General features: G+C 38.7%; 3 protein-coding genes, 1 non-coding gene and 1 pseudogene across 8 annotated transcripts; 2 read left to right on the top strand and 3 right to left on the bottom strand.

Annotated features, from left to right (window-relative positions):
* Positions 1 to 6680: 6680 nt before the first annotated feature.
* ANKRD34B (ankyrin repeat domain 34B) lies at positions 6681 to 20289 on the bottom strand. Of its 2 annotated transcripts, XM_045796377.2 has the most exons (3): positions 20274 to 20289; positions 18334 to 18420; positions 6681 to 9953 (listed from the first exon to the last, which is right to left on the bottom strand). In XM_045796377.2, the coding sequence occupies exon 3, from the start codon at positions 9929 to 9931 to the stop codon at positions 8387 to 8389; it is 1545 nt and encodes a 514-aa protein (XP_045652333.2). In that variant the 5' UTR covers positions 9932 to 9953; positions 18334 to 18420; positions 20274 to 20289; the 3' UTR covers positions 6681 to 8386. The 2 variants fall into 2 exon arrangements, with proteins under 2 accessions (XP_045652333.2, XP_045652335.2); XM_045796379.2 differs by lacking the exons at positions 18334 to 18420; positions 20274 to 20289 and adding an exon at positions 15297 to 17541.
* A 33727-nt stretch (positions 20290 to 54016) lies between these two features.
* Positions 54017 to 71622, bottom strand: DHFR (dihydrofolate reductase). Its single transcript, XM_045796374.2, has 6 exons — positions 71412 to 71622; positions 70997 to 71046; positions 68616 to 68721; positions 63375 to 63501; positions 62021 to 62136; positions 54017 to 55350 (listed from the first exon to the last, which is right to left on the bottom strand). The coding sequence occupies exons 1-6, from the start codon at positions 71495 to 71497 to the stop codon at positions 55272 to 55274; spliced, it is 564 nt and encodes a 187-aa protein (XP_045652330.1). The 5' UTR covers positions 71498 to 71622; the 3' UTR covers positions 54017 to 55271.
* Positions 62382 to 62912, top strand: LOC148110061 (large ribosomal subunit protein eL21 pseudogene; annotated as a pseudogene).
* A 112-nt stretch (positions 71623 to 71734) lies between the features above and the next one.
* Positions 71735 to 260317, top strand: MSH3 (mutS homolog 3). 4 transcript variants are annotated; one of them, XM_087862031.1, is made up of 24 exons: positions 71735 to 71944; positions 73883 to 74003; positions 78590 to 78810; positions 82203 to 82418; positions 84271 to 84387; positions 84780 to 84899; positions 86909 to 87052; positions 90416 to 90582; positions 125019 to 125131; positions 127745 to 127859; positions 138877 to 138961; positions 140580 to 140689; positions 155400 to 155532; positions 174311 to 174498; positions 175248 to 175416; positions 181189 to 181253; positions 183654 to 183770; positions 195663 to 195770; positions 202985 to 203096; positions 220624 to 220781; positions 246155 to 246341; positions 250119 to 250248; positions 256403 to 256571; positions 259579 to 260317. In XM_087862031.1, exons 1-24 carry the CDS (start codon positions 71735 to 71737, stop codon positions 259685 to 259687), a joined length of 3384 nt encoding a protein of 1127 aa, XP_087718157.1. In that variant the 3' UTR covers positions 259688 to 260317. The 4 variants fall into 4 exon arrangements, with proteins under 4 accessions (XP_087718157.1, XP_087718156.1, XP_087718158.1 ...); XM_087862030.1 differs by having other exon boundaries at positions 71735 to 71947; XM_087862032.1 differs by lacking the exon at positions 256403 to 256571 and having other exon boundaries at positions 71735 to 71947.
* Positions 97746 to 97852, bottom strand: LOC123791603 (U6 spliceosomal RNA). Its single transcript, XR_006779464.1, has one exon. It is a non-coding gene; the product is annotated as a U6 spliceosomal RNA (small nuclear RNA).
* Positions 260318 to 260829: the final 512 nt, after the last annotated feature.

Raw genomic sequence — 260829 nt, 5'->3', positions numbered from 1 at the left:
ACGTAAGCTGTGTCTTGAATGATGAGTAAGATTCACCAGGTAGACTAAGAGGAGGAAGGGCCTTTCAGACAAAGGCACGTGAGCAAAGGAACTCTAAGGTGGAAAGAGACATGTGACCTGTTCAAAAAGTATGTGGAGGCACCATATACTATGAGGCTGGGCATTTATACAGGGACCAGATTCATTTTCTGAGCCAATGAGTTTGCTTCTTTTTTCTTAGGTCATAGGAATCATTGCACCATTTTAAGTAGGGGAGCCTTATTATCAGTTTGAGTGTTAGAAATGTGTTTACAATGGCATGAGAAGGAGATTTGGAATTCTTGAAGTGAAAGGAGATGAAGCCCTGAAGTAAGGTGATAGCAAAAGGGCATGGAAATGCCCAAGAGACAGAGGAAAGAGGTTATGAAGGAAGAAGTTGTAGGAGTTTTTAAACTAGTTGAATGGGAAGTATGGGAGAGAGGCAAGAGTCTAGCATATGTGTTTTCGCTTGAGTAACAAAGGGTCAGGTGCTGCTACTAACCCAAGCAGGATAGGACAGAGGCCAAGTGTAGCTATATTTCTCAGTGATTTGTTGGTTTTGCTCCTTTATACCAGCTTGGAAAGAAAACTGAAAACCTCATCTGCGTGCCCCTTAACTCACCTCTTACTCTAACTTCAGGAAGGATGCTCTTTTTTAATTTAATTTGACCAGTTTCTTAAAGACCCACCCCCCCAATTAATTGCTACTCTACTACATATTTTAATTATTCTGTAATTTTAAATAAAGAAAACTATTTCCATAGTCCCACCATCAATGAAAAGGGAAAACAGGTAGGGCTTGAAAGGGGCTCACTCAGCCTCCTGCCCTCTAGGAAGGTTCTTATTTCTATGTTTCTGCCCAAGAAAGGGACCAATTTGACTAAATCTAGTGGCTGAGCTCCTCTGGGTTTACTTGCTGCTACAGAATGTTCATTAAGACTTCTCGTTGCCTCTTTCTTCTTTATCCTTTCCTTGGGATGAAAGAATGTAATAAGAGTTCAAAAATTTTAACTGAAATATTGACTGTGAGAGTCTGTTGCTACTTTGTGAACTCAAGAGCTAATCAAAAACTCTGGATTAAAGTAGAAAGGCAGGACCTTTTCACAGAGCCTGTTGAGCTCAGCCCCTAAACCAAAGTTCCTTGAAGGAATCTTCTGTGACTTCCTCAGGCAGACCTGTGGGCTTTCTCTTGAGGCACCTCCTCTGCTAGAGTATAGTTATTCTAAAGGTTTGTGTTTTGTTCTCAGTGTGTCGTTTTAGCGGAAGAAACTATTCATTTTAATGTGATGTCTAGTCAGAATAGGCCCTTAACAAATGGTGGGATGGATGGATGGATGGATGGATGGATGGATGGATGAGTGGCACAAAACTTCAGTAATTTTTTAGACCAGTTGTTTTCACAGTGTGGGCTCACAAAACCCTCAGTCCCCCTGAGATGCTTTTAGGAGATTCATGAGGTAGAACCATTTGTGAAATTGTTATTATTCACAAATAACAGCATTTGCCTGCCTTGTGTTGACATTTATACTGATGTTGGAAAAACAATGGTAGGTTAAATGGTTGATGCCTTAGTATACATCAAGTTCATGGCATCAGCTAGTAATCGTATTCTTCACTGCCACCACTCACATTAAAGACTTAGAAGTATCATCACTGATTCAGCAAAAATTATTAACTTTTGACGCTGAGTCAAGATAACATCCCTGAGTTAAGATTAAGATCTTGGGGCACCTGGGGCACCTGGGTGGCTCAGTCGTTAAGCGTCTGCCTTTGGCTGCTTTTGGCTCAGGGCGTGATCCCAGAGCCCTGTATCGCGCTCCCTGCTCCACTAGGACCCTGCTTCTTCCTCTCCCACTCCCCCTGCTTACGTTCCCTCTCTCGCTGGCTGTCTCTCTCTCTCTGTCAAATAAATAAATAAAATCTTAAAAAAAAATTAATCTTGGGGCACCTGGCTGGCTCAGTTTATAAGTGTGAGCTCCACATTGGGTGTAGAGATTACTTAAAAATAAAATCTTAAAGGGGTTGCCTAGGTGGCTCAGTTGGTTAAGCAGCTGCCTTTGGCTCAGTTCATGATCCCGTGGTCCTGGGATCAAGCCCCACGTCAGGCTCCCTGTTCAGTGGAGAGTCTGCTTGTCCCTCTCCCTCTCCTCTGCCCCTTCCCCCAATTGTGCTTTCACTCACTCTCTCTCTTTCAAATAAATAAATAAAATCTTTTTAAAAGATTTTCAAAAAATCTTAAAAAAAGATTAACATCTTGACTAATAAATATTCTGTGTGATGAAATGGGAGGTAAACACAGAATAGTTCGGCTGTATAATGAAATTCAGTGGTTGTCCTAAAGAAAAACACTTGTTGGAAACAGACTCGTCATTTTTTTCATGAAAAAAATATTTACTTGAAAGAATAACTGACAGAGTAGTTATTCAGTCTTGGGTATTTGGCAAGTATTTTCTCAAAAATGAACAAAGCGAGTTTGTCACTTCAAGGAAAACAACTGAGAGTGTCTGTTGCCAATAACAGAACATGAACTTTTATAATGAAAAGTTAGAATTTGAATAAATTTGAATCAGTCATTGTTATTGATTTCCAATGCTTCAGGACTTTTTTTCTGATATCAGTGGTAATATTAATAAAATGTGCCAACATTTGGAAGATCTGTATAACTCAAAGAGTCTTTATTTTCCAAATAACTGGTGCATGATATTATAAAAAAGTGCATGAGTAAGAACTCCATTCAAATTGTAGGACAGACCAGTGAAATTTAGCGTAACAGAATATGGAAATTCATTGATATGGTTTCAGATTCCACATTACAGCTAACCTTTTAAGAAACTACCACTTACCCAAGTTTGAGTATAGTATCAAAGAAGGCTATCCACAGTTATCTGAAAAGCCTATTATTTCTTCCTTTTCCAGTTACATATCTGTGTGAAGCCATGTTTTCTTCATATGCTTCAACTAAAACAACATATTACAACAGATTGAGTGAGAAACAGAAGAATCCAGTTGTTCCGTATTAAGCCAAATATTAGATTTGCAGTACCACTTTTTCCACTAAATATATTTTGAATACTATAGTTGCTTTTCATAAAATATTTATGCTAACATGTAATGGGTTTATAAAGTTTTCCAAGTTTAATTTTCTTTAGAAGATGTATTTATTTGAGAGAGAGAGAGCATGAGTGGGGGGAGGCAGAGGGAGAGAATCCCAAGCAGACTCCACACTGAGCACAGAGCCCGGATGTGAGGTTAGATCTTAGGACACTGAGATCATGACCTGAGCTGAAACCAAGAGTTGGATGCTTAACTGACTGAGACACCCAGGTACCCCTTTCCAGATTTAATCTTTAATGTAGCAAACACTGAAATATATAGGCTGGATTTTTTTTTTTAAAGCCCTTAGTTTCCTCAGTTTTTAAGACTATAAGCGTCCTGAGACTGTAAGGTTTGTATGTCTCCAGATGTTTTAAGTGTTCATCATATATGGATAAAAAGCTAATGCCATTTCTGCTTTAATCATTCTAAAATCAAGGCATTAAAAAATAATAAAATAAAAACGTTTCTTTATAAAATGTGTTATTTATTATATATTAAATGTATTTAACATTTAAATACATTGTGTCTATATATGTTTAATTCTTGAAAAGTAGTTCTATTAGTTTTTAAATTGAACAAATTACATATGGATGGTTTTTAAAAATTCAAGCAGTACAAAGATATATTTAAATGTTTTTTGAGTTAAAAGGGATGCATAAAATAAATGACCCTTTGGAAATTTGTAGGGGAAAGAATATAATTGTAACCATTGTGTTACCAATTTATCAAATAAATTAATCTTTTCAGTTTTCCCCAAATTCCTTATCCACACATTTATTTATTTATTTATTTATTTATTTATTTATTTATTTATTTATTTATTTATTTATTTATGAGAGAGCGTGCGTGAGGGAGTGCATGAGAGGGGGGAGAATCAGAAGGAGAAGCAGACTCCCTCCTGAGCAGGGAGCCCAACATGGGATTCGATCCTGGGACTCCAAAATCATGACCTGAACCAAGGCAGTCGCCCAGCCAACTGAGCCACCCAGGTGCCCTTATCCACACATTAATGATGATGATAAGAAGCAGTAAAATTTCAGAGTATGTACTATAATGCCAGGCACCATTCTAAAATGCCTCAATGATGATGATATCACTGATGAAAAACTGTCTCCTGGGGCACCTGGGTGGCTCAGTTGATTAAGCGTCTGCCTTCCACTCAGGTCATGATCTCAGGCTCCTGGGAGCCCTGCTTCCAGCTCCCTGCTCAGCAGGGAGTCCGCTTCTCCCTCTCCCTCTGCCTTTGTCCCCGACTTGCGCTGGCTCACACATGTGCTGTCTCAAATAAATAAATAAAATCTTAAAAAAAAAAAAAAAAGAAAAGAAAAAGAAAATCTGTCTCCTGTTACTTTTTTTTTTAAAAAAAGATTTTATTTATTTGAGAGAGAGTGAGAGAACACAAGCAGCAGGGGAGCAGCACAGGGAGAGGGAGAAGCAGGCTCCTTGCTGAGCAGGGAACCAGATATGGGGCTTGATCCCAGGATCCTGAAATCATGACCTGAGCGGAAGGCAGTCGGTTAACTGACTAAGCCACCCAGGCTCTCAGTAATTGATTTTCAAAACCTAAATTTAGCCTACTCATGATCGTTACACTTCGATCCAGTGTTCCAGCTAATTGAAAGTCTTTTAAATTGTTTTTGTTGTTATTTGTGTGTTAGCTGTTCTTGCCAGATTTTCCTTTCCTGGCCTTCCCTGTAAAACTTGTAGACATTCAGGGGGGCCTGGCCGGCTTAGTCAGGGGGAGTATGTTCAATCCCCACACTGGGTGTAGAAATTACTTAAATAAATAAATAAACTTAAAAAAAAGAATTATAGGCATTTGAAGAAGGTACAAAAGGAAATAGGATGTCACTTTGGAAAGGCCAATGACCAGCTCCAGTAAATCTGGTGGATTTATCATGGTCCGTGTTCTGGCCCTCTTATCTTGGTGACTTAGAAATGACTTAAAAATGGGACTTAGAGCTAAGGAATATTGGTGTTAAACAAGGCTATGTAAACTCAAATATTACTTTATTAAGAATTATGACTTCCAAGAAGACTGTGTCTTCTTGTTTAAAAATGTAGGTTTTTTTTTATTATTCACACATGTTGAGGCCAACAGGAGACAGTCATATTGAAAATACAGTTGTTGCTCACAGTTGCCAAGAGGAGGCAGGCATACCACATCACACAGGGCCAATGTGGGGAAGCACCAGGGTCTGCCTGGAGACGGAGGGAGGGAAAAACTGGGCCAAGACCCTTTATTATGGTTTCTGTAGGAAGTAATGGGTGAGGCAGGGTAAGCAGGCTTAGGATTGGCTAGTTTGAATAATTTCAGGGGTTTCTGGGGTGTGGGAGGTGTCACTGGTTGTTTGGTACCTGACCCTGGGTGATTAGGACAGGGGGATAGTGGCCCTGTGAGAGCCTGATAAAGGAGATAGTTAGATTATGGACTCTCATTTTGTTGGTTTGCATATGAAAGATGCATTCTGGGGCAAGTTGTTTTCTATCCCTAGGAATTAGTAAACCCTGGACGGGCAGTCCCTCCAGTATCAGCAAGGTCCCAAGATATCAAAGCATCAAAAACAAAAACCAAAAAACAAAAACCATGATTAATACATTCCTGACAAGTTCATTCCTTCCTTTAAACAAGCTATATGGAGGGCGCCTGGGTGGCACAGCAGTTAAGCGTCTGCCTTCGGCTCAGGGCGTGATCCTGGCGTTCTGGGATCGAGCCCCACATCAGGCTCGTCCGCTATGAGCCTGCTTCTTCCTCTCCCACTCCCCCTGCTTGTGTTCCCTCTCTCGCTGGCTGTCTCTCTCTCTCTGTCAAATAAATAAATAAAATCTTAAAAAAATAAAATAAAATAAACAAGCTATATGGACATCAAGTTATTAGAAGGCTACGTAGTATTTAATCAGAATAAGCGTAACCATTTGAGATTTTAAAAGGTCCAGGTCTTGGATAACTGATGGGTGCATCTCTACCAAAGAATATGCCAGACAGGTGTTCATCATCTTCCCTGGGCACTTCTTGGATGGGACACTGCCAGCACTTGTCTCTCTGGAACTAGGACTGCCCTATGTCCTCCCCCAAATTATCCTTTTGTGAATCAGTATTAGCTGTACTCTGGAAATCCTAGCCACAAATAACTAAGAATGGTCCCTATAAAACTAATGAATGAAGTGTCATCATACCTTTAAAGTTAAATCATCTTTTGACGTTAAGTTAAAATATAACACACATATATATTTCTGACTCCTGTTGCAAACGTCTGACTTACCATTGGGATCCCAGTGATATATTCCACTTGATGGACTGAAAAGTCCCATAGGATGGTTTTACTACCTAACTCAAGCAATCTTAGCTCCTAAAATGTTTTCAGGATTGATAGAAGACTAAAAGCTCTTCCAAAATGGCCAACAAAATTTTAATCCTATTAAATATTTTTTGCATATTGGGATGAGAATAACAACAAAAGTTATTCTCTCTTAGTTTTCTATTTACTCAAAGTAACATGTGGCACAATTTCTCTTGAGATTATGTTGATATATTTATTAGTATTTGAAATAAATAAAAACGATAATCAAAATAACATTTAAACTTTATTGATAGCATTTTGTTTATGAACTAATCTATTTACATATTCTTCCAAACCGTATCCTTACACCTGAAAGCCAGGCACTTTTCTCAATATTAAAACTTGCGGGTTTAGCTACCTATAAACATCAGGTACAATTCTAAGTTCTGAATCAAAAAATATTTCTAATGTAATTTACATGAATGTTCTTCAAAACATTAAATGGACAACCTCCAATTATATTTTCAAATAAAAGCCACAAAAATGTTAAATAATTACCATGTACATTACAACTTGCTTATATCAAATTACTAAGAAAAGCATCATGCCAATTGTTAGGATCTCCTCTACTAATAGAAGGCAAAGAAAGGTGTATATGACAGTCATCAAATTAATACACTCAGTTCTGCATAATTGGACTTATTCTTTGTGTAAAACTGCTAGATGGAAATAAGGATTCTTTTATATAAACACCACATTTTGAAATCATATAGATAATATAGTCGTTTTGTAACATTTTTTGATAGTAGCATGGTATTCATTTATTCTGTTAGAAGTTATTCACAGGTCCTAAATACTAGATGATTGGAATGTCACACTAAGGAAATTATCCTTATTATCCTTATTATATAAATGTCTAATAATTATATGTTAGAAATTAAGAGAGGTTGTTTAATCTTGACCAAATATTTAGTGTATTTTGTAATTAAGTTTCTATTGGCTTTCTTAATTTTAGCTAATCTAAGAGAATGTAATAATCAGTTTTTCTTTTCTAAAATGAAGCAAGCATACAGTCTCCATTTGTGATAAATCCCCAGGTTTGTGTTTTTGTTTTTGTTTTTGGTTGTCTGTAATAAGACAAGAATAATTTGATATAAGTAAAGAGGAATGCTTTTAAACTTTTGCTTTATCTTCTTTTTGGGAACCTATGGATAGACTTCAAAAATAATAATAGGAATTAAAAGATATTAAGAAAGAATTCTATAAGATAACATTAAAGACAAAATAAAACCAAGCAAAAAACAGCACACCAACACTCAGCATAGATTATTACTCGCTTGTAAAACTCTGATTGGTTATTTTACGTTGATTAAGCTGACAATGTGAATATTAGCTGCCCAGTCTACTATAATGGTTGGCCTTTTAAATTTTTAATTAGATTTCACATACTTGCAATCAACATTTTAAAGAATTAGTTCATTCTTTCCTTACACCTTATGCCTTCCTTATACCTTATAGGCTTATTGATCATAGAACTGTTTTGTGTGTTTTTTTATGTTTTTGGAATCATGGAAAATTACAATCTTATTTATTGACTTGTAATGTTAAAAATGTTTATTGACTTGAATGCAGTGTTTCCAAATAAAATATCTGGAAGGCCTGAAAAAAATTTTAAAGTCATCTCCAAAATATTTGACCTTCTTTTTCTGCTGATTTTTGTTTAAATTAAAAACTTTGACCACATGAAGGTTGTTAAATATTAGAAGTTTTGAGAAATATAGCTATAATTTTGTTTGAATTTCCATAGTAGAAACTACATATTATTTGGATGTCCACAGTGCCTAGTACGATACACAGTGTATTTTGATACCCCTAACAATTATGGACTAACCAATTACAAGATTTAAAAGGATGAACATTTGAGATTTCTTCTCTGGTTCTATATTTCTCTGATGTAGACATCTGAACAAAATGTGCCTTGTAGCCGTCTCTTAAAAATTTACTAATTGCTTAATTTGTTCTGTTTGCAATGATTGTCTCCTTAACAACATTTTTTTACTTTTGAATTCTTTAGGAAACATAGGAACTGTTGGCATAAGCACTTTTTGACCACAAGAAAGGAGGCTGGAAATCTTGTTATTGACATTGATATCTGAGATGGGGGGGTGAGGATTCACATTTAAGGGTGGCAGAAATCCTGATCTGGCTGGCGTAATATTGTGATCTAAAGGGAAAGCTCCTGAACCACGCCTTTCTAAAAGTGCATGATTTCTCCTGCTCAAGGGACCTGCTGAGATATTCTCCATTGATTCTTTGGGCCCTGACAACAAGGAAGGAGATGGCGAGAAGATCTTTTTCTTTCCTATAAGTGCTTTGCCATCTTCTATAGTTGTAGGGATGAGACCAGCCGAGAGCTGGGAATCAGAGCTGTAGTGATTTGCCCCTGAGTTTCTTTTGTGAACTATACTTCTTAAGGTGGAAGCAAAGATTGTCTGGTTAGAGTCTGGATCTGGGTCAGCAGGGATTTCAATGCATTGCTGGCTTCCTTCTGAAAAAAATGACTGATGATTTATTTCATCGTATGACATCTTTCTTGAGCTGGCCTGATCAAAGGCTCTTAGCAAATGAGTAGTGTCTTTTATGTCAATACTTTGGTGCCTAGTGATGAATCGCTTGGAAAGTGCCAGCCCATTGGTTTTGTAGGATAATTCTTCCTCTGGAGTAATATCCTGGAGCTCCTCTTGCAAGGAGGCCACTCTGTTTTGATGCATTAATAAGGGAGGACTCTTGATCCAGGTTGGAGCCTGGGGTAGCTTGGGCCCATTAGAGGCCATAGCAGGCTTCCTCATAGGGGAGCCTGGGTCCTGTGTATCATCACTGCTTCCTGAGGGCTCCAGACCTTTCAAGCCAAAAAGTGTCATTTCAGTTTCAGAAGACTGTGAAAGTGGCAACGAGTCTGTTTTTATGTCAATTTCTGAAGGAGTGGCACAGGAGGCTGGGGAATGACACCCATCTATATCTACAGGAGGCATATTTAAGTACTGTTTGGTAGTGTGCCTACCAGAGGGTGATTTCGCTGTTGTTATGATAATGACCTCTTTCCCTTTTGCCTTGCAAGCGCTAAGTAGAACTTTCAGGGTTTCTCTATCCTCTGAATTTATAGCATAAACAAGGGCCGAATAACTAGAATGGTCTTGCAAGCTGAGATCAGCCCCACTGTTTAGGAGCAAGGAAACAACTTCAGGACCAGCTTTTTCTAAGCAAGCGTGCATCAAAGCAGTTTTCCCAGATTTGTCCTGTATGTTGGGGTCAGCATTGTTTTCTAACAGGTATTTAACCATTTTGGCTTTACTGACACTCTGGTGATCGACATGTTTGGTCTTACAAGCGATCATTAAAGGTGTTTCCCCACGGTCATTGCTCTCATTAATGTAGGCACCACCTTCTAGCAAGAGTCTTGTGAGGCGAAGTCGGCTCTGATGGACTGCTTTGATGAGGGAATTCCCATCACTTGAAATTTCTACACCTTCATCCATTTTCAAAAGTCAGAATCAATACCTGGTTATCAAAGAATATGAAGAACAAAAGATTAGCCAGAATCCCAATTTGTATTCATGTTACGATTCATAATTTCTGAAATATGTATGTGTAGAGTAACAGGACAAAAATGAGATTATGTTATTAATAAATACAGAACAAAATAGTGAATTGCTAAATTAAAGAAATTTTAGATTAGTTAACAGCCTTTAGGGAATTACACACTAAAATTTACTTTCAAAATCTTCATTGAATATTTATGATACAATACCAACCTAGTACTTCCCTAAATTCCACATTAATTAAACAACAATCCACTTACTTTCTACTTGTGAAAAATATTTTTAAAATAACACTAGATTTAAGCAAATCTAACTAGATTTAAGCAGTAGTTTTAAGCAAAATTTCCAGAATTCTGTGTAATTGCAACTGAATCAATTAATCTAAAAACTTCTTAGTGTCAAAATACTTATATGTGCTCTTGAGTTAAATAATGCAAGTATTATCTAGATTTTCAACTTGAGCAACATTGTTTTAAAGATTTTATTTATTCATTTGAGAGAGAGAGCATGAGTGGAGGGGAGAGGCAGAGGGAGAAGCAGATTTCCCACTGAGCAGGGAGCCTGACGTGGGGCTAGATCCCAGGATCCTGAGATCATGACCTGAGCTGAAGGCAAATGTTCAACCGACTGAGCCACCCAGGCACCCCTTGAGGAACATTTCTGTTTCTTTTAAAGGGTGAAAAATCAGTCGAAATACAGGACATTAAAATACCTGACATAATGTCTGGAACTCACACTGAGATGGGAATGGTGAACATGTGATTATGCGTTTTCCTTGATTTCATTATTTAAATCATACACTAGATTATGGATGGGGTTGGTCACATACTGTTTGGTTAAATTTTGACAGCAGTACGATATAAGCAGCTGGTTATGAGTTAAAGTCATGAGAATATACAGGCTTTGGTGGCTTGGGGACTGAAGGGCTTCAAAGAGGCCAGCCATTTGAGCTGGGTCTTACAGACTGCATAAGAGTTTGGTAGGCAGACAGAGTAGGAAGAGAAAGGAGAGAATGTTCCTTGTGCAAAAACCTAGAGGCTTAAAATAGCAGTTATATATCATAAATCAGGCTCTATTTATGCTGACATAACGAAACTTTAGAAAAATATTTTAGCAGATGGTTATAGTTAGGGTAAATATGGCAGAACACACACATTTAATTTTGCCTCTTCCTGAGCAATCAATCCCCTGAAACTAAAGCAGTTTTTATTTTTTATTTTTAAAATTTTTTAAGATTTTATTTTTTATTTTTTAAAAGATTTTATTTATTTATTTGAGAGAGAGAGAACACAAGCAGGGACAAGGGATAGAGGGAGAGGGAGAAGCAGACACCCCACTGAGCAGGGAGCCTCATGAGGGGCTCAGTCCCAGGACTCTGGGATCATGACCTGAGCCGAAGGCAGATGCTTAACCAACTGAGCCATCCAGGTGCCCCAAGATTTTATTTTATTTAATTAATTAATGACTTTTTAAAAAAGTGATATTTATTTATGCATGTATGTATGTATGTATTTGACAGAGAGAGAGAGACAACCAGCAAGAGAGGGAACACAAGCAGGGGGAGTGGGAGAGGAAGAAGCAGGCTCCCAGCAGAGTAGGGAGCCAGATGCCGGGCTCCATCCCAGGATCACGCCCTAGGCTGAAGGCAGATGCTTAACGACTGAGCCACCCAGGCACCCCCCAAGATTTTATTTTTAAGTAATCTCTACACCCAACATGGGGCTCCAACTCACAACCCTGAGATCAAGAGTCACACATTCCACTGACTGAGCTAGCCAGGCCCCCAAGAATTTTTTTAAAGACATAAATTCAGAGGCGCCTGGGGGGCTCAGTCGTTAAGCGGCTGCCTTCGGCTCGGGGTGTGATCCTGGCGTTCTGGGATCGAGCCCCGCATCAGGCTCTTCCACTGGGAGCCTGCTTCTTCCTCGCCCACTCCCCCTGCTTGTGTTCCCTCTCTCGCTGGCTGTCTCTCTCTCTGTCAAATAAATAAATAAAATCTTTAAAAAAAAAAAAGACATAAATTCACAAGGATAGCAGGAAAAGGAGACAACAGCAATGTTTTGGAAGCCAGAAAGCAGATGGGCCAGTGTTAACCAACTTAGCCAACCTGAGAAGGCTGTGTCTCAGATCATTCAGTGATAAAGCTGAGAACTCAGCCCATGTACAGTGCAGACTCCTCGCAAGAGGCAGTAACAGCAGAAGTTCTAGAACTGGGTGGGTGGTGGTGGTGGTGGTGGTGGTGGTGGTGGTGGTGGTGGTGAGTATAGCTAAAATAAGGAAGATGAGGTGAATAGCGTCAGGAGAAGCGGTTAGATCCCTAGGTCCTTGCCAGCCAAAGTGTGATCCTACCTTGGACCAGCAGCAGCACCACTATTACCTGAAGCTTAATCTCAGGCTCCATCCTGGACCAACTGAATTCAAGCACACATTTTAATTAGATCCTCAGGTGATTGATATGTGCATTAAAATTTGACTGCCTCAGGTCATTCCTCCACTCCAAGCCACTAGGAGATAGGATATTAGCCCTCCCACTTGAGATGTCCAGACCTTTATTCTTCAGAAATGGTGAAATGGAGGGTCTCTGGACTGGAAGACAACTGACGTATTTGAGGACAAGAAAACGGGGAGTAAGTGACTGAATGCTTACTGGTCACTGAATGAAGGGACTCAGAGCCTTCTCCCCAACTCAACTCCAAGAAAGCTGGCAGCTATACCCTTATGCAGCAGAATATTGCTATCTGCTTCTCTCAAGAATCTAACCTGCTGAAAAGAAAATACCTAAGAGTACTAACCACGGGGATTCCCTAACATGCCACCCAGATCATCCTACAGTGTGGTTTAAGGATTACAAGCCTCATCCATGTGCTCAAGGCTTCTCATCAGCTTTTTAATCCAAGCCCTTTAATCATGAGCAGATAATCAAAATAAAAAACAAAACAAAATAGAAAAGCCTTTTACATTAAAGATAGAGACCAGAACACATAGAAACAAAGCAACTTGGAGGAGACAGATAATAGTCAGGAAGATGAAAACTTCAAAAGCTCATTATCTTCAGATATAAGATGTTGTAACCATGAAACAAAAATAAAATTCTATGAAAAATAATATTCAGAGATCATAAAAAGTGTTCTCAAAAGGTAAAAACACCATACAAACTGCAAAACTCAATAGAAGGGTTAGATGATAATGTTGATAAAATCTCTAACAGTTAAAAAAAAGAATAGAGGAAAAAAATAGAAAATTAGCGGTCTACACTAGGAAATCCAACATTTAACCGCTAGAAGTTATGGCAAGACAAAATAGTGGGGATGGGAGAAGGGGCAAGCAGGAAAGGAACTGATGACTGAGATCAAGAAAAATTTCATGAGTGACACCTGTTTCCAAATTGAAAGTGTCAATTAGAACATAGCACAATAGACCCTGATCATGGCACATGGGTGTAATTCAAGGAACACTGAGAGTAAAGAAGATTCTATAAGCACAGGGCTGGAGGTGGGGGTGGGGTAGATTAAGTCACATGCTAAATGATCGAGAATTACAGTAGATTCAGATATATCAACAACAGTAAAAGACAATGGAGGAATGTCTTTTAAAATCTGAAGGAAAAATGACTCCCAGCTTAGAATTCTGTATCTAGCCAAACCATCAGTCAAGAATTGAGATACTCTTTTTTTTTTTAAGAGTTATTTATTTATTTTTATTGAGAGAGAGGGAAAGAGCATGAGCAAGAGGGGCAGAGGAAGAGGGAAAGAGAATCTCAAACAGACTCCATGCTGAACCCAGAGCCCAAGGCCCTGAGATCATGACCTAAGCTGAAACCAAGAGTCAGGCCCTTAACCCACTGTGCCACCCAGGCACCCCCAGAATTGAGATACTCTTAAGAATCTACTGAAGGATATAATCTACGAAGATGAAATGGTAGAAGAAGAAAGAGGAAACGAAATACCAGAGGCTGGCGATCATCTTAGACGAGTGGTACAAAATATCCCCAGGAAGTTAGTAAGGGGTCAGGATAATGGACGTGCACAGAACATCATCTCTGAGATCATACTGTCATTTTACCATCTTGTTAAGTGAGAACCAAATGCCCAGGTGAGCCTGCCCTCAGCTTTTATCTCTATGTGCTCTGTCCTGACCTCGTCTCAGCTCCCTCCTCCACGCTCTGCTTTCTGGGGCAGCCAGGGCCACTTAGTGTAGCTCTGCTCAGTAGTCCTGCTTTGACCTGCTTCCAGACCTGGGGATAAAGCATGGGGAGCTTAGGAGAAAGACTGAACACTCATTTCCCTTGGATATGCAGAACCTGGGCCACACGGCAGCGCTGCCAGAAGCTCTGTGACCCCATGTTTTCCAGGACTTCCTTGCTCAGAAGGGGCTCTCAAAAATGCTGGGCCACTTCCAGATCCAGGGACTGTTAAACTCACCTTCTCCTGACAGCTTTAGCAATATTGGCAATATAGACCTCTCTTTATTCAACTAATTTTGTGCTTGCTACCCAGTTTTCCAAAAATAAACAATTAATTTACTTAAGCATCATATACAAGTGGGAAACTTAAAAAAAGGAATGATTAACACAATAGTCAAGAGAAAGTTACTTTTTGGTGGGGGATGGTTTTTATTTTAAGGTTCAGGTAATGTTCTGTTTCTAATCTGGGTGGTGTGTATACACTTGTCCATTTTATTATTATTCTTTAAAAGAACAAATTTCACATACTCTTCTGTATGACAGTCATCTATTTTTTTGGTAAAATAGAACTGTATACAGAAAAGAACATACTGTTTATGTGAGATATATTCCATAATTTAAAAAAATTTTTAACACAGTACCTATATATATTTTTTAAGATTTTATTTATTTGAGAGAGAGAGAGTTAGAGCACAAGCAAAGGGGAGGGGCAGAGGAAGAGGGAGAAGCAGACTCCCTGCTGAACAGGAGCCCAATTCAGGGCTTGACCCCAGGCCCCTGGGATCATGACCTGAGCTGAAGGCAGACTGAGCCCCCCAGGAGCCCCGTTCCATAATTAAAATTTAAAAGAGCCATATTAGTTGTAACTTTTTACAACATCATTCAGTTTTGTGGTATTATCAATAGTATTTATACCTAGACTTTCAAGGCGTTTCAACTAGTGAGCTTCCAAAAGGCAGTATTCAAAAGAATATACTTATTCATTCTACTTGAGTATCACTCGTGATGTTAAGCAAAGAACTATTCAATATATACATACATAAATACAATGAAAGTGAATGCTGCGTTTTTGTCCCCCTGTGCAACATTCTATAAATGCTATTCCAAAGCCAGGCATACCTGTAATTTGGGACCTTAGGAATTTAGGATTGGTTGACAGCTTGGGTCCCAACAGAGGTCTATTCTGAATGCAAAGCATCTGAAAAGAGCTTGCAAAAGAAACTTTCTTTTAGCACTTTTCATATACTAATGTGTTTAATAAAGCAAGAAGATGTAGAGAAATTAGCTGGAATATAATATCAAATATAGAAACCATTTAGTAATCACATTTGGAGAAGAGATACAATATCAATCACATAAAAACACCTTTGACCAAAAGTGGCATTTGAGAAACATATTCAAATGAGAACAAGTTGCCAGATAGCAGATTTTTTTTTAAAGATTTTATTTATTTATTTGATAGGGGGAGAGAGAGATAGCACAAACAGGGGGAGCAGCAAAGGGAGAGGGAGAAGTAGGGTCCCCGCCAGACACAGGGCTCGATCCCAGAACCCTGAGCTGAAGGCAGAGACACTTAACCAACTGAGCCAACCAAGCGCCCTGTAGATTTCAATACTGTATTCTCATGTAGTTTCTAGTGTTGGGGCCAGTCTTGTTTGTTTGTTTGTTTTTAAAAAAAGTCTTCTAAGGGGCGCCTGGGTGGCACAGCGGTTAAGCGTCTGCCTTCAGCTCAGGGCGTGATCCCGGCGTTCTGGGGTCGAGCCCCACATCAGGCTCCTCCGCTATGAGCCTGCTTCTTTCTCTCCCACTGCCCCTGCTTGTGTTCCCTCTCTCGCTGGCTGTCTCTATCTCTGTTGAATAAATAAATAAATAAATCTTAAAAAAAAAAAAAAAAGTCTTCTAAGAATTTTTTGGAAAGACTTTGAAATCTTTTCACCCACCCTCATGTAAAGGCTTTCTCCACAACGCTAAACCTGACCACTTTCTGTCATAACTTTCTCTCACCAAGGTTCACGTCAGAAGGTTCTGGGGAAAGAAGGGTAACTGGCAATGTGCTGCCGGCTTGGCTGAATGAGGGGGGCAGTGGCCCCACTGTGGTCCTGTGGAAAGGGCAGGTGCTGTGGGCTCCAGGGCTCTCTGAAGAAGCTGGGCAATGGCACCACTAGCTACTGGCAATTAATGAATCTGTCTTGTGGATGTAGGCATACCCCCTCTAGAACTGTCTAGAATAAAACCAGCAACAAAAAAGCCTTACCTTTGCTCATTTTAAAGACTTCTAAAGGGGCGCCTGGGTGGCTCAGTCGTTAAGTGCCTGCCTTCGGCTCAGGGCGTGATCCCGGCGTTCTGGGATCGATCCCCACATCAGGCTCCTCCACTGGGAGCCTGCTTCTTCCTCTCCCACTCCCACTCCCCCTGCTTGTGTTCCCTCTCTCGCTGGCTGTCTCTCTCTCTCTGTCAAATAAATAAAATCTTAAAAAAAAAAAAAAGACTTCTAAAGCCCCTTGTTCACGTTTAATAGAACAATTCTAAAATTGTTTAAAATTAAAGTTCACAGAGAAAAAAAGCTGTCAGATACTTTATTGTCTACATGTTGGTTTCCTATTCAGTACCTTATTGTAATAACACCCTTGTCTTTATGCCTTTACTCTCTTTCAATTCTTTTATCATGGTCATCCATTTGCACATCAAAAATGCTGAAATTGAAGCTCAATTTATCTACTCTTCATAGAGCTAAGTCCTACCTGTGATGCAGATCACTTCTCTAGCCTACAGTTATCCTAGTTCAGGAATGTTTCTGCTTCCTTTCTCATTCTGTGAAACATCCTCACTGAGCACCCACTGCTGATACTGTATTAACATTCAGTCAGACCCTTTGTTATTCTATAGCATATAAATAATCCCCACATTCAGTTACATCTTCCAAATAGACAAGAGTTCTACTGCGAAAGTTCGGGATACAGACAGACCCACATTTCCATCCTGATTTCCCTATTTACGAGCTGTTTACCATAGTCAGATCTCTCAGCCTCTCAGTCTTGGGTCCCTCCTCCGTCGCATGACAAGGATCTAACCTTCATTCAAGGTGGGAAGGGGGTGGGATGAGGTGATGAAATCAGGCGTCTAGAAAAAGACTTTCCTATTATGCCTTACTACTCAGTGTATTCTTTTTAAAAATTTTATCTCAGAATTTAGCCTTCTTTTATTTTTATCATGTCTCTAATTCACAGGCTACTTAAATAACAGATACAATATTTAAAATGTTTTTAGAGATCTACAAATAATGTTTTGTAAACATAAATGGAATCTATTAAGTGAATACAGAAAAAAACAGATAGCCTTAAATGTATTTTCCTTATAATTTCCAAATACAATAATTTCAGCATAAGATTAATTATTAAACAGCCAGACAAATTGCTTTTTATTTTAAAATTAGAATGTCTTTAGCGTCACTTATGATTCATTATGGCATATTTACTATATTCTTTTAGTGCCTCTCTCTACTCCCAAGACCTCACTGAAATTACAGTTTAGTTACTTAAAAATTTAAAAAATATATATATATATTCTAAAGCACAAAAACTTGGAGGAGAGATGTATCTCATCAGATGAGCAATTTCAGACGAGCTTTAGAAACAGAGTGGGGATGGTGGCATGGTAAACTGCCTTAGCATAGCAGAGGCTGCACCAGAAAGCTCCCAGGACAGGAGGTGGCTCCACGACAAGGGAGCCAGCTGACCCACAGGCCGCGGGCAGTCTAGTGCTGAGAGGCCCCACCTGACACAGAAAGTGGCAATGAGGTATAGGGCTGACAGGATGTTTCGAAGTCTCTGGGCAAATCAACTGGACCCCCAGGTACTTTTCCCACCCCAAGTAGACAACTACTATCCTAGGCAAGAAAACAAGATTTATTCTCTGAACAGATAGATCAGAAAGGCCGGAAAATAGGGGATAAAGTGAGAGTTTACAGGTTGAATGGTGGAATTCCCAGATCTCTGCTCTGCTAGCAGGAGACTAGAAGCCAGGAAAAAAGAAGTAAAAAAGCACTGGGTCTTAGCATTATGAGCCCTATTAAAAAATCTCTGTTGATAAATGAAGCAATTCAAATAACCACATTTGCCCCTCTAGACACCCACTCTAAATGGAAATAGAACGTTACCTGAAAATGTTATTCAAAATTTCATACTTCACTTATGTCTTTTCTCTCCCTGGATGAGTTTTTTTGTCAGCCAGCTGTCAGCTCCTACTGAAGAAAATCAAACCTATTCAGAGTTACATAAATACCAATAATTTGTTCCACACATCTCTCCCATTCGGAGTCTAGTTTTTTAATTCCTTGTTAAGACACCCCTACAGTGTTTGTTCAGTTAATTATATTTCAGTGATTATGAGTAAAAGTGTCTGGAGTGGATCCCATGCACCGCAGTCCTGTGTATACAGGCCAAGGCTTGCCCTGCGAGGATGCTGGGGTTGAAAGGGCTGCAGCACTCACCTGGTCCGGCCTCCCCCACCCCACCCCACCCGGGTGCACGGTGCACGGAGCTGAGGAGGCCCAGGAAGGAAGAGTGGGAGAACTCCCAGTCACTCCTCTTATTCACCTGCTCACCAGAACTTAATTAGATCTTCCTGTGTTCTTTCTCTTATGTTTCTCTTATGTTTCCTTGCTTCTTGGATACCAGCTTCCCACAGAGTAGGGTTCTGTTTTGAGTACCTGATTTGAGTGGTATCAACCATGGTACTGCCACATGGGCTGAGGTATTTTAAAAGCCTTCTTGAGATGGCAGGTTTGGCCTTTCCTGTGGCTCTTTTTCTCTAAGCTACCCCATTTTCCTTGCATGCAGAAAGAAATGTTATTTTCCCTTGAGATTCTTACTCCACCTCCAAATAGGATTGGTGTTCCCTCCCATAAAGAGCCATGGTGGGAGAAGGCAGCAAGGGGGGTGGAAATTAATGAATGGGTTTCAAGCTGGAAATTTAGCCCCCACTCTTGCCCCAGGTCGTCCTGTCTTTGTGCTGCCCACAAGGGGACCAGCGCATGCTCAGAAGGGGCAGCAGGCTATATGTATCAGAGACTGGGGCTCTGTCTCTTCCCATGTTACCAGCCCTTGCAAAGCTGATCCTCTGAGATTCATCCTAAAATGGGATAATACCTACAAAAGATGATTGTGAGAATTTTAGAAGATCCTAATATACTTGCCATTTAGGAATTAAGTAAATGTCAGTTTCTAAACATGCATCACTAAATATGAATCCTGGGCTGATGAGGCCTGACAAGGGGAGGCCAAAGTGCCTACACCAGTGGGTTTTCCAAATTCTGTGGGCATAATCACATGGAGAGCTTATTAAAAATAAGATTTCAGGCTCCAACTCCTACATAGTCAATAGGGGATGCTTCCTATGCAGACTTGGAGAAAATCTGTGACAAACTCTTCCTTCCTCATTCTAGTCTCACTTCCTATTTACTGTCAACCCCTGCCTCAGGCTCTTACCAGGCCGGCTGTCTGCATCATCACTTCTAGGGTGTCTGGTGCTCAACTCTCGGAGGAGCAAAGGGCAGAGATGACTACAATGGCCTAAAGAGGGATGAAGGAGCCTACAGGACTAGAGAAGAGTACAGCCTTGAGTTACAATGGGCCAGGCACCGGAAGTTTGCGGTCCCACCCTTCCCAGACAGGTCTGAAAAAAATCCGTAGGTACAGTGGGCAGCCCAAGGCCAGGATGCGGGGGCTAGTGGCACTTAGAATGAAGCAAGTCTGCCTGCCACAAGCAAAACATGTGTCTTCTTGCCATGCAAGCAAAGGGGCAAAGCCAGAACAAAAGACGCACTGGAGATTGTCCCAGGAAATGTAATGACTTGCCAGGAAAAGTGTTCTTCTCTGGCACCGGCTTGTAAGAAATATTTCGAAACTGCCCAAGGGAAGGAGTGAGTAGCTGGTAAGGTTTGCTATGTCTCCCCACACAAAGCCAAAAAGGGCGCATGTCTTTTAGTTACTTGTATGTCCTCTAGGCCTCTGGGCTGGGTCCCCCCGGGCAGCTACACCACCACCTCTCTCAGCAGACATCCCTCCCAACCACATGCACAGACACAGAAACCTGTACCTCCAAGTCTCAGGGAACCAAGGTGATAGGATTTCCAAGCTGTTGAAGATTCTGGCAGCCACGGTCCCCGCTGGCTCCGGGAACCAAGCTTGTTTCCTCAGTTTTTCCCAAGAGCGAGAGCGAGCGAGCCCGTGGTGCTGTCGGAGAAGGGCAAAGGAAGGTGACTGGGGCGACAGCGCCGGGGCACCGATGGGGGCGGGGTGTGCGTTCTGTCGCCTCGTCTCTGAGACAAGACAGGCAGCCGGCGAGCTGAGGCGATTGCCATCCACGTGAAGGGGTTCTGCCCAGAGCCGCAGCGGTCCCCGCACCGCCAGGCCGGAGAACACCGCCCTCCCTTGGGAAATGGCGCGTCGGAGGGGAGCAGCCATTGACCCCATGCCTGGGCAGGCGCACCTCTGGACCCCGGACCTCCCGTAAGAGGGGCTCGGGGTCCTGGTGCCAAGGTTGTGCGCTCCCCAGAGACGCCGGGACCGGGCTGCCCGCCCCCGTGTGGCTCCCATTTGTCGAGCCAGTGACTGCAAACAGCTCCGCAGCCCCCAGCCCGCCTCCCGCGCCCAGCCAGTACCTCCCGCCTCCCAGCGGCCGGAGGCACCTGCGGAGACGCGCGCAAGTCGGACCCCCAGCCCCGCGCGCTCCTGCGGCCTCGCGCGCGCCGTTCCCGCTGCGGCGCTAACCCGCGCCCGCAAGCCCCTGCCCGGATGCTCCCCGACATCCCGCAGCCCCGGGCTGCCCCTATCCACTCTCCCGCGCTGCAAGGCCGAGAAGGAGGCAAAACCCGTATCCCCGCGGGGTGCAAGCCCAAGCGGCCGCAAAGCCCGAGCCGGGAACAGGCAGGAATTGCGGGAGACGCGAGAGTAGGCTCGGGTGGAGTCTGGACAGGCCCCTGACCCCCGGCAGCCCTCGGTGGACGCCGGGTCTCGGTCCTCGCTCAGGGCACTGCAGTGTCAGGGTGCGAGGGAGGTGGGGGCTCCCAGGGCCTGAGCGTACCTGCCGGGGCGCACGGAGGCCGCGGGGACCCGGACAGCGCCCTCCACACCCTCCTCCCGGCAGCCAACACGGCGAACCAAAGTTTCTCCAAGTGCGTTCTGCAGAGACGCCGTCGCACACGAACCTGGGACGCGCTGTCAAGTGGACGTCGGCGCCTCCCACTCACGCGTAGGCTCGGACCCTCGGCGCCAGTCTCCAGGGTGCCGTCCGGGCTGGCTTGTCTTCGGAGGCTCCTCGGCGGTCCGAGTCGCGGATTCCGGTAGGTGCTGCCCTGTCCCCGCCCCTGCTCGGCCGTGAGAGGCGGGCGGCGGGCCCCGAGCCGCGAAGCGTCGGAGAGGGGGACGGGAGGCGCGCACCTCGCCAGACGCCCGGGCGGTGCGGCGTTTCCGCTGGGAGTGACGCGCTGGTTCCCAGCTGCACGGCAGGTGGGGGCGGCGGGGCCAAAGTCTGTCCGGACCCCGGGGCCAAAGTCTGTCTCCGAAGCTCCGACCTATGTCCCCACAAGTAGCCCCACCACACATACACACACACACACACACACACACACCCCCTCACGGCAGCCGCTGCGCTTTGGCGGGGCCGACTTTGCACAGAGCAGGGGCGGCAGGGTCTTCCCTGCCCGGACACCGCCACCCCTACCTCCCGGCCTCTGGTTTCCCCTGTCCATACCTGCATCACTCTCTCCAGTTCAGAATCGACCAGGCTGGTCCATGTGTCTGTCTCCCACGGCTCCTTCTTCCCCCTTCCCGTCCTTCTACCCGCCTTCGGTAGAGCCCGAGTCTCATTTCAGGTTGGGGTGTTGGTGGGAGCAACCGTTCTTGTTTTTGTTTTTATGAGTTCATAACTTTATTATACTATTTTTAAAACTTTACTACACGATTACTAAAACATTAATATAACACTTCAACAAAATTTAACAAAATGTGTATTATATATGTTCAACTGTGCTGTAGTGGTTTTAACTCTTCATTTATCAGGGATCGTCTGGTGGAGAAAAGACTATGACCATTTTTTGTTGTTGTTCAATTAATGTCAGTCAAAACTAGTTTGTAGTTTTGAGTCCTCAGAGGGGGAAAGTAAACTTATCTCTGGGCGGGCTTCTTTTATTTAGGGAAATAACCCGCTGAAATGGACCCTTTAGTAAAAAAAAAAAAAAAAAAAAAAAAAAAAAAGCAAATTCACAGGCTATTTCAACCCAGAGTTGGGCCCTAGGGAGTTGGAATCCTGGATCTGGGTTACCTGTACTCCCACCCATTTTTGAGGGTCCCAAGGAGGCAAATTTGGATGAAGGCATAGGTCTCCTTTTCTCCATTAAAAATTAAAAAAAAAAAAGGTTTAAAAGGTGCACATTTCACAGGTTCAATGATATTGTGCAAAATGAAGCATCTTTAAGATCAAGGGACAGAACAGTAGCAGCTCCCCAGAAGACTCTCTCATATCCTCCCTTTGGAAGGGGGCAGGGTAGTGGCTTCACCCAGCATAGATTTTTTGCTTATATTTGCACTTTATAACAATCAAATCATACAGAATTTACTCTGTTGTCTGACTTCTTTCACTTGACATGTTTAAGAGATGCAAACTGTCTATGGTCATAGTTCGTTCTTTTTTCTTTTCTTTTCTTTTTTTTCTTTTTCTTTTTTTCTCTATAGAATTCCACTGTGTGAATTTACCTAAACTTATTCACTCTACTACTGATAGACATTTGGGCAATTCTCAAGTTTGAGACATTATAAATAAGGCTGCTAGGAACATTATAGTAAATGTCTTTGGTGAATGTATATACACATTTTTGTTGGGTACATACCTAGGAAACAGACATACATATATGTTCAACTTCTGCAGATATTACAAAATAGTTTTTCAAAGTAGACGATCTAATTTTCACTTTATTCATTTTCTTTTGCTACTTGTAACAAATTACCATAAACTTAGTGACTTAAAACAACACAGATTTATTCTTTTAGAGTTTTGGAGGTCAGATGTCCCAATTGTTTGCCTTTTCCAGTTTCTAGAGGCTGACTGCATTTTTTGGCTTGTGGCCCTTTACTCTGACTTCCAATCTCAAACTCTTTCTCTCAACTCTCAACTCTGCTGCTCTTGTCACATGTCTTTTTCTCCCTCTATTTCCTTCTCTCCCTTTGATCCTCTTGCCTCTCTCTTACAAGGACATTTGTGATTATATTGGGCCCACTCAGATAATCCAGAATAATCTCTCACCTGAAGATCCTTAGTTTAATCTTATATGCAAAGTTCCTTTTGTGATATGAGGTAACATATTCATAGATTCCAGAGGCAAGGATGTGACCCTCTTTGGGGGGGCCAGTTGTGACCCTCTTTGGGGAGGCCAGTATACACTCTACTACACCTATCAGCAGGTATTGAAACCTGCTGTGTTGGGTGGATAGAAAGAGACTGGACTAAACAAAAAAAAGGAAAGAGAGAAAAAAAAGAGAAAAGGTTGATGAAGCCCTGAGATTCAAGTCACCTGGAGGATTGGCTCTGTTGCCCTCGGGGCTGTGCCAGGATTGGTAGGCAGGAGAGGGAGCCTCATGCTGGAAAATTACCTCTGGCCACCACTATCCTGACACCACCAACATGTCTGCGGCCAAGGGCTTTTATAAAGAGAATGAGAGTCTAGGTCAATTTGGGCCTGGGCACCCTGCCAAGTGAAATGTTAGGGAAGGCAGAACCTCCTTTGCGAGGATTGGTAACAGCAAGAAAACACTGTGACATTAGGCACGATGGGTAAGGTCCTGTGGTCCTTACACTCCAGATGCGGGCCAGACAGTGCCCCACCCCATCCATGTTGCTGTCCATCCTCCAGGCTCTGGGGACTGATGTTTTTCAGGGTTGATGGTAGAATTGTGGAATAAGGTGAGGATGTGATGGGATGGCAGAGCCTGCCAACCTAGGCAGGCATGCCCACGCCTTCATTGTAACTTGAATGTTAAGGGAAGATGGATGGCTTTAACACTCTAGACTTAGGGATGAGGACATATAGTTTCTTTTTCTTTTTCTTTTTTTTTAAGATTTTATTTATTTATTTGAGAGAGAGAGAGAGAGAGAGAGAGAGAATGAGCAGTGGGAGGGGCAGAGAGAGAGAGAGAGAGAAGCAGATTCCTTGCTGAGTAGAAAGCCTGACACATGTCGGGGTTCAATTCTAGGACCCGGAGATCATGACCTGAGCCAAAGGCAGATGCTTAACCAACTGAGCCATCCAGGTGCCCCAAGGACATATAGTTTCTACTTGCTTCTGGCCTCATTTTGGTCCAGCACCCACACCCTTGAAGGAGCTAGGACAGATGTTATTATCCCCATTTTATCAACAAGCTCACCAGGGCTCCAAGTAGCTTTCCGGTTTACTCGAGGAGCCTCAGGAATGGGACTGGAACAGAGCAATCCTTGTAGCTCTTCTTGCTCCCCTTAGCACTGTCCCATCTCCCTGGCGTGTGAGATCCATCCACTGACACCTGAAGTCATGGGAGCTGAGAGGCAGAACTGACCCTACATGCACGTACCAAACTGGACCCATCCTACTTAGTGGGTGATGCAGTGGGATTACCTGGGTTTATGCCATCAAAAATATGTTTGGTGGGGTTTTAGGAACAAGTAGCGGTAGATGCTTATGTTTGATAAGCACCTTGATCAGAAATCCCTCCATCAACTTTCTGCCTTCTGGAAATAAGCTGAACACTTTGGTCTATTGATGGAACCCCTCCATTTTTCTTCAAAATTGTTTATACTACAAGCCATTTACTATCTATTTAATTCAGATCTCAAGACAGAGAGGAGATGTGTGATTAGTCTGTCATTTTGAATTAAAAATCCCTTGGTTACCATCCTCATAGCCATCATCATCATTAATACCTGCTCCCTGGTCTTGAACAGGTTCCCCCTACCCGGCCTTTCATCTGCCCTTCTACCCCATCCCCCCTTAGGTTTCTCTGCCTTGACCACTTACTTAAGTTGTTCCAAGTTCCCAAGGACAGTGTCAAATCTTCGGAATCTCCTTTTACCTCACCCTTTTCAAATTTGGGTTTACTGCTTCCTGGGAACACTGCTCTGCTGTCACCCTGGACCTTGTTCTGTGATTCTCCCGGGTGGACCCGATTTTATAGGTCCTGTGTCTTCCTCTTTCTTCCTCACTTCCTCTATTTGTGGACAATATCTCTCCAATAACTTCCTTAAAAGGGTATGTGGAAGGTAAATTTGGAGTCCTTGCATATCTGACAACGTCTTTATTCTACCCTAACACCGTTTGATTTTTTTAAGTATAAAATTTTAAGATGAAAATAGTCATCCTTCAGAAATCTGAAGGCATTTCTCCTTTATCCTCTAGTTCCCAGAGTTATTGAGAAAAAATCTGAAACCATTCCGATTCCTGATCTTTTATTTGGGACACTCCTACCCCCACTCCCGCTCCTTTTGGAAACATGTAGGATTTACTCTTTTTCTACAGTGCTTTAATATTTCACTATTATTCACTTTGGCCTGGGTTTATTTACTTATTTATTTATTTTAAAGATTTATTTACTAATTTATTTGAGAGACAGCGTGTGTGCGTAGGGGGCTGGGCAGATGGAGAGGGCAAGAATCTCAAGCAGACTCCCCACTGAGACAGTACCAGACTCTGGGCTCAAGCCTGAGATCACAACCTGAGCCGAAATCAAGAGTCAGAGGCTTAACTGACCGAGCAGCCCAGGTGCCCTAGGCTGGGTTTGTTTTTATGTAATCTTTTAGGCTCTTAGTAAGCCCTTCACATCTGGAAACTCATGTATTTCAGTTCTGGGAAATGTTCTTGGAAAACAGTTATGAAAGAGTGCAGTGAACAACATATAGATAGTCGGAATGGTATAAGCACTTGATTTTTTAACTTTGAAGACAAAGCACAGAAGATGTCATTATAATTGCAGAAGAGACTAACCTTTGATCAATCTCAGTGGTATAAAGATAACAATATAGCCAAAGCTGAAGAGGGGTAAGGGTCAAAGGGCAAAAGATGTACACCATCTGTATCTCTCCTGTTTTTGTTTTTTTTTTTTTTTAATATCAGTAAAACAATGGTTTTCATTGGTACCTGACCCCAAACTGGCAAAGGGAAGGGTGGCAGGCAAGCAAGATTTTTTTTTTTTTACAGAGTTCACTGAAATTACAATAAAATCAAGGTTCTGTTGGTTAAAAAGGTAGACTAACATAACTTTCTATCTGTGACCCTGAACAATGACTTAAGCTCTCTGTTTCCCAGTCTTCTCATTTGTAAACCGGAAATTGGACCATGACAGTGCTTATATTAGAGAGTTATTGTGAAGATTAAATTAGTTAATTTTCATAAATCACATAAAACCTAACACTACCAAAGCGTTCATGAAATACACTAAAAAGGGGAGAGTGTTCACTGGGTGGGCCGTTCGTAGGGCCTACCACTCAGCATGGCTATTCCACATGGTCATTCTCTTCTGCAGTAGCAGTCTGTTGAACATTACAACCTGATATTAGCTGTGCTTCAGGAATTAAGGGAAGGGCTGCCTCACTTGGCAGAGGCGCTGGGCAGCAGCCTGGGAAAGCCCTCTAAGGTGCTTTGTAGAGCGTGGGCCAGGGGCTAACCTCCTTAAAGTAACAAGGCACAACCACAAGACTAGTAGCAGAGCTGCAGCTAGGATAGAGCTGCCTTTCCCAGCTTCTCTTGCAGCCACTGTGGCCATGTGACCAAGCTTCTGCCAATGGGGAGTGAGTGGGAGGGCAGTGGACAGAAGGGAAAAGCCCTGGCCTTTGCCTTCTGCTCCTTCTCCCATCCAGCAGCAATGCTGGAACTCCTTTGTGAAGACAGCAGAGCTGCCAGGAAGCCTGGATCCCTGCCTGACAGCCACCCATTGACCTGGAACACCTACCCTGGACGGTTATATGAGAAAGAAATTTCTATTTTTGTTTGAGCCACCACATTTGGAGCTTATTCATTCCAGCCTTTTACCTCAACTAATACAATTACTATCATCCTTTAAAATATTTAAGATATTTGGGAAATGATAATAACATAGGCTACCTGTAGGGAGAGGAACTGATTTTGGGGGAGAGTGGTGGGAGGGAGTTTTGTTTTGTGTTTACTCCACATCTAGAACTGTTGAAATTTGAACCATAGAAATGTAATACTTACTCGAAAACTTAAAAAATTTCAACTCCACGTCCATTAAAAAACCTTAAAATAGAAAGTATTTAGCTAAGTAGAAACGTTGATCTTGCACCACAGAAGTTTGTCCCCGATTGGCACTCAACCAGCACGTGACTCCCTTCTCTACGAATCCTATGACCAGGGAGAGGAAAAAGGAGATGGATAAAGCTGGCAGAAAGGAGCAGCCAGGTGAATTCCTGAGTGGAAGGCAGAGCGGCTGTGCTCTGCCTGTCTCTGCCCAAGCCTGCTCATCTGCATGCCAGCGGTCGGACTCCTCATCCCCCAGTTAGACTGTGCATCAGCACGGAGGAGATGGTCCCGCACGCAGATTGATGTCACATCCATTTCCTGAGCATCCTTCATGCCAAGATGGTATCTTTTAATAGGAGGCGCTCCAAGAGACTTGTCCTGAATTTTTGGTTGGATGAGCAAGGTGACATTTTATACCGATTGAAGGAGAATTCAGTTTTCATCCTTGGAACTTGAGTTGATTTTTCCTGCTGCCTATAGTTTATGGTGCTATGAAAGAATGATTTATGATTTTCCTATTAATGATTTCCAACAAAGCTCCCATTTCAGAGACAAAAGGAAAAGGGCAGTATATTATTTTTTTTTTAAAGATTTTATTTATTTATTTGACAGAGAGAGAGAGACAGCCAGCGAGAGAGGGAACACAAGCAGGGGGAGTGGGAGAGGAAGAAGCAGGCTCCCAGCAGAAGAGCCTGATGTGGGGCTCGATCCCATAACGCCGGGATCACACCCTGAGCCGAAGGCAGACGCTTAACCGCTGTGCCACCCAGGCGCCCCAGGGCAGTATATTATTGAGTGATTTTCTCCTTTGGGACAAATAGGAGTTTCTTATGTAATGTGGAGCTAAGGAGGACATTGTGTGGTTGATAGTTCAGTTTTCTCAAAATCTAATGAGTATTTGAAATTATTATTTTATTCTTGCTTTATGTTTTCTTTTACCAGACAATGGCTCTTTTTATAAGCTCTGGCCCCTGGGAAAACACGGATGGCATTTTCCCCTCCCAGGTGCCCTTGAACTCCGTGTATTTTTCCCGGAGAGTTTGTCAGTTGAAATATTCGGTAAATTAGTAACAGAAAAAGGAATCAAATAGCTTCAGAAACCACTTTTTAATAGTTTGAAAGTTAGAACATTAAAAAACTGCTACATTGTTGGTACCCGTTTTAATTGCCTCAGTTTAGTCATCCCCTTTGATTCTCAGTTGCCCACCAGACCAAACTTTATGCTGGTCCCTGAGGGTCCCTCACACAGCGACACAGGCCCTTCTAGCCTTACTGCCCAGCATTCGCTGTGGGATTCATCCAGAGCCACAGCCAGACTGAGTGCTGCTGCTTCTGGGGGCACATGGCCCATGACTTACCCTCAGATGCCCCCTTGTCATGAAGTAACCTCCCCCCTTCCACCAGACGCTGCAACCACAGTTTGTGGATTCGGGTCCATGTCCCATGGACGTAATGGCATAGAGCTAGTCTTTACCATCTTTGCTGCTCTGCAGTCTCAGGCCTAGCGCTGGCACATAGTGGGGGCTTATGAATGTGAATTGCGCTGAGAGGCTAAAGAAATGAACCAAGGCCAGATTCTTCTCTGTCAGAATGTGCTCTCTGAGGGGGCTGGCACACCGCAGCCCATGGGCCAAGTCTAGCTCCTGCCTTTTTTTGCAAGGCTCATGAACTAAGAATGCTTTCCCATTTTTAAATGGTTGGAAACAATCAAAAGAATATTTCTTGACATTTGAAAATGATGTGAAATTTACATTTCAGTATTCGTAAATCAAGTTTTATTGGAACCCAGCCACACCATTAGCTTACATCTTGGCTGTTGCTGCCTTCCCAGTCTCATGGCAGAGTTGAGTCATTGCAATGGTGATCATATGGCCGCCAACCTTGAAATATTCACTGTCACTTTACAGAAAGTTTGCCAGCCCCTGCTCTATAGGCTAAGGACTTTCAAATGGATATATTAGTTTTTGCTCTCTCCCAAGTCTACAGCTGTGCTAGGAGCATAATTGGCAATTATTTCCCCATTTTTTAAATACTATTTACTGGGTGCCTGGATGGCTTAGTCAGTTAAGCATCCGATTCTTGGTTTCGGCTCAGGTCATGATCTCAGGGTTGTGGGATGGATCCCTGCATCAAGCCCTGTGCTGGGCTCCATGTTCAGCATGGAGTCCGCTTGTCCCTTCCCTCCCGCCCCCCACGTGTGTGCACTCTCTCCCTCAAATAAATAAAATAAGATAAGATAAAATAAAATAATAAAATAAAATACTATTTACTATTTTGGAATTTTCTGAGCAACAGCCCTATGTATGATAAGCCCGAAGTTTTCAGTTCCTGCCACCCTCAAGAGTATTCAACAGAGGTACATTCAGTACATCAGATAAGTACCTGTGCTACGTAGGTGGGGGAGCGGCTCTCTGGAGATATGCTGGTGAGCAAGATTAACACAGTCCCTACCCTTGGGTTGCTCATTCTGATGTGGGGAAAATTAAACAATCCATAACGCAAAGTGTGATCATTGTTTTGATAGAGAAGTTAGAAGGTACTCAGAGAACAGAAGGCAAGAATATCTTAGCTTGTCTAGGTAGCATCAGGGAAGGCTTCTCAGAGGAGGTGACATTTCCAGTGAGACCTGAAGGATGAGTAGGTGTCATATTAGTGAAGAGTCTTTTACCTGGAGAGAGACAAGCTTCTATCTTATTTAAGCTACTGTTATTTGAGTCTCTGTTATATGCATCCAGACCCGTATCATAATGAATACATTCCTTTTTTAAAAGATTTTATTTTTATGTTATCTCTTCATCCAACATGGGGCTCAGACTCACAACCCTGAGATCAGCAGTTGCATGCTCCACTGATGGAGCCAGCCAGGTGCCCCCACTCTTTGTACCACAGTAGACACTTCCTTAAGCAACTGGAAGGACCCACTTCGGTGGGACTGGGAGTCAGAACCACCACGCGGCCCAGGGCAGGGAGGAACTTTGTGTTGCAGGACAGAGGACTCTGGTTTGCTGGCTGCTTATTTCTCTTTAGGGAGGTTTTCTTTGGTCAGCCCCTGAATATCATAAAAACAAAAACAAAAGACGTCTTATGTGCTGATGCCACTGTAGTTTGTGAAGCAAATTCCTTTCTGAACTTAGTGTTTATTCTAGAAGACTGTCTTAATCCTTGATCTCCTTGACAAAACTCTCTTTTCTTCTCTCTTCTAAATTTCTCTTCCACGTTGGCCATGGAAGGGGTCCTACCTAATGGCAGCAATCTGGTTGGGAGTCTGCTTGCCACTTTTGTTTTCAGGGTGGAAATTTGTTTCCGAGGCTTAACGGATTTGCTTTGAATGAGGCTGAGAGGACTTAGCTCTGGTGTCTCTTCTGACATCTGTCACCTAAATTCCAGGTAATTCAGACATCCCAGCTGATCTCTAAAACCAGGGCAATGCAAAGTCAGGGAAATTAACATCATCTCTGTGGAGAACTTTAGACCAGGACTAAATACCAGAGATTATTTTTTACTTTAAAAATCAATGACAGCCTGTGCTCTGAATGAAGATGTGCTTTTTTCTTCCTGTGATTCATTATTCATTTCGGACACTCACTTTGTCATCCAGAGGAGCCGTGTAAATATGAAAAGCCAGCCCAATAAGTCAGCATCCTGATGAATATGTTTTCATTAACTGGACCAATCACTGATTCATATAAATCAATGAAGAGATGAAGTAATGCTAGAATAATTGATCAGCTGTAAACCTCTCCAGAACATAATTAACCTCTTACAGATGCCTCCAGGATATGTTGACTTTGAAATCACAAGTGAGAAAATTGTGTAGTGAACATTTGTCATTTTTGGTTGTCCAGCATCCAAACACTCTTTCTGTTTTTGCAAGTGCAAGATGAATGGAGGTCAGGATCAGCCTTCCTACTCTGGAAGCTGGAGAGGAGAAGGTAATCTAGCTTTGGACTCCTTGGACCCGTGTATGGACATTTGACCAAGACTCGGCCAGTCAGAGGCCCTTTCCTAAGACTTTGGCCCTTTGGGGAGTGGTCATGAGGCTAGAGACAGTCAAAGAGCATTCAGGGTGGCTGGATGGAATTCAGACTTCAGTGGATGGTGACAAGTGTCTAGGGCTGATGATGCCAGAGCCAGCACCCTACACTGATTGGACCTCTGGTGGGATCTTGACTATGCCACGCACCCCGGAGTTCCTGTTTCCAAGACTAATTCTCCAGTTTCCCTGAAATTCTTTGACACACTCAGTATCTTTCCAACAAATTTCTTTTTTGCATGAGTTAGCCAATGTTGTTTTATTATTCACAAAAGCCCTGGCTGTTTCACACTCTATGTGAGAGTAAGATGTATGATATTATTTTGTACCTGGTCCAGTTCTAGACCAGGAAGAATTAATTTTAAAACTACAGTTACTTTAAGGGTCCAACTGACAGGAAAGCATATATTTTACAAAGAGTGTTGAGTTGTAACATGTTTGTTCAGTGCACTTAATTGCTACTCATTCTTTGAAAGGACAAAGGGCCAATCAGAGACAGGCCACAGTCTCAGAGAACCTGACAGAAAGGCAGTGGTGTTTTAGAATTCAAAGGGACCTTTGAAACCATCTCATCCAAACCCCTTATTTTACAAATAAGAAAATTGAGGTTCAGGCTGGCTAAACGATTTACCCCAAATTGCATAGCCAATTATGGAAGAGCAGGGATTGTAATCAGACACCCACTCCTGGAGAATTGTTTTATTTGGCAGGAAAGACAGGCAGGATGAAGAAGGGAGTGGCAAAGACAGGTATCTAGTTTGCAGAACTGGGATCAAAAAGTGTCTGTTTGGTTCCAGGGCCAGGGCAGTCACAGAATCTGAGCATGGGGTCGGAGTGTTGCCACACAGAAAGGCTGGTTGGGGGTTGAGATGTTGCTGGAATGCAGGGTTGGCTAAGAACAGGATAGTCTCAACACTAGAGCCAAACCCGAATTTCTCTCATCCCTGAGATGTGTGGACAAGGAGCCTAAGTGTTTAAACACTTAAAAACAAAACAAAACAAAACAACCCTGTAGGAGCTTGTCATTTTCTAGAACTCTCATGAATCCATCTGTAACTCTTAGAACTTCGATTCCTTCTTTTTTGGTCTGGGTATTGACATGCCTAGTAGAGTCTCATTTGTAAATGGGACTTCTCACAAGTCGGTGACACTATCTAGCTGTTAGGTAGAATTATCCCTTCAGTTTGAGATGTTTGCTTTAGTTTGTTGGGCAGATATTAGTTACATGGAAACCCCCCCCCAAAAAAAAGAATTAATAAATCATTTAGAAGGATGGAATTTGACTCCTTTATGCTTGAAAATCAACATGTAAAATAAAGCTGCTCTGTGGCACCTGGGTGGCTCTGTCGGTTAAGAGTCTGCCTTTGGCTCAGGTCATGATCCCAGGGTCCTGTGATTGAGCCCTGCATTGGGCTCCCTGCTCAGCGGGAAGCCTGCTTCTCACTTTCCCTCTAACCCTCCCCCTGCTCATGCTCTCTCTGTCAAATAAATCGATGAATAGAGGTTTTTTTTTAAAAGTAGGTTTTATTAAAAAAATAATAAAATAAACAGCATGCTTTCATGTTACATTATTGACAGATTAGATGTTTCCAAAGCACTGGTGTACTTCAGGATAACTCATCTCTTCTGTATGCTATTGCCATTTAGAATTGCTTTTCGTTTACCATTTGATACATGCCCAATATAGATCTTCTTACTCTTTTTTAAAGTTACATTGCCGGATGAGCAAAGGATCTGCAATGAAAAGCAAAAAACTGCCTCTAAAACAAGCTGGTGACTCTGCTGGGATGGGGGGTCTCCCAGAACAGAGAAGACTAGAGAATCTGGGCAAGCCTGGGACAAGCCTTAGTGGGAGAAGTCCAGCACATGTTATGCCAGGAGGGAGAGCTGAGACAAGAGCTGTTCCTGCAAGGCTGAGGTCATAGTTCCTACTTAACAAATATGTAGAAGGAAGAAAGAAAACTAAGGAGTGATCACCTGGCTAATACACAATACTTAAACTATTTTTTTTAAACTTTGAAAATATTTGGTGAGCATTTTTACAATGTAAAATAGTAGTGTGATGAAAATACCTAATTGTTATATTCTGCATTAAAGTGATGTTTAGGTGATGATAACTAATCATGGTCCAATAGGATTATTTAATGGTTTATGGATTTAAGTCAAGGGTGTTCCATTTCTTAAAGAATGAGGAGGTTAAGAACTAGAAAATTAACTAAGAATTACTATCACTTTCATTTTTGCTTTCAACTCAAAGGAAATAATTTTGTTTTTTTAAACATTTATTTATTTATTTTAGGGAGAGAGAGAGCATGAGTGGAAGGGGTAGATGGAGAGGGAGAGAGAATCTCAAGCAGACTCCATGCTGAGCGTGGAGCCTGATGTGGGGCTCTATCTCAGATCTCCCAATCCTGAGGTCACGATCTGAGCCAAAACCAAGGGTCAGTGGCTCAACCAAGTGTGCCACCCAGGCACCCCTCAAAGGAGATCATTTCAAAGCATGCAGTATTAAAATGAATTATGAGGTGGGGCGCCTGGGTGGCTCAGTCGTTAAGTGTCTGCCTTCAGCTCAGGTCATGATCCCAGGGTCCTGGGATTGAGCTCCGCATCGGGCTCCCTGCTCGGCTGGGAGCCTGCTTCTTCCTCTCCCTCTCCCCCTGCTTGTGCTCCCTCTCTCACTGGCTGTCTCTCTCTGTCAAAGAAATAAATAAAATCTTTTAAAAAAAATGAATTATGAGGCCGTCATAACAAATATCATAGAATCCAAATCTTCAAATTCTGCGGAAAGATATCTATGTGTCAGGGCTCCCTGGAAAAGAAAACTACCTTTTTTTGGGGTTAGAACCCCTTTCTAGTGGCTGAATTTTTAGTGTTCCTTGATCCCAGTAAAGATTGATTATGTTTGTGGGGCGCCTGGTTGGTGCAGTTGGTTGAGCTGGGTTCAGCTCTTGGTTTCAGCTCAGGTCATGATCTCAGGGTCGTGAGATCGAGCCCCACATTGGGCTCTGCACTCAGCACGGAGTCTGCTCAAGACTCTCTCCCCTCTCCCTGCCCCTTCTGCTTATGCACTCTCTATCTCAAATAAATAAATAAATCTTAAAAAAAAAAAAAAACCTCTCCCTCTGCCCTTCCCACCTGCTCTCTCTCTCTAGCCCTCTCTCCAAATAAATAATTAAAGAAAAAAGATGGATTATGTTTGTGACTAGGTAAGAGAGTTCACCCGGGTATTCTGTGCAGTTTTCAAGACAGTGATTGAATTCTAATTTGAAAAGACCAGGAAGACGTTTCCAGCATTCTAATAGAGTCTGGTTTGCCATCTTGACCAGCATTTGGTAATGAGTTAATGGATGGAGTTGCCAGTAGGCAGGTGATTTCCTGGAAACGGACTGGACACGTTCCTTCCTCTGAGCCCTTGTTGCACATTTTGTCCTTTCCTGCCTCCTCTTCCGCACTCCACTTGTCTAAATCTCGCAGCTCCTTGCAAACCCAGCTCACCTCCTTCGTGGAGTCTTTGCTGACCATCGCGACCACTGTGCCAGGTCCCTTTTGTGAGCTCCTATAATACTTGTAGGTAGCAGTCATGTGATCCTTGCTTTGTATGTGGACTTCTCTTCATGTGCCTTCTCAGCAAAATGCTAATCTCTAACATCCAGGGTCGTGTCTTCCATTTCTTCCTCTGTTGTCAACAGTGCGTCGTCAGTACAGGCCACTAGCAGTGGATGCCTGATCAACAGCCCCACTCAGCATGGTGGTTCATTTTAAATTCCGTAGAAGAAAAGAAAAAAAAAAAAAAACAGCATGCAGAGAAGAGGGCTGCCTTCAGATTTCCAAATCCAAACTCAGCTTGAGGCTTATGTTGGGATTCCCAAGATATTCCCATAGTCTCATAATAAATACCCTGTTAGCTTAGGCTAACATGAGAAGGCGTCTGTTATGCCTTATGAAGACACGTGGACCTGACAAAATGACATAAGGTTCTAGAATGTGGTTGTAAAAGGCACTGTATAACTTCTCAGGTGATCACTGATTTGAACAGAAAGACTTGGGAGCCACTGGAATTGATTAAATGACTCAGAAAGCTTTTATTGAGTCTTGAGTGTGGGGCAAGATTCTAGGTATGTGAGTATAGCTGATGTTTTTGGGGCTAACGTCATATCCCCTTGGGCCACCCCTAATTTTAGTCAGGCCCCAATGACCTAATAGTAACATTGAGAATGCACCCTCTACTTTTTTTCAAAAATATTTTATTTATTTATTTGACAAGAGAGAGAGCACAAGCAGGGGGAGCAGCAGAGGAAGAGGGAGAAACAGGCTCCACGCTGAGCAAGGAGCCCCACTTGGGGCTCCATCTCAGGACCCTGCGATCATGACCTGAGCCAAAGGCAGACGCTTAACCGACTGAGCCACCCAGGTGCCCCGAGAATGCACCCTTTAAAGAATTTTCATCCTTTCCTGCTTTATTCTCTCATTTCTGCTTCCTAGGATCACATCCCAAACAAACTACCTGTTTCCGGACCTTGTCTAGGCTCTGCGTTAGGGGGATCTTGAGCTGAGACAGATATATAGGATATGGTATTTGCCCAAAGGGCTCTTATAAGTTTAGATGGAGTATTTGGACACATATTCTTGGAAAGAATAACATGAAAATAAAAGGCAGATTTCAATTAAACGACACACAAGTGTATAGATTCTAGTCCATTATGATTGATGCAGATTTTATTAAATTTTAGTAATAGTTCTCCCAGCTCTGGTAGCTCTAACTAGAAAGATTTGGTTCTTCCAGAATTATTATTTCTTTTGATATTTCGTTAATCTCATATCTTACTAACGTGTTCTGTTCTTAGCTAAGTATGAAGAGGTGGGGTTGGGTACATTTTGTACCACATCCTTAGCGATCTGTAATTATATCCTGTCATTCAAATGCTATTCTATTCAACTTTGCAGAGCGTAAACATCCCTTAACATTTTACTTCTCCTAATACTAAATGGAACACTTAGGTGTTCACAAAATTATCTTGGAACATGTCATGAGAATAAACAAAATGAATTGAAGTTACCATTTTGTACTTGGGGCCAATTATTTTAAAGGAAAAAGAAAGGGAACTTGATTTTTTCATCACAAAACTCATATAACAATATTTCAAAAATTGGGGGATGAATAAATAAATACATCATCCATAGAAACATGCTATCAAAACTTGTTATTGTAATTTTGTACATTTTTATGATTGGCCATATTATAGATATATTTTTTACACAATTATAGCAGTCAAACATTTTTTTAAAAAATCCTTTATTGAGCCAATTTTGGAGCTTCAAGAAGTCATCTTGAGAAATTTGTTCATCACATATAGTATTCCAGGATTATAGGCTTTCACTATCTACTAGACGGGGTTCAAAGGGAAAGCTGTTTTCCTGGTTCCCTTTCTTGAGTCACCTATGTCTTCTAGCCTCTTTTAGATCAGGGAATCTTAGTTGTCATGTTTATGAAGGAGGTCACTATACAATTTCTTAAAATACCAAACTTTTAAAATGTTTTAATGATTTTTTTTTAAAGCTTTGTTGAAAAGAAATACTCACCATGAAGGCAAGGCATTGCTTGGATTTGCATTTCAGAGTCTGGGCAAGACCCTTCTTCACTCTTATGTTTTTATTTTGATTTTCTTCCAAGTCTTATGATAATAAGAATTTACCTTCAGAGATGATGGTGGGTCTTTGGCATTTATTTTTGCTGTGGTTTCAGCAAGTTTGTACTATTAATACTCCTGTCCTTCAATCCTCGGGAGTTTTTCTTTTATTATTTCTCCAATAATTTATTTGTTTCCATTTTCTCAATTCTTTTTTTTTTTGATCTTCTATTGTTAGCATGTTAATCCTCTTGGATTAATCACGTATATAATTTCTCTCCTATTATGGATCGTTTGTCTTTTCTGCTTTTGGCAGGATTTTCTCAGATTTATCTTTCAACTTCCTAAGAGATTTTTTTCATTACTAATATTATATTTAAACCTTTTATATTCAAACCTCACAATTTTAAATCTAGGGGAAGAGAGTCTTTAAAAATGTAAGCAAAATTCCCAGAGTTTGAGTTCATGGCCTTCAGTTGGCTCAACTTGGGTTATTTGCTCATTTTTGAACCAGTTACTGTGTGGGGAGGTGCAGCTTTCACAGCTGCTTGGTTCTTCCCCTAGCGCAAGACAGAGAGCTCTATCAGAATTGAAAGTGAGAGAAGAGTCTGTCTTCAAAGAAAACGAGGAGGCTGTTACTAGGAAAAGAGCCAAGGGATATTGGATGGCCAAAAAATAGTAAATATGCTCACTAAAGTGCCTGGCACAGGGGTTTCCCCTGCAACGAGCTGGCCCAGAGCTCAAAAAGCCAGGGTCTAAATTCCTGCAGTGACCACTTACTCACAATTTCAGGGAACCCAACTCATATCCAGACAACACTGCTTTTTAACAAGGTCTTAACATTACGCTGAAGTCTAGCTTCCTCCAGCTTCTTCTGTGATCTCTGTCCTTGGATGGGCCTTTGAGGTCTGTAAAGGCAGCGCTCACGTTCCCAGGTCTGTCTTTTCAGACTCAGCATCTCCTGTTGCTATCGCTGTTCCTAACCTGACAGCATTTTGAATCCTTTCTCTATCTTGGATCTCTCTTTTGCCCTCTAGGCTGTGCGTCCTTGGGCAGTCTGAGCAGCCTGGTGTAGAGCGCTGTCCGTAGTACCGTGGATTCAGCTCGGTTTCCGAATGCAATCTAACAATATGTCGATAACTCACTTATTCACTCACTGTGTATTGAGCTACTACTATAATAATTCTTAAACCTGGAACACTAGTCCACCAGAACCACTAACGAAACCCACAGATCCTGCTTGTGTGCGGCGGTCCCGAGCAGCAGAGCTCACCGGCCCTCGCCGCTGTCCCCAGCCAGGGCCCTCGCCGCCGCAGTCGTTTATTGGTGGCGTTGGTCGCTGCAAGTGTTGGTACCTTGAGCTCAAGAAGAAGTTAGAAGTTGAGTTCCCGGGACATCTGCGGCGAGGCGACTCTCCAGGCCATGGGCTTCTTTGAAGTGATGGTAGCAGGGACGTTGGTTCACTCCAAGAACAGAGGTGATGGCTCTGTGCACATGGAGAGCAAGCTTCTGAAGCTGGGGGCTGCCATCAAGGCCGCCTTGGCTCAGGGCTAATGTGCCCTGAAGGCTGAGTCCAGTGATCTTGGCCCGGCCCCCTGTGGCAGACGCTTCAGGACGGAAAGCACTGAAATGTCTCGTGGAGGCCTGGGCTTTCCCTGATGTCCTTGCGGCCGTTTTGTGGGAGCAGAGACTGATGCCCCTGGTCCCTGCCCGTGTGTGTGTGTGTGTGTGTGTGTGTGTGTCCCCGGGAGCGTAACTCTGCACCCTGCCTGCCTTGCTCCTTCCTCTCCCCACTTTTCCATATATCCCCTTATCCCCCAACCCCGTGGCTGCTCTCTGGCATTTGCGGTGGCCGGGTTTGGGGCTTGCTTCTCAGGGGTGGCCAAGAGAGGCGTCTGGGTGAGCGAGTTGCAGTTTTCAGCAGTGCTGGCAGCGGTTCACTATTCAATAAACATTGGATGAGTTTAATAAGGAAGGAAGTTAAAAGTCCTGATACCCAGGCCACACTCTAGACCAAAATTGGGCTCTCTGGGATGAGGGGATGGTCAGGCATTTTTGAAGCTCCCCAGGTGATTCTAATGTGCAGCCTGAGTGGAGAACCCCACTGCTCTACTATGTAACATACCTCCTTAAAAATATCATCTCAGTGCTTACCGGTTTCTTTAATGTATGTTTTTCAGAAAATGAATTTGAAGCATATTTGCATCATTTGCTTCTGGCTAAGCTTATTCACTTTCTGTATAGACTATTCATCAAATCACATCCAGGAAACCTAGGGCAAGATAGCCATTCGGCCATGTGTATTTATTGAAGTTTCTGAAAAAAGTGATTATATTAATACTAGTTAAAGCCTTACTTTTATGTAATTTTCTGGAGGATAGTGTCTGAGTTTATTTAATTGACCTCCTGCAGCATCAAGAGTAATGTTATGTCCTGGCTTTTGAAATTACTTTGAAGAGCTTTTGAAATTATTTGCAACCAAAAAATGTAGTCTTTCAGGACTATGAATTAGAAGCCATCTGTGAGGCTGCTGAGTTTTATAGAAAAGCCTTCATTTAGACTGACATTTATCTTGTAATGTGGCACTAGAAAAAATTCTCAAACATTTGCGGAACAAAGGTTAAGGCCAAACTTACTCAGTGTGATGTTTATAAAGCACAAATCTGCACAAAAAGGAGGTAGATTTATTATTTATGTTTAACTACAGTGTCTATTGTGTGTTGTAAAACCTCATATTAAATAAAGTAGATTCACTGAGGAAAAAGGGAAAGGAGGGAGGCTGAGAATAAGAGAGAAAGTATAGTGGCAGCCATCTTTAAACTGTCTCCTGACATTTCCTGACTTTAGAACATTTTTGCCAATTTTTATTTTGAATATTTTCAAACATGTAGAAAAGTTGAGAAGAATATTGCCGTGACATCTGTATATCCTTATATATCCCCAATGCCTGAAACCCGGGAGAGCTGATGGTGGAGCCCTTGTTCAAAGGCCAGAATGCTTGAGATCCAGGAAGAACCAATATTTCAGTTCAAATCTGAAGGCAGCAACAAAAGCTGATATTACACTTTTGAAGCCACTCAGGCTGGAAGAAGTTTCTCTTACCTGGGGCAAGATCAACCTTTCATTCTACCAGGCCTTCAACTGATTGGATGAGACCCACACACTTGGGAGGGGGGTAAACTGTCTAGCTGTTTAAATGCTAATCTCATCCAAAAACACCCTCACAGAAACATCCAGAGTAATGTTTGACCAGACACCAGGTCTGGCCCAGGACACCTCCTGGCCCAGTTAAGTTGACACATACAATTATTAATTGTATTGGTTTTCTGTTGCTGCACAAAAGTATTGTCACACACTCAGCAGCTTAAAACAACACATATTTGTTATCTGATGATATCTGTGAGTCAGGGTCCTGGGCATGGCTTAGCTGGGTCGTGTTCTTAGTGTCTCAGAAGGCTGCACAGGGTGTCTGTCCGGCAGGGCTTTGGTCTCATCTGAGACTTGACTGGGAAAGGATCTGTTTCTAAGTTCACTTAGGTTGTTGGCAGACTTCAGTTCTTTGAGGGCTTTGATTTCTTTTTTTTTAAAGATTTTATTTATTTATTTGAGAGAGAGAGAGAAAGCAGAGTGGGTGAGAACACGAGTGAGGGGAGCATAGAGGGAGAGGGAGAAGCAGGCTCTCTGCTGAGCAGGGAGCCCGATGTGGGACTCGGTCCCAGGACCCTGGGATCATGACCTGAGCCGAAGGCAGATACTTAACCCACTGAGCCACCCAGGCGCCTAGAGGGCTTTGATTTCTTGCTAGCTATCAGCTGGAAGCCATCCTCGGCTCCCAGAGGCCACTACAGTTCCTTGTCATTGGGGTTCTCCAACACGGCCAGTTACCTCCTCAAACGTAGCAAGGGCTAGGGGGACTCCGCTCAGACAGAAGCCACAGTCTTATGTAATTTAATTACATAATCATGTGCGTAAACATTCACATCCGTCACCTTTGCCATATTTTATTGTCTAGAAGCAAGTCATATGTCTGCTCACACTCAAGGATAAGTCACAAAAGAGCATGAACACCACAAGGCGGGGATCACAGGAGTCACTTTAAGCCTGTGCACCACAATTCTCTATTTAGACTTAAGAATTGTTAACTTTTTGCCAAATCTGCCTTCTCTCTTTCTACACACACACACACACACACACACACGCACACACACATTTTTGTTGAACTATTTAAAAATACTTGTCATGGTTAACATTACCCTCTATATACTCATTTATCTCCTAAGAATAGCAGATTTCTGTATAACTATAATACTATTTTCAAGAAAAATAACAATTACTTTCAGAAAATTAACAATAATTCCATTCAATCATTTAGTATTCAGATCAGGTTCAGATTTCCCCAAATACCCCTTTTATAAATCTTTGAAAACCAAGATTCAGGCAGGTTTCATGCATTACATTTGGTTATGTCACTTTCATCCCTTCGTCTAACTCAGTTATGCCACCAAATTAAAAAAAATTTTTTTGAATTATATTGTACATACAGAAAAGTACAAAAATCATTGGAAATGGTAGCCAGCATTATAAGGAAGAAAAAGAAATAATGAGTCTAAAGATTATAAAGGAAGAAAGGAAACTGTCTTTACAGATGACATGATGGTGTATCTACAAAGAAAACCCCAACGAATCTGTAAATCGTTAGAATAAAAAATTCAGCAACATCTCTTGATATAAGGTCATTTTGCAGAAATCATTTTTATATACTAGCAATAAAAAATGAAAATGAAATGTGAAAAATATCAATTATAAAACCATGACAAAGCAGCAAATTTCCAGAAGCAAACCCAACAAAAGATGTGTAAGACCTCTCCTCTACACTGAAAATTATAAAATGCTGATGAGAGAAATTAGAAAAGACCTAAATAAATGGAAAGACATTACCTTTAAAAAATTAATCTTTAGATTCATGATAATTCCAATCAAAGTCACAGCAGGTATTTCTGTGGAAATTGACAAGGTGATTCTAAAATTTATGTGGAACTGTCAACCATCAGGCAAGGCGATGTTGAATAAGAACAAATTTGGAGGATTTATACTGTAAGATTTCAAGGCTGACAATAAAGCTGGAATAATCAAGATGGTATGGTATTATTTAAGGAAAGACAAATAGTTCAATGCAATAAAACAGAGTCTAGAAATATAAGCAAGCATATATTGTCACTTGATATATGATAAAAGCACCACTGCAATCCAATGGGGGAAGTATAATCTTTTCATAGATGGCCTTGGAGCAGTGGGGTATTCCTGTAGGAAAAAAAAGGAAACTTGATCCCATCTCACATCATATAAACAATTAATTTCAGGTGGATCGTTGACCTGGACGCGTGAAGTGCAACAATACAGTCTCTAAGAGAGAACAGAGGAAGGGGTCTCCATGAACATAGAGAGGCAAACGTTTCTGAAACAGTAAACAAAAAGCATTAACCGTAAAAGAAGAAAAAACCCTGGTAATTGAACTTCATTAAAATAAAGAACGTCTGTTCACAAGAAGACACAATTAGGAAAGTAAAAGAAAGCTGCAGATTGAGAAGTTAGCTTCAGCACTTGTATTTGACAAAGTTCTCAGATATCCAGAACATATGGAACTACAAATCACCAAAAATAAAGAATAAAAATAAAAACAACTGAAGCTTAAAAAAATGGGCAAAAGCCAACAGACACATGAAAAAGTGCTCCACGTCACTTGGCATCAGGGAAATACAAATCAAAACCACAATGAGATACCACCCCGGACCAGTCAGAATGGCTAGAATTAACAAGTCAGGAAATGACAGATGTTGGTGAGGATGCAGAGAAAGGGGCACCTTCTTACTCTGTTGGTGGGAATGCAAGCTGGTGCAGCCACTCTGGAAAACAGTATGGAGGTTCGTCAAAAAGTTGAAAATAGAGCTACCATATGACCCAGCAATTGCACTACTGGGTATTTACCCAGAGGATACAAATGTAGTGATCCTAAGGGGCACCTGCACTCCAATGTTCATAGCAGCAGTGTCCACAAGAGCCAAACCATGTAAAGAGCCCAAATGTCCATCAACAGATGAATGGATAAAGAAGATGTGGCATACACACACACACACACACACACACACACACACACATACACACACACACAGGAATATTACTCAGCCATCAAAAAGAACGAAATCTTGCCATTTGCAACGACATGGATGGAACTAGAGGGTATTACGCTAAGTGAAATAAGTCAATCTGAAAAAGACAATTATCATATGATCTCACTGGTATTCGGAATTTAAGAAACAAGGCAGAGGATCATAGGGGAAGAGAGGAAAAAATGAAACAAGACTAAACCAGGGAGGGAGACAAACTGTAAGAGGCTCTTAATCATAGGAAACAAACTGAGGGTTACTGGAGGGGAGGGGGATGGGGGAATGGGGTGACTGGGTGATGGACATTGGGGACGGTATGTGTTGTGGTGAGTGCTGGGTGTTATGTAAGACTGATGAGTCACTGACCTGTACCCCTGAAACAAAAATACATTATATGTAAATTAAAAAATGAAATTAAAAAAATGGGCTAAAGCATTAACAATCATTCTATAAAAAATTATTCCCAAATGACTGATAAACATATGGAAAGGAGTTCAACATCATTGGTTATATGAGAAATAGAAATTAAAACCACAATGAAATACCATTATGCACTCATCAGAATGGCTAAAATTAAAATCCAAGAGTTTATGACAAATCCAAGAGTTGAGATTATGGAACTATTGAATTCTGCATATATTGCTGGTGAAAGTAAAGTTGGTACAAGCACTTTGGAAAAGTGTTTGGCATCCTCTACTAAAGCTAAGTGTATGCCTGCCCAGTCACTCAGCAAGTCCCTCTAGAGCATCTGTGCCCACCAAAGGTATGTACAGGAATCATTCATAGTGCCAAACTAGAAAAAAAACCCAAATATCCACTGACAGAATAGAAAATATAATGTGCTATATTCATACAATGGACTACTATACAATTAAAAAACCACTATTGATACACGCAGCAGTAAAGATGAATGTCACAGCCACTATGCTGAGCAAAAAAGGTTGGACACCAAAAAAGTCAGACACAGAAGTCAAATGAAGTTCACCAGAAAAATTAATCAAATGAAATGGGAATTAGAATAATGTGCGTGTGTGTGTGTGTGTGTGTGTGTGTGTGTGTGTGATGTAGACTGGGAAGGGTTATCATGGAACTTTCTGAGATGCCGAAAATGTTTTATATCTTGATGTGGGTGGTGGTTACAGGGTGCATATAAGTCTAAAAATCCATCTAATGGTCTACATTACGATTACTGCACTTTATTCATGTCACTGTATGTTACCCCACAATACAAATGTTTTAAAAGAAATATAAACGAGGGGCGCCTGGGTGGCACAGCGGTTAAGCGCCTGCCTTCGGCTCAGGGCGTGATCCTGGCGTTATGGGATTGAGCCCCACATCAGGCTCCTCCGCTGTGAGCCTGCTTCTTCCTCTCCCACTCCCCCTGCTTGTGTTCCCTCTCTCGCTGGCTGTCTCTATCTCTGTCGAATAAAAAAAAAAAAAAAAAAAAAAAAAAAAAGAAATATAAACGAACCCAAAGTTTATAACTCCAAATTTTCCCAAATTGAGCAATCCCTGCTTTTTTCCCATCACTGTCCCCCTAAGTGTAACCATGATCCTGACTTCCAACACCATAGATTAGTTTTGCCTGTTTATGAACTTTATGTAAAATGAACTTTAGCGTATTAATTCTGCTGTTTCTGTTTCTTTTACTCAACATTCTATTTGTGAAGCTTGTCTCCTCTGTTATGCATAGTTGACATTCATTTATTCTTATTGTAGAGCATTCCATTGTATGATTGTACCAAAATGTATCCACGCCACTGTGGATGGGCATTGGGGTCATTTCTAGTTTATGGCATTGACATTTTTTAGGGTTCAGTCTAGTTTTCCTAAAAATTGTCCAACATTCTGCTTTTAGGATGGTACTATTCGACTTGTTCCTGTATCCTCTGTATTTCTAGTAAATGGAAATTTGGTTCTGGAGGCCTGTGTTAATTCCGATTCAGTTGTACAGTGCAGTTTTGACATAGCTCTTATTTTTCATGGTGTAAGCAGCTTTTCATATGTTTAAGGGCCATTTGTGTCTTTTTCCGTGACCTCGTTTTTTGGCCATTTTTCTATCAACTGTTTTCTTCTCTATCCCTCAGTACTTTTTATATATTAGGGAGACTGAAACTTTTTAAAAAATGTACTTGCTTGCCCAAACCTCAATCTCTGTGTTTTTTCTGAGTACCCTCTATGAATTAATCTGAATTCATCAAAAGAGAAATGACTCTCCCTGGGTCTTTTTCTACTGAAAAGCTGGAATACATGAGATGTCCACTTTCATCCCCAAATAGAACCTTGACAGATACTGTATACACGTTACTGTGAATACGGTAAATAGAGCTGGTTTGTTCTTCATGTATCTGTGGTCCCTGGACAGCTCCACGCCACCTTGCGGCCTGTGCTGGACCCACGCTGCGTAAGCATGTGCTCCCTGTCCACAGAAGGCCTTGCTCCTCTTCTCTATATTCACAGGGATTTAAGCTTCAGGTGTGAATATCTTTGTTTCCACCCCGATTTCCTTTCCCTTCACCTCCTCTGTGGGGTGAGCCACCCTCCTGATTCCTTCTTCCTTGCACCTCCTCTCCAAGAGCAGAGCCTTCCTCTCTGCTCTGGAGCCCTCGGGGGTGTTCTCCATCTCCATCATTTACCTTTCTCACTTCTCTTCAGTCTCTGCTTGGTTGACATCTTTCCTTTCAGCTGGCCCATAAATTCATGCTTTCCTCCCTCTTAATCCTCTTCCAGAACGAGTGTTTCCCAGTGCAGCCTCTTGTGTCCACAATGGGGATAGCCAAGTATATTACTAGGCAGAGCCGTAGGAGTTGGGGATCGGGCCAGAGCCTCATGGAGCCCATTACTGAGCCTTTCAGAGAACACCCACCCCTAGTGCACCCTCCCTACCTTCCAAACTTTGAAACTACAGATTATCATAATCCAGGGCCAGATCAGACTCTTAGTTAAGGCAAACTACCACTAAACCTTGTCAGCCTTGTCAGGGAATAATGATTTGTTCTGTTTCTGCCTTTATACTCCTACGTGGGAGTGAGTAGCTTGTCTTAGGGAGGGTGGGGTTTCTTCGGATTACAGTGAGTCTCCCTTCACTGTTGTCATTCTGCAGACAAGTGTCCACCCAAGGTCCCCACCATGGGTCCTTTCACTCTCACACTGCACCTTCTAGGCCCCGTCATCTCAGAGGCTTCCACACTGTGACGTCTCCATGTCTAGACCTCCATGCGGCCTCCAGTGTTGAGTGACAGGCTTGCAAACCCAGCTGCAGAGCCACGCACCATCCTGCACAGTCCAGAGGCACTTCCAACTCCACCTGCCCAAATCCGTGTCTCCCTGCTTGCTTCCTTTCTGAGCCCCCTCTCTGGGGTTTGGCATCCCTCTCCCTCTAGGGTCTCAGGCTTGAAACTTGGGAGTGATCGTCTCATCCTTTCTCTTGCTACTTCCAAGAGTATTGATGGATTGCTTGACAAAACAATCACCAAGTTCTGTCCATTCTACCTTCTAAAATCCTCTGGAGATGCTCACCTACTCTCCTACCCACTACTGCCTCATCAGCTCAGGTCCTTGTAATCCCTCCTTGAGACTGTTGTATCTGTGTCTACTGCCTTGCTGCCTCCGGTCGCCCCTTTCCAGTCCAGACTTCCTCTGTCCTCTATCATGCTCATTGTAAAAAGTAAATCTTAGGTGATTCAGATTAATTACTGAGATGAGTCCACTACTCTAAATTCTCCCCATGGGGAGACTCCCCATGGGGCATGAGGTAAAATTAAACTACATAGCAAGGCATCCAAGATTCTATGTGATGATTTGGCCTCTTGTCATACTTCTTAAACTTGATGTTCTATTTTTGGAACTCTCCATAATCTCCACAACTTCGTTACTTTGCATGTTATTTTCTTTGCTTGGAATATCCATAGTCCTTCCCCACCCTATACCCTCTCCACTGGTTGAACACCTGACAAAAATTCCTTTCCATCCTTGAAATCTCAGGTCAGGTGTCACCTCCTCTGAGAAGCCTCCTGATGTTTCCTTTCCCACATCTCCTCTACCTGCTAATTTGTGCTTTTGCACCATCACCGTTTGCTTGCATGTTTGTTTCTCAAATGAACCATGAGCGCCTTGAGATCTGAAACCATGTCTTATTTATCTTTGGATTCCAAGTGCTGATGTGACTTATGGAGATGCTTAAGAATTTTTTAATGAATGAAAGAATGAAGGAAGGAATCAAAACTGGGTCTGCATGGGGCTGCAGGTGGGAGGGTAGGGGCTGTGATTTCACAGATACGATCTTGCTTGGTCCTGGACCATAAAGTTCACACAGGCTGATGTGTATCAGTTTTGTTCATGCCTGTATCCCCACTGCTGAGCACAGTACCTGGAAAGTATAGAGAAGTTCAATTAATAATTTCTGAGTGCATGAATGGTAACTCTGTGGGCTGGGACAGATACGCCATCATAATATCATGGAAGAACCGGGGTCTTGGGGAGGTTAAGTAATCTGCGCAAGCGTTGGACAAGTCGAGCCTCAGAGTGCCTGCTCAATGCACTTGGTTGACCAGGGAAGGGCCTTTGTCCCATAAGCAGCCAATCCTTATTGGGCTATTAGAAGGCCTGACTTTAAAAGATGAGGTGGGACAATCATATTACAGCTTGAGAATTTGATTTAGGAAAACAGAGAAGAGGGGCACCCGGCTGTCTCAGTTGGAGGAGCACGCAACTCTTGATCTCAGGGTTGTGAGTTCGAGCCCCATGTTAGGTGTAGAGATTACTTAAAAAGAAAATATTTTAAAAAATAAGAAAAGAAGCAGAGAAGGTGAGTTAGTAGTGGGATCCCCACCAGAAGCCTTTGGAGATGGCAGGCTGGAGTTACAAGGGGTACACAATGCAAATCGGACACAGCAGGAAAGAAACCCAAACTGACAACCAGCAGAGCCCCCCGCTCCTTCCCAATGGCCTTCACATTCCTGTTTCAATCTGTATGTGTCTTTACAGGCACCACTCTGAATTACCCAAGGTAATTCCAGTGAGGGTTTATTCCTTGCCGCTAAGGTTTTTAATGAATGTTCCTAGGTGGACCCAGGATTGAAACCCAGGCCTTCTCTCTGAGCTCAGTGCTCTTTCTACTATTCCAGAACTTAGGGACATTGTCTTTGTGCATATTTTAGCAGAGGGCCATGCATATTGGTGCATATTAAATGTATTTTAATCACAGTGAGAAAAGCTGTGATTGTGAATATGAGTGGGCGGAAACAGCCAGTGAGGCAAACCAAATCCCCTCTCAATTTAAGCTAGACCAGTAGGAGAGTCCCAAGAAACCGAAAATAGGCCTTTAACGGGGTACTTATTTGTACAAGGCATCTGCCTTCTTCTGCTCTTTTTTAACACAAATCCCCAGGAGTTCCGGCCGCCCCCCCCAACCACCTCCACCTGCCACCAGGCTTGTGGGGCAGGTGGGGCCCTGAGAGGAAAACAGGCGGCCACTTGAGCACGTGGGCTTCTGTCCTTCAAGTCTCAAGGCTGCGTGCAAAGAATGCCAAGATCTTGGTTTCTATCCACGTGTGGCCTTTTGACACACAAGCTAATGAATGTGTTCCAGGTGCAAATCGTTCTTTCCCACGAGCTGTTTTGCAGGTCTCCAGTGAGACAATTACCCAGTACCACTTAGCAGAATGACTCAAGGACAGATCTGAGGGCTGACTGGGATGAAGCCTGGGTGTTTTCCTGCCCTCTTCCCCAGCTTTAGAAATTGTATTGAAAAGTTAACATATAAAATGTTGAAGCTCCCCGTGTTGCACCCCACGCACCTGCTTGTGAGGGCAGCAGCTCTCTGATGCTCCTGGCAGGCAGTGCTTTTCAAGCGCTGAACGGGCAGGTTTACGACTCCGGGCAATGAGAATGGTGGGCCCAGAGGGGCTTGCTCACCCCCTCATTTCTCTGCAGAGATGCCTCTCCTTGACGATTACATAGCTGGGGTCACCTTTTGAAACTGACTGGAAGAGTTTATCTTATAAGCAGCATTTCCCAGAAATCACTCACAAGCCACAGGCTATGAAAAGAAACAGATTTTGAGAAATTTCGCTTAATGTACATTATGGTCAAAACTTTGCAGAAGTGAAGGCCAGCACTTTGAATATTTTCAGATTAGATTTGCCAAAGAAATGCTTTTTGAAGCTGCAGATACCTGGAGGCACTGATAAAAAAACAAGAGTGAGATGTCCTATTGGAGCTGGATTTTCAGGAGCATGGGGGAGACAATCTTAAAAGTTAGACTTCAACTTTCATTTTTAATCTAAGCTTGAAAAATCACTGAACTATGAAGAAGGAGACAATTAAGATCCAATTATAAATAAAGAACTTCCACTGGGATTGACATTCGGCTCAGACTGAACTACACACTCTTTAAGAAAAAGCATTCTGATAGACCCGCAAATGTGACATTTACTGCTTAAGAGACTGTTGCCTTTCTTCAAAAAATTTTCTGATGTGAAAAGAAAATAACTCCAAGGAGGCATATAGCACAATTATTTTTTCGATTACTTTCATTACTGGGATGGTTCCTTTTCTGTGTTTACTTGACTAGGCTGTACTACTTGGTGATTTAATCGCAAGATATATAGGTAGGTGTCGCTGTGAAGGTATTTTGTTAGTATAGTTAACACCTCCAATCAGTTGACCTTAAGTAAAGGATAGTACCCTTGACAACTGGCCCAATCTAATCGAGAGCAAGAATAGGTTTTCCAGAAAGGAAATTGTCTCAAGACTCCAATATCAACTCCTGGCTGAATTTCCAGCCCGCTGGCCTGACCTACAGATTTCAGACTTGCCAGCCCTCATGACTGCATGAGTCAATTCCTTAAAATTAATCTCTTAATATATATTTATTGTTTTTCTTTCTATGGAAAATCCTGACCGATACAATGACATGTATGCACTCGAGTAATAGCTGAAAGTTTTTAAGCTAGAAATTCAGAACCGTTCAATCTGGATGAACCAGATCCAGGCTCCTTCCACCTTGGGGCTTCTGTCTTCAACTAGGGATTTCCAAGGTTGTTGCCCAAAAGGAAAGGACATGGAGGATCACAAGTGGGAGGAGGTCTAGAAGAGAGGGCAAGCTGGAAAGGGGCACACACCACTTTTTCCCACATTCCACTGACCAAAACTTTGTCACGTAACTACACACTAATGCTAGGAGCCTGGGAAATGTAGTCTAGTTGTAGATCAGAAGGAAGAGGAAACAGGTTTGGTAAACAGCTGGCCAGGCTCTGCCACATCCATAAGGCAAAAGAGACAGATATCAGACTCAAAACTTGACTTTTGCTTCCCCCAATTTTTTTTCCCGTTTCTTCTTTTTTTCTTTTTTTTCCTTGTGAAAGATCTAGTTAATTCTTTTTTTTATTGAAGTAGAGTTGACACCCAATGTTACATTAGTATATTTTTATATACTATAAAAATATATTTAATTATATTAATATAGAATATATTTAATAATATAATTTAAATATATATTATAAATAAAATATATAATGTAATCATTAAACATATGTAGTATATTTTTTGAAGTATAGTTGACACCCAATGTACTATGTGTACAGCATAGTGACTCAACAAGTCTATACATTATGCTATGCTCATCACAAGTATAGCTACCATCTGTCCCCATACAGTGCTATCATAGTAGCACAATCTTTTATTCCTGTGGCTTGTGTGTAATACGTAGGGAGTAGAAAGTTTAGGTAACAAGTCTGAAAAGGTTGATCAATGCTATCTGTAGAGGACCCTAAAGGCCAAGGTGGCGTTTGGTCTTAGTTGGGTCAGCAGGAGGGAGGTGAGACAGTGGCATAATCAGAGATGCGGTTCAGAGATTGCCTGGTGGCCATGTTTATGATAGTTTATTTGGGAGGGAGGTCAGAGATGAAAAACCACCAACTTAGATTATCGCAACAGTCCAAGTGAGAGAAAATAAAGACCTAAATTGGATACGGTTATGAAAAAGAGAGAGCAGGGGCATCTGGGTGGCTCAGTCAGTTAAGAGTCCGACTCTGAGTTTCGGCTCAGGTCATGATCACAGGGTCATGAGATGGAGCCTCCAGTTGGGCTCTGCGCTCAGCTCGGAGTCTGCTTGGGATTCTTTCTTCTCCTGCTCCTGCTCTCTAAAATAACTAATTCTTTAAACTCACACACACAAAGAAAAAGAACAAATTGAGAAGTGCCTCAAAGATGAAGCAGGTGCCTGGCACTTGAGGGAGCCGGGGCCTGATGACACCTTCCCTGTCCTGGGTTTTAGAATCTGGAGATGAAGTTTCTTCATGGATTTCCTCTGCCTGGAGCATATATCTGCCTTCCTCCTGACCCTCAGTCCTCACCACCTCTCCAGATCCTTCAATACGAAGCTCAAACCCCACTTTGAGTCCACATGTCCATCAATAGGAGAACGGATAAACAAATGGTGGTGCAGTTATACAATGGAATGCTGCTCAGTTATGAAAAGGAACAGACCGGTGATGCATGTATCCACATGGGTGACTCAAATAAATGATGCTGAGTGAAATAAGCCGGACCAAAGCATGCATCCTATGCGATTCCATTCATATGAAGTTCAGAAACAGGCAAAAATAATCTACAACAGGAAAAAAACCCACAGTAGCACTTGCTTTTGGGGGCGGGGATTGACTAGGGGAATGAAGGAGTTTTCTGGGGTAATGGACAGAGGTTTAGGTCACAGAGGCAGGCACATGGGTTTATTAAAACCTGTACAATGCTACACTTAAGATCTGCCTTTCCACACGTGAATTTTACCCTCCCCGAATGTAAACAAATACTGAACTGTCATTGCTGATGTGCAGGCTGATGGGTGGATGGCTGGCTAAGTGTGTGGTAAAGCGGAGATAGGGAAGTGTTAGCAATGAGAGTCTAGGTGATGGGTAAACGAGTCCCTAGTCCCTAACGATTCTCTCAACTTCTCTGTGTGCTTGAAAGAATTCAAAATAAAATGCTAGGGGGAAACCCCCGAGTTTAAGATTTGATAATTCACCTATCAAAGAGGACTGGCAGTCACAAACCACCCTGTAGGCAAAACGTTGGCCCTTTGTAGGGGGCTATGACCAGAGGCTGGAAAAAGGGGCAGTCTCGCTCAGGATGCCTTCCCAAATGATTTTGCCTGGCTAGGTGCAGTAGAAATTCTCTACTCTGCGCTTTTTCCTGAGTTCCAACATCATTAAATCTTCTTGCAAACTAACCCTCTGTTCCCTCAGGGTTTGTGTCCTATTGCCCTGGGGGCGAAGAACTACAGGCCACCTAAAATTTGCCATCCAATAATAAATTTCACATTTAGTTTGATTACTGACTGCGAAGTTATTTGAAATACCACACAACAATGTGATTTGTTCTCTTTTTTTGTTCCGAGAATAAAGAGATTTAACAGAAATGTCAATATAAACTTCCTGGCCCACACGAGGTCTCCTGGGGAACAGGAATGGCAGGAGCAAACAATTAGAAATGGTCACCAGTGAAGTTTCACCGCTGCACACAGGCCACAGGAACAGCACCATCTACACAGATGGTAGGACTTCTTTCCTCTTTCGTCAGAGGCTCTATCCCTTTTGTGGGCAGTACCTTTCATTACAATCTCTAATTCAATTTCCTCATACTCATTTAATTATGTATTTCTTTTTTGCCCCAACTGGAACACCCTTGATCACAAGTTTCAATCTTTCAGAAATCATTATTTTTCTTAACCTTTGCAGCAGCTGGCTGGCCAACTTTTCCCTCACAAAGTCATGTTACCTAATTTGGTCATTTCCTGTACAGTTTTTAGTTTACTAAGTATAAAAAAAAAATCTCGTTAAAGGACACCTGTTCTTGCGTGTGCTATGTACCTCTTTGAGCTACGGCCATTATTTTCGTATGTATTTTTATTACATATTTAATAAATGAAAATCTTTACTTCTTAAAATAGATCAACGCACACGTCTAATCTTTACAGTTTTACTTTCTCCAATCCCATACATGTTGACTTATAATTCACTCATATTTCTACTTTGCTTTACTTAGATGTGCTTGTGATAGGAAATACAAGTTCAGGTTTTTTCTTCCTTAGAGGACAGAAGCACTCCTAGTCAGTGATGTACATCCTTGGGTAGGTTGCAGAATCATCTGGGGTGCTGGTTTGCACTGCAGGTTCTTCTTTTTTTAGAGAGGGAGAGCAAGTGGAGGGGGAGGGACAGAGGGAGAGGAAGAGAGAATTTTAAGCAGGCTTCATGCTCGGCAGAGCCAGACTTGGGGCTTGATCTCACGACCCTGAGATCATGACCTGTGCCGAAATCAGGAATTGGATGCTCAACAGACCGAGCCTCCCAAGTGCCCCTGTACTGCAGATTCTGGGACCTCATGCAGGTATGATGGGGATGACATTTTGAAAAACTGTTAGGACGTGAGTTATGGTACATAATTTAAGCCTCACAGAAACAAAATGGGCTAACTTGAATAGTTAGAACACATGTGCATGTTATATTATTTACATTTTGGCCTCAAATTATCATCACTTTGCAGTGCTATTTCATAAATCAACCTGGAAAAAGACTTGATTTTCTGTCTTGAAAGATGAACAAACAAGGGACCACGAGAGAAAGCCCGACGGTTCCCTAGCGATCAGTCTTTGGAATGCTGTGTGACCCCTGAACATAAAGGGCTCAATTACTATCTTAATTGTTCATAAAAACAAACATACAGTGCTTCAAAAAATATCTAATCTCAATAGGCATATTTAATGCATAAAATAACACACCCAACTCTGATACTCTCGACTGTTTACAGCACACATTGTCCTACACATACTATACACACTTATTAAAAATTTTAGGTATTGTACACAATGTGCTTCTTTTATTCAGTAGTCTTTGGCATTTTCCTATCAGTATCTTATTCTTTTTAACTGCTACAGACCATGTTAAATTTTATAGACATATTGGTTGGTTATTTTCTTTATTGATTGTCATTTGGGCTGTTTCCAAGTTTTAAAAAAGTGGTGCAACAAATACTCTTGGGTCCATCTCTTTATTCAGGATTAATTTCTGGAAGTGGAAGCTCTGGGCCCAAACCCAGAATATTTTGAATTTTAATTGATATTGCTAACTTAAACTCTAAAAAGTTTGTATTAATTTACAAGGCATAAAATGCTATTTCTTTGGATACTTAACAGTCCACATCTTTGCTAACATGACGGGTAAAGTGTGTTTTAATTTTCATTTTTTAATTCAGTAAAGTTTAATTTAGTTTCTATCTTTGTAATTTTGGTTTCTAGCTTTATTCATTTTCAATTCATTCCCTTTTTAATTTCTAGTTTTAGCCATATGCTTGTTATTAGATTACTCTTTTTTTGTATAGAACAGGCTATTCTTCTGTCATTTTAACATCCTATGGACTCTCACTGAAGATCGGAAACAGAGTTTTTAGAGGTCTGAGACCTTCTCTTTTAACCTTCCAAAAGGTAGTGTCCTACCTGCCTCTTCACTATCCCTATGGAGCATATCAGAGTTCTCAACTTACCAGATTTCCTGTCTGAGTGATATGCATAGAGAACTCAAAGGTCCTATTTTGATCTAATTTTCTTTAAATATCTGAGTTCTAGCTCTTCTATTTATAATCCATTTCTGAACTTCGGACACATCTCTCTAGTCCTATCTTTGTAAGTCCTGATTTCAACTGATGCTATCGGGGGGCCGTCTCACGTAGGCTCTTGGTAGATATGCTACCCTAGGCGGGTGCTGGTCCTTGATGGCAACATACAGTTACAGTAAGAAATGTTCCACAAATGGTATCTGACGTGGCCTAGTTAAGATTAATCTTAACTACAGCCTAATTAAGATTAATAAAATATCTTGCTTAGAAGTAATTATCGATCTAAAGTCAACAAGTCTTTTTTTCTAATATTAAAATATATAATTGTTTGGAGGGAAGGGGGAACAACTAATTTGAAATAAATCAGAAAACATCTTCGCATTAATCGTTCTTCTCATATACTTCAAATTTGTACTTAATGCCTTTCTCCTCCTGGACATCAGAAGGAACACCTGGGTATCTGTAAAAGAAAAATATGCATAATGTGTCAATTAAAAAGATAGCTTCCCTGACTCTCAGGCAAAAGGCATCAATAGTGCATAAGGTAAATAAAAGTTTTCCCTTCCTTTTGTTCTACACAATGGTAAGCCACTGTGAAACTGGGTATTATACAAGTACACTACACATGGGAACAGAAAGACACACTTTCAAACTGTATAGAAAGTTAGAAAACGAAAAGTGCAATTTCTCCTTTCCTTCTGACTCTTACTTCTTCTGTCCAAAACTAACCACTGTAGCAGTTTCTGTTTTATCTTTCTACTACCAATCAGCTAGTATGAAATTGCTTAATAACATTTTGCAAATCTTACACTTGGTATCAAATTTCTCATGTGAGCAGAGGAAAAACAAAATACAACCTTCAGCTGCCTAGAACAGAACTGAAGTTATACGTCCTGCGTGGTGCTAGACTCTCCATTTCCCAGTGTGTGGCTTATTGCAATTCTTTTAGTGGCATCACTGTTCATCTGGGATTTTCTAACTCTCACTTAGCTCCGTGTTCCCTCCACCTTCCAATTCAACACCCAGGCTGTCCTTTGGGTATATACCAAGAAAGGGAATTGCTGGATCATATGGTAATTTTTTTTTTAATTTTTGGAGGAATCTCCATACTGTTTTCCATAGTAGCTCCACCATTTTACATTCCCACCAACACGTATAAGAGTTTCAATTTCTCTACCTCCTCACCAGCACGTTATCTCTTGGGGGTTTTTTCCATAATAAATCAGGATCTCAAAGAGATATATGCCCTGCCATATTCACTGCAGCCTAATTCACAACAGCTAAGCAACCTAAATACCATCAACAGATGAATGGATAAAGAAAATGTGGTCTATACATACAATAGAATATTATTCAGCCTCAAAAAAGAAGGAAATCCTGCTGCATGAAGCGACATGTTGAACTTGGAGGGCATTAGGCTACGTGAAATAAGCTGGTCACAGAGGGACAAATACTGCAGTATCTAAAATGGTCACACCAATAAGAACAGAGAGTAGAAGGGTGGGTGACAGGGGTTGGGGGAAGGGGGAAACGGAGTTGTTGTTCAAAGGGAAGAAAGCCTGTTGTGCAAGATGATTAAGTTCTAGAAATGTACTGTGCAACAGTGTGCCTATAGCTAAAAACACTGTATTTTATAATTAAAATTTTGTTGAGAGTAGATTTCATGTATTCTCACCACAATAAATTTTTCCCCCCTGAAAAAAACCCCCACCATCAGCAAAAAACACAAAACCAAGGTCCTCCGTTTGAAGGCAGTATTGACCACTCCTATCTCCAACCCAAATCTTGTACTTCCTCAGTATTGTGTGGGCTACATCCCCAATATGCTCTGGGAAGGGGGAGGAACACCTGCTTTTTTTTTTTTTTTTTTTTTTAAGATTTTACGTATTTATTTGAGAAAGAGAGAGTGACAGAGATAGTGAGAGAGAGCACAAGAGGGAAGGACAGGGAGAAGCAGGCTTCCTGCTTAGCAAGGATCCTGATAATGGGGCTCGATCCCAGGACCTGGGACCATGACCCGAGCTGAAGGCAGACGCCTAACCAACTGAGCCACCCATGTGGCCCAGGAACACCTGCTTTACTCAGACTAGTGTTTGCCTCTGGTTCTGCTGTGTGACACTTAGTTATCAACACAGGCTTTGTCCTTATGAATAATTTAGCACTGAGTTCATTAGATTAAGTGCTCTACAAATGTTACCCTTAAATATCATTAGTTTGTTTCATCCGTATATTTTGTAAACTTACTGCAGCAAGAATACAGGAAAAAATTAAATCTCTTTTGATATCCAATACAATGCTGAGTAATAACAGGTATTGAGCTTTTGTTGACTAATGAGAGGTGATGCCATGTGATATAAAATAGAATTAGAGACAAAGTAACAGCATAATAATGTATAAGGAAATGAAAAAGCTGTTTTTTCTTGAAAAACTTACATTTCAGAGGAAGAAGCTATGTTTCTATTTACTAACCATTTTCTGAGCTGTTTCTGTTCCACTCTTAATAGCAATATAGCATTTTTCCTTTTTTAAAGAAATGATTTTATGAGGCCAACGTTTAACCGTAACTTTAGTTTCTTTGGAATGAGTCACCAGAAGTGACATTTGTGTGTGTGTGTGTAAAATTCTCAAGAGTATCAAGATTCTCAGTTAATAAGATAAAAGCAAAGTACCAAAATTATTTCTAAAACCATGAATAATAATAACTTAGAAATACTATGCTATTGGCTGGATATGGTCACTAGCCACCGTATTAATGTTAATCTGCTCTGTGAATCTGAAATTCATTTCTGCTTAACAATAATTTTACTTTTCACAATAGTCACATATTCAGTCCGTTTTAATAACGATCATAACTACCCCACCACCATACTCCCCAACTGCCGAGGAGCCACATATGAACTCTGAGTTTAAGCCTAACAGGATTTGGAAATACCCCCTATTTGTTATGAATCACCCAGAAAGCGATCCCCCTCTAGAATCTTCAAGCAGTAAGGAGTCCGATGAATATGAAAAGACATAAGATCTGAAATGACAAAGCATCATGAGAATATTACAGAGATGATTTAATGTAAAGTCTAAGAAAGAGGTAAATAGAGTTCTTAAGACAGTTATCTATAAGAAACAACTCACAACTAGAATAAAATGAAGGCTCTATAGCAAGCACAGGCTCAGGAGACACACAAACAACATGAATAAGGATCCTGCTGAACGGTCAGGAAGTAATGGGAACAGAAGAGGAAACGTCAGCCAAAAACCTTCCTCGAGTTGTCCACTGATAATGGACATCTGTCCCAGCTCTGGAGCCAACTACTATTTCAAAGCCTCTTCTGGTCTTTATCCTCTTTGACTGTATGGTTACACGGAAGGTTGTTAACTAGAAGGAAAAACCTGTTTGGGGCTCATTAAGCAGAAAACTGCTGGTAGAAAATATTTGGGTCTGCTGGTTTGGATGGAGTCTAGTGTGAAATAGCCTGAGGCAGAAAGATTTCTTCCAGGCAAGATGAATGAGGGCAGAGCCTTAGAGGACAGGCTGGCATGGTGCTGTCATCAAAAAAGAAGAAAAAAGGAGTTGCACAGACAAGACCCATGGGGGAAAAAGGCAGACACAAAGTCAAACCTTACTTTGTTAAGACTAATTTCTGCTTTTACGTTTCTACCCCTTGCGGTTTCACCTAACTTCTAATTTTATTCTCTTCTCACTTTACAACAGTCCCCTCATCTTTATTTCCTTTTACTATTGCTTTTATTACCAGCAAGTATGGTGTTAATAAAAGGTAACTGTGTTTGAACTGAAACTTATGTAACCACAAGAGGCCCACTAATAGGGATAATGGGGTTCTAACCGAAGTGTAGCTGTGGGTGAAAGAAGAAGGGGGGCTAGAAAATAATTTCTGGACAGCAGGGAGCAATTCTAAGTTCCTCAGTATACAGAGATTTGGAGAGAAAGCAGCTCAAGAACTGAGCAACATTACAGACTTTCAGGGACAAGGTATATATTTCCTTTGTCTTTCAAGGTTTCCTTTTTCTCTACTTCATGAAAGACTGACCTACTCCAGATTTACCCTTAGGGGATTCCTTCCACCTCATGTTAAAGAGGCTGTTATTATGTTGGTACAGGCTTGAAAGTAAGATAACCATCAAATGATGTAATGAAAAAAGACTTTTCATTTTCTTTCATAGCCTTGCTTAGAATGTCCATTTTGGAGCAATTTCTTTGGATTTTGGCTTTGGATAGCAATTTCCTATCTGAATATACCCACAATTAACATTTTCTAGGGGCGCCTGGGTGGCACAGTCAGTTAAGCATTCAACTCTTGGTTTTTGGCTCAGGTCATGATCTCAGAGTCATGAGACAGAGCCCCATGTCGGGCTCCGTGTTGAGCGTGAAGTCTGCTTGGGATTCTCTTTCTCCCTCCGTCCCCCACAAATGTTAAAAAAGTTTTCTAAGACATTTAAAGAGGAACCAATACCAATCCTTCAAAAACTCTTCCAAAAAAAATAGAAGAGGAAAAAGACCATTTCCCAACTTATTCTGTGAGGCCAGCATTCTTCTGACACCGAAACCAGGTGAAGACATTACAGAAAAAGAAAAACTACAGACCAATATAAATGTAAAAATCCTCAACAAAATATTAGCAAACTGAATCCAGGAACATATAGAAAGGACTGTACATAACTACCAAATGGATTTATCCCAGAAATGCAAGAATAGTTTAACATGAAAATCAATGTAACATACCATATTAATAACCTTTTAAAGACAAAGACCATATGATTATCTCAATAGACTCAGAAAAAGCATTTGACAAAATCCAACACTTCCTCATGATAAAATTACTCAATGAGGTAGAAAAAGAAGAGATCTTCCTCAATGTGATAAATGGCATGTATGAAAAGCCCACAGCTAATACACTTAATGGTAAAAGACTGAATGCTTTCCCTTCAAGAGCAGGAGCAAGACAAGGACGTCTTACCCTTGCCACTTCTATTCATAACTGAACTGGAGGTTCTAGCCAGAGCAATTAGGTAGGGAAAAGAAATTTTAAAAATGCAGATTAGGAATAAGTAAAACTACCTCTATTTGTAAATGATATATCCTGCATATAGAAAATCCTAAGGCATTCACTAACATTAGAATAAATGAGTTCAGCAAGGTTGTAGGATACAAGATCAGTAAACAAAAATCTATTGTATATCTATGCATTCATTGTATATCTATGTATTACCAAAGAACAGTTTGAAAATAAAATGAAAACAGCTCCATTTATAATAGCATCAAAAAGAATAAAATACATAAGAATAAATTTAACAATGAAGTGCAATACTTGTATAGTGAAAGTTACAAAGCACTGCTGAAAGAAATTAAATAAGACCTAAATAAGTAGAAAGACATTACACGTTCACAGTTTAGAAAAATAAGTACTGCTTAGATAGCAAAATTCTTCAAAGGGATCTTTGTGGTAATGGTTTCATAACTCCGTGAATACACTAAAACCACTGAATTATATACTTTCAGTGGGTGAATGGTGTGATGTGTGAATCATCACTCAGTAAAGATGTTAAATTTTTCATTTCTAAGAGCCAAGAGCCAGAATGGAAGTAAAATATTTTAAGTTATCAAGGATCCCAGAGGGTCAGTTTTGGAAAGAGGTCTGATGGAGAGCAACAGGATTTGGAAAGGGAAATTCACAAAGTAATTTTTTCTTTTTGTTAGCAGCAAAGATAGGAACGAGGGACAGCAGAGATTAATATTCACATAATGTGAGAATCAGCAACCTAAGCAGTATAAGAAAAAATATAGAAGATGTGACCAAGAAATACAACTTTTTTCATAAATACATACAAAATCAGTAGGTGTGATTTTTCTGTGGGGTCACCTTGGAAGACTAAGCAAAAGCCTGTACTTTAGCTGTTTAGAAAACTTTTAGAGTTCTTAAAATTTTCAGTTTTCTTTAGAGCTAGTTAAAAGCCCAAGGAAATCAGTCCACACTTTATTAGATTCTTGATTATTACCTATTACTCTATAGACTATTACTTTAAAGCTTGGCCATCCACTTATTCAGACTTGACTCTGAATGTTCTTTTAGGAGGTATTTCCCAAAACAATCTCACACTTAATTATGACTGGATTTAACTGAGAATATTTGAAAGAATGTGTTAAAACCTAGTCTGAAAGTGTGGATACAATTAATCTTTAACTTTCCATAGCCAAGAGCTGAAAAGTGCTTTTTAAATTTTTTTTAAATTGAAGTATGAAAAGTGCTTTTAAACTAAAATGCTAGTTTTCAAAATCAGGGAGTTTCATGCTAAAATCACAACTCCAGTAAAACAAGTATAACTTCTTTTGATCTTCACCACTGCTCTCCAAATCCCTTACTCTTTCACCTCAACACTCGCAGCCAGCTGGTCTCCCAGCTTCACTCTTGTCCACTCTTGTCCCCTCCCGTCCCTTCTCCACAAACAGCTGGAGCAATACCACGCTTTCTCTATTCAAACCCTCTAAACCTGCATCTAGTCTGACCCCTTCTGGCCTCCTCCTTGCTTACAGTGCTCACAGTGGCTTTCAGGGTCACGGAACACACCATGCTTGTTCCTGCCGTCTGGTGTCTACACTATTTCTGGTTTCTGGAATGCTCTTGTTGCTCTTTGCATGGCTGGCTTCTTGCCATTTAGATTTCAGCATAGATACCATTCTTCAGAGAGGACTTCTCAGACAATACAGTATTTAACACATCACAATATTTCAATTCTCCATACAGCACTGTTTATCACTTTAGCACTGTTTAGGCACTGTTTATCATTTGCTCCCTTCCTCCTCTATTACAAAGAATCTAATCTTGGAGAGCAGTGATAGCACATCTGTCTTGGTAAGCACTGTTTCCCCAGTGCCTAAGACATTGTCTGATGCTAAGCACAGATTTCGTAAAATGAACTACTCTCTAGATTTCAGCAAGACGATTAAAACATAAACATTACCAAGTTTGTTAAAGCAGATTTCCAAAAATTCCTAAAGTATTTGTCTACAAAAAACGTAACTACTCCAAATTCAATATGAAGAGTATTACTCTTTTTATAATTCTTAAGCAGGAAATCCAAAAGTGCTTCAGACAAATTAGTAACATTTTACTTACTCTGGCAGAAGTTTGTATTTGTCCAAATCAATTTCTGGAAAAAATGTGTCACTTTCAAATTCCTGCATAATCCTTGTCACAAATAGTCTAAGATGGCCTGGTTTGTTCATGGCTTCCTTTGAAAAAACACAATAGGCATCAATTTCCTAATTTATCTGTCAAAAGAAATAGAAACTCTAAGATTTCTGTTTAATTATATAGTCGAGTTTGTACTAGATATTAGAGACACGCTACATAACTTGTTAACTCCAAAGCCTACTACTTAAATATCCTATTCTTTACTTTGAGGTCCAGCAAAATATGTCTTAGTTATTTTGAGAATGGGACTAATCATTATCAGTAATTATGAGAGTGAGTTTAAATGTTCTCTAGGCCTTTTAGAAAACATGGAGTTGTTCCTTTGGCCACATATATGTGAATCTACAAGAAAAGTGATATTGGGGACATCAAGGGAAGGGCACTGTTCCAAAAGGAATGCCCCACAAATGCTACCATTGCAAAACTGGGAGAGTCTCCAAGGGTACTGCATGCTGTTGGCACTGCTGTAAACAAACCACTGAAGGGCACGATTCTTGCAAGAGACCTAATGTACATATTCAGCATATTAAGCACTCAAGAGCTGAGAGAACTTCCTGAAGTGTGTGAAAGAAAACGATCAGGTAAAGAAGGAAGCCCACGAGAAAGGTACGTGGGTTCAACTGAAGCACCAGCCTGCCGCACCCAGGGACACACACTTTGTGGGAACCAGCGGAATGGAGCCTGAGCTGCTGGAACCCACTCCCTATAAATTCATGGCATGATAACTGTAAAAAAAAAAAAAAAAAAAAAAAAGAGTAAGGGTATTTTCTCTTTTACCTGTTTTTCCTTATATTATGAAATCATATACTTTTCCCATGCCCTCATATTATATAAAAATTAAGGGAAAGTTTTCTGCTTTTAACAAATTCATATATATCTAGTCAGTATACAGCAACTGAGAGCCCCATCCCTTTATCAATGAGGACATACATATCCTTAATAAAAGGGAATAATTCAGTAAATCAAGGCACATCCAGGGAGTAGAAAACAGTGCAATGCAAGTATGATTCTAAGAGAAGGATTTAGAATGTTTTTAAATTAGAAACATCAACTATTTTGAATTGAAAATAAACTGGAACAGGCTTAAAAACTCACTTTTATATTTTTATTTAGTTTTCATGATAGTATCTAAAATGAATAATTCAAATTGACAATATGTCTAGCTAACAGTGGGGATAATATGCTCCCTTTGCTCACGGCTTAATTTTTTTAAAGTTCAGATGGCAGGGAAGCTGAAGGGAAGTGGGGTAGAACATTTCCTTATAATTTTACTTACCTTATAAACAGAACTGCCTCCCACTATCCAAACCATGTCCACTTTATTTGCTAATTCTGGTTGCTCAATAAGTTTTAAGGCATCATCCAGACTTTTGCCAAGAAAATGAGCTCCTTGTGGAGGTTCCCTGAGGTTAAAAAAATTATAAATAATTTCTATAAAACCTACTCATTAGTCAATTAATTATAAAACCAAAATCATCATAAGTATGAATCCTTTCCACAAAAAACACTTTTACATCAATATGACCTATGACCGATAATTGAAACCACATTTGTGTACGTACGGTCCACAATAAATCAAAAAACAGAAACACTTCTGGTATCTTGTGATATTTATGGTGGAAGAAAATCACAAGAGTAGTTGTCTCTGGAGGGATGGGGTTAAAGATTCACTGGGAAGAATCTTTAAGGGAACTTTTGAAGGGTTATGGTTATGTTCTTTATGTTTCATGTGAGATTATATAGGTGCATACATTTGTCAAAACTTAGCAAAAGTACATTTTAGACTTGTACATTTCACTGTATATATTCATTTCAAAAGAATAAAGCTAATGAAATATTGAACCTTAGTTAATCATATGTATGCTAAAGTATTTAAGGGAAAACACACTAACGTCTACAAGTTACTCTGAAATGCATGAAAAAAACAAGACCAATTGATGTATGGATGGATGGTAAAACAAGCATAGCAAAATGGTCATGGTAGAACGTATGTGGTGAGTATACAGGTGTTTACTGTAAGGTTCTTTTCTGTATGTTTGAAAGGTTCATTATAAAACGTTAGAAAGAGTAGTCTGAACGACTGTAGTATGGAATGATTTTTTTTTCTTTTTCTTTTTTTTAGAGAGAGTGCACTCACGAGTGTGGGGGTGAGGGGTTGGGGCAGAGGAAGAGGGAGAGAGAGAATCTTAGGCAGGCTTGAAGCTCAGATCAGAGCCTGATGTGGGGCTCGATCTCATGACCCTGAGCCAAAATCAAGGATCAGATGCTCAACCGACTGAGCCACCCAGGAGACCCTGGAATGATTTTCAAACTCTTAATATGTGATGAATGGGGAATGAGTAAAAGATTTTTCATGTTTCAAACATGTACAGATGGATGAAGTATTAATAAATGAGCACGTTATTTTTTGTAATTAAAAATCCAAAGGAGGGGCGCCTGGGTGGCTCAGTTGGTTAAGCATCCGAATGTCTGACTCTTGATTTCAACTCAGGTCATGACCTCAGGGTTGTGGGATCAAGCCCTGCATTGGACTCTGTACTGGGCATGAAACCTACTTGGGATTCTCTCTCCTCCTCTGCCCCCCACTGCCCCAATAAATTTAAAAAAATCCAAAGGAGGAAAAGTTAATTAATTTCAGGATTAGATCTTCAGCTTAATCTCTTCCTATCTCCACACCTGTTTTTTTGGGGTGGTTGTTGGTGGGGGGAGGGCTGTAATTCCCTTTATAAATGAAGAAACATTAGAATTTGGCTTCCACTGTAATTAGAGAACAGAAATTATAATTCAATGTCAAGTTCTTAGACTGATGCTTTAAAAAATTATATAACTGCTTTTGAACTGGTAGTTATAACAATGATTAATCAAGAGCTAATGGAGACTATTCATTCTCTCGGCTGCCTCCTCCCTCACCTCCTTGACAGATATTTTACTTATTTCATTCTTTGTCATCTCTAAAGGAGTTAAGAGCACAAAGAACATATTTTGACTAAAAGCTAGAAATGATATGGAGGCCAGGGTGAGGTTAAGTGAGCCAAGGGATTCTCTTAAGACTTCAGGGCAGCTCAGCGACTAGGCTGGATGAGGCTGTGTAGGGGCAGAACTGAGTAAGAAACAGATTTAAACTTGGGGAGAAGATATTCTAGCTAATAAAGTCTAGAATGCCTGAAATTGAGTCAAGGTGGTTTTAGCAATGGAGGATGCTAAAATCAGGAATGATGACAGGAGTTAGGGTAAAATGGAAAATTGTGACTTAGGAACTGAGATATGAGGAGAACTGGAAGAGGCGTCCTAGGAGTTGTTGGGTTATGGCAAAATAAATTAGAAGGTGGTATAAATGGTTGGTGTGGACTTCAAATTAACAGGGTAAACACTTTGTGTAGGTTGTGGAACAATGGCTTGAAATGGTGCAAGCGCTTAATGGGAAGACTACTTCTTTGCCCTTTTGTAGTGAGTCTGGAAAAGGAAAACAAAGGATTTGTTTCACATTTTAGTTATCACAGACATGGAGGAAATGCTTCTGCAAAATGTTTCTATTTAGCAGTTTAGGAATAAGTTTCACAGGAAACCCTTGATTCAAGATGGGTAGAAAAAATAAGCAAAGAGTGGAGCCAATGTTTGAGCTCATTAGCCCCCAGTGTTCATTGTGTGAAAGCACAAATCCTAGAAACTAACACAGTAAACAGAATATAGCAAGCGCTCAATATTGTGACTTATTTCATTGCTAAATTTCCCCCTATATGTATCTCAAGCTAACAGAGATTGCATTCCCTGACAAGAGAGAGTTGGTATGTGGTTGTATACAGTCAAGAAATGTGGACATGCTTGATATCTTGTTCCAAATTTAAGAAAGAGTCTTGAATTCTCTGAGAGTTGGCATGAGGATTAAGAGAAAGATAATACACATCATAGGCACTCCAGTGATACTTCCATCCTTCTCTTTTTTTTTTTTAAAGATTCTATTTATTTGAGAGAGAGAGAGAGAACGAGCAGGGGGAGGGATGGAGAGGGAGAAGCAATGTAGGGCTCGATCCCAGGACTCTGGGATCATGACCTGAGCAGAAGGCAGACGCCTAACCAACTAAGCCACTCAGGGGCCCCTCTAGCCTTCTCTTTAAAAGCCCTGTTCAAAAGAGGCTGCTTTTTACCTGATGGATAGTTACAGTAGAAAGAAAACATCTAACATTTATTCAGTGCCCACTTGCTGTCCCAAATAGTGGGATCAGGGAGTGCTTTACATGCATCACACTACTTAATGTGACCAGCAGTCCTATGTAAGTACTTTTATTCTTCTTTATAGATGATATTGAGGCTGAGACGTTAAGTAGCCAGTGGTTACAGAGCCTTTTGTTTCTGGCTTTTTTCACTCAGCATACTGTTTTCAAACTTTATCCATGTTGTAGCATATATCTGTTCTTTTTATTGTGGAATAATATTCCATTGTATGGATATAGGCTACTTTGTTTATCCATTCATCAGTTGATGGACATCTGGGATGTTTCTACTTTTTGGCTATTATGTATGGCTGCTATGAACATTTGTTGTTGTGTGGTCATATGTTTTTATTTTTCCTTCATTTCATAAACCAAGAGGTAGAACTGCTGGGTCATATGATAACTCTATGTTTAACATTTTGAGAAAATGTCAATCTGTTTTTCAAATGTGGCTGCATAATATTTCAAGCCAAAACTTGATTGTCTAGATAGCTTTGGAAAAGCATTTTCTCCCTACACTTTAAGGAACTAGTTAACTAAAATAATTAGTATCTGGCAGCAAATTTTGGGATTACCTTAAGGATTCAGTTTTGTCTTACTTAGGAGGGCAGTGGTGAAAAATTGAGTATTTCTGAAAGATTGCTATAAACGAGTTATAGTGATTACATGAGTAAATCTGGCACTGTCTGGCACACAGCAGATGCTCAGGTTAGTGTGTAATTGACCCTCAAGTAGGGAACCAGAAGGAAGGGCAAAAAATAAATTCTAAGACGTTTTCGTAACTGATATCCTTATTTCCTTGATAATAAGGACTTTTGAAATTTTCTGCCTTAAAAGAAAACAAGCAAAACACAGCAACGAATGTTATATATAAACACATAAGAAAACAACCAAACACAATTACATACACCACAGGGGGGTTATAAAGAAGAAATGAGATTCATCATTTAAGGAGATTTGCCGGCTCAACTGAGTATGTCCCCCACTGAGATTTCTTTATGTTTGTTTTAGCTCAAGCTAGCCATAAATAAACTTGAGTAGTGTTCAAGAATATGTTACTAAAGAGTCTCTGAGAATGGCAATACAGTCTGTGAATTTGGATTCTACCAAGTAAAGAGATAATCAGAATATCTTAGCAACCAAAGGAGAACAGTATGAAGACTGAGGCGGATGGCAAGATGCACATCAACATATTCTTCATCACCCAAAGGTGCTCAATGCAAATATTCTGGTAGACTTTCTTTCACGTTTTTACCTATGCCATTCTAGGAGGGATTTGGGAGAAAATCTATATAAGCCTGAACCCCCTTAGCCTATGGTTTTTTCCTTCCCATGATGTGATGGTCTCTGAGGTGTTCACTTGGTTGGGCTATAGTCCTTGTTTATTCAGACACCAATCTAGGTGTTGGTGTGAAGGTATATTATAGAAGTGATTAAAATTGATAATTAGATGCCTTCAATCTGGTGGGCTGGATTCAATCAGTTTTAAGTCCTTAAGAGCAGATCTGGGCTTCCCTGAAGAAGAAATTTTACCTGCAGTCAGCAACTTCAGCCCTGATGGAAAGTTCCAGCGTGCCCTTCCTGATGGCCTGCCCCACAGAGTTTTGGACTTGTCTAGCCAGCACCCACAAATGTGTAAGCTAATTCCTTGCAATGAAGTCCCCAGGGCATTTGCAAGCATCAGCAACTATCTACTCCAATGTTAGACTGGAGGACAGGAAAATTCCTAGCAGAGGTCAAGTGGAGACACTCCTTTCTCTCTAGGATCCCTAGGTTGACTTCACCTCAATACTTTAAAATTTTTTACCTGTAGACACTGGGTAAAGAATACAGGTATAAAATATTATTTGGGTGTTGTGGTAAACTAGGAATACGGCACAAGATTATGACTTTTAGCCCATTCTAAAATTTCTATCTTATTACATTGAGGGCAGGGTCCAGAAAGGGGATAAACCACTTAATCTTGGCAAATCCCAAAACATATGTGAAACTAGAAAAAAATTATTAACTATATTGTACGAATGATACTTGAGCCTACTGAGTAACAGTTTAAGGAAACTGGCAAATATGTTACCACAGTGAGATTAAATCTAACTTTTCACAGTGATGAAATCAATCCCTTAAGTAGCAGAGTGAGTTACTGTCATGTGGGATAAATAACTGCTTACTCATTATCTGTAAATCATCTTTATGATATTAGGAAGCTTGATCAATAATGCTGTATTTAAATTATTTTGTCATACACTGACCTCCACCATAACAGATGGAACATGATTTTCTTGTGGTGAATTTGTTATAGTACTTACTTGAGGTCTCTGCTGAGAACTAAATTAATTCTGTCCTTTAAAGGTCGATTCTTCTCAGGAATAGAGAACCATGTCTTCCTACCCATAATCACCAAATTCTGTTTCCCTAGAAAAATCACATAAAAAGAATATTTTGGGAGTATATTTATATTTTCATATATTCACACATATATATAGAGAGATGATTGTCATAGTGACATCTAGTGGATCTGCATTAAAAATTGAAATTTAAAACAGGCTTACTAAAATTTACATTTATCACCATTTCCTAAATATAGTAACTATTTTCCCCTATGGTGTTATCCAATACATATACAATATTTAGTTTTAATCAACTGCAATCATGTATAATAGTGAAGAGCCAAGATTCTGGGGTAAAGTGCTCAAGTTCAGTGTATTCAGTCATCTACTAGACAAGTCTTATTAATCTTCTGTGTCTTACTTTCCTTAATAATAAAATGGAGATAACAGTAGTTCCTACTTCTAGGGTTACTGTGGGGATTGAGGACTTAGAAGATCTAATAAGTCCTACTTAACTGTTTGATCTGATAGTATTATTCATATTTGTATACTTTGTAGATTTATATTAATAGTCATACTTTTAAAGATAAGTGCTTAATATTCCACTCAATTAAAGAGCTAAACACTTTCAATCGTGCTTCTATCTTTCAAGTATAATGCTTCTATAGAAACTTTATTATACACATAGCTTCCATTTTTGGCTTAATTACTTAGGAAAAAATCTTGGGAGTCAGATATCTGGATCAAAGGAATATACACATTTCTATAATTCTTGATATGTTCTGAGAGGCTATCAAAAGACGTGCATGTGTCTGTTTTAAAGAATCATCATTAGTTTGATTTTACTTTAATAAAAATACTAACATTTACAAAATACAAGTAGTAAGGTTAAGCATTTTTCTGTATTTTGCTTCATTACTCATAACCATATATTACCTCTGAATGTTAAGAAAAGTTTTTTCCTCAAAGAATTAAAACCCCAATTATTCATGGTGCCCCCTATGCACTATATCTTCAGACAGAGCTTTAGGTGTTAGTAAGGAGATATCAATTATCAAAAACAACAGAGCCATTAGGTGAGGAATTCTGATGAGAGAAATGGTACAGACCTGGCCTAACAACTAAGGTGAACGTGAGAAGTGAAGCGCACAGGGAGACATTGCAGGGGCGGGGCGGGGGGGGGGGGAGAAAGAAAAAGAAAAAGGCAAAAAAGTCAAAACATCTTTGGTACCCTTCCATCCACTCATCCAAGAAGTACTGTATTTACTGAAAACCAGCAAACAGGCCAGGCGTTGAAGGCTTTTCCTATTACTAGACCATACTTCGGATTTTAGGGAGTGGTTCATGTCAATTCCTTAAGCTTCAAGCTATTGCTACCTTGTCTCTACCAGTAACCCAAGCGCCAGGTCCAAGTACCTGTATCTGTCCTGTTAAAGTTATGCTGCATCTGCTTCTGACTTACTATTTCCCTTTTACTCTGCTAGTCCTTCTCCTATGACCAAACACATACACTGTCTCTTAAGTTTTATTTATTTATTTTTAAAGATTTTATTTGACAGAGAGAGAGACAGTGAGAGAGGGAACATAAGCAGGGGGAGTGGGAGAGGGAGAAGCAGGCTTCCCACGGAGCAGGGAGCCCAATGCGGGGCTAGATCCCAGAACGCCAGGATCATGACCTGAGCCAAAGGCAGATGCTTAAGGACTGAGCCACTCAGGTGCCCCGTGTCTCTTAGGTTTTAAACGGGTATTCCACCACCACATTCTTTTCCTTGGTTGTCCTCTTCTCTCCAGTGGCTCAACTCCTCCACTTCCCTGTACCTGAAATTATCCTGGATATCCCACAAAACCTCCAAACGTCAAAATTATCACTCTTACAACTGCACACTATTCTCCACCCCACCCAGGATTATTCAACTGTCATCCAACCGAGTATCTGAGAGTTCATCTGGATCCCTTCCTGCATCCCCTTCACCTGCCTTATCTCCACATCCAGTATCATGGAACTGTTTTCTGTACTTTTCTCCTCTCCACTGCCCTCCTTAAGGCCCTGAGATTTCCTGCGGGGGCTATGGCAAAGGCCTCCTCTTATATCCTTTTCGTGTTCTAATCTTTACCTAAACCTGCAGCTAGCTAGCTGCTAATTCTGCCCATACCTCAACTGTACGCCTGCACACATAAAATTTCCAAGAACTTTTTTTTTTTTTAAAGGTGTGACAAACCGTGGGAATTGCATACAAATGAGTAGTAAGACAAAAAGGTCCCAGATTAACACGGACAACCTTTCATTTAAGTAAAATCTGTACTGGTAAGCTTACTCAGCAAGTTTCCCAAACCTCAATCTCCTAAAAATCCCACATTACCTTCTACTGAGGAGGTTGTGGTCATTCTTTGGAAAAACTTGAATTCATTCCTACAAGTTAGACAAACAGCGTTACTCAGAACATTCTCCCGCGGGCTCTAGCTCTAACGCGACCCACAGACACTGCGCTGGGGAGGTGGAGTGGGGGTCTCTGGGACCGGGAGGTTGTTCTGAGGCGGGGCCCCGCGAGGGAAAAGTCCTCGCCGGGCAGCAGGAGCAGGACGGAAATCAATAACTTGGCCTCCTGGCTCCTGATGGCGGATGTAAGCCCAGGCCCAGCTCCCGTCAGCTCGGGTCCCAAGTCCGACCCCCTCCTCCCGCCGCCAAGTGTCTGCGCGACCCCGCCCTAGTGCCGCGATCAAAGGCAGCCCGCGCCAGCTCCCCCAAACGCAATCTATCCCCTACCCGGCAGATACCTGAGCGGGGGCCAGGGCAGGTCCCCGTTCTTGCCGATGCCCATGTTCTGGGACACAGCGGCTATGCAGTTTAGCGTACGAACCATGACAGCAGCTGCGAACACCTCCCAAGCTCACCAAACCGGGATTTCCCCCAGCGAGCTTGGCGCGAAATTGCAGCCACCCCGCCTCCTCGATCCTATTTGTGCAGCCGAGACTCCGCCCCCCATCCCGGCGCACTGCAGGGTCGTGACGTGCTCGCGCCCGCAGACGCCGGGGCTTGCGGCCGCGGGCTCGCGCTCCCGGCTGGGCCCTGCACGGGTGGTGTCACTCTGTGCCCTGCGATGTCGAGCCGGAAGCTTGCCTCTGGTCGTGCCGCTGCCAGCGGCCCAGCCCCTGCAGGGCAAGCGGTTTTGAGCCGATTCTTCCAGTCAACGGGAAGCCTGAACTCTACCTCCTGCCCGACGGGTGCAGCCGAGAAGGCCGACCCTGACCCTGACTCTGACTCCGCAGCGCCCCTAGCGTCCACCTTCCCTCCTCAGTTGCCGCCGCACGTGGTGGGTTTGGTCCAAGACGGGGCGGGGCCAGCGGGGAGATGGGGCAGGGCAAGATGGGCGGGAACGGTGCTTCTGGGTAGAGCGGAAGGAGGCAGGGACAGTCCGCGAGAATCGGCGAGATGAGCGGACCAGAAGAGATAGGGGAGGGGCTCAGAAAGGAGAAGGCGGGAAAAGCCAGGCCGGCCTCCGTCCTGGGCGCGGTTAAAACGTTGCAGTTTCCACTTGTATTACAACACACTTGAGGCCAAAATCACGCAGGTTCTTAATGGCCGACCCGAAACAGGAACTCAGGTCTCCTGACCTCCATTCTGATGAGGGTGGGGGCTTGTGGGCATTCTACGTCCCCGCTTTTTTTTTTTTTTTTAATCTGGATTGAAAGTATTTACCTGATTTATATATGCTTGGTTAGGTGACTGGAAGAAAATTGCCGCTAAGTCTCTAGTTTTTAAGCATGCAACAAGCCGTGATTAATATTTCAAGCGACTAGGGTAAAAGCAGTCATACTGTGCAGTTCCTCAGTGACTACCCTTGTAGTTCAGATTGTAAAATTTGATAACAGTTGGTCTGGATTAAGTTTAAAGTGGTGCAGATGTGAATGGTTAGTCATTTAAACCTTTCTGTTGCTTGCCACCGTTCAACTGAGTAAAATTAGTTTGTTTTGTTTTTACCAGGGACACTGCCATCTGGGAAAGTCTAAGGTTGAGCCCTCACTGGGGCTCCCTGGTACAATATTTTTTAAACTGAGGATGTGTTGGGTCGCCTGGGTGACTCACTCGATTAAGCATCTTCTTTTTTTTTTTTTTTTAAAGATTTTATTTATTTATGTGACAGAGAGACAGCCAGCGAGAGAGGGAACACAGCAGGGGAGTGGGAGAGGAAGAAGCAGGCTCCCAGCGGAGGAGCCCGATGTGGGACTCGATCCCGGAACGCCAGGATCACGCCCTGAGCCAAAGGCTAGAGGCTTAACGACTGCACTACCCAGGCGTCCCCGATTAAGCGTCTTCTTAAGCCTGCTTCTCCCTCTGCCTGCTGCTCCCGCTGCTTTTGACCTCTCTGACAAATAAATAAAATATTTAAAAAACCCACACAACTGTGGAAAGGGATTGCAGACTGTTAGCCACCCTCCAAGTTTTAATATGGATGACAGCTTAGCTACGTCAAAGTCTTGCTCCCTTCATTTATATTTCTTCCATAGAGTGATTTCTCCTCTCCTGTTTTTGATTTTTAAAAAAGATTTTATTTATTTGAGAGAGAACACAAGTGGGGGGGGGTTATGGTAGAGGGAGAAGCAGACTCCTGGAGGAGCAGGGAGCCTGATAAACTCGATCCAGGACCCTGGGATCATGCCCTATGCTGAAGGCAGACCCTTAACCGACTGAACCACCCGGGCACCCTTACACTTCCCGTTTAGAGGGTATTCTGTGAAGGACTTAATTATTGACGGGATTCCTGCCAGTACATAGTTTATAATCTTGTGGTATCTTCGGTGGTGAACATAAGCCAAGTTTGAACATGAAACAGTTAAATTACAATTAACATTAACATTTCAAAAATGATAGTGTTCTTTTATTATGTATCTAATTTCACCTTTCCTAAATGAATATTTTTTTAAAAGGTATTTTATTTAACATGGGTAAGTAGGGTGACTCAGGTTTTAGAATCTGAGATAGGTAAAGGCTGATTGAGTAAAGAAAGGTGTTAGCCTTGGTTCTGATTAGTGCCAGCAGGGCTTGAAGTGCTGAGGCTCATGACCTCCAGTCTGCACCTTGTCTTTCATGACAGTAAGGAGAATTTACGTATAGGTCTTTTAGGGCGAAGGTAGATGATTCCAAAAAGAGTGGATGGCAAGCACCTTGTAATTCAGAAGTAAGGTTTAAATTATTTTGCATACATCAAGTTTTGAGATAAGAGATAACACATCATTTTCTAATATAGGTTGCAGAAATTGGCAGCAATAAAAAGAGACCACTGGAGAGTGATGGGCCTGTTCAAAAGAAAGCAAAGAAAGTCCAGGAAAAGGAAGGAAGAAGTGATTCAATAATGTCTGGGAACTCTGGTGAGTCTTAGGGCAATGATCGTTCATTCTCACTAGTCGTGGCACTGATATTGTTCTCTAGAGAGCGGAAGAGGTTATCGGAGAGTTGTGCCATTTTTTTCCTTTATGGAGAAAGGTCCCCACTGGGCTTGAGTAGAGTGGCCCCTCCATAAGTGGTGGTGTGAGTAGGGGTTTGGGGTTGAGGACGTAGAGCTGGAGTTCTGCAATTTGGCTGTAGTTCTCCCCATTTTTTCTTTAATGCCTCATAGCTAATTTTCATCATGATTATAAAGTAAAACATTCTTGTTATAAAAATTTCAAACAGTACAGAAATGTAGAAGGTAGACAATGAAAGACCCCATAATCCTTCCCTTTTCGTGAGGCCTTTTGGTAATTTTAGGTTTAGCTAAATTTAGCTACTGAATATTTTTCCAGGTTTCTCTGTTTATACACATCTGTATGTACACACAAAGACCCACAAATTACTTTGTAATAATAGAGCTGGCCCTTGAATAACATGGGGGTGAGGGGCACTGATGCCCTGCACAGTTGAAAATCCATGTAGAACTTTCTGACTCCCCAAAACTTAACTACTAATAGCCTACTATTGATAGGAAACCATGCTGATAACATAAATAGTTGATTAACATGTATTTTGTATGTTATATATATTATATACCATATTTTTACAATGAAGTAAGCTAGAGGAAAGAAAATGTTAAAATCATAAGGAAGAGAAAATACATTTGCAGTAGCTTAATGTATTTATTGAAAAAAAATCCCCAAGTAAGTGGACCCGTGTAGTTTAAACCGTGTTGTTTAAGGGTCAACTGTATTTTGTAAGTTGTATTATACTGTATGGACTAATTCACAGTTATCACTTTCTACTTAACAGAATGTTTTGAACAGTTTTCAATGTCAGGCATGTAAATCTGCCCTGTCCTTTTTTAGCATGGAAGTGCTCTTTCTGTATGCTGGAAGTCTTTGGATAAAACCACCATTCCTGAGCTCGTGGATTTCTAGAGGTGGTGTTGGATTTATAGATGGATTTATAGTTGTTTAGTTCTTCAGAGAATTTGTTAGAAGGGATAACAGAAAATGCTTCTTTCTTCATTATTCCCAGAAAATTAGGGAGAGAATGAGATAAAAGGAAAGCAAAAAAAAAAGTCTCAATTCAGTGGATCAGGCATGTAAAATATCTATCCTTCCCCAAAAGGTAAACTTTAGATTTAGGGTCAACATGAAAGCCTTAGTATGAAATAACTCTAGAAATGGAGATGTGTACTTAAAGAGAATAATAAATCTGATAATACCCTTTACTTTTGTCAAGAAGGCAATTGACTTAGAATGTTTTGAAGTAAGACTTTTTGTGACTTCTTAATAATGGTGCTCAGGAGAAAGGGAAAGGAGCAGCTGTCAGTCCAGCCCCCTTCATTTGTTTTCCAGTCTTATTTCTCCTTGTGCTTCATTTTGAATCAGTTCTCCTGCTACATTTTCAAAGTCAGCGATCTTTTTTTCTGTGGTCCTTATATTGGCCATAAATCTCATTCAGTAAAATGTTCATCTCAGGTATTACACATTTCATCTTTAGAAGTTCTACTTTGTTCTTTTAAAAGAAATCACCTTTTTCTCTATGTGAATTATATCTCAGTAAAGCTGTTACCAAAAACAAACAAAACCCCAAAATCCAAATCTTCCATTTTGCTTCTCTTTATGTTCGTGTTTTTCTTTACATTTTGGTTATGTGGAACATATTTATAATATGTTTTCATGTCCATATCTGGTAATTCTCTCATCTCTGTCATTTCTGGGTCTGTATCTCTTGACTGTTCCTTCCTGCTTTTTTCATGTCTAGTAAGTAATTGTTTGAATCATAGATACTTTGAATTCTGTGTTATTACGTGTTGGGTTTTGTGTTTCCTTAAAGAATGTTGGACTTTGTTCTGGCATGCAGTTAAATTCTTTGTGGTTCAGTTTGATCTTTTTAAGGATTGTTTTTAAATTTTGGAAGAGAAGGTTAGTTCTGTCCCTAGGGTTTGATTTTTCTAGAGTTGGGAAAGGAATGCACAGTAGCAGTAGCATATTATTATATAGTATTTCTGCCACATGGAAAAAAATGGACATTAACAACCTCTAGAACATAGGTAATAAAATAAAAAGACATAGGTAATAGTGAAATGTAGTAACAGTTTTAAAAAATGATGAGGTTTGAGTATTGCCTTTGTTTTTAATACAATTTGATTGTTAAGTTTACATAATCTAATTTGTAATCATGGCTGTGTTTGACAACTGGCTCACAAAATTCTTAAAGTTTTTTTTTTTTTTTTTAAGATTTTATTTATTTATTCGACAGAGATAGAGACAGCCAGCGAGAGAGGGAACACAGGGGGGAGCAGGAGAGGAAGAAGCAGGCTCCCAGCGGATGAGCCTGATGTGGGGCTCGATCCCAGGACTCTGGGATCAAGCCCTGAGCCAAAGGCAGACGCTTAACGACTGAGCCACCCAGGCGCCCCCAAAATTCTTAAAGTTTTAACAGTTGCCTCTAGTAAGCCAATATCAACTGGCTTCATCCAGCACACCACTGGTCTTTCTCTGTGAGCTAGTTTGATTTCCTCATAGCTTGAGTCTCCAAGGATGAGCACCCTGAGAGTAAGACAGAAGCTATATTGACTCTTAAGATCTAGCTTCAGAAGGTAACATAACTTGCGCTGTTGGTCGAGTTAGTTACAAGGTCTGCCTTTGTTCAAAGGGAGGGAACATCGATCCCACCTCTCAGTGTAGGAGTGTTGATATCACATTGTAGGAAGAGCAAATGGGATGGGATATATGTATATTTGGCCTTCTTTGATAGAAATCTCCTACATGGGTCAAAATTCAGAGTCGACTTTTTATGTTATTAATATTCTTGTGTTACAGATAAACATAATATAGAACTATCTCAGAAGTATTTTGATAAATACAAATATTCATTATCTTAATGCTTATAGTATAGTGCTACTTAAGCAAGCATTATTGTAATGTTGTATAAACAAATTCAGACTTTTATGAGTACAATCCCAAGATTTGTAAACTACCTCCATCCCGGGAAAGTGTTTTAATATCCATAGGAGGGAAGTCCTTGTATAGTATACACACCTATAGAATACTTTTGAAGAGGGGAGAGTAATTTGAAAGAGATTCAGATACACATTATTCCAGCTACAAGATTAGCTGGAGATAAGGTACAATTTACATGTGAAAAGAGGTTTAAATGTAAGTATAAAAATATATAATTAAATATAACTATGAAAAGTTTTGAACTCTTAGGAATGGACAAAACACAACTCTTGCCCTCAGAGTTTTGTTTTGTTTTGTTTTGTTTTGTTTTCTTTGCTTTAATAGGAAAGGTAAAAGGTGATAAAAGCAGTCCTTTTTCATTATATTTAATAGTGCCTAATAGTATTATCCTAAAGTGAAAAATAATGTATTCCGGCATATAGTAGATAGTAAACAGTAAATGATAGTTTTCTTTCTTTTATGGATTGCTTGCTTATGAATAATTGCCAGAGGGCAGACTCTGATAACTGCCGTGGAGAAATGTGATCTTGTTATAGGAACACAGACAAAAGATGATTTTAAGCCAGGGGAGTTAGCAAGAGTTTCATGGAAAAGTAGTTTTGAAAGGGGTCTTGAAGAATGAGTTTGATTTTTGACATGGAAATTGGGGTAAAGGACGTTTCAGGGAAAAAGAATAGCGTTGAGTAAAGCTGTGGAGGCAGGAAAGCGGGTATATTGGGGCAGGGTGGTTATCTGCCCTCCTTGGTGAAGCCCTGGGGTCAGTATCTCTAGGTCTTTTCCATTAAGCTGATCAGTTTCCCTGGTCTGGAGTCTTCCCTGCTCTGGCCGGAGCAGGGAGCTCTGGCTGCCCGTGCTCTGAGAGCTCATGAGGAAGACGCCGGGTTTCTCAGTCTATAGTAAGCCCCTATTCCCATTATTCCTCTGGCTCAGGCACAGTACTCCATCTAAGCTATGCGTGTCTTACTTTTTCCAGAGAAACCTCCAGTTCTCTGCTGAGGTGGAGGAAGCACAGCTGGCCCTTGAGCTTGGAGTGGTTTAGGGGTCTAGGGATCAACTTGTTTTGAACCAGTCGTCTTTATTTCAGAACCTCCCTTTATTACCTATTCTACCGCTGTCCTGATTTCTCAGCCTTAAGCATTTTGTGTTGTAAATGGTATTGGTTCTTCGTTTTCTTCACTACTGGTTTAGAATTTAGTTTTCAGGTGTGCTAAATTGGTTATTATTCACCTATTTTTCCTTCTACTTTCAGATTTTTTGTTTCACCTGTCACCTCCTTTTCTCCTTATGTGCTTATATCTAAAAAAAAAAAAAAAAGAAAAAAACCCTACTGTAGTTTGTAATGGGGTTTTAGGACCAAGTGAAATTACATGTGTGTTTCAGTATGCTGTCTTTACCCTGAACACAAATGTTTCTTTATTTCCTTATCACTTTGTAGTTAGAGTCATTGCTTTAGTGAGAAGCTCCCTCTTTAAAAATCCTACCTTGCTTATGAATTGACATAATGAGAACAAAATACCATTGTTATATTTTCTTCTGATTTGCTAACTTAGAGCCAAAGAAATCTCTGAGGACCAAGAGTGTTTTAAAGTCTCTGGAAAAATTGAAAGAATTCTGCTGCGATTCTGCCCTTCCTCAAAAGAGAGTCCAGACAGAACCTCCTCAGAAGAGATTTGCAGTTCTACCAAAATGTACTGATTTTGATGATATCAATCATCTACGTGCAAAGAAGGCAGTTTCTTGCGAAGATTCCAAATCTCGTATTAGTCAAAAGGTATGTGTTCTGTAGATGAATATCCAGTTTCTCAGATCAGTAGGTTCTGAGGTGCCATTAGGTTCTGTGGGTTCACACAAGGTAGTGGTTCCTAAACTCGGCTAATCATCCAAATTAGCTGCGGGAGCTTTTGCATTTTAGCTTATTTATTTTTTTAAGTCCAGGGAGATTCTGATTTACTGTGTATTCACGAGGGAAGAATTGGTTTGTATTAAAACAGAACAAAACAAAAGCCTTCCAGGTGATTCTGATGTATAGCCTGGGTTAGGAATCATTGGCTTGGGGGGATTCTTACAAATGAATACAAGCACAAGTTTTATAATCCTCCTTACAGTTACCATGATGGAAAGTCGTAGACAGCATATATGGGTTTTGAGGCTTTTAGTTGAAAACTTGGTGATATAAAATAAGTTTGAAGGCAAACCGAATATATATGGCTCTTTACTTCCACTGTTATATGATATATTAATGTTTTTCAGCATTGCAAAATCAGGGAATTTAACTTTTGTTCCGTCATTAACATCTACAATTCAGAGCAGTGGTTCTCAGCCCTGCTTTAAATTAGAATCACCTGGAGAACTTAAACTGATAACAAAAACTTTTCTTCAGAATCATACTTTGCAAGGAACTGAGTATGAATGTTGTTTAAAAGCTCTCATTTTAATGTGTAGCCATGGTTGAGAGCCATTGAATTAGAGAAATCGTTCCCTTTTTTTTTTTTGAGTCATTTAAATGAAAAGCTATGAATTTTTAAAAAGCTATGGACCGAAAGCTGTGGGTTTTTAATCAGAAAAATACGCACACCCACATAATTTTGTATGTAATTTTCAGAAGTTTATACTCCTTCCCACAAAATCCAGGTTTGTGAACTCCTCCTTCCTCCAGCTGAGATCCATTGACTTATCGTAGGTCATCAGGAAAAAAGATGTTTTTGTTTTTATTTTTAATCTCTTTTAATACTTAGAAACCGTTCACCTGAGTGTGGTGGTCATAAAATAGAGATATCAAAACGTTTGTCTGTTAAAGCTCACTTTATTAATTGGAGAGTTTACCCTAGGGCTTCATGAAAGCTAGTTTACTATTCCTTTATACATAAAATGACCACTTTGGTATTTCTGATTCACAGCACATTAGAAGTCACCAGTTAAAAGGGACACCTAGAAGTGTAGTACATGGACATCATTACAGGAGATAGCTGACTGATGGCATGGAAGGACACAGATGACTGATAAAAAGCTGCTAAGTGAAATTAAATGGCCAGGGTCTAATGTCTAGTATCATTAGTGTGGGAGTCAACAACCCCATAAGTCTTGATAGGTTTTGAAATTCCCATTTTAACATTCTGGGAAGTATTTCCACCCAAATGGTTAAAAAAAAAAAGCTTAATACTCAAATATTCAGATTGACTTGTTAGTATACATTTTTTTCTGCATGCCTACTCTCATTCCATATGTGAGTAAAGCATAAAGTAAGAACTTTTTCCCCCCTAGGTAATGTATTTTCTTCAAGTATGGATTAAGTGTTACAATATGTAGTATTCCTGGATTTTACATAAAAGGCATGGAAACAAATGAGATCCATCAAAGTTAAAAGCAAATGTATTCTCTCATCTGATACATTTACCTGCTTTTCTGTTGCACCACCTCCCCACACCTCACATCTCATTGCTGATCTTTGGAAATTTGCTGGGCTACACTATTCACATAATTTACATCTCTACTTACTATTTCAGCTACGCCAAATTTTTTTTTTTTTTAAGATTTTATTCACTTGAGAGAGAGAGCACAAGCAGGGGGAGTGGCAGGCAGGGGGAGAAGCAGGCTCCCTGCTGAGCAGGAAGCCTGACATGGGGTTCAGTCCCAGGACCTGGAGATCATGACCTGCTGAAGGCATATGCTTAACCATCTGAGCCACCCAGGCACCCCTCAGCTAAGCCAGATTTTTAAACACAACTGTAAAGTACGTGTTGCTGGGTTTTCCCTTGGACCAAGGTCCTCTCCTTTGGCCATATAGGGCATTTCTTTTTTTTTCTTCTCTTCCCCTGCTGATCGCTAGTCTTTTTTTTTTTTAAGATTTATTTATTTGAGTGGGGGAGGGGCAGAGGGAGAGGGAAAGAGAGAGTCTTAGGCAGACTCTCTGCCGAGTGCAGAGCCCAGAGCCCCAGGCAGGGCTCCCTCCCAGGACCCTGAGATCATGACCTGAGCCGAAATCAAGAGTCAGACGCTGAAACGACTGAGCCACCCAGGCACCCCAGATCATTAGTCTTTTAAAGATTATTTATTTATTTTTTTAGTAATCTTTACACCCAACATGGGGTTCGAACCCATGACCACAAGACCAAGAATTGCACCGTTTTCTCACTGAGCCAGCCAGACACCCCTGATCACTAGTCTTTTAGGCTATCTTTCTCTATTTTTTTTGAAGATTTTGTTTATTTATTTGACAGAGTGAGCCAGAGAGCACAAGTGGGCAGGGGGAACAGCAGAGGGAGAGGGAGAAGAAGACTCCCCATGGAGCAGGGAGCTCAATCCCAGGACCCTGAGGTTATGACCTGAGCCAAAGGCAGATGCTTAACTGACTGAACCACCCAGGCACCCCTTTTAGGCCATATTTTTAATTCAAGGCATAGCTAATAAATTTTTAGGTGATGGCAGTGACACCGTGACAGCTAGGAGTCGGATTTATCCTACAAATTTGTCTCATTTTACTTTTTATATAAATAAGTCTCACAAGCAAGGAATTTGCCCAAAGCTTTAAATTGGAATTAGTTATGGTTTTCACACCTGCAGGGAAGGCTAGCAGGAATAGTAATGTTGAAATATGACCTTGTGCTTTATACTTTGCGAAAGCTCTGTCATATCTCTTTACCAAAAAAAATCATGCTTCTTTCTTGTAATCAAGATTTGTGGAATGTACTGTCTTTTAGACTGCGTTTGGAAATTTGAAACATTAAGTGTAGGTTTAGCTGATGTCATGCTTATTGAAAGTGGTTTTACCTACTGTTGAGAGAGAGACATTCATGCCTGCTCACTTTTTGTGCCTTACACATCTAGGAATAATTAAGGAAAGGAAAAATGTTAATTACGATAGATTTAATAAAATAAAATTTAAAAGGAGGTGTATAAAACTTTAAAGTGTTTAGGCTTTTAAAATTTACTTAAATAATTATACAATAGTTTAGTTTGGCTTTTTTTTTTTTTTTTTTAAGTCTTTGACTCTGAAAAAAATTTCAAACCTGCAAAAATGTTTACCTGGATATACTATGTATTCCTGTAAACTTTCACTTAGATTCACCAATTGTTAGGTTTGTGCCAAATTTGCATTCTCTCTCTTTCTGAAAACTATTATTACGGTTAATACTTTTTAAACTATGAAAATCTTTCGGTTGCCAGGATAAGGCACTTTCTGATCTCAGTCCTTTTGGATCATCACACACGGGGAATGACAATTTACAGAAAACTTCTGATCCTAAACCATCTAACAAACGGACCAAAAGCATCTATACACCTTTAGAATTACAATACATAGAACTGAAGCAGCAGCAGAAAGATGCAATTTTGTGTGTGGAATGTGGATATAAATATAGATTCTTTGGGGAAGATGCAGAGGTAAGCTATTTTTTCAAACACCGTTTCATGTTTCTCTTGTCCAGCCTTAAATATTTTCCGAGTTTTTGGTTTCATTTTATGACTTTATAAGAGAGCCAGTGTGATCAGTTGCCTTTTTTTTTTTTTTTTTTAAAGATTTATTTATTTGACAGAGATAGAGACAGCCAGCGAGAGAGGGAACACAAGCAGGGGGAGTGGGAGGGGAAGAAGCAGGCTCATAGTGGAGGAGCCTGATGTGGGGCTCGATCCCACAACGCCGGGATCACGCCCTGAGCCGAAGGCAGATGCTTAACCACTGTGCCACCCAGGCGCCCCTGATCAGTTGCCTTTTAAAATGCTGTCATTTAAAGTAAAAACTATAAATAAGCACAGATGAACTTGGGGAGTGCTAGGCCAGTGGGGGACCCCTTATGGAATGTCATGCCTATTCTCATGGTTCTTATCCGGTAACTTTCATCCATTGCAAGGCGATTGGATGAATCAGATAGTGAATGAACCATAATCATGTGAATATTTATGTTTCCTGATGAAGACTCAAGTAGGAAAAAATTTTCAGATGGCCTGTTTACTCTGAGTTTATAAATTTTGATAGCTTGGAAGGTAGTTACATCCCAGTGGAAGAGCACATCAACTTCCAGCACCTGCAGAAGGTGTTTGAAGTCTTACAGTCTCTTTGTATGTCAGTCATCTTGCTCTGTTAGGCTAAGTTGATATTGTATTTAATTTTAAAGTATTTGATGTAGGCCGAAGTTAAGGTTGGAAGTGAATATGAGTATTTAGTGGGCAGGTTTAGGGAAGGCATTGCTGATAATGTTCTGTTGGAGTCCTGCGTGATTGTGATGATGCCACAATTTTAGGTCTATATCATCAGACATCAGACGTCATCAGAGAGTGATGAAGCGGCACAGCTAGCATTTACGTCATGGATGGGAAGTAAAGACTTAGCCAGCTTTTCTTCCGGTTTTTAAAATCCTGTTGTGGCATGAAAGTGGTAGTCTTTAGGTGGTATCATGCTGTGTTTGGTGTTGTGAAGGTAGACTTTGAAGCAGAGTCAGCATGTTTCCTGAGGACAGGAACAGATACATAGTTGGCATCATATAGGTAAAGGGGTAAAAGGAAATGTCGTTCTCTCCCCTTCTCTCCAGGTCTAGTGGTAAATTTAGCCTTACTGCAGTAAAGACTGATGTCTTCTGGCCCTTCAGTGAGGAACTAATACAGTTCAGAGATGGGTAGGGCAGGGGAGTGAGAATGTTGGAATGAGAGTTCCATGACTCCAGTAGGCAATATCTGAGCCATCGTGCTTTCCAGAAGGTAGCTGGGAGTTAGGTGGTGTTGCCCGGTTCTGCATTCCAGCATTTTTTTATGCATTGTGCATTAGCTAACTGGACCAGGGGGTTCTCTTCTCACTTCCTCAAAGATGCCCTCTGTTCAAGTAGCTTCAGAATTTATGTATGGTAGTATCTCCTAATTTTCAGTATTTGCATGTGCTTTGTTGCAAATTCTTACTCTTATAGTCTCACACTCTGTGCATTAAATAGTCCTTGTGCAGGGAAAGCTCAGCACTTTAAGGTTTTGATAGATCTAGGGGCATAGAAGACCTGTCATATTTTTCCATGTCGTTTATAGATACAGACGTTGGCCCTGAGGTTAGGTCATGGGAACTGCCAAAAATAGATTAAATGATAGGCTTCTACATGGGGAATGTCTTTTAAACTTTTTATTGATATACCACACAGAGAAGTGTACAGATCTTAAGTGTATACCTTGATGGATTTTTAGCAAAGTGAGCGAACACCACATAGAGACTCTTGAAAGAGAAATTTATTGATAACTCTCTTTTTAAATTTTTTAGATTGCAGCCCGGGAGCTCAATATTTATTGCCATTTAGATCACAACTTTATGACAGCAAGCATACCTACTCACAGACTGTTTGTTCACGTACGCCGCCTCGTGGCAAAGGGATATAAGGTCAGCTTTGGCTTTGGCTTGCACAAACGGGGGATTGGATTCCCTTCCGGAGAGTGAAAACATGTTCTGTAAGGTGGTAGGTTGTAATTGGAATTGGGCCTTTGGGAAATGAAAGTGTGTCACAATTATTAGCATTATTTCTTCATGAGATTTTAGTGTACTAGAATTTTAAGGTAAACTAAAAAAGCCCCTCTGTGCTAGAGAGTGTTTCTTAGTGATTTATCCATACTTACAAGCTCCTTGAATGCTTACTACTTAAGCCCTACATCTGGACCTTGTGAACACATGTGTTTATTTTACATGTTTCAAAATTAACCTTTTAAAGTCTTCAAATGTGTTTCTTTGAAACAATTTCCATCAGGTTTGATATTCAGTATTTATTTTTGTTGAAGGTGGGAGTCGTGAAGCAGACGGAAACTGCAGCATTAAAGGCCGTCGGGGACAACAGAAGTTCACTGTTTTCCCGGAAATTGACTGCTCTTTATACGAAATCTACACTTATTGGAGAAGATATCCTTTTCGAATAGGAATTTTTTTCCTTAAATGTTACAAAGGCTTTGTTTTAAATAACATCATTTTCATTTAACTGTTCTTGGAATGGGTACCTTTCTGATGAGAAGAGGCGTTCGGGTTACCTTGCCATTTGATTGGTGCACTAGTGAAGAGGGAAGTGTTGGTAGTGGCTGGAAAAAAAGCATTTTCAAATGCAGTTATGAAAGGAGAGTTATCATACTTGAAGAGCAAAAAAAGAGAGCCTGGTGAAAGATCATAGCTGGTCGGCAACTGATTTGAGTTGCATCTTCCTTAGACTGGGCAACGGGTAGGTGCTTAGGGCCTATAGGCTCCTCTGGATCTTCCTGATGTAAGACCTGAAAAAACAGCTCACTAACTTCAGGATGTGAAAAGAAAACTACAAAGTTAGCACAGAGTTAACTGCTTATAAGGATAATAGTGGGTCATCCTCATTAATTATTAGCTTCAAAAAAAATTTATTTTTTATTTTTATTTCTTATAATTTTTTTAGAAAGAGAGCTGGGGGGAGGGGCAGAGGAGAGAGTCTTACGCAGACTCCATGCTGAGCACAGAGCCCGACATGGGGCTCTATCTCATGACCCTCAGATCATGACCTGAGCTGAAATCAAGAGTTGGATGCTTAACCCACTACACCACCCAGGCGCCCCCAAAATTTTATTATTTTTGAAAATAGGTTGTAGGTGAAGCTTTCTCACTTTGTAAGACTCCTCAGTGTGCACAGTGATTGCTCCCCAATTTTATGGTTATTCATAAATTCAAATGAATTACTTGAAGCAAAATGATTCTAATAGCAAAATCATAAAATTCTGTCTATTTTTTAAAAACCAGGGGCACCTGGGTGGCTCAGTTGTTTAAGCGTCTGATTCTTGATTTAGGCTTAGGTCATGATCTCAGGTCGCGAAATTGAGCCTTGTGTCAGGCTCTGTGCTGGCCTTGGAGCCTGCTTAAGATTCCCTCTCTCCTCCCCCTGCCACATCCCACCTCTAAAAAAAGTAAAAAGTAAAAATAAAAAAACCTAAATAACTGTATATGAAATGGGACAAAAGTGCATTTTAAAATGTTTTCTATGTGATGGGGTCAAGTCTCAGAATAAAAAAAAAATGTAGGGATAAGGTCTTAAAAGATACTGTGTGAAAGCAATATTTCTTTTATAGTTTATTATAAACCAGCTTTTTTAGAAACCTGCTTAGCTTCTACCCAAATTATGAAGACCATTTTGTTCTAATAATACCAAGAATAGGAATAGCTATTACTCAGAGAAGACCCCAAACCATTAACAGTTCTGTGCTGTTCTAAGCTGATCAGGCTGTAATTTTATCACTTCTTTTGCCTGAACTTGAGTCTTTTATTGAAGCCTGCTCCTAAAACGGTACACCTCCCTGCTTCTCTTTTGCTGTTGCTATAGCTCTTACCTGCTGATGCCTAAGTCGGTTGTTTTCTGATTGACTTCTGAAAACGTCCCAAATCAGCATTTATCCCTGAGAATTTAATTAACAGGCTCACTACATATACATACACACATACACACATTATATTTCTGTTTTCTTCTTTGGTTTTCTTTTTTCATGTCTTTTAAAAATTCTCTTGCTATTTTTGAGAGCTTTAGGCACTTTAAAGGAGGAAAGTAATTCACACTATTTTAGTGTATTCATACTTTGAGTTGTGGAATTAAGCATTAATGGGGTTGTTAAAGATTCAAGTCTTAGCATTATCCAAGTAAAGAAGATTACTGTTTGAGCTTCCACAAGGGTACTCTCCTAGGCCCTTTGGGAAGTGAGAAGATAATAGTTGTCTGTCCTTACAAGCCTCATATCTTAGGGAAGATAAGGCATGTAGCTATGATCAGAGTAAATCAGAAGAATGAAGGGTGTATGGAAGATTTTGCACAGAGCAAAAATGTCTGGGAAAATGAACCATTATTTTAAAGGAGAAAGCAGTTAATATTCACGAGAATGTAGCATATAATTTTCTTTAATGATTATTACATGTGAACCCTTTAGTCAAGGTGGATGATGCTGTAAATGTTGATGAGATAATCACTGATAGTTCTACCAGCTTTCTTCTGTGTATCTGTGAAAATAAGGAAAATATTAAGGACAAAAAAAAGGGGAACATTTTCATTGGAATCGTGGTGAGTACTTTGTAGGTAAAGACGGATGATAGATGTTCATGGTATCTCTGTGAGTACTCATGTATGGTTTACAATCTGATGGAGTATGCCCTTAAGTAATTGTACTAGAAAAACATTTTTCTTATAATTTTATATGTTAAATCACTAGTTAAAATGTTTTCATATGGCTACTTGGCACTCTTGTGCTATGGAGACATCCAGGTAGTTTCTGTCCATGTGCTCTATGAGTTTAGGGTTCAAGATGGACACAGCGATAGGCGTGGGTATGGATAAGAAACAGCAGAATAAAACACTAACCCAACACATGCACGGATAGTAAAGGGTTTTACAAATTTCCTCTAGGGATTTGAAATTAAACATGATGATGGGATTGTTGTATATAGATTTGGAGGAAAGGGAATAATTAGGGGGAAATGATACTTGGCTAATAGGAATACTTATAGTCGTTCTTAGAAGTACAATTTGTGAATCATAGTTTTATTGATTTTGCCTTCTAGCAATTTGTGAATAAATTTGCCCATTTACAGACCTACCTGAACTCTGCTCAAAACCTTAAACTTTTTAGTGCCGTTCAGAACTATTAGACTACCCCATTCCGTTGTAGATGAAGCCAAAGTAGGACTCCTTGCCTAAGTAATAGCTAATTCTCTTTGTTTTTTCTAACTTTTGCAATCAGCTGCAATATCAACAAAAATTCTTACAACCCAGACGTCTCCAAATTACTTTTTAAAACCTTATTCTGGTTGGATAACTGTGCTAACTTGACATTTGCTTAGCCAATAAACCTTTGTCTCAGGGAGTTAGCATTACTGTTGGGTGGCTCTAAATTATTATTATTTTTAATCCTTGAGAAGTGCCTTTTATCTAGCCGCAGGCAAATTGGATCTGTTTACAAATAGTAAGGTTAATTGTTTTTAAGCTTTAACATGTGTGACGTGCTATTTTATATTTACCCTAACCTCAGTCTAAAGAACAGAGTTGATAGTATACAATTCCTCCTTAGTGCTTAGTGCTTGCTGCCATTGTTAACCATTGTGTATGAATTGGGATATGAGAAAATGAGAAATGCCTCTTGCGTGTTTTCTTGGGTCTTATTCTTGTCCTCAGTGGCCGCTTTTGGGCCGAAGACATCCAAAGCCCTGGGCCCAGGCTGCACCTCTCTCCTGAGCTCCAGCCTCCTGCATCCACCTTTTTGCTGGGCACTGCACTCAGAATTTGTCCTCACTCCTCAAACTCAGTTTGACTGCAGTGGATCTCTTCTTTTTCCCCCCTCAGTACTATTCTTGCTAGGTTTTTCCCTGTTGTGATGAGTGTCACATGTTCCTCTGTCACTGCCTAGGTGTTATCTTCTGGATAGTGGCAGTGTAAAATCAAAGGTTTTAGTGTTGATAGTACTGCTAATTAGGCCCTATACCTTCACTCTGGGCAGCGCACAGTTTTATAAAGACTAACTTTGGGTTTCTTAGTGTCGCATATCACATCATAATAGATGTTGGGGGAGTTATAATATAGACCATTTCTCTTATTTAAAAAAGGCAAAAGGGAATTGGGCTGATAAATTCGTTACTTGAACTTCTGTAGCTAGCTTTTGTAAATGTTTGGTTTGTAGATTGGGAAGTAAATTTACTTATGTATATTAATATACCTATAGTCCAGCTATCTGGGCACTAGAGAAGGCCTCTCTGCTAGAATTAAGGAAGTTCCTCGAGCCAAAAATGAGGGAATTCAAAAAATTGTAAAATAGTCAAAAGAAAAAAATTCATAAAACAGGTGCATCATTGCAGCGTTGTGTGTTTCTTTTTGGATCTTGCTTCTTTTGTACACAGACTTCTATTTGTGTATGAGATTTATTTACCTATGTTACTGTAATTGTGTTTTCATTGTCGTTGCTTTGTTGTGTTTCATTTTAGGATTTATACTTTATTCATTCTCCTCTTGATGATCATGTGGGTTCTTTTTAGTTTTCGGTTGTACAGAGAATGCTGTTAGAAACCTTTTTGTGTAGGGGCGCCTGGGTGGCACAGCGGTTAAGCACCTGCCTTCGGCTCAGGGCGTGATCCCGGCGTTCTGGGATCGAGCCCCACATCAGGCTCCTCTGCTATGAGCCTGCTTCTTCCTCTCCCACTCCCCCTGCTTGTGTTCCCTCTCTCGCTGGCTGTCTCTGTCTCTGTCAAATAAAAAAAAAAAAAAAAAAAAAAAAAGAAACCTTTTTGTGCATGCCTTGTGGTATACATACCGAGGGGAGGATTTGCTGAGCTGTGAGTGGGGATATTCACGACTTGCTGAGAAGATTCCATGCTGTTTTCCCAAGAGGCTGTGTCAGTTGACTTTCTGTTGGCAGTCTTTGAGTGTAGGGATGAGTGTAGCTAATACTGTCGGTAACTAGTGCCATGCATTGCTTAAGCATCAGCAGGGGACAAGAGTGTGGCCTATGGAGTGGGGCCATAGCACCCTTGGCTCCACCACCTTATTGCCCTGCAGCCTTGCGAGATTGCTTAACTTTTCAAAGCCTCTTCCAAACCGTGATTTTTTCCAGCTTGTCTTTGCTATGGCTTAGGATGATAGGGGGTAGCTTTTACTTTTCATGGTTATTTCCCTGGATGAATTCTGTACTTGGGATTCATTCAGAGTTTGTTATATCTGTTTTGTCTTTGCAAAAATTATACTTTTATTGATTAATTTTATATAACGAAATAGAAATTTACTACTACTTTGATGGCCACATTACTAGGAACATATTACTTCCAGTGATGACAGCTGCTAATTTTACAGTACTGTATAGTTTATAAAGCATTCACGCTTGTTTTATAATTTGACCCTTGCAGTAATCTGAAGATTAAAGTAGGCTGGTTTATTCCTACTTCAAGAGGAGGAAACTGAGGGTTTTGGGACTTGTCAGAGTGATTCTGTCAGCTTTGTTGGATTCAAGACTTAGAGTGTCTCTAAAATCCCATCTTGCATAGCTTAGGTATTGGTGAGTCTGACTTCCTACATAAGAATCTTGGAAAATACACAGGTTTTCAAACACTAGAGATGGACTACATATTAAACAGTACATCCTTTTTACTGTTTCTGTGTTTGTTTATAATGTGTCAAGGTTAGGGGCACCTGGGTGGCTCAGTTGGTTGAGCATCTGCCTTCAGCTCGGATCATGATCCCAGGGTCGTGGGATCAATCCCTGCATCTGGTTCCCTGCTTAGCGGGGAGTCTGCTTCTCCCTCCCCTTTTTCCTGCCACTCCCTTTGTTTGTGCTCCCCCCCCCCCCGTCAAATAAATAAATAAATAAAATCTGAAAAAAAGTAATGTGTCAAGGTTATACTTGGGAAAAATATTTTGTCTGTGACATAGTGTTTTTGTTCTCAGGGAGTGCAGCCTGCCACAGGTGAGGTCGTGTTTGATAGTTTTCAGGACTCTGCCTCCCGTTTGGAGCTAGAAACTCGGATACTGTGCCTGCAGCCGGTGGAGCTGCTGCTTCCCTCACACCTGTCAGAGCAAACAGAGGCGCTCATCCACAGAGCCACAGCTGCTAGGTAAGATCCCCATCACTGGAAAATAATACTGATATTGAAAGTCAGATTTAATTACCAAACTGGTACTTACTAAACTTACTAAGGTAGTTAAAAAGTTTTGGGGCGCCTGGGTGGCACAGCGGTTAATCGTCTGCCTGTCGAATAAATAAATAAAAATCTTTAAAAAAAAAAAAAAAAAGTTTTTACTTAGGGGGCGCCTGGGTGGTGCAGTCGTTAAGCGTCTGTTTTCGGCTGAGGGCGTGATCCCAGCGTTCTGGGATCGAGCCCCACATCAGGCTCCTCCTCTCCCACTCCCCCTGCTTGTGTTCCCTCTCTCGCTGGCTGTCTCTGTCAAATAAATAAAATCTAAAAAAAAAAAAGGAAAAATATTTTAACAGTAGTTGTGGAAGTTTCAAACAAGAAAAATAAAATTAAAATATTATTTATTTTATTAAAAATAAAATTTTTTTATTAAAAATAAAAACAGTTTAATGTAGGACTTTTAAAGGGGTTATTATTATTTGGTAATTAATCTTCAGTTTCTGGAGATAATTTAGAGTTCATTTCTTTTTTTTTTTTTTTTTTTAAAGATTTTATTTATTTATTTGACAGAGATAGAGACAGCCAGCGAGAGAGGGAACACAAGCAGGGGGAGTGGGAGAGGAAGAAGCAGGCTCATAGCAGAGGAGCCTGATGTGGGGCTCGATCCCGTAACGCCGGATCACGCCCTGAGCCGAAGGCAGACGCTCAACCGCTGTGCCACCCAGGCGCCCCTAGAGTTCATTTCTTATAAAGATTAAATAAACTTGAAAATGTTTTATCTGTGCTGCCAGTTTTAATTTATGGCTATGTCTAGGAATTTTATTGGATCTGTAGGCACTGCCATACAGAAGAGGATGTGGTTGTGGTCTATGTCTGGCAGAGTTTATAATCCAGGGAGAGAAGCAGATGTGTACGTACCAAACTGGATTCACAAAGCCTGACGTATAACGTGACAAACACGTGTCAGGACCATTCCATACTGCTACCTGGAGGGGTGTTGGGGGAAAAAGAAACTGGAAAGTGGGGCTCCAATGGAGAGGATTATATATTGAGGAATTTGGACTTTAGACTAGGCAGGAGAGCCCATAAAGATTGTTATTTAGTAGGTTGATAGATCAGCTAGAAAATCAAACTAATTAAGTGAAGTTCCATCTATTTTTTTTATTCTTCGAGTTAAGAGTGTTCTGTTTTCATTGGAATTGAACTTCTTTCTAAGTAGCTTTCATAATGGTTATAATACTAATCCATGATCATTTAGGAAAAATTGGGTGTTACCAAAAAAACGAAGAGCTAAAAAGAAGTCAAATCCTGTAACACAGAAATACTTACTCTTAAGTGTTTTGGTATGTTATTTCTATGTATATATATCACCTTTTTTGGTTTATGAACTTGGATTCATGTTGCCAAATCAGTTTTGTGTCCTGTTTTTTAACCTAAAATTCCCCATACTTTTTTGTGGAAATTTTTATTTTATTTTATTATGGAAGATTTTAAACATACACAAATTATACAGAATAGTGCAGTGAACCCCCATGAATCCATCAACCAGCTTAAACATTGCTCAACTCAGCCAATTTCATTTCATGCATATCCCTACTCCCCCTCACTTGAATTATTTATTTGAAGCAAATTCTAGAGGACATCATTTCATCTATTAATTTGTCAGTGGGTAGTCAGTGAAAACAAATGACTACATATCATTCAGTCATGTAAATGGATAATTTATCCATTCCCCTTTCGTTGTTGCATTCATTTTTTAGTTTTACAAATATTGCTGTGATAAGTATCCATGCATAGAAATATTTGTGTGCATTTCTGATTATTTCCTTAAGCTAAATTCCTAAAAGTGGAATTACTGGGTCACAGACATAAAACACTTATAAAGCTCTTGGTTGCTTGCTGGAATTGGTCATATCAGTTTATACTTATACTACTACCAAATAGGATAGTTGCTTGAACCTTGCTAACACTGGATCATTTAAACAATCTCTGCCAGTTAGACAGATGAAAGATGCTGCATCAAGTCCCCTTATCTTTATCATCCTTTTCCGACAGTGAGTTAAAACTTGAGTAATTAAAAATGAGACAGTAGACTAATAAGGGGTGCTGCTCTTGAAGACCTAGTCTTCTAAAACTATTTCCAATATTTTGTGTCTGGTTTTCATTTTTCTTTATAACTGCATGTATATTTGATTGACTTAGGTGTAACTGAGACTAAAGTTAGTCAATTGAATCAACACTTCCATTTTTCTTTGGGTCTAAAATGAGTCTCCTGTAAGCTGCATATTGATGGGCTTTTTTTTTTTTTTTTAAATCCATTCTGATACCTGTCTCTATTGATTGGAGCGTTTAGTCCATTTACATTCAGAGCAATTATTAATAGATACAAATTTAGTGTCATTTTATTTCTTGTAAAGTCACTGTTCCTGTAGATTGTCTCTGTTCTTTTCTCTTCTTTGTTGGTTTTAGTCCCTTTCCTGCTCAAAGGGTCAAATATTTCTTATAGGGCTGTTTTAGTGTTCATGAACTCCTTTGGTTTTTGCTTGTCTTGGAAACTTTTTTTTAATAATAATTTTTTATTATATTATGTTAGTCACCATACAGTACATCCCTAGTTTCTGATGTAAAGTTCCATGATTCATTACTTGCGTATAACACCCAATGCACCATGCAATACGTGCCCTCCTTACTACCCATCGCCAGCCTATTCCATTCCCCCACCCCCCTCCCCTCTGAAGCCCTCAGTTTGTTTTCCAGAGTCCATAGTCCCTCATGCTTCATTCCCCTTTCTGTTTACCCCCCCTTTCTTCTTCCCTTTCTTCTCCTACCAATCTTCCTACTTCTTATGTTCCATAAATGAGTGAAACCATATGATAATTGTCTTTCTCTGCTTGACTTATTTCGCTTAGCATTATCTCCTCCAGTGCTGTCCATGTTGCAGCAAATGTTGAGAAATCGTTCTTTTTGATGGCTGAGTAATATTCCATTGTATATATGGACCACATCTTCTTAATCCAGTCATCTGTTGAAGGGCATCTTGGCTCCTTCCACAATTTAGCTATTGTGGACAATGCTGCTATGAACATTGGGGTGCATATGGCCCTTCTCTTCACTACGTCTGTATCTTAGGGGTAAATACCCAGAAGTGCAATTGCTGGATCATCAGGTAGCTCAATTTTTAACTTTTTAAGGGACCTCCACACTGTTTTCCAAAGTGGTTGTACCAACTTGCATTCCCATCAACAATGTAGGAGGGATCCCCTTTCTCCGCATCCTCTCCAACATTTGTTGTTTCCTGCCTTGTCAGTTTTTGCCATTCTAAGTGGTGTAAGGTGGTATCTCAATGTGGTTTTGATTTGAATTTCCCTGATGGCTAATGATTTTGAACATTTTTTCATGTGTCTGTTAGCCATTTGTATGTCTTCATTGGAAAAGTGTCTGTTCATATCTTCTGCCCATTTTTTTATTTTATTTGTTTCCCATGCATTGAGTTTGAGAAGTTCTTTGTAGATCTTGGATACTAATCTTTTATCTGTAGTGTCATTTGCAAATATTTTCTCCCATTCCGTGGGCTGCCTGTTAGTTTTTTTGACTGTTTCCTTGGCTGTGCAGAAGCTTTTTATCTTGATGAAGTCCCACAAGTTCATTTTATCTTTTGTTTCTCTTGCCTTTGGAGATGTGTCATGAAAAAAGTTGCTGTGACCGATGTCAAAGAGGTTGCTGCCTATGTTCTCCTCTAGGATTTTGATGGATTCCTGTCTCACATCGAGGTCTTTCATCCATTTGGAGTTTATCTTTGTGTATGGTGTGAGAGAGTGGTCAAGTTTCATTCTTTTGCATGTAGCTGTCCAGTTTTCCCAGCACCATTTATTGAAGAGACTGTCTTTTTTTCCACTGGATGTTTTTTCCTGCTTTATCAAAGATTAGTTGCCCAAAGAGCCGAGGGTCCATTTCTGGGTTCTCTATTCTGTTCCATTGGTCTATGTGTCTGTTTTTGTGCCAGTACCATGCTGTCTTTGTGATCACAGCTTTGTAGTGTAGCTTGAAATCCGGCAACATGACGCCCCCAGCTTTGTTTTTCCTTTTCAACAGTTCCTTGGCGATTTGGGGCCTTTTCTGGTTCCATACAAATTTAAGGGCTGTTTGTTCCAGTTCTTTGAATAATGTCATTGGTATTTTGATCGGGATGGCATTGAAAGTGTAGATTGCTCTGGGTAGCACAGACATTTTAACTATGTTAATTCTTCTGATCCATGAGCATGGAATATTTTTCCATCTTTTTGTATCTTCTTCAATGTCTTTCAAGAGTGATTTGTAGTTTCTAGAATATAGATCCTTTACGTCTCTGGTTAAGTTAATTCTGAGATAATGTATGATTTTTGGTGCTATTGTAAATGGAATGGATTCCCTAATTTCTCTTTCTTCAGTCTCATTGTTCGTGTATAGAAATGCAACTGATTTCTGAGCATTGATTTTGTATCCCGCCACATTACTGAATTGCTTTATAACTTCTAGTAGTTTGAGGGTGGAATCTTGGGTTTTCCATATAGAGTATCATGTCATCTGTGAAGAGAGACAGTTTGACTTCCTCTTTGCTGATTTGGATACCTTTTATCCCTTTTTGTTGTCTGATTGCTGTTTCAAGGACTTCTAGTACTATGTTGAATAATAATGGCGAGAGTGGGCATCCTTGTCGTGTTCCTGATCTTAAGGGAAAGTCTTCCAGCTTTTCCCCATTGAGAATGATATTTGCTGTAGGCTTTTCATAGATGGTTTTTATGAAATTGAGGAATGTACCCTCTATCCCTACACTCTGAAGGGTTTTAATCAGGAAAGGATGCTGTATTTTGTCAAATGCTTTTTCTGCATCAATTGAGAGGATCATGTGGTTCTTGACTCTTTTCTTGTTGGTATGATCTATCACGCTGATCGATTTGCGAATGTTGAAGCACCCTTGCATCCCAGGGATGAATCCCACTTGGTCATGATGGATGATCCTTTTAATGTACTGTTGGATCCTGTTAGCTAGGATCTTGTTGAGAATTTTGGCATCCATATTCATCAGGGATATCGGTCTGTAATTCTCCTTTTTGATGGGGTCTTTGCCTGGTTTGGGGATCAAGGTAATACTGGCCTCATAGAATGAGTTTGGTCGTTTTCCTTCTGTTTCTATTTTTTGAAACAGCTTCAGGAGAATAGGTATTATTTCTTCTTTAAATGTTTGGTGGAATTCCCCGGGAATCCGTCAGGCCCTGGACTCTTGTTTTTGGGGAGGTTTTTGATCACTGCTTCAATCTCTTCATAATTAATCGGTCTGTTTAAAAAATCAATTTCTTCCTGTTTCAGTCTTGGTAGTTTATAGGTTTCCAGGAAGGCATCCATTTCTTCCAGGTTGTTTAATTTATTGGCATAAAGCTGTTGATAAAAGTTTCTAATGATCCTTCCTATTTCATTGGTGTTGGTTGTGACCTCTCCCCTTTCATTCATAATTTTATTAATTTGGGTCCTTTCTCTATTCTTTTGAATAAGTCTTGCCAGTGGCTTATCGATCTTATTTATTCTTTCAAAGAACCCGCTTCTAGTTCTCTTGATCTGCTCTACTGTGTTCCTGGTTTCTAATTCATTGATCTCTGCTCTAATCTTGATCAAATGCTTTCTCGTGCGTGGGTTAAACCTGTTCTTCTATTCCAGCTCCAGCTTCTTGCAGTGAGAATATAAAAACTGCATTTTAGATTTTTCTATTCTTTTGAGTGAGGTTTGGATGGCTATGTATTTTCCCCTTAGGACCGTCTTTGCGGTGTCCCATAGGTTTTGGACCGTTGTGTTTTCATTCTCATTTGTCTCCATAAATTGCTTAAATTGATTTTTAATTTCCTGGTTTACCCAATCATTCTTGAGCAGGGTGGTTCTTAGTTTCCAAGTGTTTGAGTTTCTTCCAAATTTTTCCTTGTGATTGAGTTCCAATTTCAAAGCATTGTGGTCTGAGAATATGCAGGGAATAATTTCAGTCTTTTGGTATCAGTTGAGACCTGTTTTGTTACACAGTACATGGTCTATTTTGGAGAAAGTTCCATGTGCATTCGAAAACAATGAGTATTCTGTTGTTCTGGGGTGTAGTGTTCTGTATAAATCTATGAGGTCCATCTGGTCTAGTATGTCATTCACAACTCTTGTTTCTTTGTTGACTTTCTGCTTAGGTGATCTGTCTATTGCTGATAGTGGAGTATTGAGGTCCCCTACTATTAACATATTTTTATCTATATGTCTCTTTATTCTGGTTAAGAGTTGGCTTGTGTATCTTGCTGCTCCCCTGTTGGGGGCAGAGATATTTATAATTGTCATATCCACTTGTTGGATACATTCTTTAAGAATAATATAGTGTCCTTCTGTAGCTCTAATGACAGTCTTTAGTTTAAAATCTAATCTTTCTGATATGATAATTGCTACCCCAGCTTTCTTTTGAGGTCCATTGGCATGAAAAATGGTTTTCCATCCCTTCACTTTCAGTCTGGGTGTATCTTTAGGTTCAAGATGAGTCTCTTGTAGACAGCAAATGGATGGGTCATGTCTTTTTATCCATTCTGCAACCCTGTGGCGTTTATGGGAGCATTTAGGCCATTCACATTGAGAGTGATTATTGAGAGAGATGATTTTAATGATGTCATGTTGCCTGTAAAGTCTTTGTTTCAATGGACTGTAAATTTCTGTTCTGTATCACTCTTGGGGCCTTTTTACTTTTATAGAACCCCCCTTAATATCTCCTGTAGGGCTGGTTTCGTGGTTATGAATTTGGTCAGTTTCTGCCGATCCTGGAAGGTCCTTATCTCTCCATCAATTCTGAATGACAGCCTTGCTGGATAAAGGATCCTTGGCTGCATGTTTTTCTCGGATAGAGCCTTAAAAATACCCTGCCAACCCTTCCTCTCTTTCCAGGTCTGTGTAGAGAGGTCTTACGTTATTCTGATGTATTTGCATCTGTACGTGAGAAATTTCTTCGCCCTGGCCGCTTTCAGTACTTTGTCCTTGGATCTAATATTTGCGAATGCAGTATGACGTGATGTGGCGTAGGTTTGTCGTGGTTGACCTCGGGAGGGGTCCTCTCTGCTTCTTGGTCACGAATCCTTGTTTCCTTTGCTAGATTAAAAAATATGGGACGCTTCACGAATTTGCGTGTCTTCCTTGTGCAGGGACCACGCTAATCTTCTCTGTATCCTTCCAATTTTAGTATATGTGCTGCCGAAGCGAGCACTCTTGGAAACTTTTTATCTCTCTCTCTATTCTGAATGACAGCCTTGCTGGATAAAGTGTTCTTGGCTGCATGCTTTTCCCATTCAGCAGGTTGAATGTATCATGCCATTCTCATCTGGCCTGCCAAGTTTCTGTGGACAGCTCTGCTGCTAATCTTATGTGTTTTCCCTTGTAGGTTGTGGACCTTTTGTCCCTAGCTGCTTGTAGAATTCTCTTTTTATCTTTGTATTTTGCAAGTTTCACTATGATAGGTCTTGGTGTTGACCTGTTTTTGTTGATTTTGAGGGGAGTTCTCTGTGCTTCTTGGACTTGAATGCCTGTTTCCTTCCCTAGATTATGAAAGTTCTCAGCTTTAATTTGTTCAAATAAACCTTCTGCCTCCTTTTCACCACTCTTCTTCTGGGACTCCTATGATACAGATATTATTGTGCTTTGTGGAACTGCTGTGTTCCCTAAGTCTGTATTTGCAGTCTAATAGTTTTCTTTCCCTCTTCTTTTCGGCTTCATTATTTTCCATTATTTCATCTTTTGTATCTCCTGGTCTGTCCTCTGCTTCTTCCATCCTTGTTGTGATTACATTCATTTGGTTCTGCATCTCAGTTATAGCATTTTTTATTTCAGCCTAACTAGTTTTTAGGTCTTTTAGAATACTAGCCCAACTAGTATTCTTCTGTTGTTCAGATATATTGCTTATATCTGTTTTGAGGAAATCCCTGGCTTTGATTTCTTTTTGATCTTTCTTTTGGGGAGAATTTCTCTGTCTTGTAAGTATGTCTGGGCTTCTGTCTTTTGTGTTTTATGAAAGCTTGGTATGTTTCCTGCTCCTGAGAGTAATAGTACATTAAGAATGGGTCCTTCAGTATCTCAGGCCTGGCACTTCAGGAAGCGTTTGTGGTGGATGCTATGTGCACTCTACTGTTGCGTTGTGGTTGCTCTTTCCCACAAGTCAGTCCTCTACAGAGTTCCTCCTTGCTTGTAGTGGGGAGTGTTTGGGCCTTTAACCAGTTATGCTTTGATTTGTTTAAGATAAGCCTGATTAAAAAAAAAAAAGAAGAAGAAAAAGATAAAAAAGTCTGATCCAAGAAAAAAGGAAAAGGAACAAAAAAGCAAACAGACAAACAAAAAACTATAAGCCTGGTTCTAAAGAAAAAGTAAGAAGGAAAAAAGAAAAGAAAGAAAAAAAACATGATCCAAAAGATAAGGAAACCAACCAACCAACACACAAAAAACTTATAAGCCTCATTCCAAAGAAAAGAGAAGTTAAAAAAAATAATAATAATAGCCTGGTCCTTTTTCTACCAGAACTGAAGCTGACTCTTTGGAGGGCTCTGTGATCAGTAGATTTGCTACATGCAGGGGCCTGTGTTGCTCTTCTGAGGGAGAGGCCTGCTGCACCGGCTCACAGTCAGACCTGCCCTAGTAAAAAAGTGCCTGCAGGAGCAGACAGACAGGGTTTGGTGTAAGCGACTCCAGCCTCCACCGGAGGTGCTGTGTTTCTCTCTCAGGTTCAACAGTGCTGGTTGGGGGGTGGGGGAGAGTGGAAGATGGCATCACCCTGCCGTCTTGTCCCTGGGAAAGGGAACTCACAGCTGCTGTTGTTCAGGAGGTCCTCACAGAAAAAGCGAGATCACAGGATTGTTGTAATCTCCCCTCCTGTGTCCCAGGCTTTCCTCCGATCCCTGCTCTCCACCTGTCCGTGTCCTGCTGTGGGCATGCCCGGCCCCACAGTTCTCCAGTGTTTTATCTCTGGCCAATGGCTGTGATTCAAAACTCCAAATGTTAAAGGACTTGGCAAAGCGTGGACCTGCTCCCCTCCCCCGAAGAGAGCCTTGCAGTGCTGTGCCTGTCACCATTCTGTCCCAGAAAAGCAGTTGCATGCCTGTGTAGCTGCCTGGAGCCTATGATGAAGCAAAATGAAAAGCTGTGACCAGGTGATGTGTCCTCTGCACTTGCTGCCATGGCCTGCTGTTGAATGGCTGCTCAGTGGTGCTTTTGTCCTTGGAGAGGCAAAATGCCCTCCTCTAAATGTCCTCCAAGAAGGGGAGTGTTCGTTCCCTGTGTGACCCAGGGGATCCCCACCCTGCGCTGTCTTGTGTGAACCCTATGTGCTGCTCTCTGTCCTCCTCTCTCCTACTCTCCCTCTCTCCCTGATTTCGCTCCAGGGAAAGGGCTTCCTCCACTTCACGTCAGTGCGGCTTTTCCCCCAGTTCACGTTTCAGAACCTCGCATCTGCCACATTCTCTCCTTCCAATTGTGCAGACTGTTTTCTTAATCAGATCAGTTTCCTAGTTGTTCCAAATGATTTGATGTTGATCTAGCTGTATTCAAGGGATGAGGCAAGTTCAGGGTCCCCCTGCTATTCTGCCGTCTTAACTCAAGCAGCAACACTTCCGTTTTTCTGATTTCCACTTCTTTTTTTGCAAAATAATAAAGACAAAAATTAAATGAAAGAGGAAAATATTCCACAAAGATATTGCCAAAAATGATTTTTTTTGCTGGCGAACAGCATTGCCTGTGATATTCCTTAATGTTTATTCATCAAATGAGATTCAAAAGCCATTTGGCATACTAAAGATAGTTTGGGTGTCATATGTGAGTTTTTCCAAATTTGATGGCTGCCTTTGTCTTGTTTTAATTTATATTTCTTTGCTTTAGCATTGAGAATATGTAATTTTTCCCGTTTTTATTGAGCACATGTAATTTTTATTACATACCAGATTAAGCAAAGTCAAAAGTTAATCTGCATTCCTGTGGGTGTCTAAAGCTAAGCTTTATATATGGACAGAATGGAGTGCTAGAGATTCGGAAGTCACGCAGTCAAACATTGTGGCCTTGTGACATGAGATTTGGGTTGGACGATTGGCTCTTCCCCACTTTTGGTGCTCAACTGTGTTGTCCTTCAGTTTCCTTTTCTTTAAAATAGGGATAATAAGACTGCTTATTATCTCATAGGATTGTTGTGAGGGCTAAATAAATTAATATAGGTAAAATGTTTGCAATAGTGGCTGGCATAGGAAGCTCTCTGTAGGGGAAAAGTGTTCTATTATCAATTATTTTATTGTTGTTCCTGTCAGCCATTATCTTTTTAAATATTGCCTCTGCCCTGTTCTCTTCTGGAATTCCTTCTAATTCTGCTCCCTGTACATGGTCCTTTATGGTGTTATCTCCCACCTACAGCTGTCTGAAACAAATGTCTCTCCTATTGTTTTTGTTTTTTGGCCCTTGGGGAGTTCCTCGTTTTTTTTGTTGTTGTTTTTTGACTGTTTAAGAAACATTTTTTAAAAAATTTTATTTATTTATTTGACAGAGGGCACAAGCAGGGGGAGCAGCAGGCAGAGGCAGAGGGAGAAAGCTCCCCGATGAGCAGGGATCCCAACATGGGGCTCTATCCCACATGACCTGAGCCAAAGGGAGACCACCTAACCAACTGAGCCACCCAGGTGCCCTGAAACACTTTTGATTATATTTTAATTCACGATTTCTATGTGTTTTTAGTAGACTGTCTGGATTAAACAAGTTGTCCAGCTTACAGTAGCGTTCCTTTATTTTTGTACTTATATCTGTCCCCATTCTGAAGCTACTTCTATAATCATCTGTATTTTATTCAATTTAATTTTCTTTAAAATTTTATCTAATTTTTAGCATTTAGCTGTTTACTTTTTCTTTATTGTACTTTCACTGTGTGAGGTGTGGTCCTACCTTGATTTCCCTCGTGAATGCTAGTGGGTCCGTTTTAGCATTCATAAAACTCAGCCTTCATCAACCTGAGATACAAATCACAACTATATTAAAAAAAAAAAAAAAGAAAAAATCAACAACGAGGATAGGAAGTGCTTTTAATTAGGTATGAACAACATAGCTTTGCAAAATTTTTTTTCCATATTTACTCCCAGTAAAACATATAGCCTTGAAATTTCAAGGAGAAAGGTTTTATTTTTGATGGATTCTTGTCTGTTTTAAACAATGATAAGTAGATTCCCTTGTCTCAGACTTAGCATCCCCTCTTTTTCTTCTGCTGTAAATCTGAAGGTAAAAAGAGTAGTTTTTGTCAGTTGCTGGTTGTTATTTTATTAATATTTAAGAAGTAATAAAGCTGTGTGGGAAAAGGCAGAAGAATAACTTGGAATTATGGAATGTACATTTTAAAGTATTAAGTTTTTTTGTATTCTTTGGCCACAAGAGGTCTCCAAAGGATTTTCTATTCTGTGGATTATCATTTAAAGACTATTGGATCTTTCACATTTATTTTTATATCGCCAAGTAGACTGACTTACTTTGTATCTTATGGTAATTACGGATAACTACATATTAGTCAAAGATGCTACTAAGATAAAATTGTTTCTAAATAGTGATAACCAGTTTTTCTTAGGTTAATTATTTATTTATGTAAAATGTGTTTATATAGCTTCAGTTTGGATCCTATGAAACCATTTTTACTATATTTTATTACCCTTCCCATTTGTGGTAAGAGTATATAGAAAGAAACAAAAGGAAAGGGATGGTTAGCTGCAGTTAAGATCACTTTAGCTTAGAGAATGTCATATGTTAAAACTGGTTGAGAGGAAAACTATAGAAAACAATAAATATTAGTCTATGTTTACTAGTTCCCAAAGAAACTGGTATTTGAAGCAAATCAGATGAACAGAGCAGACGATGCTCATTGACTTTAAAAAAATAAATGATTCCCTAATAGGGAAAAGAATAAGACTAGGGAGTTTAATGGATATCATAGTTAGGAGTAGAAGGAAGAAAAATAGAAAGAAACAGAAAAGGGGATCAAGAGCCAGGGCAAGGTAGCGATGTGTAGTTAAAATTTATTTGTTGCAAATGGTGGCCAATGGTATGTGTTAACTTAAACAGTATTGACTTAAAATTTTCTGAAGATGCACGATATTCAGAAAGATAGTTGATTATAAATTAATCCTAACCAGTTGATATCACTTATCATTTATTCTTCTTAATAAAAGAATGTCCTTCAGTAATACAGTGATTGAAGCAATTTGGCTTATGAAATAAATGCTTGAACATATTAGCATTTACTGAAAGATAGATGTTTATGTTGTAGATTTGAAGAAAACATTCACATCTTGATGTTGGGGAATAAGAATGACTTCTGCTGTGGATACTTCCAGTGTTAGAAAGAAAAATACATTATGTCTTTGTGTCCACAGAGGGCCTTAAGTCTTCTAATGTTTAACCAAAATCTTTATCTGATTTGATTGTTTATAATGGAGATTTATACTGTCTGAATGTCATTTATCCACATTTGCAGTGCTTTAATTTTGTGTTTCTCTTTTGTTAAATTAATTTCTGTTAGAGATTGATTGCCACTTGGTGTTCTTGTAGTTTGATTTTCAAATTTTTATTGGAAAATGTTTTGTAGTTTCAGTATCAAAATGAAAGTATTGCTGTGAAACTATGTACATAATTATCAGAGGAATTGTTATGTAAACTAGGTATCTGTTAGGGCCAAAGTCCAACTTTTTTATGGTGTCATTAGTCGAGTTTAGCATTATGTCAAAAGTATCAAATCTTTTTGAAGGAGGAAAGGAAAAAACTAGACAGGTATTACTGATTAACTTGGTTAAGAGGAAGTGCTCCTCACACGCGGAAATGTTAAGTGGCCAGTACTTGATGGTCTGAATTTAGTGATTGCAGTCTTCCAGTTTGTTCTTAGAGAGTTTAATAAGCTCAGTTTCTTGGACTTTTATCCAAGTAAATGTGGCATTATCAACACTGGCTGGCATGCGATACAAACCATAAAGTCCCTATATTTAGTGGGAAGGTGAGGCTGGGTAGGGTGAGGGCATGTAAGGGAGTGTGAACACAGGACAGGGTTGCCTAGAGTGTTCTGTGTGTGTGGGCAGAGTGTCCTGGGACAGAATCTAGCCCTTGAGAACCGCTCAGTGAAATGTTTGCTGTATGGCAGTGTGTTTAAGGATGGGAGGGAGGGGGAAGACTGCAGCTGTTTATGGAGGATGCTAGGCACTAGCACAGAGAATTTGTGCTTTATTTTGATGTTTCTCCATTTTGGCCACTTGACTTATTTATTTTGTGTTAGAATTTTCTTCTTTTAAATTTGTTAAATTATAGAGGTAGTACAGGTTTTTTTTTATAAAAGTAAAAAAATACCTATTTTATTTATTTTTAAAGTTTATTTATTTTTTTAAAAGATTTTATTTATTTATTTGAAGAGAGAGACACAGTGAGAAGGAACACAAGCAGGGGGAGTGGGAGAGGAAGAAGTAGGCTCCCAGCAGAGCAGGGAGCCTGATGCGGGGCTCGATCCCAGGACCCTGGGATCACGCCCTGAGCCAAAGGCAGACGCTCAACAACTGAGCCACCCAGGCGCCCCTAAGGTTTATTTTTTTTAGTAATCTTTACACCCAGCCTGGGGCTTGAACTCACTACCCCAAGATCAAGAGTCCCACGCTGTACTGACTGAGTCAGCCGGGCATCCTAAAAATACCTGTTTTGTTTTATTAGTATTTTTTAAGATTCTTTTTTCTTCTTTTTAATTTGGTATTTATTTATTTATGTATTTTTAGGGAAGGAGGGTTGGGGGAGGGGCAGAGGGAGAGAGCGAAGCCCCAGCAGGCTCCAGCCCCAGCGCAGAGCCCAGGGCCAGGCTCAGTCTCACAACCCTGAGATCACTACCTGAGCCAAAATCAAGAGTTGAATGCTTAACTGTCTGAGCCACCCAGGCACCCCCCAAAATACCTGTTTTAAGGGAAAAAATTATTGCTAATCTCCCCACCCAATTTGATTTAAAGTATTTTTATTACAGTGTGACTTTAATATTTATAAACTTACATTTTCATGCTTTAGCTTTATACTTTTTTATAGTAATAAAGTCAAAATAAAATTTGAGATTAAAATCAAACAGATGTATTAAGCTCATAAACTATAAGTGAACAATACTTTGGTATAAAGGATGATGTTCTTGTCTGAAAATAAACTACTCCTCCCAATTTGAGGAGGATGTGTCCCCCACTGCGTACCAGGTTCTTTGCAGTTCAATATTTCTATACTGTGATGTGTTGTGTAAAGACTCAGCTGTTTCCCACGGTTTTTCTCTTTGAACCACAGTATAACTTAAGTGATTTGCCCACCACTTTCATTGTAAGACTGCCTCTTTTTTCTTTTTTTGTCATTAAACCTTTAACACCTGAAGTGCTCCTTATTGGTAATGTGATGTTAAGCATAAGCAGAAATGCAGGACCTGAAGCTTGTGGCAGTGTTCATTTTAAAAGTTGGTCATCCAGTTGATCTAGGACAGCATTTTTCAAACCAAAGGTCATGAAATCAGTTTGGTAGGTTGCAACTAACAGTGAAAAAAAAATAAATTAGAATTTATCAGAATGCCTCGCATACAGTAAAGGTTGTGTTTCATGAAATGCTTTTTTTTTTCCAGTTTTATCTGTCTATGCATAATCTGTGTCTATATGTGTGCCTTCTGATCCTCTTTCCAATCCTTATCAAGTTTATAATTCTCCAAGAAGGGAATTAAACTCCTAATATGATGTATTAATTAAATGTTATCTTAGATTATCTTATATGCACATTCTTATTACCTAAAACTGATCAGATATTGCCCAGCAGTATATTTTTAAGTAGCACAAATGAAAGGTAGTTAGCATTTAAAGACTGTGGATTGAAAATTCTAAAGCTGACTTGACTCGCAGACCATATATTGCCTACATAGAAAATGCAGAAGTGACAAATTATTAGAATACGGATTCATCAAGGTGGTTAAATATAATCAGTGTATGAAAATGAATAGTATCTTAATACAGCAGCAACAAATAGTAAAATTTTTAAAAGAAGATACCATTTAGAACAGCAACAAAAGCAGTATTATTTAGGACTGTATTCACCAAAAGAAAAACAAGAAAACCTTAATAAAGAAAATTTCAAAATTTTATTAAAAGATAAGAACTAAATAATGGAAAGAGGTATATTAAAAACATGTAATTAGTGAATCAAACCTGTGATTTTATAAATTTTTATGGTGTAGACAGATTCTTAATTTGATATTTGAATTAAAAATAAGGGTTGGTTTAACAGAAGTTCTTGGGTTGTAGTGGTGATGCTTATAGATGTAGTATTATTGAAGGTGGAGGGGATGTAACTTTAGGGAAATGTGCTGGAACACATCCTAAGGGCAGTATATGTCACATTTATCTGTTTCTTGTCATTTCGATTATGTGTGTTTGAGCTAAATCTAATATAAATGGGACCATTGCTTGAATGAAAAAAAGATTCAAACCAGGGTTTTAGGGAAATACAGATGATGAATTTGAGGCCTAGTAAGTTCACTTAAACTCCTGAATATGGATTACTCTCCATTTTTCATAATAGCTTACCTTTAATTTTTTTTAAAGCTTTATTTATTTGAGAGAGAATGTGGGTGCGGGTATGAGTGGGGTGAGGGGGAGAGGGAGAGAAGCAGACTCCCCACTGAGTGTGGAGCCCAGTGCAGGGCCCAGTCCCAGGACATTGAGATCATGGCTCGAGCCAAAATCAAGAGTCAGACGGACTGAGCCACCCAGGCATTCCAATAGCTTACCTTTCTAATTAAGATATTTTATTCTGCTTTCAAGTTCCTGTTACTAATTTAGCTAGCAGTAAATTCCAAGTGATTATTCTTTTCTTATCTGTATTATCTTATTGATATCTGTATTGATAGATATTTCCAATAGATTCTCAATTTATTGATATATCCTTTAAGTTATGCATTATTATATATTCATTCATTCTTAAAAACATTTATTGAGTGCTTGCTGTGTGTCAAGTTCATTATTAGATAGTGAAGATACAAAGTGAAAAAGATCCTTCTTTCCTGATTCTTACAGTCTAGAAGGGTGGTAGTCTTGGAAATAAATAATTATAATGAAAGCGCTGATTGTTAAGGTCCGATAGAGTGACTGGTAGCATGAGGACATCAAGCTTTGCAGAAGGAGTTAGGTGAGGCTTCCCAGAAGAATAGGCCAGAACTGAGACTTGAAAAATGACAGCCAGGCTGTCATGGGGGTGTAGTACAGTGTGGTTTTCTTAGGGAACAGAAATGAGTTTGGTCTGCCAGGGTGGACATGGCAGCCTGAGACAGGAAGATGTGGGGTTTGGAAAGAAACGTTGTGTAAAGTGAAAAAGAACCAAGAGAGAAAGTAGTATCATGGAAGGGTTAGATAAAGAATTTCCTGTGAGGAAGACTGGCTGGTGGCAGAGACTATATCATAATGATCTTTTGTGTCCCCAGTAACTGTCATAGTGGCTTGCATATAGTAGGTACTTAATAAATGATCAGTGAATGATTAAACAAGTGACTTTTGGGATAAGGAGATAAATGGATATTTCCTATGTGTTTTTCTTAGGAAAAATGATTTAGGTTTTATAAATATGGAGGGATTGTTGTGGTAGCCGGGAATTCATACATATGTGTGATGATAAATGTATATATAAGTGGTATGGATGGAGCCAACTCATTTACTTCCTTTGGAAAGACTATATTAATTCCCTATCATTTTTTTCCTATTGTTTTTAGTCTTTAAAATAAAAAAAAAAGTCACTTTAAAGTAGTTTATTTAAGCTTCTTGACATTTCCATGGACATTCCCTTACAGTAAATACTCACGGAATCTACATGGCTAAGTGGTCCCTGACAAGGAATTACGTAATATTTTAAAGACTGATGTTGATGATAACAAGGTCCTAACCTCATTTCTGGCATATTGTACTCATAGGAAATCTTTTTTCTTCTTTCTTTCTATTCTGTCTTTTTCATCTTCCTCATTCCTTAATTCTAGAGTAGGAGATAAATATAAAGTTGACTCCTTTGTCATTCTATTTCATCATTTATTATATAATAATTTCACTTTACTATTTAGAAAATTCAGAATTAAAAAATCGCAGATGGGGGGCGCCTGGGTGGCTCAGTTGTTAAGCATCTGCCTTTGGCTCAGGGCGTGATCCCAGCATTCTGGGATCTAGCCCCACATCAGGCTCCTTTTCTGGAAGCCTGCTTCTTCCTCTCCCCCCCCCCGCCACTTGTGTTCCCTCTCTCGCTGGCTCTCTCTCTGTCTGTCACATAAATAAATAAAAAATCTAAAAAAAAAAAAAAATTGCAGATGGTAGTAGATTAAGTAGCAGAAAAAAAAATCTCATACACCAGAAGAAAACGTCTTTAGGAAAGCATTTAAAGAGGAAGTTTTCTTAGTAATAAAAATCTGTTTTATATTAATTAAAAAAAAAAAAAACTAATTCCTGGTAGAAATGCCATTGTATTTTCAGTAGTTCATGTTTTTCTTTTTAAAAACCAAATACAAAAGAAATTTTAATAAGATTTTTTCCTTGTGATCTTAATAAGAAATAATTGTTTTTGTATTTAAGATTTATATTATTTTGTTAATTTTGTTTTTATTGAGGTATAATTGAAGTAAATCATTATATTAGTTTCAGATGTACAACACTGATTTGATATTTATTTATATTGTGAAATGATCACCACAATAAGTAAGGCTAGTTAGCATCCATCACCATGCATAGTTACACAATTTTTTTTTTTATGATGAGGACTTTTAAGATCTACTCTCTTAACAACTTTCAATATGTAATACAGTATCATTAACTATAGTCACAGTGGTGTACATTACATCCCCAACCGATAGTTTTGAATATATGTAGCCAGCACTTTTAATGGGTGTGCTTAATATATATGAAATGGGTGTGTTCTTATATGTGAAAATCCAGATTTTAAAACATGGTAAATTAATACGTGATTGTTATTATACAAGCGTGTTTAGGGTATATCTAAATTCTAAGCCTTTGTGCATTTTCATTGAGTGTAACTCCACAGGAATGTCTTTACTTGAAAAGTATAAATGGAGTGTACATATAATAGGCTTACTGATAGTAGTTGAGTAGGAAGAAACAACATTTGAAGAGTGGAGGACTGACATAACTAATTAGTACAGAAAATCCCCAACCTGGGGCCAGACTGCATGAACAGAAAGTTCGAAAGCATTGTGTGAGATATGCCTAATTGTTTTACTACTTCTATATGATTTTTGTAAGTATACCTATTCAGTTGAGGTTGAAGACTTAATTTCATAAAGTCTCCTAATGAAAGCATTTTATTCTGAAGTTACAAGATCACTGACGTAGTAAGTGGCAAGCCCACTAGCTCCCCAGTCCTATTTGTTGCTTCTGCTGTCGTTAAAATACAACTTAATGGCAATCTAAAAATACAAATATCTCCATAATTGAACTCTTAATACAGGTAGCCATCTGTCCATAGGATCTCTTCAGTTATTTCTTTCTTCCCTTTCCCTCTTCATAGCTCAGAAAGAGATTCCTTTTACTTTCTTTCCTTGTAGCCAAGTGTCCTTTCACTGTGTTTTAAATAAAAAAACCTTGAGGCTAGCTTGGTTCACAGCCTCTCTGGGCCTGCTTATGTCTAAGCCTTTGTAGACTCAGACTTATCCATTAGTCTTTTCAATGACTCCTTTCTGTCAGACCTCCCCACTGAAGAGAGATTTCTTACTAATTTCCATTATTTTTCTTGATTACTCTGAGATTATTCTCTTATCTCTGATTTTCAGGCCAGCACTTTCTTCTCTCTCCCTTTCTCTTTTTTTGTGGGGTCTTTTTAACTACTAGCTCAAGTTTTGATCTCTAGAGCCATAAAAGTCTGTGAAGTCCTGCTGTGTTTTTTCCTTCTACCAATTTTCATCCCTCTCTCTTCCTCCCTCTCTCTATTACCCCTCCCTCTGTCTTCTGTTTGGTATTTAATTTCATATATAATTTGACTTAATATACATAATACTGAGGTTGACGATGTTTCCTCAGGTTTGTTGGGAGCTCTCATACACCCCAACAATTTAGAAAACTGAAAAGTTCTTGGGACTCTTTCCCTCAGTGTTATCTTGAACTCTTTCTTTTTGTACCTTCAGCTCTGACCAACTCTTCTTGGTCAGGCTAAGCTGGGCTCAGTATCTCATGGGAGTGGATGTGAACCCTGAACACACCATGTAGTTATGGGTTGCCTCAACCTTGATAGGAAGGCTGGTAGAGAGGGGAGTGCATGAGTGGATCTGTATTCCTTCCCTGATGGCCATGTTGGACCGTGACCATCCACAGGATTAGTCCTTACCTAGTGGGGCCATTGACATCAGGTGCGTGCCATTAGGTGCTTTGTGTCTACCCAGGAAGGCCTGCACCTGACCCATCATGGCAGTGCTTTTTGAACTGTGGTCACAAGTCATTAGTGAATCATGAAAACAATTTTATGGGCTGCAATGACCACTTTAAAGAACGAGTTAAGATAGTATAGAGTGGAAGATTGATGAATGCGTTGTATGTAATAAGCTAAGTTTAATGAAACCTTTTCCATTTGCTATACATCCTAATCCTGTCTTTAACCCAAGAAAAAGTTGCTTCAAAGCGTGACATACTGACTTCTGGTCATTCCTGTTAACAGTAAAATAATGTATACAAATAACACATTAACTGAATGTTTCCCTTTTCATTCAGCTTCACAAATATTTATTGTATAATTATCACGAATCTCATTGAGATGGAAAGATCCATTACCTTTGCCCGGTAAGGGCTACTAATCTGTTTGGGGAGCGAGCACATACACAGATGGCTCCAATACAGAGCAGACTGATACAGCATGTGAATACTGCTGGAGTACATGAGAGGGAGGGACTCGGCAGCGCTACTTGGTAGATATATAATGTGATCCACAAATGTGAGTCACTTGTTACATTGTTTATTTTCTTATGGAAGTATAGTTGATACACAACATTACATTAGTTTCAGGTGTACAACATAGTGATTCCACAAGTCTATACATTATGCTTTGCTGACCACAAATGGAGCTACCATCTGTCACCATGTGATACTGTTATTACAATACCATTGAATACACATATGTAATTTTAATTTTTCTGGTAGCCACATTAAAAAATAAAAGAGACAAATGAATTTAATTTTGATAGTATATTTATGTAATTCAGCATGTCCAACATGTAATTTTTTTTTGTCCAGTCATTCCAACATGTAATTTTTTTACTTTCTTTTTTATACACTAATTCTTTACATTCCTTTTGACACACTAAGTTTTCAAAATCTAGTATGTGTTTTACAGTGAGCCGCGCATCTCTGTTCTGACTTGCGACATTTCAGGGGCTCAGTAGCCGGCCACATGTGATGAGTAGCTATGTATCAGACAATGCAGTTGGACAGAGTGTAGGGAAACTTTATGTAAGAGAGGGCCTAGACTGATAGGTAGCACTTAACTAGACAGTGCTGGGAACAGCATTCCACAGTGAGAGAAGAGTGTAAACAAAGATGAAATAAGAATTTGTAAAAAAAAAAAAAAAAAAAAAAAAGTTAATGACTCTCTTCCTATGTATTAGGTATATTCTCTGATCACTACTGTTATTAACTCATGTAATCTTCACAATAGCCCTTTGAATTCGTTACTACCATTATATAGTAACTATATATTGTATAAACTAAATTTTTATAAATGTGGAAACAGGCATTAGTGGTCAAGTAACTGTTATGTATATATGTATATGTGTATCTGTCTCTTTGTGGAAGGCAGAATGATGGCCCACCCAAAGATATCCATGTCCCAATTCCTGGAACCTGTGTGTATGTCAGGTTACATGGTAAGGGGGAATTAAGGTTGCTACCCAAATAACTTTAAGATGGCGAGAGTGCCCTGAATTATCCAGATGGGCCCAGTTAATCACAGGAGTCTTTTAAATGTAAAAGAGGGAGGTAGAGGGGGTCAGAGTGATGTGTGATGTGAGTATTTGACACATAACCCTGGCTTTGAGACAGAGGAAGATGCCATGAGCCAAGGGAACATAGCCTGCCTCTAGAAGCTGGAAAAGATGAGGAACCCGATTTTCACCTGGAATGTGCAGAAAGGAACGTAGCCCTGCCCAGTGAGACCAGTGTCAGAATTCTGACCTAACCGTGAGATAATAAGTGTCTGTTGTTTTAAGCCACAAGTTTGTAGCAATTTGTTACAGTAGCAGAGTAATGCACTATCATTATGTGTGGGTTCTGGATAATGACACAAAATGTTCTTAACCTTTTGTTCATGGGTAGCTATTTTCAGGAATTAAGTCAGACCGCTGTCTCTTTCTTGGATAATGAGTTTCTTCTTCCTCATTTTTCAGAGTAACTGGAAAATGACAGGTATTTAATACTGTTTAAGCGGACATAACTTTTCTTGCAAATAGGAATATAAATATTAGTTGTGGTTCTGACTGAAATATTGGAAGTTTGGAAGTGCTTAATCAAGTTATAACTGCCCTTTTTAAGTCTGAGCAGTTTCTAGTTGCTAAGTCAGGGTATCATTTATGTATGAATTACCTTATAGGTAAGTATACTTTACAGTTTTTTTATATAACTCTTAACTATCAGCCCCCGGATGTCACAAAGTTTATCTGTGGGTGATTGAATTGAGTAAGACAAGAGATTGCCCACCCATACATAATGAAATCCTATTTCTACTACCTTCCAGAGAACAGTGAGAACAGCTCGGCCTGCGGGTTGATTGTCATATTCTGCCTCCTTCCCACCTACTTATAGCTACAGAGAGACAGAGCTTAGCCTCTCCTTAACCTTCTGTGAGGAAAGGGCTTCCTTAGGTTAGTTCCTTGGGCCTGTGCACATTGAAGCATACGCTCTTAGAAGGAGAGAAGCTTCTATCTTGCTTCCTGCTTGCATATTTCCTTCCACTTTATCTTTCTTTCTCTACTAACAATGCAAAGATTTTACTTCAGGGAGAATGTGTTTTATTCACTCCTGTCATTATCCTATATAGCAAAATACTACCTCTGTCAAAGTGCTGATCTTTTACAATGCTCTGCAAACACATAGATGCAGAGTGATTTTTTAAAAGTATGATTCCAGCGTTAAATGCTGGCTAAATGTAGACAACAGCGGTGGAATTCATTAGTTCCCTGGTGCTGTGGTGATGTGAAGTGTTTGTGGGTGTCTTTATTCTAACTTCAAAAGTGGAAAATTTATGCTTTTTCTGCTTGCCTGTGCTCAGGGAGCTTAGTGAGTGCAGCCTCATCTTCGGGAATTCTCTCTGTTTTTAAAGATTTTATTTATTTGAGAGAGCTAGAGAGAGAGCATGAGCAGGGGGAGGGGCAGAGGGAGAGGGAGAAGCAGGCTCCCCATTGAGCAGGGACACCCAACACGGGGCTTGATCCCAGGACCCCGGGATCATGACCTGAGCTGAAGGCAGACGCTTAACCGACTGAGCCACCCAAGTGCCCCTGGAATTCTCTTTATGGCTTAGGAAATCTGTATGATTTTCCTGCTTTTAACCTCAGAGGCTCTAGGCCATGCTGATTGCTCCTGAGTGATTACAGGTGCTTTTTGCCCGCTAAGCAGTCCTTATATGTAAAAATCAGGAATTGGACACAAGACAGATAGGAAATGGTGATTTTATTTTAGATTTTCACTTGCAGACTTTTAGGTATTTTAAATTCTAATTTGATTTGATGCATTTAAATAACAAGTCATGCAGGATGGTTAAATTGATTCATTTTACAAGAGTTTGATATGCAAACCCATCACTTGTATAAGGTAACCTATACCTGAGGCCAGAAGAATGGCATACTTTCTCCTGGTCTCTTGTCCCTGTCTCTGGGCCTTAGCTCCACCAGGCTCTTGGCATGTTCTCAGCATGTCAGGTACAGTGACAGATGGCGCAGAGCAGTGGTCTGGGTGCTGACTCTGGCACCGGACACCCTGCATTTGAATCCCAGCTTCCTCACTTTTTAGCTGTGGCTCTTAACATTATTGTGGCTCAGTTTCCTTATTCAAAAACAGGTGTATAGCAATACGAGTACCTCATAAAGTTGTAGGGAGGATTAAATTAGTTAATACATGTAATGGACTTAAAGCAGTCCTTAGAGCATGGTATTCAGTAAATATTAGCTCTTATTTTTCATTCATCACTTATTTTTCTACCATTCTTAAGTTATTCTTAGATTGTGCAGTGTGTTTTTCCCACATCTATCGTAAAATTTTCTGTATCCGAACAGTCTTACTGCTTTTATGAAGCTGCCCTGCAATTTTTAGTTGTCGGTCTAACCTTGGCTGTAATTGGAATCGCCTGAGGATGTTAAATACTGATGCCTGCATTTTTGGTCTGTGCTGGAGCTGGCTTGTAGTAGCTTTGAGGATGGATTGTTGTATTTCCGGGAATTTGCTGTCAGGTGGTTAAAGTACTGGTAGCTTAAAACCAGCCATGGTGGGAATATTCACACTCTTGAACTTGGCAGATACCTCCACAGCATTTCTCTCAATCTGTTTGGTATTCCTGTGATTTGTTTATAACCCTCTCTAAATACATGCTGAGCCTTTTACTGGAGTAAATTAGTTTGCTAGGGCTGCCGTAACGAAGTATCACAGACTGGGTGGCTTAACAAACAGAAATGTATTGTTTCGCAGTTCTGGAGGACAGAAGTCCTCAGTCATGGTGTCACCAGGGTTGGCTCCTTCCAAGGGCTGTGAGGGAAGGATCTTCCAGGTTTCTTTCCTTGGCTTATAGACAGTTAACTTCTTCCTCTGTTTCTTTCTATTGTTTTTTCTTCTGTGTATGTCTTTATGTTCAAATTTTGCTTTTTTGTAAGGACACTAGTCCTACTGAACTAAGGCCCAGCCTATGGACCTCACTTTAACTGGATTATCTCTGTAAGGACCTTATTTCCAAGTAAGGTCATATTCTGAGGTGCTGGTGGCTAGGACTTCCACATATGAATTTTTAAGGGGACAGAATTCAACCCGTAATACAGGTCAGGGAACTTTTTTCTTTTTTCTTTTCCTATAGTATTTACACAGTGAAGATTTGTTGACTTGAGTGAAAAGGAAATACCAGTTAACTGACGTATTATTTGTTTATAATTTTTTATTCATTGTATTATGAATTCCAGGTAGTCGATTTGTTGATTTTGTTTTTGTTTTGTTTTGTTTTGTTGTTTTTTGAACAGCTCTTTCTGGGCATAATATCAGAGTTAGTATTTATAGAGAAAAACAGTTTAGGAAGATTAGTTACTTTAGGTTGTCTGAGACAAACTTGAGCTTGTTAGTGAACTCAAAAGGCATATGATCTGAGTGAAATAGTCTTGATTTTGTGTCTGTTGCTGAGAAAATGCTTTTAATCATGCATGAAAAAATGAGATGAATTTCCACTGATCTAAGAATGTTTTAATGCTGATAGTCGTGTTCAGGATTATGTAAGACTATAGAGTTCTGAGGAAAGTAGGTTTTTTTGTTTTTTGTTGGTTTTTTTGTGTGTGTGTGCTTTTTCTCAAAGGCAAATACAATGTCATGTAATGATTTTGTGATATTTGTGATTAAAAACATTTTTTTAAGCACAGGAAGCATAAATTATTTTTTTAAAAAGGGTCTACCTTGTGTTAAGATGATCGTATACAAAATAGTGGCACATATTTCATGGTGCACTGGGTGTTATACGCAAATAATGAATCGTGGATCACTACATCAAAAACTAAGGATACTGTATGGTGACTAACATAACATAATAAAAATTATTATAAAAAATAGTGGATAATATTTAAATTATGATCATCTTAAAGCATGTAAATTTGGATGTACTTTTTGAAGTTAAATATTTTTCTTTCAGAGTGAGGTACTTCTCCATACCATTGCTTTTTGCTGAATAAGTACTAGAATCTTACCCCAGAAATGTATTTGAAATATGTATTTGAGGGGTGCCTGGGTGGCTTAGTCGGTCCGTCTCTTGATTTTAGCTCAGGTCATGATCTCAGGGTCATGAGATGGAGACCCACTTTGGGCTCCGTGCTTAGCACAGAATCTGCTTGAGATTCTCTCCCTCTGCCCCTCCCCAGGCTAACGAGCTCTCTCTTTCTTTTTCACTCTCTCTCTCTCTAATAAGTAAATAAACCTTGACAAAAAAAAAAAAAACACATATGCACAGGAATTTGTTAGTGTAATTGTTCAGTTTTTTAGTAGAAAATTTTCAGTTATAAATTATATATTCAGTTATAAATTATAAAAGCTTTATTTTTAATAAACTTTAATCAAGTATAATTTACATGCACTAAGATTTACACATTTTGAGTGTATGAGTCAAATCAGTTTTGAAAAATATATACATCAATATAAATGCCCCCCAATTAAGATGTAGAGCATTTCCATATTCCCAGAAAGTTCCCTGTGCCTGTTTGCAGTCATTTACTCCCGCCTCGTCATCCTAGTCTACATGAAGACTGATCCGATTAGGCTGTCTTAGAATTTCACATCAGTGGAATCATGTACTTTTATGTCCAGCTTCTTTTAGCATAATGCCTATGAAATTCACCCATGTTGCTGTGTATCAGTAGGTTTTTAAAAATTGTTCAGTAATATTGCTTTGTATGAGTATACCAAAATATATTCATCCATTCACTTGCTGAACATTTGTGGTTTTGCCTATATTTGGTAAAGCTGCCAAGAACATTTGTGTACTAGTTTTTTCATGGACATGTTTTTCTTTTGGGTGAATACCTAGGGGAGTGGAATTGCTGGACTGTATGGTAAATATGTACTTGACTGTATAGGAGACAGCCCAACTATTTTTCAAAGTAGTTTGCCAGTTATATACTCCCACCAGCAGGGAAGAAAGTTGTAGTTGCTCTGTATCTTTGCCAACTCTTAGTATTGCCAGTCTTTTAAATTTAACTGTTACAGTTAGTATGAAGTGGTGACTCATTTGGGTTTAATTTTTTTTTTTTTGATGACCAATGTTTTCATGTACTTACTGACTATTCGTATATTATTATTATTATTTGCCCATTTAAAGAAATTGGATTGCTTTTCTGATTGAGCTATAAGAATTAGAATTCTTTCTGCATTCTGAATAAAAATCCTCTGTTAGGTATATGTATAATGAATATTTTCTCCCAGTCTGTAGCTTGCCTTTTAATTTTCTTGATGACTTTAGAAAAACAGATGGTTTTTTTTTTGATGAAAATCATATTTGTCAATTTCTTCTTTTACGGTTAGTGCTTTTTGTGACCTAAGGAATCTTCGCCTATTTAAGGTTATGAAGATTTTTTTATGTTTTCTGCTACAAGTTTTATAGTTTTAATTTTTACTTTTGGCTCTGTTAAGTATTTTGATTTAATTTTGGGGCATAGTATGAGTATAGGGATTGGAGTTCCTTTTTTCCACGTAGTTACCAGTTGTTTTCATGTCAGTAGCTGAAAAGACTCTTCTATCCACGTTAAATTACGTTGCTGCCAAAGGCTTTATTTTGAATTTAACTTTGAAAAGTGACCTAGATTTTTACGTTCTTAAAGTAGATATTTTAGACAGTAACTTTCTAGGATGTCATTTTAAAAAAGTGTGGTGCTTCGTTTTGTTTTTTGGTCTCAAAAGTTATTTACATTTTAGAGACTTAGAGTGGATGGGATGGGAGCTCTAGAAACCCACTCTGCCAGCTTCTCCCTAATAGACCCAATTAGAGGTGAATATAAAATAGACGACCGCGTGTGTGTACATGTGTTTTTGTCTTGTGTGAGAAAAATGAAGCTAAAGGGCTTGTGGAACAGCCGGGAAAGCACATCAATAAGTATTGCACAAGTGGTACCGTCTTAAGTAATCAATTTTAGAACTTAGTAACTTCTGTTGTTAATTTTTCTTATGTTTAACTTTAAAAAATAACCTGAGTATAGGTAAGACTTTCTACACCTTTTTGTTTTCTTGTCTTTGAAGGCTGCCGTTTAAGTGTAGAATAGCTTGTTTCTTGTGACCTGAAAATGCTTTGCACTATTTAAAACCCTTTCAAGCATCAGAAATGGGTGAGATGGTATTGCGGGGGGAGGTCCAGTGGTTTCTGAAATCACACATGAGCTTTTCCCCTCTTCACCTCTGTTCCCTTGGAGTGAAAAAGGTGCTCTTGGTAGCTACGGAGAATATTCCTTTCTGCTGACATGTTTTTTACTTTGTGGCTATCCTGCCCAGTTACATCTGTTCTAAAGCTCTCTCCCTTTTATCCCTTTTCCTTTGAGTACACGACTACTCCTTTCTCTCATTCTTAAGTAGCCGTGATAGTAGTAATTATGGTAGCAGTAGCTAACAATATGTTTTAGACACTGTTCTAAGCACTTTATATTTACTGACTGATTTGATCTGCACAGACACCCTGTGAGGGAGCTGCTGTTCTTTTAATACAGATTTTATAGATGAGGAAGCTGAGGCAAAGAGATGTTAGGTCTAGGGTTCTACAACTGGTAAGTAGCAGGACTGGGATTTGGTCCAGGCTTCCTGGCTCTGAAGCACATGCTTTCAACCGCTATGTTACATGGCCTCTCAGGAAAAACACGCAAGGAAGCAACCATTCCCTTCCTTCACCGCTGTTTCTGGACTTAAAAAGGAGTCATGTTTTATAGCATAGTTGACATACTGTTTTGGTTAATATTTCATGAAATTTTCATTCCTTTATAATGCATATTACAGTTTATATTTCTATCTCTGGCAGTAAAGTTTCTAACAAAAAGCATGTGTGTTTAAAACAAAGTGGCTTTATTTCTAAAGCTATTACTTTACAAACCGCAGTCCATGTGTCTGGTAGAAAGCGCAGGCCTTCCTAGCATGAGGTTCTTCTTCTGGGAAAGCGTCTTAGAAGAGGTGAGTCTTGGCCCATTTCTGTATGAGAATGTGCGCAAACGGCTGGGGTATTACCGGTATGTGGAGATGGGTGTTAAAAAGACCCAGTCTGCGATGAGGTGAAAGTTTAAGCAAGGATGGAGGTTTTCAAATGTTGTTCAAGAGAATTCATCTTTAGAGATTTCCAGGGTCAGAGGAGATGAGCTGGGAGGTCATGACTCTGGGCAGAAATAAATGGCTTCTTGAGGCCTTTAGGGTTTTTCTGCCTCCATTCCCTCCCCCTTCACGCTTCCCTTTCCCTTTGGTTTCCCAAGTCCCGAGTGCTCTAATCCTCTTAGTTTTTCTCACCTCATTGCGGAGAGAAGTACTCTTCTGTCAGGTTTGCCGAGACAGATTGGTGACTTTTTGATGCAGCTTTATCTAAAAGGAAAAAAAAAAGTAACAATCACTATAAAAGAAGAAAATGTAAAACCAAAAGTGGAGAAAAGGCTAGAGAAAGTTTTAGAAAGACATGAATTACGCAGTACAGAATTCTTACATTAAGGTAAAACCTTTTCACACTTTTCTTCTTCTGAAGGGCGCAGCCACCCTGCATACGGACCTTGTTTAGTTCCTGGGCCCTGGGCCTCTGTTCTGAGAACTCAAGGAGCTTGCACAGGGAGGGAGGAATTTCTCAGTCCTCCCTCTCACTCCCCAATAGCCAGTCTTCTGTGGCTGGGTCTGATGTGTTTACTTCTGCTCTCTCTAATCCTGCAGGGGCCCTAAATCTCCTTTTAGTTTTTAGTCCTGGGAGGAGGGTCCTCCTGGTCTCCAGAATCTCTGACTTGTACTCTGCATGTCTCACCTAAAGCAGACTTACCAGCTAAAATCAAACTTTGGGTCTTCCTTGCCTCAGTTCCCTCTTGGCCATGTGGCCTTGGGGAGAGGTTGCCAACTTTCTTAGAAGCTATCTGTGTCATCGTGTCTACTTCCGTCTCTGGGCAGCAAAAGGTTACTTTTGTCATTTTGAAAATCCCTCATTTTGCAGTGAGCTCTTACTGAATTTTTTGAATTCATGTAAGTGAATTTCATGTAAGTGAAAAGCTGGAAGGTAGGCTAGAATCAGGTGTGGCTGGACTTAGGATCCTTTGTCTCTCCTCCTTGTGTTCACTTTCATCTCATGTTCCACTAGGTGGCAGGATGGCTCCAGCCACTTGGTCCCTGTACTCCTGGACTCCCAGACTCCCAGGTTCAAGTCCAGGGAAATGGATGAACATCTCCTGGCAGCTCCTGCATAAATTCTGTAATCTACTCTTTCCTTCTCTTTCTCTTGCTCTTTTCTAATAAACAATTTTATTTTTTGAAGAGGTAGTATATTTTAGAGGTTCAAAAATGTAAGAGTATCTTAAGGATGTGGAGTGAAAAGACTTTCATCTCATCCTTTTTATTAGTATGAAGCACCTCTTTTTTCTTATTTAATTTTTTTTGTCCTGAATTCTGTCTTCCCTGATAATAAAATCTTGTTCAGTACTTTCTTTTTATTTACATTTGACTAGTATATCCATCTAGACAAATTATTTTTTCAGCTATCCTTTTATTTTTAACCTTTTTTTTTAAGTCTAGAACCTTTTTTTTTTTTTAAAGTTGTATTTATTTATTTGACAGAGAAAGACAGCAAGAGAGGGTACACAAACAGGGGGAGTAGAAGAGGGAGAAGCAGGGAACCTGATGTGGGACTTGATCCGAGGACCCTGGGATCATGACCTGAGCTGAAGGCAGACGCTTAACGACTGAGCCACCCCGGCGCACTGTTTCTAACCTTTCTGAATTACTTTCTTGTAAGTTTTACTCTTGTTTGTAGCACAGAGGTTTTTTTTTTCCCCTTTGTAATCCAATCTGAGATCAGCTCTCTTTTAATAAGTAAGTTGACCCCCATTTGCATTTGTTGTTTGGGCAGATATATTTTATATTAGTTTGTCCACATCATTTTATTCTGTTTTTATATCTTGTGAAGAATCTTTATGTGGCCTTTTTCCTTGCTGTTTTTGTGGCTAGTTATTCTGATATTTGTCTGGTAATGGTTGTCATCATAATTTTAATTTCGCATCATGCTCTTAATATTAGTCTTCCTATAGATCCTTACTATACGTGGTGATAAAATTAATGAATCTCATACTAATTCTAATATAGAGACATTGTAACTCTATTACGTGGCCTGTTTTATTCACTCTGGATCTCTCTTAGATTCTATCCTCAGAGGAGAGAATTAATCACTCAGCCGGGAAGCTTGGAACTCAATCAGTATTTTTATTATCAGTAAGAACGCTGTCAGAAGAGGCTTTGTGAGTTTTCCTATAGCAGATTGTCAGCCTTTTACAAGGCTCTTTTTGTCTATAAAAATTATGGTTTCTAAAGTTAGCATAGATCATAAAATTGGTAAGCTGACATTTGGTCACAATTGAACGTTAGATCAAGATCTTTGTAGGTGGTCTGTTACTCAACACCAGAGAGTCATCAGTTTTATGTTCAAGTTGACATTAAAAGATATTATTGGGTCTGAAGTTCCTTTATTTTAGTGTGGGTTCCATACTTGTTGAGAGTTTTATCACCATTTAATTTTTCCAAAACAATGTATTTGGCAACAGAAAGGCATGTTACATATGAAAAGGATTTTTTAAAATTAGAAGTTTTAATTTAAAACAGTCCAGCTTCACATACCCCTTGTAATGACTCTGAGACTCCTGTTTTGACCACACTCCCATCCAGCACAGAAGGGGAGTCACCACCCTGGCCAGGCCCAGGGAGGAGCATAGACTCTGTTCAGCCTCCTTTCCATTCAGGAGGCTTCAGCCCAGGCCACAAACAGCCTCTGTAGAGATTGGGAAAGGGAGGGTGTTTTTAGAATTTTTTAGCCTCAGGTCAGTTACGTGACCACAGTTGACTTCCTTAATTGTTTTGGTGGAAAGGTACCTACTGTCCTCCTCTGACAGAGCAGCTGAAACATAGACTATTGTTGGAGAAGATTTCCATTTCCTCTTTGTACTCTGGTCCTGCAGGGACTGCCATATAGTTCCTGCGGACTACTGATTTCAGTCTGCATTTTGCCCGTGAATCATTCTGAAAACCCTGTTGAAAATGAAAATACCCCCTCTCCCTTAACTCCTGTGAATTCAGATTTAACACATTTAGGGCATGGGATCTATGCTTTTAATGTATGTTGCTGGCGATTGGGCTGCAGGTCTTCCATGACTAGCTCCAGGAAAGCAAGATGGACAGTTCTGTGGCTCATGCAGAAGTTTTACTGAAATCCAGTTTGACAAATTTCTGGTTGGATATTACTCATTATGTACACAGTGTTTCAAGTAGACATTTGTTTCAAAGATAGTGGTTTAATTTACCGTAACTTTCTTCGATTAAGAAATCTGGCAAAACACAGATTCTGTAACTCCAACCAGTTTGTGGAAAAAATGTTTGCATGAAGATGTTCAATATACAGATTGCGGAACGATGAGTTTAACGCTCTTGTAAGGCTTCCATGAAAGCCTCAAGGATAACTGACAAGCCCATTTTTATCAAATTTAATGGGTTTCTAAATCCTTATCTGCTTATCAAACAAAACGTTAATTAGAACAGTAATTGAGTAACCACCTGCCTCTTGTGTTCATTCTAGGAATTTGTACAAAATCACTGTGGAGCTCATGTAAGGTCACTCGCTGCTTTTTGAGTTGCTAAATAATAACTTTGCTACAGGCTTCTAAAAATCCAGGTATTAAGGGAGTCTACAGGAAGATAAAAATTGATAAGAGATTTGTAATAGTTAGTCTGATACTCTCTCTCTGGTGGATTAAGGTGAAAAAAATCCTTCTTTAGCGCTACAGATGGGAGAAAATCCTCCCTCTTAGATTTCTTCCTGAATCAGCTTATGCTAGCCTCGTCTTCTAGTAGAACAGAAAAAGCCTTTGGAGCTAGGTATGCTGGCACAGGTTTTCTGGGGAAACAAAACAAAACACTAAGAAATTAAGCTCATAACTTTAAGCAACAGAGAACATCATGACAAGTATGATATATCCCAGGAATGCAAGGATTATTCAGCATCAAAAACTACGAATACTATATTAAGAAATTAAGTGAGATAAAAGCCATGTGATCATTTTAACACATGTAGAAAGAACATTAGGTTAAGATTCAGTCATCCTTTATGACTAAAGACGTTTTTCCCCCCTAACTGGGAAACTTACCAAACCTTAGGCCAGTAAGTCATTTATTCCAAAACCTATAGCAAGCCTCATGCTTAAGAGTAAAACTGTAGAAGCCTCCCTATTATTGTCAGTGAGAAGACAAAGGATGCCTATTAGCAATACCTTTGTTCAACACAACCCGAAGGTCTTAGCCGGTAGTGTAATGAGATAGGAACAAGAAAAGAATAGGGAGGGAGGGAGAGATAAAAATACCTTTTTTTCCCCAGGTGATATTAATGCATACACAGACAATACAACCCAAGAAATTGGAGTATTCAGTACAGTTGCTACATATATAAATCGATAGGTTCTGTATACCATGATAACCCTCTAGTAAATATGTTTCCCTTCACAGTAGTAGTAGTTTATAATATACCTAAGAGTGAGTACAACCAAGGAATATAAAACATGGAATATTATTACATATAAAAGACAGAAAAATTGTACTATCTTTAGCAATAGGATATCTTGATTTATTAAGTTATTTTTCTCCAAATTAATTCACTTATATCCAATCAAAATCCTAATAATATTAGGTTTTTATTAATTTGACAAGATGAACCTGAAATTTATAAAGAAAGCCAAAGGCCCATGACTAGTCAAGACAGTCTTGAAAAGCAAGGTGTAGGGGCCCGGCCACAGATACTGATACCAAACCATGGGCATTAAGATACTGTAGTCCCAATACAGAGATATACAAAAAGATCAGTGGAACAGGATAGAGAAGCCAGTAACAAAGTCACACATATGTAGAAATATGATATGCATTGGAGGCAGCAGTATGAAGTGGTAGGAAAAGATGGAATGTTCTATAAATGGTGCTTTAATCTTTAAGTGATAATCATATGGAAAGTCAAACTGTTTCTAACTTCATACCATCCCCCAAAATAAATTCAGGTGAATTTAACTTGAAAAGCAAATCTTAAAAATTCATTAAAAAACATAAGAAGTAATGGAATACTTAGCAGTACTTGAAAATTAAGAGAGGCTTATCTGTCTTCATGTATAAATCTTGTAATACTGAGTGCAAAAGCAAGGTATAGGAGGATGGGTGTAATAAAGTACCACTTACGTAAAGTTTAAAACATGAAATAAAACAGCATGTTGTATGAAGGTGCTAAAGTATATTGCAAAGTATAAATACATATGTAGTAATACTATACACCAAATTAGAGATAGTGTTTACTTTTTCAGATGGTAGAGATGAATGTGACTGATGAGGGATGTGTGCAGTGTTTTATTAATTATTTAATGTAATGTGTTCTATTTTTTTAGATAAAAATGTTCTAAAGCAACATGCAACAGGTGTTAACATCAAGTGAATATCCAATAATAAAGAAACGGTTGAATAAATTACGGCTTTTACATACTATGAAATATTTTTCAGCCATTAAAAACAATTAGTTGTAGGTAGATCACTTTATGTGGAGGAATTTCCAAGAGTTACTGTTTATGAAGAAAATAAGATGCAGAAAAGTTTATATGAAGTCATCCCATTTCTATAAAACAAGGACATGTATGAGTGTGTGTGTGTATACATATATACATATATATGTATGTGATATATGCTTGTGTACGAACATATGAACATGAAAAAAATAAGGATTTGTTCTGGGCTGTTAACATGGCTTGGGAGTGAGGTCATAGGGAAGGAGAGGGGGGCAGGGGAAATGGGGAGCCAAGTGAAACAGAAAATGAGAGAGAAAACGTACTACCCAGCATGGATGATACGGTTTTGTTTATGTACTTACTTAATTTCACACAGGCGTGCGTGCGCACACGTGCGCACACACACCCACACCCACACGCTCATGCATGCAGTTTTAAAGAGACTGTAGAACTACTTTAAATAGTGAGATTTGACCTAGGGGGAATTTACTGTGTTTCAGTGGGGACTGTGGTAGAAGTGGACTTAACAAAAAGATGCCATTTCAGAGAAAGATGTATTTTATTGGTAGAGTATTTAAACAAATGATGTGATTAAATTAAAATGATGCTTTTCCAGTTTTCTCCCTTTTGTATTTATCAAAGTAATTGACCTTAATTTCAGTGAGTTCTTGATAATCGCAGTGGTAAAAGTTGTAATTATATTTTATGAAATGGGACCTTTTATGAAATGGGGCCTTTTGACAAGGAAATTTGAAATCTTTCTCTTTTTTTTCCAACTTGGGGGAGAATAAAGAATGAATTTCTTTTTTTGGTCAGGCCAAGGCCTAAATATAGATAGTTCAAGATTATGAATAATTATCTTTGAAATCTTCATTTTTTTTTCTTTTAGTGTGCGGGATGACAGAATTCGAGTAGAAAGGATGGATAACGTGTATTTTGAATACAGCCATGCTTTCCAGGCAGTTACAGAGTTTTATGCAAAAGATGCAGTTGACATCCAAGGTAAATATTTTGTATGTGTTAGCCTTAATGTCCTCAAATTAACTGAGTTGCGATTTGGATAAAGATGTAAGTTTGACTTTCAATTTAATGAAAACTAGACAGTTACCAATAAATAACTGGCAGAAGTAGAGGCAAGAGTTCACTTTTCTTGCACTCATCAAAAACACCTTGCATCTTCTTCCTTTGTCATTATGACCATCTAGTAACTTGATGTTTTTGACATATTCATTAGAGTGTAAGTTACAGGCCAACCTTCCTTTGCCTCTCTTACAAAATGGCCCATTATTTTCTTTGCAATTTAATAGAGTATTTGGATGAATCTCCTGATAAAGGCTAGTATTTTGTTAGACTGCTTGCCGTAATTTAAATACCAGAACATTAATGACAGGGTATTAATATGTTAAGTAACCATCTAATCTCCATGTCCTCAACCAGGTATCAGTGCTTGACTTAGTCTGTACCCCTCCTTCCCACTGGTCCAGCTTACTCTGTTAAGGTTCATTTATATATCTTATCACATGCTGCAAGGCTTTCACCGTTAGACCATGGATAGATCAGTCTCACCTTGGCTCCCTCACAGGCACCAGTGTCTTGTTAGCACTTCTGTCCCCATCCCTTTTAATCTCCCGGTGTCCAGTTGAATTGAGTGTCTGAGAGGGTAACCCATTCTGACACATTCTGCGATGTCACCAAGGGATTGTTGTCTTACGCTCAAGTAAAGACAAGACTACCATAAGCCACTTTGACATCACATTCATTTAGAAGTGTATGGGATAGGAAACCAGCTTGCCAGTGGGGGGCACTTGTTCCTGTTAGTGGGAATAGTCCACAGGGTTTGTAGCCCCGTAGAGCCCTTGAGAGCGAGCGTAAGTTTCCCCCCACCTTCACCCCCTGCCAAGTGACAATTCAGCTGCAAAGACAGGACGGTTTCCCCCCACCTTCACCCCCTGCCAAGTGACAATTCAGCTGCAAAGACAGGAGATACTCATCAGAATCTACCCAGGCATAGAGTCCATGTACTCAGAGAAGGCCAACCTCTCTAGAATTAGGTGTTTATAATTCTTCTTAGTTCAGATGCAGTTTACTAGTTTCAGGTCATTCTTACCATATACAATGTTACCTCATAACACATTGGCACTTCATTTTTATCAGGTTTCCTGGGGAAAAGAGCTACAAAGTTAAAGGTGAAATTCTCAGAAGGGGGAAGAGTTTTGTTAACTCTTTCTTTACACCTTGGTTTTATAAAAAGCCACAATAGAAATTAATGTACTTAGTATCACTGATATATAGAGGATATTTTGTAATTTTTTTAATTTCTGAAAGTAATAAATGGCTATTGCAAAAAAAGGTCCAAACAGAGTTGTGCATAAGGAAAAAAAAGTCCCTCCCCCCAGATCTTTAAGAGTTTTTATAGGTACAAATCCATACAAATAAGTATACACATATAATTCTGTATACTACATATAACTTGGATTTATTCTTTCAACTAATTTTTATTGACTGCCTATTATGCAAGGCATCACGCATACAATAAGGAATAAAAAAATCAAAGATTCCTGCCCTGCTGGAGTTCACATTCAAAGGGGAAGATACATACAATAAAACAAGTTAGTGTGGTTGAAAGTGGTAAGTGTTATGAAGAAAATAAGGCAGGGAAGTGGGAGAACTTTTGAATAGGGTGGTGAAGTAAGGCCTCACTGAGAAAATGGCACTTGAGCAAAGATTTGAATGAAGACTGAAGGAGTGTTGTGGTAAAGCCATACACACAGGTGAAGGAACAGTGTTTTAGGCAGAGACACCAGTAAGTACGACATATCTAAGTGCCTGGCATGTTTAAGGAATAAAAGGAGCCTGGGTGCTAGAACAAAGTAAGGGAGAGAATGAGGAGGTGAGCTCAGAGATAAAGGGGATCTGGAAGGCAGGTTGCAGGGCCTTAAAGACCCCTGTCAGGACTTGAGCTGCTTCTCTCAGTGAGTTGGGGATGTTGGAGGATTTTTATAAGCAAAGTAGTCTAATGGTCTGATGTACATTTTTAAAAGGATTCTTCTGGCTGCTCTGTTGAGAATACCCTGTAGGGCACAGGAATGAAGCTGGGAGACCAGATGGCAAGCAGTATTCCTGCTGAGAGATAAGAATGATTGTACAACTTTTTTTCACCCTCACTCAGCAGTATATTGTGGAGAGTTTTCTGTGTCTGTTAGTAGATGCAAAATAATCTGGACTTACCAAAATTTATTTAACTAGTACTCTCCTGATGTTCACGTAGGTTGTGTGTAGACTTTACTATTACAAAAGGTTTTCAGCTCACTTCCTTGTATACACATCTTTGACATGCATTTTAGAGTACTTCTGGATCAAAGGGGATGGGCATTTTATATTTGAAAAAGTTGTTCTCTTGCTCTCCCAAAACGGGCTTATTTCACCATCAGAAAATGCCCATTTTTCCATGACCTGGGTACTTGTAATCTTCTACATTTTTCCAAAAGGCAATTTTAGGAGGTATTGTCTAAATTATTATTTCAGTAACCATAAACTAAGTTTCACTTAACTTAAAGTTCGTTTTTAATAATGGTCAGCAATAACTTTAATGAAACTATATATTCTGTTTTTTAGCTTCTCAAAGTTTTTCTGGCATCATTAACTTGGAGAAGCCTGTGATTTGCTCTTTGGCTGCCATAATAAGATACCTCAAAGAATTTAACTTGGAAAAGGTGCTTTCCCAGCCCAAGTAAGTGATTTCTCAAAAAAAAAAAAAAAAAAAGGGGGGGGGTAGAATTATATTTTAAAAATTTCCTTTAAAAAGAAATTCTTGTTTTCTTTTGGCTTGAAGTTCACATGGGTTCATTTAGAAATAAGAGCATCTGAGAAATTTGACATTACTGCCTTTTTCTTTGACTATTGGCTGACAGAAAGTTATCTTCTGTTTTCTAATGTGTGTCAACATTAAACCAGATGACTGAATATAATAAGTCCAGCCTTAGAGTGTAATTCATTCTCTCCATAATTCAGTCTATAAAAGTATTTCTTATATTGAATTTGATAAGTACTGTACTCAGACAAGTGCACCTACTATTGATAGAATATTTTTTTTTAAGATTTATTTATTTTAGAGAGAGCACAAGCAGTGGGGAGGGACAGAGGGAGAAGGAGAGAGAGAATAGCGAATCCTCAAGCAGACTTCCACTGAGCACGATGGTGGGGCTTTATCCCAGGATCCCGATAATAAGTCCTGAGCAGAAATTAAGAATCGGCCGCTTAACTGACTGAGCCACGCAGGTGCCCTTATAGAATATTCTGTTTGGGGGCAAGAAAGAACTGGTATGTTCATGTGAAAAATATTAATATAAAAATATTTATAGAATCCTTACGAATTCTGTCAATTTGTGCTATTTAATATACTGAATACTAAAGCACAGTTAATTGGCAAGTAATATTAAGTGGAGTTAGAAAGTGGTATTAAGAAGCATTCATAAAACTTCTTATTCCTGGTTTCAGTTCTTATTTCATAGACCATAAAGTTGGAGATGAAGAAGATAGCTACTAACATAGCTTTTTAAAAGAGTGATTAACTTTGTGGAGTTCAGAGATTTAAAACTCGCAGTTGCCATTCTAGGAAGATGTTAGTTTAAAAACCAGTGGAATAATAAAAGGTAGTGGGACAACTTCCTTGCCTTTCTGTATTTCACCTTCACCAGCCCCTGGGCTTTGGCTCTGTGAAGAATTAACCTTTACCATTTTGATGCTTGATAAGTAAGCTTCTTCTGTTGTGCAGAGTTGGGTGGACAGAGAAGAGCTATTTCACTAAAATGGTTGAACATGAGTTGGGGTACAAAGAGGTGGTACTGGTTTGGGGGTGTTGGGGAGGGACAAGAAAGGTCCCTTGTGCGTAGTATTTAGGATAGAACAGAACATCGTTTCTCTGGAAGCAGTTTTGTCCTGTTCAAAATCAGTCTAAATATCCATCAACAGGAGAGCGGATTTATTGTGTTATATTCCTGCAGTGTAATGTTATATAGCAATGAAAATAAATGGACTGGAGTTACATGTATCAATATTTTAAAAATTAATATTATATTGAGCCAGAAATCAAATTACTGAAGGACACATGGTACACGCCATTATATGAAGTTAGAAACATGTAAAAAAGTCACTGTTTAAGTAGTGCTTAGGAATATTGCTTATGAATACATGCATATATAGGGAAGATATAAAACTTACATGGAAATGATGAACAACAAATTCAGAAGAGTGATTTCTTCCAGTGGAGAAGGAGGAGAAGCAATGAAGGTTGGTGAGGGAAATGGCACAAGGGAATTCTAGTTGATGTTTTATTTTTTAACTTGGATACTATATTTATATATATTTTAGTATGACTGAAATGTTTAATTAAAAAGTATCAGCCTGGTATTATACCTCATCAGGTTGCACTTCAAGCTCCAATAATAGGAGACTTATTGCAGGTATTGATCCATATGGTTGACTGTGTTGGAGCCCCATGAAGAAAGGATGGCAAACTGACTACCATTTGACTTCTTTCTTCTTCATGATAGGGAGCGCCTCTGAGTGAGGTAGAATTGGTGACTATAGCTTGCCCATTAAGACTTGTTTCTGTTCCCGTATCACCAAGGAATGAAGTATTAATTTTGGAATAGAAAAACTTTAAAAAAAATCAGGCTCTGATGTATATAGAAGTAGATGAATTTGGCTCTGAAAACATTATTGCGTCCTCCTTATATTCAAAGTAAAAATAATGCTGAATAGTAAAATATGTTTATTTGTACTGAAATTAAACTAGTTTATTTTTAAATTACCTAACTTGATAAATTATGTGAAGCTGAACTCTTCTCATTTTGTGTTTGATGGTGGTGGTGGGCAGTGGTCAGGGAACTGAATCTGCTGATGACTTAGTATGTGTCTAATCTGCTGGTTGGGTGATCCCCTCTTGTCATTGCCATAGAGCCAGAGACAAAGATGGAGATCCATAGTAAAACATCCTCATATGGTATAAATTTTTATCACCCAGCATTTACCCAGCACCAAGCAGGGAGTCAGTAAATATAGCATTAATGGAAGAAAAGGAGAGAAGGAAGGAATTCTTTATCCTGTGATTGTACTTGTTTGGAAATTGCCAAAATGTCCTTGGGAGCCAAGATTAATGAATAAATGTGGTGATCAAACTGGTAATGTTGTTTTGCTTAAACATGAAATGTGAGTGATGTTATATGGATGGGATGTGATTCGACTTTGAAGATAATTCCAGAAGAGTAATTCCACAGTTATATTTTGGAAAAAGCATGTTGCGTTCAAAGTGATTACTTTGGAAAACAACAATGTTCTTCTCGTGTATTTAGAATTCAGTTATATTACTTTAAAAGTTCATCAGCATGAGTATGATTAGATTTACTTGAAGAGCTGTGTTAATGGGGAAAAACTTAGTTGCCTTGTATGGCAAATGCTTACACAAAAACTTTTGTATATTTCATAAAAATCTTGATATGCATTTATTTAAAAGTGCACCTTTACAATAGAATTTTAGGTTATTAGAGAAAATGCATATTTTAGGTATTCTCAAGAATGGATTGAGGTTTTATTAGGTCAGATTTTGAGGTTCCAAGTTTCTCTTGAGAGTTTAAGTAGGTTTGTTCCAGAGCAAAATGGTATAATAGAATAAATAGAATGTAAGGGATATTAGTCATCATGACAGAATTAGCCTGATTCCCAGATTTATGAAGTTTTAAAGAAATTGGCATTTTTGTTGGTGTTGGAAATGAGGGCTTTTGTCATTTCAGAGGACTTTTTATTAAGATTGCTGTGGTCAGAACTTCACATGGGTTTTGGAAATTTAGAAAAGATTGACAAAATCCATCCAAGGGAAACTGTAAGAGCTTTTTCTTAGAAAACTTATTATAACAGAAAGATAACATAGAGTGTTTACTTTCACTAGTGAAAGTGAATTTTATAATTATTTTAATGACCTCTAATGGGTAGAGACCAGAGATGCAGCTGAATATCCTAAAATTCACAGAATATCCCTTTACAAAAAATAATTATTTAGCCCCAAATTCAATAGTCCAAAATCACATTAAAGACACCACAAGAGAAGAAACTACAGACTAACATGAATATGGACATAAAAACCCTCAAAAAATACGAGCAAATGGAATCCAACAATATAAAGGATTATATATCATGACTATGGGATTTATTCTAGGACTATAGGTTTGGTCTAACAAATTGAAAGTCATTTAATGTAATATATTGTATCAGTATAAGAGATTAAAAACTACAGGAGCATCTCAACAGCCAGTTAAAGCTCCCTTTCATGATAAAAACAGTCAACAAACTAGAGCTAGAAAGGAATGTCCTTACCCTGATAATGGCCATCAGTGAAAACCTCAGACTCTAACATCATACTTAATGGGGGAAAGAATGAATGCTTCCACTCTAAGAACAGGAATAAGAAGAAGCAGTGTTTTCCCACTTTTGTTGCATATTGTCCTAGAAAATCTAGTCAAGACAATTAGGCAAGAAAATAAAGTAAAAGGCATCCAAATTGTAAAGGAAGAAGTAAAATTCTGCTATTGCAGTGAACGTGAAAATATGTATAGAAAATCCTAAAGAATTCACGAAAAAACGATTAAAGCATGTAAAATGAGTTCATGAGGTTGCAGGGTATGAGATCAATATACCAAAATCAAAATCAACTGTGTATCTATAACCTTGCAATGAAGAATCCAAAAATGAAAATAAGAAAAGAATTTCATTTACAATAGCATCAAAAAGAATAAAATATTTAATTCATTTAACCAAAGAAATAGAAAACCTGTATTCTGAAAACTATAGAACACTGTTGAAAGAAATTAAAAGAAGACTTGAATAAGTGGAAAGGCTTCCTAGGTTAGTGGATCAGCAGACTTAATCTTAACTAAGATGGCAGTATTCCCCAAATTGACCTACAGAGTCAGTATAATTGTATCAAAATCCCAGCTTGGTTTTTTTGCAAAACTGACAAACTGATCCTAAAATTTTATGAAAACTCAAGGGCCGAAGAATAGTTATAAGAATTTTGAAAAAGAATATCACCCATCACTGGCCTATCCCTAACCCTAGCCCCCCTCCCCTCTGAAGCCCTTAGTTTGTTTCCCTGAGTCCACAGTCTCTCATGGGTAGTAAGGAGGGCACGTATTGCATGGTGCACTGGGTGTTATACGCAAATAATGAATCATGGAGCATTACATCAAAAACTAAGGATATACTGTATGGTAACTAACATAACATAATAAAAAATTATTATTAAAAAAAAGAATAACAAAATTAGAAGGTTCACATTCCCGTTTGAAAACTTGCTGCAAGGCAGCAGTAGCCGAGACAGTGTGGCACTGGCATAAAGACGGACCTACAGATGAGTGAAATAGAATTGAGAGTCCAGAAATAAACTATTCATGTTTTGTCAATTGATTTCCAACAAGGGTGTTAGAGCATTCAGTGGTGGAAAGAATAGTGTTTGCTTGCTTGCTTGCTTGTTTTTTCCAGTACAAGTCCCTGTGTGAACCTTGGTTATTGTTTGACCTAGTGTTTTCTTGTGGTTCTTGCCTTGACCTCATGGATAACTGGTTATCTATGCAAAAGAATGAGTTTTGTATTACATTACCTCACGTCATAAAAAATAACTCAATAGCCATTTCTCCAGAGAGCATATACAGATGACCAATAAGCACATGAAAAAATGCTCAGCATCATTAGGCATCAGATAAAGTCACATCAAAGCCACAGTGAGCTACCACTTCATATTCACTAGCATAGCTATAATAATAATTTAAAAAACCAGACAGGTGTTGGTGTGAATGTGGGCAAATTAGAACCCTCATACATTGCCAGTGGGAATGTAAAATGGTTATAACCACCTTGGAAAACACTGTGGTAGTTCGTCACAGTGTTTAATATAGACTTACCATATAATCCAGCTATCCACTCCTAGATATGTGCTCAACACAAATGAAAACATACGTCCACACAAAAATTTGTATGTGACTGTTCATAACAGTATCATTCATAGTAGCCAAAAAGTGGAAACAATCCAAATGTCCATCCATTGATGAATAGATATATAAAATACGGAATATGCATAAAATGGAATATAATTCCACCATAAAAAGGAATGAAATACTGGTACGTGCTACACCATGGATGAACCTTGAAGATATTCTGTTAAAGATATGTTAAAGAAGCCATCACAAAAGACCACACACATACGGTATAATTCCACTCACATGAAATATCCAAAATAGGCAAGTCCATATAGAGAGAAAGCCAATCAGTGGTTTCCAAGAGCAGTTCCCATTGGGGGAAATGGAGAATGATTGCAAATTGGTATAGAGGTTTTTTTGGGGGGGAGGAGTAATGCAAATACCTGAAATTACATAATGATGATTGAACAACCTTGTTAATATTACTGATAACCATTGAATTACACCCTCCAAATAAATGGTGTGGTATGTAAATTATATCTCAGTATAATATCTCTCTCTCTATATATATAGGTAGATAGATAACTACATATATCTACATATATATATATTTAAAATTTTATTAGTACCAAGGTTGGGAAATCCTTGTCTCTATCCACTTCTAAAGCAATACCCTTCTGAGGCTTCTACCCAGTGCCCATGTATTTCCACTCTAGTTGGTCAGAGAGACAACTATTGTAAGCCCTGTGTGAACCCTGGTTATTGTTTGACCTAGTGTTTTCTTGTGGCTCTTTCTCTGACCTCATGGAGGTTCCCCCACACCTTTAAGGATCAGTACCTGGCCAGTCTTGAGGGGATCCTTCTGCAAATCTTTGGAGCTCTCTTCTGTGTGCAGCTCTGTCATCTCTGGCTTTCTGTCTCACAAATTCTAGTTTCCTTGGTCTCTCCAAAGAGTCAGTCATAATTTACCTCATTTATTTTCTCCTCTCAGAGATCACAGTTCTGTGCTGTCTGATGTCTAATACCTGACAACAGTTAAAAAAAAAATTGTCCAGTTTTCTAATCATTTATGGTTAGACGGCAGTTCTCGTGCATTTAATCTTTTATGAGTGAAAACAGAAGTCAGGTACCATAATTGAACATCACACATAAACAACAGAAGGAGATGTGTGAGGTCACAGCAGCTATCCAGAACAATGCCTGTGTTCTAAAGCTTCCAGAAAATTAATTTCACTTATAATTAAAAGAAAAAGAACCAAATTCAAATCTTATACAAAATTATAAGAAGAAACACAATAAGGAGCCAGATAACGTCCTTAGAGAAAATGAATGCATGCCGGAAAGGTGCCCACAAATGAAATAAAAACTGTAACCTGCCTCTTCAAAATGAGCTAAAAGACATTAAGAAAATGATACTGGGGGTGAAAGAACAAATGAGAATGAGAAATAGGAAAGCTTTGAAATGAGATGATAGGATTGAAGAATGAACTGTGTATTCAAGAAAAAGATCACTTTAGGAGTGAAGAGTAAACTAGAAGGGATATTGAAGTGAATAAACATAGCATATATACTTGAAGAGAACTAGAATTTGAAAAGAAATGTGCAAAAATAATGGTTAACATAGCAGACCCAATGAGACAACCATCCTTAGAAAGATCTACTTGCAAGCTTGACCTTTAATCTGGGAAAGTATCCAGCATTTTCTGATAAGAATGGCTGGCTCACTCTCCCTCAACTTGGCAAAGAACATGGTTTATGTTAACTACTTGCTTGTTTCTGGGAGCTGTAATTTTGGTACATGTAAGGGAGAAGATGTGTGTGTGACCAGCTTCCAGTACAAACCCTAGGTGCTGAGTCTCTAATGTGCTTCTCTGGTGGACATTTCACACATGTCATCACAACTCACAGCTGAAGAAATTAAGCACACCCCGTGTGACTCCACCAGGAGAGGGCTCTTAGAAGCTTCCGCTTAGTTTCCTCCAGACTTTGCCTTATGTATCTTTTCCCTTTTCTGATTTTGCTTTGTATCCTTTCACTATAATAAATCATAGCTGTGAGTACCGCTATATTCAGAGTCCTGTGTGTCCTCCTAGAGAATCACTGTGGGGACTCATTATATACCTTTCTTATTATTTTCCTCTTGGCAGCTGTTAGGAATGTAAAGATGGTCATTTTGTTTAGTTACAAATCAATTAGAAGTGAATCTACAATAAAACAAGTTTTGTAATACATAATTTGTAACTCATAAGTTAAATTAACCCTGAAAAGTTTTGACAAATGGCGGGTGTCTGAATTCTGAAAACTGTACCTAGAGAACTGTTTTCCGCTATAGATTTCACATGTAACGTGGTAGTTGGGTGGGTTTTTTTTGCCTGTTTCAATTTTCAAATTATATTTAAATAGGGTCTTTGTAAGGGGTTGGTCTTTCAGATAAGATCTGCACCTTTAACTGCCTCTCTCTAAATCAGAAAGACTGGTTTTCACTTTTTAAAAAAACCAGAGTAGGAATGATATAGAATCTTAAATTTTGCTGACAAGTTTTCAGCAAGGACATTTTCCTCCTGTTATAAAACTTGAGGGGAAAAAAAAAAGCATTTGTATTTTTTGTTGTCTGAAATATTAATGAAGTATTTTCCCATGTTACTTGTAGGATTTTCATCCAGGTTCACACAGCATGAATTCTAGCCAGGCATTGTTTATGAGGTTCATTTCAAAGCATATAAAGTTTGGCTTTTTCCAGAAGGATAAATAATTTAGAATTGCTTGAGTATTTCAGATGAGTGATCATATGCTGTTGAATTCTTAAGGATGCTGGCAGATACAACCCTGAGTTCAAAAAAACATCTAATTCCTAATGGAAATAGGCACTGAGAGAAGGAAATTTCTTTTGTATTTGGGAAGAAGAGTCCCAACTCCAGAATACACTATCAACCAAGTATGGGGAAACCCAAAAGCATATTTAGTTCTTGGGGTGCCTGGGTGGCTCCGATGGTTGAGTGTCTGCCTTCAGCTCAGGTCATGATCTCAGGGTCTGGAATAGAGCACAGAGTTGGGCTTCCCGCACAGCGGGGATTCTGCTTCTCCCTCTCCCTCTCCCTCTACTGCTGTCCGCTGCTTGTGCTCTCTCACTTTCTCTCTGTCAAATAAATAAGTAAAATCTTTGAAAAAAAAAAAAAAGCATATTTAGTTCTTATGTTGCTTGATAATTATTGTTCCATAGGAATCATTCCAATTTAATATTGCCCAGTGGTTGATCTTTTTTATTAAAATCAATGCAGATGTCAGTTTTAAATAAACTCTTTTCTTCTCACTATGTCTACTTTGAGATCCAGGGGACTTGTTTAGTAAGGGAAAAAAACTAAAAATAAACTACATGCGCAACTTATTAATACTGCTAATAAAGGAACCTATAGTTTTTTCTCTAAAGATCTAGTTTTGTGAGCTAACTTAAGACAGTTTGGTTGTTCAGTTTATTGGGTTCTTTTTGGTATTGTAGATATCCAGTAATTGTATCCAGTAAAAATATAGGTGAGGGCTCTAAGACTCCTCCCTCAGTGCTGTCTATACGAGGTTGTGTGTTAGTCCAAACCAAATTCTGCCACACATATACTTTTTAGCAAGCAGGCACAAAAGGGGAAAGGTAACTCTTGTTAACTTTCTTTAAGCTCCTGTTAACTCTTCTGTAAGCTCCATAAAATTCCAATTCTTTTTTTTAATGTTCTGACAGCACCTTATTTCAGAGGTTCATGTGAGGCATAATAGCAGGATTTCACTTTTAGTTGGAATTAGGTGGCAAAACTCTCAACTAATTGGTGGAACAAGGATGCTTTCAGAAACCTAAACCTAAAACCCCATTCTTCAGCGTAGGGACTGTTGGATTTACTAGTTCTTGTGAGGGTAAAGCCAATTGAACAGTATTTCTGGATAGTCCACAGATCTTAAATGCCACCGATTTGTGTTACAGCTCTGCTGTTCATGGGAGATGAAGACAGCTAACTGAAATGTTTTTAGAAAAGGCCATGGGATTATGGGTTCTTGATTAGTCTTTCTCTCAAACCAGATGAACATCCCTATAGCGTCTGTGTTTGATTTTGATTAACATACTCATGTGTTAATCACTGCTAGGGTGTAGGTTCAACCTAACTGTCAGGAACAGGCGAGGACTTCTGCCTCAACACTTGGGAACTGGCTGGATATCAGCTTGAGTCCAGGCTGTCAATTCTTCTAACTTGGATCTTTGACCATAAAGGTGTGTGAACACCTGTCAGCTACACAGAAAATCACTGCCTAATTGTTTCTTCCTGAAAATAACGTTTTACATTTTATTCTTGTCTTGGGTGTTTTATGGACATCTCTGGATTTTAGGGCTCAAAGGAAACGAAGGAACCAACCCGAACTGGCTTTCCCATAGGAAGATGGAGGACATCTCTTGAGCGTCTGTGTTCTGCTAGGCTCAACGAGTGCTACAAAATGCATGACATAAATAACTCTTGCCTTCCAGGAACTTAGCTCTGTTAATGTGGATAGCAGAAGAACATGAAATTGCTGTAATACAAAGCAAATTAAGTTAACTGCTATAAGAAGGAGTGAAAGAGCTGCACACACCTGCTGTCAATCAGCGTTGGAGTTGCTTCTCTCTCAAAATCATTAACAGGTTATCATGGCAGCTACATCAAACCTGTCAGAGACATCATGCTGCTAAAGAACAGTTCTTACTAGGCAATATTCCTAATATGCTGGAAGGTACTTTTTTTTTCAGGGCCCTGGAGTTTTAGTTGGGGGAGTCATCTTGGAGAGAAGGGCATTTCTCAGTGAGCACTGGCTCTGACTTTAGGCTCCAGACTCCTGGATGAAGCCTTGTTTCCATAACTGGCTTAGGAACCTGGATTATATTTAGATCTTACCACAGCCACGTGAGAAGTTTAGTAGTTTATAATGCAAACATTCATGCTTTTCCTCCAAATGGCTTAGTGACTTGCCATTATTTTTCTTGCCTTTAAAAATAAGCTATAAAATCTGTAAGAGCTGTTGATAGAAACATAAAGGAAATTGAATTACTGCGTTAGTAATGCATTGATTAATATACTTTTTAACATGAAAGACTGCTAAGGACAGCATTGGAATTGTGCATACACTTATTAATCATCGCAACACAATATTCAAGTCTATTTGAAATTTATTGAACTTTAATCTCATTTGGGTTAGTTTTAGGGGCATAGACTGTGAACTCTTTGAGCTTAAGGAAATAATTTTTGCTACCTTTTCATTTTTATACTCCACTAAAACATTAGCTCCATTAATGTGTGTTGTTAATTATAGAGTCAATACCATTTGTTGTACATATCAGAATGTTGATTAAAAGCTGTTAAAGGGTTTATCAGGATGATCTCATGCTAAAGAATAAGGAGGACGTTTTAAAATATCTTGACATATTTTTCTAGCTAATTGCATAGCTTTTCCTGAAGACACCACCACATGCTCTGCTGATGATAAAAGACTATGTTTGGTTCTATTCCTAGAAATGTAAAAAAGAGATGTTGGTACCATTTACTTCCTTGTGCTTGTTTATGGTGTGAGACAACTATCCTTTTGCATCAGTCTGTTTAATGGCACCAGCATTAATGGAAGACAGTATCCCAGTGAATACTTGTTTTGCTCCTTTTAATTTGATTTTCTATCAAAGAACTCATTTTTGTCATAAGGGTATTGAATATTTAGTTTTAGCTTTTAACATTTCTTTATGGACTTATGTCATGGCTCAATTTCATTCTTTTACAGGAATTTTAAACAGTTGTCTGGTGAAATGGAATTTATGACAATTAATGGAACAACATTAAGGAATCTTGAAATCCTACAGAATCAGGTCAGGTAAACATAGAGGCTAATTGATTCAAAATGGTTTTGAAAAAAAATTGGAATAAGGTCGCAGTCTGTTCTTAAGTGTGCACGTGAGAACTAGAATATTGTCTTTAACTGATCACTCTGCCCATCATCTGTCTTTTAATTGATAACTCCAGGACCCATTTTTTTGAGAATCAAATATATGAAATACTTCCCTGGGGGTTACCTTGGGGGCTGTAGAGCTGTCCTTTTTTAATTATTGAAGTGACGTTCCCATCTTGATAATTTCTGTATCAAATATTTGGAAAGGCATCATCTTTGAAAATTAATATAAAGTGGATTTTTTGTCTGATTATATTTTTTCTACATACGCTTAACTTTTCTTGAAAGTCTTCAGTCTTATTATCCAGCATATAAAACAAGTAACTGTGATATTCAGTTAGATTGTAAGATGCATAAATTTCACTTCACAGACTTCCATCATTATTTATTTGCCCTTTATTGATGAATTAGGAAGATAATGGAGACATTAAATTAATTGTTTTCATTTATTAAATTATCACTCAGAAATAAGATCTTCTATAATGTTCATAACAAAGCCATAGAAATAAAAAGCAATTCTAAATCATTTAAGTAGTTGAAAAGCTAAACCATCTGAGTTAAATAGTTTAAAGCTCTTCAGAAATATATATTACTGTTGTGAATTAAAAGTAAATGCTGAATTTATTTTCCTGACTCCTAGATTTGTATATTACTAACTAGTTTCTCTCATGTAGTTTCTTCCTCTTCCAAGCTATCCTTGTATACTAGAGTCAACCTTACTTTAATTCCATAACATTTTGATCTTGTCATTACATTATCCGGAAATTGAGAATTTTTCCCTCAGATCTTTCTCATCAACTCAGTATACATTGCCTGATAGGAAGTAAGTAGTAGGAAGAAAAGGACATTTCTTGCATAAAGAAGAGCTCGTAGGCAGACCCTGAAGACATAGGTTTAAACCTATTAATTGACATTTTATAATGCAGTGAAACCTTGGTTAAAATTAACTATCATCTCTAGTTAATTTTTTTTTTTTAGTCATTCAACTTTGAAGTAGCAAAGCATAGATCGATAATTTTTTACTGAGGATTTAATAAAGCGGACTAAAATAAAATCTTTCCAGGGTGAATTCCTAGAGTGCAGTTCAAGTTTAGTTCCATCTCCAGTACCTTCTACTTGTTCAGTGTTTTCACGGGAACACCAGTCTGTAGAAATCTGAGGCTGTGGAGGATACTGAATTGCCAAAGGAAGTTAAATTATCTTCACTGTACTTCCCAAGGCAGAAAACTCTATATTTTTAAGATGCTTAGGACAAGCATATATTTTAAAAGATTTCTGAATATTCTTAGTTAACCAAAACTGCACATAGACTGTCCCTTTTCTGTGCAAATATCAATACTTTATATTGTGTATGTGTGTTCATATGTAGATGTGTTCGTCAAACATTAAATGAACACCTGTGTGAGCCATACGTTATGATAGGCATCTGTCACATTTAAAATTGGGGTATATGGAAAAATTAAGGCACATGAGCAGCTAGCAGTTTTGGTACAAATACAATGTCCAGTTAATAAAACTTTTCTTCTGGTTTTTCTTAGACTGACATGAAAACCAAGGGAAGTTTACTTTGGGTCTTAGACCATACTAAAACTTCATTTGGGAGACGGAAATTAAAGAAGTGGGTGACTCAGCCACTCCTTAAACTAAGGTAACGAGAATTCTTTTTGTGTGTTTAATCTGAAATTATATAAAGTTATGAAATTAAATGTATGTTAGCCTCCTTAAAACCAAGATTACCATAGTTATAAGAACAGAATTTTAGGGGCACCTGGCTGGCTGAGTCCCAGGAGCAGCAACTCTTGATCTCGGGGTCGTGAGTTTGAGCTCCACATTGGATGTAGATTACTAAAAATAAATAAACTTAAAAAAAAGCAGAATTTTAAATTGGAGTAGATTTTATTTTGTATCTGGCAATACTTTCTCTAGTATCGTGAAGATGTTTTCCTTGTCCCCAAGAATGAGTAGGCTTGCAGATTGGAAGACATTGGGATGTGTCCAGGGAAAGTGAGTTATCCAGTTAGTTTGGGTCATCGGTAGCATAAGAGAGTAGGGAGGAAGGGGTTGAAGAGCTGGGGCTCTGCCTTTGGTAGAGAGCTTTGAAGGCTAGCCTGAGTTGGTAGCCAGGGAAAGTTAATCCAATGATTCTAAGCACGGGAGTGCTAGGATCAGAGCTGGGCTTGTATGTGGGAGGGAACAAAGTGGTGGTGGAGTGGGCAAGTTAGCAAGTTCATGGAGAGGTTCTGAGGACCTGAGCCAAAGCCGGAACAGTAGGGATCTAAAAGACGGTCAGGTGTGAGATGTTTGGGACAGTAGATAAACAAACTAAGGGCGCCTTCAGGGAAGGTAGCTGAATCTAGTGCCTAAAATGCAGCTGTTTCCAAGCTTGTCTGCCCCTGCAGTCCTTGGGAGGCTTCACAGATACTGATGCCTGTGTCTAAACCCCCAGAGAGTGTGATTTAATCAGTCTCCAGTGTGGCCTGGGAGTTGGACTTTCTGAATGCTCTCCAGAGGATTCTGATATGCAGATAAACTTGGAGGCTCCAACCTAGAACAGTGCCTGTGACTTAGTAGGAGCCCCATTAATATTCACTGAAAAAATTAGGGCTGTTATTTATTGCGTTCTTACTATGTACCACTCTTTAATACTCAAAAGCATCCTCTGAGGTAGGTCCTTGAGATGAGTAAAGAGATTCAGAGTTTCAGTAACTTGCTCAATGTTTCACAGCTGGGAGAGCCCAAATTTAAAAACAGCATTGACTCCAGAGCCGAGCAGGCACTTAGCCATTCTGAACTGCTTCCTAAATAGAGAGACCAGAGAGTGTGGTGTGGTGTTAGAACTGCTGTGTGTCAGCTCTGTCCACTGGTCACTAGGTCCTTGGGTCCCGTGTCCTGTCTCGTGTATCCGCCTCTCCATGCCATGTTCTCGCCTTTGAAACAGTAAACTACCTCTCACAGGGTTACCCAAAGGTATGAGATGAGACAGGAACCCTAGCTACCACTTTTGAGCTCTTTATTACATGGCAAGCTATGTACTGGGGGCCTTCTGTACATTGTAGCTTTTGAACTACACAGGAGCCTCACTCTTGGCTGCATATTACTCTGAGCTTAGTAAATAGTCGTCTTCAGCAAGGATAGCACATATTGTTAGTGCTAGTAATAAGCTTAAGACACTGTTATGATGGTGGTCATTACCAAATCACTTCAAGGGTTTAGCGGGTTTTTCTTCTAGACCGTAAAGACCTTTGGACAGGGGAAACTGACTGGGTAAAGAAGACATTCTTGAACAACCCGGGTTTGAACTGTGCAGGTCCACTTATATGTGGATTTTTTCTGATACAGTACAGTCCTGTAAATGTGTTTCCTTAAGATTTTCTTAACCTTTTCTTTCCTGTAGCTTCTTTTGTTATGAAAATACAGTGTATGATACATATATAAAGTACATGTTAATTGGCTATGTTATCAGGCTTCTGATCAGCAGTAGGCTATTAGTAGTTAAGTTTTGGGGGAGTTAAAAGTTATACTCAGATTTTTGATTGTGGTGGGGGAGGGGCATCCCTGATCCCCACATTGTTCAATGGTCAACTGTGTCTCCTTGGTTCAGTACTGAAATGAGGTAAGAATGCCTTGTGGAACAAAAGTAGGAAAGATGGCTTTCTGCAGAAAGTGTGGAAAGACATCTACCTAAGCATCCATAGGACTTCTTATATTTATTTGCTTGGTTGAAATACTCAGCAGAAACAGAGCCAGTAGCAGACTTTTTCATGTAAATTAAAGTACGATCCCAAGAGATTACATGATTCAGCTCCTACAGAGCATACAATATGGTCTACTGAGTTTATCTCAAATTAATCCTAGTTATAGAAAACAAATTTAACAGTAGAAATAAAAATTTTAATTTACATGGCTGCCTCTTCTCTTCTCACTGTCTCCTACCCCTATGCCTATGAACATACCTGTTCGCATCACTGTACATATCAAAATGTCAGTGACTCCCAAATTTGTATCTCTGATCTTTACCCTTTCCTATTCCCCAGGCTTATACATTCAGCTTAGATTCATAAACACATAGGTGTATCACAGACATCTCAAACTTCATGTATTCAACCCTGTTCGTCCTTCTGGTTTCCCCATTCCAGGAATCAACACTTCCACCAAACAAGTTGCTTAGACCAGAAACCTGGAAGTTTTCCTGGACATTTCCTGTTTGATAACCGTGTCCAATCTAATACTAAGTCCTGTTGCCTTTAGCTCTAAAATATATCCAGAGTCTGTGCATATTTTGCCATCTCCATCACCCTGGTCTACACTACATTGGTTCTCACTTGGACAGCTGTAGTATCCTCCTAACTCAACTCTTTTTCAAGATAAAGACTATATCATGCTTCTCTCCTGCCTTAATCTCTCCATTGGCTTGTGCTTCACATAAAGTTAAAATTCTTTCTCATGGCTCTTCTGTCTGACTCTCCCCTGCATTCACACATTCGTCATCTTCTGGTCACTCTGGCCTTTCTTTGGTTCCTGAGCATCCCAAAGCTTTTTCTCATCTTGTGGTTTTGCATTTGCGTGGCTCTCTACCTAGAATGTTCTTTTTCTCTTCAATCTTCACGTGGCTGTCTTCTCTTTTAAGTCTCACCTTTAAAGTGTCATTTCTTCAGAGTGATTTTCTCTGACTGCCTAATGTAAATTATGTTCCTTGTATCATTTTCCATTAGCATATAGGACTTAGCATGTTTGTTTTTTCTGTTTGTTTAATATCTATCTCTCACTAAATTGTGTTTCATTTATAACAAGTATTCAATATTTATTGAATGAATTATTAAAATAGTGAGTCATTCAGGACCTGACTCAGCTATCTCCTTTGAGAATTTGTCCTTTTTCTCCTTTCGTCCTTTGGAGAAAGTTAACTCCCCTCAATTTTGTTCAGCACCTTACCCTTCCTTCACCAACCCACGCAGAATGAATTGGGGGCTCACAGTGCTTTGAATGTAATAGATGATGAAGAAATTATGAACAAATGAATCCATTTGAAAATCTTAGAGTTCTAAGTGGGCTTTGAAAATAAAGGTACACCTCTGTGAGAGAAGTTTATTTATTTATTTATTTATTTATTTTTTAAAAGATTTTATTTATTTATTTGACAGAGAGAGACAGCCAGCGAGAGAGGGAGCACAAGCAGGGGGAGTGGGAGAGGAAGAAGCAGGCTCCTAGTGGAGGAGCCTGACGTGGGGCTCGATCCCATAACGCCGGGATCACGCCCTGAGCCGAAGGCAGACGCTTAACCGCTGTGCCACCCAGGCGCCCCGAGAGAAGTTTATTTTTCTAAGAAAACTCCTTGATTTTAAAAGCACCTTATAAGCAGTTTTCCTTTATATGATTCCTTGTTTTAGTGGAAAAATTGCTTGGTGAGGAATGAAAACATTAACACCTAACAGTGGAAGAAATGGTTTGGCAGTATCTTGCATTCTTGTCCACTCTCAGTGGAATTAGTAGTAAATAGAAGTTCCTTGGCGTAAGTCATGTGACTTAGTAAAGGAAGCCAGGTTGGGTGATGGGATGGGGCCATCTTCCCACCTTAGGCATAGCTGGTTTTAAGTACCGTGTAAAAAGATCTAACTCACAGCTCTGAACACATCTAAATTGGAATTTTTTTGCTCAGAAATATTTGGATGTACTATGATTTTCCTATGACTCTTTTAAGGCCATGCCTATGTAATTTGAATTCCATAATGGGTGAATTAGATAGTGTGTTAATTTGCTGGGAGTAAAACTGTATCACAAACTGGATAGCTTAAAAAACACACGTTTGTCTCACGGTTCTTTCTGAGTTCTCAGAGGGAGAAGCTGTTCCATGCCTCACTCCTAGCTTCTAGTAGTTTGCTGGCAATCTTTGGTATCACTTGGCTGGTAGATGCATCTCTTTTCTGTTTTCACATTCACATGGTGTTCTTCCTGTGTGCATATCTGTTCACATGACATTCTTTCAATAAGGATGTAATCGTATTGGATTGGGAGCCTCCCATATTCCAGTATGACCTCGTCTTAACTAGTTACATCTACAATTACCCTGATTCCAACTAAGGCCAAATTCTGAGGCATGGGGGATTAGGTCTCCAACATGTATTTTTTTGTTGATACAATCAACGCATAACAGGTAGGCTCAATAATTTCATCTTTCCTCCTTTTGGCACAGCAGATTGAATATATTCATCTCTTGGATGGAAACAGTGTTTTGATTATCATTTAAATGTATTACACATTTATTCAACATCTGAAGTGATGTCGTAAAGAATCATTGAAATTTTGTAAGTTGCAAACGTTTTGCAATTTTGTGCCTGAAGTACAGTACTCTGAAAAGTCATCCATCGGTCTTACTTTGAAAAACATTCTAGTCTGGATCTGTCCAGGTGAAGTATTTATACAAAATGTTAGGTTGATTTTAGGGATCAGAAAGAGACATTTGTATGTGGGAAAAAAAGGAGTAAGGGAAATGTTTAGGTAGAAAGGAGCAGAGGTCCAGATCTAAGGGTTGAGGAGAGAAAAGTAGCCATGGTGGGAAGGGAGAGGGCTGAGGGCTAAGAAGTAAGATGTGTTACTCTGTAGATGGGTCCTGTATGGGAGTGGACAGAAAATGGCAGTACAGAAAACTGATGTCTGCTGTGCTGCGTTTTTTGAGTCTGTGATATGTCTATTAATTCTTCTACGTATCCTCAGAGATAGTTATTACTTCATTTTATAGATGTGGACTACCAAGACTCGGGTTAATTGTCCAAGATCATCCAGCTAGCACATAGGGCCCATCTAGAAGCATACTTGGGGACTTATTGGGACTTGACCTCTAGTTCTGCTTCCCTCACTCAGTTGTGTCACTTTGTACAAGTTAAGAATTTTATTACACCCTCCATTTCTTTACCTGTAAAGTGGGAACTATAATCCCTAGCTCTGGTTCCTAGCATCAGTGATGTGGTTCAGGAAAACAGCTGTGGTCTTTATAATTAGTTATGATTTGTGACCAAAAAACTGGAAGCAACCTAGGGGGTAGAAATTATTAATAGGGGGTAGAAAAATAAATTGTTATCTAGTCTTACATTAGAATATGATAACAGCCCTTAAAATGAACACAGCGGTCAGATGACCCAGCTGGAGGTTTCCCGTGATGACAGGGCAGAGGCTGTGTGCTGCCGTCAGGTGTCCCGCATCTGTCTGGTCAGGTCTCCTGAATCTGGTACTTGCCTGTGTTGTATCTTTTGCCTGCAGTCAGGATTGTGAGGAGAATTTGCAAGGAACACTGGGGAGTAGGTAGTGTTTTTGTTAGTCCCCTCTCAGAATGATGTAACCATTAGCAATTGAGCTCTGTCATTTTGTGTGGTTGGGCTTGAATCACAGCCTTTCTTATTAATGCTCTAAACCTGACTACGTCCTGGGACCTTAGGAAGCTCAGCCTCATGTTCTGATTGGCTAAGTACATGCTAACGTGTTTGTTAACACTGAAGGTGGTGCATTGGTTGGAGGAACTGCTTAACAACAACAACAAAACACCACGCAGTTTGGCAGCTCTAACAGTGAAATTGATCTCTTCTTTATCTTCTTTGCATAAACAATCCATGGTCTTGCCATATTGAGGGTGGGCTGGAACTCATCACATGGGCATTTAGGAACTCCACAGGTTATTTAGTCTTACACATGTGATTTCTGAGGTCAGCCCAGGCATTGACATCCAGCCAGAGAAAGGGGACAGAGCATGGAGGACGTATTTTTGGTTTACCAGGTCTTGTAGTAGCAGCAAATATCATTTCTGTTCACATGTCATTGACTGGAACTCGTTCTGATGATCTCACTTAACTGCAAGGGAGATTAACAAATGTTTGTCAAGGCCAAAGAAGACATATTTAATGAATACCTAGCAGTCAATGGCCAGAGATGGGCTATTTTTCCTTTAAGTTTGTATTGTTGTTTCAACTGTGTTGTACTTTTTTTTTTCACACATTTAAATGATTAACTTATTTAAATTTCTCAGTAGGCAGTACCTTCACATAGTTGCAGAGCTTAAAAATGGAAAAAGAGGGGCACCTGGGTGGCTCAGTTGGTTAAGCGTCTGCCTTTGGCTCTAGTCGTGATACTGGTATCCTGGGTTCGTGATCCCAGCATGCTGGGATCAAGCCTCGCTTTGTGGCTCCCTGCTCAGTGGGGAGTCTGCTTCTCCCTCTCCCTCTGCCCCTCCTCCTGCTTGTGTTCTGTCTCTCTCAAATAAATACATAAAATCTTAAAAAAAAAAAAAAAGTAAAAATATATATAGTGAAATGTGTGCCTCTCATCCCTGCCCTGCATCTGCTCAGTTCCTATTGGATAATCATGGTTTTTATTTTCTTGTGTATCTTTTCAGAGACTTCCTGTTTTAAAAAGCAAATAAATAAATATGAATATATAGTCCTCCCTCCCTTTTTACATGGATGGGGGCATAATATACACAATACTCTTCGATTCTTTCCCTTAATATAGTATAAGATAGTTACTTTAAATTTTGTATTATTCTGTCTCAGTGATAAGACGTTCCTACTCTCAAGGAGTTTCTAATCTAATCTGGTCAAGGTTTAATCTGGTGAGGAGGAGATGTGGAAAGGGAAAGCTTTTGTATCTAAGATAAAATTCTTACCTGTTACACACTGTATAGTTCAGTAGCACAATTAGAGCAAATGAAGAGTACTTTTTGAATTCAAATTAGATTTTTAGAAAACTGTTAAAGAGAATTAAGCATGCTAAGGTTATTCTTGGTATTTAAGTAACATAAATCATTGAAATTAGTAGCAAAACTGAAAATTGTTGTCGTTAGGAAATAGATCCCTGACTATTGATTACATTTTTGTGTAATTTTCTAAAGCACTAGTACATTCTAGTGATAGTTCATACTCTTGAGTAATTAAATGACTTTCGTTTTGGTAAACTCATATGTTTGGAGTATTAATGGCTTATTTCTAATTCATAACTCTGTCCTCAATGACAAAGTAATAAAATGTTATGTATTTCCAACATTTACCGTTTCATTTATATTAACAAAACTAAATGCCATTTTAAACTCCCAGAACTTGTTGCGCTGAGCTACATTGGGAGGCCCTCCTTATTCTTTGTGGTTTCCCATGTTCTGAGAACCTGCCAATACAGTGTTCACCTTGGGTGACTGTGATTTTCCTCGGCCCAGTGGGACACAATACTGCTCATAAATGGAAATGAAGAGCAGTAGGTGGGCATAGCTGAGAGCGGAGATTGGTTGGTGTTGACCCCTGTCTGTCTGCCTTTGCTGTGTGTGTGAATGTATGAGCAGAAACCGCTGCTGCCAAGAAAAAAGTGACCCCAATCACCTGTTATCCAAACATCTGCCCTGACTTAGTGCATATGGAGGAACCAGTGTCTCTTGGGATGCCTATATCCAGGAACCTGCAGCTGGTCTCTGCTTTGTTCTCTAGTAATCAGGCCTATAGGGAGGTCTAAACTGGTTCACATGTCCAGCAGTAAATGGCAGTTTTCCTTTGTGCTGAGAAGCTATACAGGAGTGAGCGAGGAGGAAGAATTGGAGATCTTTTTCTTCTTGGCTCTTCCGGCTTTATTTTTCTCTCTTTGTGCCTTTACTGATGGGGATTTTCAGAATATATCTCCTCGAAATGCTGTGGGAGGACTTCATTTCCTGTGGCTGTAATGTCATCAAAATACTTCCCTATATGAAATAACTAGATATGCTATATAAAACATAAAACATGATTTTCGGACATAGCTGAACTTGTTAAATAATAATAATGATAAGGGGAAAAACTGAGGGAACAGATTAAAGAAGGAGCTGGAACTGGGAGTTGATTTTGCTGCTGCCGTTGCCCCAAGAGGTCTCTGCAGACACTGGTAATCAAAAGGATTGGGTTTTAAAAAGCCTTGTAGGAAACTGGAGTGAAGGCTTTGTGTCTAAGTTAGGGAGCCTGTAGTAATGTGAGACCCTCAAAGGATCGTAATCTCATTAAAGAGGGGGGACAAGGAAATACATTCGTCTTGGCCTAGTCTTTACAGAGGGAAAATTTGCCAAGAATTCTTAACCACAGGCTCACCGTCACTCAGGTTTGCTATTCCAATTTATACTGTCTGCATGGTCTGGCAATTTCCAACTTGTGAAAGTTGTTTTAAATGGTTCCCATGCCTCAGGGTTCCTAGCAGAAGCAAATGCAAATCCTCCCTGAAGGGATACACTCTTGGTCCAGACCTCCTAGGAACCCCAGAGAGAAAACTCTACCATAAGCTCACAAACCACAACTAGAAAAGACAGGGAAACAAGTAACCTTGAATGTGAGGAGAAGTTATAAACAGCAGAATTAGAATCCCAAGACATTCAGATAATAGGATTATGAAGATAAATACAAAAAGTTAAAAGAAGTTAAAGTTAAAAGAAATACAAAAAAGAATGAAAAATATGAGCACAAAACAAAAATGCCATCAAAGGAGAGTAGGTTGTTTTTTAAAAAGAACCACATACAACTTCTAGAAGCAGTGGGTGGGTTACACAGGAATAGGTGCAGCACATAACTAGAGTGCAGGGCAATAGCTGAAGAAGTTACCTGGAGCACAGCACAGAGAGACAATATGATAAAAAATATAAGAAACTGAAACACAAAAAGAGAATTAGGTAGTCTAACATAATCCTCTTCAGATTTCCAGAGGAAAATTAGAATAGGGAGAGAGACAGTATTCAAAGAGATTGTCCTTTGGCAATCCTTTATTAGGATGAGAATTTCTTCTATTTCATGAATTTCTTTTGGATTTATTGAGTTTTCGTTTTGGTGGTTTTTTCATTTAACCACCCCTTTCCCTGCCCCAAGCTTTGTAGTTTGTGTGTCTGTTCCTGTTGTCTCTTGTTTCTATTGATTCTTACTCAACTAGTTGCTTTTCATGCTTGATTATCTTTGTGTACTGATGATTATATTCTTTGGCAGTTTATTTTAAGAATTAGGTGAGAGCCGTTTGTTTGCTTCTGCCAGGTGTTTGGTGGCATGACCATTCTGGGACCATTTTAATTCAAGTTCAGTGTTTGGTGTGTTTTCGTCCGTCCACATGATGCTGACCTAGGCTGCAAGGTCATCTTCACTGTGAGGCTCGCCCATTTTTCAGCAGGTGTCTTCAGTACAAAAGTGGCTTTGACTGCTGGATTACTCCTCTGGGTTCTTGTTTTCTTTTAGATTTTGGTGTACTTATTCCTTACCATTTTCTTAGTTCTTGATACTTTTATGAACATGTTTTTATGTTTCATTTAGCTTTTTAAATTGTCCTCATTAGAATGATGGTCTGAAAGTACTGGTTCTTACCATTACCAAAAGCAAAAATCATATTATGCTGTGTTCAAAGACTGACGTTTATGTTCTGTAATGGAGGGTAGCTGTCATTAAATTGTTCTGTTTAATATTCCAAAAAGGGTGAATTGTTGTCTATTCCTAAAATGATGTGTCACTAGAACAGGAGTAATAAAAATCCTCAAAAGTTTGTTGGGTGATTTATAATTTGCAACAAGGTACATATTCAGAATAGCTCCTTAGAATGTAATTTCTAAATAAATAAAATAGTGATATTTTTGGATGACTCGTAGCGCATCTCCTTACTCAAGCTATTCCTTCTTCCCCCTCTTTCCTTGCCTTATCTAATCTGTCACAACTCCTGTTAACTTGACCTTCTTAATATCTCTTAAAACTATGTGCCTTTTCATCCCTCTTTCCTTTACCCAAGTTCAGATCATCAAATCCCTCCCTTGGAGTCTTCCTAGCACTGTCCTCTGGCCTTTCAAAGGTTAGCCATTGGCTCCCATTATTCTCAGGAGAAAGTCCAAGCTCCTGTGTGGCCCACGTCCCTCACATGACCATTCACTGCCTGGCTGCTTAGCTCCTGCTGTCACACTCACACTTTCAGCCTCCATCTTCCCATACATCTTCCTATGCCACTTCTTCAGTCGTTACTTTTGTAAGCACTCGGTAATTGTTCATTAAATGAACCAGCAAATGATGTTGTGTGACGCTAGGGAGATCCAAGTAGTCATAGGCCCTCTCATGTTTCTATTAGAAAGCTGTGTAGGTAGGTAGTTGAGCCATATTGCACGGCCAGCATGGTAATGTCTGAATTTAATTACTCATTTTGTATCATGTCTTTAAAGCAAACCTTTCAGTGAAAAGTCAGAACAAACACAAACAACTCTTCAGAGCAAACCTTTCAGTGAAAAGTCAGAACAAACACAAACAACTCTTTAGAGCAAACCTTTCAGTGAAAAGTCAGAACAAACACAACTTTAGAGCAGACTGTTCAGTGAAAAGTCAGAACAAACACACACAACAAAAACCACCTCTCCTCAGTAGTTTGTATTTTAGCCCCCCCACCCCACAAGTAACCTTATGTTAGAATTACAGAGGCATCTCCACAATAGCAACCAGGAGGTACAGACTTCATCACATGTCCTTACAATGGCAACAGCTGTAGGTTACGTACTGTGTTCCTGAGTGACAGCCACACACAACAGAGACTGGCGTCATCACCCAATTCATCTTCAAATGTGAAGGACTCCAGTGACACCCACTTTTAGTCCTTGGGTCTTTGGTGGTAAAGAAGAATCTTTGTCATTGAAAGACCTCAGGTCCATTGTTTTTTGTCATATGGAATGAAATGAGTCAGGTGCCTTCCTTTCCTTTGTTTGGAATGTGTCGTGCTGTGAGATCCACTGTAGAATACTATAGGGCATCTTGACACAAATTCATCATCATCTAGGAGATAGTGCTACTTTCTTTTCTTTTCTTTTCTTTTCTTTTCTTTTCTTTTCTTTTCTTTTCTTTTCTTTTCTTTTTTTTTCTTTGACAGTGCTCCTTCTTGTTTTGTTGACTGTCGTGATCACTGAATCTCTCTCATTGATTGCACCAAAATGATTTTTCTCTCTTTTGGTAATCTGACATACTGTTTTATTAGAGTTATTTGGGAAGTCTTTTTACTGCTGCTAAGTAAAGAACAGTTCCAAGATATGCAAACTTTTTTAAAAACTTGATTAGAAGTCATTTTACCAATTTGCATTCTGATCTACAGGCAGGAGATAAAAGTAGAACTACAGCTCCCCCAGTGGTGAGAAGTTTGTGGTAAGCAGTGCCACACACCGTTTCACTCTCTTCCTGCCTGTTTTAAACACCTGTAATGCGTTCTGGTATTCCCAGTGCAGCCTACTAACCAATCTCAACACAGTACTTCAGGTCACCGCTACCAGTCAGATTTGGCACTTGAGATCCCAGGACTAGCTTTTCTTGTGTGATTCTTCCTTGTTCACCTTGCACAAATATATATTTTTTCGTGTCTCTGTTTTACAACTCTACGCACATTTATATTTTGGATGCTATTTCCCCCGCTCAGTGTGTTCTTTGTGGTATCTAACAACAAATTATATAAGCAAATAAAGATCACTGTTAACAGCTAATCTGTATTGAGTAGTTACTATGTACCAGGCACTGTATTGCTTACCATGCATTATTTCATTGCATTCTTGTAACAGCTCTCAGAGACCATTATTATTCCCATTTTATAGATGGAGAAACTAGGGCAAGACTAAATAACTGGTAAATGGCAGAGGCTGGATTTTAACTCAGGTTACCTGCCCAATTTTTTTAACTTCTTAGCTATTACTTCCCTAACCAATGAAGGCTGGGTTAAAACCAAAATGATTCATAGTAAATATGCTTTTGCCTGTGCTGTCATTAGGTTAAAATAAAAAGCCAGTACCTTTGTATTTTTCCAGATTGCAGACCAACTTAGCACAACCTTTTTCATCTCTTTCTAAGAAATTTATAGTTTTCTGTCTATTTTAAAAAAATCTTCTGGAAGATTTCATAAATATGACTTAGGCTTTTATTAACCTCTTTTGCTTTTATCTTTGCATATCTCCAACAACCTTTATAATTTTGAGAGAGCAGCTATCTTTGTAGGCTGTCTTATACGTTCACAGATGGTATTATTTTATCTGTCCTCATACCATCTGTAGCATCAACCTAGTCTGTTCCAATTGGTGTTATCTTTCATTTATGCAGGAGTGAGTTATTAAAATAAAACTTTATATTTGTATAGCATTTTGGGTAAACGTTAGGGTAAAACATTGATTTATTTTATCACAACAATCCTATGCAAAGAAAATTTAATTTTTTATTTTTTTCACCTCATCTTGATTTACTTTATATGTGTCTTTGGAATTGAGCTGAATTGAATTCAAGAACTACTTATTGAACACATATTGTGATCCCAGAACTATGGGAATGAAGAAATGATCCCTATTGTCACTGAGCTTACAGTCCAGCAGAAAAGACAGCGAAGTAAATACAATTACGATTTCCACTATGGAAAGACAATAGAGGGTTGTGTGGAAAAGGATGACAGAGGATTAAATCTGGTCTGGTGAGTCCAAAAAGCCCTTTCAGAAGAAGGGTGAGTAGGCGTTTGCCAAACAAAGCGGAGCTGATAGGTAGTAGGAAAGCAGAAGAGAGTCTTGAAGGTAGAGTGAGCAGCAAATAAGGAGGCCCTGATGTCGGAGAACTTGGAGTGACCAAAACATGGAACAAGTTCAGTCTAACTGAAACTTAAAGTGAGAGGAAGAGAGTGGCAGAGGCCTGAATTGAGACTTGAGAGGTAAGCAGGGACCAGTTGTCTTGTCGGTCAGTGAGGGAATCTGGATTTGTGTCGAAGATTATTAGCAAGTCATTGATGAGCTGAAAGCAGAGGTAAGACGTGAACAGATTTAGAAGACCGCTCAGGCTACAGTGTGGAGACTGGATTGGCAAAAGGGACAGAAGTGGATGGAGGAAAGTTAGGAGGCTCTTTGTAGTCTGTGTGAGAAATGATTTTTACTTAAACTAGTGTAATGGTAGTAGAGCTGGAAAGAAATGGATTGATTTAAGAGGCCACCCCACTGAGAATGGAGGAACCAGTGTGTATGTCTACAAAGCTTGGGTGTGTTCTGTGTCATGCTGAACCAAATGCCTGTTCTATGTAGTAGAGTATGAGCCAGAGAAAAATGAAAGCAAGTTAGTTTGCATGTTGTAAACAGGCATGACCTCACAGAGTGGTTTGAAGGACAATAAAGAGAAAAGCACTTAATGAATTGGGAAGTACTCAGTTTAACAGTCATCTAGGCAGGATTCTGAGGCTTTATGTCGGTGTGTGTGATATCAACAGAACTTAGTTAGACAAATGTGTATTCAGTAGCTCATGTTTCCCTTTGGCCCTAAGTGTCAGTTCATTTTTTCATTTGCTTGCTTGCTCATTCTTTCATTCACTCAAAAGAACATTTACTGAGGGCTCACTGTCTACTAGGTATGTTTACTTGTCTTGGTCTTTAATACCACATATGGCCATTACACCTAGTGTGGGCCTTTGGCATTTATTGGTACTACATGGGCCACATGCCGTTTAGGGCACATTTAGTCAATCAGGTTTCCATTTTAAGCTGACAGCCTCACCATTTCCTCCCAAGTGGCCCACCCATCACTTAGGGTGTGGCCACTGATGAAGTCCTGCAGCTCTGGTCTCCCCTGTCTCCTGATGTCTTATCTTTTGTATGTTCTGTTACTGCCCTGAGTCTTTGCTCAGGCTCGGTATGCCTAATCGCACTTTAGTCGAACGGGTGATCAATTCAGCCACCACTACGAAGTCTTCTTTCAAAGTAGTTGGCTGACTGATGAATTGGTTTTTGACTGAGATGATCAGTCATTTCAGTTAGACTAGAAAACTCAGTTGCCCATTGTAGACCTATTATATTAGCCAAAGTAAAACAAGCAGTTGTAGCAAATAAATCCTCAATCTAGTGGTTTAAATACAATAAAAGTTTATTTCTTGCTAATGTAAAGTCCAGCTGGTAGCAAATGTGGGAGTGATGGGTTTTCTGCTCCAATAACAGACCCAGGCTGAGAGAGTCTTCAGGTGGCTTGCAGGATTGTTCTGGGCCCAGCATTCAGCTGGGGAAAGAGCAGATGCGCAAGATCACACAGGAGGTTTTTATGGGCCAGAGCCAGAAGTGGCTAAATCAATAGGTACATGGCTATACCTAATTGCAGAGGGAAACTGGGAAGTGTCATCTGTGTTTGCCCGAGAGGAACGGAAAATCTAATGAGCCAGTGTCTGCTCCACCTAGCTAATGGCTTTCAGTGTATGGTACCTGCTCTTTGATTCAAATGATGGAGGTTGGGAAGGGTCAGAGGTATGGAGGAGGAGTCTCTTTATGTTTTTCTAAGTAGCTGTTGTCACAGTGCTGGGCATAAGAGTGGAAATGTCTATATTCTGAAATCCTAGCATATCTTATAATTGTTACTACTCTGTTCTCACAGGGAGATAAATGCTCGACTAGATGCTGTATCTGAAGTGCTCCATTCAGAATCCAGTGTGTTTAGTCAGATAGAAAATCATCTGCGTAAACTGCCTGATATAGAGAGAGGACTCTGCAGCATTTATCACAAAAAAGTAAGTGTGATAGAAATCAAATCTATTAAAACTGTTAATGTTCTTCAGCATGAGGACACCAAGTATTAAAGGAAAGCACCTCAGAGCTTTATCAATGTTATTATTTTGTGAAATCTTATGGATAACATGAGAGAATTGTTAGAACATTTAATTGCACAAATTAAAGTTATTCCAGTTTTTTTCATTGTAAAAAGTAAAGTTTGCCCATTTCTGTTAACTACAGCAAGACATAGAGGCCCTTCTATTATAATACAGGATATTCTCATGTTTCATCCTCAAAAAGTGGACCATCATCAGAACAGGAGATTTCTTAGACTAGCCATTTTTTTAAAAAATTTATTTAATTATTTGAGAGAGAGAGAGAGAGTGCACGTGCATGCACATGTGTGCATGGGGGGGTGAGGGCGGAGGGGCAGTGGAAGAGGGGAGAGAGAATCCCTAGTTGACTCTGCTGAGCACAGATCTGGGAGTGGGGCTCAATCCCACAATCCTGAAGTCATGACCTGAGCTGAAACCAAGAGTCCAACACTTAACTGACTGTGCCACCCAGGCACCCCTAGACTAGCCATTTTTAAAAAGAAATGCCTTATTTCTTTTGACCCCAGAACAACTTCTTATTTGACTTATCCAAAGGGAAAATCTGCTAATGTATCTGTGGCGGTATCAATATGCAAATGAGTTTGGGTATTGAAGCTAAGTAAAAAGCATTATTTTGATTTTTATCACTTAAGCTTTACAGTTTGTCATAATAATAACAAGAGAGGATTTTCCCATGAGGCTAGCAGGAGATTTTTTTCAACAGAAACTTTGCAAATCAGAAAGGAGTGGTGCGATATACTGAAAGTGCATAATGAGAAAAAATCTGCAGCCAAGAATACTCTATCCAGCAAGGCTATCATGCAGAATAGAAGGAGAGATGGTTTCCCAGACAAACAGAAACTAAAAGGAGTTCATGGCCACTGAACCAGTGCTGCCAGAACTATTAAAGGTGAGCTAGAGTGGAAAGAAGAGACCAAAAGTGAAGTATAAAGGTAGAAAATCCAAAAGCAGTAAAAATGAATATTTTGGTAAAAAATCAGTCAAGGAACTCACACACAAAAAAGGATGTAAATATAATAACATATACCTAAAACATGGGGAGGAGAGGAGAAAAGAATGGGTTCCAACTTAAACAACCATCACCTTAATATAGACTGTTACGTGCAGAAGAGGTTAGATACAGACCTAATGGTAACCATATATTAAAAATCAGTAGTAAACTTGTAAAGAATAAAGAGAAAGAAATCTAAATGTATCACCAGAGAAAATCAGCAAAACATGAAAGAGAGAAAGAAAAGATCAGAGAAAGTCTTCAGTAACAACCACAAAACAAGTAATAAATTGGCAATAAATACATCTCTATTAATAATTACTTGGAATGTAAATGCACTAAACACTCCAATCAAAAGACATAGGGTGACAGAATGAATAAACAAACAAGACCCATGTCTATGCTGCCTACAAGAGACTCATCTTAGACCTCAAGACACCAGCAGATTAAAAGTGAGGGGATAGAGAGACATCTACCATGCAAATGGATGTCCAAAGAAAGCCAGGGTAGCAATACTTATATTGGACAAACTGGACTTTAAAACAAAAACTGTAACAAAGAAGGGCACTAAATAATAATAAAGGGGACAATACAAAAAGAAGATATAACAATTGTAAATATGTATGCAACCAACATAGCACCCAAATACATAAACAGTTAATAGCCAACATAGAGGAACTAATTGATAATAATACAATAATAGATCAATGCACAGATCGTCTAAACAGAAAATCAAGGAAACAGTGGCTTTGAATGGCACATTGGACCAGATGGACTTAACAGATAAATTCAGAACATTTCATCCTAAACCAACAGAATACACATTCTTTTCAAGTGCACACATAACATTCTCCAGAATAGATCATGTATTAGCCCACAAAACAAACCTCAGCAAATTTGAGAGGATCGAAGTCATACCATGCATCTTTTCTGACCACAACGCTATGAAATTGGGAGTCAACTACAAGAAAAAATCTCGAAAGACCACAAATACAAGGAGGTTAAACAACATGCTACTAAATGATGAATGGTGGATCAACCAGGAAATCAAAGGAGAAAGAAAAAACTACAGGGAAACAAATGCAAATGAAAACATGATGGTCCAAAACCTTTACGACACAGCAGAGGCAGTCATAAGAGGGAAGTTTATAGCAATACAGGCGCCCACCTCAAGAAGCAAGACAAATCTCAAATAAACAACCTAACCTTACTCCTAAAGGAGCTAGAAAAAGAACAAACAAAATCTAAAATGAGGAGAAGGAAGGAAATAAAGATCAGAGCAGGAATAAATGATATGGAAACTAAAAAAAGCAATAGAACAGATCAGTGAAAACAGAAGCTGGTTCTTTGAAAAAAATTAATAGAATTGATAAACCTCTAGCCAGACTTACCAAGAAAAAAAGAAAGGACTCAAATAAAATCACAAATGAGAGAGGAGAAATAACAACCAACACCACAGAAATACCAACAATCATAAGAGAATATTATAAACTATATGCCAACAAACTGGACAACCTGGAAGAAATGGATAAATTCCTAGAAATATATAAACTACCAAAACTGAAACAAGGAGAAAAAGAAAACTTGAACACACCAATAACTACAAAGAAATTGAATTGATTCAGTAATCAAAAATCTCCCAACAAACAAAAGTCCAGGATCAGATGGCTTCACGGGTGAATTCTCCTAAACATTTAAAGAAGAGTTAATACCTGATCTTCTCAAACTATTCCAAAAAATAGAAAAGGAAGGGAAACTTCCAAATTTGTTCTGAGGCCAGCATTACCCTGATACCAAAATCGGATAAAGACACCACTGAAAAAGAGATCTCTAGGCCAATATCCCTGATGAACATAGGTACAAAAAATCCCAACAAAATACTCGCAAACTAAATCCAACCATACATTAAAAGAAATCATTCATCACGATCAAGTGGGATTTATTCCTGGGCTGCAAGGTTGGTGTTCAGTATTCTTAAATCAACATGATACATCATATCATTAAGAGAAAGGAGAAGAATCATGTGATCATTTCAATAGATGCAGAAAAAGCTTTTGGCAAAGTGCAGCATCCATTTATGATAAAAACCTTCAACAAAGTAGGTTTAGAGGGAACATACCTCAACATTATAAAGGGCATATATGAAAAACCTACAGCTAACATCCTTAAAGGGGAAAAAGTAAGAGTAAGGTCAGGAATAAGACAAGGATGTCCACTCACGGCTTTTATTCACCATAGTACTGGAAGTCCTAGCCACAGCAATCAGAAGATAAAAAGAAATCAAAGGCATCCAAATGGGTAAGGAAGAAGTATAACTTTCACTATTTGCACATGACGTGATACTCCATATAGAAAACCCTAAAGACTCCACCAAAAAACTGCTAGAACTGATAATTGAGTTAAGTCCCATGATACAAAATCAATGTACAGAAATCTGTTGCATTTATATATACCAATAATGAGGCAGCAGAAAGAGAAATTAAGAAAACAGTTCCTCATAAGAACTAGGATGATCAGAAGGGGAAGAAAGGGATAAAGAAGGGGGGGGTAATCAGAAGGGGGAATGAAACATGAGAGACTATGGACTATGAGAAACAAACTGAGGGCCTCAGAGGGGAGGGGGGTGGGGGAATGGGATAGACTGGTGATGGGTAGTAAGGAAGGCACGTATTGCATGGTACACTGGGTGTTATACACAACTAATGAATCATCGAGCCCTACATCGGAAACCGGGGATGTACTGTATGGTGACTAACATAATATAATAAAAAATCACTAAAAAAAAAAAAAAGAAAGAAAACAGTTCCATTTACAATTGCACCAAAAAATAATGTGATACCTAGAAATAAACCTAACCAAAGAGGTGAAACACCTGTACTCTGAAAACTATAAAACACTGATGAGGGGCGCCTGGGTGGCACAGCGGTTAAGCGTCTGCCTTCGGCTCAGGGCGTGATCCCGGCGTTACGGGATCGAGCCCCACGTCAGGCTCCTCCACTAGGAGCCTGCTTCTTCCTCTCCCACTCCCCCTGCTTGTGTTCCTTCTCTCGCTGGTTGTCTCTATCTCTGTCAAATAAATAAATAAAGTCTTTAAAAAAAAAAAACCACTGATGAAATGTCCATCAACTGATGAATTGGTAAAGAATATGTAATATGTATATATACACACACAATGGATACACACACACACACACACACACACACACACACACACACACACACACGGGGGGGGAATATTACTTGGCCATAAAAAAGAACAAAATCTTGTCATTTGTAAGGTTGTGGATGGAGCTTAGAGAATATTATGCTAAATGAAAAAAGTCAGAAAAGACAAATAACCATATGATTTCACTCATGTAGAATTTAAGAAGCAAAACAAATGAGCATTGGGGGGAAAAAGAGTGAGCAAACCATGAAAGAGACTCTTTTTAAAGGATTTTATTTATTTATTTATTTATTTATTTATTTATTTATTTATTTATTTGAGAGAGAGCACATGTGGGGTGCAGGGACAGAGGGAGAGGGAGAAGCAGACTCTCTGCTGAGCAGGACCCTGAGATGATAACTTGGGCTGAAGGCAGACACTTAACTGTCTGAGCCGCTCAGGTGCCCCAAGGAGACTCTTAATTAGAGAGAGCAAACTGATGGTTACCAAAGGGGAGGTGGGTGGGGGGACTGTGTATACTGCTTTATATTACCTTGGATAAAATGATGATGCTGAGAAGAGAGTTAGTAGCTTGTTAGTAAGGGACAGAATTAGTCTTTAAACCAGGGTCCTATACTAGGTTTTTAGTGGTTTTCATTACCTTGGATAAAATGATGATGCTGAGAAGAGAGTTAGTAGCTTGTGTTAGTAAGGGACAGAATTAGTCTTTAAACCAGGGTCCTATACTAGGTTTTTAGTGGTACACTTGGGACGTGACCATTTTTGATGTAGTAGTTTTGACTACCATTACATTTTTTTCCTGGTTATCCTGACATAAGCCATCTTTATTTTCTGCCCAAATGTAAATCCTTGCCAATGTAATAATTTTATTGTAGAACAATTTTTATGTGCCCACATTTTAGTTGTGACCAATTTTTCATTAGTCTTTACTTTTTTTAGTCCTTTCCCCCACAAAGTTTTACTGGAACGATAAGTACTGCTTCTGAGAATACTTGCAGTGCCCAAGAGGACTTATGTAACTGCTCCATATGCTTCAGCTAAATTTGAAAACAAAGAATAAGCCAGAATTGGGAAATACTAATCCCTCAGGAAGAATGCATGAGTTGGTTACGGGGTCAGTGGAGTCTTTTGTACCAGGAGTTGGTGCCCTTGTGGTGTTTTGCTGGCAGTAACAGAGGTTGTCCTGATACCGTACCGCCCCGTTATCTGCGGTTCCAGTTACCCGCCATCAACAGCAGTCCAGAAGTAGGTGGTCACCTTCCGATATATATTGTCACAAGGTCAGTAATAGCGTAACTCTGTGTCACAGTGCCTACAACATTCGCCTCACTTCATCTCATCACTAGGTATTTTATCATCTCACATAAGAAGAAGGGTGAGTACAGTATACTATATTTTGACAGAAACCACGTTCATATAGCTTATTACAGTATATCGTTGTAATTGTTCTACTTGATTATTATTGTGCGTCTCTGACGGTGCCTAGTTGATCAATTAAACTTTATCATAGGTATGTACGTGTAGGAAAAAACAGTACATATGGGGTTAGGTACTATCTGTGGTTTCAGGTATCCACTGGAGGTCTTGGAACATATCCCCCATAGATAAGGGGGGAACCTAGTGTAGCTGAAAGTTTTATGGTTGACATTTTTGAGGTTACAGAGTGGATGTCAAACCATTTGTTAGGTTGTATCATTGGTGCGGTGCCTGACAATCAGTGCATATTACCCTTCATCAGGCAGTAGGTCTCCAAGCACCTTGTCTTCACTGCTTGAAAGGATTCGCTGATAGTCGTTAAAGATTTTTGTTTTTCTCAAGAAAAAATAGGGACAAAGCTGAGAAGATTATTAATTCCTGACTAAAAGAGCTGAGTCAGAGTATCCATGGCATCAAGACAGAAGCATCTTTCCATGGTGCTGTGATTTCTGTTGTGCTTTGCTTCCTCTTTTTAAACTTTACTTTGATGTTTTCAATTCAGAAGATTTGTGTATTTACAAAAGTTTTAAAACTCTGATAAAAGTCAGAATCTAATTCTTTTTTTAAAATGAGATATAATTGACATATAGCATTGTATGTATGTATGTATTGTGATGTGCCACATAATCAGTGGTTTGATATATGTATATATTCAGAAATAATCACAGTAGGTCAAATTAATGTTCATCACCACACATATTTACAAAGCCTTCTTTTTCTTATGATGAGAACTTTAAAGACATACTCTCTTAGCAGTGTTCGGAATACAATGCAGTATTATTAACTACAGTTTCCATGCTATATATTACATCTCCAGCATTTATTTATTTTATAATTGGAAGTTTGTACCTTTTGATCATCTTCACCCATTTCATGCACTTGCCCTCCACGGCCCACCTCTGGCAACCACAAATCTATTCTCTGCATCTCTGGGTTTGCCTTTTTTTTTTTTTTTTTTTAGATTTTACATATAATTAAAATTACATTTTAAAAGTAACCAAGAATGACTTTTGTTTTAGAGTTTCAAACTCTACTTTAGTGAAGGAACTTCTGACTCACTCAGAAGTTGTTCCTTATTGCTGTTTTAATGTTTACACAAGTGTGCCTGAAGATTGATTTGAAAAGTGAGGATTAGAAATGACTTGGTAACAGACCAACTCTAGGAAGTCTAAATGCTTTAAACCAAATTTTTATAGATTAGTTAGCTGGCTCTTGGAACACACCATCAAACACATGTCTGTTCTTTATCATTAGATTACTCTAAATAAGCTTCTGCTGTATGCACCAAATGGTGAGTGATATCCTGGGTACAGACTGTGCCAATTATGTAAAATTCATAAAATGGTTAGGAACACTGTTTGGATATTGTGGAAATGGTAAGCCTAGGCCATATGGCTGTGTGGAAAGTGCCATGGAATAGTCACAAATAGTTATTTTCATGTCGATGATAATAGAAGATACCAAGAAGGCCGACCCTGAAACAAAACAAACATTTCTTTATTAGTAAAAGTATTTTACTAAACATATATATATATAATTAGTATCTTATAGTAAAACTTCAAATTCAAATCTTAGAAAACAGCGTGAGTCTTAGAAACCCATATTAACTTTGCCCAAGAACTATTTTGTAAGAAAATGATACATAACTGCTAAGATTGGTGAATACATTTAAAGGATTATAGCACTTAGTAAATGTTAGAGGAGAGTGTTTCCAGAATTTTGTAGACAAGAATAATTTCTTGGCCAGACTGGTATAAGCCTAAAGCCACGTTCTCACTATGGAACTTAGGCTGGAGTTCTTCCAGTCCCATGATGACCCGTTTCCACACTTATGGATGTGTGCTAAAGCTCTTCCACAGAGAAATTTGCTGCTGGAAATGGGGTTGAACATGAGTGACTCCAGGAGCTACTACTTCACCCTGCTCTTCAGCTTACTGGCAATTCTGTTAAGTTATTTTGTTTAAGAAACTTGAAAACAACCTGCCTTGGGCATTTAAAACTTGACTGCCAAGCACTTTGTTTTCACTTTGCTTCTGTTGCTGACTAAAATTTTATATCTGAGGGTGAAAAATCAATCCCTTTCTTGTGTCTCAAATTACAGTAATTATGGGATTATTAATCAAAAGTTGTATTGAAATGTTTACTTTTCGTTTTTCACTTTTGTTAGAATGTATCTATTTAATAATTAACTATTGACTGTTGGCCAAAAAACTTCTAGGCTCCAGATTACAAAAATCCAGCTTCCTATATGTATCTTTCCCATCATACGGTGACTTTTCTGGGGAAGAGATACTTTTTTTTTTCTTTCTGTAAAAATTTTACTATGTTGTGTTACCATACAGAACATCATTAGTTTTTTTTTTTAATGTTTTTTTATTATATTCCGTTAGTCACCATACAGTACATCCCTGGTTTCTGATGTAAAGTTCGATGATTCATTAGTTGCGTATAACACCCAGTGCACCATGCAATACGTGCCCTCCTTACTACCCATCACCGGCCTATCCCATTCCCCTACCCCCCTCCCCTCTGAAGTCCTCAGTTTGTTTCTCAGAGTCCATAGTCTCTCATGCTTCATTCCCCCTTCTGATTACCCCCCGTTTCTTTATCCCTTTCTTCCCCTACCGATCTTCCTAGTTCTTATGTTCCATAGATGAGAAAAATCATATGATAATTGTCTTTCTCTGCTTGACTTATTTCACTTAGCATTATCTCCTCCAATGCCGTCCATGTTGCAGCAAATGTTGAGAACTCGTTCTTTCTGATAGCTGAGTAATATTCCATTATATATATGGACCACAACTTCTTAATCCAGTCATCTGTTGAAGGGCATCTCGGTTCCTTCCACGATTTAGCTATTGTGGACAATGCTGCTATGAACATTGGGGTGCACATGGCCCTTCTCTTCACTACGTCTGTATCTTTGGGGTAAATACCCAGTAGTGCAATGGCTGGGTCATAGGGTAGCTCAATTTTTAACTTTTTAAGGGACCTCCACACTGTTTTCCAGAGTGGCTGTACCAACTTGCATTCCCACCAACAATGTAGGAGGGATCCCCTTTCTCCACATCCTCTCCAGCAATTGTTGTTTCTTGCCTTGTCTATTTTTGCCATTCTGACTGGCGTAAGGTGGTATCTTAGTGTGGTTTTGATTTGAATTTTCCTGATGGCTAATGATTTGGAACATTTTTTCATGTGTCTGTTAGCCATTTGTATGTCATCATTGAAAAAGTGTCTGTTCATATCTTCTGACCATTATTATATGATTTGTTTATTTGTTTCTCGTGTATTGAGTTTGAGAAGTTCTTTGTAGATCTTGGATACCAGTCTTTTATCTGTAGCGTCATTTGCAAATATATTCTCCCATTCCATGGGCTGCCTCTTAGATTTTTTGACTGTCTCCTTGGCTGTGCAGAAGATTTTTATCTTGATGAAGCCCCACAAGTTCATTTTATCTTTTGTTTCTCTTGCCTTTGGAGCTGTGTCATGAAAAAGGTTGCTTTGGCCGATGTCGTACAGGTTGCTGCCTATGTTTTCCTCTATGATTTTGATGGATTCCTGTCTCACATCGAGGTCTTTCATCCATTTGGAGTTTATCTTTGTGTATGGTGTGAGAGAGTGGTCAAGTTTCATTCTTTTGCATGTAGTTGTCCAATTTTCCCAGCACCATTTATTGAAGAGACTGTCTTTTTTCCACCGGATGTTTTTTCCAGCTTTATCAAAGATTAGTTGCCCAAAGAGCCAAGGGTCCATTTCTGGGTTCTCTGTTCTGTTCCATTGGTCTATGTGTCTGCCCTTGTGCCACTACCATGCTGTCTGTGATCAGTACAGCTCGAAATCCAGCATTGTGATGCCCCCAGCTTTGTTTTTCCTTTTCAACAGTTCCTTGGCGATTCGGGGCCTTTTCTGGTTCCATATAATTTGAGGACTATTTGCTCCAGTTCTTTGAAAAATGTCATCGGTATTTTGATCGGGATAGCATTGGAAGTGTAGATTGCTCTGGGTAGCATGGACATTTTGACTATGTTAATTCTTCCCATCCATGAGCATGGAATATTTTTCCATCTTTTTGTGTCTTTCTCAATGTCTTTCAAGAGTGATTTATAGATTCTAGAATATAGGTCCTTTACGTCTCTGGTTAAGTTAATTCCAAGGTAACGTATGGTTTTTGGTGCTATTGTAAATGGGATGGATTCCCTAATTTCTCTTTCTTCAGTCTCATTATTCGTGTATAGAAATGCAACTGATTTCTGAGCATTGCTTTTGTATCCCGCCACATTACTGAATGGCTCTATAACTTCTAATAGTTTGGGAGTGGATTCTTTTGGGTTTTCCATATAGAGTATCATGTCATCTGCGAAGAGAGACATTTTGACTTCTTCTTTGCCGATTTGAATACCTTTGATCCCTTTTTGTTGTCTGATTGCTGTTGCAAGGACTTCTAGTACTATGTTGAATAATAGTGGCGAGAGTGGGCATCCTTGTCGAGTTCCTGATCTTAAGGGAAAGGCTTCCAGCTTTTCCCCATTGAGAATAATATTTGCAGTAGGCTTTTCATAGATGGCTTTTATGAGATTGAGAAATGTACCTTCTATTCCTACACTCTGAAGGGTTTTAATCAGGAAAGGATGCTGTATTTTGTCAAATGCTTTTTCGGCATCGATTGAGAGGATCATATGGTTCCTGAGTCTTTTCTTGTTGATATGATGTATGACGCTGATTGATTTGCGAATATTGAACCACGCTTGCATCCCAGGTATGAATCCCACTTGGTCATGATGGATAATCCTTTTAATGTACTGTTGGATTCTATTAGCAAGTATCTTGTTGAGGATTTTGGCGTCCATATTCATTAGGGAGATCGGTCTGTAATTCTCCTTTTTGAGGGGGTCTTTGCCTGGTTTGGGGATCAAGGTAATATTGGCCTCATAGAATGAGTTTGGTAGCTTTCCTTCTGTTTCTATTTTTTGAAATAGCTTTAGGAGAATAGGTATTATTTCTTCTTTGAATGTTTGGTAGAATTCCCCAGGAAAATCATCCGGGCCTGGAGTTTTGTTTTTTGGAAGGTTTTTTATCACTGACTCAATCACTTCATAATTAATTGGCCTGTTTAAAAAATCAATTTCTTCCTCTTTCAGTCTCAGTAGTTTATAGGTTTCCAGGAAGGCCTCCATCTCTTCCAGATTGCTTAATTTATTGGCATAAAGCTGTTGATAAAAGTTTCTAATAACCCTTCCAATTTCATTGGTATTGGTTGTGACCTCTCCTTTTTCATTCATAATTTTATTAATTTGGGTCCTTTCTCTATTCTTTTGGATAAGTCTTCCCAGCAGTCTGTCAATTTTATTCATTCTCTCAAAGAACCAGCTTCTAGTTCTGTGGATCTGCTCTACCGTACTCCTGGTTTCTAATTCATTGATTTCTGCTCTAATCTTGGTCAACTACTTCCTTGTGTGTGGATTAGGCCTGTCCCTCTGTTGCTGTTCCAGCTTCTTGAGGTGAGAGTATAAAAACTGCATTTTAGATTTTTCTATTCTTTTGAGTGAGGCTTGGATGGCTATGTATTTCCCCCTTAGGACTGCCTTTGCAGTATCCCATAGGTTTTGGACCGTTGTGTTTTCATTTTCGTTGGTCTGCATAAATTGTTTAAATTGATTTTTGATTTCCTGGTTTATCGAATCATTCCTGAGCAGGATGGTTCTTAGTCTCCAAGTGTTTGAGTTTCTTCCAAATTTTTCCTTGTGGTTGACTTCCAATTTCAAAGCATTGTGGTCTGAGAATATGCAGGGAATAATTTCAGTCTTTTGGTATCGGTTGAGACCTGTTTTGTGCCCCAGAACATGGTCCATTCTTGAGAAAGTTCCATGGGCATTAGAATAGAATGAGTATTCTTTGGTTCTGGGGTGTAGTGTTCTGTATATGTCAATGAGGTCCAACTCGTCGAGTATGGCATTCAAAGCCCTTGTTTCTTTGTCGATTTTCTGCATGGGTGCTCTGTCTATTTCTGATAGTGGAGTGTTGAGGTCCCCTACTATTAACGTATTTTTATCTATATATCTCTTTATTCTGGATAAGAGTTGGCTTGTGTATCTTGCTGCGCCCCTGTTGGGGGCATATATATTTATAATCATCATATCCACTTGTTGGATATATCCTTTAAGAATAATATAGTGCCCGGGGCGCCTGGGTGGCACAGCGGTTAAGCGTCTGCCTTCGGCTCAGGGCGTGATCCCGATGTTATGGGATTGAGCCCCACATCAGGCTCCTCCGCTATGAGCCTGCTTCTTCCTCTCCCACTCCCCCTGCTTGTGTTCCCTCTCTCACTGGCTGTCTCTCTGTCAAATAAATAAATAAATAAATCTAAAAAAAAAAAAAAAGAATAATATAGTGCCCTTCTGTGTCTCTAACTATAGTCTTTAGTTAAAAATCCAGTCTGTCTGCTATGAGAATTGCTACCCCAGCTTTCTTTTGAGGTCCATTGGCATGAAAGATGGTATTCCATCCCTTTACTTTCAGTCTGAATGTACCTTTAGGTTCAAAATGAGTCTCTTGTAGACAGCAAATGGATGGGTAATGTCTTTTTATCCAATCTGCAACCCTGTGGCGTTTTATGGGAGCATTTACATTGAGACTGATTATTGAGAGATATTTTTTTAATGATGCCGTGTTGTCAGTAAATTCTTTGTTTCTATCGATTGTGACTTTCTGTTCTGTATCACTCTTGGGGCCTTTTTACTTTTATAGAACCCCCCTCAATATCTCCTGTAGGGCTGGTTTCGTGGTTACGAAATTGGTCAATGACTGGAGATTCTGGAAGGTCTTTATTTCTCCATCAATTCTGAATGACAGCCTTGCTGGATAAAGGATCCTTGGCTGCATGTTTTTCTCTGAAAGAGTTTAAAAATGCCCCCCCCAACCCTTTCTCTCATTCCAGGTCTGTGTAGACAGGTCTGACGTAATTCTGATAGCTTTGCCTTGGTTCGTGAGAAATTTCTTTGCCCTGGCCGCTTTCAATACTGTATCCTGGGATCTAATATTTGTGATATGCACTATGACGTGACGTGGCATAGGTTTGTCGTGGTTGATCTTGGGAGGGGTCCTCTCTGCCTCTTGGACGTGAATGTTTGTTTCCCTTGCTAGATTAGGGAAGTTTGCAGCTACAATTTGTTCAATATCTATTCTAGACCTCTGTTTTTCTCACCCCCCTCGGGGATGCCAATGATTCTGACATTGGAACGTTTCATTGAGTCAGTAATCTCCCGTAACCTACATTTATGAGAGTGGATTTTTTGAGTCTAGATTCTATTTTAGCTTTCTCTTCTACTAACCCATCCTCCAATTCGCTGATACTTTCTTCTGCCTCATTCACCATGGCCATCAGAGCCTCTAGTTTTGACTGCATTTGGCTCATAGAATTTTTAATTTCTTCCAGATTCGCTCTCATTTCGGCCCTTAGAGATTCTATATTCTCATTAACATTTTCGTTAATTCTATTCAAGTCTACACATCATCTTGACCATTGTTACTCTGAATTCCATTTCTGATAATTTGGTTATATCCATATGCATTAGTTCTGTGGCAGAGGCCACAGACTCATTGTCTTTTCTTTGCTGGGGGGAATTTCTCCTTCTCATGGTTCTGATGAGGAGAGGTTGTGGGGTTGTCCAGAGCCCAAATTATTGACCAGAACCCATGCAGTACACACTTTTTTATAGGGATTTTAGGGATGTGGGCTTCTTGATTTTTCAGCCTGCCTTCTGGGGGAGGGGCCTGCCGTGCCGATACTCAGGCAACCCTGTTTGGGTAGAGTCTCTGTCCCCTGCGAGGGGGGATGGTGATGGGCACACTGTGAGCCGGTATTTCCAGGCTTTTGTTCTCTGGCGGCTTTTCCTGGCGGTTTGCTGTGCCTCTTCTGAGAGTCAGAGCAGCAGTGGCCGAATCTCAGCCTCTGTCTCAGAACAGAGGGATCTCGGACCGTTCTCCACTGATGTTCTGGCCACTTTAACTCTGTTTCTGTTGGTGCTGCTCAACCCTGCAGCGTCCTGGGATGTGCGCCCCACACCCGGCGTCCCAGCCCTCACTTCCAGGGCCGGTGCGTCTCTGTCCTTTGTGTTTCTAACACTGCCACCAGCCGCCAGCCGCCCCCTTGCACTCCAGAGCTCCTGGTCTCAGTCTCGTTCCAGTGAGCACACCGGAGCTCCATTTCAGTCTGGTGGCGCGCGCTCCCGGCTCATGGTCTCAGTCCGCTCTCTCGCTTGCCGTCCATGAGTCCGCCCGCTCCCCCGTGCAGGTGGCTACCGCTTCCCGGCGCCCGAACGCGACGGCTCCCTCCCCCTTCCGTTTATCTTCCGATATCTGTGCGCGGTTTCATGGCTCCCCGCTTTGTACCTCAATACTCATCGCTGGAGATGTTCATTTGTAGAGATCCAGATGTATCTTCCTGTGTCTCAGGCTGATTCCGTGGGTGTTCAGGCTGGTCTGGTACCTATCCAGCTCGACTCAGGGGACCGGCTGAAAAAGGGGTCCCCTACTCCTCCACCATCTTAACTCTGGGGAAGAGATACTTTATCATATACTTTAGATTCAACGTTTATTCAGTCGGACCTAACTTCTTATTTTGTTTTGCATAATTTACTTCATTCCTTTTAGTTAATAAATCTTTCTAAATGTGTCCTTAGTGTTAACTCATTTTATGTATATTGTTAATTATGTGTACTTAACATTAGCTCAACCCTAAATCATCTTCTCATCTCCAGGTACTTATTTTCATCAAATATTCTATTTCATTTTACCTGGTCCAACCTAGACTGGTTGCCCTCTATGCTAGTTGTGAAGCTACTTTCTTTGATTTATTTCCCTTGAATTGAATCTTCTGTTCAATTTTTCTGAATTCTGTGTCTTCCTTTGGCTTATTACTTCATTCTGATAGAGTGTATTCTCTAGAAGCATCCTGAGAAAGGTTATTGGTAGTACGGCTGACCTCACCTCCCTTGAACAGCACAGGAGTTAAGGGCATTGACCCCTGTACAGTTGAAAATCTATGTATAACTTTTGACTCCCCCAGAACTTAACTACTAATAGCCTGCTGTTGACCTGAAGCTTTAATGATAGTTGATTAACACATTTTGTGTGTTATATTTTATTATATGCTATCTTCTTTCAATAAAGTAAGCTAGGGAAAAGATGTGAAGAAAATCATAATATAAAAAATTTTTTTTTGAAAAGGAGAAAAATACATTTGCGGTACGGTAGTATTTACCCCAAAAAATCTGTGTAGAAGTGGACCTGCACTATTCAAACCTGTGTTGTTCGAGGATCAACAGCAAATGTTTTGAAATGTTGATGTTTGGAAATGTCTTGTTTTCTTTTCTCTTTCTTTCATTTTTTTTTGAAGATTTTATTTATTTATTTGAGATGGAGCAAGGGAGAGAGGGAAAGAAAGAGCATGAGTGCATGTGCAGGGGGAGGGGCAGAGGGAGAGGGAGTAGCAGGCTCTCTACTGAGCAGGGAGCCCAACACAGGGATTGATTCCAGGACCCTTGGGATTATGATCTGAGCAGAAGGCAAATGCTTAACCAAACTGAGCCACCCAGGCACACCTGGAAATGTCTTGTTTTCTACTCACATTTGATTGGTAGTTTGACTGGGAATAAAATTTTAGGCTATAAATTATTTTCCTTTAGAAGTTTATGTTATTCCATTGTCTTCTAGCTTCTGTTGTTTTTGTTGAGTAATCTGATTCCTGATTCTTGATGTGATTTTTTTTCTCTCCTTCTAGAAATCGAAACATTTTCTTTTCATCCAGTGTTCTGAAATTTCATGATGATTTGCCATGATTTGGTTCTTTTTTCATACCTTGTATTGAGCCTTTCAATCTGGCAACCAAGTTCTGGGAGATTTTCCTGAGTTATTTTTTGGTTCTTTCTTTTTTACAATTCTTTTATTTGAATTGATTGAATAATGTTCTCTGAATGTTCCTTTAAAAAAAAAAAAGAGTATCCCCTTCTTGTTTCATGATTGCTTTATTCTCTTTTTAACTTAGGATATTGGTTTTTTAAGTTTATTTATTTATTTTTATTGTGTTTTTAATTGACATATAATATATTATTATTAGTTTCAGAGGTTGAGTTCAGTGATTCATCAGTCTTATATAATACCCAGTGTTCATTACATCATGTGCCCTACTTAATGTCCATCACATAGTTATCCCATTCCCCCACCCCCCACCCCTCCAGCAACCCTCAGTTTGTTTCCTATGATTAAGAGTCTTATGGTTTGTCTCCCTCTTTGATTTTGTCTTGTTTTATTTTTCCCTCCCTTCCCCTATGATCCTGTTTTGTTTCTTAAATTCCACATGAGGGAGATCGTATAATTGTATTTCTGTGATTGTCTTATTTCGCTTAGCATTATACCCTCTTGTTACATCCACGTCATTGCAGGTGGCAAGATTTCATTTTTTTGATGGCTGAGTTTTATTCCATTGTATATGTATACCACATCTTCATTATCCATTCATTTGTCAATGGGCATCTGGGCTCTTTCCATAGTTTGGCTATTATGGACATTGCTGCTATAAATATGGGGATGCAGGTGCCCCTTTGGATCAGTTTATTTGTACCTTTGGGGTAAATACCCAGTAATGCAATTGGTGGATCAATAGGGTAGCTCTATGTTCAACTTTTTTGCGACCCTCCATACTGTTTTCCAGAGTGGCTATACTAGCTTGCATTCCGACCAACAGTGATACTGGCTTTTTTTAAAGACATTTTCTTCTATGGTATAGGCTGTGTTCCCTCTAGTATTTGTTGATTGATTGATTGATTGATCGTTTTGGCTTTTTCATTTCACATTAGAATTTTTTATCTTATGCCTGATCGTTTTTAAAGAGTGGAGAGGTAAAATGCTCATAGGAAGGTCTCTATAGTTGAACATGGCTTGCATAATAAGAGGTGAACTGTATAGTATACTGGCTGATCCATTTTTGGGGTGAACTGCTTTAATATCTTCAGAATTTTCCTCTTGGGCCTGTGAGATTCCCCAGGGACTCTTTTAGCCTCCTGAATGGCTAACAGTGTTTTGGGAGCTGGATGGAGGCAATGGGGAATCTCCATTTTCTTTTATTTTAATCGCTTGCTTTTGGTGGTATTCTCATCTTTCACTGTGCCTCAGGATGGTTGGTACTCTATGTTTTCCCTTCTCCAGAGGATGAAATTAGTTTTTTGTTGGGTAGGAAAATAGTGGTTGCTCAGTGGCATGGAGAGGAATAGAATATTGAGGGATAATTTCTTCTTAATTGATTTACAACCCTCCATGTTATACCCACCCACCCACCCACCCCCGGCTTCCACTTCCAAAGATAATTTGTGCCACCGGTTTCTGAGTCTTTTAGGATTCTTGGTGTGACTCAAGTTGGGTCCTGGTTTTCCTTGCAGCCAGCTTAAAATGCTAATATTTTGAATCTTCTAAGTCTTATCCATTTACTTTATAGCTTCTAAGACATTGTTACTGTTGTCTTTTCTTCTAGTTATTCTTGAGGTTTTATGCCTTGGACTGTAGTTTCAAGATGGTGTGAAATTTAGGTGTACACGTTCAGCTTATTCTTTTAATCAGAAGTTCCAAAAGTAAAAATTATTCATGTTCATATTTAAAAATTGCAACAGTGTATATAAAGGTATGAAAGAAAGAATAACACGTTTTCCTCTAATTTCCCCCTGAATACACACCACCCAGAGGTAACTAGAATAAGTTAACATGTGTACCCTTCCAGATATTTTTTATTTATATTTTAATTTATGTAGAATAATGCATATAATATGAAGAATCAAAAATGAAAATTTACTGTATAAATACACATATGGTATATAGTATAAACTTATTCTATGTATATTTAATATATGTTGAAATTATGGAGTTCCATGTTGATCTGTACATCAGTATGTACAGATGTCTTAATTTTTTAATTGTTTAATACTATTACGTTGTAGGAGCTTTTCCTAATAAGATCCCAGTTGTTAGATACTTGTTTCCTATTCATCTTTTTAATATTATTACCAGTAGTGCTACTATAAATATTCAGGGGGCGCCTGGGTGGCACAGTGGTTAAGAGTCTGCCTTCGGCTCAGGGCGTGATCCCGGCGTTATGGGATCAAGCCCCACATCAGGCTCCTCCGCTATGAGCCTGCTTCTTCCTCTCCCACTCCCCCTGCTTATGTTCCCTCTCTCGCTGGCTGTCTCTATCTCTGTCAGATAAATAAATAAAATCTTTAAAAAAAAAATTCAGATACACATACTTTTTCACTACCTGTTAAAGTATAGTTTTTGTTTAATTTTTAAGAATGGAATTATTTAGTCAAAGGGTATATGCACTTTACTCTTCAAAGAGCTTATGCCTCTACTAATTGTATATAAAAGTGTCTTTTTTAATATCCTGTGTGACTTAGCTATTATCAGGTTTTTAAATCTTTGGCATTCTGGTAAATGACAAATGCTATCTTGTCATTTTAATTCGCTTGTTATAATTATGTGTGAGGTTAATTGTGCTTATTGGACATTCTTTTTTTTTTATGAGCTGCATATTCAGTTCACTTAGCCATTATTCTTTGGATTATTCATCTTTTCCGGGTCGATTTGTAAGAAGAGCTCATTATACTGGGAAGAATTTTGCCATTTATTTCTCACATGTCTTGCAGCTATTTCCGCAGAATTGTCCTTTCTGTTTTTGACATTGTTTACTGTATTTTTGCTATATGGTCAATATATTTTAAAACGAAAAATTATTGAACAAGTATTGGCTTTATTCTCCCTGGCCCAAATTATTTTCTTTAGAGTTTTAAAATGTCATAAAGTGTTCGAACTATTGATTTAACACTTAGAAGGTATGAACAATACTTTATTTCAATGAACTAGTTTATAGAGTAAATTAAAATTTTCTTTTCTTCTGATTCTAACTTTAAAAAGACCATTAATTAAAAAAAAATAAAGACCACTAATTAAACTTCATGTTCATATATCTTATGTTATTTAGCTAAAAAATATTTCTTTTTCAGTGCTCTACGCAAGAGTTCTTCTTGATTGTCAAAACCCTGTATCACCTGAAGTCAGAATTTCAAGCATTGATACCTGCTGTTAATTCCCACGTTCGGTCAGACTTGCTCCAGACGTTTATTTTAGAAATTCCTGAGCTCCTCAGTCCAGTGGAGCATTACTTAAGGATACTTAATGAACAAGCTGCCAAGTAAGTAGTAGACTCTTCGATTACTGTCACTGCTGGAAAGAAGGAACTAATAGATTTGCCATTTGTTGTGTGGATTCGAATCGTAAGCTTCCCTCGCGGTAATGGTAGAAGTTGCATGTGAAATTAGAAAAGTGGTGGGATGCTAAATGCTGTCTATGATAGCTGGAAGTAACCCTCCACCATCTAAAACTTAGGCAGTTCAGTATCTAGGACAGATACAGTACTTCTGCAGGTACCAGATGATGAAAAGATAAAGCCCAGGCAGAGCAGGTAGTAGCAGTTTATTGGTTCAAAAGTGGGAGTCAGATGGCAGCTTACACTTATTTCCTAGATATCCAGTGGTAGTCTGCCTTATATTTAGAAACCACAGAAGCAAAATAATCCTTTATGAGGTAGTTGTTTTACAGTGCATCCCACAAAGAACTCTGTATAAAAGGGGGAAAAAAGACAGTATTTACTTCTGTGTTTATTTTCTGCATAGGTGAGAAACAAATATTTAATTTTATCTCTCATTTTCACCATGGGAATCATGAACTTGCAAAATGAAAATGATGTTTAGACAAATAATTTTGTCTGTCTTCAAAGAAATTAAGAAACCAACCATAAATACTTAGTGACAGAGCTGGAATTAGAGCCTTGTTTTCCTGATTGCCAACCCTTTGGTATTTTATCATGCTGTGAAAAATAATTGCTAACTGGTATAGGTAGTATGCTTCAGTGTATGTATTTGCATTTGTTTCATTTTTTAGAACTGGGAATAAAACTGAATTATTCAACGACCTTACTGACTTCCCTTTAATAAAAAAGAGGAAGGATGAAATTCAAGAAGTTACTGACAAGATCCAAATACATTTGCAAGAAATACGAAAAATACTAAAAAACCCTTCTATACAATATGTGACAGTGTCAGGACAGGAGGTAATGTCAAACGTACTTTTATTTTGCGTTTGTTTATCTCAAAGTAGGAAAGCTGTTTTAAAATGTAAACAAAAGTCCGAGGATAGGATGAAAGTTTGTTTTCAGATTTTCTCTTTTGTTCCTTGGAAATATAATGTAATACTTTGTTTTGGTAAGAATTATTTTAATAACAGCATTTTGTGTGTTTATTTACTGTCTTGGTAAAATCATGCAACTTAATATTACATATGTTTTAATATTGTTTGTTGAAATTGTATTCTAGAAAACGTGACTCTTATAAATAATAACTTACAGGATTCATTTACCCTAAATCCAGGAGAGAGAAGTTAGTCTTTGATCTCTGGCCTGCAGGTAATGAAATAATACAAAGTGAACCACCTGTGTTGATTGGATCACACAGTGATTAAAAAGGCAGGGCTTCCTTCTGAAGCTGCTAGAGAACAAATAGCAAGAAAAAAACAAACCAAAAAACTAGAGCGAAAACCTACAATTAGTGAGTCTTCCATAAGATGATGTGAGTGATGCTCAGAGTGTGGTTTTTGGTATGCATACTTCGGTTTAAAGTTTGATGGTATTAATATCTGAGTGAGAATCAGGAGGACGTATGCTTTTTAAATGTGGTTGTATCCTTTGGTCTTATTCTGAGTCTTGAGGCACGCTACTTCTATATCTTATGTTTAATAAAATATAGAGATTCTAACTGAGGGAATTTGAGAAATTCTACTTCGTTAAAGTAGCACATTAGGAAATTTGTGAGTAATTTCCTCAGGATGAACATTTTATTCAGGATTTTAAAAAGATATTTTTTCTAGTGGGGAAGAGCTTAATTTCAAATAAAATTTTTAAACATTTGCATTACTTTATATATTCGATCAAAAGACTGCTGATTGTGTAATTATTTGAAATAAGAAACCCTACAGCAGATTATAATCTTTATTAAAATATTTATTAATCTTGTGCCATTTAATAGACCATTGATTCAGTCAATCTGTCTTTTGGCCTCAAATGAAATCTTTTGGACTCAGGCAGACCTTTCACAGTGTAGTCCACACAGAAGTCTATATAACAGAAAAATAATTTGACAATATTTATACTTAGTTGCCCCCTCCGAGCCAAATACTTAATTACATCACTTGGTTTCACTTTGCAGTCAGGACCTTGCAAAGCGAACAAGTGACCTTAGGACCACTATTCTGGGCTATTTGTTGAAAATGAGATGACCAAAACTGCTTAATAACATTAATAAAAGAAACATAGTAGAAAAGTGGTTACAGTAGGAAAAAGCTGGGTGTGTAAGTGTCACTTACCCCACTTACAAGCTATGTGACCAAGGCAGAATCTCTTGTGTGGTGAGACTTCTCCAAAGACCAATTGAGTTAAAATATATGGAACTCTTTTTAATCGTACATTAAGCACTATGTAAATGTTATTCATATTCTACTGTTACTATAGTTACCATTTGTCAAGCACTTGATCAGCATGGTGCTAAGCACTGTACATATATTACTTAACATTTGTAACAACACAGAAAGGGGTTATTCCTATTTTGTAGTGAATCTAAGGGAGGGTTAGAGTAGTTAGGTGAGTTATCTAAGTCAGAAGCCCAGTCCTCCCTGACTCCAGTCTTTCTACCAGTGTCTTATTTCACTCTACTCACAAATATTAACACAGGGATTATCAACGTCTTGGGTTTTATTTTACGAAACCTAGGCATTTTAGAGCTCATACTATGCAAACTAAAATAAAGCTTAGGGGACGCCTGGGTAGTGTAGTCGTTAAGCGTCTGCCTTCGGCTCAGGGCGTGATCCTGGCGTTCTGGGATCGAGTCCCACATCGGGCTCCTCCGCTGGGAGCCTGCTTCTTCCTCTCCCACTCCCCTGCTGTGTTCCCTCTCTCGCTGGCTGTCTCTCTGTCACATAAATAAATAAAATCTTAAAAAATAAATAAATAAAATAAAATAAAGCTTAAGTCTTGGGAAGATAGTCCTGGGTCCAGCTGGCAGTTTTACAGTGAAAATGGGGAAAACTGGTCAGGAATTCATAAGGGATAGTAGATTAGATTTTTTTTTTTCTTTTAATCATGTGGCAGTGAAGTTTAAGAAAAAGCACAGTAGAGAGATGAAATAATTGGACTACAAATAATTAGGGAGATATAAATTATCTTATTCCTTACTTAACCTTTATTAAGTTAAGGTGATGAGTGTGAGGCAGGAAATTTCTTAGTTATTAATTGTGGGATGATTTCTTACTGGTTCTTAAAAACCTATAGAGGGGCGCCTGGGTGGCTCAGTCGTTAAGTGTCTGCCTTTGGCTCAGGGCCTGATCCCAGGGTTCTGGGATCGAGCCCTGCATCAAGCTCCCTGCTCCGCTGGGAGCCTGCTTCTTCCTCTCCCACTCCCCCTGCTTGTGTTCCCTCTCTCGCTGGCTGTCTCTCTCTCTCTCTCAAATAAATAAATAAATAAAATCTTTAAAAAAAATTTTTTTAAAAATAAAAACCTATAGAAATTGAATAGTATATCAATACAGAATCACTTTTATAACATTTTTTGAGAATTAGTGATTCTATTCAAACAACAAATGAATTCTCGATATTCAGCATTGTTATAGTCAAATTCTCTTTTAGAAAATTATACTAATGGTATCAGCAAATTATTTAACGATACTTACAGGACCAAGAACAGACTCCGTCAAATATGATTACCTCTGAGAAGTGAGAGAGGAAGGCAGGAAAACCATTATTTTGTATGTGCTTCTTATTTTATACCCTTCTGTTCTGAAATTTTATAACTTTGTAATAATTTTTTAAAAACCCGTTCTAGCAGTCCCACGCAGTGCATCGATTTTATTATTGGTAAAAATAAATAGATTGTCAAGCCAGTGATACTTTTGACAACTTTCCTTTTTCACCTCTGTTCCTAGTTTTTATGTACTTATTAGAACACTATAAGCCTTATTGACCATGTGTGTTACTATCTCTGACTCTGAAAGTATTTGTAAGAAAATAACAAAAGCAGAAACTTAGCTCACTGCCTCTGTGATAGTTTTTCTCATATTTATGTATACGGAGAATCATCTTTTAAGCTTGAATCAAATATGGAGTGCATATGGGATGATATTTAGATTTGGGGCAGTATTGGTAAGTAGTATTATTCTTAAGGAAAAGGGAAGAAATATTGGGGGGAAATATTTAGAAAAATTTTTTATTAATTCATAGCATGCAGCACATCCAAATTCTGCTTAGTGTGTTTAAGATGTGAAAAGCATTCTCTATTAAATCTTACTTCTAAAGAAAAAAAAATTGAAAATTCTTGAGAGAGAAGAAAGAAAAGAGGGAGAGTAGGAACGGGTTAAGTGTGGTATTGGAGAAAACAGAGAGCAGTTTCTGGAGTAAATTAAGCAAACTTAGCAATGATGCGAGTCCAGTGATATGACAGGCTGTAGTTTGAGTAACAGTATCTAACTTTTAACCAAGACAGAATTGAATCCCGGGAGGACATGAGAAATTGCTAGAACAAATCAAGGCATACTTCTTGTATCAACACCTGAGAAACAGTAGTCAGGAACTATAGAGCAGGGAAAGGTGCTATGAGAATTTTCTAAGATTTCTGAAATATATGTTAATTTCCAATTTTAGTTAGTTTCCTTTTCTGTAACAGTAAAGGCCTTTTTTAAAAGGCCTTGTCTGCTCATTCTTAGAATGTTTGTAAAAAGAAGCAGAGAAAATTTCCTGTTCCTTAGGCAGTGTAGAAGAGAAAAAAAAACAAAACAAAAAACAACCTGCTAGTAGATGACAATTCTGAACAGAAACCCCAGCTGAGAAGAAGAGGACACAAGGTCCAGCACCAACTTGAGGAAGTAACCCCAGGGGTGTAACAAGCAGGAGGTCCATGTTGGCCTTCCCAACTCTCACCCTCTTTTCCATTGAGTATTGACTCTGCATATGGCTTGTTTGAGGAGCTGTGGTCCTTAGAGTAGACCCTTGATACTTACAGATTGAACCATTATGGTCCTAACCTTTCCCAGTGTGCTCTAAAGGGCCATGACTAGGAGCGATTTGTGATGTGTGTAAGGTGCAAATTTGAATCCAGTGCCCCATGATGCGGCGTTATGGCAAATTACTTAAGTAAGCCAGCCTACCTGGCTGCCTTGTGATCTCACTGAGGCAGTTTTAGCTTCTTTTCAAAATTTCCACCTTCCCTTACACAGGAACTCTTGTGGAGCTCTGTGTTTTTATGGGTCTACATTGTCCTTTCCAAGTATTAGTGAGCCACTGCGGCCCTGCGTTTTGTTGTTCGCTGCAGGCATAGCTCTTCCCAGAATTATTTTATAAAAAGATCAATATGCCTTTCTGGTAGGACATTTACAAATAATATTTAAGCAGAGTTTTTTATCATGGTCTTAATGTGCTTTTATCTTTCTCGTTGATGATACTTATTTTGTGGTTTTTTTCCTCAGTTACTTTTGTAGCTGAAGGGAACTTTTTTAGACTCTTGACTCTTCACTGTTTAACTGTGTGGCAGATTTGAAATTGTATTAATTCCTCTCTATACAAGAAGACATCATTAGTCCCAAAATTTTTTCTGAGGCTGAAAATTCTTAAAATTAACCAATAATTTCTATATTATAATTAACATAAAAACTATATAGATAAACAAACTCAAAAGATAGGCCAATATTAATAATATGCATATTATAAATACCAGAAATGTTACAAAACTGGTATATGTAAAAAAGTTCCCTTAGCCATCAAAAAGTTAGTGGTAGCCACAGAGCTTCTGCGTTTCCTCCTCTATAAAATAAGTGTGTGTTTATTCATTTAAAACACTAAATTTCATTAAAGCAATACAGGAAAGTGAGCAGGAGGAAGAGAGGGCATACAACTACTGCTAAAAATGAAAGGCACACTAGAAGAAGTTGATTTCACTTGCTTCCTGATTGATTTCAGAAAACCTTGCTCACAGAACACAGTTGGCTCTTTAAAGATATGGTTCATACAAATGAAAACTTAAAGAAAACACTCATGGGAAGAAATCTCTTCTTCCCTTGATAGCTGAAGAAATCAGTGCTTTTCCATGAGGATACTCTTAGAGCACTTGGGCTCTGTGGATAAAAACTATGACAATAAGTCCTCTTCTTCAAAATAAGGGATGGGCCACATCTGAAACTGGTATAACACATCATAATTGGTATTTTAAAATTGTATATACTTAGAACTTCAGTCTTATTACTGAGTAAAAGAATTCTTAAGGGGGTACTAATAAATGAAAGACGCTGTTAAAAAAAGAAAAATCACTGCTCATAGTGCACACGACAGTGTTAAAATATTAAAATGCCAAGTTACATGTTTATTACAAACCTTTGCTCAATACACATTGTACTTTATCCCAAGTATTGCAACCCTAATTAATGATATTTGGTTGTATGAATATATATGACCTTTCCTATTAACAATACTGGATTTTGGGACGCCTGGGTGGCTCAGTAGGTTAAGCGTCTGCCTTCAGCTCAGGTCATGATGCCAGGTTCCTGGGAACGAGTCCCACATCAGGCTTCTTGCTTGGTGGAGAGCCTGCTTCTCCCTCTGCCTGCCTCTCCCTCTGCTTATGCTCTCTCTCTCTCTCTGACAAATAAATAAATGAAATATTTTTTAAAAAATACTGGATTTATTTTGAATGTTTAGAATAGTATTTACTAAACTTATAACACAATTTTGAGGAAGCTTTAATAATGGTTAATCATTTAAATATCGAACTTTTATTTGTATTTCTTTTAGTTTATGATTGAAATGAAGAATTCTGCTGTATCTTGTATACCAACTGATTGGGTTAAGGTTGGAAGGTGGGTTTAAAATTACATTTTTTCTTATTAATGTGAATTATAATGACATGTGTATACCCGTACACTACTGGAATGAAGCTAACCACGTCCTTGACATAAAAAGTAATTCTTTCCCTTTGGTTTTCTTATGGAACTTTTAACCAAAGAAATAATTATTTTAAATTCTTTTTATCATTTATTTAAAAATACTTTTTCCAAAGAGTATCTCCTTTGTATACATTTGTTTTCCTGTTTTTGTAAATAACCATTTTATTCTTATACCTCAGAGTACACTTTAAACACATGAAAAAAAATATCGGGGACTGTTCAATTATAATTTTAATTTGGTTGCTTGAATTTCTTGATGAGTGCTATACCTGAAATTTCTTTTAGGAAGCTGAAATTTCATTATCTGCCTCACTGAACTCTGCATTTCTTTAGTCTTGATGCTTTCTGTGGCACATAATTATAATAGTTCTTTATGGCTTCTTTTTTGTAAGTTATATTATGAATTGATGAAAACACATTAATCAAAAACAGAATTAGAGAATCACATTGAGACTGCCTTTTCTTCTTGATTAGGCATTAATCCCCCAAAGGGGACTCATTTAAAGAAGTGGTATTAGCGAAATACATACTCCTGTGAGTAGTATTCTTTGTGAAGTATTTATTGCTCCTGTTATTAATATGCTTGCGTGAACTTGAGATGAAAATGTTACGTTTGCCTAAGTGAACAAAAGAGGAACTAGTATAGTAGCTGGTGTTTATATGAAGGAACTCTGTTAAGGATAGAAGACAATTTTGACATCTGTGAATGATTATTATTACTTTAATTAAAAGAAGAAAACTAGTATCCATTGCCACTATCAAAGGATTCTGAAGGCACAATCATGGGTTTCTTTAGCTCTGTTACCATTGTCTTTTTGTTTTTTGTTTTTCTCCTGTGTTACTAGAAGCTGTAGGTGAGATTTGAGCATTGTTGATTTTAGGGGCTGTTTTCTCTCTTCACAGGCTTTCTTTCCTTTATCTACTTTTGTCCTATCCTACAGCTCATGAATTGAAGTATGTTTTATGAAGAGAAATTATTTAAAATTGTACATCTAATTATCTAAGAAACGGAAATGTTTCACTAAATGAATTTTGTCAGAAGAAAAGCTATGATAAATATGTTTGCGTAGAAATCTAGATGACATTTCAGAAGCAACACGGAATGTGTAAATCAGTGCCAGGATCTTTTGAACATTTAATGGCGTAAATTGAATGAATAAATAAGATGGTTTTGGGGAGATTCATTGTTATTTGTGTATGTCGCTTGGCTATCGGAACCTTGACAGGGATAGGTTAGAATAATAGTCAGATTTTGAATATGAAAGTCTCACCCCGAGTCCAATAACTGGCCAAATTAAACATAATTGTGACAGGAGTTTGGGAGCAAACAAAGAACAGAAATTACATTCTGTCATCACCTGTCTATCACTCAACTGTGATCTTCTCTTCTCAAAGGTCCAATCATAATAGTAACATCAACAGCAGTAGCAACCACCACCTCCACACAACAGCTCTTAACATTGGGTACTAATGACATAGGACATAGATACTGTGCTAAGCACTCTTATCCTCTCAACAGTACCTATGAGGTGGATACTATCACTATTCCCATTTTACAGGTGAGGAAAGGGATATTTAGAGAAGGTCACTTATATTTGCCCAAGGTCACATAGGTAGCAAGTTAAGTGGTTAGAGTTAGAGCCTTGATCCAGATTTTTTAACTGGGGACCCATGGCATCCCCTGTCGTGCTCTGCAGCTTCTTGATGAAGCAGCAGGGATGATACATGAGCCCACAGGAGGAACGTGTCGTATTTCTTCCCATCTGGGGCCACTGTGAATCTACAGTTAGATCATGAAACATTCCTCTTCTTTGATTGCCTGTGGAATTAATGCATTGCTGTTCTTTGTAATTCTTTATATTTTTCTTTTTTCACTGAAATACATTAATTATACGGAAAAGTATAAAACATGAAGAATAATGGGACTTTCATCAATGTGTCCAGCTTTGTCAGGACTTACGTGCTTCTGATCTTTTTTTAATAAGCATTTTCATTTAGTATAATTTAAAGAAAAAGCTTTCTGCTTATGAAGTGGAAATTCTAAACTTTGACTTTGCCATATGGATATAATTTGAAATGCATTTTAGAGCTCCTGAACAAAGTCCTATGAACTCCAAGTACTTTAGTTACAACAGAGATCTTTGGAATCAATAGAGTTCAGCACCATAATTAAAGAATGTTCTCTGTTTACAGCTATTTATTTTCAAGGTTCATCAGAGAATAATAAATAACTACTTTAATTTTCTGAAGTGATGGCATTAGTGATTTCTTAGTAACCTTGATTTCCTATTTATGTTTCTTCCTCTCTTCTAGCACAAAAGCTGTGAGCCGTTTTCACTCTCCTTTTATTGTAGAAAATTACAGACATCTGAATCAGCTCCGGGAGCAGCTAGTCCTTGACTGCAGTGCTGAATGGCTTGATTTTCTAGAGTGAGTTTACAATGAAAAATATAATCTGATTTTTTGCTATGAGAAATAGACCGGAAAATCTTTCCATCAAAAAGAAAAGTAGAGATTACTGCTTGTGACCTGCCATAAAATAGTTGAGTACATGTGTTCTCTGTTTTTATTTTTAATCCATTGAAATGTAAGCTCATCTTAGTCTTTAATGAGAGAACTAATATACTTTATTGTTACCGTACTAATATTTAGTTGCTAAGGATGTTTGGTAGAGTCACTTTTTGAAATGCCACCTTGGGCTTCCTTTACTTTTCTTATAAAAAGTCAACATTTTCATAGTTGGAAAAGAATGGGTTAGTTGTTTTGTTTTTATTATCACCATTTCGTTTTTTTCTTATTTTTTTACATCCTGAATATTTTCTTCCTAACTTTTTATTTTAAAGAATTTTAAATATAGGAAATTTGAAATAAATACTGATATACTCTTCACCTAGATTTATCAAGTGTTAACATTTTGCCACATTCGTTTTATATCTCTCATACATTTTTTCCTGAACCCTTTGAAAGTATGATTTAGACATTATAACACTTCACCCCTAAATACTTAATTAAGCATACATCTAAAATTAAGGATATTCTACTATGTAATCTTAAAACCGTTATCACATCTAAGAAAAATTATAAATTTAAGGAATATTGGGTTTCTTTAATTCTGCCCCCCTATTTATAAATGAAAGCTCTAATCAACTTTCACATGTTATATTTTGTTATTATGTTTCTTTTGTAGTTGAATCTAGAATAGTCCCCCACCTTTTTTGTTTTGTTTTAAGATTTTACTTATTTGAGTGAGAGAGAGAGCATGGGCAGGGGGAAGTGGCAGAGGGAGAGGGAGAAGCGGACTCCATAATGAGCAGGGAGCCCAACTGGGACTCGATCCCAGGACCCTGGGATCATGAATTGAGCCGAAGGCAGACACTTGACCAGCTGAGCTATCCAGGCACTCGACCTTTTTTGTTTTCTATGAGATTTTTTTTTTTTTGAAGAGTCTTTGCTATTGCTTCAAAGAATGTTTAATATCTGGATTTATTAATAGTTGTGTGTTCATATTGACAAGTTTAAGTCAGTGGTGTACTGGTAAATAAGAGGTTAACAGCCAGTTCTTTGGAAGAGTAGTAGTGTTTGTGGTGTTTGGTGTTTTCTGTAGGGTAAATACTCCTGTTGTGGTTGATGTCAAGCCACTGCTGGACTGAAGCTGGGAAGAGAGGTGTACAGTTGACTTTCCTGAGTCCTTAGCTATGAGCCACTCATCTAAGCACTTTAGGTCATTATTCGTCATAAGAACTCTGTGACTGAAATAGTATCACCCCCAATTGACAAACGAATGCACTGAGATACAGAAATAAGGAATAAGTTGCCTACATTGGGTTGGAGCCGAGGTTCAATGCAGGGTATCTGGTGGTAGGTTGTGCCCTTTACCATCAGGTTGTAGAGTCTGCCTGTGGTGAACCCATAGACATCACTCTAAACAGAAACCTCTTTGGTAGTCTTTATCTTTAAAAACTTAAAGAGTAAATATTCAGTGAGGTTCTCTAGGGAGCTAAGTAACCAATCTGGCAAGTGAAAAAGAAGATATTACTTGACAGTTCTTAAAAGGTAGTTGTTGGTACCATTTTTTTGCCCAGAGGAGTCTTGAATTACAGCATTAGAAACACATTCTAATTTATTTATCCTGAATCTTCTGAGGTTATCTTAAGTCAGAATCTTGGACCCAGGGATAGAAACTTGGTATATTTAGTTTTCCAATTCACTTTCAAGTTTCCCATTTTAAGGGTCTTTGGGGCCCTTGAGTCTCTAGTTCTCCTAGTATTCCCCTTAGAAATATCACTGAGAGACACCTGGCTGGATCAGTTGGTAGAACGTGCAACTCTTGATCTTGAGGTTGTGAGTTTGAGCCCCATGTTGGGCGCAGAGATTACTTTAAAAAAAAAAAAAAAGGAGTATCACTGAGACATGAAAATTGGATGAAAATTAGTCCTTTCAAGCATCAAGGGCCACATTCTAGGGTCCTGGGGATTTGAGGAGATGATACATATTCGCTCTATTCATAGTATACAAAACTTTACAGATCTGGTTTCTGTTCTCACTGTCATTATTCTAGACTAAAGAAAGTTCAGATCTCTTAGGCCAAAAACTTTGGCATTACCCTTGATTCTTTCTTCCTTTTTGTCCCTTTATCTTTTATCAAATTCTTGTCTTTTCCCTTTGGAATGTGTCTTTGATTTGCCCCTTCTCTGTGCTCTTCTAGCACCCCCCTATTTCTGTGTACCATTCTTCCCGTATCAGCTCTTTGCCTTCTACCAAATTAACCCAGGAGAATTCACCTCTCATCATATCACCCCTTTGAGTGAGGTGACATTAAGTACAACGTAACAGAAGAAAATGATACTTATGTTGTATTGCTAAGTGAAGAAAGGATGCAAAACAGTATTGAAGGATGATGCAGTTCTGTGTAAATTCACATACATGTACAGCATATAAATCTTCTTATCTTTTAAAAAAAATTATTTGAGAGAGTGCGCATGCATATGCAAGTGGGGGAGGGGCAGAGGGAGAGAATCCCCAAGCAGACTCCCCACAGAGTGCAGAGCCCTATGTGGAGCTTGATTTCATGACCCATGAGGTCATGACCTGAGCCGAAACCAAGAGTTGGATGCTCAACCTACTGAGCCATGCAGTATGCCCCTAAATCTTTTTATCTTAAAAGATTAAATATATATATGCCATTATTATATTTTCAGTATGCTTATTGGTCATTTGTACATCTGTTTTGGAGAAATGTCTTCATATATATATCCTCAAATATTAACTAATTATTTATGGATGGTGAGATTACTGGAGATTTTAATTTACTTTGCAAATACATGATATCAAAAGTGTCTTTAATATACTTACATTACCTTCAAAATAAAAATACATTAATATTTTTATCTAAAAAAAGAATATTGGCTGAATTTTTGCTAGAGCTTTTGCAGCTAGAGACCCCACTTGAGAACAACATAGATTGTTATGTACAATATTTATTATATTCATACCATGCCAGATGGTATGAATATGATGTCATTTTAAAAATGATTAGTTTTCTGAGTTAAGATGGCAGAGGAGTAGGGGACCCCTTTTTCAGCCGGTCCCCTGAGTCGAGTTGGATAGGTACCAGACCAGACTGAGCATCCACTGAATCAGCATGAGACGCAGGAAGACACATCTGGATCTCTACAAATGAACATCTCCAGCGATGAGTATTGAGGTACAAAGCAGGGAGCCGTGAAAGCGCGCACAGATATCGGAAGATAAACGGAAGGGGGAGGGAGCTGCCGCGTTCGGGCGCCGGGAAGCGGTAGCCACCTGCACGGGGGAGCAGGCGGACTCACGGACAGGCACCCGCGAGAAAACAGACTGAGACCGTGAGCTGGGGAGCACGCGCCACCAGACTGAAACGGAGCTCCGGTGCGCTCACTGGAACCAGAATGAGACCAGGAGCTCCTGGAGTGTGCGGGGTGGCTGGCGGTTTTAGAAACACAAAGGACAGAGATGTGCCGGCCCTGGAAGTGAGGGCTGGGACGCCAGGTGTGGGGTGCACATCCCGGGACGCTGCAGGGTTAAGCAGCACCAACAGAAACAGAGTTAAAGTGGCCAGAACATCAGTGGAGAACGGTCCGTGATCCCTCTGTTCTGAGACAGAGGCTGAGATTCGGCCACTGCTGCTCTGACTCTCAGAAGAGGCACAGCAAACCGCCAGGGAAAGCCGCCAGAGAACAAAAGCCTGGAAATACCGGCTCACAGTGTGCCCATTCCCATCCCCCCTCACAGGGGACACGGAGACGCTACCCAAAAGGTTGCCTGAGTATTGGTGCGGCAGGCTCCTCCCCCAGAAGGAGGCTAAAAACTCAAGAAGCCCACATCCCTAAGATCCCTATAAAACAAGTGCACACTGCCTGGGTGCTGGTCAATAATTTGGGCTCTGGACAACCCCACAACCTCTCCTCATCAGAATGATGAGAAGGAGAAATCCCCCCCCCCAGCAAAGAAAAGACAATGAGTCTGTGGCCTCTGCCACAGAACTAATGGATATGGATATAACCAAATTATCAGAAATGGAATTCAGAGTAACAATTGTCAAGATGATGTGTAGACTTGAAAAAAGTATTAACGAAAATGTTAATGAGAATATAGAATCTCTAAGGGCAGAAATGAGAGCGAATCTGGAAGCAATTAAAAATTCTATGAGCCAAATGCAGTCAAAACTAGAGGCTCTGATGGCCATGGTGAATGAGGCAGAAGAACGTATCAGTGAATTGGAGGATGGGTTAGTAGAAGAGAAAGCTAAAATAGAATCTAGACTCAAAAAAATCCACTCTCATAAATGTAGGTTACAGGAGATTACTGACTCAATGAAACGTTCCAATGTCAGAATCATTGGCATCCCCGAGGGGGGTGAGAAAAACAGAGGTCTAGAAGAGATATTTGAACAAAATGTAGCTGCAAACTTCCCTAATCTAGCAAGGGAAACAAACATTCACGTCCAAGAGGCAGAGAGGACCCCTCCCAAGATCAACCACGACAAACCTATGCCACATCACGTCATAGTGCAATTCGTAAATATTAGATCCAAGGATACAGTATTGAAAGCGGCCAGGGCAAAGAAATTTCTCATGTACCAAGGCAAAGGTATCAGAATTACATCAGACCTGTCTACACAGACCTGGAATGAGAGAAAGGGTTGGGGGGGGGGGCATTTTTAAACTCTTTCAGAGAAAAACATGCAGCCAAGGATCCTTTATCCAGCAAGGCTGTCATTCAGAATTGATGGAGAAATAAAGACCTTCCAGAATCTCCAGTCATTGACCAATTTCGTAACCACGAAACCAGCCCTACAGGAGATATTAAGGGGGGTTCTATAAAAGTAAAAAGGCCCCAAGAGTGACACAGAACAGAAAGTCACAATCGATAGAAACAAAGACTTTACTGGCAACATGGCATCATTAAAATCATCTCTCTCAATAATGTCTCAATGTAAATACTCCCATAAAACGCCACAGGGTTGCAGATTGGATAAATAGACATGACCCATCCATTTGCTGTCTACAAGAGACTCATTTTGAACCTAAAGGTACATTCAGACTGAAAGTAAAGGGATGGAATGCCATCTTTCGTGCCAATGGACCTCAAAAGAAAGCTGGGGTAGCAATTCTTATAGCAAACAGATTGGATTTTTAACTAAAGACTATAGTTAGGGACACAGAAGGGGACTATATTATTCGTAAAGGATATATCCAACAAGTGGATATGACGATTATAAATATATATGCCCCCAACAGGGGCGCAGCAAGATACACAAGCCAACTCTTAACCAGAATAAAGAGACATATAGATAAAAATACGTTAATAGTAGGGGACGTCAACACTCCACTATCAGAAGTAGAGCTCCCATGAAGAAAATTGACAAAGAAACAAAGGCTTTGAATGCCATACTTGATGAGTTGGACCTCATAGATATATATAGAACACTACACCCCAGAACCAAAGAATACTCATTCTATTCTAATGCCCATGGAACATTCCCAAGAATAGACCATGTTCTGGGACACAAAACAGGTCTCAACCAATACCAAAAGACTGAAATTATTCCCTGCATATTCTCAGACCACAATGCTCTGAAATTGGAACTCAACCACAAGGAAAACTTTTGAAGAAACTCAAACACTTGGAGACTAAGAACCATCCTGCTCAGGAATGATTCGGTAAACCAGGAAATCAAAAATCAATTTAAACAACTTATGGAGACCAACGAGAATGAAAACACAATGGTCCAAAACCTATGGGATACTGCAAAGGCAGTCCTAAGGGGGAAATACATAGCCATCTAAGCCTCACTCAAAAGAATAGAAAAATCTAAAATGCAGTATTTATACTCTCACCTCAAGAAGCTGGAACAGCAACAGAGGGACAGGCCTAATCCACACACGAGGAAGCAGTTGACCAAGATTAGAGCAGAAATCAATGAATTAGAAACCAGGAGTACAGTAGAGCAGATCCACAGAACTAGAAGCTGGTTCTTTGAGAGAATGAATAAAATTGACAGACTGCTGGCAAGACTTATCCAAAAGAATAGAGAAAGGACCCAAATTAATAAAATTATGAATGAAAAAGGAGAGGTCATGACCAACACCAATGAAATTGGAAGGATTATTAGAAACTTTTATCAACAGCTTTATGCCAATAAATTAAGCAATCTGGAAGAGATGAGGCCTCCCTGGAAACCTATAAACTAACAAGACTGAAAGAGGAAGAAATTGATTTTTTAAACAGGCCAATTAATTATGAAGTGATTGAGTCAGTGATAAACAACCTTCCAAAAAACAAAACTCCAGGCCTGGATGATTTTCCTGGGGAATTCTACCAAACATTCAAAGAAGAAATAATACCTATTCTCCTAAAGCTATTTCAAAAAATAGAAACAGAAGGAAAGCTACCAAACTCATTCTATGAGGCCAATATTACCTTGATCCCCAAACCAGGCAAAGACCCCCTGAAAAAGGAGAATTACAGACCGATTTCCCTAATGAATATGAATACCAAAATCCTCAACAAGATCCTGGCTAATAGAATCCAACAGTACATTAAAAGGATTATCCATCATGACCAAGTGGTACTCATCCCTGGGATGCAAGGGTGGTTCAACATTCACAATTCAATCAGTGTCTTGGATTTTATCCAGAAAGAAAAATTCATAAATCATATGATTCTCTCAATAGGTGCAGAAAAAGCATTTGACAAAATACAGCATCCTTTCCTGATTAAAACCCTTCAAAGTGTAGGGATAGAGGGTACATTCCTCAATCTCATAAAAACCATCTATGAGAAGCCTACAGCAAATATCATTCTCATGGGGAAAAGCTGGAAGCCTTTCCCTTAAGATCAGGAACACGACAAGGATGCCCACTCTTGCCACTATTATTCAACATAGTACTAGAAGTCCTTGCAACAGCAATCAGTCAACAAAAAGGGATAAAAGGTATCCAAATCGGCGAAGAAAAAGTCAAACTGTCTTTCTTCGCAGATGACATGATACTCTATATGGAAAACCCAAAAGAATCCACTCCCAAACTATTAGAAGTTATAGAGCCATTCAGTAATGTGGCGGGATACAAAAGCAATGCTCAGAAATCAGTTGCATTTCTATACACGAATAATGAGACTGAAGAAAGAGAAATTAGGGAATCCATCCCATTTACAATAGCACCAAAAACCATACGTTACCTTGGAATTAACTAGAGACGTAAAGGGTCTATATTCTAGAAACTATAAATCACTCTTGTAAGACATTGAGGAAGACACAAAAAGATGGAAAAGAATTAACATAGTCAAAATGTCCATGCTACCCAGAGCAATCTACACTTTCAGTGGATCCCGATCAAAATACCGATGACATTTTTCAAAGAACTGGAGCAAATAGTCCTCAAATTTGTATGGAACCAGAAAAGGCCCCGAATCGCCAAGGAACTGTTGAAAAGGAAAAACAAAGCTGGGGGCATCACGTTGCCGGATTTCGAACTGTACTACAAAGCTGTGATCACAGACAGCATGGTACTGGCACAAAAACAGACACATAGACCAATGGAGCAGAATAGAGAACCCAGAAATGGACCCTTGGCTCTTTGGGCAACTAATATTTGATAAAGCTGGAAAAAACATCCGGTGGAAAAAAGACAGTCTCTTCAATAAATGGTGCTGGGAAAATTGGACAGCTACATGCAAAAGAATGAAACTTGACCACTCTCTCACACCATACACAAAGATAAACTCCACATGGATGAAAGACCTCGATGTGAGACAGGAATCCATCAAAATCCTAGAGAACATAGGCAGCAACCTCTACGACATCGGCCAAAGCAACCTTTTCATGACACATCTCCAAAGGCAAGAGAAACAAAAGAAAAAATGAACTTGTGGGACTTCATCAAGATAAAAAGCTTCTGCACAGCCAAGGAAACAGTCAAAAAAACTAAGAGGCAGCCCACGGAATGGGAGAATATATTTGCAAATGACACTACAGATAAAAGACTGGTATCCAAGATCTACAAAGAACTTCTCAAACTCAATACGCGAGAAACAAATAAATCAAAAAATGGGCAGAAGATATGAACAGACACTTTTCCAATGAAGACATACAAATGGCTAACAGACACATGAAAAAATGTTCAAAATCATTATCCATCAGGGAAATTCAAATCAAAACCACACTAAGATACCACCTTACGCCGGTTAGAATGGCAAAAATGGACAGGGCAAGAAACAATTGCTGGAGAGGATGTGGAGAAAGGGGATCCCTCCTACATTGTTGGTGGGAATGCAAGTTGGTACAGCCACTCTGGAAAACAGTGTGGAGGTCCCTTAAAAAGTTAAAAATTGAGCTACCCTATGACCCAGCCATTGCACTACTGGGTATTTACCCCAAAGATACAGACGTAGTGAAGAGAAGGGCCATGTGCACCCCAATGTTCATAGCAGCAGTGTCCACAATAGCTAAATCGTGGAAGGAACCGAGATGCCCTTCAACAGATGACTGGATTAAGAAGTTGTGGTCCATATATACAATGGAATATTACTCAGCTATCAGAAAGAACGAGTTCTCAACATTTGCTGCAACATGGACGGCACTGGAGGAGATAATGCTAAGTGAAATAAGTCAAGCAGAGAAAGACAATTATCATATGATTTCTCTCATTTATGGAACATAAGAACTAGGAAGATCGGTAAGGGAAGAAAGGGATAAAGAAACGGGGGGTATCAGAAGGGGGAATGAAGCATGAGGGACTATGGACTCTGAGAAACAAACTCAGGGCTTCAGAGGGGAGGGGAGTGGGGGAATGGGATAGGCTGGTGATGGGTAGTAAGGAGGGCACATATTGCATGGTGCACTGGGTGTTATACGCAACTAATGAATCATCGAACTTTACATCAGAAACCAGGGTTGTACTGTATGGTGACTAACAGAATATAATTTAAAAAAATTAAAAAAATAAAATAAATAAAATTTTTAAAAAAATGATTATCCTCAGTGAAACTGACACCGGAGGATTGAATATCAGCTATGCACATGTATTTGTCTCTTATTGAGATGCTAATCATTATGCCTTAGTCATATTACTTTTGATCAAAAATATTGCAAGAAATCAAGGCTGTAAGAAATTCTAAACGGAATTTTCTCTTAAAAAATATGCGTCTTCTTCTGTATTCCTAGAAGATGGACTGTGGATGTTGAATAATCTTGTCAGTTGGAGATTTTTTGAAAATTGAACTATAATGTCTCTCATGCAGTAAATATTTTAGAAATAAATTTGCAAATAAAAAATAAACCGTTTTCCTTTTTTGTTGATTTCAGATATCCTTGGGCAACATCTGATGGTAGATTGTCCTAATAGCTTTAGAACCCAAGTATCTTAATGTTTGTATTTCCTATGAATGTGGCAGTATCTTTTCACAGGAGATTAAATCATAGTACCTTGGCTTCACCTTTGAATTGGTTAGTGGCTTAGTGAATAAGTTGCATGTTGTGACATAAACCAGTCTTATCAGACCGTTATTTGAATTGCCTGTTTTTTAGCTTGTTATTTTTCTAGGTATGGATAATCTTTTTGAAATTTGGGAAAGTATAGCAAATAGACAAAGATCAAGAGGTCAAACAAGACTTCCTAGGTTATGATAATGATCTTAAAGGTTTATGATAGTGTTTCATTTTGTTCACACCTCTTATATAATTGACTTGAGAAAGAACATTATTGTCTATATCAAAAGAATCACCTTATCTTTCTCTGCCTTTTCTTTTTTCTTATTTTTTTAACCGAAATGGTACCCACTGAGAGTACCCTCATTTCAATCCCAAACACTAGAATAGCATGAGGGATAAGTTACCCTCAACCTAAGGCTCCCAGATAATAGCAAATTAATTACGGTCTTGGTGGCCTGGACAAGAGCTGGAAAGCAGGGAGTGAGAGTGAAGAAAAAAATGACCGGTATTTAGTGCCAAAGATACTTTGATACTCATATTCGAGAGAGACAAGAGCAGAGACATCAAATGTGGCCACTCTCTGGCAAAACAGAGTGCCAGGATAGGAACGACCAAATGGGTCAGTAATTAGAACAGGGGCAGAATACAACACAGTCCGAGGGGTAAACCAGTAGTCAGATCTAAAATTGAAGTCAGACCAGGAATGACAAGGCATGTCACTGGGCAGTCACTCAGAAATGTTAGGTCCATGTAGCATGTAGCATCTTCAAAATGGAGTCATCTTTAAGGTGGCAACTGAGCATTGCCTGTCTGATGCCAGGGGCCAGTCTCCTTTGTGTTTGGGATTTTGCAGACTCTTAACACTGTTAGTGGAATTCTTGCGTATTTTGATGAACCTTAATTCAGTGAGAAATAGGTAAATTCTATTTATTATGTTTTGTCTATTCAGACAAAGAGTAAAATATACTATAAATATATTTTTCAATTCATGAAGTTAACACAAAAATAAGACTGGTACTTAAAATGTTCCTTCTATTATCTGGAAAAGTCATTTGCATGGAATACCTTACAATATTACTAGAAAAATCATATTACAGATTCTAAAAAATCAGTACAGTGATAATATAAGAATAACTGATGACATAGTAGCTTAATCTGGATATTCTTTTCAAGCTAGGAAGCATTCTAAAACTTTTGGATTTAAGAAACAGATTAAATCTCAAAGTTTCTGAAACCCACAGTACAACTGAGAAATAATTTTTAAGAGAAGAATTCAGCCTAATACTCTATTTGGGGAGGGGGGCGGGAATCTTCTTTGAAAGGATGTAAGGGATACCTATGATATGAAATAATGGAATAATTTGGGGCGCCTGGGTGGCACAGTTGGTTGGGCGTCTGACTGTTCGTGTCGGCTCAGGTCATGATCTCAGGATCATGAGATTGAGCCCTGCGTCAGGCTCCATGCTTATGGGGAGTCTGCTTGAGTCTCTCTCTCTCCCTGCCCCTCCTTCTTGTGCTCTCTCTCTCTCTTAAAATTAATAAATCTTTTTAAAAAAGGAAATAAGGGAATAATTTAAGTTAAAAAAAAAAAAGAAGGAAAGCACTTCCCTACATTTCTATGTTTTTTTCTGAATAAGTCTTTCAATAGAAGTCTTTTAAGCCTTTAGATCACAAGTGATTTAATTAGCCAAAGATTTGAGGCACTGATCATTATCTTTTTAAAAATAAATCTAAAATTTAATTTATATATGTATTAATAAGATAACTGAAGATCACTGGGAAAAAGTACGTTGCTTGCCTTTAATGAAATTCATTACAGTGTCTACTGCATACTAAAGTTATGGGCTAGATTGTTAGAGCTAATAATGATAGGAAAATCAGACAAACATGGACCCTACCATCAAGAACCTTCCAGTTCAGTGTGAGAGAAAGATACTGAAACTGTTAATCCTAGTTTGGATAATGCTATGAAGGAGAAGCACAAAGGGAAGCTGACCCATCTGGGTAGTTCCTGTTATTTAAGTTGAATGAAAATGATCACTACATTTGTGTTAATTATGTCTAAGTTGACTTGTCATAGTCGAACGAAATATGCAATACAGTATTAATAGTAGACTTATATAGAAGCTATTTTAAATATATGTAATTCTATCCAAATGAAACAAAAGCCTCAGTAATCAAGTTATTATATTAAACTGAAAAGTTGTCCAGAGTAATTTCCACGTTTCTTAACTGTCAGGTATCCCTGGTTATTTTGTTTATGCTCATCTTAGCTAATAAAGTGATCGCATATTGTGCAGCTTTTACAGGTCTAAGAAATCTGTATGTTCACCTTTTTGTTGTTGCTTCTGTAGGAATTTCAGTGAACATTATCACTCCTTGTGTAAAGCAGTACATCACCTAGCAACTGTTGACTGCATTTTCTCCCTGGCCAAGGTCGCTAAGCAAGGACATTACTGCAGGTAGTGTATTTTTTAACTCCCCCCTCCTTTTCAATGCTAGGTCAGATGGCATTATCCTATTGATTTTAGTGTTTTTATTATAAAATATTAAAATATGCAAATATGTTGGACTCTTGGTAAAGCTGAACGTCATACTCCTATAGCTTGATTTAAAATGAACAGATTCCTTTCTTGCTCTGTCATTGAATACAATGAAAGCAGATGCTCACAGTAACTCTAGAGGTGAATGTTATATATTTCAGTTTTTCAGTTTAGTGGGTGACACTTTTTAAAGGCATAATCCTTTCATTTGTTAGCTTTGATTGAACACTTTGTAATATGTTTCACTTTATAATTATAAGTCTCATTTAAATGCCAAATAAATCAGATATGGATGAGACTCAGTGTGTGATCCATTTCAAGGCAGTGTCTCTATTGCTATCAAATTGCTCTTCCTTAAGTTTAAAACCTCAAGTTTGAGCCAAATCTTTGGTTCATTAGTCGGCTTTCCAGGCCCACTGGGTAGGGATTCCCACTTTCCAGACCCACTGGGGCAACAGTCCTGTCCTGTCCTGTAGTTTTGTGGGGCAAAGGTTGGGCCCCCAGAACTCTAGGCCATATTTCCCCTTTGGTGGTCCTATGCCTGGGCCCCCACCCCTGAGGTGGTTCTTTCTGGTAGTCCCACATTTGCTGGTGCTCTGTGCCTGGGCTCCCTCCTGTGGCTCTCCCAGGCTGCAGTTTTGTGCTGGTGGCTCTGTGGGTCTGGGGAGCATTGCCCAGTTGGGGTTTTGCTCTCTGTGGGCTTTTTTTTAAAACCACTAGCCCATTCACGAGGATTCTGCCCTTGTGAACTAATCACCTTCCAACGGTCTTACCCCCAATACCATCACATTAGGTTTCATATGAATTTTGGGGAAGACACAAACATTCACTCTGTAACACAAAGCCTATTTTTTCATGTACTTAAGGAAATTTAAGGGAATATTTAACTCACTGGCTTATTGTGAGGTCTAAAAAGAAAATATAGAAGTGATACTGCCTATCAGTGCTTTGGCATACAGAGTTCATTATGTCTGAGAGGATATGTTCTGCTGTTCATACTTCTTTCATGTTCTCTCTAGTTTGTGCCAAATATGTTTTTTATATGTTCTTTATACCTAGCATAATACACATAGTGAATGTTAAAAAATGGTTTGTTTCTTGTAAAGCATTTATTTATTTATTTATTTATTTATTTATTTATTTATTTATTTATGAGAGAAGAGTTGCAGGAATTGGCTACCCTAGTTTTAGATAAAAATGTACTTAGTTTGCTGTTTTGTTTCATTTTGTTTTGCTGTCCATTTATGTATGGAGTGATCTGCCATGCCGTGCACAACGTTTTTGTTTAAAATGGGCTCTTTGCGTTTTTGTTATTACTCGGTTTCTTTTCACATCAGAGGGCTTTGAAATTTTTGTGCAGTTCATCACCCATAAAAATGAGACCTGTAAATATACTCTGGTTGAATCTAGTTCTGGAAGAATGAGAGTCTATCTTCCGCTGACTTGATTTCTTCCTTATGTACTATGATCTTAGTAGGACTTCTTTCTTGGTGCACGAGGTTTGTGAAGCTGATTTTTCCTAATGGATTTGTGAGTTAAGCAGAGGATCGGCTACCATCTGTACACTTGGTGATGTTTTCACACAGAGCTCTTCCCACTGAAAAATGCTGATGCCTGGTTTATCTCTTCTTACACCTCTTCAGGTGGCCTTTTGCCATTTGCTGCCGCTGCTGCTGCAGCTAGTGAGAACAGAACGTGTTTGTGGGTTTGTGGTTTTATTACATCAGAGTTAAGTTTTCATATCTGTGTGTGTGTACATACCTATTTGTAAGTCTAAAATTCGTATGTATTACACATAATATGTAATTTAAAGTAATACGTAATTTTCATTGCATTATAATAACCAGAATCTAGCTTTGATATCAGAAGGTCTGGTTCTAGCCCATCCTCTGTCACTAATTAGCTGTGTATGCTTGTTTAAATCTCAAGTATTCATATATAAAATTGTAAGAAGTAAAGTTATGAATTAATAAATGGAATAAATCTTACAGTTGTAGGTATTCTTTATTGAGCTGTAGTTTTGGCAAAATCGCTGAGGAGTGAAAGTACATCCCTTATTATGTCATTATAAAACTGATTAATTTGCAGACTCCTCTGAGATTTAACAAACGTTTTGAGTATCTACAATATACGAGTTTGGTCCTAGATTTTTCATTTTGGGGCTTCTCCTTATTTTGGGCATTTTCCAGTACATTTACGAAGAGACCCCTTGATTTGTGTAAGTAAATTTGAACTCTTTTTAAGGCATATCCTTTGAAGTGTAAACTTTGGATCAGACAGGAAGGATTTGAATACTAGCTTGGTTATTTGACAGCTGACCTTAAGCAAGTTACTTAACCTCTCTGACCCTCAGTTCCTGCATTAACAGAGTACCTACCTCTCCGAGATATTGTACAAACTAAATGATAGAGCTATATTAAACTTCTAAGCAGAACCAGACAGATGGTAAGTACTTAGTAAATAGCAGATAATATTATTCAAACATATTTATTCAAAAATAAGAAAGAATTAAGTATTTTAAAAAGTATTTATCTTTAATAAAAATATCTAAACTTAAGGGTTATTAGAATCTTTCATACCCATAGTAATTTATTCTTCAAAAATCATTTTCAGTTCTCTGCCAGTTCTCAATTTTATCTGTCTCTTTGGACATGATAAGCATTGTTATCTTAAAGTCTGTGTCTGATAATTCAAATATCTAGAGTCCTTGTGCGTCTGTTTTTATTGCCTGTTGTTTTTGTTCATTTCCATTCTTAGATCTTTTTGAATTCCTGGTTGTCTTGATTACATTATAGGCATTGTATTTGCAGAATCATTATAGAAATAATTTGATACTGTATTTCACCTGAAAGTGTCACATTTGCTTCTACCAGGCATCTTAAGACACTAATAATAATCTGGCCTCACTTAATCCATATCAGGTCTTGAGGTGACTCAAAGATTCCAAGGCTGGCATTACTACTTCAAATGTGTTTCTCTGTCTGGTGTGCAGCCCGTTGGTGTCTCAGTCCAGAGTCAAACTGTTCATACTGCTTTCCCTCAGCTGTTCCCTCAGAAATCAACAAGCACACTCCCTGGGTCTCTGTTCTGCCCCAGGTCCTGTCCTGCTAATTCTTTGCTTCCTTGTTAGTTATCAGATATCATCAGGTAGCTGTTTTCTGTACTTTATCTAACTTTCCTATTTATCCTCAGTAGAATTGTTCCAAATGACATATTCTTTTAGGAAGATAACTTTAGGAAATATTTCACATGCTAAAATACTTTCCAAATTGGATACTATATATTAAGAAAAATCCACCTGAGTATTTTAAAATGAAAAATCGTGTTATAAAGTTCAAGGCATATCATCAACTTCTCTCTCTCTCTCTCTCTTTTTTTTTTTGCAGAAATAAAATTGAGTGTAAATAGCCATGAAATAGGAAACTTTTAACTAAAATGCATTTTAAGCTAGTATTTAGGTATCTGAAATTTATACCTTTTTTCCCCCTGAGATTTCCAGCTTGTTTAAAGACTTGAGTGCATTTGAGCTATTGCACTTAGTTCCAATTGATTCTTTGGCTTCGTAATCGCCATCTTTTCTTCCTAAATGCTCTTAGGACATTTTGTTCACCATAGCCTAACCTTGAGGCAAAAGTTCTTATTCTAAGTCTTTCTATCCGTTTTTTATTCTGGATGTTGTATTGTTTTACTAATTCTGTTTCCCTGAGGCATTTACAGGAGAAAGATGCAATTTCAAAAATTTAAAATAAATTTGTTCAAGTTTAATGTTTCATTCTTTCCAGACAGCATCCAGATTTCCTCAGCTCTTCTTAAATGCCGTATCATCAACATAATTTTCATATCCTTCTTGCTGTAACTATCCTAATCTCGTGCATCATCTCATCTTTCCACATTATGATTTGCGTCTCATTCCGCTGGGAAGTGTTTTGTCATTATATAATTTTGAGAGCAACAGAGTAAGTCAGTGTAGATTTTAGAGCAGAACAAATCACTCAAAATTTTATTCTAAAGTGAAAACCTTTCTGGGAAATCGTATCAGTGTCATGAGTAATGATCTATTGATTTCACTTGGCAGAGCACCTAGGATTTTATTTTAAAACTGATATTACTTGCAGATGCTTTCATTTTTTTATAGTAAATTTATAATGCACCGAGATAAAAATCCTATCTTTAGAATTAACCTTTGAAATCCAAAAAATGTCCTTCTCCTGTCGTTTTAAAATTCTCTTTCCAAAGGATAGTTTTAAATTATGTACTTAGAAGGTACTTTAGTTGTTTTCTTTGAGAAATGTGAGTATACATACTTGGGATTTAGTTAGCCAGATATATTTAAAGAAAAGGATTTAGGAAAGTAGTATTTCTTAGTGTTATGAGTAAGGTCAGAAATGTGCTTACATGTGAAAGTTCTGAATCAAAGAACTTAGCAATCAATGAGTGCAAGTTAACACAATTCAAGAACACTGTTCACCCAACACATTGTCAGAAATTAGAAAATTTGATAATACCTACTTTAGGTGAAGGTATGAAGAAACAAGTCAACTTTCATATCTTGCTGGTGGGAAGATAAATTGATATAATATTTCTATATGTTAAAATAAAAGTATGCATACCCAATGATTAGAAAGTGCACCAGGAATTTACTCTAGTGTCGAGAAACATTTGTTTGTATGCACATGGACATATATGTAAGATTGTTCATTGCAATATTGTTTATAACAGTGAAAATCTAGACACAGTCTGAATGTTCCACAGTGGAGAACAACTGACTTATCTATGCAGCAGCTTCAAAAGAATGCGAAGATATGACACGAAATGATCCTAAGTCTTCAGTATAGCATGCCATCAGGGTCCATGGGACCTAATTTCAGTTTTTGAGTTTCTTAAAGGTCTTTTAAAGAACAAAGAGACAATTCATTTTTTTTAGAGGAGAATAAAATTTTGTCTTGCATTTACCATGTGGGTCCATTGGACCCTTTTATAAATCTGAGATGCACTTTGGGATCTTTAATGATTTTTATCTTTTCTGTATCTGGAACATCTTGCTATTTCATCATCCTAAAAATTACTTTATTATTGTTTATTGAGTATTTCTACTAAAAAGTCTAAATATAAGAAAACTAGAAGATGATGATGCAAAGATAAGATAAAAATCACTACCACACCATCCGTTGTTGTTCTAATTGTATTGCCCAAAGTGCTGCATCGTCCTTCAGGAAATTATAAAAGACCGGAAATAGCACTGTTGTAGTCTAACTATAATAGTTATTGTAACTGTTATAGTCATAATTAATTAATTTCTATTAATGTAATAATTAACTTTAGCACATTATAACTATTGCTTCTAACGTTCACTGAGCATAGTTGAGAATTACGAATTTTTAAATTTTTCACCCATAATAGCAAAGAGGAAAAAACTGACAGAAGACATTTCACAATTATTAGATTAATCAAAAGATGAATGTGAAGAGGAAGATAGCAGTGCTCTAGATACTACTGATGATGATGAAATTTCTTGTATAAACAAAATCTCAGATTATAAATGTTCAGGTGACAGTATCCTAGATGAATTTTCCCAAACTCGAGAATCAGTGTGTGAATGTATAAGGACAAAATGAAATGTGTTCTTCTTCAGTTAGTTATTCCAAAGGCAGCACACATGATGCAATATTTGGTGACAAGAGCCTGAACCATCCTGCTTTGCTAAAAGGACATGTAGTGGCTTCTTTTGTCTTTTATGATGTTTGTGCACTTTAGTTTACTTGATACTGTTTGTAAGTGGACAGGTGCTGAAGGGAGGAGATTGAAAGAAAGTAGGTGATGTGAAATAAAAATATTGATTTGATCGATTATTCTAACTTGGTATTTATAAATATAAAACTGAAAATGTTTTGCAATTGTGGAGCAAAGAAAATGGCTGCCCTCTCCTCAACAAAATGATAAGCTTTCACAGATTTCAAAAAATTCAAGCATTTCATTTTTGTCCATGCAAGTGGGAGAAGAACCAGAAATTATGATAAGCTAGAACATTTTAGAAATGTATTGAAACCAGAATTGGTATTTATGAATGACTGTGGTCCGGGTGCATGCATGACAGCTGATGAGCAATTAATTACATTGAGAGTGTGTTGCCCATTCCGAGTATATAAGCCCTTAAGATCAGGGAAATGTGGAATAAAAATTTGAGATTTGCTCTGTTTAAGTTCTTACTAAAATTTGTCATGAGATTTTGTTATGTTTTGTTTTGTTTTTACTATCCCTTTTATTGCCAATTCTGCAAATTATTTGTAAAATGACTTGAAAGTATTAAGAAAAATATAAGGGTCCATTGGTAAATGGTGAAACCTATTTTTTTTTAATGTGTATTGAGTATTACAGGGACAAATGTAGCTGTAGAAGAACACATTATAGTATGATCCTGATTTGCTTTGCTGTTTTTTTAAATGAAATCACAAACCAGTGCAATGAGTGTGTAAAAACCTAAATGCAGAGAAGAAAGTTGGGAAGGGTAGACACCACACTAAGCTCAGTGGTAATCTCTGGGGAGGAGAATAAGGGGAGGGCAGTGCTCACAGGGGTTTTGATAAATAAGGCTGTAGATAAAAACAGAGAAATATAAAAGCTTTAAAAGGAAGACCAGCAAGGCAAAAAATAATTTTTGTATCAAAAAAAGTAAAAGATACCAAAGACTATAGAAAGATGTTTCAGTTAAGCAGAATATGAAAATTTTAGATCTCCAAGTGCAACATATAATTTCTACTAATAATTAAATCTGGAAATAATTTTCAGTGACTTCCTTTATTATGCTTATTACTGAAAATGACTTAAATGGCAATAATCTGATCTGTAACTTTAATAATGAAAATATTGATATTAGAGAATAGTAGAAAAGAAAGGATCTTATAAAGTAGACTTCAGCAGTGGAGCTTTGCAAGACTCTGTTAAAGTTTGTGCTTCGAGCACTATTATTATAATAATTGTCCTCCCAATTCTCATTTCAGTTAAAATTTAACTTTTGTACTCAAAGCCTTATTCTGGGTGTGCATTCTTAAAGTCTTTTTTTTATGCTAGACCTTAGAGGTTTTTTTAAAGGAAGTTTTCATGCCTAGTAAATTGAAATATGCTTCTTTTTGCAGACCAACTCTACAAGAAGAAAGGAAAATTGTGATTAAAAATGGCCGGCACCCTGTGATTGACGTGTTGCTGGGAGAACAGGATCAGTATGTTCCCAACAGTACGAATTTATCAGTAAGTACCACATGATGCCAGTAAATAAGTAAAAGATTGTAACATTGATCCAAACTTTTAAATACAAAAGAAGTATTTTTATAATTGACTCAGGTTTTAACTTTGGCGTTAAATGTAGCAATTTTGGGCTGTAGTTTTATATTTACCACGAAGTATGGAGTTGGTGTCATTTCCAATGAAAGATTATCTATAGATGGAAGGATTTAGCAATGAAAGGGTTAGTCTTTATTAGTTATCCTAGGTAACCCCTATAAATATTTTTCATTTGTAAATGCCCAAATATTGCTGATAGGGTAGGATCATACCATAGTTTTTGCAAATTTCTGTTAGTCTTTAACATTATATGCTTTGTCCTGTCTTTCAATATTTTAAAATGTTCAGTGAAAGAATTGGAGATGCTTCAGCTGATTTCAGTGATGAGAACTTTGTCATATGGGCTAGGATTCTCTCATGGAACATTAATGATCCTAAAAATTTATTCATTTAACACATACTGTCTGTATTCCTATTTAGTTTCAGATAGTGAAGCAAGTATTAGGACAGAGAGTGGTAAGCAAGACGGCACTATTCTCTGCCTTAAGGGTGCTGTGATCAAGCAAGAAGGTAGCCAGGCTATTCTAACACATGATATAGGAAACCATGTTGTCCTGGGAGCATGTGGCAGTTCAGCCTAACTTAGTGTAGACGGAGCATCGAGGAAGGTTTCTTGGAGATGAGATACTAACTGAAGAGGGAGTCAGTGTAGGCCAGGGAAGTGGAGAGCAGTGTACCAGGTCAAGCAACCAGCATGGCAGAGGCTGGGAGTGAAGCAGAGCAGGGTGAATTCAGGGAAGTAAAAGATGTTGAGTGATGTGGAGCATAGAGTGTAGAGAAAGAAGGGTTCAGAAATAAGGAAGAGGCCAGCTTGCTCATGTGCCATATTAAGGAATTTTGATTTTTTTTTCCCTAAGGGATTGAGAATACCAGCAACAGAATGTTTGAAGCTGGGAAGAATAGCAAACTTGTGGGGTGGAGTGTGTGTCTATGTGCCTGTGCCTCTGTGTGTATGTGTTTATGTTACATAGAGTTACATTGTCAAAGATAAAGCCATACACTAATTGAAGTGGTGCAAGCGTAGATTTTATTCAATAATGTAATTGCAATTAAGAAAAGAGTCCAGTGTGAACTGAACTCAACTTCAGTTTGTACAGAGGTGACTGGGTGTTTTAAAGGGAGAATGAGGGACTAGGAAGGACGAATGGGGCGGGAGGTGGAGGGGTATCTTGCAGATTCAAGGGAGTAGAAATTATAAAAAGCAGGAAACGGGACTGGTTAATGCGAAACCCATCTGGGTTTACTGACTGGCATCTGGAGCTTATGCCCTCATACAGGCAGTAGAAAGAAAGGGAGAGCTATCTTCTAGAATGTTTGCATTTCAAAGAGATGACTCACCTCTTCTAGGTGGTAGAAGAGTTACACCTCAAAGGGGCAGAGAAAGGCTTTATAACTGTAAGCTTTCTGAAGTAATTGTTCTAAGAGGAGGTTCAGGGGCTTCTCTGTCATCACGTTTTGGCTGGAACAAGCCGTAAATTTTCCTGCCAGTCTTGTACCTTTTCAGGTAGGAAGTTAAAATGAGATTGGGATCATCCTAAGAACATGGCCATGAACTGTTAAGAAACTATGCTAGTGTTGATTCTGGTGTCTTAGTGGGAGGAGTAAACAAAATCATTTATGTTGAAAGTCTGGGTTTTTATAGGCCGAGGTTGAAGCCTAGTGGTGAAGAGGGCTCAGGAGGAGCCTGACTAGAGTTTGGTTAAGGTGAGAGCATCTTTGTCAACATTGAGTGAAATAATCTGATGATGAGATCGGAGAATTAATATGTAGGGAGGAGTTAAGTGAGAGAGGTTGTTGTGTCAGAGAATGAAAGACCTGCCTTTAAGATTTCGGAGGTTGTGCTCTTCTGGGAGACAGCAAGTCCTAAGTATGGCCATGGAAGATGGGTAGCAGAGTGGAGAAGGTCTTTGGAGATGAGGAGATTAAGAAACAGAGTCTGGGAAAAAGTCACCCACATAAATGTTGAAATCATCTAAGAGAACCGCAGCATTTGTAGGGGAAGTGTGAAGGTGTTCTAGGTGTCAGAGATCCCAAGGTATGGAGACTGGTGACCTGGAAGTTTGTCGATGGCCTGAAGTGAGGACAAGCAGAGGGGGTGGTCAGGTTCTAAAGAAACATGTGAGAACACGTAAGAAAGAACCTCTGAACTCTGAGATGTGTGGCAGGATGTGGTAGAAAGCTCAGCTTCCAAATGAAGTGAACAATAGCTAGGTTTCAGTTTAAGCCTGTTTGGAGGAAATGTTAAACAGGGATATTAGGAACATAGAAGGATTTGGGAATTTTTCAGAGGTCAGTGGGAGAATTGGGATGTAGTGGAACAGCTAGAAATTAGGTCAGAGAAATAAGTCAAGCAGAGAAAGACAATTATCATATGGTTTCACTCATTTATGGAACATAAGAAATAGCAGGAAGATTGGTAGGAGAAGGAAGGGAAGAATGAAGGGGGGGGTAAACAGAAGGGGGAATGAACCATGAGAGACTGCGGACTCTGGGAAACAAACTGAAGGCTTCAGAGCGGAGGGAGGTGGGGGACTGGGATAGGCCGGTGATGGGTATTAAGGAGGGCACATATTGCATGGTGCACTGGGTGTTATATGCAAATAACGAATCATGGAACATTACATCAAAAACTAAGGATATACTGTATGGTGACTAATATAACATAATAAAAAATTATTATTAAAAAAAAAAAAGAAATTTGGTCAGAGAAAGGAAGCCCAGAACAGCAAGGGAGTTGAGAACATAACAGAGTGTACTCCCTCTTGGGCTGTGACAAAGGTGTGCACATGGTGAACTTGGCTGGCCGCAGGTGTGGTGAGTGAAAGGAAATGCTTTCAGTTATGTTTAGTTTAATATTGCATTTTGATGGAGTACATAAATTTGTTGGTAGTGTATAACCTGATCCCCAAAGTCTATAAACTTGTTCATTCTCATTAGGGAATTTGTAATTGACCTAATTTATCAAGCCAAGTTAACACTTCCTGATGCTTCATTGACTTTTAAAAGACGACTATGTGAACATAAGAATTTCTTTTTCAGTTCTCATAATACCAGTGGGGTATAGCTTTTCTTGAGAAAGAAATATAGTTGTAACATTTGATACCTTGGTTTATATTTTATTTATAAATCACTTAAATATTATTTCCTGTTACTGTTCCCATCCCCCAGCATGCCCACCAACTCAATCCCAAGCATGTTATCCTTGACATTGGTTTTTTCTTCCTTCATTTTTTCGTTATTTCTTTCTTCTTGTGCTTTCTTTTAAAAATGTATTATACTATTTAATAAAGCAAAATTTGAGAAACTAAAAGAGCCTTTTGCCTAATTATAAGAACGTTTTAAGGAAACATTAAACTTTTATATTTAAATTTTTACAAAATAAATGGATGATTTTTTTCCCCAGTAGGCACTTCAGAATATTCCAGAATATTCATTTCTTTTACATATGCTTTTTCTAACTTGAGTAGGAGTTGATATAGAACTGTTGCTATGGTGAAGTGCATTCTATTTTGCAGGGTATAAATTTATATATAGGGTTAGTGTTGAAAAAGAACTTACTATGTAAAACTCAATTTAAAATATTTTATAGGTGTTAATTATAAAATATAGCCTGAAAATAATTTCCTGAAAGTCAAATGACATTGTTGCTTTTGATAATCATGTAATTTTAAGAAATGGTCTTTTGTACATGTGATTGTAAGTGTACTTTTCTGGATTCTGTGTTATGTGAACTTATTATAGTCCTTCTGAACAAGCCAACTTTCTGCCTACTTTTCTTCTCCCAGTTTTAAGAATACTCTTCACATTTCATAATCTGGCATTTATTTTGAATTTTTATTAGCATTATTTTATGAATATTTTGTTGTTAGAGATTTTGACACACTTTATTCAGTATTGTGCTTAGGTCAGATTACACAGAAGAAAGAGACAGAATACCTCCCTAATCTGGTGGGAGACACACCCAATTAAATTAACACTAATAGAATACTTACAAAGGCCATGAACTAATAGATTACATGGTAGAAAAAATTGGCACCAAACTTAAACAGGCATTTCAAAGTAGAGGATATTGACCTGCTATATATTAGCTTTTCTAGAATGCAAGAATATAGCAAAGGATAAACAGGAACTATGAACTTTGAGGTGTTTGGGGTACATTGGGTGGAGATCCTGATGTGAAGGTGGGTGGATGGATATGAAGACCAGAAGAGCAGTCTGAGCCGAAGTTACGGATTTTAGAATGATCATGACGTATGTACAGGAGTTTTGATTCTGGATCTGTCAGGGAAATTATATGAAAATGTAAAGAAGGCTGATGAAAAGACCCTCTCAGGCACTAACAATGAAGGCCTAGATACACTAAAAGTAGGTTTAAATGAGAACTTTTTAAGAATCTTTTTTTAAATTTTATTTTAAGGTTATTTATTTACTTATTTGAGAGGGAGTAAGAGAGAGTGAGCACAAGCAGCAGAGTGGGAGGGAGAAGCAGACTCCCTCTGAGCAAGGAGCCCGACACGGGGCTCGATCTCAGGACTCTGGGATCAGGACCTGAGCTGAAGGCAGACGCTTAACTGAATGAGCCACCCAGGTGCCCCAAACTTTTTAAGAATCTTTTAAACGTATTTACCCTACCTTATGTTCAGAATTTAGAGTTATAGTTTAATCTGAAGATCACACTTGTTACAATGATAACCAGAGGCTACTGTATATTCCTTTCTATCCTCTGGGACCTTGCTCTGTTGCGTCTGCTAGGAAACCTCAGTTTGACTTCTCCAAGCAGAATTTAAAGGAATACTCTTTTAAATCCTCTTTTTGTTTCCTTCTCTGATTCATTACATAATCTGAATGTTTGTAGACTCAGCAGCGCGGGATCTCCCACCTCCATCTCGCCCCTCTCCAATTCATTTCTCCAGTCTACAGCCACAGGGCTTTTCCTAACCTGTCCTAACACTCTCTCATTTAAAATCATCCTTAAAATTCCAGCCATATAGTTCCCAAGTTGCTGTGCCTCTGTGACTTGGCAGATGGTATTCCCTCTGCCTAGAATGTCATCTTTCCCCACACCATCCACTCCTGCCTCACACACACCCACAACCCACCCCACCCCACCCTCTAGCTCCTGCTGTTCTTGAAGGCTTGTCTTGGATGTCACTTTCTGCACTGAGCCTTTCCTAACCAGTGCTGGTTGGGCACCCCATCACTTACCCGTAACACTCATATTTCTCCCCATTTTAGTACTTACCCAGTAAATTGTAACTGCCTTTGTTTGTGGTTCCCAGTGCACTGTGAGTTTCACGAGAACAGAATAGACTTCTCTGGTTTAGTTGGAATCCCACTGTCACTCACAGTTCTCTCACACTTAGCAGGCACCTGATCATATTTGTTAAATAAATAAGGATTACCCGCAAGCCTTGAACAGTCTTCAAATTTCATTTTAAATTTTTGCCTTTTATTCACCCACAAAATGTTATTTTTCAGGAAGTTATATGGGAATATCACAATTTACTAAATAATTGTACTGTAGAACTAGAAGGGGAATTAGGGGTCATTTAGTGTAACTGCTGCTTCTTACTTACGAGGAAACAAGGCCCAGAATGGGAAAGTTGACATGCCAGAGGTTACCCAAGTTGAGTGGCCTTGAACCATCTCCCAAAACACAACAGTCTTCTAGGGCAAGCCAGTGCTTTTTCAGTCTTTTTCACTTTGCAGCACACCTTGAAAATGGTAAGAGTTTGGGACACCTGGGTGGCTCAGTCGGTTAAGCGTCTGCCTTTGGCTCAGGTCATGATCCTGGAGTCCTAAGATCGAGCCTGCTTCTCCCCCACTGCTGCCAGGACATCCTGCTTGGAAAACGCTGCTGTAATCCACTACATTCTTAGGACTGTTTACTTGTTAACCAAATGACTTTCTAGCGGATGGATTTTTGATAGTGACTGAAGTTGGGGTTTTAGTTTGTGTTTTTTGTTTTTAAAGACTTATTTGTTTATTTATTTAGATAGAATGAGAGCACAAGCAGGGGGAGCAGCAGGGAGAAGGAGTAGCAGACTCTCTGCTGAGTAGGGAGCCTGATGTGGGGTTCAGTCTCAGGACCCTGGGATCATACCCTGAGCCAAAGGCAAACACTTACCCAAATGAGCCACCCAGGTGTCCCTGTTTTTTGTTTTTAATGTAAATAATATAAATTTTCCTTATTGGGAGAGAGAGTGGGAATACTGTGGTTGACAGCTTCTCGATTTGTAGAAGGGAAGAAAATGAGTTGAATGTGCAAAGTGAGAAGTTCCCAGGAAGTACTTGAACCTGTGGATCTCTGTGGCCCGAGGGAAGTCCATAGCCCAGCTCTTGTGGAGTGGGACTGGGTGGAGACCAGAATCCCGGTCACGATCCCTTCTGCTGTGGTTGAGAAGGGGCTTTAAGCACCTCAGTGCCTGGCACTGTGTGGCACATAGTAGGTGCTCACATATTTGTTACATGAATGATGCTTGAAACTGGTAAAGGTGAGGGAGTTCTAGAGGGGACTAAGGATCACCAGCTTCCCATTTCCTCCCTTCTCCCAGACAAATTCTTCTAGCTACCCCAGAAATGCTTGCTTTGGCTGTATAAAAGTAAGACTAATTGTACTAATATTCATAAGCTGTTGACTCTTTGTACGTAATTACCAAGCAGACTAACAATAATGCATACCATAAAAATATGTCTGAGTATTAAGTTTAATTTAATTCCGTGCTTGGATTATTCTCATAGATTTTTCTATAAATGTATTTTTCACATAGTATGATCATGGGATCACATTGTTAAAAAATAAAGAAAACATCAGTGGCATTTCAACATTGTTTTCTGTTACTTCTCTTCCCTGGTGCCCATTTCTTCCTGCTTCTGACACAGTGAGATAAAGCATATTTTGTATGATAACTGATTATTTTTAAAAGTGTTCTGACCTATATTGCAGTCTCTGCCCAGAATGTTCTTTCTTCTGTCTTCCTGTCTATAACCCATCTCCATTGATTGAATTCCTACTCCTCCCTCACGACCCAAAAGATATTACTGCCTCCTCAGAGTCTTCACCATTACTCTGGCCAGAAATAATCTCTTTTGGGGCGCCTGGGTGGCTTAGTCGTTAAGCGTCTGCCTTCAGCTCAGGTCGTGATCCCAGAGTCCTGGGATTGAGCCCCACATCAGGCTCCTCAGCTGGAAGCCTGCTTCTTCCTCTCCCACTCCCCCTGCCTGTGTTCCCTCTCTCGCTGGCTGTCTCTCTCTTTGTCAAATAAATAAATAAAATCTTAAAAAAAAAAAAAAGAAAGAAAAAGAAATAATCTCTTTGGGGGCACCTGGGTGGCTCAGTTGTTAAGCGTCTGCCTTCGGCTGAGGGCGTGATCCCAGGGTCCTGGGATTGAGCCCCACATCGGGTTCCCTGCTCCACTGGGAATCTGCTGCTTTCTCTCCCACTCCCCCTGCTTATGTTCCCTCTCTTGCTGGCTATCTCTCCCTCTGTCAAATAAATAAATAAAATCTTTAAAAAAAAGAAAAAAGAAAGAAAGAAAGAACCTCTTTAATCCTAGCACTTTCTTTGTTCTGTTTTTGAAACTCTTATCACATACCACTTGTTGGTAACAGAGGTAATGGGAGAGTTGCTTGGAGGAATGAATTCAAATCTCAGTTTGCTGTTATTTTATTATCATCTTGGATAAACCACTGTACTCTTCAGTTTCTTCATCCACGAAATGAGGGCTTTAGGTTGAGTAACAACTAGCTCTTTGTGAAATGTAAATTAGACAGCATCCAGGCATCAGAAGGCTTTGGACCCTTTCCTTAGCATGTCAGCTTACAGCCTGTGCTCCTCTCCAGCCTCATTATCCCCCTTTGTGTTTGTAGTTCCCCTTGGGTTAAAAGTGCAAGGATGGCTAAGAGCTTCTCTGGAGGAGGCTTTCACTAGGGAGTCTCTTACTGTAACCTGTTATTGATTGACATTTTCAGGGAATAAAACACTTTGAAACTGCCAGACTTTTTCAGCAGTCTGCAACTATTATAAAAATAGTTCTACCATGAGTCTTTTTTGAAGATAGATGTCAATATCTGTACCTGTCAAGGAAGGAAGGCTTTTTTGTAGAAAATTAGCTGATGCCCAAGTCTTAGAAATTAACATGTGACAATTTCAGTGTTTTGTTTTATTTTATTTTATTTTATTTTATTTTATTTTATTTTATTTTATTTTATTTTATTTTATTTTATTTTATTTTATTTTATTTTATTTTATTTTATTTTATTTTATTTTATTTTATTTTATTTTATTTTATTTTATTTTATTTTATTTTATTTTATTTTATTTTATTTTATTTTATTTTATTTTATTTTATTTTATTTTATTTTATTTTATTTTATTTTATTTTATTTTATTTTATTTTATTTTATTTTATTTTATTTTATTTTATTTTATTTTATTTTATTTTATTTTATTTTATTTTATTTTATTTTATTTTATTTTATTTTATTTTATTTTATTTTATTTTATTTTATTTTATTTTATTTTATTTTATTTTATTTTATTTTATTTTATTTTATTTTATTTTATTTTATTTTATTTTATTTTATTTTATTTTATTTTATTTTATTTTATTTTATTTTATTTTATTTTATTTTATTTTATTTTATTTTATTTTATTTTATTTTATTTTATTTTATTTTATTTTATTTTATTTTATTTTATTTTATTTTATTTTATTTTATTTTATTTTATTTTATTTTATTTTATTTTATTTTATTTTATTTTATTTTATTTTATTTTATTTTATTTTATTTTATTTTATTTTATTTTATTTTATTTTATTTTATTTTATTTTATTTTATTTTATTTTATTTTATTTTATTTTATTTTATTTTATTTTATTTTATTTTATTTTATTTTATTTTATTTTATTTTATTTTATTTTATTTTATTTTATTTTATTTTATTTTATTTTATTTTATTTTATTTTATTTTATTTTATTTTATTTTATTTTATTTTATTTTATTTTATTTTATTTTATTTTATTTTATTTTATTTTATTTTATTTTATTTTATTTTATTTTATTTTATTTTATTTTATTTTATTTTATTTTATTTTATTTTATTTTATTTTATTTTATTTTATTTTATTTTATTTTATTTTATTTTATTTTATTTTATTTTATTTTATTTTATTTTATTTTATTTTATTTTATTTTATTTTATTTTATTTTATTTTATTTTATTTTATTTTATTTTATTTTATTTTATTTTATTTTATTTTATTTTATTTTATTTTATTTTATTTTATTTTATTTTATTTTATTTTATTTTATTTTATTTTATTTTATTTTATTTTATTTTATTTTATTTTATTTTATTTTATTTATTTTTTGCTGTGCATCTCCTGACTTGAGGGATATTCTGGCTGACCATCCTTGTAGTCTACCCCACGATGGACCGACGGATGCTGGCCCTGCACTAGAGCAGCTCTTCTATCTAGCAGTGACTATGACTCCCTGTCATTGAGCAGGGATCCCCTGTGAGACATCTGTCAGGGGATGATCTTCACTTATCATCCCCGTTCTGCTACTTATAGCTCCATGTGACTGGACAAGGTCCTTAGATTCCCCAAGCCCGTTTCCTCTCCCGTAGCATGGGAATACGGTAGTATTTGTATGACCCCGAGACCGTTGTGAGAACAAAATGATGTGATGCCTATACAGTCATGAGCATACTTACCCATGGCACTTGTTAGCTGTGATTTTCTTATGATACCTTCACATTTGCCTTTTATCTTTTCTTTTCACAGAAGACAGCATTCAATGTGGAAATTGATTAGTTATCTTAAAACTTACTGGTTTAGATTCAGTGTTTGATTCTTGGTATGTAATACTAAGATCTTATTGACTGACGCTGTCTAGATAGACATCACCAGTACTAAGATAAAAACTTTAAAGATTGAACTCTAGCTTCCCTAAAGGTTTATTCAGGCAGTAGATGCCGTCCACAGTCCCCTTTGTGAAATACTTAAGTGTTGATTTATTGTCATCCACCCATCCATCCGTGTTTTCTTTCTTTCTTTCTTTCTTTCTTTCTTTCTTTCTTTCTTTCTTTCTTTCTTTCTTTCTTTCTTCCTTCCTTCCTTCCTTCCTTCCTTCCTTCCTTCCTTCCTTTCTTTCTTTCTTTCTTTCTTTCTTTCTTTCTTTCTTTCTTTCTTTCTTTCTTTCTTTCTCTTTTTAATATTTTATTTATGTATTTGAGAGAGAGAGCACAGAGGGAGAGGGAGAAGCAGACTCTCCGCTGAGCAGGGAGCCCAATGCAGGGCTCGATCCCGGGAACCTGCGATCATGACCTGGGCTGAAGGCAGACACTTACCCAACTGAGCCACCAAGGCGCCCCATCTGTGTTTTCTTGCGAACTTGCTCTGTGTGCGGCATCATGCTTAGTGCCTGGCACAGATGTGGGTGTCATCTAGGCTGTCCAGTTTGATGCATCCCTGGGAACTTCAGTAGGCTCCAGAATGGGTAAAAAGTAGTTTTTGCCAACTTTCAGCTTCTGGCTATTCTGTTGGAATGCTTACTCATCCTAACTGGTTTTCCAGATAGATTTAATGTGTTTTTCACATCTGGGACCTTTTGATGTGTGGTCCATGCTGAAAGGTAGATGCATACATGAGATATACGAGGTTTCTTGATCATTTCCTCACTTAGTCTGTCATCTTGGGAACTGTAGAGGATCTTGGGAACTGTAGAGGGAAGGGAGTCACATATTCCTGACTCACCTCTAGAGAGAATGCAAATGATTTTTTGATCCGTAAGGGTGGTGAATATCCCTGTTGCAGTGCCTCTCACCAGTACTTACTAAGTGCCTTCTTTTTGCCAGACCTTGTTGTAGTCAGTGGGGGTGAACAAGATGATATAGTTCTTCTCATGGGAGCTTACTTTCTAGCAGTGACATTGGTATTAAGTAAACAAGAAAATTAAGGAAATTTCAGAGAGGGATGAAAGGTATAAAGAAGATAAAATGGGTTGACATCATAGAGTGTGACAGGTTAGAGGGCCTTAAGGTAGGTTGAGTGGTCAGAAGAGGTCTCTCCTGGGAGCTGATGTTTGAATTTGGACTTCAGTGACAAAAAGGATCTAATCTCAGGGAAGAGCATCCCAGATGGAAGAAACAGCTGTGGAAATGCCCAAAGGCAGGAATGGAAGAAGACATAAATCTAGCCTGCCAGTGCTGAGTTAACCTTTGGAGGGTGAGAGGAGATTAGGCCAGACAGGCAGGCATGGTCTTTAGGCCGTGATGAGGAGTTGGGGTTTTAGTATCAGTACAGTGGGGAGCTATTCGAGGGCTTTTAGCAGGAAGCAAATTCTGTTTTAATTTTTAAGACAGTCACTGTGACTGCAAGGTGGAGAATGATCTGTGGGCAGAGAAGCAGAGAGACTAGTCAGGATCCACTGCAGTGGCCCACCAGAGATGGAGACAAGAGGTGTTTACGCATCAAGGATACCTCCTGAATCTTCATAGTCTCTTTTTTCCCACTAGCATTTACTAGAGCGTGCCCAGTATATAGTTTATCTCCTATTGCAGGTAAAAATATTAGTGCTTATTAGCAAAGCAACCACTTTATTACCTACCAATAGTTGAGTTGAAAGCATTTCACTCCTTAAAGCTTCTTCTAGTTCTTGTCTGAGTTCTTTAGATCCTGGATAGGCCTGGAAAGACCACTTCCACAGAAGTGACCACACATCTGACTGGGGTCACTATGTACCATTTTTCCCAGGTACTTTGTGTAAAGGAATTCCACAGCTTCCCCTCTTCAGTTCAACCCAGAGCCACATGCTGTGTCATATGCCTGAATTTGGACATAATATTTTTCAGAGGGTCATAGAATTTGAGGGTGAGAAGTCATTTAATGCAACTCCCTCATTTTAGAATTGAGGAAACTGAAACCTCCAGAGCTATCTCGACCTGTCAGTACCCTGTCAAATTTTTTATTCCCATTGAAGACCCTGAATCAAGCAATAAGTATCAAGGCATTGGAAGAAATAAGGTGTCTACAGGATAAAAGGTGTATATTTTTATTTTTTTCCTCGTAGGTTTCCTAAATTATTTAAAATTTTTTTTTTTGTTTCTGCACTTCCATCACCCACCCACATTGCTCTTTGGGTTTGGTAATTTCCACTTCAGGCAGCTCCACCAACAGTGCCTTCACAGTTCGGGGTTTCCTCGTGGCATAGGTAACCCTTGTGTGGGTTATTCCGCCTTGTGTTACATTCTTTTACTTTCTATAATGTGGGGTTTCTTATCTAGTATTCTATTTTTATGTAAATATACTGGAAGTCCAAATAATTAAATGTCATTTGGAAGTTATGTAAATTTTTCCTAAATATATTAATGGATTTATAAAGAGTTATTTGATGGTTCATGATGATTATTCATGAAATAAATCTTAAGATAATTGATTTAAATTAACTACCTAATAGTTCAAGCAAATGAAAAAGTATAGAAAACAGTGTAACAGACACTTACCCTTCACTCAGATATCATAGAGAGTGACCTTATGTGATATGAATTTTAGATTTATTTAAAGTAAATAAAGTGTTACAGATCTAGCTAAGGTTATGCATAATTAACTGCTATCCCTTTTCCTCCCCTTTAACTTCCTTATCTGATTGGTAACTATTATCCTGATGTTACTTGTTATCCTTATGCATATTTTTATTCTTTTATATGTTTGTATTTTAGCAATATATAATTTTGTGTGTTTTTAAAATGTACATAAATATGGCACATTGAACCTGTCATATGCTATTTTGTAAATGATTGTTCTCATAATTGTACAAAGTAGATCTATTCTTTTTCCTAATGATAGACAATTACATTGCTTTTTTTTTTTTGTCTATTATGACTACAAACAGTACTAGAGTGAACATAAATATCTTTCTGAGTACTTGTGTATTTTTCTAGGGTAGACTCCTAGAAGAGGAATTGCTGGGTCATGTAGACCAGTATACAGAGTCTTTACTAGGCATTTCCAAATTGCTCTCCATATACTTCCAACATGCTGTAGAAGTAGACATTTAAGCCTTTTGATGATATGATGAATGTGAAAGTGTCTTTTAAAAATTATTCCTTCAAAAATGTTCACTGTTTCCTTCATTTGAATGTTAGGGATAACTTATAGGTCCCTTGAAAAATCCTGGGATTTCATTTTCCTTTTCCTGATTAAGAATATGTTTTGGGGGGGCGCCTGGGTGGCACAGTCGTTAAGCATCTGCCTTCGGCTCAGGGCGTGATCCCAGAGTCCTGGGATCGAGCCCCACATCAGGCTCCTCCCCTGGGAGCCTGCTTCTCCCTCTCCCACTCCCCCTGCTTGTGTTCCCTCTCTCGATAGCTGTCTCTCTCTCTGTCAAATGAATAAATAAAATCTTTAAAAAAAAAAAAAAGCTGTCTCTCTCTCTGTCAAATGAATAAATAAAATCTTTAAAAAAAAAAAAGGATATGTTTTTGGCCTTGAGCGTTTCTTTTTCTATAAATATCGTATTCATGTCCCTTACCCATTTTTCCATTGTTTTGGTGTTTTTATTATGTAGGAGTACTACTTCTTTATCTTAGACCTTTTCATTTTGTGTTTGATGGCGTAATAGAATTTTTTAAAAAATTAATCAAATGTGTTAGTCTTTCCCCTTATAGATTTATATTTTTTATGTTGCTTTTCCTATCTTATTCAATAAGTCATTCTCTACGTTGATGTCATTAAGCTGTTCTTCCATGTTTTCTTCTATAAGTTTATATAGTTTGCTTTTCACAATTAATTCCCTTATCTAGATTTGATTTGGGACCTCTGTGAGATTCAGGCCTAACTCTATTTTTTTTTACATGGGTACCCAATTGTCCCATCATGGTTTATTGAATATGGCTTTTTTTTTTTGCTTATTTGTAATCCTGTCACTGAGTTATACCAAGCCATTTATGTATTTTCTTTTTCATGTTCTATTAAAGTTTTCTTGACCATTTTTCTTCAGGTTATCTTTCTTTTGATTTGTAGAAGTTTTTTTTGTATACTGGTTTTGAGTCTTTGAGAAATGTATAATATAATCTTCTGTAGCTTTTCATTTCCTTAATGGCCTCTTTTGGTGAATAGCATTTGATTTTAATTCAATTTTTTAAAAAGATTTTATTTATTTATTTGACAGAGAGCACAAACAGGGAGAGCAACAGGCAGAGAGAAAAGGAGAAGCAGGCTTGATCCCAGGCCCTTGGGATCATGGCCTAAGCCGAAGGCAGATGCTTAACTGACTGAGCTACCCAGGCACCCAATGTACTTCCATTTTTATTTTTTATTTTTTTATTTTTTTATTTTTTAAAAGATTTTATTTATTTATTTGATACAGAGACAGCCAGCCAGCGAGAGAGGGAACACAAGCAGGGGGCGTGGGAGAGTAAAAAGCAGGCTCCCAGCAGAGCAGGGAGCCTGATGAGGGACATGATCCCAGGACCCCGGGATCACACCCTGAGCTGAAGGCAGACGCTTAACGATTGAGCCACCCAAGCGCCCCAGTACTTCCACTTCTAAATCTTCCTTTGTTGTTAATTATGATTTGTAATTTGTTAAAGAAGTCTTTCTCCACTGCAAGATCATATATTATTGTCAAATAATCTTGTTTTTTTGTCTGTCAAAGCTGTACTCTACCTGGAATTGATTATTGTTTATGATGTAAGTTAGGGGTCAGGATTTCTTATTTTTCTATATGGACATCCTTTTGACCAAGCACCATTATTGAAAAGACCATCCTTTGTCTACTGTGCTACAGTGTCACCTTTGTCATAAATCAAGTAATTGTATATATATCAATCTGTTTCTGTGGTTTTTTTCTTAAAGATTTTACTTATTTGAAAGAGTGCGAGTGGGGCGGGTGGAAGCAGAGGGAGAGGGACAAACAGACTCTGCGCACAGCCCTACGCACAGGGCTTGATCTCAAGACTCGAGATCATGACCTGAGCTGAAACCAAAAGTTTGATGCTCAATCGACTGAGCCACCCAGGTGCCCCAGTCTGTTTCTGTTTTATTCCACTGTGGGTCTTGTAGGTTATTTATTGTAACATTATAATTTTGAGCCTTTCAGTCCATGAACATAGTATATTCTTTCATTTAATTAGGCGTTCTTTAATTTCTTTCAAAAATATTTTGTAGTTTGCTGTGTAGAGGTCTTGCTCATTTTGTTAGATTTATTCCTAGTATTTGATTTCTTTTGATACTGTGGTAAATTGTATCATTGAATTTTCTATTTTCAATTACTTCTTGCTAAAATCTAGAAATAAAGTTGAGTTTTGAATACTGACTTTATATCCAAAGACCTTGCTTTAATTCATTTATTAATTATAATAATTTTTATAATTTCTTTAAATTTTCTGGCAATGTGATCATGACATGTAGGAATAATGACAGATGTATTATTTTCTTTCCAATATTTGTACCTTTTGTTTCCTTTTCTTGCCTTTTTTTTTTTTTTAATGAGTAGATACTGAATTTTATCAAATGCTTTCTCTGTGTCTTTGGAGGTCATCATCTGATTTGTCTTCTTTATTCTCTTAATATGGTGAATTACATTGATTGGCCTTTGAATATTAAACCAACCTTATACTCCTCAAAAACTCCAAATGTTTATATGACTTTGGATTGGTATATTAATATTCTAAGGAGTTTTACATATATATTTATGGATGAAATTGGCCTGTAATTTTTCTTTCTTGTAATGTTCTTGTCGGGTTTTTGGTATCAAGATTCTTGTTGGATTTTTGAAATGTTTTGGTAAGAGTTGCCCTTGTTCCGTTCTGTAGAAGAGTTTTTGTAAGATAAGTGCTATTTCTTATATGTTTGCAGGAATCAGTGGAGAAATTATCTGGGTTTGGAGTTTTTCTTATGGAAGGGCTTTTAATTACAGATGTAATTTCTTTAATAGATACAGGATTATTCAGATTACCTATTTCTTGTGTCATTTTTGCCAATTTTAGAAAAGGCGATCATTTTATTTAAATTTTTGAAATGTTTGGTTAGGTCACATTTGGTTGTTTACAATAGGTTTATGATTTTTAAATCTCTGTAGGAGAATTTATTTTAATCATTATTTTCATCATTCTCCTCATGCGAACTTTCTTTCTTTGCTTTCGCTGTGCTAGGCTCTTTCTGTTCCAAGGAACATAGATTCACTCAAGTTCCTTCAAGTAATGGAGGCATATGACGTATTTTAAAGCTACCTGTAACCATAAGAGAAAGGAATCACAGGGAGAACAAGATCTCTAGTACAGCTTGGCTTTAGTGAGATTGGAAATGTCTGGTTAATTAGGATATAAGACAACTTCAGAGATGAAATCGGTTTTCTTTTTATCCCCTTAATAGTATGACTTTGTATTTTAAATTTGAGACCCTCATGATTGGCATGAAGTTTCTCACCTCCTCTGGGCTCTCCTCTGCTTTTTCTCTTTTCATTGCTGACTACACCCTTCATTCCCTTTCTATGTAATTTTTCTTCATACCTTTTGTTTCCACACAACTTCTTACTCATGGTCCTCAGTGCTTTGTGGCCTTGTTCTGTGTTCCTCCAGATTGAATCACTGCATGGTACTCAGTTTAAACCCCCAAGAGATCATTTGATTAATTTCAGAAGCCCTTTCATGTGAGGTCACCTCTCAGGCTGTTGGTGAGTTACACAGTGGCTGCTCTTGACCTGGCAGGTATTGCCCAATGTGGTGGGTTCACAGAGCACAGCACATGGATTCCTCGGGCTCACCCCTTTGCAGAGGGCTACAGCTAGACAATGTCCCTTAGGATGAGTCTCTATGTGGCAAGTATTGTAATTCGTTAATAGAGGCAAGTTCTAGAAATTAACCTAGTACAAGTGTTTGAGCTTTTCTGCCTCCTTTACATGCTCTGATGAAATCCCAGTGAAAATACTGATAAAGCTGATACCTAGAATTTGGTATTATAAACCTCTTTAGTAGTCGTCCATCTGTAACTGAAAAAATTCTTGTGCTGCCAACCCAAATTAGGGCCTTGAGCAATTAGCTATGTAATGTGTGCAGTTTGGGGATGGATGAATGGAAATTGATAGATTTTAAATTTAAGCAATATAAAACACACACAGAGGCAGATTAATGAATATTTAATGAGAAAGTCATAGTAGTTATCTCATTTAGGTTGCTTCTTCTTGTTTCCTTTTTCATATGCAGAAACAATCCTGTGTGTTGCTCAGAATTCACTGTTCTGCAATAGCACAGTTCAGGTTGAAGACAAAGAGGCCCTGTTTCCCTTTGTGATACTTAATTGGTAACATATTTAAATACCAGAAAGCCATCTTTTGCCTAATGCATTCCCATTTATGGAATAAATTATAGATATTACATAAAAGTCCTTTGGGTACAATAAGTGAAATTGCTTTTTAATTTTCTAGGGAGATTCAGAGAGAGTAATGATAATCACTGGACCAAACATGGGTGGAAAGAGCTCCTACATAAAACAAGTTGCACTGATTACTGTCATGGCTCAGATTGGCTCCTACGTTCCTGCAGAAGAAGCAACAATTGGAATCGTGGATGGCATTTTCACGAGGTAAAAACATTAGTTCTATTTGAATATATTTCTGAAAATAAAGCAAGCCCACATTGTCACATGAACTTTCTGTGTACATATTTAGATGAATAGATTCGGTCTTAAAATATTTAAAGCTTAGGAGCTTAAAGAAATCATTTCATCATGAATATTAATATCAGAAAAGACCAAGGAGAGCATTTTGTCCAGTAATTTTCAAGTTATTTTTAGTTACTGAGTTCTTACTTTAACAAAAATCTTATATAAAAGATGAATATTTAAACAGATAAAAGCAGATCGGCTCTGCCTGAGTCAGAGTGGAAGGTTTGCAGACTTGCCTGGATAGGCTCTGTGGAGAACAGTCTGGAAACCAGTCCACTATCCTTGTTTTGTAGGTGGGGGACTGAGAATAGACTGAAAAGGGCACTGGCTCAAGATAATTTAATTCTTTTTTTGTTTGTTTGTTTTTTTGTTTTTTACTCTAAGAACATTACCTACAACAACTAGGTCTTACCCTTAGTTTATAAATCTAAATTGCATGTCATATTAGGAATATGGGTGAAATATCCTGGTCTCACTAATAGCAAAATCAGAGTTTAATCTATTTATTCAGATATATAAGTTCTTAAAGTATTATACTTCTTTCATATACATTTTTGGAAAAATTAAATATAGTCTATATAGGTGTATTCAAGCTTTGTGTATAAATGTTTGATTTATTGTCTAGCTGCACATTTATATGATACTTGACTTTGGAATTACATCAGAATATATCATTAAAATACTTTACCTTAGAGCTTGGTTTTTAGTCTGAGAGTGAGCAAAGCAAAAGAGACTAAATACTGTTTGATGCCATATCACCAAAGAGATGTTATTTTGATCTCTGTATATTTGTAGATCAACTCAGTATAAGAAATTTAAGGACTCTTTCTTTACTTTTTAAATTGTCATTAATTTTTTTATTTTGTAAAAAAATATGTGTGTGTATATATATATACACACACACACTTGTTATTTTATTTTGGTTACATTATTAGGGAGAGTGACAGAAATTAACAAAGAAAAATGATTAAAAGGAGAAGAGAAAAATAAAAAGAAAGAGAAAAAGACTTCTTGTGCAAAGTAAGGTGGTTTATCTGAAAGAGAATCTTGTTAGTGAGCAGAATGTCAGTTACAGATGTTTTTAGATACAAGTAATAGAAAAGAAAGTAAGAGTTTACTTTTCTCGTATAATGAGAAGGCTTGGGATGGGCTGCTGCTTCAGTGGTTCTGCAGTTTTGTTGGCCTTACCCTCATAGTTGCAATATAGTTGCTGTGACTCCAGACATCACATCACATGAGGAAAAAGGAAGACAGAATGCCACAGTTTCCCACCCCCCACACCTTTTTTTTCCCCCAGGAAATCAAAACCTTTTTAGAAGCCTCTCAGAAAATTTCCACTTAATATTTCACTAATGATATTTCATTCACCTATTTCACCTATGTCTCATGGCTGTAATTGCAAGGGAAACAGAAAGTAAGGATTTGCTTTTGTCTAATTTTCCTCATGGAGTTAGGCAGATGTTTGGGAATGAATTTAGAGGTAATCAGGAAATAGTTTTTGCCTACAAAAAATGTATTCAGTGATAATAATAAAAGTAGCTAAACTTTATTATAATAATAACATATTTAAAATAATAGTGTAACAAACATTTTTATCAATGTATAGGGACTGCCCTGTGCCCTTTACATTCAATACTTTATATAAAGTACATTCAGTGATAGCAAGTATAAGCCTTCTGAAAAAGGACAAACCACACTAATTTCAAGAAATTTGGGTATTTAGGGATGCCTGGGTGCATTAGTCCATTAAGCAACTAACTGCCTTCAGCTCCAGGTCATGATTCCAGAGTCCTGGGATCTTGTCCCACATCAGGGTCCTTGCTCAAGAGCCTGCTTCTCTCTCTGCCTGCCACTCCCCCTGCTTGTGCTCTCTCTCTCTCTCTGACAAATAAATAAAATCTAAAAAAAAAAAAAAAGAAGAAAGAAAGAAAAAGAAATTTGGGTATTCATTCATTTTCGTTTATTCATTCATCCAACATGTACTAACATAGCATCTAATATATGACAGGCACTGGGACTGTAATGCAACCATAGTTTCTGTGCTGGTAAAACTTACCCGCTAGATGTACTGTATGGTGACTAAATAACATAATAAAAAATTTTTATTAAAAAAAAAGAAACAACTTACCTGCTCGAGAAGATCAGCATTAACCCAAAAAATTGTAAAGAAAAAAATGTGAAATTGCAGCTGTGACAGGTCTATAAAGGCTGTGTACAAGATGCCATGACAGCCTGTGAGACTGGGTATGATCTGGACTGGGGAAGGCTTCCCTTAGCAAGTGACTCTTCAGGCCTATCTGAAGGGTGAGCTAACTAAGCAAAGGAAGAGAGAGCATTGTAGACAGAGGGACAATGTGTGCCGAGGCCCGTTAGCATTTAAAAAAGAAAATCATAGATAAGGGACTGAAGAGTGACTCTAGGGGAGCGTTATTCTACGTGAAGCTGAAGAATAGATTGGGGTAAATTACACAGAGTGTAGAGTGCTGGGAGTTTATTCTAAGCCGTGGGAAACCATTGAAGGGTTTTAAGCAAGGCTTGGCATGATCACATCTGCAGAGACTACAATGCAGGGAATGTTTGGAGAAAAGACACAGTAGTAACCTTATCAGTAGACTCCTGTAGTGGTCTTAGTGAGAGGTATCAGTAGTTTGGATGAGATTTGTAGTATTAGAATGGGAAGGAGTCACATTTGAAAGGTGTTCAGGAAATAAATCAACAGAGCTTGATGATAGGAGGGATATGCAGCTGAGATAAATGGAGTTGTCAGAGGTGACAATGGTTTGTGTGTCTGGTTGGACAATGCTGGCATTTACTGGAAGAGGATGATTTTCTTTTTTCCGTAGATCCTGACTTTATTTTTATACATAGTAAGTAGAAATACTCTGAGACATTTGAGGGGAGCTGTCAGTTGTATATAGACAGTTGTATACAGAGTCCAGAGGGAGAGATGAAAGGTAATGATATAAATTTGCTGTGAGACATTTTTACATAAGCGGTAAGTGAAGTCTTGGGTGTAGGTGAGATCATCTCAGCAGAGAGTATAGTGAAGAAAATAGTGTTCGAAGACTGAGCCTTAGGACTGCCCACATGTCATAGATGAGTAAGATGATAAGCTAGGAAAACCGACCAGAGGACAAAAACCAAGATGTTACATTGTCAGGGGAAGACTCCTCCAAGGGGAAAGGAAGTGGCCAGCAGCACAGAGTAGTCAGGTGAAATGAAACCTGAAAAGTCAACTTTGATCTTGACGGAGTGGGGGTCATTAGTGACCTTAGCACAAGCTGTTTTGTTTGTTTTTTAAAAAGATTTATTTATCTATTTTAGAAAGAGAGAAAGAGCATGAGTGGCAGGGACGGAGGGAGAGGGAGAGAGAATCTCAAGCAGACTCTGTGCTGAGCATGGAGCCTGATTCAGGGCTTGGTCTCATGACCCTGAGATCACAATGTGAGCCAAAGCCAATTGTCAAATGCCCAACCAACTGTGCCACCCAGGCGCCCCAGCAAGAGCTATTTCAGTGGAGTGGTGGGACCATACTTCAGTTAAAGATGGTAAAGGATGAGTGGAAGGTCAAGAAATAGAGTGTACAGGTGTTGCCAGGCTGGGAGGAGGAGGTGAGAGATCCGGTGAGGGACTTCTCTTGTCTTGTTTTGAATGGTAGACTTGAACATGTTTCAGTGGGATATCCAGGGGGATATGTTATATCCATAAATTTATGATTTAAAAAATGCACTGATTACCTTGGAGGACATTAGAGTAAGTTAATAATGATACTTACAGCAAAAAATCATTAATCACTTTGGAGAATGAAAATTGAAAAATAAATAGAGAATCAAGCAGCTATTCCACCTTTCCACACAGGTGATGAGAGGAAGTTTCTCATTATAGAAGCACCCCAGCTAATAAGCAAAGAAGGAACGATAGAATTAGAGTGTTACCCTTTTTTGCAACCCCTCCAAGGGTGGAGCTTTTCCAGAGAAGTGAATGAAAAAACAGAGGGAGTTTCAGAGTTTGCAAGTGGGGACGCCTGGGTGGCTCAGCCATTAAGCGTCTGCCTTCGGCTCAGGTCATGATCTTAAGGTCCTGGGATCAAGCCCCACATTGGGCTCCCTTCTCTGCTTCTCCCTCTCCCCGTGCTGCTCTCCCTGCTTGTGCACTTGCTCTCTCTCTCTGTCAGATAAATAAATAAAATCTTTAAATCTAAAAAAAAAAAAAAAAAAGTTGGCAAGTGTATGTTGGGAATAATGGACCATGGAATGTCAACAAAGCAGAGGGCCCAGGGGAAGGCACAGTGGTAGGTGGGCTAGAGTCCTGAGGGGTTTGAACAGCAGTTGTGAAGGTGCTGTGTGAGCCAGAATGGGCAGCTTTTGAGTGAAACAGTTCATGTCTCTACTGAAGTCCAGGATGTGCCCCTGGCACATGGCTGAGGTAGAATAGAGGAGGAGAGTGGCTAAGAGGAGATCTAGGATTGATCTAGGTGGTGGCTCGTTTAGCTACACGGCCCTTCAGTGCTACCAGAAGCGTTGGCAGGGCTCTTGGGGCAGAGGAGAAAATACACACCAAATGTTAACAACTTTGATGAATGAGGGGGAGTGATTTGAAGTTAAATAGCTGACAACATGGGCAAAGGGAAGATGTTATGGTCAAACGGTATAACCTCAAAGGGGCAGCTTTTATTACTAGAAGTAAGAGTGGTGAGCAGGAAAATCCGGTATCACAGGAGGCAAGGAAATGAATAGCTGATTTTGGAGAGGGCTGCAAGGGAGGGACTAGAGAGGAAAGGGAAGGAGTGCCCCTGCAGAGAAGAGAGCGAGGACATAGGAAAGTTGGCTGGTTATCTGGCAGTACTCCGAGGTGCCCAGTGTCTGGGTTTAGGAGATGAGTGAGGTAGACAGTTGGATAAAACTTGGCAAGTGTAGAGCAGTATGGACTTGATGTTGGCTCCAAGAACCACAGAGGCGGACACACCGTGTTCTGACTGATGAGAGCATAGAAAGGACAAGGTTGGGACCTGGGACGAGGCTCCCCGAGCCTGGGCAGTGGTGGGTCCACAGCTGTAGGTGCCACACATTGCAGCCTAACTGGGCTGGCTGGTTGTGGCCTTTAAACTTGAGATGCCTCCTGTGTCATCTGGACTCAGGAGCAACTCAGTCAAGCAGGAAAGAAACAGATAAAATATGCATGAGTGTGACTGCATTGACCCCAGTGGGTATTGCTGAGCACACTTTGGCCAATGATGATGCATTTTTCCTGCTTCACGTCTAATCCTGGCACCCATTACTTACTACATATTATTGCAGAAACTGGTTCTCTGCTCTCTCACTCTTTCTTTTTTCCTCTCCCCAGTCAGTTTTCAAGCCTTTGTGAGGTGCCTCTCTGAGCACAGCTATGATCAGGTCTTTCTGCTGCTAAACCTCTAACAGTGAATGCAGGTGTCCAAGCATGTCAGTCAGGAACCACCAGATGACCTCCAACGTTTTCAGTCTTGTTTTCGGTTTCTTTCCCTTACCTACCTATGTGTCGACCCAGCACTTCCTTTTGAATTCCAGGAAGCTATTATGTACTTTCCCATTTGTCTTTTTTTCAGTTTATATTATTTCCTCTGCCAGAAATACTTCTGCTAATTTTTTTTTTGTTAAAATTCCACTTCCTTCATGAAGTCTTCCTTGATTCCCATAGCCAGAATTTCTTTCTCATCTCTGTACTTCCATTATCCATGTATTTGCCTTGTTTTAAAGCTCTTACCACTTTTAGCTCCATAGCTCTTCATGTACAGGTCTACCTCTACTGTTGTGTGGTCCAGTCCCAGAAGATGAGTTTCCTGTTGTGTACATTTCCCTTCTCCCTCGGCAAATCTGGACCTCTCTCTACTTGTACATACATTACAGATACTCAAGAACAGGGCTTTTGAATGAATGGAACTTTAAGTCAAGATCAGGCAAATGGAAGCTAATCCCATGGGCAGTGGAAAGTCCTTGAAGACATAGGAGTGGGAAAGTGATGTGATCAGAGTTACCTTTGAGGTTCTAGGCAGATTAATCTGGCCATGCTGTGAAAGACAGACTATTCAAAGGGATGATATCATGCAGTAATTCTTGGGGAGGTCCTAAGCATCTTAATTAGACTGATAGAAATGGAAGGGGACAAGGGGCAGAGGAAAGATGTTGCAGGGTTGGAACTGACAGGCCCTAGTAACTCCAGTGGGTGAAGAGAGATAGATGAAGAACTAGAGACAAGGAGGCATCAGGCCTCGGTGACCAAGAGGAGTGAATGGTGGTGCTTGTCAGTAACACTGAGAAATTCAAGAGGAGGATCTGATTTCGGAAGTGATCTTAACTGGTAACGTGTAGCACAGCAAGGAAGCTACTTTGTAAGATGGCCATTACATTTCTGTGTTGTAAGCACAAACTATAGGCCGTTAGGACACTTGAGCAGTCGTTCAATAACGAGGCCAAAACTCTAGTGTGCTGAACACGTATTTTTCTTAAAACTCTACCGTGTGTCAGAGTTTGATGCTAGGCCTTAGGGATACAAAGCCAAATGAGACCACTTGACCTGCCCTCCAGAAACTCGGGTGTGGTAAGGGACATGGAGCCACAAGGCATTACAATGCAGTAAGACCATGCAGTGCTGGAGAAGTGATTGTATATGTGTCTTTATTTGCTTGCTCGTTCATTCATATTTATCCTGCCATCTTCCAGAAAGGAACTAAGTGTTGGTTTGCAGAAGATTCCAAATAGCATAAGTAAAAATGAGGGTGAGGGCTTAAAATGGAGCCAGCAATGAAGCTTAAAATATTTATCACCAACACTGTGGTGGGGAAGCCACAGATTTGTCTCAGAGGTTTCCACAAAGGTAAACTTGTTCATTTAAAATAGTTCGCAGTACCTAGAAAAACAAATAAATTGCTAAACAAAACAGCTTAAAGAAACCTCTTGATTGTGTTAGACAACGATTTGTAGCAATAAGACCGCTAGTAGCTGGCCTGGAAGGTGCTCGTGTGGCACATGAGCTTCTCCCTCCGTGCTGATGGCGTGATAACGTGCCTTTATCTCGTGAACCAGGAGCAGCTTGAGGAGCTGGGCCGATTACCAGTCACTGCGTAATGCAACAACTAAGCTGTAAACCTTGCAAACACCAAATTCTTTGTTTCGGTAGAGTAGTTTTCATTCGGAATTAACTCCACAAATGTCAGTTTTTTTCAGCTACTTGGGGATACATTTTACAGTTACCTGGTCCTGATGGGCCCATCCAGAGGCAGTATTACATGAAAGAGTATTCTTGTTATAATACACAAAAAAGAGCTGGTTACAAAGCCTGACATTCAGTATAATTCCACTTTTGTATGAGAAATTATGTATGTAAATATATGCAGAGAAAATCATCTAAATAGAAGGCTTATATTCCAAAATATCATGAGGGATATGGGATTATGGTGAGTGTTCTTTTCTTCTGCTTATTAATATTTTTAAAAATCTGAAATAAATATGTAACAGAGATATAACCTCAAATTAAGGGCGGTATCAGTCGAAATGAGATGTTTTATAGGAGTCTAGTGAAATGCTTATCCGGTCACTGTCTGGGAACACTTTTTTCCAGGGCGAATTTTTCTTCCCTACTCAATAGAATGGAATTGGGGTTCTGAGTGTAAACCTTCCCAGGTACTTCAGTATATCAGAGCTTTTCCAAAAAGTTTTTAACCCACCCTATATATAACCTTAGTTCTTCCTCCTTTAGGCATTGATGGTTTTCTTGTCTGGATCAGTATACAAGATTAATGTCTTTAATTTTCATAACTCATATTGTCATTTGCACATGTAACATCTAAAACAATGAGTTTTAACCCTTAATGTACATTACACTTTTTATTTGAGACAGAAAGAGTGTGCATGTGCACACAAAGGTGGGGAGGGGCAGAGGAACTGGGGGGGAGTAGATCTTAAAGCAGGCTCTACACCCAGCACAAAGCCCAAGACAGATAGGGCTTACTTAGTCTCACGACCCTGAGATCATGACCTGAGCTGAAATCAGGAGTCCAACATTTAACCCACTGAGCCACCGAGGCACCCCCATTAGACTTTTTTTGTAATGGAGCTTTTAAAAAATAGTGATACTTGGGCCCTACCCTCAGAGGTTCTGAGTTGGACTGGGGTCTGAAAGTTGAGTTATGTAAGCATCCAGATGGTTTTGAAGTACAGCTGAGGTTGAGAAGCATTTCCCCAAGCCCTTGCTGGAGAGCTCAGTTGTTTAATTATAAAAGTTAATTTAGGGGTGCCTGAGTGGCTCAGTCGGTTAAGTGGCTGCCTGCGGTTCAGGTCATGATCTTGGGGTCTTGGGATCGAGCCCCACATCAGCCTCCCTGCTCGACGGACAGTCTGGTTCTCCCTCTCCCTCAGACCCTCCTCCCTGCTTGTGCTCTCTTTCTCTCTGTCTCAAATAAATAAAATCTTTAACAAAAAAAAAAAGTTAATTTAAAAATTATGAATGCTTAATATGAAAACAGCTTGATAATATAAAGGGCATAAAGTGGAACTTTTGCCTTCTGCCCAGGTCAACAACTATTAATGTTCTTAGTATAAGTTTCCACAAATGTACAAGTATATGTAAATCTCTTATATAAATGGTCTTATACTAAGCATTACTGCTATGCAACTTGCTTTTATTTCCTAATATTTGCGGGACATACTTCTCTATCAGTTCATGCTGATTAATCTCACATGTCTTAATGGCTGCAAGGTATCTGCTATGCAGATATCTCTAACCCCAGAGGGCTGTATCTGGGATGCACTACTTTAGTATAAGGACCGCGTTCCCTGTCTTTTCTTCTGTCCTCACCCTCTCTTCCTGTTATAATTGGAAAGGAATCTGCATGGACCACATTCATTTATATCCTAGATCCTTACTAAAATATGGAGTGATATTATGCTTTCATATTTTTCATTTGTTTATTGTGAAATAATTCGGACATATAACAATCCCCCAGATAACTACCACCCTACTAAAGAAATAAAACATTGCCAATACTACTGAACCCATAATTCTCCCTAATTCTTTTCCCTTCCACCCCATCTAGAGGAGCTGCCCTTCTTGACTATAGTTTTCATCCCATGCATTTCTCTGTATTTTTACTACATAGGTATGTTTTTGAGACAACACAGAGTTATTGGGTATGCTTTTACACTTTATATGTATCACATAGCACTGTGTATTTTTCTGCAAGTGGCTCCCCCCCCAGTATTATATTTATGAAATTCATCCGCATGGATACATAAATTCTAGCTTACTCATTTTGCTGTAATTATGGATATTCCATTGTGTATGCACCTACCACAGTTTATCTATTTTCCTTGATTGATACTTAACATGATTCAGATTTGCGGCAAATGCAAACAGTACTGGTACTTGTCTTACACACATCTTCTGGTGCACATGAATGAGTTTTCTGAATCCAGGCTATTATCTAGGAGTGGGACTGTGGAATGTAAGGAATGTGCATCTTTCTTGTTCTTCAGAGAGGCTGCCAGCAGTATGTAAAAGTTTGTACTTGTACTTTAAAATTAAATTAGGGGTGTCTGGATGGTTCAGTCAGCTAAGCATCTGACTCTTGATTTTGGCTCAGGTCATGATCCCATAGTCGTGAGATAGAGCCCTGCATCCGGCTCCATGCTGGGTGTGGAGTCTGCTTAGGATTCTCTCTCCCTCTCTCTCTGTCCCACACCCCCCACCCCCCGCCACTAGCACAGGCATGTGGGCATGCATTTGCATGTGTGTGCGTGCGCTTTCTCTGTTTCAAAAATAAATACATAAAATAAAATTAGACATACCCATTTGATGATGTTTCTATATAGTCTTCAGAATTGCTCATAAATAAATTTTCATTTTTATTATTTACTGTCTTTTACATGAAGTGCCATCTGATAACTCATTTTTTGTTAATGTTGGGGAATTGTTTTCCCTCCGTGTGCATGCTGTGCCTATTTACAAAAAGATTTGAAGCGATTTATTGGCCTTCTCTGACAAACTGCCAGGCCTCCTCTCGTGAGCCAATAGTTGCTTCCTCTTTAATTCCTTTTTGTCTTGGCTGCCAGGAAAGCAAGAGCTAAATTCAAGGCTCAGGTGCAGAAACAAATTTGGTTCAGTTTTCCCCTTCTCATACATGGGAGTATTTCTCTAATACGGTTCTTAATAACAGCTGCCTCAGAATCATAGAGATGCTTGTTTCAAACGTTTAAAACTTTCTAAGCTCTGTATCAGAGACCTATTAAATTGGAATCTCTAAGATGAGACCCCAAAATTAGCATTTTCAAAGCTCATGTAAAATGTGCTGTCTTAAATGTGAAGATTTACTATGTGGCTTATGATCTTAGTTTCATATTCATTGTAATTCTTCCATTATAGATATGTTGTTATTCTAAATCATTGCAAATCCTTTTTGTACCCAATGGAAGAAATACTGAAAATCTAGCAGAGTGAGATATATGCATAAAATTTGGCTCCAAACTTTTATCTTTAAATTGGTTATTTTTGTATTATTGATTGGACATTTATGACACTGGGTTTAAATTCATGGATTCTGTAAATAGTCATTGAGTGCCTACTGTGTGCCATGTGCTGTGCTGTAAGAGGAATAAATAAATATGTGAAAAGCTGTGAACAGACAGGCTTTAGGAATATTTTTTACTGGGTATTGTAACCTTGTAAAAGCCTTTTCCTGAATAAGAACATTATTTTTAAAAGTAGAATTTTGGCAAACATATACATGTGGCTCTAATTAGGATATTTATATCAGTATATTGTGATACATGTATTTATCAGTGAAATATTTCTAGACACATATTTCCAAGGATCATTAACATGTTTGAGTGCATCACTAAAATATAAGACTTGTTGTTTATTATCCTGATAAATGCAAACTTAAACCTTATTCAGCTTTTTAGAAACTTATTTTTAGAAAAGCAATGAATTATTAAGTCTGGTTTGAAAAAAGCAAAACAATTGGCTTCTCTCAGCATAATTTACTTCTTTTATGTCAATTAAATGTTGGTAGGAGGGGTATTTACATTAAGTGGCCCTTGGTTAATAATTTTCTTGCCATGTTACCCAAGTAAACTCTGTTATGGCCCCCTCACTTCAAGAATGCTGTGTACTCAAAATGGCAACAGTGTGTTTATTTTGATAGAGAATTGGAGAGTAACAGGCATTCAAATGCTTAACTTATTTTAAATATTTGCTTTTGACTGTGCGGATGATTACTGATTTGTTTGCCCAGTCTAGTTTAATTCAGCAAATATTGATTGAGCACCTACTGTGGAGTATTTGTACTCTGTTAAATATATATAATATATATTTGTATATACTTATATATATGTATATATCCTAATATATATTTTATATATATATGTATATATCCTAATATATATTTTATATATAGATAAAGATAGATATAGATCCTCCTTGGACAGAAAGAGAACATCTTGAATCAGTGCATGTTTTCTAGTTGGTAGTAAATACCAGCACTAAAAACCACATGATAAGTGATATTTTACTAAATGAGTAGGCTGTTACGAATTCTATTGGCATCAGAAGTGTTGCCTATGAATATCTCTGTTGTTTATTTAGTTCCCACAGCTGTGTTTGCCAAACAGGAGATGCCTCACTTCATCTTTTGATAGGAAGTGGTTGTATGAATTTAATACTTCAGTCACCTGAGGATTTGGTTTGGTTTGAAATGCAGACCCTCGGCAGTTCCCTTGAACACAGATCCCCTGGAGATAGTTTTGTAATTGGTGTGATGAAGGGGACTCTTGGACTCTCTGTTTAAGAACCTCATATCCAGATTTAGGAGCCATTGTTCAATTTCAGCTCCTGACATTTTGCAAAGAGAACAGCAGAATCAGAGAGATTGTGATTTTGCCTGCCTGAGCTCATAATGTGTGTTTAATTATAAGGATGCATCCCTCTGGTTATGTCAGGTTCCCCTCTATTAATCATATTAATTAATCTGATTAATCTTATTCCTGATGACTGATTAATCTTCTTTTTCTTTTGATGGCCTTAATTATTTGTAGCTTTCACAGATACAGTTAAGGTTGGGAAGGAACATTTGCCCTGTTAATTATTTTCCTTTGAAATTCTTGGGACTTTCCCCCAGAGTGGACTAATAGATGTGTTAGAGAATAGTTTGCCCCAGTCAGCACATCCTGGGTTCCCTTTGATAGGAAAATGCCCATGTCCTTCATAAGTGGCCTGCATGTGATTGTAGATACTTGCAGTGAACATGGTTTCATGAGAGCCAACACAAGTTTGGCATTTTCCTGGATTGCTGTCTTGATTCTCAGCAGTGTTTCCATTGAAATTGAAAGATTGCTAACAGTATTTTTTGCTTGGTTTTATATATGCAGTTCAGTGTTACAACTTTTATAAATTAATTTTAAATACTGTAGTGTGATCTGACTGCAACCGTTAGAAACAATTATATGAAAGAAAGAAACTTTTTTCTTGTCTTTTATAATAATTTTATTGCTGCTAATAAAGTGTTTTTTGATGTTGCTAGAAGAAAACTGCTTATTTAACCTGGTAATTACCTTCTTTTTCCCTTGTCTTAAAGTAACGGTACAATAAAAGTATTCTTAAATGTATCATTTGTGATTTTTAAAAATAACACGTTTTCTAATTACACTGTAATGCTTGTTCACTGTGCAAATTTAAAAATAGAAAAGCTCAAAAAAGGAAGAAATTTAAATCACCTGTAATTCTACCACCTGGAAATCGTTGTTTAGGTATTTGGCTTTTCAGGTTCTTTTAAAAATGCATACAATGTAGTGGTAAATCATTGGTGACTTCATTCCATTTCTGGGTTAATGTTTATGTTTAATTAAATGCAACGCAATTTTTTAAAAAATGCCTTTTAAGTACTGTCCAATATCTACACATCTTGTAGTAATTGGTATCCTTTTGTGGCTTTTTCTTTTCTTGGACTGTAATTTTTAAATTTTTCTTTCTTATACCACCCTCCTGAAAAGTTAGAGTTCTTTGTTACTTAGGAGATTATTTTCCTTGTGTACATTTACATATTATTCAAAAAATAAGAAGCTTAGACATGTATTCTGTGTAGAATTCTGTTAACTTTTTAACGCAGTGAAGTAAGTAAGAACATCTTCAATTTCAAAAAGAAGGCAAAATAACCTAACATAGAAGTCCTCCTCCTACACAGAGCACTTAGAGGACAAGTAAGGTATTCCGCTTACCTGAGGAGGCTAGAATAGGCAAATTCATAGGGATGGAAAGTAGAATAGAGGTTACCATGGACTGGCGGGAAGGAGACACTAGGGAGTTTGTTTTTTAATGAGTACAGAATTTCTTTTTTGGGATGATGAAAAGATCTGGTAATGGATCGCGGTGATGGCTACACATTTGAATGTGCTTCTTAATGCCACTGAATCGTATACCTGAAAATGTTAAATGGTAAATTTTATTTATATATATTTTTACCACAATTTTTGAAGCGCTCAAGTATGTCCAAAAATCCTAATGCAATACAATAATTATTGCCTCTATTCAGTAATTTTGATATTTGAGCTCCAGTATTGATCATTCAATATGAAAAATCATTTTTCTTTGTTAATTGCAGTACTTCCCCCTCATGCTAGCATTTTCCTTGTGTAAGACCCAGAAATTGTGATTTGAGGGGACAGAGACCCACCCCATTAGCTACAATTGAAAAACATCTAGAACGTTCTCTCCAAATATCAAGATCTCATAAAAACAAACTCTTGTTCAAATTTTCATGTAAGTGTTCTTTATTTTAGAAACTGATTTTTAAAACTATTAATTTCTTTTCTCCATTAATGCTTTATTAAGCTTTGTTGACCTATATAAGGGTTATAGGCAAGGAGGGAGTAGGGGATTAGAAAGATTAGTCAACCGCCACTCCTAAAAATATCAGAGTGATTTTTTTTTTCTTAATCACATAACTGTAACCTGCCTACTCAGAGCAAACTAACTCTAAGATGAAACCTAAAGAATGCATTTTCCATTTTTTACTACTTTTGAATATAAATACAGACAGAATAATAATTACATGTGCTCTACGATTCCTTAAATCTCTTAACATATTTCAACATTTGAAAAAATTCAGAATCATTGTCCAGTATTGTGTCTTGTAAAATGCTTGTTGAAGTAATAAAAAGTTATAAAAATTTTTCTTAATTTATAATGTCTTGCTTCAAAAACTTACTTTTGGTGCTTTCTCGGGATATGTACAATATAACAGGATAATAAAAAAAAAGAGAGTAGAATGGTATCTAAAGACCCTGGAATAAAGAGAAAATAAGGAGAGAAACATAAGATAGTAAGGATGGAGAAATAAGAAAGTGAGAGTTGCTGTTTGTTATTATAAAGTGTTAGTTATTAGTAACCAAGGTGAAAAGGAAAATGTGTTTAGTTATAAAATTCTGTGTCCATCGGAATCATTATAGTGCTGAAATTTATTGGAAAAATAAACTATATTTCTTAAAGGGAGTTAGCAGAAAATATTTTTATCAGTAAACATTTGCCACAGTTAAAAGCACACGCTTCCCTCGTAGCCTCAGTGACGGTTTAACAAGCTGGCGTTTCTTTAATGTCTGCTGGGCAGCACTGTTCCTCTCTCATCATGTGCTGTGGAAAAATAGAATTGTAATAGAAAATGTGTTGCCTGCTAAGGCAATGGCTTTCAAGCTGTTGTGCAGGGTGTTTAGAGTCCCCCAGAGCCCCCTCTGAATGAGGAAATGGGGCCTAACAGTGCTATGTTGTGACCAAATCAGCATTCCTTTTATCTAATCTGTAGTGTTTCTCTGTGAAATTTCATTTGAGCAAGGGATTTAACAGCTAAAAAGAAATACAGAAATCATTGGCCTAAGGGTAGAGTTAGGTCCATTGCATAATAAAAGTACATCTAAGATCCCCTGAAATCTGGTCTGCTGTCCTTAAGGGCAGAAACCCAGTAATACCATGAGGCACATTGGGGTAATTCAGCTGCAAGCGGGGAATCTGAAGGCCTGTGTATTTTTTTTCTTCTCTGCCAAGAATTCACCATGTCACCTTGGGAAAGTGACTTGATGTTTGAAGTGTCTTCCCTCATCTGTAAAATGAGAGTATAAAATGATTACTACCAACTTGGCCAGCAATAAGACTTTTTTGACTCTTTCTCTTGGTTTGCTAATGGAAAATTCTTTGCTATCATGCAGGCTCTAACCTTCTATCAAAGTGGAAGGAACCATTGGAGAAAGAAGTGACCCAGTTCTCTGTAGGGAATGTGGACATAGAAAGAAGAAAAAAAAACAAAACTAGGGGAAGGGAAAGTAAATCTGTTTGAAGCAATCATCTTTTGGTGTCTACAGCTCATGTGAGCAAACAGATCCTACAGGACAGATTCAGTGAGAGCAGCAAGGGCTTTGGATAAAAGGTGACTGAGGGGGGCTTCTGGGTGGCTCAGTCAGTTAAGCGTCCAACTCCCAATTTTGGCTCAGGTCATGATCTCACGGGCACGGGACTGAGCCCACGTTGGGCTTCCATGCTCAGTGTGGAGTCTGAGGTGACTGAGAGGCTCTCTGGGCTTTGATGCTAAGATCATTAAAGAACAATTGGTCATCATCAGTGACAAAATCCAAGAAGGTCAGGATGGAGAATGGGTGATTTCTTAGTCTTCTCAGGAAGGCCTTGAAGACATTAGCAGGGGTAGTTTGGATAAGCAGAAACTAAATAGCATTTTTAAAAATTACACTTCATCAGCATGAATTTGACTTTACCACTAAAAATTTAGCATAGGAAAAGCATTTTTACATGAAATAGGTTATCATAAGAATTGGAATTACTCTTTTAAATGCAGTGTCTTTAAACTGAGTGGAAAATACAGGTGAATTATGTTGAGGTTGTGTGCTAGTTTTTTTTTTTTTTTATGTAATGTTAGTCACCATACAGTACTTCATTAGTTTTTTATGTTTGCATATAATACCCAGTGCTCATTGCAATATGTGCCCTCCTTAATACCCATCACCAGGCTAACCCATCTCCCCACCCCCCTCGCCTCTGAAACCCTCCGTTTGTTTCCCAGAGTCCATAGTCTCTCATGGTTTGGTCCCCTCCTCCAACTTCCCCCCCTTCGTTTTTCCCTTCCTTCGCCTAATGCCCTCCATGCTATTCCTTATATTCCACATATGAGTGAAACCATATGATAATTGTCTTTCTCTGCTTGACTTATTTCACTTAGCGTAATCCCCTCCAGTTCCATCCATGTTGATACAAATGGTGGGTATTCATCCTTTCTGATGGCTGAGTAATATTCCACTGTATATATGAACCACATCTTTATCCATTCATCTGCACCCCAGTGTTCATAGCAGCAATATCCACAATTGTGTGCTAGTTTTTAATTACCAGGTACCATATTATTGTAATAAGCTTTATATGAAAATATTTAACATTAATTTTTATATCCATTAAAAACTTAACTTTCTCTCATGTTCCTTAGATTTATCATTATAATTTTAGAATAAATTCAGCAACAGTGTACAGGGATAACCCTAATTTATATGGAAGCACAAAGGAGAATATAAGTTTAAATCCTTTCACTCCTTGCAACTTTTGCCACAAATGATCAGTCAGTCCTTTGTTAACTTTAAGTTTGGACATTGACGTTGTTGTTTACTCTTGACTCATTTGGGTTGGGTAGAAGGAGAAGAGATTGGAGAGAGGTTTAAGGACAGAGACTCAGAAGGCCTTGTAAACCATGCTAGGAATTTAGGGTTTCATTTTCCAGACATTAGGAAACCATTGTAAGTTTGTTTTGTTTTTAAAAAATTATAAATATTAACATGTTTATTTCTCATGACCATCATAAGAAGTGGAAAAGCAGGCACTATTATCGTCACTGTTTACAGATGGGGAAACTGAAGCATGGCGCACTGGGACTCGTACACTCAGCCATTGTGTCCTGCCTCCTCTTGGATAGGATTCAGTCTGTATGTATATGCAGCAGTTGTTCGTGATTAAACTCAGTAATTAGTAGTAAGATAAGAAAAAAGTACATATAAACTTTTAAATTCATTAATGCAACATCGACTGTTAACTGACATTGCAGAAAAAGCTATTGTCCAGTTTAGGACACCTTCTTATTTTTCTTTTATGATAGATCTTAAAAAAATGCTTTGTAAGAACAGATAACATGAAATCTACCTTTTTAACAAGTTTTTAAGTGTACAACACATGTTTGTTGACTACAGGAACAGTGTTGTGCAGCAGATCTCTATCACGTAGTCAAGTTGTGTAATGGAAACTATATGCCTGTTGATTAGCAACTCCCATTTTTTCCCCACCCCCACCCCAGCCCTTGGCAATCCCCATTCTACTTCTATGTTTCTATGAGTTTTATATTATTTTATTTTAATTTTTTAAAAGATTTTTTGGGGAGCCCAGTGTGGGGCTCGATCCTGGGGCTCCTGGATCATGACATGAGCCGAAGGCAGCCGCTTAACCGACTGAGCCACCCAGGCGCCCTGAGTTTGTTTATTTTACAGACCTCACATAAGTGGTGTCAGGCAGTATTTGTTCTTCTGTGACTGACTTATTATACTTATTTCAATATGACTCAGTTGATTTTAAAATAGGAGTCTGCTGGTAAGGTGGAAAATAGAATAGGTGTTAGAGAAAGTAAAGATAGAAAAGTTACGTTATCAGAATAACTCAGATCAAAGATTATAAATTAGTGAAATGTCAGTGGGATTGAAAGAAGAGTACTAAGGACTGGATATTGTAGGTTAAGAGAGTAAGAAGAATCCAAAGAGAACACCAAATTCTCATTTTTCATACTTACAGAGTAAAGGTACTAATTGGTTTTCTGTGTTGTGTAGCAAATTGTCACACATTCAACAGGTAAAAGAAACACCGTATTATTTCAGAGTTTCTGTGGTTTGGGAGTTCAGGCATAATTTAGGTGGGTCCTGTGCAGAGTTCTCATCTGGAGGCTAAACTGGGGGGGATCCACCTGCAAGCTCATTCAGGTTGTTGGCAGAATCCTTCACCTTGAGGTGACAGGACTGAGCTCCCTAGTTTCTTGCTGGCTGTAGGCTAGGGACTGCTCTCAGTTGCTAGAGACCACTCACACATCCTTTTCACATGGTCCTCTCACAGTATGGCAGCATGCTTCTTCAAAGCCAGCTAGGGAGAAAGTCTCCAGTGTCAGTCTCGTAGCAAGACACAGTCTCATATAACATCATATAATCTAGGGAGTAAAATCCATCACTTTTGCTGTATTCTGTTAATTGAAAGCAAGTCACGGGCCCCACCCACACTCAGGGGAGGTGGAATCATGCAAGGGGGTAAACACCAGAATGCAGAGTTCACTGGGGTCACTTTATTGTGTGTCTACCACACATACTTCCAGCCTTTTACAACGTGTACAGCAAGGAGATCAGAGTGTACATTCTGGCATTGGACGGACCTGGATTTGATTCCTGACTCCATGACTTTTGGTCACTAAACCTGTTTCCTCGTCTGTAAATGAGGATAAAGGTCTATCTCATGTGGTGTTAGAAATCAGTGAAATAATGCGGGTAATACACTCAGGTGAGTGCCCAGAACACAGTAAAATGCTCACTCTTTCTCACACGCATTATCACATTTGAGCTTCAGCCGCTATGAAGAATAACTAATTGAAAAGTTAAGTTTCAATTGAAGGATATGCCCAAGTTAAATAAGTCGAAGTTGATATTCAGAATTTGAAACTTAATCTAATGGACTTTCTGCTGTGCCAGTATGAGCATAAAAGAACACATTCGTGAAAATTGTGAGACTTGAGAAGAGGATGGGCCCATAGAGATTTACTATTCCAGCCTCCCCATTTCACAGATAAGGAAGCTAGGACCACACAGGAAAGTTACCTAACTTGGCTAAGATGACACAGTACTTAGTGGCCAAGCCAGGACTAGAGCACTGGTCTCTTCCCTCAAGTTACTACTTCTACCATATTTAGCTACATAACATAATTTATAAATTGCATGACTTTTTAAAAGTTTTCACTCCATCTTCTAGGCCAGAACTTCCTTTTTCAATGTGACAGCTAATTTTTTAATGCCAAGAGATAGATATATAGAAAGTTCAAGTTCAAGGCCTAAGGCCTAAAATAAGAATTCACCTGTCTCTAGTGACTAAAATTCTGCCTTTCTGAACATCTCTATCGTATAAAATGTGATTTGCTTCTTTAAATGTAAATTTAAATTACCGGCTTGTATGTATACATATATCTGTAATTATTGACTCTGTATTTTATTTTGAACTGACTCCTAAAGGCCCCTCAATGATAGTAATGAAATGAACACTTAAAAAACATAGAATCTTGTTAGCAGCCATGTTAGGCCAATATTTCCTACATGTCTTAATCCACTGGTGTTGGGAAAGAAAACTTGATTTAATATTCTTTTATCATTCTCCATCCTTGTACCAGGTGTTTTGCTAGGTGCTTGGAGGAAGAGAAGGGGTCACTAAATGACCAGTAATTCTCCCACCCTGAGACAATAACTCTAACGTGTTGATAACCTTCTATATTTTTTTCTGCACAGGTAATTTTTAATAAAAATGACATAACATTTTTTTTAAAAACTATCATTACAGAAGCAAGGCCTGTCACAGTAGAAGGGAACTCAAACAGTACAGGTTGAAAACTAAAAGGCTCCCCCCGACCTCCTCGCACCTCTGGCACTGAACCCTAGACCCGTGCACTCGAAGCAGTCGCTCCGAGGGGTCCCACCTGTGTTCTGCTGGTAGTTAACCTTACAATGTCTCTAAAATATTCCTCACCCTAATTTTAGATTTGTTTACTTGAGACAGTATCTGTTGAACTTCTGGCTACAAATACAAAGAAATCATTTATCACTCCATGAGCCTTCCCATTTTTGAAACTGTTCTTACTTGTACCTTTCCAAAAGCTATCAGCATCTGTCCTGCTATAATTATCTCATTCTTTTTCATAGGCTAGTTTACAAAAGACCCAATAATCAGCATTTGTGTTATTAGGATTTGTGTATATGTTACATCCACATTCACTTGAGAGCTTAAAAAGTATGTAACCCTTGGGGCGCCTGAGTGGCACGGCGGTTAAGCGTCTGCCTTCGGCTCAGGGCGTGATCCCGGCGTTGAGGGATCGAGCCCCACATCAGGCTCCTCCGCTATGAGCCTGCTTCTTCCTCTCCCACTCCCCCTGCTTGTGTTCCCTCTTTCCCTGCCTGTCTCCATCTCTGTCAAATAAATAAATAAAATCTTTAAAAAAAAAAAAAAAGTATGTAACCCTTAAGGTGTTAGACTGTCAGAGGGGCCCCTCCTAAGCATCCCAGTCTAAAATTCTCACTTTTTAGCTTTTTTCACTTCTGTTGTTCTCTGTCTTATGTTTTCCTCTCGAATGCTATTTTCCCTTTTTGGTCTCTATCTCTCTTTGAGCAGTTTATTCGTGAGGACTCACAGTGGCAAAGTTTCTGAGTTCTTGAAAGTCTAAGATAAGCTTTATTTTGTCTTCATACCTGTTTTGAAAGTTTAAATGAATATACACTCCCAGATTCTAAATGTAAAGGAGTTGCTCCCTTATCTTCTAGTTTGGTGTTCATTCTAGATATGAAGTTTCATGGCATCTTATTTTCATCCTTTTGTTAGGAATGTTTTTTTCTCTCTCTGAAGTGTTCAGGATTTTTTAAAAAATTTCTGTCATTTCTAAAATTTTACTGGTATGTTTCTAGTTGAAAGTCTTTTTTTAATTTCTACCTCCAATATTTTATTTTCTATCCAGAAATGTTTTAACATAGCTATATTATATGGATATACATATATATTTAATAACAAGTATTCAGTGTGGGTCTTCAAACTAATCTAGGCTATAAAAGTTTCGTTTTTTCAGAATACTTGGACTAAGTATATATTCAGCTAGTACTTACTGAGGGTCTAATATGTACCTGCTATTTTTTTTTAATGATATGTTAGTCACCATACAGTACATCGTTAGCTTTTGATGTAGTGTTCCGTGATTCATTGTTTGCGTATAACACCCAGTGCACCATGCAATACTTGCCCTCCTTAATACCCATCACTGGGGTAGCCCATCCCCCCCACTCCCCTCCCCTCTGAAGCCCTCAGTTTGTTTCCCAGAGTCCATAGTCTCTCATGGTTCATCTCACCCTCCGTTTTCCCCTGCTTCATTTTTCCCTTCTGTCTGCTAATGATCTCCCTGCTATTCCTTATGTTCCACAAATGAGTGAAACCATATGATAATTGTCTTTCTCTGCTTGACTTATTTCACTTAGCATAATATCCTCCAGTCCCATCCGTGTTGATGCAAATGTTGGGTAATCATTCTTTCTGATGGCTGAGTAATATTCCCTTGTATATATGGATCACATCTATGCTGGTGAGGATGCGGAGAAAGGGGATCCCTCTTACACTGTTGGTGGGAATGCAAGCTGGTACACCCACTTTGGAAAACAGTGGAGGTTCCTTAAAAAATTAAAAATAGAGCTACCGTATGACCCAGCAAGTGCACTACTGGGTATTTACCCCAAAGATAGAGATGTAGTGAATAGTTGTAAGTCTTTTCTTATTCATCTTATTAATCTTATTAATCTTACTTGGCATTTTGTGGAAACTTTCCATTTAAAGATGCATGTCTTATTTCAGTGTAGTAGTAATTTCTTCTATGATATTACTACTTTTGTTGTGTCTACCTTCTGTACTTCCTATTGGGTGGACTTTAAACCCTCGGGAACTGGCTATGTTACAGTTATTTGTGTGTGTTTTCATTGCTTGATCTGTTTACTGTGCTCAGAGATTTCTTTGAATTTAACTTTCAGATTTAAATCTTGGTCCTCCACAGTATCTAATTTTAATCCCGCCTATACAGTGAATTTTTTCAGTGATCATATTTTTAATTTACAAGATTTTTTGTTCTCCAGCTGTTCCTTTTTTTGGTAGACTGTTTTATTTTAAGGCTGCAGTGTTCTTAATCTCTCTGAGGATACCAAATAGAGGTTTTGTTTGTTTTAATTCTGTTTAGTGAATTATATTTTTATTCATTTCCTCTGCGGTAGTTGTTTTGTTGGTTGTTCTCAGTTCTCCTCTTTCATCCTGTCGGTTTTCTTCAATTCTCCTCAGATTTTTCTTTAATTTTGGATGCTGTTCATGTGTGTAAACGGAACACTACTTCAGGTGTTCTTAGCACTGGCACGTGCTTCCTCAGCAGTTGGGCTGGCCTCTTGCCCTAGCACATCCCTCCACTAAATCTAGACACTTTCTGGTGACCTGGTGTTTTCACATAAGATATGTTGCGACCATTTTCCAATGTCATAAATTCAAACTTGCCAGTTCTACTGGTTGCAGAGTTTTCCATCATAGTATTATTGCTCTCTTTTTTTCAAAGATTTTATTTATTTGACAGAGAGAGATACAGCGAGAGAGGGAACACAAGCAGGGGGAGTGAGAGAGGGAGAAGCAGGCTTCTTGCTGAGCAGGGAGCTCGATGCAGGGCTGGGTCCCAGGACCCTGGGATCATGACCTGAGCCGAAGGCAGACACAACGACTGAGCCACCCAGGCGCCCCACCCCTTTTTTTTTCTTTAGGCGTTAGATTTTTCCAGTTTTTCACTGGATAACATTAAGGAATATATTTGTACATGCATTTTTCATACCTCTGCGATAATTTCCGTAGTGTTAATTCCTTGAGTGAAATTTATGGGCTGTGAAAGAGTTCTGACAGACATCACTAAATTGCGTTTTGAGAGATTGTAACAACTCTCAATCTCACATAAGAATACTCTTTTGCCTACACTCTCAACAGTGGTAGATATCATCATTCTTTTTCATCTCTTTGCTAATTGTTATATATAAGGTAGCATTTTATTCCTGTTTGAACTTGCATAATATGTGAATATTTTCATGAGTTTTTGTGTGCGTGAATTGACTCTTCCTGTCCTTTGCCTGTGTCTGTTGGAATGTTCACCATTTTGTTTTGCTTTATGAGAGTATTTGTTTTAGGAATATTAACCCTTTTTTATACATGTTGCAAATATTGGTGTCAGTTTGTGGTTTGCCTTTAACTTTTTCTTTTGTGTTTTTTGCTGTACATATGTATTGGTACTAGGTTTATAAAGCTCCCATCTACCTATGCAGACATTAAATCTGGTTTATACCTCTTGGTATGTTTATGGTTTCTTTTATTACATTAAACTTTTAAAGCCACATGAATTTATTTTGGAATGTAATTTGAGCAGGGGCACCTCTATTTTGTTTTGTTTTTGAAATAACCAACTAGCTGGCATGTTTTTGTGGTTTGATCATTCATTCTTTCCTCCCTTACTGATTAGAAATCTCTCCCTTGGGGCGCCTGGGTGGCACAGCGGTTAAGCGTCTGCCTTCGGCTCAGGGCGTGATCCCGGCGTTGTGGGATCGAGCCCCACATCAGGCTCCTCCACTGGGAGCCTGCTTCTTCCTCTCCCACTCCCCCTGCTTGTGTTCCCTCTCTTGCTGGCTGTCTCTGTCTCTGTCGAATAAATAAATAAAATCTTTAAAAAAAAAAAAAGAAATCTCTCCCTTGTCATATCCTAAATGTTTTATATGTGTATGTGTGTATCTGCCTAAAAATATCTTCCCAAGAGCATCCTACAGTTCATGAAATTTCTAGCCAGACCCCTACTGTTTCCAGAAAACACATAAGTGTAATACTTAATAGTTTGTGTTAAATCTTATTTAGTGCTTGCTTATTATTCTAATTCTTGAGAATCAAAGACCCTTCCCCTCACCGTTTGCCTTATGAGAGCACTTCGTTATCAGCTAAAGATTCATTCTTTTTGTCAGCTTGCAACCTGTCAGGAGTAAAAGCAACCATGTTAAATGGGGGTCAAACATTATGATTCTAAAGAATTCAGAGTGGTTTCAGAGATAGGAAAGTTCAACCTTTGTGGTGGGGAAAAATAGTAATAAACATAGAAAGTTGATATAAATAACAATATTTGAACTTTAAGGAAGTCTCCAGAATGCTCATAAGTTAGCAACATTTCAGAAATTATGTTTTATAGTTAATTATTTTAAAATGTATAAAATTAAAGCACTTTCTATGAAACCTTACTAACCCCATCTATGGTAGAGTTATCCTAGATGGAGTTACATACCATTTCTAAATGGCACTGATTCCTGAAGTAGTTCTCCTAAGGGTCTTCCAATCTGTGGGAAAAACGTTGTACTCCATCTTCCCCGCCCAGTACAAGGCTCTAGCCTGGAGATGGTTAAGGCTGGATTTCACCATGACTTTCTCCAGAAAGAAAAGTTACATTATGCTGCTGTAGGCCACATGTGAACTATTAGAGCAAAACTACATTGATGAAGGTATTTTGTTGAGAAAGTAGTTAACCAGAACTCACAAAGCTGGTTAGCGGGTCGAAAACCTGAATTCTGAGTTTTGCTATTAACTGAGTATTGCTTAATGATTCTCCCCCAACACACTCCTCCCCCCCCCCCAGAATCCTTTTGGACTAAATGGACATTTTCCCAAATGTGTTCTGTAGAGACCATTATTGCCACAAGGTGCTCTGGGAGTTTTAGGGTCCACAGTTAAATGACTTAGAGAAATAGTGTATAGTAGACCCTTCTCTAGAAAATGCACAATGTGTAGTAGCATATTAAAGGATCAGGGAAGTCTTACAGAAAGGAAACCCTTTACATCTTTTTGTACTCATTTCTTGACATCTCTAAGAACTGTGTTCCATGAAGTCCACTCTAGGAACCTGTTTTAGGTGTCTGAGATTACTAAACATCTATGATCCTAGTAAAAATTTTTAACCTATATAAATAAATTATTTCAACATGGTCCTGTAATTTGTAAAGCATTGTGGAATCTTCTTAAGGCAATACTAGAAAAAAACCCTTTATATAAATTTCTTGTACTCATGGATTTTTTAACACAGCAACAGGGAGAAGCATTATTTTCCCTCGTGAATACCAAAACTTTGGTTTAGAATGATTGCTCAGAAGGTGGGGGTCACAGGTTTCCCTGCTTTTGGGGAGCTCTGTCCAACACCTCAGACTATCCACAATATTTCTACAGGGTGCAGTTTGACATTAGGCACTCTTTTATATCCAACACGTTTTCTTTTGTTTAATATGATTTCAGCTATTATTGGCTCAAAGTATATAGACCCTTAGGGATCCTTTATTGTTCTTACAGTAATGCTTGGCTTCCGAATAATAAGGTTTAGAGGAAAAATCAAGGTGTCTTCATCTAATTTGTAGGATGGGTGCTGCAGATAATATATATAAAGGACAGAGTACCTTTATGGAAGAGCTGACTGACACAGCAGAAATAATAAGACAAGCAACATCCCAGTCCTTGGTTATCTTGGATGAATTGGGAAGAGGGACGAGTACTCATGATGGAATCGCCATTGCTTATGCTACACTCGAGCATTTTATTAGAGATGTGAGTATCTTGCACACCTTTATGTATGTGAATGGTGCATAATACATAAATTGTTTTTCTGGCCTCAGCTTCTAGATAGTCAAAATTATCTTTACTTATTATAAGTGACCCTATACCTGCAATTGACTATTAAAACACTATACATTGAACTTTGATGGATTGGCCCTAAATCCTGTCTGTAATTCCCTGATGTGTCGTCTTTGCTTTTGCTGAAGCAAAATAAACCTGGTCAGTAGGATAAAGGCCTCTCTGGAAACTGTTTCCCCCCCAAAACAGTTTGTTATTATCCTTGGCAAACTCTAAGTCAAGTGCAGGGACACCCCCACCCTGCAACCCAGTCCAGAAGGAAAGAACAAAAAGGAGATAGAGCCATTTTTACCTATGAAATCCTTTTTTCAGCAATATCCTACAGGACCTCAATAGAAGGCCTTTGATCTCATGACTGTGTCTTTCTGTGTACTCTTTCAGTGCATATCTGGTTTTTCCAGAGTGCAGTTCTGAGCATCTTGGTGCGAAGTTTTGTTTGTGTTAAATGCTCCATCCCTGTCATCTCCATCAAACCCTCCCCTTTAACACTCTCTCTCTTTGTACATTCTGGTCTCTCCTCTTCTGTCTCTCCTTCTTGGCACCTGCCCCAAACCTTGTCTGTTCTTTGGTTTTTCTTTCTGTATTTTGTTCTCCACTTTTAAAACTCTTTCCTTTGTGTCTTTCCTCCATTTTCATTTCTTCTTCTCTTCCTTACATAGCCAATAAAAGCAAATTTTTTAGTCTTATTTCTTTGCACAGCATACGATGCAAAAATAACTCCCCTTTTCTTTAAACTTCTATGGGCCTCAGTTTTTTGTTTGAACATTTAGTTAGATTACATAGTTAATGATGGCATGTTTTCTACTTTAAAATAAATATTTCTAATTTTTCTTTAAAAAATTATTTGCAAGAAGATAGAGCTCGGGAACGTCTCTTTAATTATTATAGAAACTGCATATCTCAGGTTCAGTAAAGTCCTGTTACTGCCTCCAAAACACATTTTAAACATTGATTTAAGAGCCTTCAGGAATGAATTATGACAGACTGAGTTTGCCACCTCTGAGCTTGATTTCGTTGTTCCTACTCTGTAGCTGCTTATCAGTTACTATGACTGTATAACAAATTACCCCAAGACTAAATGGCTTAAAACAACAGTAATCATCTGTTAGATCTCTCATGGTGTCCGGAGGTAAGGAATTTGGGAGCACCTTAGCTGGGTGGTTTTGGCTCAGGCTCTCTCCTGAGGTTGCAGTAGAGTTATCAGCCAGAGCTGGCATCATCTGAAGGCCTGACTGAGGCTGGAGGACCCTCTTCCAATGTGGCTCACCTGCTACTGGCTAATTAGTGCTGGCAGTTGGCCAGGACTCTCACTTCCTTTCCCTGTGCACCTCTCCATAGGGCTGTTTGAATCTGAGTGGCTTCTGGCATTCCCCAGAGGAACCATTCCAAGAGGCCGAAGTATTTTATGCATTTATGAGAAATTGCATTTTCTGACGTAGCTTTACAAGCCATACGCTGTCACTGCCATCATATTCTGTTGTGCCCAAGGGCCAGCCTTGATTCGTTGTGGGAAGAGACTACTCAAGAGCACAAACATTGGGAGGTAAAGAACTTGGGGGCCATGTTGGAGGCTGGCTACCAAAAGCAGTTTGGCAATATTTTAAAGATTCCTCTAAGAACCCTCAGGAACAAATTATGACAGAATTAAATTTGTCGCTTCTGTTTTCATTGGTTCTATAGCAGTTTTTTGATGTTTTAAATGTTAATGAAGAAAGTATTATTTTTAAATAAAATGTATGTTCAAGGTAAGTCATTGAAGAGGATTGATTCTTCAGGAGCAAAGAATCTCTACCCTTTTTATGGATGAAAATCTGTACTTTTATGGTGTCTTTGATTGCTGGGATGGGGTAGAGAGAGCAGACAGAAGAATGGGGAGGCTCTGTGTTGTGGCTGCAAGCTGAAAATAGCCTTGAGGAGAGCAGTATTGTAACCCAAACCCTTAGGTCTGCTGGCAGGAAATGCCTGTCGGCTCAGGGAAGGGGCATCATGGAGACAGCTGGTCCAAAGATACTTCAGGGCAGATTCTAAGAGCAGCTCATCAGAGAAATCTTGCCTTAATAGGTTTCTTGTAATTGTTATAGGAGAGAAGGCACATGTTCTGACTTTTAATGAGGTGAATGGCAGATGAATCAAAACTGAAGTTCTCTGATTTAATTACTCTCTTCTGCTGATTTTTATCTTTTTTTTAAAGTTATTTATTTGAGAAAGAGGGAATGTGCGAGCAGTGAGGAGGGGGCCAGGGAGAGACTCCTCAAGCAGACTCCCCGCTGAGCATGGAGCTCAGTGCAGGGCTTGATCCCAGGACCCTGAGATCATGACCTGAGCTGAAATCAAGAGTAGGTTGCTTAACTGACTGAGCCACCCAGGCTCCTCTTCTGCTAATTTTTAGGCCAAGATTTGGCATCTGCTTCTTTTAAGATTTAAGAAATTAGGGATTTCTAGAATACATAATAACTTATGCTTTAAAATAAAAGAATCCATAAATGCATATTAATACTAACAAAACAAAAATAAAATTTAAAATAGCGGGGTTAGGGTGGGGAGAAAAGAAAGCTCTTCTTTACAGAATGCCAACTAATAAATATGGAGGGAATTTTTTTAAATCAGCATTTACTGGTCACCACATCATCAGGCAGTGATGATCCATAGATGACAAAACTTCAAGATGAAAGATCATTGGAAAAAAGAATATTCACACAATCTCCAAGTATTACTGCACAAGTTATTAATTACAAAGGACATAGGTGTCATTATAGTAGAGAAATCTGGGCACTCACTTAAACCAAATAAGCAAATTTAGCATTCCCAGTAATGGGGCCAAATTGACATCGGCCTCCTGATATGATGTACTGCAAAGAGTATGGTACCTACATAAATATGTAATATTTCTGGCAATAAGGTTTAATCTTATTAGGAGAAAATAATCAGCCAAATCCGAATGGAGGGATGTTATACAAAACAACTCCTGGATATTTCAAAAACATTAGTGTCTTAAAAGACATAAAAGAAAGGCTGGGAACTCTTCTAGATTGAGGGAGACTAAAGAGACATGACTAAGTGCATGATCCTTGATTTTTTTTTTTTTAATATAGAAAATATTTATAAAGAGTATATTACTGGGACAGTTAAGGACATTTGTGGACTAATGTTAGGTAATAGTAATATATCACTGTTAAATTTCTTGAGTGTACTAATTTTATTCTGGTTAGTAGGAGAATGTTTTTGTTCTTAAGAGATAGAATTTTAGGTATTTAGGGATGAAGTGTCATGTCTGCAGTTTTCAAATGGTTCAGGAAAAAAAGAACATGTGTGTGTTATGGCAAAATTGTAACAGTTGTCTAGGTAAAGAATATACAAATGTTCATTGTACTTTTCTTACAATGTTTATGAAGGTTTGAACTTTCTCAAAACAAAAGTTGGAGAAAAGTTTAAAGAAAATTTAAAAATAAAATAACGGGGACGCGTGAGTGGCTCAGTTGGTTAAGCATCTCCCTTCAGCTCAGGTCATGACCCCAGGGTCCTGGAATTGAGTTCTGGATCCGGCTCCTTGCTCAGGGGGGAGCCTGCTTCTCCCTCTGCCAGCTCCTTCCCCGGCTTGTGCTCTCTCTCTCTCTGACAAATAAATAAATAAATCCTTTAAAATAAATAAAATAAAAATATAATAATGTTTGTCATGTCTTACTGCTTTAGGTGAAATCCTTAACCCTGTTTGTCACCCATTATCCACCAGTTTGTGAATTAGAAAAAAGTTACTTACAACAGGTGGGAAATTATCACATGGGATTCTTGGTGAATGAGGATGAAAGCAAAGAGGATCCAGGTATGAAATACACATGCAGTAAGTACAACTAGAATGTTGTTGGTTTTCATGTTTGATAACTCAAAATTCATGAATACGTGAACTTATTGCTTATTAAAAATAAAAGCTGTGAATGTTGATTATAAATGACATTTGTCCAAATTCATTTTCTCTAAGCTTAGGGTCAAGTGGAATTTACATTTCTCTTTGCCATCTCTGAGTGCTTCTCTGGTCTTTCTTACCTCATTTTTCTACAAGAAGAAGATGGGGTCAGGGGGGATATATAGATTTTACTCTTAGATTCATCTCAGGAAGGATGCCCTAACAGTCAAGTATATTAGTCATCTTTCAAATGTCTGATATATTTCCCTAAATATCGTCCCCAGTATCCTATACTGGACATACGTTTTATCTTAACTTGACAAGGAAACTGAACATTGGGTCAAGTGGCTTCCCATGTGGGCCGCCTGGATGGGGGCTGAACTGAACCTAGAATCTTGGATTGTGCTTTCAGGTTCTTTCCTACTGCTAGAACTGGTATGTGGGATCTACACTATTTTTCCTAGCCTTTCCACCCCGTACCATAGCCACAGAAATGAGACGTTTCATAAAAAAGAACATCATTAGCCAATAGAAATAAATTCAAGTGCTGTAAGTAATATAGTCAATTTTAGTATAATTTTATTTTCCTGTTCAGTAGTAATTTTTTTAAGCTCCCAGCCTGTGGGCCAGTGATGGTTTACACAGTTGGTGTGCTACAATGGAAAATCCATTACCCAAGACACTCCAGAGTCCAAATTTTATTTTGGAAAAGTAATAAAGATGGACCTGAAAAAGAAATCAGGCAGCTGGCCCAAATGAAACAAAGCACTGGACCTGAGATAAATGTAATGTTAGGCAATCCTTTCCTTTCACCACCATGTAGTCTTGAAAAACACATCATAAATTCTCTCATGGAAGCAGTTTCATGTCCATTAATCTGCGTCCAAAGTGACAGGAGGAGCTTAGAAGCTAAAACCCAGTGGGATAAACAAGAGTTCACCAGCAGGGGAAGGGTCACTGATAAGCGTTTATGTGAACTGACTGCTAACTGACTGCTAACTGAACGCTAAAAGCGTTCTGGCATTTTATCTTACTGATTGAAATTTATATTCATGAACATAATTTTAAACATTAAATGATGCTAAAAGGCTCACGCTAGCAGGCAGTAGACCCTTGCTTCTGTCCCTTCCCTCCATGTCCCTTCCCCATCCGGTCCCAAGGCAGCTGCTTTCAGCTCTTCCATTGCTTTCTTCCATATCTCTAATGAATATGCTTATAAGCCCATCTCTCAGCTCAGCGTCTTGACACATTACTGCTTGGCTTCTCACTGTGCTGGATGGGAGTCTTCATCCTTTCCTGCTCTGATCTCCAGTGTACTCATTCCAGGTTCCTTCTGCCTCATTCCTCTTCATAGTTTTCACTGTTATTGCCAGTAAGTGTTGCTTAATCATGAGCCAGGTATGAGGACAAGTGCATTTTCTTTCTTTGGCAACCTTTTTGTTTTCTGTGTTTTTGAAGGCAATAATTGCCTGGTTTTCATTCCATTCTTTTATTTGAGTCTATATCTGACTTTCCCTGTACCCTCCAGTAGCTTTGTGAAACACCTCTCTAGACTTTTTTCCACGTGATCCAACTGCTGGTTCCACTTCTCCTTGCTGGAATCATTCCTCTGGAGCCCTTTGTCCTGCTCATCTGAACTGGTTGCTCCCTAGGCCTGCTGCACAGCTGTTGTCCTGAGACCGGCCTTTACCATCATCCTAGGAATTCTCTCATCCCGCCTTCTGTGCATTTGATTGCAGGTAACAGGACACTGGAATTCACAGGGGCTCCAACAGTAAGAATAGAAATAATCTCACATTACAGGAGCCTCAGAGGAAGAGTGGGCTTCAGCTACTCTTCTTTGCACTTCTCCAGGCTTTGTCTTCCTGCCCTGCTGGCTTCATCATCAGGCTAGTGACAGGGTGGCTGCAGTTCTTTCATGCGTCAAACCCAGAATTGACAGTGTCCAAAGGAAAAAGGGGACCAGTGTTCCCTGTGACTCTTCTTAGGAGCCAGGGAGCTTTTCTTAGATGCTCACTAGCATGTCCTCATTGTCCCCTCTCCTTTTCAGAATTGAATCCCGTGCTCACTCTTAAACCATTTGCTAGAAGTGACAATGACAGGGGTGACTTTGATCAGCCTAGCTTCATCAGGATCAACTTTTGGAGCTTGGTATGAAGACATTACCCCCTCAGTTAAATGGTCAGTGAGTTAATTCCATATGAAATCAGGGTTTTCTTAGGGTTGGAGGAGATTTTGAATAGGCTACTAATAATATCAACTAAAGGAGGTAAAAGTTTTGAGATTTTTGCAGGAATGAAAATGTCTCCAATATACCTTCATACTTGATTTATAATTTCACTAGGGCTAGAATTTTAGGTTGAAAATAATAATCACTCAGAATTTGAAGCATTGGTGCATTGTCTTCTTACTTCCAGTGCTGTTCCAGCTACATCTGTGTTTCATCCATTACTTTTAACCTAACTCCTCTGCTGTCTTGAGTTAGAGGCCGCTGTGTAGGTCATCAGTCAAGCGCCTCAAAGACCTTTTGGGTGGCTTTTAAGATACTCTGTTATTTCCCATGGCGAGGTAGATAAAGCGGACTAGCAGTAAGAAACGTGTACTTTATTCCAGTCTATAAAATCTTGGACAAGTTACCTAACCTCATCCACCTCTAAAATGATATGAATCAGTCCCAACAGTGACTTCAGAGACTATTTGATCAGCACATATTTCTTCAATAACTGCCTACAGAAGTTTGGCTTTCAAACAGATTTTGCTAGGTTCCCCTGTAACAAGCAGAAACATGAATTGTTACTTTCTCTGACTCTAAGCAGCGTCATATAAATTTTTCAGTAGTATCCATCTAGGAAATGGTTATAAGTTATAAGTAAAGTCCTCACCAAGAACTTTTATTTACCATCTTCTGTCCTGTCTGGCTTTGTCTGCCGCCACATTTCCATCACACACGCTCACACTCTTTACCCTTCTCCCCTCTGAGAGAGGCAAAGGACAGTCCTGATGTAGAACATAACTCTAAAAACTCCCTAAAGAGAGGGGGTGCCTGGGTGGCTCAGTCAGTTGAACATCCGACTCTTGGTTTCGGCCCAGGTCATGATCTCATTGGATGGTGGGATCAAGTCCCATGTCGGGCTCTGCGCTCAGCGGTGAGTCTGCTTGAGATTCTCTCTCCCTTTGCCCCTCCCCCTGCTCATGAGTTCTCTCTCTCAAATACATAAATAAATCTTAAAAAAACAAACAAACCCTAATGTGATTACAGAAGAATGGTCACATTATTTACCTTGTTGGTGTGACAACTACCATAATTCGTACTACATGGAGACCAGGATATGATGACAAATTGAGCAACTGTTTTACTAAGGTATGTTAAGTTATTCAGAGCAGTATAATATTTTATATTATATATCTATAAAATATATCTGTATATTTTATAGCTATGTATATGTATACATACTCTATGTTATATATATAAAGAAAAAAAAAGCCATCAGCAAAGCAAATTTTAACTAAGAGGGTTTTGTGGCATTAGTGGGCTTCCAGAAAAGGATAGAAGGATGGATGGATGGATGATGAATGGACAGACAAATGAATGAATTTTTTTTTTTTTTTTTTTTGGAAAGACCAGCATGGAGGCTAGATTATAAAGGAGAGGAGAGGCTGGAGGTAGGTACATCAGTTAGAACTAAGCCAGTTGAAGTGATAAAGACTGTTTTTTATCTTGAGGATGAGAAGAGTTTGCCCTTTTGATTGCCTGCTGCTGTTTGCTTCACTTTTGGTCATGTGAGCATCAGAGAGTAACAAAAAATTACCTGGGTTAGCAGGCGCTGTTTTCTCCTTGCTTCTTTCCTAGTCTCTTTCCACCCACCTCCTCACCTGTTCTTTATGTTCCTGGAGTTTTATTTGGAGGCAAAAGGTATTCTTAGTGCTTTGTAATGTGAGTTTTAGGCTGTATTCCTGAGAGTGCCAGCTTTCTCTCCACCTCCCACTTCCAGCACCCAGCCTTAGAAAGGTGTTATTTGTTGCTGAATTCTTAGGGGAGGTTAAAGAAAATTCCATTACCCTTTTTCTCAGTTATGTTTTTTAGTTTTGAGCTGATAAAAGAATAAAGCACATACATTTATCAAATGACATAATGTATGAGAAAAAGCTCTTGATAAACTTATAGTAAGTTTATTTGGATCTCAGAAATTATTAAAAATCTGGTTCATTTTTGGGTATTTTTGCAACGCGGTGTAATGAGATTGAATTTCATAATAAAAGCTGCATAATCCTGAGGTGCTTTAGATTTATCAAAGATTAAACAGTATGCAGCTTTGTCTTTCTGTTATAGTACTTCATTGTATCCCAATTCTTTGGAAGTTTTTAATTGATATGTATGTATTTGTATGATAGCCAGGAAGCAGAGTCTGAGATTTTTGTGCCAGGTGTTGACTGGGCGTGCTCCTATGATCAACACCTGAGGGCAGGACTGGGTACGATGGGGCTGTTTTGTGGTTGTAAGGCTTCAGCCAACCCTACAGAGAGCTCTAGGACGGGATTGGTCTTTCAGAATTACTTCAGCTTGGGGTGAGGGAGCCTGGCCTTTATACCCTTTATTAGCTAGCTATTGTTGCCCAGCAGATTACCCCCGAACATAGCTTAAAACAACAAACACTTATCATCTTATCATTTCTCTGGGTCAGGAATACAGGGGCAGCTTAGATGACCACTTTTACCTCACGGTTTCTCCCAAGGCTACAGTCAAGGTTGGATAGGTCAGTTGTCACCTCACGGTTTCACGGGGAGAATTTACTACCCAGACCTCTTACATGGGTGCTGGCAAGCTTTAGAATGTCTACTTCCAAGTTCACTCATATGGCTGTTGGCCAGAGACATTAGTTTCTTTCCATGTGGGCTTCTTCATAAGGCAGCCCACAATATGGCAGCTGGCTTCCCTCAGAGCAAATAAGCAAGAAAATGAAAGTGCCCAGGACAGAAGCCACAGTATTTTGTAATCTAATCTCAGAAGTGACAAGAAAACATTTTTGCCGTATTTTATTTGTTAGAAGCAAGTTACTAGGTCCTGCACACACTCAGGGCATGAATATCAGGAGGCAGGGGTCTTTGGTGGCCATCTTAGAAGCTGCCTACCAACTCCCAGAGCAACCAGTCACGGTGCAGGCTGCCCAAGACAGGACATGACCTCAGATGAAGCAGGTCTCTTCTTAAGTTGAGGTGACTCCCAAAGAGGGGATACAGCTGAGGATTGTGGGCTGACAACCTTCTGACAGCTGAGGCAGTAAACCCTTTAGTCCTAATTGGGAGCTGGGGGGAACTGAACAGCATCCACTTGAATATATCGAACTCTTAGTTAATCCAGTACATTTAATAAACTAGAATTTCTCAATATCTTTATTTAAACTGTGCAACATGTTATATTTCCTTATGCATTTTTTGCTGTTGTTTTGTCTTTAGCATTCTTAGAAACATCTCTTATGTGTGTTACTTTACAGAGTGTATTACATACTAGACTGTTCAGTGAGCACATTCACTGAAATAACACTTTTTTGGTCTGTTTTTACAGGAAAAATTGTATTATACTGTGTATCAGAATCATTCCCTCATAATAGCAGTTCAGTTGAAATTTTTTTAGTAAGCAGCATAAAACAAATCTTTACCTTACACCAAGTCATTGTTAAAAACTCTTGTAGGGCGTGGCATGTGACTGGCTCAGTCTGCAGAGTTGATCTCGGGGTTTTAAGTTTGAACCCCTCATTGGGCGTAGAGATTACTTAAAAACAAAATCTTAAAACAAACAAACAAACAAACAAAAAAGACCCTTTTAGATGAGCTACAAGGTCCTAAATGCAAGAAAATTTTCAAAACAGTATTTCCCCTTTTCCTAGATATGTACTATTGATAAATGGAACTAAGAGGTGATTAGGAACAATGTGTTTCTTTTTCAGATTGTAAATTTTAATTGAATGAAGTTGTAAGAACTTACATGTCTTATGTAATCTTCTTTGAGCTTGCAGGCATGGTTTTCTTTATCTCCTCTTTTTTTTTTTTTTTTTTTTTTTTTTTTATTTTGTAGGTGAAGAACAAGTCCCTGATTTTGTCACTTTTCTTTATCAAATAACCAGAGGAATTGCAGCAAGGAGTTATGGACTAAATGTGGCTAAACTAGCAGATGTTCCTGGAGAAATTTTAACGAAAGCAGCTAGCAAGTCAAAAGAGTTAGAAGGATTAGTAAATATGAAGAGGTCAGAATGATTGTGTTGCCTTTTTTGGTTTATAATGAAACCTTCCAAGTTGTCCAAGGAAGAGGAGTGTCACGTAAATGAATGTCAGATTTACCTTTAAGCATTTTTTCAAATATTCTGAAACATTTAATTAAAATAAAATGAAAACAGATCTTTGAAAAGCTCATGTGAATTTAGTCCGCCTTCTCTACTCAGATCTTTATCTGTTAAGTTGCTAAATTGGTTTTTCAGTCATTTTTCTAAAGAACTAAGTTAACTCCTTCCTGTGTGCCAACACATTAGTTGCTTAAAGCATTCAGTTATACAACTAATTACTGAAAGAAACCATGACATTTAAAACCTTAAGAGTACTTCCTTTGTTCGTATATTGCATTCAGAAGATAAGAATTCTGTCAGGACATGAATGAAAATAATAGTATTATATAACGATGTAATTGTAGTCGGCATCCCCCTGTCACTTCTTTTGTGGATTGTGACAAATTTTTCATTCTGAACTACTTGCGGGGCACCTGGGTAGATCAGTTGGTTGGGCGTCCGACTCTTGATCTCAGCTCAGGTTTTGATATCAGGGTCATGAATTCAAGCCCCATGTTGGGCTCCAACTGGGCGTGGAGTCTACTTTAAAAAGGGGGGGGGCGCCTCGGTGGCACAGTCGTTAAGCGTCTGCCTTTGGCTCAGGGCGTGATCCCAGCGTTCCGGGTTCGAGTCCCGCATCGCGCTCCTCCGCTGGGAGCCTGCTTCTTCCTCTCCCACTCCCCCTGCTTGTGTTCCCTCTCTCGCTGGCTGTCTCTCTGTCACATAAATAAATAAAATCTTAAAAAAAAAAAAAAAAAGAAAGGAACAGCTTTATTGGGGCACCAGTGTGGCACAGTCAGTTAAGCATCCGACTCTTGGTTTCGACTCAGGTCATGATCTCAGGGTTGTGAGACTGAGCCCCCTGTTGGGCTCCGTGCTCAGTGAAGAATCTGCTTAAAGACTCATCTCACTCTCCCACTCCCCCCTCCCCCATCTTGCTCACTCTTTCTCTCTGAAATGAATAAATAAATCTTTAAACTGCCTTCTCTCTGTCACTTAGAATGCTTACATGAATGCATTCTTTTACCCTTGATATACAGCCAGCATGTAGTCAGTATATTAACTGATCTTAATATCTATCTGAGGTATACTTTGGAAGAAAGATATTCCTAGAAAAGTATATTAGAAAATAATAAGTTACAGCCTTTTTCCCCCCAAATACAAGATTATATGATAAAAGGACATAAGCTCTTCGTCCATCTCCTGCCCCACTCCTGTGCTACCGAGAAAGTCTGATATGCCTGGGGCAAGACATTACTGCCCTGGTTGATAACCATGTGACCACGAGGGAACAGATGGTTGGTCAAATAGAAAATCTTGGCTGGTCACCATACTACAAGAAAAATTCATAGTCCTGGAAATCATTACCAAATTTAAATATTGAAATAGCAATACCTAATATTAATTAAACAATTACCAACTTGTATACTGAAGTACGGTTGTGCAACCAACTTCTCCATTTCTTTCCTCTTGTGGTTCTGCCTTGCCACTCTATACTTAGCAGTGGTAAATGGTGGTTGACCAAGTCCAAAGTGCTGGAATACTGCAAATGGCATGACATGTAGCTTCCTCAGTTGGCATTCTCTTTTGGATCATTTCCACCATGCCAAATTAGGAAAGTAATTATTTATTATGAGAGTTCAAAGAGAAGCCCTTAGTTCTCCACAAAGTCCAAAGACAAACTTAAATCCTCTTTTGTTATCTTATTATTATTTTTCTTCTTCCCTAGAGAAACTAGAATAAAACTTTACTACAAACAGATATGTATATATGCGAGACGGCAGTAAAATAAGGGAGTTTATACTACTGCTGCTACATAGCTTATATAATAGAAGAGCAATAACATTCACAGGTTGTAATATTTTAACTCTTCCAACTACCGTGTGGCATTTTGAAATCTATAACCTTGACAAGACAGAGAATTGTCAAAAGAGGTTGCAATGGGGTAGAATCTGATCATTTATTAGGACACTATATTCATTATTTTTACCCTTTTACTGAAAGTGCTCATCACATCAGTCCCATTGGCAAGATCAAAGAAACCAAAGGGAATCCTGTACCTTTATGGGGGTTTGTGATAACAGCTAGTATTTATTGAATGCTTACTGTACAAGTCTACACAGTCATTTGCAGCAGCCCAGGCAGACAGGTGCCAGTTACTGTTCTCACCACTTTACATGTACTAATTCAGTCCTTATGACAACCTTGTGAGATACCGGTACTGGCGTTATCCCCATATCATAGTTTGGGAAAATGAGGCCACACAAGGGCAGGAAATCGACCAGGATGTCAGGGTCCAGTAACTAGTCAGTGGTGAAGCAGTTAGTGGAACTCACTCTGGCTCCAGACCCTCAACATTTAATTGGTTGGTCTTCCACAGAAAAAATATGTCTAGGTTATGTTGCATTCTGCTCTTTAATTAGCTAGCTTTACTTTATTCAATCAGTTTTACTTTTCCTCCTGTGAGCACATATAGCCTCTGGCCCGAGTTAGAAGGAGAGCGAACTGGCTTCTCCCCTCCTTGAAGATAGTGGCAGTCAGCACCTTCAGTCCTTGATTCCAACAGCATCACCAGAAGGCTGACGCTGACATAGCTTGTAACTACAGAGCCCTGCCTGGTATTCTAATGTCATAGACCTTTTTTTTTTTTTTTTTAAAGATTTATTTATTTGAGAAAGAGAGAAAGAGCATGCAAGCAGGAGGGGCAGAGGGAGAGAGAATCTCATGCAGACTCTGCCCCTAGCACGGAGCCCAAGATGGGACTCGATCTTACAACCCTGAGATCATGACCCAAGTCGAAACCAAGAGTCAGATGCTTAACCAACTGCACCACCCAGGCGCCCCTGTCATAGACCTTTTATAGCTTTCAGTGAAATGTATTGTACCCCAACAATTTCATTTGTAAAATAAATGGTATTTTCTTTCTCTCCAGGAAAAGGCTAAAGTGTTTTGCAAAGTTATGGATAATAAATGATGCAAAAGACCTACAGAAATGGAGAGACGAGTTTGAAATGGAAGAAATTCCAGGCTTCTCTTCTTGATTAAAACGAAGACATTTTTGGACAAAACATGGAGATTAAAAATACCATCTGTACAAAACAACTCTCCAGTAACAGCCTATCTTTGCGTGATGTGAGCATAAAATCAGAACTATGGTATATTCCCATTGGAAACAGACCTTTTGTGTAGAAGGTCTGTTCCAGGTTCTGTCATCCTGACTTACAAAAGTATAAACAGTTTTGAATATTAAGACTTCTGCGACATAGTTAGAAAACTTCATGAATAATAAGATTCATATAAAATCTGACCTCCTAAATGAAGCCTGACATAAACTTTTAGAGAGTGATAGAAAAATTTAATTCATATTTTTATTTCTTCCAGTTCAGATTAATTTGCAACTGGGTGAGATGTCTAGCAGAAATACACCTTTTCATTTGAACTAAAGAAATTTTATAATGCCACCAGTTTATTCACTGTGAGCATAAGAATTTTTGATGAGAAATGGAAAAAGATTATCATGCTTTTAGAAAGTGAGCACAGAAAGAATAAGATCATATGAAATTTGAAAAAGTTAAATGCTCTCACAGTTTTAAATAATTTAAAGATTATTGATGAAATTATTTGTCATTCATTCAGGTAATAAACATTTCATGAGTACTTGCTAAAAATAATGATTTTTTTCCTTGTTGAATTTTGGGTTTTTCAACTGTCTGGCAGTTGCTACTTTTTAGGTTTAATTATGGAACCAAGATTGCTGCTCCTACCAGATACACAGAACTGAGCTCATTTATTTTGGACATTTCTGTTAATCAGTATAGAAAACGTATGACCTCCCCAGTATTGAAGTATGTAGCTTTGTTGATAGTTAACCGCACTCCCTCCCTACGTGGTTAGGATGACATGTATTCATCTGCATCCCTGAGGTTTTAGCAGCACTTACAACCTGACTTCTCATCACCGTGTGGTTTTGTTTGTAGATCTGTGATCTTGCAAAAAGGCTCTCCATCCTATTTCGCACCCATTTGTTATTCCTGATCATTAAATGTCTTCCCCACATTTGACGGACAGATTTCTAACTCCTTCTTTAGTTTGTTTCCTCCAGTGGTCCTAAGAGTGACCCCTGGACACAGGAGTCAGTGTAATCTCCCCAGGCGGAAGGGTGGTTGGTTGCTGTATTTTCGAA

The sequence above is a fragment of the Ursus americanus genome, chromosome 5 (assembly GCF_024610735.1).
Source record: "Ursus americanus isolate L20-20 chromosome 5, mUrsAme1.1.p, whole genome shotgun sequence".
In the NCBI taxonomy this organism is placed as follows: domain Eukaryota; kingdom Metazoa; phylum Chordata; class Mammalia; order Carnivora; family Ursidae; genus Ursus; species Ursus americanus.
Note: the sequence above shows the minus strand (reverse complement) of the source record. Positions and strands in the feature narration are given on the sequence as shown.

What these genes read in the sequence shown, in the direction of transcription:
- ANKRD34B (XM_045796377.2), bottom strand. Translation starts at nt 9,931, where the DNA reads ATGGATGAAGGTGTAGAAATTTCAAGTGATGGGAATTCCCTCATCAAA.
- DHFR (XM_045796374.2), bottom strand. Translation starts at nt 71,497, where the DNA reads ATGGTTCGTACGCTAAACTGCATAGCCGCTGTGTCCCAGAACATGGGC. An exon ending in GAGGCAGTTCTGTTTATAAG is followed by an intron (nt 62,137 to 63,374) that starts GTAAGTAAAATT and finishes GTTTTTTCAAAG; the next exon opens with GAAGCCATGAACAAACCAGG. An exon ending in AAATACAAACTTCTGCCAGA is followed by an intron (nt 55,351 to 62,020) that starts GTAAGTAAAATG and finishes TTTCTTTTACAG; the next exon opens with ATACCCAGGTGTTCCTTCTG.
- MSH3 (XM_087862030.1), top strand. Translation starts at nt 71,735, where the DNA reads ATGTCGAGCCGGAAGCTTGCCTCTGGTCGTGCCGCTGCCAGCGGCCCA. An exon ending in TCGTGGCAAAGGGATATAAG is followed by an intron (nt 84,388 to 84,779) that starts GTCAGCTTTGGC and finishes TTTTTGTTGAAG; the next exon opens with GTGGGAGTCGTGAAGCAGAC. An exon ending in TTGAAATCCTACAGAATCAG is followed by an intron (nt 138,962 to 140,579) that starts GTCAGGTAAACA and finishes GGTTTTTCTTAG; the next exon opens with ACTGACATGAAAACCAAGGG.